The 254,786-nt window shown below is 42.9% G+C and overlaps 4 protein-coding genes and 2 long non-coding RNA genes across 16 annotated transcripts; 2 read left to right on the top strand and 4 right to left on the bottom strand.

Annotated features, from left to right (window-relative positions):
* Positions 1–29,111: 29,111 nt before the first annotated feature.
* Positions 29,112–46,520, bottom strand: LOC135459572 (uncharacterized). 2 transcript variants are annotated; one of them, XR_010443047.1, is made up of 5 exons: positions 46,457–46,520; positions 45,977–46,174; positions 33,432–33,513; positions 31,455–31,628; positions 29,112–30,856 (listed from the first exon to the last, which is right to left on the bottom strand). It is a non-coding gene; the product is annotated as an uncharacterized LOC135459572 (long non-coding RNA). The 2 variants fall into 2 exon arrangements; XR_010443048.1 differs by lacking the exons at positions 45,977–46,174; positions 46,457–46,520 and adding exons at positions 34,608–34,708; positions 34,805–35,288 and having other exon boundaries at positions 29,123–30,856.
* Positions 46,517–55,943, top strand: CZH5orf63 (chromosome Z C5orf63 homolog). 3 transcript variants are annotated; one of them, XM_064735768.1, is made up of 5 exons: positions 46,517–46,605; positions 48,797–48,921; positions 51,591–51,711; positions 54,399–54,455; positions 55,196–55,943. In XM_064735768.1, the coding sequence occupies exons 3-5, from the start codon at positions 51,592–51,594 to the stop codon at positions 55,373–55,375; spliced, it is 357 nt and encodes a 118-aa protein (XP_064591838.1). In that variant the 5' UTR covers positions 46,517–46,605; positions 48,797–48,921; position 51,591; the 3' UTR covers positions 55,376–55,943. The 3 variants fall into 3 exon arrangements, with proteins under 3 accessions (XP_064591838.1, XP_064591837.1, XP_064591839.1); XM_064735767.1 differs by having other exon boundaries at positions 46,563–46,802; XM_064735769.1 differs by having other exon boundaries at positions 46,563–46,796.
* Positions 55,944–59,997: 4,054 nt separating this feature from the next.
* On the top strand, positions 59,998–124,883 carry MARCHF3 (membrane associated ring-CH-type finger 3). 6 transcript variants are annotated; one of them, XM_064736121.1, is made up of 8 exons: positions 60,011–60,674; positions 61,928–62,062; positions 65,521–65,634; positions 98,576–98,678; positions 100,731–100,944; positions 102,801–103,008; positions 116,527–116,736; positions 121,612–124,883. In XM_064736121.1, exons 5-8 carry the CDS (start codon positions 100,754–100,756, stop codon positions 121,768–121,770), a joined length of 768 nt encoding a protein of 255 aa, XP_064592191.1. In that variant the 5' UTR covers positions 60,011–60,674; positions 61,928–62,062; positions 65,521–65,634; positions 98,576–98,678; positions 100,731–100,753; the 3' UTR covers positions 121,771–124,883. The 6 variants fall into 6 exon arrangements, with proteins under 6 accessions (XP_064592187.1, XP_064592192.1, XP_064592186.1 ...); XM_064736117.1 differs by lacking the exon at positions 65,521–65,634 and having other exon boundaries at positions 59,998–60,674; positions 100,685–100,944; positions 102,804–103,008; XM_064736122.1 differs by lacking the exon at positions 65,521–65,634 and having other exon boundaries at positions 60,002–60,674; positions 102,804–103,008.
* Positions 124,884–128,300: 3,417 nt separating this feature from the next.
* On the bottom strand, positions 128,301–151,178 carry LMNB1 (lamin B1). The gene is made up of 11 exons (XM_064736192.1): positions 150,636–151,178; positions 141,476–141,632; positions 140,636–140,761; positions 139,501–139,671; positions 138,004–138,129; positions 135,346–135,566; positions 133,653–133,878; positions 131,624–131,728; positions 131,088–131,207; positions 130,287–130,388; positions 128,301–129,074 (listed from the first exon to the last, which is right to left on the bottom strand). The coding sequence occupies exons 1-11, from the start codon at positions 150,983–150,985 to the stop codon at positions 129,033–129,035; spliced, it is 1,746 nt and encodes a 581-aa protein (XP_064592262.1). The 5' UTR covers positions 150,986–151,178; the 3' UTR covers positions 128,301–129,032.
* Positions 151,179–171,123: 19,945 nt separating this feature from the next.
* On the bottom strand, positions 171,124–180,662 carry PHAX (phosphorylated adaptor for RNA export). Its single transcript, XM_064736239.1, has 5 exons — positions 180,476–180,662; positions 177,835–178,454; positions 175,970–176,090; positions 174,075–174,158; positions 171,124–173,043 (listed from the first exon to the last, which is right to left on the bottom strand). The coding sequence occupies exons 1-5, from the start codon at positions 180,569–180,571 to the stop codon at positions 172,774–172,776; spliced, it is 1,191 nt and encodes a 396-aa protein (XP_064592309.1). The 5' UTR covers positions 180,572–180,662; the 3' UTR covers positions 171,124–172,773.
* Positions 180,663–235,150: 54,488 nt separating this feature from the next.
* On the bottom strand, positions 235,151–239,375 carry LOC135459796 (uncharacterized). Of its 3 annotated transcripts, XR_010443099.1 has the most exons (5): positions 238,847–239,365; positions 238,628–238,772; positions 237,754–237,802; positions 236,440–236,558; positions 235,151–235,671 (listed from the first exon to the last, which is right to left on the bottom strand). It is a non-coding gene; the product is annotated as an uncharacterized LOC135459796 (long non-coding RNA). The 3 variants fall into 3 exon arrangements; XR_010443100.1 differs by lacking the exons at positions 235,151–235,671; positions 236,440–236,558 and having other exon boundaries at positions 237,113–237,802; positions 238,847–238,967; positions 239,318–239,375; XR_010443098.1 differs by lacking the exons at positions 235,151–235,671; positions 236,440–236,558 and having other exon boundaries at positions 237,113–237,802.
* Between the last annotated feature and the right edge of the window lie 15,411 nt (positions 239,376–254,786).

Raw genomic sequence — 254,786 nt, forward strand, 5'->3', positions numbered from 1 at the left:
GCTGTGGCAGTGCCCCGTCCCTGCCCCTATGCGGAACAGTGAGGTGGCCATGCAGCCGCGAGCGTGCTACTGAAGGGCTGCTGTGGTGTCTCCAGCGCTGCTTCGTTGGGCGGAAGATGATGGGGGTGCCCTCAGCTGCAAGATGAGCAGGTGGGGCAGCAGCTGCTGCTGCCCTGGGGCTGTCAGGTTGTGGGTGCTCTGCTGGTGTCAAGGGGCTGGGGGTCCCGGAGATTTCTTACAGGGTTGGGAGCTCTTCTCAAGGCAGATGGTCAGTGGGGACTGTGGGACACAGTACAGCTTGGTGGCCCCAATGGCCCTGAGATGGTGACGTGGCCTGTGACTCCCCAGTTGGAGATGAAGTGTTGAGTGCTGTATCCCCAGGTACGGGCAGCAGCTGGTGGCAGAGGTGATGTGTGAGCTGCAGGTGGAAGGGGATGTGTCCTTGCTGGGGCTCTGGATGGGCAGAGTGGTAGTTGAGGTGCAGATGTAGCAGCAAGGTTGACGCAGCTGGAGATGGAGACAGGATGTGCATAAGGGAGACTGGACAGGAGTGAAGATTTGGTGCAACCATAGTGGGAATGTAAGTCTGAAAGGGAATGGAATATCATTTTTTCTGGACAAAACATGGAAACATCAGCAATGCCATCAGAAGCGATATGAGCTCCTGTGGCCAAGCCATGCATCCTGGGCAGCATCTGTGGTCTCCTGGGCATGGCAGGGGCAAGTGCCACAGACCTTGGCACTTGTCCTTCCTTTCTGTGTGCCTGCAGGTTCTTGTGGCGGGTGCTGCGTTCTCAGCAGCGGGTGCAGGCGTGGCCAGAGCGGGAGAGGACGTGCATCATGTCCCTGGAGCTTGCGAGCAGTGCAGGCTCTTTGTAAACCATGGTGTGCCCAGCACATGGTGATTGCTGGTTCCATGGGAGCTGCAGCCAGGGACAGGCTCTGCATTCTGGCACGCTGCTGGCGTGGCATTTTCTCCTGGTCATGCCAGCAGCAGAATGAGCGGTTGGTTTGGGCAGTGCTCACCGTGGGGATCCGACTCTCCAAGAGCTTGGATTGATTTTCTTCCAAGTGGTCAGGCGTCAGGCCCAAGGGCAGTGGCAGCCCAGGCCCTGGTGCCTTCTGTGTTGAGGCTCTTGTGCTCTGTTGTGTGGAGGAGGTGGAAAGGGGACGATCAGGGGAGCAGGCAGTGCCTGGCTGTGGCTGGCTCTTGCTGGGGCACTTGAGGCTGTGTCCCCTCATGGTCCAGCAGAGCCCCATTGTGGGAGAGTGGCCAAGGCCAGGCACTAGGAGTTCAGAGGCATGAGTGGGGCAATGCTGGCAATAACAGTGCCTGTGCCAGGGAAGCAGTGAGCATAATGAGGGAGAGAGCTGAGAGAAGAGCAATTTTGGGGTGAACATGGGCTGTTTGCCAGCTCCAGCTAGCTTGGGGAAGAAGGTCTGAGCAGAAGGGCCCAGCTGAGGCACATCTTGCTTGGGGCACTCAGTGCTCACAGCCAGTGCATGGTTGGCTTCTCCTGGGAAGTGCTGCTGTGCTGATGCTGAGCTGCCCAGGAGAGGCAGTGAGGATGCTCCTGCCTGTTGGATGTTGCAGATGTGCCTCTGGGCTTGTGTGTGTTTGTGGTTTGGGGCCTGGCTGGGAGGTGTTGTGGACCTGTAGGGCACGTGGTGGAAGCTTCCAGCAGCAGCAGCATCTGAAAGAACAGCCTCTGTAGTTCCCCACACAAGCAAAATGTGGCCCCATAAAACGCCGATAGAGTGTTGTCCCCATGCACATGAAGTATGGGAGTGCTGTCCTCAGACACTCTGGGCATTCTGCGTGCCGGGCTTGGGCTCTGTGAATCACCTGTGTGGGTGCAGCAGTGGGGCCAGGTTGTGCTGTGGGCACCTACTGGGTCTTCTAAGATTACCTTGTTGTGCCGTTGAGCCAGCTTTGCAGGCAGAGAGGAGGGCCTTGGGGTGATCCTGCATGGAGAATTTCCTGGCCCTACAGAGGGGCGTTTGTCCGGTGGCCTTGGCTCTGTTACTTTGTGTGTGTCTCCAGTTTGTTTGATTGTATTGGTGAGGGGAAGGATGTGGGTATTTGTGGGTGCAGAGCTGTGAGGAACAAGTTGTGTGGCCACACCTGCTGCCAGGTGAATTCTCATGGCACTGCCTAAAGCTTTGGGTGGAGAGGGAGCCAGGGGTGCCAGGCGTGTTTGGGGCTGTGCTGCGGCAGTGCCCCATCCCTGCCCCAGTGCAGAGCAGTGAGGTGGCCATGCAGCCGCGAGCATGCTACTGAAGGACTGCTGTGGTGTCTCCAGCGCTGCTTTGTTGGGCGGAAGATGATGGGGGTGCCCTCAGCTGCAAGATGAGCAGGTGGGGCAGCAGCTGCTGCTGCCCTGGGGCTGTCAGGTTGTGGGTGCTCTGCTGGTGTCAAGGGGCTGGGGGTCTCGATGCTTTCTTACAGGGTTGGGAGCTCTTCTCAAGGCAGATGGTCAGTGGGGACTGTGGGACACAGTACAGCTTGGTGGCCCCAATGGCCCTGAGATGGTGACGTGGCCTGTGACTCCCCAGTTGGAGATGAAGTGTTGAGTGCTGTATCCCCAGGTACGGGCAGCAGCTGGTGGCAGAGGTGATGTGTGAGCTGCAGGTGGAAGGGGATGTGTCCTTGCTGGGGCTCTGGATGGGCAGAGTGGTAGTTGAGGTGCAGATGTAGCAGCAAGGTTGACGCAGCTGGAGATGGAGACAGGATGTGCATAAGGGAGACTGGACAGGAGTGAAGATTTGGTGCAACCATAGTGGGAATGTAAGTCTGAAAGGGAATGGAATATCATTTTTTCTGGACAAAACATGGAAACATCAGCAATGCCATCAGAAGCGATATGAGCTCCTGAGGCCAAGCCATGCATCCTGGGCAGCATCTGTGGTCTCCTGGGCATGGCAGGGGCAAGTGCCAGAGACCTTGGCACTTGTCCTTCCTTTCTGTGTGCCTGCAGGTTCTTGTGGCGGGTGCTGCGTTCTCAGCAGCGGGTGCAGGCGTGGCCAGAGCGGAGAGGACGTGCATCATGTCCCTGGAGCTTGCGAGCAGTGCAGGCTCTTTGTAAACCATGGTGTGCCCAGCACATGGTGATTGCTGGTTCCATGGGAGCTGCAGCCAGGGACAGGCTCTGCATTCTGGCACGCTGCTGGCGTGGCATTTTCTCCTGGTCATGCCAGCAGCAGAATGAGCGGTTGGTTTGGGCAGTGCTCACCGTGGGGATCCAACTCTCCAAGAGCTTGGATTGTTTTTCTTCCAAGTGGTCAGGCGTCAGGCCCAAGGGCAGTGGCAGCCCAGGCCCTGGTGCCTTCTGTGTTGAGGCTCTTGTGCTCTGTTGTGTGGAGGAGGTGGAAAGGGGACGATCAGGGGAGCAGGCAGTGCCTGGCTGTGGCTGGCTCTTGCTGGGGCACTTGAGGCTGAGTCCCCTCATTGTCCAGCAGAGCCCCATTGTGGGAGAGTGGCCAAGGCCGGGCACTAGGAGTTCAGAGGCATGAGTTGGGGCAATGCTGGCAATAACAGTGCCTGTGCCCGGGAAGCAGTGAGCATAATGAGGGAGAGAGCTGAGAGAAGAGCAATTTTGGGGTGAACATGGGCTGTTTGCCAGCTCCAGCTAGCTTGGGGAAGAAGGTCTGAGCAGAAGGGCCCAGCTGAGGCACATCTTGCTTGGGGCACTCAGTGCTCACAGCCAGTGCATGGTTGGCTTCTCCTGGGAAGTGCTGCTGTGCTGATGCTGAGCTGCCCAGGAGAGCCAGTGAGGATGCTCCTGCCTGTTGGGTGTTGCAGATGTGCCTCTGGGCTTGTGTGTGTTTGTGGTTTGGGGCCTGGCTGGGAGGTGTTGTGGACCTGTAGGGCACGTGGTGGAAGCTTCCAGCAGCAGCAGCATCTGAAAGAACAGCCTCTGTAGTTCCCCACACAAGCAAAATGTGGCCCCACAGAACGCCGATAGAGTGTTGTCCCCATGCACATGAAGTATGGGAGTGCTGTCCTCAGACACTCTGGGCATTCTGCGTGCCGGGCTTGGGCTATATGAGTCACCTGTGTGGGTGCAGTGGGGCCAGGTTGTGCTGTGGGCACCTACTGGGTCTTCTAAGATTACCTTGTTGTGCCGTTGAGCCAGCTTTGCAGGCAGAGAGGAGGGCCTTGGGGTGATCCTGCATGGAGAATTTCCTGGCCCTACAGAGGGGCGTTTGCCCGGTGGCCTTGGCTCTGTTACTTTGTGTGTGTCTCCAGTTTGTGTGATTGTATTGGTGAGGGGAAGGATGTGGGTATTTGTGGGTGCAGAGCTGTGAGGAACAAGTTGTGTGGCCACACCTGCTGCCAGGTGAATTCTCATGGCAGTCCCTAAAGCTTTGGGTGGAGAGGGAGGCAGGGGTGCCAGGCATGTTTGGGGCTGTGCTGTGGCAGTGCCCCATCCCTGCCCCAGTGCGGAGCAGTGGGGTGGCCACGCAGCCGCCAGCGTGCTGCTGAGGGGCTGCTGTGGTGTCTCCAGCGCTGCTTCGTTGGGCGGAAGATGATGGGGGTGCCCTCAGCTGCAAGATGAGCAGGTGGGGCAGCAGCTGCTGCTGCCCTGGGGCTGTCACGTTGTGGGTGCTCTGCTGGTGTCAAGGGGTTGTGGGTCCTGGAGTGTTGTAGTGTGTTCTTAGTTTATTTGATTCCTCCCCCATTTTGTATAACGGGTTTGCCCTCAACTGGTTTTCCCGCCTTAGTTATGCCAGTCACTCTGTTGTCATGGTTACTCCTGCCATATGTTTTGTCAATCCCCTGGTTATGTAAGCTCTCCTCCCCTTGCTTCCCTATATAAGAGCATACTCCTCCCTCCCTGGGCCCAGTCAGTCAATCCCTGATCCACCATTCTTTCTGGAATGTTCTACACTCTGGGAGATATGATTGGCTGTGGCACTGGGATCCCTCCCTAAATATCTAACTATTGGCTCTCCTGGTATGTCAGTTATCCAAAGTCCACTCCCTTTCCTTCTATGATTGGTCCCATTGTAATACCATCCCCTGGATTCCTCCCACTATATAAATTACTTTCACCCGTGTATCTTGGTCACTGTCTGGCTGACCTTCGTTGGGCAATAAACCTGACGGTCCCCAGATAGTGTTCATCTCTTGGTCTCGTCTTTCACTGCAGCGATCTCATCCACACGAAGGCAGCCCAAAGCCACTGACGCTGAGGGGCGTTCGTAGGAGCGACCCTGGGACCCTGCCACCAGGGTGGACTCTCCACTGCTGCAGCAGCTCGCTGGCCACTTCGCTAGCCGGACCGTTGCCATCCTAAGGCTGCTGACCGCTGCACCGGAGATTTCTTACAGGGTTGGGAGCTCTTCTCAAGGCAGATGGTCAGTGGGGACTGTGGGACACAGTACAGCTTGGTGACCCCAATGGCCCTGAGATGGTGACGTGGCCTGTGACTCCCCAGTTGGAGATGAAGTGTTGAGTGCTGTATCCCCAGGTACGGGCAGCAGCTGGTGGCAGAGGTGATGTGTGAGCTGCAGGTGGAAGGGGATGTGTCCTTGCAGGGGCTCTGGATGGGGCAGAGTGGTAGTTGAGGTGCAGATGTAGCAGCAAGGGAGACGCAGCTGGAGATGGAGACAGGATGTGCATAAGGGAGACTGGACAGGAGTGAAGATTTGGTGCAACCATAGTGGGAATGTAAGTCTGAAAGGGAATGGAATATCATTTTTTCTGGACAAAACATGGAAACATCAGCAATGCCATCAGAAGCGATATGAGCTCCTGAGGCCAAGCCATGCATCCTGGGCAGCATCTGTGGTCTCCTGGGCATGGCAGGGGCAAGTGCCACAGACCTTGGCACTTGTCCTTCCTTTCTGTGTGCCTGCAGGTTCTTGTGGCGGGTGCTGCGTTCTCAGCAGCGGGTGCAGGCGTGGCCAGAGCAGGAGAGGACGTGCATCATGTCCCTGGAGCTTTGGAGCAGTGCAGTCTCTTTGTAAACCATGGTGTGCCCAGCACATGGTGATTGCTGGTTCCATGGGAGCTGCAGCCAGGGACAGACTCTGCATTCTGGCACGCTGCTGGCGTGGCATTTTCTCCTGGTCATGCCAGCAGCAGAATGAGCGGTTGGTTTGGGCAGTGCTCACCGTGGGGATCCAACTCTCCAAGAGCTTGGATTGTTTTTCTTCCAAGTGGTCAGGCGTCAGGCCCAAGGGCAGTGGCAGCCCAGGCCCTGGTGCCTTCTGTGTTGAGGCTCTTGTGCTCTGTTGTGTGGAGGAGGTGGAAAGGGGACGATCAGGGGAGCAGGCAGTGCCTGGCTGTGGCTGGCTCTTGCTGGGGCACTTGAGGCTGAGTCTCCTCATTGTCCAGCAGAGCCCCATTGTGGGAGAGTGGCCAAGGCCGGGCACTAGGAGTTCAGAGGCATGAGTGGGGCAATGCTGGCAATAACAGTGCCTGTGCCCGGGAAGCAGTGAGCATAATGAGGGAGAGAGCTGAGAGAAGAGCAATTTTGGGGTGAACATGGGCTGTTTGCCAGCTCCAGCTAGCTTGGGGAAGAAGGTCTGAGCAGAAGGGCCCAGCTGAGGCACATCTTGCTTGGGGCACTCAGTGCTCACAGCCAGTGCATGGTTGGCTTCTCCTGGGAAGTGCTGCTGTGCTGATGCTGAGCTGCCCAGGAGAGCCAGTGAGGATGCTCCTGCCTGTTGGATGTTGCAGATGTGCCTCTGGGCTTGTGTGTGTTTGTGGTTAGGGGATTGGCTGAGGGGTGTTGTGGACCTGTAGGGCACGTGGTGGAAGCTTCCAGTAGCAGCATCTGAAAGAACAGCCTCTGTAGTTCCCCACACAAGCAAAATGTGGCCCCATAAAACGCCGATAGAGTGTTGTCCCCATGCACATGAAGTATGGGAGTGCTGTCCTCAGACACTCTGGGCATTCTGCGTGCCGGGCTTGGGCTCTGTGAATCACCTGTGTGGGTGCAGTGGGGCCAGGTTGTGCTGTGGGCACCTACTGGGTCTTCTAAGATTACCTTGTTGTGCCGTTGAGCCAGCTTTGCAGGCAGAGAGGAGGGCCTTGGGGTGATCCTGCATGGAGAATTTCCTGGCCCTACAGAGGGGCGTTTGCCCGGTGGCCTTGGCTCTGTTACTTTGTATGTGTCTCCAGTTTGTGTGATGTATTGGTGAGGGGAAGGATGTGGGTATTTGTGGGTGCAGAGCTGTGAGGAACAAGTTGTGTGGCCACACCTGCTGCCAGGTGAATTCTCATGGCAGTCCCTAAAGCTTTGGGTGGAGAGGGAGCCAGGGGCGCCAGGCGTGTTTGGGGCTGTGCTGTGGCAGTGCCCCGTCCCTGCCCCTATGCGGAACAGTGAGGTGGCCACGCAGCCGCCAGCGTGCTGCTGAGGGGCTGCTGTGGTGTCTCCAGCGCTGCTTCGTTGGGCGGAAGATGATGGGGGTGCCCTCAGCTGCAAGATGAGCAGGTGGGGCAGCAGCTGCTGCTGCCCTGGGGCTGTCAGGTTGTGGGTGCTCTGCTGGTGTCAAGGGGCTGGGGGTCTCGATGCTTTCTTACAGGGTTGGGAGCTCTTCTCAAGGCAGATGGTCAGTGGGGACTGTGGGACACAGTACAGCTTGGTGACCCCAATGGCCCTGAGATGGTGACGTGGCCTGTGACTCCCCAGTTGGAGATGAAGTGTTGAGTGCTGTATCCCCAGGGACGGGCAGCAGCTGGTGGCAGAGGTGATGTGTGAGCTGCAGGTGGAAGGGGATGTGTCCTTGCAGGGGCTCTGGATGGGGCAGAGTGGTAGTTGAGGTGCAGATGTAGCAGCAAGGGAGACGCAGCTGGAGATGGAGACAGGATGTGCATAAGGGAGACTGGACAGGAGTGAAGATTTGGTGCAACCGTAGTGGGAATGTAAGTCTGAAAGGGAATGGAATATCATTTTTTCTAGACAAAACATGGAAACATCAGCAATGCCATCAGAAGCGATATGAGCTCCTGTGGCCAAGCCATGCATCCTGGGCAGCATCTGTAGTCTCCTGGGCATGGCAGGGGCGAGTGCCAGAGACCTTGGCACGTGTCCTTCCTTTCTTTGTGCCTGCAGGTTCTTGTGGCGGGTGCTGCATTCTCAGCAGCGGGTGCAGGCGTGGCCGGAGCAGGAGAGGACGTGCATCATGTCCCTGGAGCTTTGGAGCAGTGCAGTCTCTTTGTAAACCATGGTGTGCCCAGCACATGGTGATGGCTGGTTCCATGGGAGCTGCAGCCAGGGACAGGCTCTGCATTCTGGCACGCTGCTGGCGTGGCATTTTCTCCTGGCCATGCCAGCAGCAGAATGAGCGGTTGGTTTGGGCAGTGCTCACCGTGGGGATCCAACTCTCCAAGAGCTTGGATTGTTTTTCTTCCAAGTGGTCAGGCGTCAGGCCCAAGGGCAGTGGCAGCCCAGGCCCTGGTGCCTTCTGTGTATGAGGCTCTTGTGCTCTGTTGTGTGGAGGAGGTGGAAAAGGGACGATCAGAGGAACAGGCAGTGCCTGGCTGTGGCTGGCTCTTGCTGGGGCACTTGAGGCTGAGTCCCCTCATTGTCCAGCAGAGCCCCATTGTGAGGGAGTGGCCGCGGCCGCGTACTGGGAGTTCAGAGGCATGAGTGGGGCAATGCTGGCAATAACAGTGCCTGTGCCAGGGAAGCAGTGAGCACAATGAGGGAGAGAGCTGAGAGAAGAGCAATTTTGGGGTGAACATGGGCTGTTTGCCAGCTCCAGCTAGCTTGGGGAGGAAGGTCTGAGCAGAAGGGCCCAGCTGAGGCACATCTTGCTTGGGGCACTCAGTGCTCACAGCCAGTGCGTGGTTTGCTTCTCCTGGGAAGTGCTGCTCTGCTGATGCTGAGCTGCCCAGGAGAGCCAGTAAGGCTGCTCCTGCATTGCATGTTGGATGTTGCAGATGTGGCTCTGGGCTTGTCTGTGTTGGTGGTATATCCAAATTGTTCCCCTTCCCTGTGTCTCCCCAGTGGCTTAAGTAGTTTAAAGCCCTGCCTTGTTCCTTCTGCATTTCCTCCCTATTGGTTAAAGAATTGAACCCACCCCTGGGACCTCCCTTGTATATAAACCCCTGCACACTCGTGTTTTTCAGCTTTCGTCCCTGACCTTTCCTGAGACTAAACCCTTTGGAAAATCACACCAAAAATGCCTCTCTCATCATCGCCTGTGTCCTTGGCGCTTGAAGATATCTGCATGCTGTAGAGGGCAGGCTCTGCTCTAGTGCTGCTCAGAGCAGTGTTGGTCACAGAGGGGCCACTCCTGGCTGATTGCCATGAGCTGGCAGGCACACTCCAGCAGCACATCAGCTGTCACCCAACGTGCGGCTCCTCGGGACCCAAACGGAGAGGCTGTTCCCTGGATTTATTGGGATTGGAGCCTTTGGGAATATCAGCGTCCCACATGTGAGCACGGCACTTTGTGGTTGGTGTTGCTGTCAGGGGTGAGTTGGCAATTTTCTGATGCCCAGGAGGGTCACTTGGGGAAAGAGGACCTCTCCTGTGGCTTTTAGTTCCAGGGACTGACTGTGGTGAGTTTTTGGAGGTGATGTTCCCCGGGATGGGAACCGCAAAGCGACAGGCTACGTAGTTAGCTGCCTGTAGCAGCCCAACACCCCAGACTGGTCCCTGGGCCATTTTCATTTCTGTTTCCATATTTCCACAGGGGAGGGCATATTGTTGCTGTGCAGACAAGGATGGATGTGTTACTGTTGGTACAGCAGAGGGAGGTTTATGTCCAAATTGTGCGTTCCATGGTGGGAGGTGGGAAGAAGTTATCAAAGCATTTATTCAAATGTTTTTTTCTGTTGTAGTGTGTTTGTTAATTTGTTTGATTTTTTCCCTTATCTCCTGTATTGCCCCCCCCCCCCCCCCCCCATTTTGTAGTGGTTCTGCCCTCTCCATTTTCCCACCTTAGCCCTGCTAGTTACGTTGTTCCTATGGCAACTCCCGCCAGTTGTGTTGTCAATCTGCCCTGTTAAGTAATTCCCCCTCCCTTTATCCCCTTTAATGTAGACTGGTTCCTCCTCCTTGGGCCCAGTCAATCACCCTCACTCCTCCCAGTCTACTAGAAGCTTCTTCCCTATGGGGGTTATTATTGGCTGTGGTTCCGGGGCCCCTCCCCTACTTTGTATCGATTGGGTTTCCCTGACGTGTATTATGTTAAGGTCACTCCCTTGTTCTTTCCCTGTTGGTTACTTGTAAACCCCTCCCTTGTGCACCTCCTCCCTTTATAACCTTGCTGCACCCCTTGTTCGGGGTCACTCCCTGGCTGACATCTTGGGTTTATCAATAAATCCGATAGTCCCCAGCAAGTGTCCAGACTCCTTCTTCTTGTCCTGATAGCAGCGAATCCAGTCCGCAGTGAGCACAGCCCAAGGCCACTGATGCCAAGGGGTGCTCACCCTGTTGCAGCTGAGTGTTGGCCGCCCTCCTGCTAGCCAGATGCTGGACCTGAAGGCCACGCCTTTGCTGCATTTTTCCTTGTTCCTCCATTTTCTGGTGCGTGTACTCACAATGTGCAGACCATCTCCTTTTGTGACACACTTAGTTGACGATAGATTTTACTGATTTGATGAACTGTGGAGATTGCACAGCAGCATATTTTCTTTGGTTGTTCGTATTAATTTAGTCAGCAGTGAAAGATCAAAGGAAAATGATGAAACGGCCAGCACAGTTGTCCCTAGTTAATCCTCATGTCCCTCTTTCCCCATCCCATGATCCTAGAACCCTGTCCCCTACCCTGAGGGGTCTGTGGGGAGCAGACTGCAAAGAGGCGCAGTGCAGTTTTCAGTTCTCTGGCTCTCCACAGCCTCTTTGGCACACTTGCCCTGGCAGCATGGTTCCAGCTGTCGTGGCCCTTGCCTGATACTCCAGTCCGTTCCGTTTCCCAGTTAATAGTCCCCAAAGTGGTTTACTCCCTAATCCCCCAGATAGTCTCCGAAGGGCACAAGATGGCGGTGGCTGCATGGCATGGCCCCCCACTTGCGCTTCTTCTTCCCAAAATCCCTTTGCCCCTATTCTCTCCCACTCATCCAACCCCGTCCTGTCTGCTGACTCCTCCCATCCATCAGGTGCCTCCCCTTCATGTGGGTTTCTTTTTCAGCCCGTCCCCCAATATGTTTTGTCTCTCTCTTCATGTTGTAATCCCACCCATGTCTCCTTCCCGTGCCCTGCACTTTGGCCTATCCTCTTCTGACTTTCTGTTCCCACGCCCCTCATTCCAGTTCCTATGTCACTGGAACTGGATATGACAGGCCCTGGAACCAGAACCCTAAACAGGAGGCCTTTTTTTCTCCGCACCCGGTTCCTTACAATGGTACGGGAGCGCAACCTAACTGGGAGCCCTTTCCCTACCAAATAAGAAGGGAGTTCTGTAGCACCCAGAGGGAATTGTAGTGATAAAATGGGTATTTTAAAGGTCTTCTGAAGGCCACTTTTCATCCAAATTGTTGGTCCCTAGCGACCTCAAAGGTTAAGGCAGTTGAACAACAAGAAGGAAGCTGGAGTTATGGGGAGTGTCCACCAGTTCTAGTGAAGGACCTGGAAACCTGGAATGTTTTAGGACCATACGACTTGCTGACCTGGCGTTGTGGGTGTGCTTGTGTATCCAACCCTCCTGGGTTGAAATGGGTCTCCCAAAAATAGATCAAACCTTCTATTCCATCAAGGGAAAGGACAACACCTAAGGCATCGTTACAGACTCCAGAGCAAATAAAGGATGTTACAGTAGCTTCCCTTTGGTGTTACCAACCTAAAGGAACCAGGAAACCAGTGCCCCCGATAATCCAAACCTTGAGTTCCCAGTTAGTTATTAATGTTAATTTTAGATTCTCTTTCTCTTAACATTTTTTGTTTTGTTTCTCCTCCCGTCTCTCGAGATGTGGCCAAGACACCTGTGGGCCCTAATGATTCTAGTCCAGTCCTGGGAGGCGTGGAACATCCCCTAATCCAGGAAGAATGCCTGCATCACCCTGGCCAATGTGCTGAAACAAGACCATCTGTGTTTCTTAACAGCTGGTGTGGACGACCCTCTATCTGTGGGGGGAGACCACAGGGAGAATGGGTTGGAGATGCCCTGGGAGGACTCATCAGTCTGATTGTCAATCAGCTGTGGCTCACTTCCCCATTTCCAGAATGTTCTTTATCCTCTGTTCCCCCATTGGATTGCGTTATAAGACCACCCTGTCCCCCCCACTCCCATTGGTGTACCCTTTGCCACCTCACCTTGACTCCTCCTCTGATGCCTCTACTCATTGGTTCCACGTACACTGGCCCCGCTGTGGGCTCAAGATATTGTGAGATGTCACGCTCAAGATAACGTGATGTCATGCTCAGGTGAAACGCCTCCCCTTTTACCGTTGTTCTACCTTTAGCCCCTGTTATAAATTATCCCTATTAGCCATTAGTAAATGCCATTTCACCGTCCACCACATTGGTGTCAGCGTGTGCTTTGGTCCCTGTGACAGGGGGGCTGCCGCTGAGCCGTCCTCGACCTGGGACACCACGCCCCTAGCAGCGGCAACACCCTGCCACCTTTCCTCTGTTATAAACCCTAGCTCCACCACTGGCCTCCCTTCAACTGTGGTTGTGTCCGTGCCTCTCTCCTCACCTCTACACTTCTGGACTCCTCCTGCATCTTCTGCCTTGCCCGCAGTAAACCCAGTTAGACCCTCAGCTGTGTCTGGAGCCCTCCTTTTGTCTTCTGGTAAGCCGAGAGACCATCTGTCCGGGACTGAGCATCAGGTGGGCTGGGAAGGCGGCTCTTCTGGATCCCGAGGAGTTTGCTCTGCCTGCACCTCCCCAGGAGTTCCCCCGTGGGGAGGAGCTGATCTCACAGCTGGCACCCGAACAGGGACCTGGGCAGTTCTACTCATCCAGGTCTCGGAGAGCGACTCCTTGGCGCTGCAGCTCTGTGAGTGGCAGCATCAGGATCAAAACTCACGTTCAGATCCAACCCTGCACCCTGATGATGCCCCGCATTTTGCGTTCACGGTTCCCACCATGAACCGTGAGGCCCCGGACTAGCGCTACCACTGGCGAGTACTTCCACAGGGAATGAAGAACAGTCCTGTGATCTGCCAGTGGTACGTTGCTTCTCTGCTGTCCCCGATACGTACAGCCCTCGGGGATGCCGTCACCATCCATCAGTATATGGACGACATCCTTGTGTGTGCACCTGACAATGACCTACTTGCCCATGCGCTTGACCTGACAACCAGTGCGTTGGTTGCTGCAGGGTTCGAGCTCCAAGCAGAAAAAATTCAAAGGATGCCACCTTGGAGGTCCCTGGGTCTTGAGATTACTAAGCGGACCATTGTGCCGCAAAAATTGGCAATATGCACCAAAGTCCAGACCCTGGTGGATGTCCATCAACTGTGTGGGTCTTTAAATTGGGTGAGACCCTGGTTGGGCATTCCCACCAAAGACCTGGCCCCCCTTTTCAATTTACTGAAAGGGGGAGAGGGGCTTAGTTCCCCTAGGGCCCTCACCCCGGACGCTCAGGTAGCATTGGAGAAAATTCAAAAAGCTATTTCGGTCAGGCAGGCGCATTGCTACCATCTGGGCCCGCCATTCAAATTTATTATACTGGGAAAGTTGCCACCCCTCCATGGCGTAATCCACCAGTGGGGCAAGACCGTAAAGGACCAAGGCTTAGGAGACAGACAAACTCTTAATCATAGAGTGGGTCTTTCTGAGTCACCACCGGTCCAGAAGAATGACAAGGCCACAGGAGCTGGTTGCCGAACTGATCCGCAAGGCAAGATCGCAGATCAGGGAGCTAGCAGGGTGTGACTTTGAGTGCATACACATACCCTTTGAATTAGAGTCGGGCCAACTTCAAATAAAGACCTTCAATGAATTAGTGCAAACGAATGAGAACCTTCAGTTTGCACTGGACTGCTATACTGGGCGTATTGCAGTTGATCGGCCGGCCCACAAATTATTCAATTCAGAGTTTAAATTATCCTTAAAGAAGATCGTAAGCAAGGATCCTCTTGATGCTGTGACTGTTTTTACAGACGTGTCTGGAGCATCCCACAAGTCGGTCATGACTTGGAAGGATCCTCAGACTCAGCGGTGGGAGGCAGAAGTTACTGTTGTGGAGGATTCTCCACAAATCGCTGAGTTGGACGCAGTCGTCAGGGCATTCCAGAGGTTCACTGGACCTTTCAGTCTGCTTACAGATTCTGCATACGTGGCCAGTGTAGTGTCTAGAGCAGAATCAGCAGTTCTGCAGGAGGTCTCTAATCAGAAATTATTTAATTTGGTTACAAGGGTCGTTGACTTGGTCTCTCACCGCGAGCATCCATTCTATGTTACACACGTGAGGTCACACACTGACCTGCCAGGCTTCATCGCTGAGGGCAACTGTCGGGCCGATTCTTTGGCCGCGGCTGCAGTCACGGTGGGCCCACTCCCAGACGTGTTTGGTAAGGCTAAGATCAGCCACCAGCTTTTTCACCAGAATGTGCCTGGCCTAGTCTGGCAATTCCACCTGACCCAGGAACAGGCTAAGGCAATCGTGGCCATATGTCCCCAGTGCCAAAAAGATCAAATGCCTACCATTTCCTCGGGGGCAAATCCCCGAGGTTTGGCGAGCTGCAAGGTGTGGCAGATGGATGTAACACATTTCCCGTCTTTTGGTAGATTGTGTTACGTCCATGTCTCAGTCGATACCTTCTCCAGTGCTATCTTCGCCTCTGCCCACACAGGGGAAAAGGCCGCGGATGTTCAGAAGCCTCTGCTTCTGTCATTCGCTGTCTTGGGCATCCCTAGGGCCCTCAAAACAGTCAATGGCCCGGCGTACGTGTCCAAGGAACTGCGGAGCTTCCTGCAGCAATGGGGAATAGAACGTAAGACCGGCATCCCCTATGCCCCAACAGGCAAGCCCTGGTGGAGAGGGCCCACCAGAGCCTAAAGAAGGCAGCATCGCGACAACAAGTGGCGGTGAAGGTGGAGACTCCCCATGTCCGGTTATCAAGAGCATTGTACACCCTTAACTTTCTAAACTGCTCTTTTGATAACCCAAATCCTCCAGTGGTCCGGCATTTCGGCAGTCACCATCAGCTGCAGCCTAAAGCCAGGCCCCCGGTACTTATTAAGGACCCGGAGACCTGGCGGATGGAGGGGCCTTTTGACGTGGTCACCTGGGGGAGGAGATACGCTTGCGTGTCCACTCCTTCAGGGCCCAGGTGGATTCCATCCAGGTGGGTAAGGCCCTTCCTCCCGAAGCAGGGGATGCAGAAGAAGGCCGTGCCACAGGTGCAGGTAGCGTGCTGGCAGCGGCAGAGGAAACCCTCTCCAGCAACGTCATCTTTCTCTCCTGAACTCCCCCCTACTCCTGAAGCTGGGTCCTCTCCTCCCTCTTCCCCTTCATCTCAAGACTTACCTTTAGTTTATGAGTCCCGACCCTCATCACCTGTTTCCTCCCCATTCTCTTCCGATGTAGTTTTGTTATTTGGGGCAGAACCTTCCGTTTAATTACTATGTACTTTCACTATTTTCTTTTTACTTTTAGTACATCTCCCCGATGGACCCCGCATCGTCACCAATGGCTCCCAACCCGGGCGTTCTGCTACTACTGCTGACAATCTACGGACTCCTGCCAACAACTTCGGAGCCGTGGGTCATCCCCCAGCCAGAGGTTAATGTCTGGTGGGCCTTGGCTCAGTCATTGGGACAGGACCATATTTGCCTTGACACCGGCGCAGCAGAGGACCCAATGTCGTCTTGCCTTGTGGGGATCCCTTTCTCTCCAGGCGAGTTCCCCTCTGCCTTTCAGTCAGTCTTTTCCCCTATTTTGGCTCGGAGCCTTACTATCCTCCCCAGTTTTGATTCCAGTAATACCTGGAGAGACAGAGTGGTCAAGCTGGATTCTTTACTCTCTGAGCCCACAGAATTACATCCTCTTGGTTCTGTCAACTCCTCCATTTGTTTTCAGTTTGAAGCCACCTATGCCCCCATAGAGAGGAGCAGTGAGGTGGTCCTGCAGACTAAAGAAGAATATAAGGCAAACCAGTGGTGCAAGGCAGTACTAAAGATCAGTGGCCCCACCACCACTGGATGGACCCCTTACGCCCTTCCTAGGGGAGCATTTTTGATTTGTGGTGACCGAGCGTGGGCAGGCATTCCCTCTGGTCTGGTCGGAGGGCCATGCACTTTGGGCAGGCTGACGCTGTTTACCCCCAACATCACCCAAATTATTAATTGGAAAAGGACAAACATCACATCTGAATTGGCCAGATCTAAAGGAGATCTTAAGGATCTCACTGAGGACTGTGATGACGAAATTAGACATTGGTCTCACTCTAAATCCGTCACTTTTACCATCTTTTTGTCATGGGTATCAGTGGCGAAATCTCTGGGTGAATTGGGCCGCCTAGAGTGTTGGGTGGCTAAGCAAGCCAATCCTACTTCAGCTGCTTTATACGACCTCCTCACGGATGAGGAAATAACAAGGAAGGCGACGCTCCAGAACAGGGCAGCAATAGATTTTCTATTGCTGCTTCACCACCATCATTGTGAGGAGTTTGAGGGCCTCTGCTGCATGAACCTGTCCTCAAGAGCCGAGGACGCCAGGCACTTGATCAAACGCTTACAAGACCTTATACGCCAGGTCAAGCGGGAAACATCTGATTGGCTGGGGGACATTTTTAAGGGTTGGGGCCTTAGCGGGTGGGCCAGTTCTGTTATTGAATCTATATGTAAAGTTGTTTTAAGTTTGGTTATAATACTAGTCTTGATTGCTTTAATCCGCAGACTGGTCAAAAGACTGATAACTCAAATAGCTGCACCAAAAGTGAACCACGCCACCGTTCCCTTTGATAAGCCCATCGAGCTGGAGGACCTCGCCTCGGAGGCCGGAGAAGCTGCGGATGTGGAGGGGGCCACCGCGCCGCCCCTCGACCATCTATGGGCAGGCGGACTCCAGTTTGAAGAGGGCGAAGCCTGGCCGGACCAGCCGCGGGTCCCTGTGTTCTAAGTTTAATTTGGAGTTTTGTGTTCATTTTAATTTTGTTTGGTAAAAAATGGGGAGATGTTGTAGTGTGTTGCCAAGTTTCTTGTATTATTCCCCCATTTTATGTATTGTTTCCCCCCTATTCTGTGTGAAATGGTTCTGCCCTCCTCAGTTTTCCTGCTGTAGCCCTGCTGGCAGTTATGTTACTGTGGTTACCCCTGCCCTTAGTTTGTGTCTGTTACCCAAGTTATATAATTTCTCCTCCCCTTTTATCCCCTTTTAAGTAAAACTTTTCCTCCTCCCTGGGCCCAGTCAATCACCCCCCACTCCTCCCGGTTTTCCAGAACCTTCATCTTACTGGGGGTTGTGGTTGGCTGTGATCCCGGGGCCCCTCCTTTACTTTGTATTTATTGGATTCCCTATAATGTCAGTTATGTTAAGTCCATCTTGTCACCCTTTCTGATTGGCTCCCTGTAAATCCCACCCATACACACCCCCTTCCTTTATAATCTTGCTTCACCCTCCATTCCTCGCCACTTTCCCAGTTGGTTCCTCCATGTTGGTTCCCCTGTGACATCAATAAACCGATGTTAACCCCTGGAAAAGTGTCCTGCTCCATTCCTCGTCATTCCAGCAGCGAGAGCCTGTCCGCAGCCAGCACAGCCCGAGGCCCTCAGACGCCAAGGGGTGCTGGCAAGGAATTGCAGCAAGGCGTTGGCCCTTGCCCTCAGCTAGCTGGACACTGACCTTCGGGCCATGTATGCCTCGCCGCACCTTTGAAAGGCAGATCGACAATGTGGAGGCCCAGGACAAGCTGCTCTGTAAAATGGCCATGACCAACGCCAACCCCGACACCAAGAACGTAGTCAGGGCCCTTCCCAAGACCCTGAGCCTTCCACCACCCAGATGGAAACCGCCTGCACCAAAGCTACATCCATCGGGCAGACTGTTGCAGTTGCGGTGAGCAAGGGTGTCAGGGAGGCAGTGATCACTCTAAACAATAGCCAGTGCTTTAGCTATAAACAGTTTGGTCATATTTACGCCAACTGTTCTTACCCCGCTGTCCGACGGCGGTATCTCATTCTTCACGCCCGCAGCTTCGGTGAGACCATCCTCCACCACCTTCTCTCGTCCACCATGGTTCCAGCAGCCTCCTTGGCATTTGGGAAACGGTTAGCAGAGCGTGCCCTGGCCCCGCATGACGACATCAAGTGGCAGGCCACAGCAGCTCCTGACCATCCAGGAGAACCAGTTCCCGGACGGATCATTTCTGAGGCTCAGAGCCCCAAGTGCAGTCTCCGGTACTTCTGGTGGACAGGACAATTAGCAGCCTGTGCTGAGTCCTCCGCAGATCCCTCCACAACATCGTCAGTCCTGGCAGGCTGCATGGAAGACTGATGATAAGGCTGTTGAAGCACTCCTCGTAGGGGACAACAAACACTCGCCTTATGAAATAACTGTCATCCCCGAGGTCGTCACCATACAACCCTTCAATGAAGTCACCGTTACCATTTCCTGCACCACGCTGCTGTACACTCTGTGCAAACATTCCCCATTTGCATAGATGTACCTGCTTCCTGGACAAGACTATGCTTTCCCTAACTACAACATCTGTCTTGGACTTTAACCAGGGAAAGACCCATCATCTCAACCGCCATCTTCTGGAAGGAGAAATGTTTTCATCTCGTAATGGCAGTAGACACAGGAGCAGACATCACTATTATTCTGAGGGCAAAGTGGCCCCACAACTGAGAGTCGGTGTCCCCTTGTGGCATGGTCTCTGGCATCGGAGGAGTGGTCAACTTCCTTAGGAGCAAGCACCTGACCACCACAGAGGGACCTGAGGGGCAAATTACCACAGTAAGACTTTCTGTCACTACCTGTGATATTGCATTACCAGGCAGGGACGTTTTATCACAATGGGGGGCTCAGTTAGACATTCCTGATGTCAAATGAGATTTTTAGCTTGGGCCATTGTGGAGTGCACACCCCTCTTCTCACCTGGAAATCCCATGATCCAGTGTGGGTGGAGCAGTGGCCCCTCCTTGACGAAAAATTAAAAGCACTCAATGAAAATAAATGAGGTCATCCATGACATGGGCCCTTTCAGCCCGGCCTCCCCTCCCTCCGTGCTCCTGAGAGACTGGCCACTCACAGTCTTCGACATCAAGGACTGCTTTTTCAACATCCTCTTGCACCAGGAGACGCTCTCAGGTTTGCCTTCTTGGTGCCATCCATCAACTGGAAGGAGCCGTACAAGCAGTACCACTGGGTCACTTTGCCTCAGGGGATGAGAAACAGCCCTGTGCTCTGCCAGACTTCCGTGGCACAAGTGCTTCCTCCAGTCAGAAAGCTTTTCCCTGAAGTGGTGATTTATCGTTACATGGACAACATCCTGGTGTGTGCGCCCACTGAAGCCTACCTAAACACTGCATTTGAAAAGACTGTGGCTACCATGGAACACACAGGCCTCCAAATCGCAGCAGAGAAAACCCAAGTTTCCAATCCGTGGAAGTACTGCGGCTTTCTCATCACCAGGAAGACTGTCACACCTCAGAGCCTCACCATCCAAGAAGATCCACACACCTTACACGACCTGCAGCAGATCTGTGGAATCATCACCTGGATCTGGCCTTTCCTGGGTCTCACCACCGAGGAGCTGGCCCCACTCTTTGACCTCTTACGTGGTGACCATGACCTCGTCTCTCCTCGTGCCCTGACCCCAGAAGCTCAAAAGGCCCTGGAGAGAGTCGCAGCTGCTGTAGTGTCCCATCAAGCCCACTGCGTGGACCAGTCTCTTCCCTTGGACGTGGTAGTCTTAGGTAAGGCACCACACTTTCACACTTTGATCTTTCAGTGGGACAGTGGCTCTAAAAAGTCACTGGTTGTCATTGAGTGGCTGTTCCTTCTGCACCAGCCATGAAAAACCATAACACCCCCACAAGAGTTGGTTGCACAATTAATAATCAAAGCTAGAGGTTGCCTCCGAACCCTTGCAGGGTGTGAGCTAGTGTGCATTTACCTACCGTTCACATTGGAGTATTTAGTCGCTCTTACAGATGAATGAACACCTCCCAGTTGCATTAGACAGCTACCTCGACCAACTTTCCACATACTAGCCAAAAGAAAAATTCTTTAAAGATTCTTTACACTTGGCACCAAGGACATTCAAAAGCACCACACCCATCAAAGATGCTCTCAGAGTGTTCACTGACAGGTCAGGGAAGTCCCACAAGTTAGTGATCACTTGGAGAAACACCGACACTGGAAGGTGGGAATCCAGTGTTCGTCCAAACTGTTGATGGATCTCCCCAGATTGCAGAACTTGTTGAGGTCATGAGAGCATTCAGGAAATTTCAACAACCTTTGGATGTGGTCACCAATTTGGCTTGTGTTGCTGGAATAGCTGAGTGGGCAGAACGTGCCTTGCTTAAAGAAGTTCAAAACAAAAAATTGTTCACCTTGTTCTCGGAACTCATTTGGCTACTTTCCCACTGAGAGCAGCCTACCATATCAAGCACGTCCAGTCTCATTCAGACCTGCCTGGTCTTATCACTGAAGGCAACCGGAGAGCAGATCTTCCGGCCATGCCAGTTTGCTCTGACCCCACTCTTCACACTATGCCAGACATTTTTCAACAAGCTCAACTGAGCCACCATTTTTACCACCAAAATGCCCCCGCCTTGTGGCGGCAATTCAGACTTTCCATCGAACAAGCCAGAGCAATTGTAGCAACATGCCCCAACTGCCAGGCTTTTCCACTACGTTCGATACCAGTTGAGATCCACCCAAGAGGCTTAGGAGCCCTTGAGCTCTGGCAAACAGACATTACACATTATGCTCCATTTGGGAGATTAAAATACGTACACGTGTCAATAGACACTTTCTTGGAAGCAGTGTTTGCGTCAGCACACGCACAAGAAAAGGCAAAAGACGTCATCAAACATTTTTATATGAACTTTGCAACCCTGGGAGTCCCCAAAAACATAAAAACAGATAATGGTCCTGCCGTTTTAAAGACTTCACACAGCAATAGGGAATTGCCCATACTACTGGCATTCCCCACAATACTACGGGGCAATCTATCGTAGAACAAGCACACAAAGAAATCAGAAGGTTGCTGGAACAGCAACATGATGCAGCCATCACCTTTTCCCCTTCCAACAGATTGTGCGAAGCATTATATGTGCTGAATTTTATGAATTGCTCCCAAAAGGAGCCCAACCCCCCCTATTCTCAGGCATTTCCACAACACCATGCACGCACATCTCAAAGAAAAACCCCCAGTGCTTGTCTGTGATCCAGAATCTAAAATAATTGAAGGGCCCTACCCACTCCTTACGTGGGGGAGAGGATTTGCTTGTGTCTCCACAGGCACAGGACCCAGATGGATCCAGGAAAGTTTGTCAAACCCTACCCCGACCGCACACCAGAGGACCAACCAGCTGATGAACAAGTCCATCTCATTATGCACCACACCCCTGAGACCGCCTTCCCTTGGAGAAGAAGGAGGAAGAAATGGACGTATCCAAACATCATCACAAGACTGTTCATAACATGCAGATACGTCCCTTCCACAGACTGCACAGCTACCTCAGTTACAGACATACTTCTGCCTTTTCCACGTTATTGTTGTCAATAACCCCCATCACTGTCCCTCTCTCCCCTAGCTGCTTTACCTCTTCTTTGCCTGTCCTCCTTCCCATTTGAAAAAGAAGGGAGAGCTATCAGAGAGATGTACAGGGGAAAGGATGGCAAGCTGTATGATTGACGTGTGTCTTTTCTGAAATCAAGATACACCGCAAGAGAGAGTGGAGAACCATCACCCCCCTCGCAATAATCCCAAGAATCCCCAACAATGCTGCCAGTGCCACTGCCTTCATCTGTGCCCTCGTGACCGTCCAGGTGACCTCAGGCTGGAACATCTCCCAGCCAAAGCAGAATGTCTGGGTCACCCTGGCAAAGTCCCTTCAACAAGACAATTTTTGCATGGCCGTGGGAAGCGTGGATGGTCCACTCTCTATGTGTCTGGTGGGAATCCCCCTATCAGAGAATGACTACCTTTTTCTAGGTGAGAAACCCAACCCTGTGGACACCTGGGATGAATGGACGAGGATTCTCCCACATGCCTCACAGGAACCCCAAGAATTGGACCTGCTGGGTTCCACTAGAGTGAAATACTGTGTCAATTTTGAGTATAAGGCGAGATCTGATGGGAATTATACAACAAAATCACAAAGTAACATCCCTAAAGATGTCTCACCAAATGACAGGCAGTACAGTGTGGCCAAACGGTGCAACTGCACCAACACCACACCATCCAAGTCCAAGTCCATGCCATTCCCCAGACTGCTCCCACGGGGGATGTTTGTTATCTGTGGGGATAGGGTGTGGGCAGAAATGCCCTCCCAACATAAAAGGGGGTCCTTGCAGCCTTGGCCTGCTGACTACCCTCACCCCAAATAGACTCTATTACAAGATTGGAAACAGAACACCAAATCGGCCTGCCAAAAGAAGTCTTTTGAAGAATTCAACCCAAATGGCGATAGCCAGATTTATAATTGGAGAACTCCCAAAAGGGTCATGATATTTATCTTCTTACCTTGGGTTGCTGCGCAAAGGCCCTTGGTGATCTTTCTCACCTGGGGTGCTGGCTTAGTAAGCAGGGCAACGCAGCGTCTGCTGCACTGTCGGACCTATTGGCAGATGAAGAGACCACCAGACACGCCACACTACAAAACAGAGCTGCAGTTGACTTCTTGTTGCTCACCCATAGCCATGGGTGCGAGGACTTCAAAGGACTCTGCTGTTTCAACTTGTCCTCTCACAGTACATCTATACAAGTGAAGATCAAGAGACTTCAAGATCAGGTGAAGGATGTTGAGTCTGAGAAAAAGGCAGCCAACTGCTGGACAGACTTTTTGGACATTGGGGAATTCCTGAGTGGGCCGCCTCCATTTTAAGAGGCCTTCTGTGGATTTTTATTATCATTGCAATTGTTGTAGTCACCATTGCCTGCCTCAAGAAAGCCATCCAAAGGACAGTAGGCGAGGTTTTTTTAGTAAACCAAAAAGGGGGAGATGTGGCAGGGCACCACAGGAAGAATGGGGCGGAGATGCCCTGGGATGATGTCGCGGTCCGTCCCAGTGAACGGGTGACGTGATGAGTTTTTGGTGCAAAAATAACCAACAAGGCACAGGGGATTTGCAGTAACAAATCAACAAAATGAAGTTTTATTAAAATAACCACAACTGGTAAGCATTGGTGAGGGGAACTGGGGAAAAAAGGGAGACAATAAGGAAATAGGGAGGAAAGGAGGACAGTGGGGTATAGCTACCCAGACGTGGTGCCGTTTTTGTCCTTCAGGGTCCAGCCGTCGAAGCTCACTAGGCCATGTCCAGGGAGATCTCGAAAAGCACGGCTAACCAGGGCTCCAATTATACGATTTTTTCTTTGGGGGGAAGGGGAGCTGAAACAAAGGTCTCCAAGGAGGGGGAAAGAACAGAAAAAGGGGGGCACACAGAGTCCTAGCCAAGCAACAGGCAGAATCATTGTTTTCATGGCCCAATGCTCACAGGTGTGTTTATTCTGGGCAGACTTTCCCCCCTTTGTGCTCACCTACCCTGAGCTGGGGGGGGTGTTCAGTCCCAATCCTTGGAAGAAGGTGCGAGGGGGGTTTTCTTGCACGGGGATTTCTTGTCTTGGTTCTTTGATGAAGAGGCTCACGTCTCTGCTTGTCACGGTGGTTGAAGGCAGGCGAGAGGGGTCGTCTCTTGGAGGGGGAAAGCACCCCAGAGCTCAGACCAGCCAGGTGGGGAGGTAGGGAAGAAGTCCAGATCCATTGTTCAGAAAGGGCAGCATGCCCCCTTCAAGTTCAGCATGGCGTGTTCTGCAGACAACACCTGTGAAAACAGCAAGCTAAGAAGCATATGACTTTTCCTTCCCACTGGCTCAACAGTTTTAAACTTTTTGGTGGTCTTTTCTTCATCACAATTGTGAGGCAGAAATGAAGGATATTTCACAGAATCACAGAAATTCTAGGTTGGAAGAGACCTTTAAGATCATCGAGTCCAACCCGTGTTCTAACACCTCAACTAGGTCATGGCACCAAGTGCCACATCCAGTCTTTTTTAAACTCTTCAAGGGATGGTGACTCTACCACCTCCCTGGGTAGATGATTCCAGTGTTTGACCACTCTTTCTGTGAAATACTTCCTCCTTAATTCTAGCCTGCATCTCCCTTGGTGCAGCTTGAGACTGTGTCCTCTTGTTCTGTCTGTTGTTGCCCGGAGAAAGAGACCGACCCCTAGCTCACCACAGCCACCCTTCAGGAAGTTGAAGAGAGTGATAAGGTCACCCCTGAGTCTCCTTTTCTCCAGGCTGAACAACCCCAGCTCCCTCAGTCGTTCTTCCTAAAATCCCTTTCCCCCTATCCTCTCCCACTCATCCAACCCCGTCCTGTCTGCTGACTCCTCCCATCCATCAGGTGCTTCCCCTTCATGTGGGCTTCTCCTTCAGCCTGTCCCCCAATGTGTTTTGTCCCTCTCTTCATGTTGTAATCCCACCCATGTCTCCTTCCTGTGCCCTGCAGTTTGGCCTATCCTCTTCTGACTTTCAGTTCCCACACCCTCATTCCAGTTCCTATGTCACCAGAACTGGATGTGACAGGCCATGGATCCCAGAACCAGGAGGCCTTTCTTCTCCCTGCCCCAGTTCCTTACAATCGTAGGGGAGCACACCCTAAGTGAGAGCTCTTCTCCTACCAAAATAAAAGGAGTTCTGCGGGACCCAGAGGGAAATGGGGTGAAAAACTGCGATGCACAGAGGCTGTGGCAGAGGCAAACCTTGAGGTGCCAGGTGGGTTTTGACTGTGCTGTGGCAGTGCCCCTTCCCTGCCCCCAGTGCATGTTGTTTTCTGTTCATTTATGTCCTGTTGTAGTGTTTTGTGTTCTGGTTTGCTCCAGTTTCCCCTTGTTGGAATGGTTCTGTCCCTGTTGCCTCCTCCTTCTTCCTCCCTGTCAATCTCCTTGCCTCCACCCCTGCACCCTGGAAAGTGCCCCCAACCACTCCCCAGTGTCCTGTCCATTACTGGGCACCCCATCCCTTCCCTCTAGAAACTTCCACCAGGGGCATTGAGTGATAGGTCTGGGAACCAGGGTCCCTCTCCTGAGTTACCTTTATTGGTTCTCCCAACTGTCTGTTTCCCTATTTTCTCACTCCCATATACCCTCATTGGTGGATGGACAAGTTCTCATACCATCCTACAATAAACCTGGAATGAATCTCGACAGGAGTCTGCCCCTTTACTTCTACCAGTGTCGTTCAGTGTCTGATCTGTGCAAGAGCCTTAGCTGCCCTCCCGGCCTCCAGAGGAACAGGAGAAGAGTGTTCCCTGCCATCCGCTGTGCTGGAGCGACCTGGGACACTCCAAATGGACACTTGGGAGAGGCACAGTGACACTGTGGTGCACAGAGGCTTTGGCCCAGGCAAACCTTGGGGTGCCAGGCATGTTTGGGGCTGTGCTGTGGCAGTGCCCCGTCCCTGCCCCAGTGCAGAGCAGTGAGGTGCCCACGCAGCCGCCAGCGTGCTGCTGAGGGGCTGCTGTGATGTCTCCAGCCCTGCTTCGTTGGGCGGAAGATGATGGGGGTGCCCTCAGCTGCAAGATGAGCAGGTGGGGCAGCAGCTGCTGCTGCCCTGGGGCTGTCAGGTTGTGGGTGCTCTGCTGGTGTCAAGGGGCTGGGGGTCCCGGAGATTTCTTACAGGGTTGGGAGCTCTTCTCAAGGCAGATGGTCAGTGGGGACTGTGGGACACAGTACAGCTTGGTGACCCCAATGGCCCTGAGATGGTGACGTGGCCTGTGACTCCCCAGTTGGAGATGAAGTGTTGAGTGCTGTATCTCCAGGAACGGGCAGCAGCTGGTGGCAGAGGTGATGCGTGAGCTGCAGGTGGAAAGGGATGTGTCCTTGCTGGGGCTCTGGATGGGCAGAGTGGTAGTTGAGGTGCAGATGTAGCAGCAAGGGAGATGCAGCTGGAGATGGAGACAGGATGTACATAAGGGAGACTGGACAGGAGTGAAGATTTGGTGCAACCATAGTGGGAATGTGGTGTGCTCTTGTGTTGTGTTCATACATGTTTTGTTTGCCTTAAGCTATACTTTGGTATATCCCAGTTGCCCCTGTTACCTCCTCCCGTCTTTTTGATGTGAATTTCCCTGCCTACTCCCCCTGTTCCCTAAAAGTTTCTGTGTCATTCCCTCAGCCCCTCCCCATTGTCCTCTCTGTCGCTCAGCAGCCCATCCCCCACCTCTAGAAACTTCTACAAAGGCACCGAGTGATAGGTTCAGGTGCCAGGACCCCTCCTTTGAATTGCCCTTGGTGGTCCCCCTGTGTGCCTATGTCCCTGATCCCCATGCCCTTCTGTATTCCCATTGGCAAGTGGGCAAACTCCTCCCCTGTTCACTCACCCCTTTACAGAACCTTGCACACCCCCTTCTGGGTCTTCAATTGGCTGGACCCCTTGGGTTGCAGATCTCCTTGGAGCTCCCTAATAAACCTGGACTTTGCCTGCAACTGGAGTCCACTCTTGTCCTACCTACGTCACGTTGGTGCCTCGTCTGCAAGGTGAAAGCCGCTCTCCCAGCCTCCCAAGGAATGGGAGAGTGTCCCCCACTGCTGGGGAAGATGAAACAGGAAAGCCTTATAAATATGATTGTCTGGCAAAAGATTTTGAGAATATGGAAAGTATAAGTGAGATTGAAATGAAAGCAAGCTTTGAGATCCTTTAGTTACTGAACAACTGGAAAACAACAGTGTGGCTGGTCTGAAGGTAATCCCATTTTGATGGAACAATCCCTCTGCTTGCAGACAGTTCCAAGGGTCAGAGCAGACCCTGCCAGCTTGGCAGAAGGGGCCCAAAGAGGAGTTTTTAGGGTTTAAAATGGTAACGCTGTCGCAGACATTTCTTCATAGAAATCCTTTCTTTGGGATTTGTCCATCTTCTGGGAGGCAAAGGGCCCCAGAAGAAGAATGTAAACAAATTGTTATCGGCTGTTGTGAGATGTGGCAGGTGATCCTGTGATTGGCTCATTTTGCATGTTTCCAACTAAGGGCCAATCACAGGAGCAGCTCAGGGGAGATTCCTTGAACACAGAACTTTGTTATTCATTCCTTCTATTCTATTCTTAGCTTAGCAGTCTCTGCAAGCTCTCTCTCTATTCTTTTTAGTATAGTTATAATGTATTATATATTATATATCAATAAATCAAGCCTTCTGATCAAGGAACAAGATTCTTGTCATTCTCTCACCCAGTGACCTCCTAAGGTCACTGTAATATAACGCAGTATGGTAATGTAGTGATTCTTATAGGCTGTATGTAAATGCTATAGAATTTGTATCTTGTACTAGATTGGTTAGTGAGAATCAGAATATTCAACACAGAAGAAGGTTTATTGTATTGTAATGGGAACCTCGCTCTCTTACCCTTTTTCTCTTTTGTGCTCTTACCCTCTCATCCTCTCTACCCCTCTCTTTTCTGCTCTGAGCACTGGCTGGCAGCTCCCAGCAGGGCCCTGCGCCCAGGCCCTTTGCAATAAACCACAAGTTCCTGGCCTGGCTGCAGAGATCTCTCATCTCCATCGATCCCGACCATCCTACTCCCCAAACGCTCCTACACCATTTGCCATCCTGCCCCACAACGGTCCTACACCATTGACCATCCTGCCCCCCAACTCTCCTACACCATTGACCATCCTTCCCCCCAACACTCCTACACCCCACCACTCACTGTGCCAGAGCAAGGTGGGTGACTCTGAGTGCTCGCTCAGAGGGACACGGTGACAGCATGGCGCCCAACGTGGGGCCTGAGACCAGTGTCAGACCCCGGAGATGAGACCTCGGACACTTCCCTGGCCTTTGTACCTTGGAGTGCCCCCAAAGGTTTCTTGGCTGGCAAGCTACCCCAGTGGGAGCAGACTGTTTTGGTGGGTGGCACTCCTGAGGGACGGGAATGGAAGCTCCTGAAGCGCCACAGGAATCGTTCCCTGGTAGGAGCCATGACTTCCACATTTTTCTTTTCCACTTGCCTGACCGGTAAGGAAACCTCTTTCCTCCCCTTTTGTGGAGTGAGGTTCCTTCCTCCTTACTCTCCCTGCCATTTGTAAAGGTCCCCTTTTTCTAAGGGACCCTGTCCTTGTGCTCCTTTAGGTTTGGAGCCAGGATCTCTCTCTTTTTGCTGCACAGCCTTTTCTCTTTCTTGTGGGGTACTGGCAGTGGTGTTCTGCTTCAGTTTTGGTTTGTCAGGGGCGGTGGGTTGGTTTGAGCTACTCAATTTGTTATCTCAGCCATGGGTGCTAGGCTGTCAGCAGCTCCAAAAGGAGTTTTAAATCAAGTTGTGGGAATCCTTTTGGGACGCAGTTCCTTATTCAAAAAGGGAATTGAAACAGCATGTCTGATGGTTGTTTCCTCACTTCCCCGAGGTGTCCTCTGAACAAGTTTATGATGTTCATTTTGGGGATTTAGTTGGCAATAAATTAACAGAATTGGGCATGCCAGGCAACTCCTCTAAATTTACTTTCTGGAGTCTCCAAAATAGAACAATCTTAAAATCCAAATCTGGGGTGAGAAAACAACCATATTCCAACAGCCTGTTCCCCAGTTCTCCCAATCCTCCCTGTCCCTGTGTGCAGCCGTAGTGTGAGTGTGCTGTGCAACAGTAGTGTGAGTCGTGGCAGCACAATTCTGCAGCAGAGCTCCTGCTCTTGCAACGTCCTCCCACCCTTCCTAGCTGCCTGCAGCATTGTGTGCTTGCTGTCCCACACCTAACAGCTGTTCAGGCTCTCATCCACCACAATCACACTGGGCACCAACTGCAGCAAAGGCCTGCAGCTCCTTAGCTCAGTGAGAGGGAGTTATGCCTCACCCTTGGCACAAAGCTGCCCTCAAGGGCACAGCAAGGCAGCCACAGATGCCTTAGCGTGGACATCTAAAAGGGAATGGAATATAATTTTCTTCTCTGCACTTTCAAATATTAGCAGTGACGCTAAAAGTGATCTCCGCTCCTACGGACAAGCATGAGATGTCTTTATAGTGCTACATCTTCATTACTTTTCTGTCAAGGCTGTCATTGGGTCTGGGGTCTTCAAAGAGGCAAGAGCAGTTGTTGGTTGCTATAAAGTTGTTTATTGCATGAATACATCAGTTTAGAAGAGAAAGAGTTCTAAGTAATAAAGTCCATGCTAAAAATTTTCTGATATGGAGCAAAAGCTGCAGCTGCAACAGCTGCTCTCTGGCATAGAGCCCCTGGCATGGAGCCCCAGGTTCTGTGCAGGAACAGCAGCAGCAGCAGCAGCAGTTGTTCCCTGGCACAGAGTCCAATGTCCTGAGCAGCAGCAGCAGGAGCCACAGCCTTTTCTTCTTCTTCTTTCTTTCCTTCTTCTTTCTTTCTTTCTTTCTTCCTTCCTTCATGACAAACACCCCAGTACAGGGCGTTTTTATTCATAAAACATCCAGTCTGCTAAAAGCACATTTCTAAAACATTATTTTAAATCAAGCTAAACGTAGTTGCAATGTGCAAAAGTAGTACAAAAGTAATGACTACGTGTATAATATTAAAAGACTTATATATTAAAAATTAAAAGACTACATGTATAATATTACAGTGAGTATTGACCATTGCAGAAAAGCAGCTTTTCACTAGCTTCAATTCCACAGCTGGCAAAAATGCAGAGTAATTCTGGAACTGAGAGAAATGTTCTTGCACTTACTACCTAGGAGTGTAATTTTGCTAAACCTCTGCAGTTAAAAGAGCAGACTGCAGTCTGATTTTCTAACCAAGGTCTCTATTTGTGGAATTTTGCAGTTCCCATATAACTGGCAGTTTTGTACAGACTAAAGAGAGACAAATAGTTTGTGCCAGAGATCAAACAGTTACCAAGTTATAAAACACAGGGCTCATGGTAAGACTTAAAACCAACCTCTGCCACCTCAGTTAATGTGGAAAACCCTCCTGTGCCTCCTGGGCAGTGTTCTGTGTGCTGGCAGAAACTGTCTCTACCTCCTGATGACTCTATGACAGTTTCCACATATCACACCATATCTGGTTCTTCCTCAACCTGAATTGTGTCATTTCAGGCATCTAGAAAATAAATAAACTACAAAAGCAGGAATTAAACTTCTGGACTTAAAAATCCAGATCTGGACCTCAGCAATCCGCTTTCCTGGAGGAGATGTTTGAGGAGGGTGTACTCATGGTGGCAAAAATGCATGAACAATTACAGAACTTAAAAATTGTAACAAGTTACAAGAAATATAAGCGTGTTCCACAAAAAAAGCACTCCATTCCTTATTACACCGACCTGGCACCAAATGCTGCCCTGCCAGCTGTGCTGGGAATAATCAGAGATCCCTCATGTGTTTAGCTCACAGTTCAAATATAACATCCTTTAGCATTTAAAAGGGTGGAGGATTTACCAACCACCCAACCACCCCCTCCCCCAAGGATTTAGTGCTTTCTTATTTACTTTTTCAAAAGATAATTGGGGTTTGGGATTGCTTCTTTTGCATTCAGAATTCAGCTTAAGCACTTAAGGGGATGTTCTTCCAATTTAACACAACTGGTGTGTATTAGCAGCTACATTTTCTGGCAGAGCTGAAAATCTGAAAGACTAGGAATGCCTGCCATGCTGGAAAAGCAGAAGTAGGAAATACTGCCACACTGCTTCCACCGTAATTCAGTAGCCTGAAGTTCAGTTAGGTGCCACAGGTTATTCGCTGCCACAGCTTTGCTTTATCTCAGAGCTTGTGGAAATAGGATTGCAGGGAAAACGTGGAGATGCTGCTGGAACTCTGAGGTTTTGCCAGATGTGCCTGTGCTTAGCACAGCTGTCCTCTGCTGCTGTTCACATTGGTACCTAAGGGGAGAAAAATCAATAAGGCAATTATATTTACGGCTATGCATTCTTGATAACAAAATCACCATGCTCTTGGGGGCAACAGATCAGGCACAGAGTGTGTGTCTGGACTCAATAGGTCAATATTAATTTATACCTTCATTTATTACCCATAGGGGTGTGTTCATTTATTTCACCCTGTATTTTTTTCAATTATGTATTACACTCACATCACTCTGGAAATTTGGCTATCACCTTTGCTTTCTTCCACATAATAAAGCAGAAATTACTAATTATTTTTACACTTAAACATTTGAAGAATGCAGAAGCTGATGTGGTGCCTTGTAGATCCACAACCAGAAAAGATAAAGCGGAATGGGAATGCCTGCATGGTACTTTTTTGTGTATTCCTGCTGTCTCAGGAAGGACGGCAGCCACTCCAGGTGCTGTAATGCATCAAAGTACACACAACAACCAAAATCCACAGAAACCACTTAGAGGTCAGCGAGACTCTTTGGGTGGTTTCTCCAGGTGAAGGGAGTGGAGGCTCTTATGTAGAAAACACCAGTTCCTCCCCAAGGCTGCAGTAAACAAATCTAACAGAGGAAACAACACCAACCTGTACACCTCTGTGTGGATTTTTAGCTCCAGGAGCTGCAGTGGCAGCCAGATTTTAGACTGAAACTGCTCTCCCCTGTGTTTGCAGTGCACAGTTCAGAGGGCTCTGGATTAAAGCAAGAGGATGGCTTCCAAAATACACTCCAAAGCAGACATTCCTGTCTCATGGAGAAGTCTCGGGGAAAAAAAAAGATATTTAAGAGGAAGAGTTCTTGTTTTGAAAGACATTTCTTAGTGGTTTTACATCTACAGCAAAAGGATTCTTTTACAGCTTTGGTCTTTGTTCTCTGCAAAAGACTATGAACAGAATATTACTATTGTTAAATATATTAATTAGATATTATTAGATACTAATTTTTTTATTACATAAATATAATAACCACTGTTACAGTGAAGCAGAGATATCTGTAGATAAAATTATGTTAAGCAGCTATTTACATTTATTTATTTATTTATGTAGGAAGTGCAGACTTCTACTGAGTGAAATTCTTGAGGAGTCATTTTTCAAATTAGGACAAGAATTTTCCAAGCTGCCAGAGATTAAGGAGTTTTATTCCCCTTCTTCAGAAAAGGAGGGGAAAGAGGGGGATTTATTAGTTTCTAAAAATAAAAAGTGCTTTTGCCTGAGATGTTTTTGTGCTTTACCTGACCTGAGTTTTTGATGAAAGATCAATCTCTCATTGTTAGCTTTCCTTAAACTGAATGTCCAGGCTTGAATGTGAGCTAATTTCCACAGATTATAATTATGTTTCTTCCAGTTATAATACCTACAACTCCAATAGCAGTACATATTTTTACAACTGAACTGGTGAAGTTGTGATACTTTACACACCTCAGTATTTTTCCATGGAATAACATGTTAAAAAAAACCCCCATAAAACAGATTATGAAGAAAGAAAAAGCAACACTTCTTCAGTCTTACTAATCAGGAAGTTTTCAGAGAGAACATATAAATCAGAGTAAATTTAAAGTTAGGTGTTTTTCTTTTATTAAATACTTGATGGTTACAAAGCAGCTATAAGGTCTATGAGATTAGTACAAACTCCTCTACATATATAAATCAGTTTATAATTAATTTTTTTCTTTTTTTTTTCTTTCTCCCCCCCGCCCCAAAAAGAATGTTTATGTGTTAGACCCTGGGGGAATCTTCATTTAAGTTTCTAACAAATTTTGTACCATTTAAGTTTCTAAGAAATTTTGTAATAACCTAGCCAGCCTGTCTTCCAGTTACCCCTTACATGTTGCACAACACAGGAAACTCTACATGGTTGCTAATGGTAAAATGTATTTTAACATGAAATATAGCTTTTAATTTTGAAAAAAAACCCAAAAATATATATACTATGTACGGCATTTTGAATATTTGGAGTTCTTTTTGATTGTAACTTCATTATCACCTTTGTACATTTTACATTAAATGCAAGCAGATTTGACTAAAAAATCTTCTACACCCTTTTCAGACTTTTGGTATACATTCAGAGGACCTAAATATAGAGAATTTTGAACTGCTAATGATCCCACATTATCTTCAGACAGGCTGGAGCACAGTTACTGAAATGTCATACTGACAGATTTCAGTTTTCAGATTCCACTGTGCTTTCTTCTAATGTGTCAAAATCATTATTTCTGTTCTGCATTAGAACCTTAAGTGGATAAATGGTTGCAGATGTATGGAACCTGATGTTTATTTTAAAATCACGTCTTTCTTCCACAACCCCACTTGAAAATTCAATAGAATGAAATTTATTTCTCAGGATTTCTGCAGTAGATTTCCTGCCATAGAGTTGTTTCCTAAGCCTCTGATGGAATATCCAACAGCTCAAACCTGAAAGGTGTTTATTAGCATCATTGATTATTGAAAATATGAACCTGTGAGTAAATACTGGTAACAACATCAGCAGCTGTTAGTATTTAAACATGCCAATTAACTTGTCATTAGGGAAAATTACCCCCTGAGCTCTGCAATGTTGTATCTCACCTGCTACAGATCCAGTGTGGTAATTTTAAAGCAAGTCAGGTATCTTCACAGTTTGCTCTCATTTTTCTGCATAATCTGATTACTTCGGATTCAAAAAAAGAAAAACAGTCAAAAACCAAAAACAAAATAGAAGGATTTTCTTTCTTCTCCCTTACGCAATTGATCACCCACCAGCCACTCTCCCTGCACTCTTCCTCCTTGTTTTCTTGTATTTGTTATCTGGTTGCTCTGGGATTTCTTGCCTTAGTAGTGTTGCCTCCACCCCAGCCCCAAGTGAAGGGGCAATTGCTGTTCCGTAATTGTGATTCCCATTTCAATATATCTCATAAAAAATGTCAGCTAGCAGGGGCTGTTCAGCTGCTGCTTCAGTGTCTGAGACAAAACCCTGAAATTCGGGTGCAAAATCAGGATGGGGCACATGAAATAAGCATATATAAGTTATGTAACAACTTGCAGATAGAAGAGATTCACAGGCTGGTCTGGTTCTGGGCAGCATGACCTTAGTAAAACCCTGTTTTGACCTACACAACTGAAATTCCACCCAAAAAGAGTAGAAATGCTTTATACTTTGCTGTGTGTTGTAGTTGTAATTTACTCTTCTAGAAATGCTGATTACTGCTTTTATTGCATGGCCAAGGCACATCTCTGTGCTGCTGGAGCAAAACCCATCACCTGGGACTTCTGCTGAGCCCTGCTGAGTGCTGAAAATTAGGTGGCCAGCAAAAAACAGAAGCACATCAACATTATTTTCACTTCTTTCTAAGCAGAGCACTTACCTCTGCAGAGATTCATTATTTAAAAAATATCATCACAGAGGCTGTGGAACAAATGGCAATGATATTAGGGTTGCTTAACAAAGAATTGATTAAACCACAGAGCAATGAGAGTTCAGACTTCTTTTGTGGCTTATTTTGTGTGACTGCCTCACTTTTTTTGGCAGGTGTGGCAGGATTTCTTGAAGGTGCTGTGAGTGGCAGTGACACTCAGGGGTGCCACAGGGGGCACAGGAGGTGTGATACTCGAAGGTGGTCAGATCACTGCCTCATTTTTGAGCCCTTTGCACCAGCAGAACACTGATTTCAGCATAAATTAGCAGCAGGCTTCTTATTTGAGAAATAAATTGAAATAATACATTAGGTTTCTAAACATTAAGGTATCAAGTTCACAAAGTCCTACCCAAGGCACTTCTTGAGGTCCAGGTCAGTTTGACTAGTTTTAATCCATACTGTAGGACGTGTAATTACCTGTAAATACCTCAGAGATGGCTTTGTGCTGTTCTGTGAATAATGAAAATAAATATGCACAAAATTTGGCTTTGATAGCATTTTGAAGAGATAGAATCCTATTCTTGCCCCCAATGCACTCTTTCTTACCTCGTATGCAGAGCATCAAGGTCTTTAAAAAGAAATCTGTTACCTTTCGTGGGCTAAAATAACTCTTAGCTTGTGTTATAATCATAAACAGCATGCAAGAGAAGAAGTTGGAGGGATTTTAAATATTTCAAAGCAAAGTCGAGCAGGAGCCACAGGGTGCCGCTATTCTGTCAAATAAGGAACATTTCCTGCATTTCACTGGCCCGGTGAATTTGGGACAGCAGGAAAAGTTGCGGTGATAACCTCGGGAGAGCTCTGAGTGGTTTTTGCATCCCGATGACTCCCCTCGAGTAATTACGGGGTGTAGTGCGGCTGCTTCAGTGCTGCAATCAGCGACACGATTAAAATGAGGAGTGAAATTCGGCACGAGCAGAACGACAGAAGGGAGTCAAACGCAGAGGCAGAGCCAGACAAGCTCCAAACAACTCTTCCTTTCCACTCATAACACCACACAAAATTCTGATCAGATGCTTTAGTCTGAGGTTTAATTAGTGTGTGCTGTATTTAGACAGGCTCCTCACATTTTCAAGTTGATTCCCCCCAAGATCTTGGAGCTCCACCTGTTCTGGTGTTATGCAGAGAGTTCCTAATTTAAAAATCTGCCTAATTCCTGAGCTGCAAATGCCTTTTTTGGCACCCTTGTCCTTCTGTACCTGGGACAGAGATGAGGTTAAGTAGTAAATGGCTTTCCCCAGCATTGCTTCAAGAAAAACTGGTCTGCACTGACTGAGTAAATCTGTATTGAAATGGCCTTGGCAGAGATTGACTCTCCTTGATCAACAGAAATTATTTATTCTATTGCTTTAAAACCAAAGTTGCAAGTACCTGTTAGGGAAATTGTGGTGCCTTGCAGTTGCTTCTTGTAGTAACCCTGAAGGGATGGAGAGCTTCCTGATATTTATACTGATTCTGTAATGCCTTGCAGTGATAATTTTCAGGAGCAGCAGATTCTCCTGCTTTTTAATAGCTACCTTGCTGAGGAGTGTGTAATTACTTTTCCATAACCTGCTGTAGAAAATATGACAAATAGAAGATTCTCCTACCTCAGCTCACTGCAGTTCACCTAAATTTTTTTTATTTATTAATTTCTGTTGTTCACACTTCTCAGCTAAGAACTGGAACCTGCCTCCCATACCTTTTACTGATAAAAGTAAATTTATCTAAAATTTAAATAGGCTCTAAAATAGGAATGGAAACCAGGCCTCAGCACCTCCTCATGGCGCTTTTTTTATTTTTAAATTTAAAAAAATTACATTTCAAGTAACTTTACTCTGGGTAGAACACTGCCACATTTACTTCCAAAACAGCTGCTAGGAAGAAGTCATAGAGTGCAAGAGAGTGGGATTAGCTGGGTTAAAATATACCAGAACCACCTATGTGGTATTTGGAATTAAAACATGAGGGGTGGCAAACACTAGAATAAGAACTGAAGTATAAACAGATGACATTAATTTAATTTTGCACTTATTCCTATTTAAATATATAATTATCTTCTTGATCATCTTCCCACCTGTCTGCACAATTAAACATAAATATCATTAAGAAAGATTTTGTTTGTATTCAGTAACATACAGTGTTTCTAGTATAATTCCATAATATTCTGCAAAATTCCCCACCCTTCCAAAACTATTAGGGAAATGTTAGAGCAGCACTACTTAAAATAACAAATGTAGCAGTAACAACCCATTAGAGATTCTATGAGCACACAATTTCAGGCACTGAAAGTAATCAGACATACAAAGACAGTGAGAAAAATGTTATTCCAATTATTTAATTGACCAGTTTTTCAGACAATGTTAATTTACAACCGAAGAAAATGTCTGCAAGCCTGATGTCATTCTGTACCCCTGCTTACAGCACGATGGTTAGGATTAAACCTAAGATTTAAGGTGCTTAAAACTTCACAAAGTTATATGAAAACTCAGCAAATGCAGTTTTCATATGGAACATTTGGAAGCTCATAAGACTGAAGATCTGCTAATTAAAATTACATATTACAACTACAGAGTGTGATTTCTTGATGGATTTATACTGTTTGGCCGAAGAATCCTAGGCAATTTTTAAAGAATTAGACCTGTACTGGACATAAACTTTGAATTGTGATTATTGTTCTGTTCTGACAAACCCTAAGTCCTTGAACAGATAACTACACACAATTTTTGAGCCTCAGTTTTGGCTCCTGACAAGATCCCACTTAGCTCAAACCAAAGGGACATCACAGCATTGAAACTGGACTTCCCTGAAATCTAAGGAAAAACTTGTAAAAGGAGACCCCAAATGCTGTATCTCAGTCATGTCACTTTAATTTTGTTCTCCAGTTAAAATAAATAAATTACTGCTAACACTGCACTTTATCATCATCAGCATCAATGCAGATTTATTACCTTATCTGTTATTTTGTTTACAGTAATATTGCATTGATGAAGTGCTTATGCACTTTTCTTAGCACCCAGCTCTGAATTAAAAATCTGGAAAGCAGCATGAACTCAACACTGTTTTCCCAAAAATAATAGTTTTCTACTACTAAACAGAAAGGCAGTAAAATACAGGACTGTAGTACTTCAGCTTTTGCCCAGGATTGCACCCTAAGGAATAAGTTTTGCAGCATGACTGAGGTATTAATAAATCAGGTAAATCAGGAAAATCATTTTTTTCAAAGAAGCTATGATGGGGCTCCTTTTCCATGTAGGCTGACTCACCAAACTCCTGTCTGCACAGCCCCAGAGCACCCAAAATATGAGTTCTGCATTTTCTTCTGCAACTTTCTTCTTGTACTTCTCAGATAAAAGTTACCTCATCCTTTGCACAGCAATACTAACCCAGAGTCCAGTAAATATTCTTGCCCACTTAGACACCTTTTTGCCTAGTTCAGAACAGCTGTCTCAGTGTCTTTATCACATCAAAGAAAAAAATTTGTGCCATCACACGACACTGACACAAAACGTTGAAATGAAACTGCAAAAAAGCATCTGCAGGTGTTGTCAGAAATCCATTTTGTTGAGCATCTACTGTATTATTTCAATGCCTGGGCAGCATGCAGTCACATTCCACATACGCTTCATGAACGAGAGCTTTCCTTGAAGCTACAGGCTGCCAGACAGCAGGGTCCTTTTTTCTTTTCTTGAATGTGAAACAACAGTGGAAGTAGAAGAAAATCACAGAAAATCAGGTGAATATATACACAGTACACAGTAAAGGTACCAACTGACTACTTTTTGTGTCTCATTTGAGTTTCTGAAATGATGAAAATAGCTCTCTCCAACACAAACAGAAAGTAACAGAAAGTCTTTCTAATGAGCTGAAGCATTTCAGACAAGAATCTTAGGTGCATAAGTATATAGTAATAAATTTATTTATAAATAAATAAGTGATAAAAACCCATTAAAAATTGTTTTTAAATGTTGTATGACAAGATCTAAGTGGACCAAAGAAGAAACCAGTGAAAGAGGGGGATGAGTTTAAGGGTTTGCCCAGTTGAGAGCATGACAAGACACGCTGTGGTGATATTCCACAGTGACAGAATAGAACAAGGCGGCAATGGAGAACACAGAGGGAGGCAGAACTGGAAACTAAACAAACAGTTGGGAAAAAGAAAAGAAGAAGGGAAAATGTACTTAACTACATTTTCATTTGGCCAGTAGGAATGTGTAGAATATGGAATTTTCAGGTAATACCAGCAGCTGAGCCTGCATTTGAGGATTCATTCACTGACAGAGGAAGTGCTGAGAAAGAAAAGAGGTGAATATTCTGGGATCTTCCCTCCTTTTAGCTGTTTTCAACCCACACACACCTGCACGAACAGAGAGCTGATCAGGAAATAAAGGAGTCATTAGAAAACAATAAATTCTTTCTGATGTATGCCTGCTGAAAGCTACACAGTGTTGTTAAATGTTACTTCTGGATTAAAAATTGACTTTTGGGTAGAAAGAACAAAATGCCTGCACATTGCTTATTTAAATTGTGGGAACTCCAGTGTAACCTGTCCAGGAAAGTGTTGAATCTCCAGTGAAGTACTGGATGAAATACCCTGAAATTAAACAGAAGGAACAGAGAGGGTGAGTAGGATGATGTAGCTGCATTGATTAGGAATAAAATGAAGAGTTCATATTTTATAGCACCTGTGCACAAGTTACAACAGGATTGCTTTAACTGGAAATGCTGCTGCAATAAAGCTGCCATCCTTTCCAGCTGTTTGTTTTATGTAGATCTCGGAGCAGTGATAAAGTATGATGGGGCACTTTATATCATTGTCTGTTACAACTTTTCTGCTGTGGGATCGTAATTACAGCAGCACCCCAGGCAGGAGTTTGCCCATCATGTGTCCCTGTGCAGTAAAAAAAACTACATTGCTGGAAACTTAGCTCTGAATAGGGTTTGAGATCAGCCCCACTCAGAGATCCACACAACAGCCCACAATTGATTTTTACTGCTATCAAGTTAAGTTCTTGAGATGTTTAGGCAAGGGTAGTCTATAACTCAATACTTTTTTTTTTTGTAATAAAAGGTTTTACACAGAAAATCAGAGCTCATCTGTGGAAAAAAAAAATCCTGTTAACATCACATTGTGCTATATCTCATTCCGGGCAGAAAAACAACCCAGATAAAGGCCTGGCAGCAAATGAAGGTCTTTTTTCATTACTTTAGGTTCTTGTTTAAGAAAAGAACAGTAAATCCACAAGGAGATCATTCCCATGCTTTGGAAAAGTTCTCTTCAGGGAACAGGCTCTGTATGAATTTTGAAGCTGCACCCATTTGCCTTTATTCATCTTCCATCTCACTGATAAAAGAAAAAAATTTAAAATACAAATCACTTGCCACATCCCTAGGCCTGGAAAATCCTCTGCAGCTGAACCACAGTGAGCATTTTTTAAATATCAGAGTCAAATGCACCTCTTAGGTTGGACTTTGAAATAATTTTATAATTGATTTTAAATCAAAGCAAAACACAGAACACTTAGCAAAAAATGTCCATGGCATTAAAGGGAATGGGTTATAACATATTGCGCTGTTAGTCAATTATTTACTAGGTAGCAAATGGGGAAACAGCAGAAAGAAACAAAATATCCCCCCCACCAAAAAAAAAGAAAAAAAAAAGAAAATTCACATGAACAGAATTTTTGTGCCATGTGCTGACTTTAACCAGATAGCTAAGTTTAAAACAATTGTAATTTCAAATGTAAGGACACAGCTTTTTTATTCAGGTGGACTTCAAAATACAGTGTTTTAACACTCTAACACTTCTTGTTAGCTTTCTAACAAAGGGGCAGAATATGACTCATATTTCACTGTAAACAGGAATAACAACAAAAATCAACTTTTGCATGGTAGTAACCATACTTCACATTAATTTTGAAAGAAGTGTTAAGAGTGTAAGATATTAGAATAAGATTAATTTCCTTTAAAAACTCATATTATGTGAGAGAAAATAAAAACTCCTACATTTTATATTAGTTAGTTAATGAAGTTAGTACTTCATTACTTAATCTTCATTGCATTGTTAGCCTGAAAAAGAAAAGGTTCTTCATTTGAAGACCACAGCAGAGCCTCACACTCAGTCTTTTCCCTCATTTTCTTTCAAACTAAATGTTTGAAATGTTTGTAAATGTTTTTTTCAAGTGATGAAGCTTGCAGGATGTTACAAGGAGAAGCTCTTGAGAGACAAAGCACAGGACGGTATTTCTAGGAGGAAGGTATGAATATATAGGAGTAAAATGAAATTTCTGCTGTTGGCTTTGTAATGCCAAACAAATGCTGTTTGTTCACGTGTCACTTAGGAGCAGTCAAAGGGATAGTGAGCATGTGACGGGAGAATTTTGGTCAGCAAAGGGGCTGCTGCAACCCTCACATAATTTACATGGCCCAAAATTATACACATTATTTCACTGTCCTGTTATTATTCAACTGTATAATCTCAGAGATGAGGGGAGTAGGGCATTGCTGATACCATCCATCACAGCAGCCTTAACTTATTTTAAAATAAGTGTTTATCCTAGATCCCATAAAAACCTCCATCTTCTCCCTCAAATACTCTCCACTGAGGTGGAATTTATGTAAAGTAAATTTCACTATTAAAAAAGCTGCTAAACACAACTTTGTCTCAGCACTCAGAGCAAACATACTACAAATTATTTTCTGTGCTGCATGCAGAAGAATGGCCTGACCCAAGGCTTTTTAAAGGGAAGAGAGAGAACAGCATTGCTTTCCAATAGCCTGGAACCCAGTGCTCTCTTGGTGCTCAGTAAATTAATTTTTGGATGCTGTGTGTTACCATGGCAATGGTCCAATGGAAAACATGAGATACAAGAATAAATTCAAAATGCTGCTCACATTGCTGTTACACAGTGTGTCAATTAACGTGTCACAATGTTCAGTGCTCAGACGATCTTGGGCTAGCAGACAGTGAAAAGTTCATGGGCAGGCAGTCCCCTCCCTTCTGCAGGTCATTAGGCAAATGAAAATGTTCCTCCACTGGCATTCCTCATTTAAGGAACACATTATGGGGTTTTTTTAAGCATATTCCTCAAGGTGCTTTTCCTCAGGCTAGGATCTCTAAAAGCTGTTCTTTTACAGTAAAAAAAAAAAAAAAAAAAAAAAAAAAAAAGACTCTTTTATTAGAATCAAATTCTCTAATACATTTTTTCTGGTGTTCCTCTGCTTTTTATTGAAGTTACTGAATATGTGATGCTGTGATTACTTTTTTCAATTTGTCACCTTTTCCATAGTCAAGTTATTTGAGCATTACGAATTTCACTTTTCACAAAATAATTCCTTCCCTTGGGCAGCCTGTTCCAATGCTTGATAATCCTTTCAGTGAAGAGTTTTTTTAAAGTTAATATCCTAAAACTGCCCTGGCCCAGCCTGAGGCCATTCCCAACCCTGCTGCTGTCCCTGTTCCCTGGAGCACAGCCCAACCCCTCTTTGTGCTGTTGTGAGGGCCCCAGGACGAGGTGAGGGATGAGAATTGACTCCACGTTCTCAGAAGGCTGATTTATTATATAATGATGTTATATTATGTTAAAAGAAAATTGTATACTAAAACTAAAGAAAGAGAAAGGAGACATCAGAAAGCTAGAAAAGAATGAATAATAAAAACCCGTGAGAGAGAGTCAGAGTCCGACACAGTTGGCTGTGATTGGCCATTAATTAAAAACAATTCACATGCTGGATAAACAATTCTCCAAATCACATTCCAGAGAAGCACAACATGGAGAAGCTGAAGCTTCCCAGCTTCTCAGGAGAAAAGATCCTGGTGAGGGGATTTTTCAGAGAATGTCACGGTGACACCCCCCGGCTGTGCCCTCCTGGCAGGAGCTGTGCAGAGCCACAAAGGCCCCCCGAGCCTCCTTTGCTCCAGGCTGAGCCCCTTCCCGGCCCCCTCAGCCTCTCCTGGGGCTCCATTCCCTTCCCAGCTCCGTTCCCTGCCCCGGCCACGCCGCAGCCCCTCCATTGCCCGTGTGAGGGCCCGGAGGTGCCGCAGCCCTCGAGGTGCGGCCTCAGCAGGGCCGGCCCAGGGACGGGCCCTGCCCCGCTCCTGCTGCCGCCCCCCGGCCGGCACAGCCCCGGGGCCATCGGCCTCTGGGCCCCGGGCACCCCTGGGCTGTGGCCGGCTGCTGCCACAGCACCCCCGGGGCCTTTTCCTGTGGGAACCCACAAAACCAGAGGGTTTGGGGAAAGCTGCAAAGGCAGGCCCCAGAGACAGCGGGACTGTGATTGGAGCTAAGCAGCAGCCATGAGACTACTTGGAGTGAGGTGCTCGCAACTGACCCCAGGATTTGAGGTGTGGAATGGCTTTAAGCTAAAAAAGGTAGATTTAGCCCAGCTATTAAGAGCAAATCTTTCCGTGGCAGGGTGGGCAGGCCCTGGCACAGGGTGCCCAGAGCAGCTGGGGCTGCCCCTGCATCCCTGGCAGTGCCCGAGGCCAGGCTGGACACTGGGACAGTGGGAGGTGTCCCTGCTGTGGCAGAGGTGGCACTGGATGGGATTTAAGTTCCCTTCCCTTTTCCCTTCCCTTCCCTTCCCTTCCTTTCCCTTCCCTTCCCCTAACTCAAAATAACATAGGGAAATACAATAGAAATCTGGAGTAGAACCAAATTGAATGCAATCCATCAGAGCATGAGTCCTTTCTAGCTCAGATTGTGAAACCACGTCCACACTTTATTTAAGACATATATTTATAAAGAAAAAATAGGAAGACCTTGCGCATTATATCATGGTACCTATGCAGCAAATTTAACCATTGAGTCCTAACTGCCCTTGAAATTTAAAGATGTCCTTTATGCCATAATGAAAAATAGCATGGAGTTGCACTTCTTTCAGATGTCAGAACACATTTTTAAATACCAAACTTTACAGCAATCCATCTCATTCCTAAGCACAGTGATAGTGAGACATGCTCTAAGTAATAATTCTTTCTGCATCTGTCACTATGAAGATTAAGAAGATTGATCTCATAAATACTGGATTAAAACCAAAGCTAATTTTGTGCTGAGATATCTACAGTGGTGTATCAAAAACCTGCCAAAGCAAAACTGGTTAATTGCAAAGGAGATGTTTGTAGCATAAGAAAACCTTTTAAAAAAACAATTCTTTTTTCCATCTTTTTTGAACCTTTTTTTTTCCCTTACTTATACACTGTATTATAAACAATCTGATTTGAGGGTAAAACCCGTCTATACCTCAGTGCACAACACTAAACACATGTGGCAGTGTAAGAAAATTCTGATTTGGCAGGACCAGTCAGTGATTTGGTTAATTGAACTTTGTTATGCAACAGAATGACAATCCTGCTGAAACCAGGAAAGGAACACAGCCAGATCACTTCTTGCCTTCAGCAGCAATTTTGTTTAAATAAACTGACCAGTTTTGGGAGCTCTGTCCTCCGGGTTCCTCTCGGAATTTTAGACTCATGTCCCAGAGAAGGATAGACTTGCTTTGGGAGCAAGAGGGATAAAACTGAGACCTGAGACGTCAAGAGCATGCCGGTCTCTTTATTTAAACCTGCTTCCCAACCTGCCTCTGCCCTTTCTCTCTGGATGTCCTCCCACCCTTTCTGAGAAAGTAAAATCCAGGTGAGAGCCAGCTCAGCATTTCCCTTGTGTGGGGCTTGTCAGGTCTGTCCTGTAGCACAGCCTAACACCAAAGCCTGACACTGGATTTTCTGATGCTGGGGAACAAAAAAAAAAAAAACCCAAAAAACACCAAAACCAGACCAACCAAAACAAAAAAAAAAAAAAAAAAAAAAAAAAAAAAAAAAAGAGCAGCCAGTGTGAGCTTGCCAGCATTACATCTCTGTTCAGCAGCAGGGATTAAGAGGGTGTCTGAAAAGGAGTCACTGAGATCCCAAGCTGACTCTCCCCTCTCCCTTGTGTTCATTTAAATGCTGGTTAATTACACGTGTCACACCAGCAGGGTAGGATCACACCCCTGGAGGGCCTTTCCCCTGAGCGCTGTTGTGCTTCTCAGAGCACAGATGAAGAGGAGAAGCTGACTTGAGCCTCTACCCTAAAGATTTGTCTCCTTCTCTAGGCCTAGGGACTGCTAGCTACTGTAAGAGTCTAAATGAGGGATGCAGGACTCCAGGGGCTCTGCAAAATGCAGTTTATTCCATCCAAGGTATCACAGCAGCCCAGGGTTGTGGGTGACAGAGCTGTGCCCACAGCTGTCAGCTGCAGCTGCAGGCAGGCCTGGACACCCTTTGGTTTTGGTTACAATGCATTATATACTTCTCTTTGCTGAGCATCTTAATACAGTAGAACCAATCTACACCTTGTTATCTGTAGCCTATCATAGCTACTATAATTACCATATTCACGTTACTGTTCTCCAATCACTAAAAGTTAGTACATTACAGTTTAAGCTAGAAGTTGTTATTCAGTTTTCTTGCAGTGGAAAATTCTGGGACCTTTTTTCTGCTTGCAGCTTTGCTGGCTTGTTTGCCTGTGCTCTCTTTCTGCTTGGTGAAATCATCTTCTTGTTTGGGGTGGGTTTATCCTTTGCTCTAAAGCCATAAAAACCCCTTCTAACTAAAACACCCTTTGCCTCCTTGGTTATCCAGTGAGACTGGCTCAGCAATTCTTTTCTTCTATATCAAAACTTGCTTCCATCTCTATTCCTTCATCAGACTCTACATTTAAAAATCTTTCTGCCAAGCACACATATCTGTGAGACTTTCTTGTCAAACTTTCATCCTCCCCAACAAGCTACTATGGCAAAACCAAAATCCTGACAGAAGTACAGTATGCATTTACAGTATGTAAACATGAACCTGCAGCTTTAGTTTCCCAGCAGTGGATATTTGCTATTTTTTACTTAAAACTTTTCTGGGGAAAGGAAAATGAACACACCTGACGACTGAAACACCTCAGAGTAGTCAAATGGAGTATCAAGGGCATTTTTCTAGCACTTGTCTTGGAGATATTTATATGCACTACTGAGATCCCATCTCAGTCACCTCTAGACTGAACAGGCCTGGCTCTTTCCCTGAGTGTTTTCGTTGTTGTGACCCTTTGTGCTCAAGTGATACCCTCCAATAATGTGGATTTTTCCCATTATACAGTATACCTACCTGAGTGAGTGCCCAAATTTCAGGAGGATGGAGGAGAAGATTTTGAGGCTGCTGCCCACTTTCTGGTACACAACAAACTGGAGTGAGGGGAATGTGGGAGCTACCAGCCAGGATTGTGCTCTGGGGGCAGAGCTGGAACAAGTGCTGGCCATGGGCAGCCTGGTGGCTGTGGAAACAACCAAGGCTTGTTGTTGCCAACACACTGAGAAAAAGCAGGATGTGAATGGCAAAGGGGCCATGGAGGCAAGGCAGCACTTTTCGGGGACAAAAATCCTTGTTCTAGGACACATCAAATAAAAGGCAGCATCAGCACGGAAGTGGGTGTGAAGTGATGGCCAAAGGTTGATTTGTTTCATTACTACTATTACTCTTGCTATTTCTGTTATTACTATTACACTAACATTATTTCTATTGCATTGTTATTATTGCTATTGAATTACTGTTGGGGAAAATGCATATTTTATGACTGGTTTTTTGCAAATATTAAAATGAATATTACATGTGTTTTGTTAGAAAGTTATGCTGTGGTAATTTTCTGAAGTAGTGTGTTAAACATAGTTTTAGGTTATAACATAAGGTTGAAATAGAAACTATGATATGTAAGATACCTTTTTTAAGAGAGAACTTGCACTGAGATAGCAGCCACAGGACATCTAAATCTTTCAGAAAAAGAGAATTTATTGCTCTCTTTTCGAGCTCTTCTCGCCTCGCTCACTCCTGAAGACGCCGTCAGGATCCAGAGGAAGAAGTTGACACAGACCAGACGGAATCCTGTGTTTGAATGGACTTTATCCATCATGTATGAGCTGTATGAATATGCAACAGGTTATGGTTTTAAATGGTTAATTCTCTGTTAACGTGGGTCCTTTTTCGGGCTTATGCTACCCAGAAAAAGGTACCCGACCGTCCGTAACTCTTTGTTTTCATTGTCTCCTATTGTCCTAAATCCTAATTATCCAAATTTTAATTACTCTAAATACATTACTATTTTTATAACCATTTCATCACTATTAAACTTTTAAAATTCTAAACCCAAAACCTTTAAAATTCTAAGCCCTTTTTCGCGCTGCTATTCCCACCCTTATTACCTACTCGCATTTTCCTTTCCCTTGCGGACCTCGGCCGCTCCCTTCGTGCCCCGGGAGCGCTTCCCGGGCCGGCGCCGCTTCCTTCCCGTGGCGCGGGCACGTCACAGCCGGCGCTGCCGCCCCGCCCGCGGCCCGGCCGAGCTCCGCAGGTTCGTGCGGGACCGCCTGGGCTCCTCGGGCCTTGGCTCCTCGGCGTGCTGCTCCGCCGGGAGGCGGCCCTTCGGCATGCAGCGGCCCCCGGCATGCAGCGGCCCCCGGGATGCGGCTCTGCTCCCCCGGGATGCGGCTCTGCTCCCCCGGGATGCGGTACCCTGGCTCCGTGTCGCCGCGGAGGGTCCGGGTACAGGTTTGCGGATATTGGCATCACCCGGCGGGCCAGCTGCTTGCTGGGGAGAGGGGGAACGCCTCTGGATACACTGTACTCTGCTGGGCGGGGGGTTTCGCTCGCAAGTTTCCAAGTGGAAATGTTTAAAATTCTTGTTATGTTGTATCTCTATAATGTATATAATGCCTGCATATATATATGTACACACACACAAACGTATATATATGTATGTGCATATGTATATATATGTGTATATATACATATATGTATGTACGTACATGTGTATATGTATATATGTGTGTATATACATATATGTATGTATGTAAATGTGTATTTATATATGTGTATATATACATATACGCGTATATATACATATATGTGTATATATATATGTATATATATACATATATGTGTATGTATATGTATATGTATATGTATATATATGTATATATATACACATACATGTGTATATATATCTGCATGTATATGTAGGCATTATATACATTGTAGATATATAACATATTAAATAGTTTTAAAGACTTAAAGACTTATATTTGGAAACTTTTGAGTGAAACTACCCAAGCCCTGCCGGCTTGTATATATATATATATATATATATATATATATATATATATATATATATACACACATATATATATATATATACACATATATACATATATATAAAAATTATAATTGATTTTATAATTTTTATACTTATTTATAATATATTTTCAGATTTATTTTTCACATATACACAGAGAAAAAATATGTATCATATTTTGTGCATGGTTATATGTATAGGCACACAAATGTGCATCTTATATGTAAATGTTATTTATAATATATTTCATATTATCATCTATTTAATTTATATGCATATCTGTAAGTATATGTGTATATGTATGTATGCATATATGTGTATATATAATGTATGCACAATGCATATATGTATAGCATAGGGATTATATATATATGCAATTTATGTTAACATATGTGTTTATTTGTATATACACATATATTAACATAAATTTGTATACATATATATAAGTCCATATACATATATATACTCATGCAAATATTTGAATAGATATATGTATAGGTATGTATATATATGCATGTATATATGCATATACTTAAAACATACAAGCTGTACATATAAATGAAATATATACATATTGATATATTGATATGTATCAATATAATATACAATATCATTATATACATAATTAATATACTGTATCATTATATACATAATATATATTTAAATACAGTAGCATTAATATAATTATTCATACAATACACCAAAACAATATTCTGTATTAATGACATATTAATATTACCTTAATATGACCTACATAAATATTAATATGTATTATATCAGCAATATCCTATATTTTAATGTTATTGCTATTTTTGTTAATATGATAACATTATAGGCTCTGTAGCATGTAAGATACTATAATTTCATGAGATATATGGTTACATATAAAATATTGTATGCTGTGTTCTATAATATATATGATGTATATATTATCCTCTATTATGCTGTTTTTACTGTTAATTTTTAAACTCCATTAGTAACTTTACATTATAGTAGTAGTGTGTTGTTTTGTGCAAGTTCTGCACAGTATTGAGAAGAGGCCATTACAGCAACCTGTTGGGTGTAATATAAATTATCTGGGATTTGGAGTGTGGCCCTGGACCAGATTCTGGGATGCACTTCCATGGCTCATCCCTCTAATTTGGAGGGATTACTGAGCAAAATGTGTTGACAAATGTGACACTTCCATTTTTTCTGGGATGGAATGCAGTGCCTTTTGGCATTTTCCCCAGGTTACTGCAGGAGAAAATGCATGGAAACATGCACTGATTGATGCATAGCATCACCCCACAGACATGGCTGGTATTGCCGATGATACCTTTGAATTTTGAGCTGCTGCAAGAACGTGATTCTCCCTGAAGGACTTCTAGAGTTATGAGCACGTGCAAAAAGTTTTCCTTGTGTTTTGCAGGCCTCCTCTGAGTGTCTGGTGGGATAAAAGCTGCTTGGGGATCTCCACAGCTGCAGGGTTTGCTGTCCCCACTCACGTGGGCTCCCTGGTCTCTGTCACCTCTTTTCCTATTCAGCATTTCCTTGGTAGGTAATCAAATGCAGACTGCCAGGAAATTTAGTTTCCTTGATGGCCATAGCTGATTTTGAATGAGGGACAGGAGGAGACAGGTGTTTTGAATGCCATCCACATGCATTCTGATAGTTGCACCTACTTTCTTCCCCCAGTCTCTTTCAGCTGTTACTTAAAAGGTAAATACTTCAAGGGGAAAAAAAACCAACATGCTTGTCTTTCCTTGATTGATGCTGAGATTAAGTTTACACAGATACTTACCTCATCTAAATAATGGATGGTTTTAGTGTCACAACTTACTTTTCCTGCAGATGAGGATTTATTCGGTGATGTAAATTCAGTTAATGGAAATTGAGTCCAACTTGGCTTTGCAAAATAGAGCATGGGCCAAGCCCAGACTCAAAAGAATAATTTGTTAAATCTGTAGCATTGTGGTTTAGGGGAAGGTAAATTTTCAAGTTTGCAAGCATCCTTCTTTGCATTTATGTGTTCATTTTTTTCCCTCCAGCAAATCTTTATAATTGGGGGTAGTCTAGAGAGAGATCCAGAATAATGATATGGGAAGTTTTGTGCATTTTAATGTCTTTGGTATCATTTTGCTTAGGTGAATAAGTAGAAAGATAGGACTCTGTTTTCTCTAGGTTATTTGTAAAAACATCCAGCCAGAGTCATGTTAGCCATGGAAACAGCAGATTCTTCTGGTCAGTGAAAATTTGCTGCTGGATTCTGATGGTAGAATTTCTTGTAATTACATAAAATTGATGAGGAAGTTAAGGCACTGCTGGCTGAATTTTTTTTTTTTTTTGGTGGAATCTCAAAGCTTAGGTACTGAAACTGTTTTATTCATTCCTCTTCAGCTGATGTTGTGGTATTTGTTGTCCTCAGGACAGCAGAGCATGGAGGGATCAAAAAGCAGCTATATAGGACTAAACTGGAGCTGTTTTATGCAGATATATGTGCGGAAAGGAGAATGTGATCTATGGAAATCTTTGCTTTTTTCATTCTACTATCCAAAAGAACCAATTTGACAGCATCTTCCTCATTTGGAAGGCTTGCTAGGCTGGCAACAAAAGTGTTGTTAAAAAACTTGTCAGCAAGCAGACCCTTTTTTTTGCCCTCGTTTTTTATCTTGCATGTGAGCAGGCCAACATGCTGTAAACACCTCATGCCAAAACTGCATCTGTTCTGGTCTTCCATGTGCTGTGAGTTTAAAAATTTTCCGTGTCTGACTGAGGCTCTTCCTGCCGTCCAGATCTGCATTCTTCCAAAAGGTGCCAAGCTTGCCTGTGCATTTAACATGCAGAATCGCAGGCAGTTGTATTTCCACCTTGCTAAGTGAAACAAATGCAGTAGCTGCCAAGGACTGTGACCTTTGGCAGTGTGTGCTGTGCCAGTTGCTGCTCAGTGACAGGAATTTTACTGCTCTGCCCCTTGCAGCTGACTCTTACTAATAGCTGCTGTCTTTTGACTGTGCAGGAAGATTGGTGGAGCGGTGCCCTGTCACCCATTTGATTTTTTTCCTTGTGATTGTGGCTTAGAAATACAGTATTTAAAATTCAGAGTCCACTGCAGTGTTTTTCCTTAGCGGTTATTCTGGATAAACTGTCCTCTTAGAAAAAAGCTTTGTGGTATCAGTTCTGAGAGATCCAGTTAAGAAGAAGAGCACTGGGTTCTTTTTAACTAAACATCCTAAACTGTGCCTAGCAGTTGCAATGAGATCCTCCTCACTCTTCAGCTGCTGGAAATTGTGACACCAGGTTGTGTGTTTAGCTTTGGATAATAGAGCTACAGGTAAGTCAGGCCTGAAACTGAGCAGAAGCAGTTTGACTTTGGGTAAAAGGGATTCAGTTTTGTTTTTCCAGTGTAAATTCTGGTATCAGGTGTCATGTCTGCAGGTAATGACCATGCAGACTCCCTTTGGCTTCCTTCTTTGTCCCTCAGTCTTGTAGAGGTCACGTTAAGACAAAAGTTTGGAGGAAGCAGTGCTGCTGTTAATGACATTATGAACAGGTGACTTCAAGACTCCAGGGTGGCACCCTTCAATAACACTTAACTTATTCAGACTTTCTCAAAGGAATCACAAACCCATCAATTAATTTGCAGTTGCAGGAAGGACTTGGGGCATTATGAATACTTTTAATATTACCAAGTTAAATCAACTTGAGCTTTTTACTCACTGCAGAACACATTGTATTAATATTCTGATTAGGCACCGATTAGGTTTTTTTTTGATGGAATAATTTGGGTAAGTAGACTATGTCAAACGCTGCAGCAAGATTACAGAGGTTCAAAGCACAGTACTTTGCATTTTTAAATATGTAATTCCAGCTGGCATCTGTGGAGCTGGAACAGCATAGTGCATTTATGTCAGCATTTGTGTTAGGGAATTTAAAAGAGGCATTTCAACAAGATAACGTAGGTGTTTTGTTGTTCTTTTCTTCTTTTTTTTTAATGGAACTGCTGCTTTTCAAGCTGCACAATGTTTCTGGCCTGCCACACAGTAAACCCACCTCCCTGATGAATGTGTTGATAGTATGAGCATAAAATCCCTGGGATGAATGTTTTGGCTGTGTGTGATTTAGAGCCGCCAGAGAAGCATCGCGTTTATCCTGGCATTAAATTTCATGAGCTATAACTTGGAACAACTCAGAGTTTTTTATTTTTTTTTTTCTGCCTGAAACAGGATGATGGTGCTCTGTTTCCTGAGCAGAGCCCTGCCACGAGCCAGGCATTCACCCAGCCCACTGGGGAGGCAACTCTGCTCAGCCAGCATGAATAAACCAATCTTGACTTTATTTACCAAGGTAAGAGCTGTTCACACAACAGAGCTGGGCAAGACTGTGTGTTTGTCAGCTCTGAAACACAGGAATTACAGGTTGAATGGCTTGTCCTCGCCTTTTTTTCCCCCCCATTCAAAGTAGTGTTGGTTGTTTTACTTAGTGGGTTTCTGCATACCAGGCTTTGCCGCACAGTCCTGCTCTCATTGTAAGAATTAGCAATCAACAATTAGCAATCAACAAATATTTCAGGACAGTTTTGCCTCTGTGACTCTGTGGTTCATTTACTAGTTGAAGATTTGGCCTGGCTGCCAGAGTTTCACCCTGAAAATGGAGAGCAGAGATGAAGTGTTACACACAGTCTGCCAACCACAAGCATCAGCAGTCAAAGCAGGCTCTTCAAAGTGCTCATGTTTAATTTCAGCACCACCTGTGAGACTGTTAAATGTATTCAATTAGTGTTGGGAGCACGTGAGGGAAAAGTAGATTTTCTTTTACCCTCTTTTTTGCTTTATTGGCAGCAGAAAAATAGGTGTAGAATTCCTGGGCATATTTAGAAAACAGATGAGATGAGCAGGAAGGGTCATTTGTGATTTGTCACATTCCATGAATTGTTTTCAATTATTACCTGCATAGTTCTGCACTTTTATAAAGGATGGCACAGGGTGGGTTAGGCTGAATTTATGTGGTTGTTGCAGCTTTTAAGAGGAGAATAACTACACATGCAAAGCACTGAGAGTGCTGACATCAGTGTGGTGGTTTTAGATATGATTAAAATAATTTCCTCCTCCTGCACAGTGTTTTTTCATTCCATCCGTAACCATACAAGAGTGTGGAAACTGTGTGACAAATTAATAGGTTAAAAATAATAGGTCAGCATCCATTTAATAATCAGAACTATACTTTAAAGTTGCAGCTTTCTCTCCTCATGCCCAGTTCAGCCTGAACTAATTCATAATTCAAATGGAGTAAGGTAGGGAATAATGCTCTTACCTTTGGGTTAAAAATTGGAAAAAAATTCTCTTTGTGTCTTAAAATTCCTAACTAGTAAGGCACTGTGTGAAATCAAATTTTCTAGTAGCAGATTTCCAGCACTTCTCTAAAATGGCCTTTTGTTGGAGGTGTTTTTTGACTCTAAGGGTTTACTGCTAACTTTAAATGTTTACTGGCAATTGCAAAGAAAAGTGCAGTCTATTAAAAAAATCTAATGAACATTGTTAGTTTATGCTAATTGACCCCTTGTTTGTCTCCTTATTTTTAATGAAGTGAAAAGAGAAGGAAAAAGCAGAAGGGAGTTATGACTTCTGGATCAAACTGATGGAAACTACCAAATGGTAGTTTCCCCTTGCAGTCCCCTTTTCTGACCACCCCAGCAACATTTCCTTATATAAATCTACTTCCAGAAAAGATTTCACTCTTTGTTAAAATAATTCACTTCTGATTTTAAGCCAGTACCACCTAGTACTTAAGCTTGCCATGAGAATAAAAACTATATTTTTTCCTAATAGTTAGCCATCTTTACCAAATGCATTTATGTGCCTGGTATGTTGGGAAGCTCTCCAGAGGCCTAGAGGAACCAAGTGTGTCCTGGTTTAACTGAGTAGAGTTTTTGAGTGTTTTTTTGTGTGTTACAAAAGTGTTGTGCAGGATTCTGAGTCCATTCCTTTCAGTCACCAGTATCTGTTAAACCAAAAGCATCCAAGACTATGAAGAACACAGCACTTCAGTGTCCTGCACAGGTTTTCAGAGCACAAGGGCTTGTCCATGTGGCAAAGGCAGTTTAGGTTGGATCTAAATAAAAGCAGAGTGTTTCACCCGAAGTAATTCACATTACTGGAAATTTCACATTGCAGGAAATAAAAAGTAGCTGTTTCAGATTAACTTCACATTTAAACAAGCTCAAGGAAGACTTTTCAGTGGGAGAATGAGAAGAAGATCTTTTCCAGCTGTGGGAGGTGTTTTGGGGCAGAGGGACAGAGCAGTCATGTTCACCTCCATGTACTTTGCTGTGTGAATTTTATGGGCCAGATTTTGCTGTTGCAAACATTGGAGCAGCATTGGAGCCTTCGTATGAATTACTTTTTCAGTTACAGCCTGGGTGGTCAGCAGAACTCAGATGGGGCAGTTTTCAGAAATGTGAGGGGTTTTTTTGACCTGATCACAGATTAAGACACTGAAGGTGTTTGCCTGTTCTCTTTTCTGGAGGTTACTTTCCTTCCAGCTCTGCAGTTTGGAGAGGATCCTGCTTAATTTCTTCCAGGCAAAGCCACCCAGTGTTAAATTGCCTTCTTTTCCCATTTGAGCTGAGGCAAGTGTCTTGATCTGAGACGGGCTGGAAGTTCCTTGTGTGGCTTTCTCATTCCTGTTTTAGCAGGAGTGGTACCTGCAGCTGTCTTCATTTGGTGATGACAGTGCTTTCAGATCATTCCCTCGGATCTGCTTTTAGAAAACTGTCAAATTTGCTCCATGAGAAATGCAATAGCAAATGTAAAATAATTAAATTCAGTGGCTGGATAGTTTATTGGGTTTTTTTTTTTCATCCATACTGCACTGATAAGTAAAGTTTTAGAAAGCCCTAAGGCAGGGTCCTTGGTGCAAGGAAGGGAACCTGAATTTACAGTAATTAATGTAATGCCTGTATGTCTTATTTCACAGTACAAACAACTTTTGTGTTTTCGTGCGTGCTTTAAGCTACTCTGAATGTTTTCATTTAGAAACCATGCCCTCTGTGTGATGAAGCAAAAGAAGTTCTTGAGCCATACAAGAGAAGGGTAATGTATGGAAATTCTGTATATGTTTTCTATATGGAAAGAACAGTTAATCGTGATTCATTATTTGTAAAAAGAAAATTGCTTGGATTTATTTGCATGTGTTATTCTTTCATGGATGACCTCTTCAAGACAATTTCAGCACTGATTTACATAAAACTCATTATCCAAAAGCATTTTGCGATAATGCTACTCAAATAAGTATTGGCAAACTAAACCAATATAAACTATGTTACAGAAGTTCTTGAAAATACTCCTTTTGCAAATACTGTTGCCTTGTGTGAAGGAGGAATTTGCAACTTTCATGAGCCAGGATGTGTTTCGGGAAGGATGTAACTAAGTGCGGCTTTGAATATTTGAACTATGTGGCTGCAATCTTTGCCATTTCTCAGCCAGGTTTTTGATGTCTCTGTTGAAGGATGAAACTTTTAATGGAAACATTGAGAGCTGTTGCGCTCTGCTGCCCGTTTTGTTCCCAGCTGTGTGTTTGTTGATGTTGCTGCCCACAGGAGAGTGGAACAATAATACTCTGGGCTAGGGAGGGAGTCCCTTGTGGAGAGGCAGCCAAGGGTTGTGGTTACATATGTTTTGTACTCAAAAAAAACCAGGCTACAGCACAAAGAATGAACCCACAAGCTTCAGGAAAGCAGCCTTGCATTTCTGAGGAAAGCACTGATCAGAAGACAAGCAGGTTTTGTTTTACAGTGTCCAGTAGGAACTGCCATGTCTCTTCTCTGCCACAGTTCATTCTGCAGGAGGTGGATATCACCCTTCCAGAGAACACAGCCTGGTATGATAAATACAAATATGACATACCTGTTTTTCACTTAAATGGGAAGTTCCTCATGAAGCACCGAGTCGACGTTCCAAAGTTTGAGGACCGGCTTAGGAAACTGGAGCTGCAAAGTGAGGGAAACCAGTGAAGAAAAGGCAGCTGCTCTGAGGCGGATCTCAAAGGTGAGAAGAACTTTGTGAACAAAAACCAAGACGTATTCATTATCTGGCCTTAAATTTATTAGGACATACGACTGTGAAAAGCTTGAGTGGCTCGTGTTCTGTTTTGTATTGATCACCCAGCGCTATTGCACCAGGAGCCACTTTTCCTGTGCTGTTCATTTGCTGCTCTCCTGGGCTGCTTTTTGTTCTCTGACAGAATAAAAGCGGCTCCACAACAGCAGATGAAGTGAACTCTGTTTGTGTGGGGCTGGCATGGCCAGGTTTGGGTGGTGGTACAGGGGTGGTTTCTCTGAGAAGCTGCTGGAAGCTTCCCCTGTGTCCCGCTGAGCCAACCAGCTCCAGGATGGATCCTCTGGCCACATCTGAGACCATCAGTGGTGAGGAGGAGGAAGGAGAGAACATTTAATAAAACGACCACAAACCCTGTTCTCCATCTCCCTGAACCACTGAGGGGAAGGAGGAAGAGAAAATCGAGAGTGGAGTTAAGCTTTGGAAGAAGGGAAGAGTGGGATAAAGGAGTTTTAAAGATTTAGTTTCTTTGTCTTCATCCTACTGTGATTTGATTGGTAATAAACTAATTTCCCTAAGTCTCTTCTCTCTGTGTTCTCATCTCAACCCAGGAGCCTTTTATTGTATTTTCCCTCCTCTGCCCAGCTGGTGAAGGGACTGATGGGGTGACTTTTGTGGGTGTGTGGCATCCAGCCAGGATCAGTGTTTAAAAGATGTTTAGCACGTGTAGATGGAGATTAGATGTGTAGGAGAATTCCTTGAAGAAGTCAAGGAGCCCATCCTAAATGATAATTCAAATTAGAAAATAGGGCATTTACTGTTAGCTTAAAAGGGCACTTGATTAGAGACCACACACTCTCACTGGAATTGTATCTGTAAAATGATCATCACAATTTGATACAGTTATTGCTAACACCTCACACTGAATTGTTTGTTTTTCACATTTCAGTTCTGTCTGCCATGCAGCTGCAAATCTATTTATCATGTGGCAAGAAAGCCATTTTTTCCAAGGATTGCTGCAGTTACATTAGTTACATAGGCAGTGCAGGCCTGTGAAGGAGGCAGAATGCCCAAGTTAAACATATTTTCAGGAAGCAGAGAATGACAGATTCAGGAAAAGACAACCATTTTAGGTTAAATAATCTGTAACAGACTACAGAAAGTTGATGGTATTTTTGATGTACTCAATAGATTCTTTAACACAGAAACGAATCCCTACCTGCTGTATTTTTGTTCTTCTTATGGTGATACTCAGTCTTTTCTTCTCACTAGGAATTTAAGCAGGTTCACTTGACAGATGTGTTTTCACAGAGGAAAGAATCCAGATGCAATGCCTGGCTGGAACAGCAAACTGAAATACAGCAGGATTCAAGAAGAGCTCTAAGTATGGTTTAATGAAAAGTCAGCTGATGGGAAAATGGGCTTCATGGCCTCACCCTGCAGTGTCTTTGGCATTTGACAGATTATTTGCAATCTAGTTTTGATGTAATCCCCAAGATTAAAAATTTCTGTTGAGGAGTGAGTAAGAAATTAAAACTTTTCTCCAGCTTAGCAGCTTCAGTCTACTCAGGCTGGGGTCGGAAACTATCCAAGGTTTCCGAGGAGGGAGAGCTGTGCCCTTTTTATAGCAGAGGACTTGAGGTAAGTTCAGCCAGATCATGGATCTACAGAGTTTTTCATCACCATTAGCAGAAGAACAGGGCTCTAGAGACAAAAACTTCTACACTTTCTGCAATTCATGATGCTACAGTCAAAATTCTGACTGTTTCACGAGTCACTGTTAAATAAAAGATCTGAATTATCTCTGTATCAGCAAGTGCCACTTGCCTCTCTTCTGTGATTTGAGATGGTTTCAGAGGCCCAGTTTTTTTCCTTACTGAAGTTTTTGTGATAAGAGAACTGCATGGAGCACTTGTCAACCATAGCTCAAGTGCTCTCCTAAAATGCAACAGCATTATCTCAAGGGTAGGGACAACAGAATTCATGTGGACTCACCCCACTTCCCAAAATACATAACTGACAGAGACTGGCAGGGCTCTCAGAGAGCTCTTTGCCTTTGTTTTATTTTAGTAAGGTCTGTTTTGGGAAGGAAAAAATAAAAAAAGAGGAAGCTAAAACCAAACTTCTTAATCATTTTAGAGTTGATGAATCCCTTGTTCCTTTTTGTGTCAGACTGTGGAGAGTTTCCTCTGTAGCCACTGCCAGATACTTTTCCCCCCATTTATTTTGTGAAGTGAATGATAACAGGATTTCCATAATAGCTTTTGTCCATTGCATAGCTTTTATGAGTGAGATTGAGCTTTTCCATTAGGGCTGTGCTGCCGAAAACCTTCCAGTGGCTTTACTGTTCTGCACTTTTAGGAGAGTGGAAACCCTCTTTTCATCAGCTTGGACACAGGGATAGGAGGTGGGAATGTGTCAACATGTAGTGTGGGTGGCACAGGCTCACCTTCATTTTCCAAAAGCAGGAAAGGATGCATCCTATATAAATTTGAGATATTTTTTCTCCTTCTTCTTGAGTGTAAGGAATGGAGCTGTCTCACAGCACATGCATCTCTCTAATCAAATGTGTTGAAGTATAACACAGATATTAAAAGGAAAAGGTATTTGCCCCTGCTGAATATATATTTATGGAGCAATGTGCAACTTTGTGAAAACTGGCAATTTACTCTTTTGGCAGTGAGTATTGGCAGGAGTGCAAAACCTTGTAATGCATTATCTCTGTAGTAAAGGAGAATGAATACAAGATGGATTTATTTCCTATTTCTGGCCAATTAAAAAGCACACAGACATTGTCCTGTCTTCTTCCAGTAACTATAAAAAGCCAAACACCCACTGGGCTTACTTTCTTCTGTGTTCTGCTTCTCTGACTGTTTCTTTGTGTCTTTAAATTGTACACAAGACATGGAAGAAAATGTCTCATTTTCTTTTAGGCACAGCACTCCAGGCACAGCGTCTCCCTGTCCAAAGTGCCCTGTACATAATCTCATATTTAGCTGTAATCACATGGCCATCTGGATTAACTACATGTGGAAGTAAACAAAGACCAGTGTGCAAGTGTTTACAAGATCTTTTTTTTCTGTATTCTTTTTTCTTTTTTTCTTTTTTTTTTTTTTTTTTAATTTCAATGGCAATATCACTTTCCAGGCAGTTTTTCTTTATAGTCTACCAAAAACATCTCTCTTCTTTTCCATCATACCCTGGAAGGCTCCATCCCATTCCTGTGAAACTGCTTTGCCTTGTAGACCCAAGCCTGAATTTTTTGAAAGTCATGACTGGAACTGTGAGAACAGAACAGTTTCCTCCAGTTAGGGAACTCCATCTGAATAATAGCTTGAGCTGCTTAGGCAAAAAATCATGGTAAGAACAACACAATTTATTCTCTGTCCTCTGTCCTCACCTCTTGTAGCATTTGAGATCAAATTCTGGTTCTTGGTCTGGATCTTCCAGAGATAAATGACATATGAACAGGCCATCCAAAGGGTAGAAGGAGTTCCTGCAGGATTAAAACACTCTTTGCTTTTCTATGGAATGAGCTGCAGGGACTGAGGGCACTCCAGACCTTCCTCATTCTCCCTCAGTGCTGCCTTCTGGGGCACATATGGTTGATTACAAGGATAAAAATTATATCCCTGCCAGTCATGCACAGATCTCACTGAAATGAGACACTGCCTGCATCCACTCCCTTCTCCTGGAGGGAAGGCAGAAGATGTGGAATGTGTGATATGGATTGCTGGAATGCACCTAGACACAAGGCCAGGGTGTGGAAAATTCAGCGTCTTGCTACAGCCCAGGTAGTTTCAGCCTGCCACATAAAGAAATGAGACCACATAATCCTGAGTCAGTCCAATCCTTTCCCTTCTTTTGTCCCCTTCCTGAGTCCTTCCCAGGAATATTTAACCCTGGAACCCATACAAGGTGATACAGATGGGGTTTTTTCTTGAGGGCTTTGGTGCTGCATTTTTTTGTTTGGTTGGTTTTGGTTTTTTGGGTTTTTTTGTTTGTTTGTTTGTTTGTGGGTTTTGGGGGGGTTGTTTGTTTGAGGTTTTTTTGTTTTGGGGTTTTTTTTTGTTGGTTTTTTTAATGTTTGGTTTTGTTGTTTTGGTTTTGGGTTTTGGTTTTAGTTTAGTTTTGAATTAGGTTGGTGCTTCTTTCCTCAGTATGACATTCCCTGAACATTCCCTGGAGATCTGCCCCCAGAAAAGTGGCACCTTCCTCTCCACCCAGTGGAGCAAAGCACCGTGAACCAAACCACCAAACCACACACGGGCCTGATTTGTACACCAGCCCCAACTCGAGCTGCTTCTCCAGGAGGTGAGACATCCACTGCTCCAGGATCCCCGAGGTGCCCGGAGCTGAGGCTGCACATCTGTTCGCAAGGCTGGCATCCAAGAGACCTCACTGATGTCCCCACTGCATTAAAACCTAGATTTCTGCTAAATTTACCTTTCCTGCTAAGATGGGCTGAGTCACTTGAGCATGCCAGGCTCTCCTTTTTTATTTCAATACACACAGGTATCACCTGTGTGCTGTTTCCATCTCCACCTGCAGGTGCAGCGGTGTTGCTGGGGGTGAGCATGCAGGTGCAAATATTGGTGGGCATGTTTTTGGAAAGCCAGCCGAGGGCAGCTCCTTCCTGCCCCTGTGGTTTGCCTTCTAGTAAAATTTTAATGCATCTTGCTGCTTTAACAGCTGCATTCAAGGAACGCAGCAATTTCATGAACTACCATCCCAGCCCTGAAACAGTCCTTTTATTTCTGAACAAAGCAAGTGTGACAGAGGAGAACCGTGGCTGGGCAAGGAGAAACATTAGCCTGGGAGGCTTTTCTTTGGAACTTGGGGCTGCATTATTTTTGGATGCATCTTCAACTGAGTCTCAGCAGCTCTGGAGCTTCCAGCGCTGAGGCAGCTTCGGGAAAGCTTCTCCCCCTCTCGGACCCCGGACACACGGCGCTTGTGAGGCTTTTTGATCAGAAAAAAAAAGACAGGAGAACAAGACGCCAAGATGGAATTCCTTGCTTCCCAGCGCTGTTCGCGGCTGGCACGGCGCTGTCGCTACCCGGGCGCTCCTTTGTGTCGCTGCTGCTCCGCGGGCACCGCCGGGGAGGAGGAGGAAGAGGAGGAGGAGGAGGAGAAGGAGGAGGGGTTGATGGAGAGAGGTCCTGCGGCCGTAGCTGCTGCTCCTGGCTCTGTGCCGTGGGTTCGGCCGCTCCATCCCCGTGTTTGGAAGGGCAGCGGAGGGTCCGGGAGCGGGAGGTGAGTGCGGCACGGGGATGGGAATCCGCGCTCCTCGCCTTGTCTGTGCGGCGGGAAATCGCTGCTTCTTTCTTCTCGTTCTTCTTCTTCTCCTTCCTAATGTTATGGTCATCGTCGCCAGGGCTCTCCGGTGCCCAGCTGGGGTTTGGGGTTTGACTCTTTCGTTAAAGACAAGGAAGGAAATCCATGTGGAGAGTGGTAATGCCCAGCGTGGAGCGATCCGGCTGGAGGCTCTTTCAGGCAGAATTACCTTCGGCACTTCGCGGAGGAAAGAAATTCAGTTTCTGTCTGTTCCAGAGGTTGTGACAAACTGTAGCCATTTCTGGGATTCAGGCTGAATTTACTTATTCAGCCATAAATCCTTTTGCCTTTTTTTTTTTTTTTAATTTTTTTTTTCCTTTTAATTGCCGGGTCTCATAGGGCTCTTTGCAGATGTATAAGGGGTTATGAAACTCCCCAGTAATGTACTTGCCCAGGTCAGAGGAGTTTACCTTTCGACTCAATTCAAAGCAAAGTTTAAATTTCAAAGCAATTGTTTAAACTTAAATTTAACCCTGCGTTGCCCTCTCTGGGGCTGCTGGTGATGCGTGCAGGATGTTTTACCAAGTACTGTCTCAACTTTGGCAACCCCGAGCCATCAAACCGGTGAAAGCAGGGCATCTAAATGAATTAATTTGTCTATCAGAGATCACTTGTTTTGGCAAGGATGTTTGCAGGCCATCCAAGGTCCGTTGGAATAAACAGGAAAACTCTCACTGAGGATGACTCATGTCCATGGGCTTTGGACCCAGTGCAGGATGTTGGAAATGTGCTTTGCCAAGTGGAACTCTGTGGGTAACCCTCCCACAGCCCCTTTGGCTTGTAAAAGGGAGTGGGATGAGGTTTTTAACAAAAAAACGGTCGAGAATGGTCTTGGGGAGTAGTGTCAGACAAAAAAACTTGCGGGTTTGTGGCTTGCTTTAAATACATTTGCTAATTGCGCGTGTGCTCCCTGGGGTTTTACATGCCATTGATCTTTAATTAATTGCTAATGGCTGAGCTGGCTGCTGTTTGCGCGGCTGATGAGGCAAATTGCAGCCTGTCCTTCTGCAGTAATTATTTACTTGTGGTGGCACTTGGGGCGTGCAGCCCTGAAAGCTCCAGGTGTGGGGGGGCACCGGACTTACCTGGGAGCACGCAGAGCAGCTGGATGATGGATTTCCCCCTCAGAAAGGACTTTTCTGATACCTTTCCTGATCTCTTGCTTATCACAGGCCGCACAGGATTTCACAGATAAGTTGTGCATCGAGCCCACGGCTTCTGTGAGGTCTCCACCTGCCCCTATGGACAGGCTCCATCCATGGCAGGGCTCCAGGCATGTCTGAGCCACAGGCTTCAGCTCTGAAAGGGTGAGTGATATCTTCCATTTGACATGGCTGTGATTGGGCTGAGAACTGCTTTCAGCTGTCAAAATACGTGTTTTTGCAAATAATGCCCGTTAAAGCACGCCAGGGTAGCTGTGGTTGTGGTGGCACTGGTGTTGGCAGAGCCACTTTGAATTTGTGCGTGTTCTCCTCCGCAGCAGGTGCAAAGGGATGTGTGCAGTTCCTGTAGCAGCAGAAGCTTCACCTACGTTTGGAAACACACCTACCCAGCTTGTTCTTTGCAGTCCTGCAGGGCCTCTTGACACCAATTGTGGAGGGGCTGCTTCTGAATCATGTTCTGAACGGATTCATCCTCGGAACACCATTGACCAGATAACAATGTTATCCTGAAGATGAGTCCAGCCAGTTGGAGCAGGCCCAGAAGAGCCATTGTGGGCATCCTTCCCTTAAAATAAAACTGATTATAAACCAATGAAAAGTATCTGTGAGCATCACAAACGTGATCACAGCAGATTTCTGCTGCCAGGAGAGTGTCCTGCTTTCCTTATGGGACCTGGCAGTAAGAAATGCTGCTGCTGCTGTTTAAAAACCACGGCCTGAAAGGGAGGGAAGTTATTTGTGACACAGGGCAGGAAGGCTTGGCACAAAATCAAACTGCTGGGAGCCACCACAGTGATGATGTGAGCGCCTATCACGGGGTTCCTGCACCGCTCCTGTGCCACCCTCGCTGTGCCAGCCCCCTTGGCGACGTGCTAAAGGTGATTTTTGGTGTCCTGGCTGTGGTGCACCCCTCCAGAGAGCAGAGAATCCCTCGTTTCTCTTTCTGGTGATCACTGAGCCTGTTTTCAGAGCAATACAAAGCAACAGGGAGGGAAAGAGAGTATCTGGCATCTCTCTCACTTTGCTCTCATTTAAGCTTCGTGCAAGGCAATGTAGACCAGAATTAATTACTAATTCTAATTATACTTTGTGTCTTTGAGATATTGATGATATTTTCAATTTCAAATTTATGCATCTGCAGCTTCTTTTTTTTTTTTTTTTTTTTTCCACTGCAGCAACAAAGCCAGGAAAGCTCTTAAACACAGATGCCTATTTTAAGCCTGCCAGCAGCCCCTTTGACTTAATTCAGCTGAGTGACCCAGGGCAATTGTTTGGTATAAAATTCTGTTTTTCCTGATGGTAGTTGAAATTGTTGTGGTTTTTTTCATGGTTTTGAGGGAAGAAGAGGAGAGAGGGGAGAAGGGAAGAAATTGCTTATTCCTGAAGATACAGATACTTCCTTACACAACTTGGCCAAGCTTTTCTGGGTAAACCCTCAAAATGGGGATTCTTGTGTGATAAAAATTCTGGTGTCTTGGTACTGGCTTTCACCCTGAAAAAAAACCCTCTGGGTTTTGTGTGACACTCATTCCGGACAGTTTTAAAAGGTCTTTTTCATTCTCACAACACTTATTAATTATATTACATATTAATTAATATAATTATATTAATATAATTATATTAATATTATTATATTAATATAGTTTTACTAATTAATATATTCTTTATAGTAATATATTATATATTAAAATATATATTAATTATATACTTTATTAATGATAATAAAACTACTGATAGATCTGTCTCAGACATGTCTGTTTCTGACCTGGAGTGAGTCCATGCCTTGGCACTTTACCATCCTTCCACTCTTCCTTGTCTTCACCTTTTTTCTGCATTAAGCTCTTGCACTTTCCCTTTTCCTCCCATAATTTGCCAATATTTACCTCACAGTTTTTCTTTCCTTGGTAACCTTTCACCTGCTGGAATGCAGCTGGCAGAACCCGTGGATTTGCCAGCATGTTCGCTCTGCATTTTGTGTTTTCTGTGTTCATTGTGGATGCTCTGAGCAGCTCAGGACAAGGATTTCAGTCAGATTTTCCCTTTCTGTGTTTGCCCCCATGCTTGGACATCAGCGTGGTGACCACAGTGGTGCTTCTTTGGTTGTGTCTCAGAGAGGTGTGCTAGTGCAAAACTGCGTGTTGGGTTTGTGTGGATTTATATGGGTGTATATGGATTTATATGGGACAATTCAGCGCCCAGGTCTGGGAGTTACCAGTGGAAAGGAGGGAACTAGGATCAGCACCAGGGCTACAAAGGGAATGTGGCAGTGACACTGATGAAATTTGACAAATATGGGCTGAATATCACCTCATAAATCATGCCTGATCTTTGGGTTGAGAGCTGCACCTTCCCATCCTTATTTTTCTTGGTTCATGGATGTTGTAAGGAATTCCCATCTAACAGCAGTGCATTTGTTGTGCTCTGTTCTGAGAAATGATGATTACTGGCGCACTTCTTTCCTAACAACCAGCTTCCTCTTGGAGCTGTCGCTCAGTTTGATTTTTATGCCACAGATTAGCAATATCAGACTAATTCCTGCTGGTGGAACCCAGTGCTTGACACTGCGGTACCTGAAAATACACAGAAAGGATGAGGGGGCTATTTATAAAACAGGCAAAAAGCTTGTAGCCTGCATGAAGTGATGGAGAAAATGAGGCACTACTTGAAAGAAGTGATGGCAAAAGAGCCTACAAATTACCTGTCCTTGAATTCAGTATTAAGTTGAAGTTATGAACAAATCTGTCCCTGGTATTACCATGTGGTAATATGCATGAATATTATCTGCTAATCTTTGGTCTCATTTGAAATGCTCTTCTGGTTTTTTTTAAATTAGCATTTGGTCTCCAACATTGAAGCTACCAGTGTAAGGTATCTGTATTAAATTTTAAAGATTACCTCCATCAATTTTTAACAATCTCCACTTCTTAAATGTATTACATAAAGAGATTTTAAAATGCAATTTCCTAAGAGTTTCTGAACCACCTTTAAGCAGGTGTAAAGCTGCTTTCACCTCATTTTGGAGGTTTTGGGCAGCAGTGGCAGGGGAGGTGCAGGGCTGTTAGTGATTCACAGAGAATTTCCTTTCTCAGGTCACTTTCAGGTCAAAGGCACCAAAAAACACCAGAGATTTCGAGTGCTCTTTGATAATAATAAACAATAAATATAACTTACATATACAAGATATATATATAAATAGATAGATAAATATATAGGTATATAATACTTGTAAGTATTATATATAATATATAATAAGTATTATATATAAGAAGTATTATATATAGTATATATTATATATATAAGATTATAAATAACATAAATAATATTATAAATAATAAGATAATTAAGTATTATATATAATGTATATAATATATATATAAGATTATAAATAGCATAAATAATATTATAAATAATAAGATAAGTAATCAGTACAACTCCAGCCAGTCTTCAGACAGGTAATTTTCATTCAAACAGGTTTTTAAAAAGAGGAGAGAGATATTTCTAAATTAGAGCACCTGTGGTTTAAAAGCAATGGCACTTAACACAGTGTTTTAGTCTTATTGATTATTCAAAATGAGGTGTTATATTTTCCTTTTGCCTTCCAGCATTGCAAGTGACTTTTCCTTGTACTTCTGCCCCTTTTTGGATCTAATTCTGCTGTTTGCTCCTCTGTGAAGAAATTTTCTCTCGTGAAGCCGCTGCCAGTGTAAATTGAAAGGGTAATTTCTGGAGAGTTTTGAACATTGTGCCCATAATTCTTTTTATCAGAAACACATAAGAACTGCAGTTCTGCTATCTCTGTGAGGATAATATTAGCAGAGTTCTCATCATCTTTGCACTGTCCTTACTGGAGTCTTAGCTTTGTGTTAAGAGCTCTTCTGGAGGCATTCCATAAAATTAAATGGAGATTAATTGGTTTCTATGTTTCTAAGCCACTGTAAAAACTAGAATAATAAGATGAGGAAATTGTCTTTTTGAAAGTTTTTTTTTCCTGCTGTTGAAAAATTTTATCACTAAAGAGTTATTTTCCTCTCCCATCCTGTAAAACTTTTACTAATGGCAAAGAATCATTCATTATATGTCTTAAAAGAAAACTGTAAACAGTAAGAAATAAGAATCAATGTGATTATTGAGCACAATTTATATCCCCAAAGTTTCAGTAATGCAAAAGCAAATTACAGGAGAACTTCCAGTATCTCAGTTATTGTATTCTGCTCATATTAGTCATGGTGAGTTTCTGGCTAGAAAGATGAAAAATGCAGTTTTCATATTTAATACCTGATATTTAATCTTTGAAAATCCCACCAAAAAATGGAATGAGGAGGTGATTTAGTGGTATAAAATGGGACAGGAAATGTCACAGGATTTAGAAGCCAAACCAGTGCATTTTGTGACCTTTGCTGTTGTCCTCTGGTGCTCATCTGAAATCCACCATGGATTTCTCTGCTTAGGAAGAACCTTTTCTTCAGTCATTCCCCATTGTCTGCAGAGGGTTATTCCCACAGTGAGGAAAATTGAGAATGGGTTTCTTTGCTGCTGACCAAATCTTTGCGGCAGGATCTTCACTGGACCTTCTCTGATTTTTGAGTCCTCTCATCTCTGCCTCTGTTTCTTCATGCAGGGGCTGAGTCTCGGTATCCTCATCTGAAAATACATTTAGGAGGGATTAGCTGAGGCATGGGAGCCAGGACACTTTTGAAATGCATTATAATCTGAAATAATTCAGTGCTCCTCTTAGGAACAGTTTTTAATTTAATCTACTCATAATGGAAAGGGAGAAATAAAGTGTCAAGGGGAAAAACACATGTAAACATGTGAAACGTAGGTAGCTACTTGTACTTATATTCCTATGTTACCTCACATTCTGTTTTACTTAGTTAATCTTGGCTGATAGGTGTCTGTTGCCCAATCCAAATATTTGGCTCCTGTTTAAATTGAATACTTCAAGTAATTTGCCAGTGTATTGTTTGCTCTCAGTGTGGTCAGAGAACACACCAGTGGCTATTCAGACCATTTTTTTTTTCTCTAAGTTGAAACTTTTAAATGAATATTTTATATGAATATTTTAAATGGAAATCTTTGCTAAAAGGTATTTTTTTAGTTAGTATCAATAAAGGATTTTTACAAACCAACCTGTGAGCCAGAAGGGGAGAGGCAGAGGTGCTTTCTCAGATCTGTGAGATCCTCAGCATTCTGTAAGAGAACCTTCAAGACTTTGTTGGAAGTGGGAAAAGAAACTGACTCAGTTTATCTCAGGAAATTGCAGTTATTAAAAAAAAAAAAGAAAAAAAAAAAGAAAATAGGTGGAAAAAGCAGAATTTTCGAGCTAAACAGAAATCTTTTCTGCATCCCAGCTGCTTACAGGAATATATCTACTAATGCCAGACTGAGACTGGCTCTGGTTACTGATGGGAACCATCTCCTCATGCTAATTTAGCTGGTTTAATAGATGCCCAGAAGCCTGGGGTTATTTAGCTAAAAGCAGGTTTACAGTAGAGTTTTGAAATGGAATCTGTTATGAGAGAGACTCATCCTTCACTTGCTGGAAGTCCTGAGCAGAAATAACCCAAACCCTGTGTACACCATGCAGGTGACTGCTGCAGCAGCTGTGGAAACCCCTGGGCTCACATTTCCACTTAAAATGCTCTGGATTGAGCACTTTTCAATTCCACTTTTAATCAGCCTCTCGAGCCCTTCTGGAAACAGCATTTTGGGGGTATTTTTCTTGCCAGGGGAGTTTCAGTGCCGTGAAAGGTTACAGTACAGTTTCAGATCCGTAATCTTCATTTTGGTTTGTGGGCACGACCTGGATTCCCTCCCTTTTCAAGGGAAGGAATGGATTTGCAAGGTATGGGTTTGTGTTCTGCATGTTGGAAGGAATTTGAGGTCTGACTGTCCAAGATCAGCAATAATCAGTAATAAAAACAGGCAATATCAGAGAGGCAGCTCCAAACACACCTGTGACAGCCCAGCGAGGTTGTGCTGGGTCTGGCTGGGGTGGAGATGATTCCTTTGAGTGGAAGGCCATAAATTGCTGAGATTTTGGGTTTTGCTGGATTGTATCGTCACGGTTTTTGCTCTCAGTGCCTCCCCTGCCCCACAGAGAGCAGGCTGTGGGTTTTTGGGGGTGACCTGGTCTGACCAAAGGGTTTTCCACAGAATGTGTTGTCATGCCCAGCAATGAAACCTTGGGCCGGTTTGAGGTGGATTGAGGGTCTGCCCCCACAGCTGGCATAAAGCTTTCATTGACTGTGATATTTATAAACACAAATGAATAAATAAATGCTGTTGTGAAGCTGTTACAAGAGAGGTAGTCTGAAGCATTTTAGAATTGAAAATTTGTAAAAAGCTAGTATAGAAAAAGAGCTGCACCATATTTCATCCAGCATTTTACCTTTTATTTAGTGATATGGCACCATGCATTTGCTGCCAGTCTCCACTGGGACCATCTCCATCATTCCTTTTGCTCCTGTCTGAAGCCCCTGCTCCAGATTAGCTTCATGTTTCACCCATTAAACTGCTGAGCCATGCCCACAGAGCTGAGGGTCACCCTGGGAATGTGGAGGCAGAACAAACCTTGGTTTTTTCTTTGCTGTGAGTGCCACCACTAAAGCTGGAACCTGTTGCTGTTCTCTTCAGTGAGGTAATGGATAACCAGCAGTGAATTTGAACGCTGCCCTGCAGGCAATTAACTGCAGGTTGCTCCAACCTTGTTTTTCCCAGGCAGTCCTTGGCACTGATTTGTCCCCTTTTCCCTGGATTTCTCCATGGAACCGAATTAAAATCCCCTTCAAAGTCCCACATAACTCTGCCTGCTTGACACCTCCCTCTGCAGCGTGTTGTGTCCCCTTGGATCTCTCTCTGACCACTCAGGCCTGCCTCACTTTATCCCTTGAGCCTCTTTTCACCATCTCTGTGTTTTCATTTGTGCTGCCACATGTGGGAAGCTGTTTGTGGTGTTGTCACTGGAATGTTCTTGCTGATGGAGTGGAGATGGACCAGGTGGATTCTGGAGGTCCCTTCCAACCTCAGACTTTCTGTGATTGCACTTGGAAAAGCTGTCCTTGACCCCTCACCCTGCAGTTTTCAGCATTAGATATATGTATTAGATAGATAGATAGATATGTAATATATTAGATATTACATATTAGATATGTGTCATTAGAGCTGCACATTTTAGTTAAGCTCCAGCCCTATCTCATCATTAATTCCTGTACCACTACAAAAGGGGAATTATCTACATGTGAGCACCATTTGCCTAAATAAGCTGTCACATTTCCCTCTAATTTATACCCTGCTGCTTCATTGTCTTTGGATTACAAGTGCCCTAGGCTGAGGAGTTTACTTATTGTTCCTATTTGGAAAATATTTCATCTATCAACACAACCGGTAAGAAATAAGCAGAAAATGATTTTTGGGTGCAGTGAAATTATCACTTTATGGCTGTGGCCTTCCACAGGAGCGTTGCTGCAAGTCTGCACGTGGTGTCCATCTGTTTCTGTGGTTCTGGAAAGCCAAAATGAAACTTCAGCCCTAACTGAGGCTGAAATTCTTGTGCACGTGCGCTGTCCCCCATCCTGCTGTCACCCAGCAAGCTGTTCCAGATCATGGTGGCACTTTGAAACCCTGGATTCACCAAACCCAGGAGGATTTCCAGAGCTGACAAAGGCTGACGTGCACTTTTGCAGGTGGTGGTTTGCTCTTTGCTCTCTGGGTATTTGAAAAATTGTTGTGGTAATGAGGATGTGGTAAATGCGTAAGTCCTACCTTAAAGGTTTTGGTAGCAAAACCTTTGGCGGGGTCTCACTTAACCCGAGGAAAAAAGGAATTATTTGTCTATCTCTGAATTGTTAATTAGTCCCTGTAGTACTCAAGGTATGTAAGCAACATAAAACAACAATAGAAGCACAACAGTGATTATAAATACAGGTTTGAAGGCTGTGCTGTTGACCTTCCCAGGAGCCTGTGTTCAACAACTGCACTTCAAAAGAGTGGGGATACTTTAAATTTGTTCACTGAGGGTTTATAGACTCATGGTGTGTGTAGGTGATCAGCTGTAATGTGAATATTCTCTATCCTGTGCATATCCTGTGCAATAATTACATATTAATCTGTAATTATGTGAACACAACTTTTTTTGAAAATCTACTTTCCTTCCCGTCTGAACTTAACAAGTAAAACCAATTCTGTCTGGGTGCTGCTTGTGACTAAACTAATTTCTTAAATCAATCCTTATGAATAAAATCTTAGTAGTGGTGCTAGGATTTAACTCATTTCTCAGTTGCAGGCATATTGCTAAAGAAAACTTGAATTGTCCTCTGTCTCTTGTTTGAACAGTGAATCCCAGACAACTTGTGGAGCTTCACCTTTGCCAGAGTGCAATCAGTGCTGCCAAGGAGAGTTCAAGGGTTTTCTGGGCATTTGTACATTGGGCAGAGGAGAGGGATCTTTCATCTCGCTCAGGCAGTTTGCAGTGGAGACATATATAAGAATTTCAGGGGAAAAAAACCCTTTTCAGCAGCACCCTTGCATCTGTGGAAAGACCAGTTTAAGCCCAGAGTTACAGATAAATTGGATTTATAAACACAGCGGCCACAAATTGCAATGCGAACAGATGTGCATCCTACCTCATTTAAAAAAAAGCATTTTTGTGTGTTGTGTGATCCAGTTGTTCTGTTAAGCAAAGCTGGAATTCCTCCCTTTTCATGTTTTTTGGTTTCTCTGCATCCTGCTGGAGCAGCCAGAAGAGAGTGTAGCACCAGAGAAAACTTGGGGGATTAAAGCAGGAGACAAAAACTTGAATGGAAACAGTCTTTCCATTCAAAACCGTAAATTAGTACAGGAAGAGATGCTGGGAACAAACCTACTGTCTTCTTTAGGGAAAAGTTAAATTCTGGCTCACTCTGATCATGCCCACCATTTGTTGCGGCTGCATGAATGTTTTGTGGGAATCAACAAAGCTTAGTGTTTCTCCACCAACTTGTGGTAAATATAAATATTCTCAACCTCTCTCCCTTCCTCTCTCAGAGGCAAATGAATTTAACAGGACTGAATGTAAATCTATGCAAATCTCCTCCTTCGCAGAGGCGTTTTTCCCTTTCTGTTCCTCTCTCAGCTCTGAAACTGCACCTTCCTTGTAGACGAGAGCTTTGGGTGGTTTCTAATATTTTCTGGCGTTTCTCATACGTGAATGAATCTCTGTGTGGTCACACAGACCTTCTCAGAATCTGGCAGTTTTCAGCCCAAACCAATAGTTTCATCCCCAAAAAGGCGTCTGAGGGAGCGAGTACGGGCAGGCTGGAATGGGAACACGGGCTGTGCTCAGTGCAAGGTGGAAACAAAGCTGGGCCTGGAGCAGCTTTGGGTTTGTGTGCATTTGCTCCACAGCTGACCTTAACGTGCTCACTTCACTGCTCAGAGCACACCTCAGGCTGCGTGGTGCTTTGGGAAAGTGATGGAAAATTGCCCTACAGTGTCGCAGACATCCTTTATGGAAAATCCTTTCCTTAGGATTGTTCCTCATGAGAAGCTGAGAGGGCTCAGGAACAAAATGTAAACAATGATTATCTGCTGCTGTGGGATGCAACTGGTGCATCTGGGATTGGGCTCATGTGGTTGTTTCTAATTAATGGCCAATCACAGTCAGCTGGCTCAGACTCTCTGTCCAAGCCACAAACCTTCGTTATCATTCCTTCCTATTCTATTCTTAGCTAGCCTTCTGATGAAATCCTTTCTTCTATTCTTTTAGTATAGTTTAAATGTAATCTATATCATAAAATAATGAATCAGCCTTCTGAAACATGGAGTCAGATCCTCATCTCTTCCCCCATCCTGAGACCCCTGTGAACACTGTCACACTACAGAACCCAGCTATTCTGTAATCTCACCAACTTTTACCCTCCGTGTGTACTGAATATTGCTGCTGTGGTCTCTGGAGAGAGAAAAAGGAAATTTGCCACCCTGCTCCTGCCACTGCAAGTTTTCATTATTTTTATTATTTGTAGGGTGAATATGACTTCCTGAAAGTGATGGTTTCACATTTCAATATGGGTCCACTTGCCATAGAAAGGGTATAGCAGCCTTGCATGCTACCCATAACTTCAGTAAAATGACAGTAGCAGAATTTGTTTATCTGTGGTGGTCAAACCCTTCAGGACATCTTCTAAAGCAGCACCAGCCAGACATGCTGTCTTCCTTCTGTTTGTGGATTATTACCCCTTTCAGCAGTGCTCATCAATCACTGGGTTTCCCTTAATGGTAGGGAATGAGTGATAGCCAAAGGCAGGAGTGATTTGTCTTTCCTTAGCTTTGCATTTCACTTCCCTGTGCTGAAGAAGTTACACAGTTCATTCTGCTCCAAGGTTGGCTCAGCCTTCTGCACGAAATGATTGTGATCAAAGCTTCACTTCACAAAGGAGCTTGAAGAGGTCATTTAAAAAGGACAGAATAGCAATTTTTTGGCTTTTAAACCAATCCTCAGTTCATTTTTGTAGCTGCACAAATGTATTTCCCCTTCCAGGAAAAGCTTTTAATATTGTTTATTGGTTGCTTTGGTTTTGTTGTGGTTGGAGTTTTTTTGGCTTTTTTTTTTTTTGCCTGAATTTTGTGTTGTGTTGTGCCATTGATGAGTTTCTGCTGGTTCATTACCATTTCCCTGCCTTTATTTTCCCTCTGCCTTGGTTTATCGCCTTCCTCTTCTGCTTCCCCTTATCTCTTTCTTCTCTCTCATCCTTGTTGGTCCCCCAACCCCTCAGGGCTTCCCAGCAGCAGGAGCCATCAGCACCTCTCAGTTCCAACTCCTGTAATTCCTGTTGTAATTTGTGATGTAATTTGCATTGGCTGCACAATTTCTGGGACAAAAGGCCCTTTTCACTGCATTTTCCATGCTCACAATGATATTTTCCAGGTGATCATGGCACTCACCTGTGACAGTGTTCACAGGGGTCTCAGAATGGGGGAAGAGATGAGGATCTGACTCCATGTTTCAGAAGGCTTGATTCATTATTTTATTATATAAATTACATTAAAACTGTACTAAAAGAATAGAAGAAAGGATTTCATCAGAAGGCTAGCTAAGAATAGAAAAAGAAAGAATGATAACGAAGGTTTGTGTCTCGGACAGAGAGTCCGAGCCAGCTGACTGTGATTGGCCATTAATTAGAAACAACCACATGAGACCAATCCCAGATGCACCTGTTGCATCCCACAGCAGCAGATAATCATTGTTTACATTTTGTTCCTGAGCCCTCTCAGCTTCTCATGAGGAACAATCCTAAGGAAAGGATTTTTCATAAAAGATGCAGATCTGTGACACTCTCACCCACTGGGACGTTTCAAAGCTGATGACCAAACCTTTTTTGCTGTGTGTGTTAGTGCCTCGTCCTATCACAAACAGCAAAATCTATTTCATTAGCCACTGGGGGAAATAATTATCCTCTGCAGATGTCTGCTTCTGATAAACTCCATTTATGGATTTGGAGATCCTTTCCAGTAGGAAGATAAAACACATTGTCTACTTCATTTGATGTGGTCCTGGATCCACAGAGAATTCCCTATTCCGTGTAAAACTCCAGCCACCTGCAGTAGGTTGGTTCTATTAAATTCATCACCCAAGTGCAAACAGCAAATGGAAATCCTGGTTTATTATTTATCCCCTTGTCAAGGGCAGAAATCCCTCACTGCGTTTTGGGCACGGATCAATGAAAAGATGACGTTTTTAGGCACTGAACCAAGCCCTGGATTTCAACCTTTGTGTGCCCCTTGTCTCATGCCACTGTGGTGGTGCTGACCCCAGTGCAGAACCCTCTGCCCTCACTTTCCTGCGCAAGCAGGGGTGGCCAGAAGCCTTTGGGCTCCTGCTTTCCTCTGGATTTATCATTTGTGGCCACCCAGCACAAATTATGGAAGTATTTTGCAGATGACCAAAAAGGGGAGGTGAGAACACTCTTGAATTTCTGCAAGTTATTTGCAGGACCAAGAATAAAATCCACAAATCCCTGGGCTTTGGGGATAACCAGGAGCACTTATGGGATGGTTACACCTAATTGTGGATCTCTGGCTGGGAGTTTAATCCTGTTATTTCTGAAAGACATTTTTACACCACACTGAAGATTCTCCAAGTGTCATGCAACAGTACGGGGGTGTTTAAAAGCGAACACAGGGATGTTGTGCTCTTGCCAACAGCGTTTTCCTGGCCAGAACAATGTTTTTTCTTCCCCAGTGTGTCACATTTTATAGCTTGGTTCACTTTTTAAGGGCTCCTGGCAGGTCCTTAAGCTCTGGGCTCCATCCAGGAGAAGCAGCCAAAATTAAGCTATGCCAAACCACAGCTACTGTGCTGTTGTTTTGTTCTTTTTTGCACAAATTACAGTATTTAGCAAGCACTCATTCCCTGACATTTGCAGCAGTGTCTGAGTTTCTCAGTGTCTGATTATTAAATAAAAAATAATTATATTAGTCATAAAAAGTCATGGAAAACCTAAAGCAGGATCTTGGGACTTAGTACTACACATAACCTAGATACGATCTGAGCTGGAATCTACTCTGTTAATTTGGGTTCTTTCCTGCTTTTTTAAGGGAAAACTTTGATTATTTTTTTTTTAATTTATTTTTTTAAACTTTTACCCGCTTGTATTTCTTGTGTTTGGGAAGAATCAGTAGCCCAATTTTCTCCCAGTGCTCTAGGATGTCACCACAATGGATACACATATGGATACACACACACCCACAAATATTTATATTTCAGACAGACGTTAAAACACTTTAAGCTGATTTACAGGATGTCTTCAGAGTTTTGAAAAAAAGGGCATTAAAAACCCCACATTTTCAGAGCATTGAAAAAGCATTCAGCCTTCTCTGGGGGTAGGGGTGGAGGGTGGGAGACAGCAGCAGCTTTTTAGTACATGCCACCAAAAATAAATTAGGATTTTCCTTACACAGAGACACAGTGCTTAAAAGAGAAATAAACCCCTGCATTTTGTGTCTCCTCAAGTTCTCTGCCTGGAAATATTTTGACTAAACCTTTGGGGTGTAGATGTGGTGTTTCTTTTCCATCTCCTCTTCTGCCTTTTCTTCTTGCTTGAGGGTTCATTGGAATATACATAAATTGGAGTGGGAGTTTGGTCAGGCTCTGCTTGCAATAAAAGAGCAGAGTCTTTCACAGAGTTCTCTCTGTCCTTTATTTCTTACTAGAAGCCAGTTAGATTTAACAAACCCACACCCAGTGTTTTAAATATTTCATCTCTTACTTGTTTCATCTCTTGCTTTAAAATATTACATTCAAAATAGAGGGGGGTTTTTTAGTCTGATGAGGTCCCCTGCTTCAGAAACAGAGAAGTCAAATCTCCTATATTCCTAAATATTATATCTATTATATTCCTGAAAGCAGAGAAAAATACTTTCAGGGTGATAAAACTGTGTCTTTATGTGAAAAGTGAGACTGAGAGCGTCAACATATTTTCCTGTCATTTGTGGATCTTTTTAATGGGCAAGAATCCATATTGGTAGCCTTGTGTGTCAGCCCTAAGCCTGTGTAATTTCAATCTTGCCTAAACTCTATTTTCCTTGGAAGAATTACCATTTCTCATCTGTGAAAAGGAACAGAGTCTTTCAGTGCTGTTAAAAAATTTTCTGACTTTCCCAGGCAGCTTCTGAAAGAGGCAAGCAGAGGTTGTGTTTGTGATTTAGCCTTCCAACGTACAAATATTTGCCAGAATATTTGCTTTTTCAGTTTGCAGAGGCTCCTCCTCTCGGGAGATAAGGTCAGGCAGCCTCTGAGCCCGGCTCATTCCTCCCCAGCCCCTCTGTAAGACGTTAACTCAGCAAGAGTTATGAATGAAGAACTTTAATTTTTTATTTTTTTTCACCCTAGGAAATGTTTCCTCCTAGCTGTAGGTTCATGTGAAAGAGATTTCTGCAGAATAACAAAGAAAAAAATTATGCATACAGTGAAAATCCAGAAAGTCCTGCTCTTTTCCCAGAGGGTTGGGAAAGAGACTTGGCTTTACAAACATTTGCAAATCTGTTTTCTCATTAGTTTTGTCTATTGACCTCCCTAATTTTTAGATGCCACTAGTTGCAGGCCTTCTGTGTGCATCTTGTACAAGGAGAGAGCAGCTGGGTGAAGAGGGGAAAGAGAATTTACCCAGCAAAAAGGAGTTTTAGCACAGGGAAACAAAACTTAAGGCTGAGATGCAGGAGTTGAAGGCAGAAAAGTGTGTATATCTGAAAGGAAAAGATTAAACACAACGAATTCCGCTGAGGAAAAGGCACTGCACTGCAAACTCAAACAAAATTTAAATTAAAAAAAAAAGAAAAAAAAAAAAAACAGAAAAAAAAAACCAACAACACAGGAGTCACAGTATAAATGACTTATCTCTTTCTTATCTCAAGGAAGAGGTGATTTCGGCCGCATGCTTCCAAAGGAGGGTTTAAACCTGAAATCCTTTCACAGGTTTTTGGCTGCTGAATGCAGAGCAGGGCAGGAGCAGATAGGAAGGGCAGCAGGGGCTGCTCCAGCTGAGGTGATTTTACAGCAGGTTGGAACAGGGGTCATTCCCTGGCCCCAGTGCCAGCTCATCCTGAATATTTTAAATATTTTACTGTTGACAACAATTTTAGTTGGTTCTAAGTCCTTTCCCCTTACCAGATGTTGGCCTGTGAAAATCAGGGAAGATAAAGATGTGCCTGCTTAGCACACTTAAAAATAAAACCACAAACCTTTTTTCACTTCATAGCTGGGATTCTTCTCTCCTTTTTAAAGAAGGAGAAAGAACAGAGAGACAGAAATGAGGATTATATCTGGTTTTATGGCACAGCCTTCTCATAAGAAGGAATAGCACCCTATTCACTTATCTTCTGAACATTTTTTAAAATTAAAGAGCCATCTCAGAGAAAGCCATTGCTACTTGCTGGTGAGTAGCTTTTGCAATTCTTGGCAGTGGGTAGGAAATTTATAATTGTGCTATACCTGCTGTAGTTCTGAAGTTAGACTGTGGCATGTAAGCATTTCTGTCTAAATTTCAAATTAAAAATAATATGACAATTTAAAAACTGCTATTAGGAAAAAGTCTTTGTCCCATAGCAGTAACCACTCACTGTTTTGTGTGGTTTATTTGGGTTTGTTTTGTTAAGTGGCCTTTTTCTGGTAAAACTGCCATAATTCCTCTCACCATTCACCATATCCTGTGAGTTTAAAAACATAATTCTCTGGATGTTATGCTGCCATGCATGTTCAGGTGAACTCCACGCCCCAGGAAGTCTCTCTGTCTGCTGGAATGCATGTTCTGTGGCCTCAGTTAAAAAAATAATAATAAAAAATTTAATAATAATGACATTAATTTAATAATAATAACAACAATAACAACAATAACAACAACAACAACAACAACAACAACAATAATAATAATAATAATAATAATAATAATAATAATAATAATAGTGATAGTGATAATAGAAGAGTGAAATAACATCACATTTCTTTTAATTTCGTATCTTGGTGCTGACATGCAGCCCTTTGTGTGGCACGCACATGGCATTGCTTGCTGCTTCAGAAACAGAGAAGGTAACCAGGAGTGTATCACAGGTTGTGAGTGTTTGGAGGTGAATTATGGACAGGTAAAACACCCCAAAACACGGTGAGAGAAAGCAGACAGGACCAGTTTTAATTTGCTTTTGTACTGTTTAGCCTGGCCTGCTCTGTTCAGGTGGTGTGACATGCACAGTTCTGGTGTCGCATTTTGAGTGTGGGATGACTGTGCAAAACACCCAGCGGTGGAAGGACATTATTTTTTCGCTTTTATTTTTTTAATTTTAATTTTTTTTTCTCTTGCCATTTTTTTTCTTGGTAGGGAGGGAAATAGCCCATCTCTGCAGAAAGTGCTGTCAGAGATGCACTTACTCTCCAGGACACAGAATGCTGCATTTGCCTTTGGCCTTTTTATAGCACTCCTTCTGGCCATGCAGTTTCCTTAATGGAGCCACGTGCCTGATCCTTTTAGCTGGAAGAAACGTTTCAGCATTAAAGACTAAGAAAGGAGTTAGGGAGAGGAGGAGAGGACCTCAGGAACACTGGGGGAGGCAGCTGTACATGCCCGGGTGGTCTTGGTTCTGCTGAAAGGATGAGAAGTCTGTAAGAGTGCAAAAGAAGCACTAAGTTTTACAGAATTTAATTAAATACAACAAGATTGTGTGATATAAAAGGAACTTGTGCTCATTTTGCCATACGTGTGGGTTCTTATTTGATTTTTTTTTTAATGCCAGCACAAAGTAGAATAAAGAGGAGTGGAAGTGCTCAGATCTATCCGTTCTGTCCTTCCATGGTCACCTTTAAAACCATTTTTAACCATTTTTAACCACTTTTAACCACTGAGCTGTTAATGTATCTGTGAGCTAGAAGTGGTAGAAAAAAGTTACATAGCAGTCAGCTCTTTCAAAATCCTGAGTGTTTTTGAAGAGTCATGCATTTAACAATTACTTATTTTTTCTCCAATTGAATACTCCTGTGGGAATAAGTTTGGATGATGCACATGTAAAATTAGGCTTTGCACAGGTTTCATGGGTACATTTCCCCAAGTTTTTAAAGCACTTAATTTACAAAGCAGTGTGGAGAAATTTACAAAATAAAAAAAAATAAATTATCTGTTTGCTTTGGAAGTGCCATCCAAAGGTGCACAGGGAGCTGGAGCACTGGAATTGACATTCTGGGTTTGGAGGAGAGAAAGGAAAATATATGTAGGGAAATGAAGCCTGCTCCTTCATTTTGCTCTGCACACCTTGGTTTTCAGATGTTGATATTTGTGATATTATGATATGATATGTGTTGTACATGTTGATATTTGTGGTTTGGAGAGAAAAGGATTCGTACACAGGATCTGTATTTTTGTTCTTTTAAAACTTCCCCATATCAAAGAAAATTGCTTTCACACAGTCTACTAAGATACGTGGGGGAGAACAGGAATATGTTTCTGGGAGTGGAAAATGCTCTTTTTTTAGGAATGCTAAGCTTTGAAATCTTCTTGGGAAGTTTTCATGCCAGGTGTGACAGAATAATGTGAAAGTAACTATAGTAGGTTTAAAAGTCAGAAATCACAGTTACTGATAAGTGTGCAACATTTGAGATATGATTTTGGAACTGAGAGTTGAAGACCAGGTACACAAATCATAGGGATGGATAACCTGGAGTACATTTGGATATATCATCTAATTATTGTGTTTTAAAGGTTCCTGAAGCTTTTCTCCCATAAGAAACTGGGACAAAAGTTAGGAGCAGATGGGTTTGAGCTTTGTACAGTGAACAGTTATTTATGTATTTATGACAGAAATAGAACTCTTTATTTGTCCCTAAAATCTCAAGAAAACAAGATGGGGGGCATGTGGGGTGTCTTCAAAGTTGTAGAAAACGAAATTAATTGTCAGTGTTTGTGCAGTGATAGTGTGAATGACTGGCTAAAGATACAAACTCAGTGCTTCTGAATATGTTTGGGATGGCCAAAGAAGTCTCACAAATGCATTGTACTCGGTTTTGGTAAATAATTAAACACATGTTGTGGGACTGCAGCACTAAAAGCTCAGTGTGAGTGCTTGGAACTCAGCTGGTGGGAGCAGCAGCCCTTGGAAGGCAGCCCCTGTCCACAGGGATTTCTCAGGCAGATTTGCTATGTATAGCCAGCAAGGTCTCCCTAAACAAATAATCTTTTGCTTTTTACTGCTGTGAGTTTATAGGGAAGCTGCTTATCAGGTCAAGGAGCAGTCAAATGGGCTGTGAGCACCTGGGGCTTTCTTTTGCATCACACACCTGAACGACACCTGAACGCCCTCCTGCTTCTGCAGAACTGCGTCCTGGTAAAGCAAAACATTCCCAGAGAGGGGCACCGAAACGTTTAAAGTCATCTCTGCCTTTTACCTGAGCTGTGACTCAGAAAACCATGCTGCCCATAGATGCTGATGCTCTTCTGCAGCTGGGTTATGGTTCCCAACCCAGCCTGGGTGTAATGGAACTGCATGCCAGCTTTTCTTGTGTGAAAAACGCCAATCATTTGTTTTTTAAAATTTTAAAAGTTTAATAGTAATGAAATCGTTATAAAAATAGCAATATAATTAGAGTAATAATAATTTGGACAATTTGCATTAGGACAATACGGGACAATACAAACAAAGAGTTACGGACATCCAGGTACCTTTTTCTGAGCAAAATAAGCCCAAAAAAGGACTCACATTAACAGAGGATTAACCCTTAAAAACAATAACCTGTTGCATATTCATACACCTCATACAGGATGGATAAATTCCATTCAAACACAGGATTCTGTCTGGTTAGTGTCAACTTCTTCCTCTGGATCCTAGGGTATATTCAGGGCTGAGCGAGGTGGGAAGAAGTTCATTTCTTCTGAAAGTGGGGCAATAAATTCTCTTTCTCTGAAAGATTTAGGTGCCATGTGGCTGCTATCTCAGTGCAAGTCCTTTCTTTTTTAAAAAAAGTATTTTACATAGCATAGTTTATATTTTAACATTTTGTTATAATCTAAAACTGTATTTAACACGCTACTTAAGAAAATTAACACAGCATCACTTTCTAACACAACACATATAATATCCTTTTTAATATTTGTGAAAATATCATAAAACATGCACTTTTCACGTCTTGCATTAAAGCTTTAACAGGCAAAGGGTGGCCAGCTGAGCCAGAGATGTGTCCCCACAACTGCTTTTTCTGCTTTTTGGGCATGCAAACCCAAAATGCTTCATGGTTTCATAAAACCTAGCACAAAGTGATTCCAGAATAGTCTTCTAAAATTGAAATCAATTAGAAACTTGGTACAACAGTCACATCTCCAGCTCTCCAGATTACCCCAATTTTCCCAGAAAAGCCTACCTTCTAAAAAAAATTAGCATTAACATAGGCATCACTTCAACGTGACCAAAACTCATAGTTTTGCATCACGTTTTTCCTCACAATTTAACTGTGAGTGCTTTTAAGAACTACTGAAAGTGAAGCATGACACTCAGTTTGGGAAAACTTGGGAAACAACCCAGCTTGGAGAACGCAGCCTTTCTCCTTTAGCTGGAGCACAAGGTTAATTTCCACCAAATGAGGCACAAGGCACTGGGGTGGCTGTGCTGTACAGAGAGGTCCAGAAAATCCCCCTGGCTCTGGTGCAGTCCCACCTGCAGCTCATTGCACTCAGCAGCCCTAAAAACAATGGGATCATCAGCCTGGACAGCTTGGGCAGCGTGTGCTGGTGCCCAGGAATGAGTAAAAGATTGTGTCAGCTGGTGAGAAAATGTTAAATTCTGTGCGAGGGATCCAAACTTTTCTACCTGTAAATGTTTTTCTCTATGGTTGCAGGGCCAAGGAGCTCCCTGATAATAGTGATGAGTTGCTGAGATGCCCTCATAATCTCCTTCAGAATAGAGGTTTTTTGGGGTTTTTTGTGTTTGGTTTTTTTTGTTTTTTTTTTTTTTGGGGGGGTTTTCTGTTCTTGTTCACAGCATTATCTAAAAAATCCCCACAATACAGAGAATAAGAAGTTTCATGGATCTGGGATTTATCCTTTGGAGTTATTAACTTAGTCCAGCTCACTGGATTGAGGATTTCATCCTCTGTTCTTTGTGGAAAAAAATTAAAATTGGTAATAGCTGCCATTCATTTTTATTTAATGGAGTGGCAAGGGGTTTTGTTTTTTTTTTTCATTAGCAGAATCAGGAATTAACAATCTTGTTAATGTGTTCTGCTCTAAGATGCTGGTTGTCTTTGCAACACTGCTCTGCCAAGGACAAAGGAATGGCAAATAACTTTGGATAATGTAGTCTATAAATTACTTTCACCTGAAGAGTTAGTGTATTCCTGTGCTGAGCAGATCCTAGAAAAAATTAATGTTAATTAACTGACTGGTAGACATTTGTTTCAAAGGAAAAAAATTAGGAGTAGGGGAAAAAATGTTATTACGAGAGAACAGAGATATCATCTACTTTTAATTATTCAACAGTATTTTGTAGGGATGAATCATTGCTGGCACTGCTAAAGCAGAGACAAAATATTTAGTCTAACACTGTAAAAAAAAACAAACCTCTAAATGCTCGAGACAGATCTTGGATGCTTTTCCTTTGATTTGTGCAGATCTTTACTGAGCTTTGTTTTGTGGAAATCACGCAGAACCACAGAATCAATTAGGCTGGAGAAGAGCTCTGAGTCCAACCTGTCAGTCAGAGCAGAGCATTGGTGCCAAGACATTCCTTAAACCCCTCCAGGGACTGAGACTCCATCACCTCCCTTCCAATGACCATTCCCCAATCAATTTCCAATCAATTTAACCAATCACCAATCAATTTCCAATCAATTTTGCCAATTGTCAATCAATTTCTTCACTTGTGTGAAGAAATTCCTCCTCTAGTCCCACCTCAACCTGCCCTGCTGCAGTTTGGACTAAGTGAAAATGGAGTGAGAAGATTTTTTTTTAACCTTTTTTAACCTGCTTTATTTTTAAATATATATTTTTTTAATATTGAATGAATCTGGTTCTACTTGTAACATGAAACTGCTGAATTTTGAGGACAAAATTTCCTTTTCTAACTGTTATGGCTTCACATAGAGAAGCACATTGGCTTGGATAGAGCACACTGACTGTGACAAACTCTGTAACTTCCATTCAGTTTTACTGATTTTTTAAATGCTGGGTGTTCTGTGGGGGATGTGGAGACATGTAATGCCCTCAGGGCAGTCTCTGCAAGACTGGGGATCGCTAGAATGAGGGGAAATAGTCAAAGCCATGAAATAAATCTGTGGCTCATGAAGCTTGCCAGAGGACCTTGACAAACTGCTGCTCAAATGTTGGTGTCTTTTTAGAAGGAATAATTTTAAAAAGCTGGAAGCCATGCTTTTCTTCCTGGTATAAAGCAGCAGGGGAGATGGCCACTTGAAATTTAGAGTAAAACACTGCTAGATAGAGATGGGTTTTAAAAATTATTTATTTGTTTATTTGTTTGTTTATTTATCTATGTATTATATGGTTAAATAAAAATTACAAATATAATAAATATTATCTATAAATAGATACAATGATACTATATATAATATATTATATATGATATCTAATAGTATAGTAATAATATTATATATCATCTATTATATTTTTACAATGTAATAAATACAATATAATATATTTATCTTTATATTTATCTTTATATTTATTATAATATAATATATTATATATATTACTATATATAATATATATTATATAATTATATTAATATAATAGATATATATTACTATATATAATATATTATATTATATATAATATATGTAATATTAAATATTATATATTATACAAAATAATATTAATTTATAATATTAATTATTTTTAATTATACTAAAATAATTAATATTAATATATAATTAATATTAATATATAATTAATATTAATTTATAATTAAATATATATTATATAAATTTAATATTATATATTAAATATAATAAATATACATAATATATAATAGATATATTATATATAGTAATATAGAATACATTATTTATACATAATATATAATAAATACTTCTTTTTTTTTTTTTATTATTATTATTATTCTGTCACACTTATATTAGGCTGCCTAAACATTACAGCAAGTGTTGTAAGTATATCATTGTACTAAGCAAGTATTAAAAAATTAACACATAAAATTTGCAAAGGCATGTCTGTGTTAAAATACACAGGAAAGAAAAAAGTCAAAACAACACTAGCAAAAAGAAAGCTCTCTTTCTGGCTTGATGATGACAGTCATGATGAATAGGCAAAATTTTGCAGAAGGTTAACTAAAGGATACAGGCAACTGGCATAAAGCTTTTATTGGCTGTGATATTTATTGGGATGTGACAGTAAACACAAATGAATAAATACTGTTGTGAAGCTGTTACAACCCAGGCAGTGTGAAGCTTTTTAGAATTGGTGCTTTATGAAAAGCTGGTGTGGAAAGAAATTGGCCATATTTCACCCCCGCAGTGGGATTTCATCCAACATTTTAACTTTTATCCAATGATCAGGTTATAGCACAGTGACAGTGGCTGCATAATTCCATAATTCCTTTTTCTTCTCTCTGAATCCCCTGCTCCAGGTGAACTTTGTGTTTCCCCTGTTAAACTGCTGACTGAAAGCTCAGGATCACCCTGGTCCCTTCTGGGGGTGAGATCAGGGGGCGGATGCTGCTGCAGAGCTGCAGTTGTGCATTTATTGCTGCATTTCATCATTTCTGTAGGCCTGGCATTCCTGCAGGCGGTGTGGAATCCAGAGACGTTTAAAGCTGCACACTCAGAATGGTGGCTGCTGCTCTGGGACTGAGGTTCTGACCCATAAACTGGTGTTTTACTGGGGATTGACCCTTCCATGAAGTCTCAAATAGAGGAAGAAATAATCCAAGATGTTTAGATTGCGGGTGAAGTGCAATTTTTTGTTGTTGCTGTTGTGTTTGTGAGGGTTTTTTAAATTTGTTTGTTAGTTTGGTTTGGTTTGGTTTCCTTTTTCAGGGTTTTTTTTTTTTTTTTTTTGCCTTTTCCTTTTTTTTGTTTTTGTTTTTTTGGGGGGTTTGTTTGGTTGGTTTTGTTTTGGTTTTTTTGTGTTCTTTTGTTTGTTTTTTGGGTTTTTTTGTTTTTTGTTTTTGTTTTGGGTTTTTTTTTTTTTTTTGTTGGGGTTTTTTGTTTGTGTTTTTTTTTTTTTTTTTTTTTGGTTGGTTGGTTGGTTGGTTTGTTTGGTTTTTTTTGATTTTTGTTTGTTTTTTGTTATCTAGTCTGGGCTCTGCTGCCCCAGCTCTCATTGTAATCACTGCTTTACCTCAAAGAGAGAGAGCATGAGAAGCATCAGGCAGGGTCAGAATGTGCAGCCCTTTCTCATCCTCCTGTTTGTTCTTTCCTACCTTGGTGTGAGCTGGGTGCTTTACAGGCCTCGCTAGGCTGAGCACTGGGGAGATTATTTTTCTCCAAAACTAGCTTATGGCTGAGGTAATTGGTTTTCTGAGGGCTTAAAAAATAAAAATTGTAAATCTGACACGAGGTCAGTGTTGGTTCTCTGCTTATCTGCTCTAGGCTGTTTATGAGAGGCATCAAATGCATTTATCTCTAAAATGCTTGGAAATAAAACCGTGTAGCATTTCACGGCTGTAGCTGGAACATAAAGGCCTTGTTTAGGGCCTTGGTAGGGCCTCATCTCCACATGAGGACAGGTTTACACCTTCATCTTCTGGGATTTTTGCCCCCAGTTTTAATCCTTAAGATCTCTATGAAACAGAATGAAATACCTCCTGTGGATGCCACTGGATGCCACTTTATGCTCTGTAACATAAAGTTATGAACTTTATGTTTCAGAAATCCTCAGGCTGCTTCTTCCTGGCCGTATCTGAGGGGCCTGGTGCAGCAGAGGGAGGAGTGATTAATTCACACGGGAGTGCCAGTAACACACCTTGTTTAACCTTTGTTTTCAGGGACCAGCCCCTGAAGATCATCAGGAGCTGGAAACTGAATCCCACCTCTCTTTTCTCCTCCTCTCAAATTGCAGCTCCACTGTTTCACAGCTGGCTGGAGGTCGTGGTTTCTCTGACTTAGTGCCAGGACAGGCAGGGAGATGAATGTGGGAGCTGTAACCTGTCCATTCCTGCCCTCCTGCTTGTGCCCATAACCTTCCAATCCATGCAGCATAAAAAGCATAGTTTCCCCATGCAGCAGCTTATTTTACATTTAGACATGTTCTGAAACCCAGGAGATCCAAGTATCCTCACCAGCATGAGAGGAGCTCATCCCTGATGGAGCCCTTAAAGCCAGCTCCTTGCCTGTATGCTGATTTCATTGTGCAGCAGTGGTTGCTGGCTCAGTTTCTGTGACTTCAGGGCTCTGTGACAATCCTGCTCTTAAGAACATGTCTTGGACTGGCAGGAATTGGCAGCTGCCAGGCTGGTGTGGGCTCTCAGCTGTGACACACAACTCACAGTTAATTTCTAGCTGCTGTTGGACTGCCTGCCATTCAGTTTGTGCTGTTTGACACTGCCAGGGGTTTATAAAGACTGAAAAAACTGCAGTGGAGAAGAGCAACTGAGAGTACTTCACTGAACATTGCTGGTGTAATCAGGCTCTGCTGCCACTGAGGTTTAGCAATTAGAGACAAGTCTCTCAGTTTGAAATATTTTATATGTATATACATATGTATAAAATATTTCAAACATATACATATATTTTATACAGGTTGCTTCTGCTTGCTGGCTCCCAATCCACTCGAACAGATTCCAGACAGAGTTTGATTTAAAAGCTTCTATCAACTACATCATATTAAATAATGAAATGTCAGATGGAAAAATGAAGAAATGAGAGCAACTGTGGCTAAGTTTCCCCTGCATTTTGTACAAATCTGTGTTAAAGCCACAAGGGCAGTTCCATCCCTGCTCACCTGGGATGTGGCTGCCAGACCTTCACCCTTTGCCTGTTCACACGGTGTTTAGGAGCACAGCCTGCTCAGGGTATGCAAACATGTCTCTCCTCCCTGAAGGCTCTAAAGGCAAGGAATCTGTTGCCATCTCCCATTTGGACACACTAAAAAATCCACCCCCAAAATCCAAGTGAAATTTTCTGCCCCCTGGACTCCCTCATCTCCTCCAGTTCTGGCCTGCTGCAATTAATTGCCTTTGTTGATCACTAGGCTTCTGTTGTTTTGCTTTTGACAGAAGACAAGGGTGCTCTGGCCTGGACCAATGTTGTTGAGTATTTTGGGGCTGAGGAAGTGAATTTCCTGTCTGTGTTTTGCTTATTTCAGTCCTGCTTGGCAGCTGAGAGCTGATGGCTGTGTGCAGTGAGACAGATAGTCCGAGCTTCTGGAAACACTTGGTCACAAATTCCTATCCATAATTAATTTATCCTCTATCTGTATCAGCAGCCAGGAGTGTAATGTGCTTGAAACAGAGAGTGACTGCCAGAAAGGACAGATGTCACAAATATTGGAAGCAAATAATTGCAGTTATTATACTGACTGTTCAGCTTTGGAGATGAGCTGCACTGAGGAGGGGTTTGAACAAGGCTTTGGCTCACTTCAAACTAATTTTTTGTCACTCTTTTAACTCACTGTTCTTCATTAGGGCTACAAATTTGTTGTGTGCCTGGAACATATTACACAGACAAGTATGCCAAGAGTATTAAGATGTATTTTATAGAATGATAGGATATCAGGGATTCACTCTGCTTCCACTGCAGCTGTGGTAGGAGATAAACCAGGAGTTAGAAAGGAAGAGGAGCCTTTGGAGGATGTCATCTTCCTCAGAAAAACACTGGGGATTCATTTGATGGAAAAATTGAACAAATTTTAGGACTAGTATGACTAGCTGAGAACAATGCCCAGATGGTATGGGAAATGTAATTAACCTTTGGCAAATGCAGCAGCTCTCAAAGTGATGATATAGAAATTCACTAAGATTCACTAGTTTATTAAGTTGTTTATACATAAAGGGATCAGTTTTTCAACTTTAGCATCAATATTATTATAAAATACTTGTGGAGGTAGTTTTATAAATTTTTAATTAAAGAACCAGAAACACCCACTTAAAATCTCACTACTCAATGGCAAGGAAGATAAAAGTGATGGAGATAGCCTAACATAAAACAAAAAAATGATTGAATCTTACTTATCCAATTTACAGGGTGAAAAATTATGTTTCCAGCAATGGGCAAAAGCTGGGAGACATGGTACTTAATGAGGAAATTTGTTTCAGTGCTTTTCTCTAACAAGGTGTAATTTCTTCCTGACCTGACAGGCTGCTAAACCTTGGGATGCCATTAAACTGGTAATGAAGTGCCATGCTAAAAATAGTGTTTCTGCTCTCTTTCTGGTTGCCAGAGCCAGCAGAATTACCTGTATACTCAATTTGCCACCGTGTGTGAGACATCTCTGTGTGGAGGCCTCCGGGGAGGAGGAGCGTCACCTTCCCTCTGTCACACAGCGCTGGGTGCTGTGCCCATCAGGGGCCAAACGGGCAGGCAGGGCTGGGAGCTGGAGTTTGGTCCTGTGGGTTTGCTCTCCAGGATTGTCCTGGAGTGTGCTTTGACAGTGCTGAGCAGCAGCTGAAGCAAGGGAGGGGCTCCTCGTGGAAAATGGGGTGTGCTGGGTTATTCTGTTAAATAGCAGGGGATCCTCAAACTGTACGTTTCATGGGCTGTGTAGATATAAATTGCTCTTGATTAAGAGGTGCAGCTGGAGCACATAGCTAGGGCTGGTTTTTAGGGCTGTTAAGGTTTCCATTTTTAGGTTTCACTAGTGATTGTTTTTACCTAAACTCTCCTCAACTGCTGTTGCAGCCATTGCACCACAAGTGTCAAGTAGGAAGGTGAGAGGATTCTAGAAATTTCCACAGCCCTACAGTGAGATAAAGCTGTCTGACCCTAAAAGTTTAAAGTAGTGGAGACGACAGAGACCAACAAAACCCTACAGTATGTTAGGTATAAATCAATCAAGAGTTTGTGCAAAACCTGCATCCTAAACTTCCAGCAGGGTTTTCCTTTTCACCTGCCTCAGCAGCAGGAAGGCAAGTCTTGGGGGAGAAATCTTTCAGTTGCTTGTTTGCTAAGAAAAAATAGTTTTTTGGAGGATGAAGGAGGCTGGTAAAACACATTGCCGAAAGCAAATAAGTATTTCATCTTACTCTTTACTTCTGGCTGTTCACAACATCTCCAGAAACTCCGGTATTTTGCAGCCCCCAGGGTAACACTTGGAGATGTTTAATTACTTTACCCTTTGGCAACAGCTAACTTCACACAGATTTTTCTGCAACAGAGCCAAAGTGACGAGACAACTTTTAGAATGTCCACCCTTCTGGATGTTTTTGAGCCATCAGTGGTGTCTTACGATGTGCAAGGCGGCACAAAGACGTGCCAATGTTTTGATGAGGTACAAGTGAATCTTTAATAAGATTCTGCTTTAAAAGTGTGGTGGAAGGAAAATCACAACCATCATATTCTCAGACCCTGAGTTTGGGGCAGCCCCAGGGGATATCAGCCTGGGGAAGGGAAGGTTTCAGGACCTAATTGTGAATATTTGATGCGGAAGGGAGGCTGCAGGAAGGATGGAGACTGTTTGTAAGGGTCTGCAGTGACAGGACAAGGGTTAATGGCTTCAGACTAACAGGGAGTAGGTTTAAATCAGATATTAGGGAGAAATTGTTCCCTGGCAGGGTGGGCAGGCCCTGGAATAGAATTCCCAGAGCAGCTGGGGCTGCCCCTGCATCCCTGGCAGTGCCCAAAGCCAGGCTGGACACTGGGACACTGGGAGGGGTCCCTGACATGGCAGAGGGTGGAACAAAATGATCTTTAAGGTCCCTTCCAGCCCAAACTATTCAGTGTTTCTGATACACAAGGCCCCACCAAGCAGCATTAATACACTGGTTCATAGATGTGGTTTCGTGTTTCTGGGTTACACACACTCAGCTTCTTAGAAAGGATTACTAATTCTCTGGCAGTGAAAACAAATAGCAGAGCTTGCTTAATCACAGTATAGAAATCTATGAAATGTCTTGCAGGTCCAGTTACACAATAGTATATATTTTTAGCATCAGTCTGGCTCACTGCTGCTCTGCAAAGTTCTAATAGTCCTATACCAAGCTTGTCTTGCTATGCAAGCAAAGCTGCATGTCAGGGTTGATTTCATAAGTCACAATAACACACAGAGTAAAATCCCAGCTGAGATCAGCTCAAACCCACTCCAGGCTTCCACTGACTTTATGTCTCATAGAAATAAGGCTAATACCTAGTTCTAACTCTTGTTATTTCTCTTGTTGATATTTCTCTTGGATTTGATAAGGACAATAATGTTGTCCAGTAAAATTTTACCTCTGTCATTTTGATTTAGTTCTGTCTTGTAGTTTTGGTTCACTGGTGCAGCATTTCGGTAATTTTCTTGAAGATTACTGAAGAGAAATTGAATTTTATGTGCTTTATTTTGCAGCAATAACTTTTCCTTTCCAGGTCTGCACGTCAGATCTGATTTGTTTGACCAATGCCAGCTTCATGTGACAATGACTAAAAGCATTCTCTCTGTGCTTGTTACTGGAAAAGAAATGGAGCTGTTCAGTCCCCACAGCATACAGTTTTATATAACACACCACAAACCCATGTAAAACCAGCTGCTGTAGGGAATTATCAGTGATTTTAATTAACTCACAATATCCCCATGTGTTTGTCTCATTCTGGACTGCAGTGCAAGTCTTGGAGTTTGATGAAAAACTCTTTCCCCTCCCTCAAACTGAAGTTCAGAGGGAAATCTTTATGTAAATATTGCAGGAACCCGTGGAGTCCACACTTTGCTCCTGCTGAGAGAAACAGACTGATGTGGGAACAGGGAGGGTTTATCTTCCCATGTGAAGGAAAATGCAGCAAGAATATTTTTAGCTGCTTTTGACTGAAGGGTAAAAAGAGAAAAGGGAGAGGAACAGACCTGCATTTGGAGGCATTTTGCTTTTTAAAGTGTTTTCCTCTTTTTTCAAACAAGCTGTTTGGAAGACTAACTTCCCCCATTGCTAAACATCAAACACTCAGCTGCTGCTGCCAGCTGAAACACAACAAGATAAAATCATGCAGAGTGAGTTCTCTGCAGGGAAGGAAAGTGGCTTGTTGGATGGCACCTCCAGAAACACCCGGGGTGATCCCACAGCCAGAGAACAAGTGAAAGCACAGATTCCACATGTAAATATATTAGTTTGGGACATGCTTTGCAAAGCATCACGCAGAAGCCAAGTTTCGTGTATTTGCAGACTGCCACGCAGGTGGTTCATTGCTGAATAAAACATGAGAATTCAATCCACCCCGTGGGGTTTTCAGTCTTGCTGTAGGAGTGACAGACACAGGGCCTGGGGAAGAAGAAAAAGATCTTCTGAATGTACTTGGTGCATGTAGGCTTCAGTGCAGAGCACCAGACAAGGTTTTTAGTAATGCAGGTACCTTGCAGACAGGGAGATGTTTGGGATGCATCACATGGAAAGAAGTCCTCTCTGGAGGAACTAAATATTAAATTTTTATGCAGGTGAAGACTAAGGAAGAAAAGAAATTAATATGAAGGTACCAGAACGATTTCAGGTTAAATTACAATGCATCACAACCGAGGTATGCACGGTGTGATAATAATCTTTGTTTCAAAACTGGAGTCTTAAAGACAAGTTGTGCTCATTGAGCTTCTAATGAAGCTTTTCTCAAATGCCAGACTGATGCAGCCAATATTGCCTGACTCTGGAATTAAAATATAAAGCTATTAAAAAGAGAAATGTTTTCAATTTTCTACTTACTTTAATTTGAAAGTGGGTTTAGTATCTTTTCCAAGTCTCATTCATTGAGCTGTTTTGCCATCAATAGTGAGAAGAATAAATGCAATAATTGCAATAGGATCATATTCATGTGCAGTATTGACTGCAGGAGCTGGGAGAATGAAATGTACTAAAACAGTCAAATAATTAACTTAGCAATGATGAACAGAAGAATTAGCATTTTTCTTAAGCTGTCTGCAGAATTACCATGACCACATTTCTCCAAGTATCCCCCATAAGCAGTTAAAAACATTTTGCTTTTTTTTTGCTGGCTCTTTTTGCCCCTCAGTTATTAAACTCTTGCCTCCATTATCTGCCAGCACCCTCTGTGCTCTCTGTTGATGAAACTCTTCTGCAAACAAATTTCTTGGTCACAGCTCCAGAATCTGTGTGGATTTCACCACTGTGAGCCAGGTAAATCCATAATTTAAGAGTTATTTGTCAAAGAGTTAATTTACACAAGATTTACATGAACTGGAGTTCATTAGCAAACCCTCAGGTATTAACTATTTACACCATTTGCAGTTTAAACGAGTAATTTTCAGCTTGGCCTTGCCTTGCAGGAGGAATCAGGTTGGATTCAGCTGATATTTACCTGTGTGAGCAAAAAGAGAGGAGCCAAATTATGGATTTTTCCCATGGGTCAGGGCAATGATCTGTGTGATGCTGGCAGCCCTCCTTTCCGCCTTGCAGTGGAAATGGGGAGAGCTATTTTTAATGTGAAAACGTGGCCTTGGGAGTACATAAACATTTAACTTTTGAGCTGTTTTCCTCTGAGCTCCATCCCAGAACTGTGGCACCGAGTCCAGCCTAAATGTGGGGAAGGTCAGCAGTGACAGCTCCAGCAAATGCAGCACATCTGGATGAGATCTGCCTGAATTTGCCCTCCAAAGACCCTGTGTTTAAGAAAGACTTCAAGACCCTATATTTGACAGAAACACTGGTCCTCACACTGTCTCCATCGTCCCCGTCTGCTGAAGGAATAGTTGAAAACATCAAGGTGTAATCTCTATTCAGTTTTTGGTGCTGTGTGATTCTCAGGGGGGTGGGGTGTGCACCCTGCACTCTCAGATTTTGCCTTTTCTGACAAAACAAGCAGCAGGAATGAGGCACCTAAATGGAGCAGAGGTCAGAGTGCAGAGGCACGGGCTAATGAAGGTCGTCTGCATTAAAACTGCAAAAAAAAAAAAAAAAATTTGGAAATTGCAAAAGCCATGTTTTCTGATGAAATCCGAGGTTCTTGCAGAGAATTTGGCTGAAAGTTTTGCAGCTCCCATGATGAAGGAAGTGCCTCATCAGTGAAACACAGAGTGCAAAAAAATGCTGTCACTCTCTAGGACAAAGTGATTTTTAGAGATGAACCCTGGCTTCAAGGACTGACATGGAGTTCTTTGTCCTTTGACAGCTTTGAAAGCAAATTAAATTCCCATTTTTCTTGTTTTAGGCCAAGAAATGCTTGACTCATTTGTATAAGGTGACCTAATTTGGAAGGGGAAAGAGAATCCAGAGCTTTCCAGTGTAAAAAACCCCAAACTTCTGGGCCTTTTAATATGCAGTCTTTATAAAGAGGTGTATATCTGCTTATAAGTATATAAGCTGATGTGAATTCTTTCGCTGCATTTTGGTGCCTAAGTGTATAAACAATTGTGGTTTAAGTCATTTTCTGGGGTATAAGCAGGAATTTTGTGGACAGGAAATACAGGAGTGGGGATCTGAAGCAGATTTGGCAATGAAAAAAAGGGAATTTAGGAACACATGTAGGTGCCTTTGTAACCTGTGAGGAAAGACACTTCTGCTAAAAACATACATATTTCCCTATACCTTGGGGGAAAAAAAATCTATTTCCAGATCAGTTGTAAACTGAATTTGTGTCTTCTGGTTTTTTTTTAATTTATTTATGCAAGGCTAAAATGCTGCCACCACAAGTACTTCTGGTATTTATTGTCATCTGAAAACTTTCATTTCAACAACCAATAAAAGGATACAAATCTAAGCAAATGACCCAAGTTAGTGGCTGTGCAGGCATATAAAGCAATTTATTAAAAAGTTCACAGTGCCAAGAAGGGAGTCTGTTGCTCTCATGGAAAGTGGTTCAAGGTTCAGTACCTAACAAAATAACAATGATTTATGGGTGGGCACTGAAGTTTTAAAGGCATGGTCAGACTCTTAAGGTCTGCTTTTGCAGAACTGCTTTGTGCTGCTGCCTCAAATGAGCTCTCAGTCTTTCTGATGTGCTTGTTTATAAAATTGCACTTTGAATGCAGCCTACGGTTGGCAGCTTTTAAAAGCCCCTGCAGCTCTCTGCAGTCAGACCAGATGAATGGGAAATGCTGTTTACAGCTTTGGAAAAATTAGTAAAACTTGGGCTGAAACAGAGTAAAATTGCCCAATGGCATCTGGGCATTTTGTGCTGTGCTGCTTTCTGTGTGTCGAAACACCTTAACTTGAAACCTGCCCTCCTCCTGTGGGGAACAATTGCCACATCTTCCTCTTGCACCTTGCAGTGCTCTCTCAGAGCTCCTTAAAAGGTGGTGTGTGATGCAGCAAGCTGGATGCTGGTGACCAAAATGAAATTTTCTCCATCCTTCCTCTCCTGTCCCTGTGTCCCAGAACTGCCATGCCCTCTCTCACTGAAGCCTTTAGAGCTCCAAAATGAACAGATCAGCCAGCATTTTTGGTTTTTTTTCCTTTCTCCTTGTGCTGAGCCACATGCCGTTATCAAATATAGGAATCGGTCTTCTCAATTTAGAGAGATTAATTTTTTACTCTGGGGGGCTTGGGGTGTATTGTGTTTCACCTGGAATTGCCACTTACTCCACCAATTTCTTCACTCAATATTTGTGTGTTTGAAACCAGGGGGGCAGCCTTGAAGCTCTGTGGTGGAGCCAAGAAACATTTCAAACTATTCCACATGTGAGTGTTCTAGAAAGGACATGCATAAAACTCAAATTTTTTTATGCTAAAATAAGATTTTCAGGTGTCCCAGGGGTTTTCACTTTTTAAGAAGTGATCTGTGCATTCCTCCTTCACTACCCTGCCTTGTCCTTAGCAGATGAAAATCCAGGATGTTCCAGAGTGCTCTGGAGTGGAGGATTTTGGTTATTCTTCTGTATTTTTGTTGCGGGAAGGGGAAACAGGGATCACCCAGCAACTGTGTGTGATCCAGTGAGTGCAATGCCTGTTTTGGTCTCTGGGGCATCCTGAAGGGCGGCATACAATTATTGTCTAAACAATAATTACTGTCTAATTATTGTCAGTGAGGGACAGGTGAGTTTCTGTTCCCCTTTTGCAGAAACAAAGGCACCACTTGAGCCAGTGGAGAGCATGGAACACCTTTTGCACCCAGCCTCTGGCAACTGCATTCCTGGCACAAACATTCTGCTGTTTTGAAACATTTGTTTGAAACGTTTATTTATTACTTAGAATGCAGCAATTTGCATTCTGAGCAGCCAGCCAGGATTGATAGCAGAAAAGGTGGGAAATGCTCCTCCATGATTTGTACCATTTCTTCCAGCTCGCAGTGAGGTGGAGAATTCTTTGTGTGATTCAATCTGCTGACTTATCCCAGGTGAAAAACTGTCCACACTCTCCTGGGATCCAAAAATCTGAAGTAAACTGCACAAAATTATGTGAAATTGCATAAAGAGTACAAACAAACAAACAAACAAACAAACAAACAATAACAATCAGCACACACATAAATAATATAAATTATATTATTTAATATAATATGTATTATATTATAGTATATACTATATATTATATATATAATATATATTATATATGTAAAATATAATAATATACTAATACTAATAATAATAGTATATAATATATATAATATAATAATATATATTATAGTATAGTATATATTATAGTATATAAATATATATATTTTACTATTATACTGTAATGATATATTTTATATAATTTTATAGATGCATATATAATTCTAATATTATAATATTAGTATAATATTGTAATAATATTAATATAAATAGAAATACATAATAAATTTACAAAAACACATACCTGAAAGCTTCTGAAAACTGGAGGGCACTTTTTTGGTTGTTTAGGGTTGTTTTTGTTGGTTTTTTTTTTTTAAATTTCTTTGAGATTTATTTTTTTAATAATTTCTCTGTGTGGGTATGTATTTGGGATTTTTCTGCTGGTGTGAGGGAAAGTTTAGTTTTGATTTGGCTTGTTGTTGTTGTTGTTATATTTACTATTAATATTAGCATTAGTATTTTGGCTGTCTTTTTAAAACAACCCAGTATTTCTGGGGAAAATGTCTCCAGATGGGATGCTGGAGGTTTTTCATGCATATTTTTAAGTGTTGAAGCTGATTGATGCAAGCTCATGTCACATTTCTTGAAACTAATAGGGTGAGCTCGTGGGAACATGGAATAAGAAAGGTGAAAGGGTTTTCAAGTTTGAAACCATGACTGAGAGGTGGGGAAAAATGATATTCTTAGCAGAGGGGCTGGAAAAATAAAAGGAAAATGGAGCAACTCCACGAGTATTAGTTCAACATTTGGAACCCACTGCTTGAAGTGTAAATATCATTTTGGCTTGTGTCAGTCCCAGCCACACGCAGCTCCAGTGGGGAAACAGCCCTGCTCTAAAAAGCTCTGCTGTGATAATTTAACTCATCACCCTGATGATGCTTTGTGGGCCTCAGAACCGGGGTGAGCTCAGGCACAGCCAGAGAGAGTGCAATAAGGATTCCAGCTGTGCTCCAGATGGCTTTGCCTTTTAATTCCATTTCAGGGCAGTAACTCTGGTTTTCTGCTTCTTAGTTGGGTGCAACTCAATCAGAATGGCGGTGCCTTGCTCACTTGTTGAGCCTTGTAGGTCTTTTGCTTCAGAAGTTATAAATCTCTTAAATAGGAATATACCATCCTGTGAGTCTTTATGGGGCAAAGGATGTCTTCTGCACTTGAATCTTCTACACAGCTTCACCAAGCCCTCAGGTACTTGCTTGAGTTTGTTGGTTACATTGTCATTGTTTTTACACCTACTGCATAAAGAAAATACCTGCAACACCTTTATTTTTACTCTGATAGCCATAAACCCATATACATACATACATACATACATATATGTGTGTGTGTGTGTATATATATATATATATATATATATGAAAAACTACAAGTAGTGAAGCGCAGAAAAGAAAAAACAAAGAGCTAAATACTACCATACATTCATCATGCCAAATTCAGCCACTTTTTCTCAGAATTTTCTGGTGTCTGGAATAAATATTGATATTCTTTCTCCCCCAATGTAATAATGCTTCTCTTCAGAAATACCAGCTAAACACTGGTAAAACCCTGGTTTTGTTCTTTATTTTCTCTTTTATTGAGGCATTTTTGACAGAATTCTGCTTGTTTCAGGTGAAAAACTTCTTGACATAATGCATACATATGGTAAATATTGACTTTGGGAGTTCGTGGCTGTTAAAATTGACAATTCCCTAATGCCAGCTTTAATTTGGGATTTGCTTAGGATCTCTGTGCTTCTCGGGACAACTAATCTCCATTATTTACCATGGGTTTCAGTATTAAAGCACACATCATTTAATTCTATAATTGTACCACTTTTCAGGCACATGCACTGATTTTGTGTGGAAATGGTTCTTCTGAATTCAGAGAAATGTGTTGTAACTTTCAGCTTCCTTTTAAAAAAGGCAGAAAGTGATTACCTGAACCTTCCTTCTTTTTTTAAAAAAAAGTAGAAAGGGATTACCTGTATCTGCTCTGCCAAAGTGGGATATCAATGCAGTGCTGTAGGCAGAAATTTGAATTAACATTCCTGAGATACAGCCAGATAATTTCCTGTGTGCTTTAAAGCTTTGCATTTAGTTGCATCTTCTGATGCTCCAACTCATCAAGTGACTGAGGGATGTGTTTGTAAAGGCCTGGATGGCCATTATACATGAAATTATAAAACCACTGTTGTACTTAATGGGGTCAGTGAAGCAATCAGGATAAAAATACATAATTCTGCAGCCTGAGTCTGTAAGCATGATACTTCTTACGCTTTTTAAGTTTAATGAAGCAGCTACTCAGCAGCTGAACGTTCTTTTTAAACAGTCTCAGCATGGATTTTAAAACTAAAACTGAACACCATGGTCTCCTTGGAGAGTCTGTGGCTCTTATTCTCTTGAAACGTCTGCATCTTTTATATGTTAATGGTTTTGACATCAGCCATTTTCTTCATTTTCATTGTAAATGAGGCCCAGAGTCCAATTCCCTGCCCCATTCCCTGGACGCTCTCTGCCCTGTAAGCTGTCTCATCAGCCTCCAGCTCCTTCCCTGGGGGATGTGTGGTCTGAAAACAGCTGAAGTCATCCTGCAAAACAAACCTATTTTCCTCTTTTAGATGCCTTTCTAAGAACATGGGTCCCTGTGTGAAAACTTGTGTGGTGCGAATGGTCCAGCATCCACACCAGTCCTCACGTGCCCCAAAATCTTTCTGCCAAGGCCATCCCTTCAGGGGGCTTCCCAAAGTTGGTGCTGCTCTTCCTCAAATCCAACAGAGCCAAAACACAGGGTTTTACCTAAATCCTTGGAGAAACACCCCTGTTTACAGGGTTTTGTTCATGTTTGGCTTTTAAAGATTCTTCTCAGCTGCAGTGCTGACACCATACAGCCGTGGTGAGTGACGCAGAACACTTTTTTTTGAGGAGGAAACTCCTGATTTTAACACGGGAATATCATCATTGCAACCTGCAAGGTTTACACAGGACTGCAGCCAAGTGTCCCAGGGCATGCTAGGGAACCTTTTCCCCCTTTTGCAGAGGGATTAACCCACCCTGTGTGTGTGTTTGTGGGGCCTGACCCAAAGGGGAGGAGGGCAGGGACACAGCCTGGGTGGAACCCTCCAGGACAGGCACACCCAGCCAGGAGAATCCATCCCACCATGATATCAGCAATTTACACACTCAGGCTCCTTCTGGTTGGAATCTGAAATGCAGGGGAATCTCAGAACTTTAGCCTGTAAGCCAAAGCTTACAATTAAACAAAAATTTGATCTGAGACCTGTGACGGTGTTCACAGAGGTTTTCAGGTGAGGGAAGAGATGAGAATGTTGACTTCATGTTCAGAAGGCTTGATTTATTATTTTATGATATATATATTACATTAAAACTACACTAAAAGAATAGAAGGAGAAGTTCACATCAGAAGGCTAGCTAAGAATAGCAAAGACTGATAACACAGGCGGCTGCCTCAGACTCTATCTGAACCAGCTGACTGTGATTGACCATTAATTAGAAACAACCACATGGCACCAAGCACAGATGCACCTGTTGCATCCCACAGCAGTAGATAACCATTGTTTACATTTTGTTCTGAGGCCTCTCAGCTTCTCAGGAGGAAAAATCCTAAGGAAGGACTTTTAATGAGAAGATGTCTGCGACAGAGACCTTGGAAAAGGCTCCCAAACTGAGATGCTAGAGGTGAGAATGTGGATTTATAGTTTAGAGCAGACACATGTTAAGTGGAAGAAAGTTTAGAGTGTTGGAGTTTAGGATATAAAAATGAAAGTAGTTCCAGAGGTAAACAAGGAGTTTAGAATGCAGCGCTGTAGGTTTGTGTCTCATAACATGATTGGCTAAGGAAGCTTACACTGTAGCATGGATCCATATGACAAAATATTTAAGGATTGGGTCAGAAACATAAATATCCTTGTTGGCAGTGTTTTGTTGGTCGATAAATCCTTAAAAGGTCTTGTAATTAGGGGTCTTGTAACCTTCTGAGCCATGGGATGAAGATGTGAGCCAAATTCACCCTTCCCACCTATCCAGAAGATAAGAAAGATAAACCACATCATCAAAAACAACTCAGAAGTCCTGTCTCAAATTCCATCCAAAATTCCCCACCAGTGGATAATCACACTTGTTCCCAGCACAACCCTTCCTTCCCAATTGCCATGTGTGAAAGCACTGTGCAAAACACCCTCACAGTGATGTGAGAGAGAGCAAAGCAGAGGAGAGAGGCACGGGCAGGCTGTGATTTCTGCCTCACCTTGTGGCATAAATTACTGCTGTGCAGGCTGTGATTAAGCAGGTTTGTGTGACTAAAACCCTGTACAGGATTAATTGCCAGGTCTGTGCTCTGCTGTGGGTTGGTGATAGAAGACACTAAGAAGCATGGAAGTGTTTTCAAAGGGGATTTGAAGCCAATCAGCCATTTTTTCCTCCAGCACATAACTTTCCCTCTCGGCAGAGAGTGGCAGCCTTTAAATTTGGAAGTGCACAGACTGTATATACCTTTGAAACATTTGGAGGGGGAGTGACAAAAGGTTCAGCCTCTCTGTTTATCACTCATGACTTCAGGAGTGTGCAGAGAGGAGAAGGCAAGGTTGCTGCCTTGCTGCTTGTGGGATGTGCAGGCTGTGTTTTTCTGTGACACCTGCCATCCGTCCCCACAAATGGGTTCGTGATGGTTCGTGGGGTGATCTCAGGGTGCAGAAAGAACCAACACGGCACAGGGGGCTTGCAGTGATAATCAAAACAAATGCACCTTTATTGAATGACCACAGCAAAATGTGATAGAGGGATTAAGGGAGAGAAAAAGATAGAGAAAGAGAAGAAAAGAGAGAGAGAGAGGGATATAGCTACCAAACGTAGAGACAAAGTCCTTTGGTCCAGTCCAGTTGAGGATCTGCCTGATACACTGGGGAGATCTCAGAGGCACAGTTCATCTGAACCCCAATTATACTCTTTTTGATGGTGGGAAGAGGGGTGCATTTTGCAATTGAAACAAAGGTAGTCTACTGTATCTTCAGGGAGGAAAATAAGGGTACACACAGTCTGAGTTTGGCAGCAGGCGAGAACCATTATTTTCATGGTCCACTGCCTACACCTGCAACATTCCACCTTGCTTTGGGCAGCTTTCCTCCCCCTTTACACACCTGCCCGGGTTTTGGGGGTTTCAGTCCCAGTCTCTGGAGGAAGGTGAGAGGGGCCTTCTCCCACAGGGATTTCATGTCTCGGTCCCTTGATGAAGAGGCTTCTTACATCTCTCCTTGTCTGTCACGGTGGTTACGAACAGGTGAGAGGGCTCTTCCTTTGGAGGGGGACCACTCTAAAGCTGAGGAGCAATCCAGCCAGGCCGAGAGGTGGGGAGGATTCCAGAGCTATTGTGCAAAAGGGCAGGATGCCCTCTGAGCTCAGTGTAGCATACAGCAAACAACACCTGTGAAAACAGTAACTTAGCACTATGCTTTCAGGTCTCAGGGCCTTTGGTATGTGCAACTTTCTCCTACAAAGCCAGAGATTCAAGACAGGGGGGTCTTCTCTTCAGTGGTCCCCAGTGACGATCGTAGGGCAGATGAGGGAAAATTTGGACAGATTCTTGCAACATCCAATACTGCAAACCCCCTTTCCCTGCTGAGTTGCTTCAGGAACTGGGGGTGGGCACTGAGGGATGCTCCTTCTCATGCCTGCTGTTGGTCAGCCAGGGAGGGATGTGCCCCACAGCACCTCCGTGTCCCCGTTCCTGTCTAGATGGGGACCTGCCGCCCAGCGCCATGAGGAGCAACCGCTGCAGCCACCTGCCTGGAGTGCCTCCAGACCATCCCCAGCCTGCAGCCCCCGATGGGAAGAGCCTGCCTGGCAGCAGCGGGGGCCCGGCCACCAGCTGCCCCCAGTATGTCATGCAGGTGTCCTCCAAGGATGGGCAGCTGCTCTCCTCCGTGGTGCGGAGCCTGGCCGTGCAGAGGTGAGTGAGGGGCACGGGGAGGGACCAGCCCTTGCCATGGGGTGTGTGGCTAAACCCCCATTCCATCATCCTTGCTGCAGGGTGCATCAAGCTTCCTAAACAGCTGAGCAGCCACACAAGCTGCTTTTCTACACCAGTGCTGCAGCTTCTGTCGTTGTCCGAGGGACTGACCTTTCTTTTTGCTGCTGGTTTAGAGAGGCAGATTAGTGGTGAAATATACTGTTAATCTATGCCTTTGAAGCATGCTGAGGCTGGCTTTGTTCTCATTAGAAGCAAGAATGGTATTCTGATGTGCTTGGCCTTATCCAGACTTGATGCTTGGGTCAAAATTAAATTTGTCTTTGCTGGTGGTGGTGAGCTGGAAAGACTTCATGGATCTTAATGCAGTGCAGAAGAAATACCCACCTGCAGCCCCACAGCAGGGCTGTATTTGGCACACATCTGCTTGTATCCCTCCTTGACCTGCCTGTGGGCTGTCCCAAAGAGAGGGAAACCCTTTCCAGGGAGAGGAGGTTTCTGCCTTCATGTGCTTTTCTGAAGTCATGGCCCTGCCTTTGGGGTGCTGCAGGGCAAGGTGCTGCTTCTTCAGCAGTCCTTCACTGTTGGCTAGTGAAAATAGCATTCATGTATTGAAACAGGACAATCCCTGTGGCAGGGAGGAATGATGAGGACACTTCCAGCTTATCAGAAGGCATATTATATTATATTATATTATATTATATTATATTATATTACATTACATTACATTACATTACATTACATTACATTATATTATATCTATAATATCTAAACTGAATCTGCCAAGCCCTCAACTCTGCACACAACTGCACTCTAACTCCACAAAATTTCATGGCTGTCACCCAACACACGCACACACTTGGCCCCGATAGGCCAAGGAAACAAAACACCATCACCTTGGGTAAACAATCTCCATATTGCATTCGACTTCTGCACAAACACAGGCACAGCAAATAAGGTAAGAATTGCTTTTCCTTTCTCTGAGGTTCAGAAAATGTGAAACCCAGAAATATTCTGGGGAAGAATTGTGCCTTGCTTTTCTCTGTGGGTAGAAATGTGGCTATATTTATGTCAGAGGATCACCAAGAAGTAACCAGCTGAGGCAGATTTACAACCTCCCTGATGCACTTTGGGATCTCCTGAGGTGGCTGCACTGCTGCTTTGTGAAGAGCTGGGAAATACAAAATACAAAAGGACTTGGTCTTCCACCTCTCATCTGCCTCTCTGATGTTTTTCACTCTACACTTTTCTCTCCCTTAATAAAAGAGATATTTTAAGCAAGAACACCAAAACACCTTAAACCACTAACCCACCAGCTTGGATTACTAATTAGAGGTCAAAGCAATGCAAATATTTCTAGCTCACAACAGAGATGCCACATGTTGGGCACCACTGGATGTATTTGTCCTAGTTCAGGGCAGATTTTGGAGAGAACTCCCCAAAGGGGCTTGTCTAGGAAAGCAGTACACAACAGAGAAGCCACTGGATGTATTTGTCCTGGTTCAGGGCAGATTTTGGAAAAAGTCCCCCAAAGGGGCTCCTCTAGGAAAGCAGTTCATGACAGAGGAGCCCCCCATTGAGCGCCACTGTGTATTTGTCCTGGTTCAGGGCAAAGTTTGGAGAGAACCCCCCAGAGGGGCTCCTCTAGGAAAGTAGTTCATGATGGAGAAGCCCCACGGTGGGCGCCACTGAATGTATTTGTCCCGGTTCAGAGCAGATTTTGGAGAGAACCCCAAAAAGGGGCTCCTCTAGGAAAGCAGATTCAATTGTCCCCTCCGCCCAACCCACCACCACAACCCTCCAGCAGTGACCATCCCTTTTCTCTCCCTGTCCTGCAGCAGCCCCTTCAATGAGCGGCCCATGTGCAGGATCTGCCACGAGGGCAGCAGCCATGAGGAGCTGCTGTCCCCCTGTGAGTGCACGGGGACCCTGGGCACCATTCACCGCAGCTGCCTGGAGCGCTGGCTGTCCTCCTCCAACACCAGCTACTGTGAGCTCTGCCACTTCAGCTTTGCAGTGGAGCGCAAGCCCAGGCCGCTGCTGGAGGTCAGTGCAACCCTGAAATCTCGGTTGTGGCTGGGAAAATTCCTGCCTGCTTCCATGCAGGCATCACAAGGGCTCTGTGGTTGCAATGGGGGTTTGGCAATGTGGGGGTGGGAGCTCAGGGAAAGGGTGGGATGGGGCAGAACCCCTCGTTTTGGAGGGAATCAAAACCAAATTTTAAGGATCAGTGGGTTTGCTTCACTGCAAACCTGAGTGGTGGGTTTTTTGCAGCAAATTCCTGGGATGCCAGCCAGCTTGGCTGAGGGTGGAAGAGAGGTAAGTTGAAGATTCTCTGGAATGTGGGGCAAGTCTCTGGACTCAACATATTAAATATAGGTCAGAAATTTATTTATTTCTTCTTGCTTTTGAGAGGTAACAATCTTAGGAGCCTTGAAAACCCAGTTTACCTCTCAAGCCCACAAGAAGGAATGGTTCTTGTTGAGCATCTGGTGTGTTTAGACGTTTGTGAGTCACCTTTTGGCCTATTCTTGCCTATGTGCCAGACTCAAAAGTGAACTGGACAATTGTTTCTCCCTTATGAATGAAAATTCAGTTTTTGCCAACTATAGATAGCAGCTTCATGAAGTTTTCCTGGTTTTAGGGTGTTTTTGATCCTCGGGAAAAGAAAAGAAACCAAAACAAGTTCACTCTCTTGACACTGTTAATGACCTTTTCCCTCCTTTATTTTATTTTGGGAAAAGATGAAGCAAAGTTAGGAATTCTTTTGTAATTAAAAGTGAAACACAAGTAACACTTCGGCAAAATGAATGAGAAGAAGCATTTTGTACCTGTTGGTGACACAGGCACCTACGTGCAGAGCTTGGCTTCAGGACAAAATGTCTTTCCTGTGCATCTTATCTGTTCCTTTAAACTGTGTCAGAGCCGCAGGAGGGAGGTACAGTATAAAAAATGGGTAGGGGGAAGCAGCGTTTTGTTCTCCTCCTCCTGCTCACAGAGAAGAGGACACAGGACAGAATTGACTGCTGGGAGATGGGTCGGGGGATGACTACCCAAATTGCTTTAATTGAGATAGGCATGCACATTTTGTGTCTGAGCCTGAGGATATCTTCCTTCTTCCTCAAGATCCCCCACAAAAGGTACATGACATGGCATTTAGCACGAGTCCTGCACCCAGAGCAGGCCCTGGCCAGCTGAAATTGGCTCCCTCTGGGTTGCTGTCTGGATCTCCTCTCAATCTTTGGCGCAAGAATATAGACGATATAAAAATGATGCCATTCTGAATCCACCCTCTGAGAGGAAAGACAAGTGATGCTGAGGCATCACAGTTTGATTTTAGAGCCCAGCTTCTGGAAATTGTTCCCTTTGTGATGGCTCCTGGTGAGGCTTGTGCTGCACAAATTGGATGTGGTGCTGGCCAGAGCTGCTGAGGATGGAAGGAGCTGAAAGCAAAGCTGACCCTGCCCAGGATGGGGTATTGTTCTTGCTTGGTTGTTCCCTGATGAAATGAGGCTTCTTTTTGACAAAAGCAATAATAAGTAGTAGAAGCAGCAGCAATGATATTTAGAGTAATAATGGTAAACCTGCCAGTTGTTTCCTGTTTGCTGAGGACAAATGAAAACCCTGAGCAAGAACATTTTTGAAACATATTGAGATGTTTTTATCTTTACTCATTATTTCCTGAATTCTCAGCTTACACCCACAATATTTTAGTGCAGAAACCAACAGTTGGGTGCAGTTGCAGGAAAGGTCATAAAAAACCTCCAATCTTTGTGATCTTATAAAGGGAATAAGTTTTCAGTTTAGAAGGAAAATGAAGGTGTACTTTTCAAAGCTGAGAGCAGCAGAGAAAAAGAGTAACTAAAATGAACTATATACCAGGAGGAAAATTAGGCAGAAAGATAATCAAACTCCTTGATTTCTGTCAGTGTAATTTAAGTTTGTCCTGGACATTTCTGCTTATTTAATACACAGAGCTTTGAAACGCAGAGACCTCCCCATGCAAATAATAAATAAATAAAAACAAATTGCAGCAAAAATCTGAAACTTCCCAAAGCAGGCTAAAGCAGATGCCAGTTGCCAGATTCCCTCATCTTCTGTGTCCTAAAAGCAGCTTCCTGTCTGTCTCTCTCTTACCTAGGGTGTGAGAACATGGCAGGAGGTTTATCCGCTGTAGCAGGACCTTTCCTCACAAAAACCCTGCTGTAACATTACATGAATGGCAAGCCAAAGTGGGCACCTGCTTTTAACACCCCAGATTGTGTAGGTTTAGGGGTGGGGTGTCAAAGTTCCCTTCATTTAGCAGTGAGGTGATTAGTTCTCCAAAGATTCCCCTGACCTAGATAATGGGAAGAGTAAATGGTCATCCTCTCACTGGAGGTGAGTTATGAGTTTTACTAATGCATTTTACTAGGTCAAGAGGGGCTATTGTGCTCATAAAGTGATTTATAGAGCACAGACTCTAAAAACCAACCCAGTAACTCCTCAACAGGCCCTGTCTCACAGAGTGAATGGATCCCATGCAGGGGTCAGTGACAGGTAGTGAGGAGATGCTCAAAGCAATCAGTCACCATATTGATCTTTTCTCTGAGAGATCTTGCACCAGGAGGGGGGAAAAATGTATTTCTGACTATTCCAAAATGTATTATACTCTTTTTCAAAGGGCAAAAAAAAACCCCACACCAAGAAAAACAAAACAAAAAACCCAAAACAACCAACCAAATAAACAAACAAAAAACCCACCCAAAAAACCAACCAAACAAGTAAAAAAACCAAAAAAACCAAACCCAAAAAACCAACCCAAAGACACAAAACCAACAAATCCACAAAACCAAACTAAAACAAAACAAAACAGACACCAAAAACTCCACCAAAATAGCCCCCCAAAAAACCAACAGAACAAAACAACCCCAACAAAACAAAAAATACCCATGCTATTGTGTTTTCTCCTCATCCCTTCACTAGATTGATCACTGTCTCCCGGTGGCTTAGGCATGGGTGTGGAAGAAATCTGTTTCAGTGGGAGCAAATTGAGGCGTTTTCCTAGTTTTCTCTAGAAATATCAAATGTGAATTTATTCCTGCTGCTAGCAGGAGAGGCTGCAGCAGCAGTGAGATTGAAATGGAATAAGTGGTGTGGCTGGTGGCTCAGCCAAATTCCTTAGTTGACCAGACACAACTCTGTGCTTCTGCTTTGTCTCTGCCACAGGATGTGTATTTTTGTCTGAGGGAGAATCTTCTCCCTGGAAATGCACAATTTGCTGACTCTTTGACAAAACCCAACCAGAGCAGCAGGCAATGGTGGTGCAGCCTGCCAGGCAGATCCAGCCCCTCAGCAATGAATTTGTGATGCTTCTTCGTTAATTTCTTTTTTTGAACTCACATTATTCTTCCCAAAAATTGTGTTTCCACACTGGGAATGCGAATCAGGCACTATGGTGGTGATTAAAACCCTCCTTCAGTGCTCACAATGGTGCAGAATTCAGTGAAAGGAGTCAAGGTCTGAACCCAGCCCTTCCCCCCGGACAAAGAGAAATCTATAATATGGTGGCTGATATGCACAGAGCTGATATTCCTTGTGACAAGCCAGCCAAGGACCTCAAAACCAGCACAGTGAAATCTCAAACTGCAGTAATTCCATTACTGACTTTTATGGACCTTCTAGTTCCATATAAGCTGCCATCAACTGCAGCCAATCCAAAGGAAAAAAAAAATCTGCATTAGGAATGTGTGGTATTATTCATGTGGCTGCTTTTGCTGAGTTTCAGCATAAAGATTAGTCAAGCTTTATGTAAGTATTATGTATCATCTTCATTTTCAATTTCCACATTGCATCTGTGTTGCTTCCACTTGGCTCAGTGCAGAAGCAGGCACGAAATGCAGCAGTACAAATATATTTATGTGCAATAATAAAATGTTAGGGAACAGCCAGCTACAAAATAAAAATGGTATAAGAGTACTATGTGACCATATAAGTCAGGCTTGTATTGCTTGTAAGTTACTTACATGTTTTAAACCAGCCAGGATTTGGTATCTGTTGGTTCACTTTTTTTTTTTTTTTTTTTTTCTGCAAACAGAAAGCACTTAATTAACAATACAAAGCTCATAAGCAAAACAGCATGACTAGGAGAAAAAATAAAGTCAGGATAATTACAGCAATATTGGGCAGAAATTAACTTCAGTTTTTCCCTGCTGTGTTGCTGGTTATAGAGCCTTTATGAGTAAGGTAAAATAAATTAAAAAACCGTCTAAAATGTACACCTATGCATGAAGTATTTAAGATGAGCTTACATTATAAATTAAAACCTCACGAAGCCTTACACTGAAATATGAATTCATTTCCTGTGCAAGACTTTGAGTCACGACGTTTTTATCTGTTGGGATTATTTTTACTTATTTTTCCTCTCTGCTGTTCAGTGAAGCAAGTCATTAGCATTAAATTACTGTAATGAACAGACACCAGATTTGCTGCAGGTAGTTTATAAAAGGATCACACCTCAAGTCAGAAGGAAAATAAATGGTTCCTCAGCACAGTCACCTACCAGGAAAACTTTCATAAATCAAAGTTTGGAGGAACTACAGTTGTCCATAAGCATATTAGGGCTGGGAGCAGATAATTAAGGCGTGTCTGTCCTCCTTCCTTTCTTGACCCAAAAAGGGCAGATTACAAGGGCAAGGTGATAGAGACATTTTTGTACCTAGTTGTCTTTGGCTATGAAAATAATCCCCCTAAGACCAACTCACACAGGGAGAATTGGAAGCAGACATGTAGATTTTCAGTAGAAGTATGTCTGAGTTAAAGCTGGTATTAAAAAAAAAAAAAAAAAAAAAAAAAAAGTAATAAACTCCCCAGCACAGATTTAAAACCATAAACTCTCCAAGATGCATTTTCTTTTGATCTATTTATTCCTAATGGAGGGAAATCCAGAGACCAAACCAGAATGCTCTTTCTCCTTTAAAAAGAAATTAGGTAGTTGTTTTATGTTCCCTGCAGCAAGGATTTGCTACAATGCACAAATCTTTCTTATAGTACTGGCAGCAAGAGTGCAAACAACAGCAACCCACTCCCCGTAAAAAAATAAAAACTTAAATTACTTGTCAGTGAACAGAGGAGTTCAAACCATCACATCTGTAACTACTCATCCCTAAATTTATAACAATCAAGGGCAAGAAATACTCGAGGAAAGTTCCCAGGAGAAAGGAACCAAACAATCAGATTTGGTTCTATAATGAGCAAGATGGGGGAAAGATGCTGGAGTTTCCCAAGGCACAGCTTCTTCTGTTTCAGATAATGGGTTTGGCGACTTTTCTTTGGACATCATGGTCCTATAAAATAGTCCTGAACTGCACAGTTGTCATCTATCTCTGTCCTTCCTGCTGGCAGCGTTTCCTAGCACTGACAGGAGCCAGTCAAAGTTTACATTTTCTAGGAAAATAGAAGTGGTAAGATTTATTGCATCTGGCTTTATTTGTAGACCTGTCAAGAATTTATTATCTATCATGTCTTTGCTTCCCATAAATTTGAACTTGTAGATCAGGACATTTACAATGTCTTGAAATAAGTTTTGCCAGTAGCAAATCTGCTTTGCTTTTGTTTTAAAATGTGAAATGTGGTTTTTGTTGATTGTCTTGAATGCATATATATTTGTCTGCCTAACTGAGAATACAGTCATTCAAAACAGAATGAGAGCACTGCAAATACAGATAGAAAGACACACAGCTTTTCGCATAGTTTCACAAAATCTTTTTTTTCTGGATGCATCCTGAAATCTTTTAACTGATACAACCATCTCCAGAACTGTAAATTCAAAGTGGCTAGTAGGAAAACAGAACAGCAGTGAGCCACACTAATGTTAAAAAACTATACTATTGTGTAATTTGACCTGCTAGACATTTCATAGATTTTTATAGTGCCATTTAGCAAGCTTTGCTCTTTGTTTTCACTGCCAGAGAATTACTAATCCTTTTTTAGAAGCTGAGTGTGTGTAACCCAGAAACATAAAACCACATCTATGAACCAGTGTATTTAATGCTGCTTGGTGGGGCTTTGTGTATGAGAATCACTGAATGGTTTGGGCTGGAAGGGACCTTAAAGCCCATCCAGAGCCATCCCTGCCATGGCAGGGTCACCTCCCACTGTCCCAATGTCCAACCTGGCCTTGGGCACTGCCAGCAGTCCATGATCAAATCCATCCTCCCCAGTTTGGACAGAAGGCTGTTCTGAGAGACTCTTTTTGCAGAAATCCAGATAAATTACATCTGTAGCCCTTCCCTTGTACACTGGTGTGGTCACCTCGTCAAGAGAAGGCCACTGGGCTGGTCAGGCAGGACTTGTCCCTGTGCTGGCTGCCCCAAATCCCCTCCCTGAGCTCTAGGAGCCTCAGCAGAGCTTCCAGAGGGTCGGTCCCATCAGCTCCCAGGCACAGAGGGGAATTCAGCTGGGTGTTCCCAGGCCCTTCTCTCCCACCCTTTTTGAAGGCAGGTCCAATATTTCCATTTTTTCAGCCTGGAATTCAGCTGGGTGTTCCCAGGCTCTTCCCTCCCACCCTTTTTGAGGGCAGGTCCAATATTTCCCTTTTTTCAGCTCTCTCCTGACTGCCAGGACATTTCCAGTGCCAGGGACAGTGGCTTGGCAGCTCCCCCAGCCAGTTCCCTGGGGACCCTGGGCTCCATCCCACCAGGTCCCTCGGAGCTGAGCATTTCCAGCTCCTCAGCTGGCCCTGAGCAGGATCTTCCCTGCCAGGGCAGAGCCTTTGCTCCCCAGGCCCATCCTGCTCTCCGTCACTGGAGGGCTGGGAGGAGAGGCTCCCTTTGGAGGCTGGGGTGAAAAAGCTCTTGGGGACCTCAGGCTTCTCCCCATGCCTGTCACCTGTCTGCCAGCACTGTTTGGAGTGGGGAAACACCTCCTGTGACCTCCCTGTTGTGTTTCATGAGTAGCAGAATGTTCTGCTACTCTTTCTCCCTTTCCAGGTTCAGTTCCAGCTTCACCTTGGCCCTCCTGACCCCAACTCTCCACAACCTCTCAGAGAATTTGACCTCTGGACTCTTCCCAGGTCACCTGTCCTTCATTGCCTGTGCATTTATTTGCTTCTTTCCTTTGGCCAGCAGGTCCCCACTGTCCCATGCTGGTCTCTTGCCTTCCCTGCCCAATTTCTTGCTCCTGTTTTTCAGCTGGCAAGTGACCCAAGGTCTAAATTGAAAATTGAGTTGTGGTGTGACAGCAACAACAGCCTGTGGTGATCTCCTCACGCTGAGGAACCAGCACTAGGTGTAGCTGTCTGTGCTGTGATTTGCCCTTTCCAGAAAACAAAACTAAACAAAAATCAAAGTTTTATCATACACCATCCTTACAATGGAAAATATAATCTTCCCCCATTCAGAGGCACACAGAATAATAAAAAAATTATTTGCTAGTTCAAAAAGAAGCCTTGGCTCATTGAAACATCCGTTTAAAATCCACAGTTCCTGCAATTTGAGTTAAAATAGGGGTCAAACTTAAATAAGAGCACACTCATTTACAAAGAGTCCACGATATTGGCACAATAACATTACAGAGATCAAATAATTTTGATTCCAACTCTCAAATACACTCTTTGAGACCAAAGAAACATCTCTGTGAGCTGTCACCATGGCCTTTCTAATGGCACCTACTAAAGACAATATCAATGTGTCAGTAACAGAATGTTTGATATAAGAAGGAGACCCAAAAACTGGAGCATAAGTATTTTTTTCTGCCAAAAATGTAACTGTCAAATGTGTGTTTTCCTTGGCAAAACATTAACCTAGGAAAGTTTCAAGTCACCCAAAATCTTTCATGACCCTGAAAACAAGCATATATACCATTCTAGTTTGGAACGTTTTATTTTTTAGTTACATGTAGTTAAGCCAGGTATCAAAACATTTCACTGAAAAATCTTAAAATGGATATTTCAAGTAAAAGTAGTGTCAAAAAAAATTTGCTCAGATGCAGTATTTGGGGATGGGCAATAAATGGGAGGAGGAGGAGCAATAAATGGAGGAGCAATGGTCCTCCTGATATTTAGAAATGTTTTTCATTCCGGAGAACTATTCTTTGAAAAAAGAGGGAATATCAGCCTTTCTCTGCTTAAAGCCCAAGGCAAAATGCTCCCATTGGTGTCAGAAACCAGAAAACACAGTAATTTCCATCACTTCAGCTTGTGTACAGCCTGCTTCCACCAGGACTCACTGCTGAGCCATCAGCGTGAAAATGACAAAATGAACTGATAAGTTTTGATGTGCAATGAGCTATTTTTGGCTCAAAGGACAATGCATTTAGGGGAGCTAATTCCTTCCTCTATGCCCAGAAACTCCAGAAATGTTTAAAATCACTTCTCCAAGGAAAATTAACTGAACCAGAAGGGGCTCTCCAGCAGAAACAGATGGTAGCCTTAGGACCTGATCAGGAAAAACACTGTGCACACACTTTACTTTTACATTTGTGAGTCATCTAATTGAAGTTAGACCTGCAGAGATGAGTACTCCCAGGGTTTGGCCTTTGGCAATGGTGAGGCAGCTCAGAATGGTGGAGGTGTTTTACAGCACCACTCTGCTGGCAGCTCATTTTGGTTAGGATAGATAAATTCAGGGAGCCTGAGCCTCTCCAGGTGTTCTGGTCCTGGGCTGCTGCTTACTCCAATGATTTCCTCCTCCAATTTCAACCCTGCTTGGCGAAGTGACTGCAGCAAATCTTTGTGTGTGGGGTGGAGGAGCCCCAGTGTTCACAGTGTTTTGTCAAGTCAAATGCAGTATATAAAAAATCTCTTTCAGTATGTAAGCAACCTCCTTCTCAGAACTCTGTCAGCTTTTAAGGGTTTTAGCCTAAGCTGCTCTTTGGAGGCTGCTCCAGAGCTGGATCCTCTGAAGGATGAGGATGTTTTTTTCTGATTATTATCTTAAATTTATTTGGGGACAGCAATTATCCATCTGTTCTTAAGCCAACCTTGTCCCTCACCTTAAGCAGCACTTTAACTTCAGTTCTCCCTTCTGGCTTTCTCCAAGATGCATTTAGAGAGTGACTTTGTTGAGATAAATGTTAACCCCCATCTCTCTGAAGTTCTGGATGCTCAAAGGATTTCTTGGCTTATCTCAGTCATGAGCCAAGATTGGGTTTTGCATCACGTGCTGTGCTTAAAGTTCTTGAAATAATTTTTGCTGCCATAGCTGGAGTCATTTCATGTCTTGTTACTCCAGCTGCAGTTACCAGTGGATCAGGAACAGGGAACACCGATCACTTTAAGATTTCACTTCACAAAAATCCAGGCAGGCCAGCATTTTAATTCAAACATGACCCTTTTTATAACTTTCTTTTTTTTCCCCCCGCTCCCCTAAAGGGAAATTATCAGACTGAGAGTCTGGATTTATTGCAGAAATAATTGGGCGCATTGACACGTTTTAATAGGACAGATTTCAGGGTGTCACAGTGCAGATCTGACAGCTTCATCTGGGCTTGCATCTCGTTCTTGGCCAGCAGGGTAGTCCATACCATACTGCCACAGTAATTAATCAGCTCAGGGCTTTGTTAGGATCCCTGTGTAGGTATGAGTTGCACAAAAGGATCTGCTGACTTGGCTTTTTAGCTATAAAGTGACTTGACAGTGCCCATTCCATTCCCAAAACAAATGACTGAGACCTAGAAAAAGAAGCAGATTTAGAAACAGGTGTGCACTGCTTCAGGAGAAAAATAAGTGCTGTGACTGAAATCTGTACAAGCACTGAAATTGCTTAATCTTGCTTTTGACTCGTACTTCAGAGCTAGCTAATGAAATCCTTCCGGCTTTTTGAGGTTGGAATGTAGAATTGTGATGGCTTTATTTATTATTTAATACTGCTCTTGCCTGTCACAGCCTCATCTAATATTTGAATTGCTTGGGTTTGACTCTTTGTTCATGTGCCACAGGGCATCAGGAGCAGGCAGCCATCAGCCTGTGAAGCAGCTCCACACCATTTTAATCTGCTCAAACTTTGAATCAGGTTTGATGGCACAGTGAGAAATGCTGTCTTAATTCAGGTGCACGGCACTGTGTGTAGTGACAGTCACAGGGTGGGGACAGCAGCACATGCCTTGACATTTGTGCTCCGTCCCTGCATTCCTGATGTTCCTCCTTGCTCTGAACTGGGAACTATTTCTTGCACTACCTGAGTGGCACAGGTGCCAAAATTTTGAAGTCTGTCCTGGGAAAGCGGTGAACACCTCCAATTCCTGTTGAGGTCAAGGAGAAGTGTACAAATGCCCAGCATTTCTCTTCCAGGTCACCTCTCAAACAATTGCTTTTCACAAAAGTTTTTTTTTGTTTTTTTTTTTTTTTTTTTTTGCAGTCTTTGAAACCTTTAAAAGCACAATCTCTGCTATCAAGTGCTTTCAGGTCCTCTTGGTTTTTAGTGGTTTCACATTGCAGGGACTCCTGGAAATGGAAAACAAGGGGAAGGCTGCAATCAGTCTTTTCAGAAGCAACCAGATATAACCTGGAGCTGTTATGCATAAACCCTTGGTGCTGTTTTTAAGTAAATGGATACAAAGCTCCAAGGAAAGTAGTGTGAGACTTTTATTCACTTTTTAGCATTCCCCTTTAAGCGACAGTAAAACAAAAAGGTGTGCAAATGTAAATGTGCGTTCATTTATTTTCAGCTCTGCTGAAGAAAACTCTGCTTGTAGCCTATTGCTGTTCTCCCCCTCATACTGATGGGATGGAGGAAATGGCTGTGCTGGGGCTTGGCTGCTTCTTGGGCTCAGCTGGTTACTTTTTTTCCTGGTTAAGGAGAGGGAAAAACCAGTTTTGAGCCTCCCTCTTTAATTGGCATCGTCCCTTAAAACTTCTTGTTCACAGTAATATGTAGCTGGTTTAAAGTGCTTTGCACTTCCTTAGCACTTCAGAAGTGTTCAAGCAAGTTAAAAGCCTACATCCTGAATAAAAACAAAAAAAAAATTATGAACGTATTTTTTGTGTTGTAAATTCCTGAGCTGTACATGAGACAGGACTTCTGCTGCCAATGTGAAACTCACTTGCAGAAATAAGAGAACCAAAGTGTTTAGGGATGCATGAGCCTCATCTGGTTCTGCTAGCCCCAAAAATCCATAAAAAGATGCTGCACAGCAGGTTTGACCAAACACTACTCTTCACATTGGCAAAAAGTACAGGGATGGACAGTTTTCCTGTTTAAATATTGACTTATGTGATGAGGCTTGGCTTGGTTTATTTTATTTTTTTTTAATTAGAAGACCTCAATGTACTGTTGTAGGAACTTCTTTCACCTCTGCTATCTCAAATCCTGTTTATAGAAATGTGGGTGTGTGGGCTTGATAGCTGTTCAACCCTAACCTTTGCTTCAGCAGCTGACTTTCAGGCACTCTGTTTCTCAAGATTAATGCCCTCCTAATAAAAATAACCTTGAGTGCATTGAACTCTGCTTAAATGTGGGGGTATCTTAAAACAACTTGAAAATGGCTTTGCAAATGTTATGAGCAGAATGTTAAAAAAAAAGTTCCTAAAATAGCATGGGAAATGTTAAAATATTTTCTGCACGTTTACATATTAAAAAGGGAGTTTTTCAAAGAAGCCAGTGGGCAAATGCTAGGGGCTGCACTACATAAAACATTTCTCAAGCAGCCTTTACCACAGCTGAATAAATGACATGGTGGGTACAGATAAATGTGGACATCAGCAGGAAGCAAGGGGAAAAATTCAGGTCTCTAGTGTTGCCTAAAATACAAAGGAAAACAATATTAAGAGTAGTAAGATAAAAAGCAGTTCTTTAATGAAAACTTTCAGGTGCACAAAGTGTAGATATGCAAGCAAGTGATACAGGATTTCTACAATTTTAAAAATTAATTAGTATTACTAATAATAAGGTTAATTAATTTATATGTTTAGCAGGTGAACGCAATAAGAGACCTATTGCCCTGGGGTCTGTCTCTTGGAGTTGGTCCAGGGGGTTGTTTGCCCTACATTTTGTTATGCCTCTCAGATTCTGGTGACAAAAAAGGTTTCCTGGTAAAAAGTTCTCTTCTTGAGAGTGAGGCTAAAGAGAATTCCAAGAACCTGTTAGAAAGGGTTGGCTTCTTATTCTGAAATGTGAGAGAGGGCAGGGAAACTGTCAGTGATGGAGAGAGACAGGGAAGTCTGATTTGGTGATCAGAACCTGATGTATTCTGGGATACAAACACTTATATACTATTTTAGGGAGGCTAATAATGTTTCACTATAATGATTGGGTTAAAGATCACATAAAACAACTTACGCATTTTAAACATCTCTTGCTTGCAGAGATGGTGTAATTTTCTTTTTCAGGCATCATTTGGCATTGAATCTTCTCGCAATCCTCAAAGTTCTGTTTTCTTTTGCCAAGACATGATGTTATCAAATCTCTTATGTTAACCAGGTCCAAAGTCCATCATCTGTCTTGTGTCCCCCAACATTTCAACATTTCTCCCTTTCCTTTCAACCAAAACCACTCCTTTAATTGCCTTATTAATTAATCTATGGGCAGTTTTAAAGGTATCATGATTAATACTATAATCACATACATACCTTTCCTAAAAAGAATCTTTTAGTCAAAAATTTCCAGCCACTAAAAGTCTCAGGCTTGATCTTTATAAACAAAAAACTTTCCTGATGGCAGCTGCATTACTGGATTTAGAAAGGCTGCCAGAAGTGTAATTGCACCAAAAGATTTGATTCTTATACACAGGGTGACAGGGAGACATGTTTAAAATGTTTTAGACTGATTTCTTCCCATGTATTTAAAGTTAACATAAAAATACATTTTAAAAGTTCTAGACTGATTTCTCCCCGTGTATTGAAGATGGAGGGAGAGACCCACCTTTGTTGATCAGCATCTGACTCCGTTTATTCACTCAATCAATCACTTTTTATAACCATGTTAATTAAGTTCATGCATATTGCAAACCTGAGCTCACAATAGGTCAGAGATAACACACCAACTCCTCCTTATGTTTCCAATACCAAGATTTGGGTTCTCAAAATTATTTTTGCTTTCCCAAAACAGCCAAAGATAGAATATCTACTTGTTATGAGAAAGCTGCCTGAGAACTCTGGTATGCAAGGTTCTCAAGGCCTTCATGTTTGTCACTTTTACTTGTAATTAAAAACAACCTGAAAACTTCTACTGTTTACAGAAACAGGCTGTGAGAATTTTACTCCTCACAGCTGCCTTCCAAGCCATTTCTGAAAAAATCTCCAACACCCGTGTATTTAAAATTAACATAAAAATCCAATTCCAGAGAATGCAAGAACTCTACATCTTCGGGTTCCAAGGGTGTTTCAGAAGGGCAAGGGAGCAAATTTGATGCGATTAGATTTGCTTTCAAAATTTTTAGTGTAAATATTTGTAGAGTTCTGGAGGAGCTATAGAAAAGTACTATAGAGCTGTACATTGAAAACCTACGGATCCATGAGAGGCATCCCTGGGGGATGCCGAAAGCCATGCCTGCGTTCAGTCCTACAAGGGTTGGGTTTGTGCTTGAACTGGGGGTAAAATAAATCCTCCCTGTGCTGACACGTGCCTTGGCTGTGTTGTGCCTGTGCAGTGGCTGAGGAACCCGGGCCCCCAGCACGAGAAGAGGACTCTCTTTGGGGACATGGTGTGCTTCTTGTTCATCACCCCGCTGGCCACCGTCTCCGGCTGGCTGTGCCTGCGAGGAGCCGTGGACCACCTGCACTTTAGCAGTAGGCTGGAAGCTGTTGGCCTCATTGCACTCACTGTGGCACTCTTCACTATTTACCTCTTTTGGACCCTGGTAAGTGTCAGGGGGTTTGTGTAAATCACAGGGGGAAAGGGCAAAAATGGGAAAATGAGGCGCACAGAGAGTGATGGCATAGAGCTTTGCTTCTGTTTGTCCCCTGTGCTGGTGAGTGCGGACTGGGACAAACTGTCTTTCTGGGACACCAGAAAGACAGTTTGCTTTGGGGTAAGGATTCTTAAATGCCAAATACCAGTGGGGACAGCAGGAGGGAGGCAGGGAAGCAGCACGGGCGAGCTCAAGACAGATGCTGCAGTGTTGGGACCCTGGATGCTGAGAATTTTGGACTTTCTGTGCTGACAGGCACTGACCCCGGAGAACACTGCATTTCACCTGAAGCTATGGAGAAGTCTTCCAAAATGGAATGATAGAACTGGGATTATGAGTGTATAGTATGAATAAAAGTGTGTAATATCTCTTAGCAGAAAACTTACAATTTTAGAATATAGTAATAAATATAAAACCAGATAGAGATTTTAGGGTGAAGACTTGTCCTTCTTCTTCACCTTCTTCTTCATGAGTTTAGGTAGTATTTTGTAATTAGATAAAAAAGTCCACATTGCGGGCCACAAGTAGTCAGTTATTAAGTTAAAAGTAAAAATAATTTCGATGTCATTTCTTAATTAGACAGTTTATCCTTAGAAGCCTTGTAAAGGGAGAGATACAGGTCCATTTTTAGTTAGAGTGAAGTACTATAGCACTCAGTTTGTGGGACTGTAATACAGATAAAAACTAAAACCATCTGAGTCCAAACAAAAAATACCATCTCACACATTTAATGCCAACCTTAACATTAAAACCCCAAAGAATCCACACTACAGGAGGGAGTTTCACCAAAAGCGATGTGCAAAGGGTGAAGACACAGCACACACACACAAAAAAATAGATTTAGGTGAACAACTTGGCTGCCACAGAGGATTCAGATTTCATTCTAATGCAACATCTTGCCAATTTTACAATTCAAAAATGTTGGATGTGGGGGAAGTCATAACACACACTTGCCCAGGTCTGTAAAAACAGAGCTGCTTTTCCAGGGCACGTTAAATTGCATCCTGCACCCCAGCATGAGTCACTCTCATGCCAATCCATCCTGAGAGCTACTTGTTCTGTCAAGGTGCTGAATTGAGATAATTTACTGGCCCCAGTGCACTGACAGGCAGCTGGCCCAACAGAAATGAGGGGAATACAGGGGACAGCAGCCAAAATGAGTGTTTATCAAGCCACGGTGTAGCAGCTCCCTGAGAAGCCCAGGTTAATGCTGTGTTTGACATTTCACACCTCTTTTTGTGCAGTGGGAAGAGCAGGGTGGGTGCAGATGGGGAGCACACACAGCAATGCATTCAGATGGTGCCAGGATGTGCTGCTGGGGCAGGAAAAGCCCAACCTGCCCATGTGTGTGTCCTGATTCAGGGCAAATTTGGGAGAGAACCCCCGAAGGGGTTCCTCTAGATTCAAGCGGCCTGTCTCCCAACCGGGCCAGGAGAAAACACCTCCTTGGAGAAAAGTAGAAAAAACTGTTTATTAAGCAATCAATAAAACCTCTTGCTGCTCCAAAAGAGAGACAAACTCACAAAGTTCCCTCCATGGGCTGTGGCTCAGCTCACTCAGTCTCTGATCAGTCCCTCAGTGCTGGAAATGCCGCGGCCCAGGCCCGGCCCGGTGGGCCTCAGTGTGAGCTGCCAGTGCTGCCCTGGGTGTTCAGGCCAGAGCAGGTCTGAACAGGGCCAAAGAAAAGGGGAAATAAACCCCACGGTCCAGGGAACTTCTTTGCCTCAGCTAGCTAAACTAACTAAAAGCAAAGGAGAGCCCTGTCCCGCTGTCTGTCCATCTGCAGACATCACAGTGCAGGAGTAGGAATGTGAGTGCAGTGTCTGAAAAGAAACTCTGTGCTTCTTCTCTCCCCTCCTTCTCTCTTGGAACAAGGCTTAAAGATGCAAAACTCATTATTCTGCACAAACAGAACAAGACAATTGGGGATAAAATCATCATATAGTCAAGCCAGAACACCGTGGCATGGCCACATCCCGCAGGGCCAGCACACAGCTCTGCCCCTCACTGGCTATGTCCATACTTTAGCCCAGATCCCTTCCAGCAGATTTGGACCTGTGTAAGCTGCTGAGGAGGTGGCACTTTAAAAGAAAACTGCATTGGTGGAGCAAGAAACCCTCCCTGTGCTGAGCCCCGAGGAAAAAGGGGTGTGAGGGGAACACAAAAACCCCACACCTCCTCATGAGTATCTCCAAGAAAGCTGTGAAAGGGAAATCTCATTTGCACATTTGTGAACTCTGTCTCACCCACTGAGGAATGCAGGCAGGAGGGGAAGCTCAGAGCTTTGTCTCAGCCTCGTGCAGTTCATCTTTTTTGCTGTTTTCTGCTTTTCTGTGAGGCACCAGCACTCTCCTGGGACAGGCTATGTACTCCAGCAGTGAGGCCACACTTGTTTTTCCTGAAGTGCTGGGTGTATATGTGCCTGGTATGCAAGCAAATATTGTTAAAATTTGCTTTGTGTGTGGCTGTCTCGGAAACCAAAATGCTGAACAATTTACCTAGCACATTTAATTTACCCTCACCAAATTGTTGGAAGTGGTAAAAGGCATTTTTTCAGGTGGATTTTAATTAGCCATGACAAAATCTTGTTTATTAAGACTAATGCAGCATCCCAACTTTGGTCCCTATCCCTGGGTGTTGCATTTGCAGACTAAGAGGCAAAAATCCCTTACATTCCCTTTATAAATTTTACCCCTTCTAAAGCACACAGGAAAATGTGCTATTAGCTCTTTGAGAACATGCTAGTGATACTGAGCCTTATATAAATGCACACCTTGGTTGATTTAATCAAAATTCAGTATCTTTGATGCTTGCTCACTTGTGGACAGCTGCAATTCCATTTAAAATTGTTATTTGGGGCAGTAGGAGATGGATGGGCTAAGGGAGCACTGTGTTCACTTGAGAAGGACAAGGTAAGGAAGGCCTTTAGGGGAGTGAATCACCAAATAATTGGAGTTGGGAGGCAAAATAACTTTCCTTTCAGTGAGGCAGGAAAGCCCCAGCCTGGGTTTGCCTCGGGGAGGGCTCCAGGCTCCCCTTGTGTGCAGGAAGGAATGGTCCCGCACACAGAGAAGTGTTAATTTCATCGAATTCTTCAGCAGCACATGCCCTGTCACTTTCAGGAGTGGGAGAATCCTGTTACACAGCTATGGCTGTGCAGGGAATAGGTTCAGAGCTGCGGGGTAAATTACACACAAGATGACACAATATTCCTTTAGGTCCTGGGGAAATGAAGAGAACTAAAACTTTGTTTTTCTTCCAGTAAATCAGCCTTCCTTCTCTGGAGGCAAAAGCTGGCATACAGATTATTTACACACCACAGTTGTCCCAGTGAGCAGTGAGCAGCAGGGCTGTTATTTTTAGCATCCCAGAAGGTGTTTTATCCCTCCCTCTAAAACAGACAAGTTATCCATAAAACACTGTTGCTTTTTACTCTGTATTTTTAACACCCACACACACCCCCACCAAAAAAGGCACCTGGTCCTCCCAAGAAGAAAACTCCAGACACCAAAAGGGGATTCTTACTTAGACTAAGAATTTATATTTAAATTTAAATTTTACTTTTAAAAGTAATTTAATTTAAATTTTAAAACTTTGCTTTCTCTTGTATAACATACATACCTTGTTTAACACTGCAGCTATTACTCAAAGAACCTCATGTTGTGCTGCTTGAAAGCCCAGCCTGAGTTCCAGTTCACTCTCCTGAAGCTGTCACTGCATTTTACAGGGCATCCCTTTGCAGGTGTTGGGGTGTTTTCACCCTCCTCACTACTCCAAGTGATTTCTGCTTCTCCCGCAGTGGATTTTGAGAAAAGATTTCTCATATTCCTTCAGAATAGAGAAAGATGCAGGATGCTTTCCTTCAGGGGGAGGAGAGGAGGTTGAAAGTTGTGGGGATCAATCTGAAGAGATGTCTTTGCAAAAAACTGCTCAGTAAACCAAAGATTTATAGGTTTCCCTCAGACAACTGCAAAAAGATCTAATTAAAAAAAATATAAGTATTTTTTAGCCATTGTAGGACATGATTGATAGATACATTTCTTTAGTTAAAAGGTACATTTCTTTAGTTCTTTTTGCAGTATGGAAAGGATACAGTGCATGGGTCAACTCTCCTGCCCACAGCTCAAGAAGAAAACAATCATCACTTGGCACATTTCTCTCAAAATTTAGTTTGTTCTTAGTTTTTTTGTGTTTTTTTTTTTGGTTTTTTTTTTTAACTGCACTTACATGTCCTCTTACACAGCTACAACTCCCACAGTCCTTGGCTGCCACTAAAACAACTCATAAACTATTTTTTAAAACGTGAGGCCAAGTTATCTTGCATCTCCACAACAATCACATATTTCCACATAAAGGCTGAAACACCTGATAACAACCACAACAAAAAATAATTTCCAGAGACAATCTAAATTGAGGCACACACGCTGTCAGCTCATTGCCTCTGTGCAAGCCCAACTTTGATGCATTCAGCAGTAAAGTATTACAAGGTAAAACACACCTGTGTTCATCTGCCTGCAACTACATTCTTAGCCAATTTAACAACCTGAGGCAAGAGAGGATGTCCCAAATTCTTATTCCATCAATGCCAACAGCTCTTGGGAAAGGCAGAGGTGGGATGTCTGCTTTTTCAGGCGATAAAAAAGGGGAATGAAAGGTAAAACAGTCACAGGCTGCTTGTCTCCTGTGCTTTGGTAGCTTGGGCATGGTGGCTCTCTCTTTCACCAGTTCTCACCCATTCTGTCCCCCTGGGAGGCACCTGGAGCCCCGGCTGGGCCCCCGCAGGGTGTCCTGACTGAAGGCAGCTCGTGTCCCTTGTGTCCCCAGGTGTCCTTCAGGTACCACTGCCGGCTGTACCACGAGTGGCGTCGGAACAATCAGCGGGTGATGCTCCTCATCCCAAAATCTGCCCACGGCCCCTCCACCCAGCAGTCGCTGCTGGGCCTGCAGCCCCTCAAAAGGAGCTCCAAGGAGACAATTGTGTGATTTGGGCTGCAGCTGCACACTAAAGGAGGTTTGCTTTTCCTCAGACCCGTCGGGGTCGGGCACCCAGCACCCAGGAATGTGCAATTTGGATTTACAGACTGAGTGCAGAGGGATAAGCCACAGTCAGAATTCAAGTCGTGGATGCTGCAGTCATCTATGGCATTTGCTGAGCTGCCAAACATGTTTAGTGAGCAGGGACCCTATGGATTCTGCAAATATGTTAATTGTTGCATCATCGAGTGATGCAAACATTTTTATTGCTTAAAGTATTAAACTATGGTGATTAACAATGCAAAACAGGTTTAAAAAGTGCTTTGTTTTTATGATTTCTTGCTCCTACAGTACTGTTTCTTTAGGCAGCTGGACAGTAACCAATATTTATTTCTGCTTCCTAAAGTGCAGCAATGGCATTTCCTCATTTGATTTTATCTGCAGGTCCATTATACCAATGTTTTGATTATTAAAATCTGTGTGCAATGAGCTCTACAAATTGGCACATTATTTAAATGCTACAAAGTGATTGGGAAATTGTATTACCCGTTTCCTATTTGGCAGGGAAGGCCTGACAGGAAGATTCTTCAGTTATGACTCTAGCATGCGCAAGAGAAAAATTACACAAATTGCAATAATCTTCCTGTCAAAAGTATTATAGTACATAGCACTCAGGAAAAAAAAAAAGATATTCTACTTTTCCACGAAGTAGCACCACATTCTTCAGTGAAGTGCACATTCTGCTGGTGTGAATTCAAACTTAGCCAACATATCCTGCATTTATACCAGGCTGAATTTAACTCTACAGCTTACTTTTGTGTAGGGAAAGCTCTGCATGCATAATGAATGAGATCATCAGATAAGTTTTAGGAAGCAGGGACTCATCTTGCATGAAGAACAGCATTATTTTAAAGCAGCAGAAACTCTAGCTTGACAGGTAGGATTTGGCAGTGTGTGCAAACCCTGACCTCTCATGGTAGCACTGAGACAAAAAAAAAAATTAAAAATATTTAATAACACAGTCTTCTCTGGAGACCAAATGGAATTTGGAGTGCAAAATCAGACCTTATTCCTGGGTGACTTTATCTGCTTCCCCTTGGTTTTTTATGCCTAATTCATTCAGCAATCCTTCACTCCCAGAAGAGACACACTTATTTTAAATAACTAGCAAAACCTCATTGCCCAATGCTGCTAGAATTAGAAATTGATACAGGGCCCCTCTGAACAGATGAATTTCTTAGAATTGTGCATGGATGGCAGTACCACCATGTGCTTTGTTTTCCAAAAACTGCAGGAACTGAAAATCAAAAGGAAGACATAGCAGGAAGGCTAATAATTTGTTATTCATAAAGTTCAAGGTATTATGGGTATTTACCATCAGACAAGAAGTTATCTGATGTTTTGTGTGTGCTCTGTGGGGGTGAAAAAGCTTAGTAACACAAAGCCAAATCTGTTAAATTTCTTTATTCTGTCTGTGGACCAGTCTAGCTGTGAGCATGTTATTTAACAATGTTCTTTGTGACTGTCAGTCATGGGGATAGGAGAATCATGGGGATATAAAGCAATAACAGCCTCACTCCAATAGAAAGGCACTTAAACAACGAGCCAAGGTGTGTAGGAAAGCCATGAACCTGCAGATATGTACTCATCAGTCTGACAAGGCTGGGGTTGCTCATGTTTGGCTGTGAATAAATGCTTCTCTTCCTGAGAAAATTAAACAAGGGTCTGAAGATAAGATCACAGTCTCTGTGAAAGCCTAAAACCTGTAATGCTTTATTTTTTTTTTATACCTCTTCCTAATGGTAAATAATTATTTGGAATGAAGACTGAACACTCACTTATGCAGAATTCCAGATTTTAAATAAATATCTGCTGGCCAGGGGTAAAGAAATAAAGCAAATCTAGCTGGGTCAGGATGCTGTCAGTGTTTTAATGCCTACAACACAGACTTTAGGTAAGCTTTGTTCAGAATGTTATTACCGCTCTCAAATTCTTTGAAAGAATTGTTATTCGTAATGAGTGCTATTGTTGGCTTTGCCTCATGAAACCAAAAATCAGGGTGGATAGGGAATTAAGTGGCAAAACATTCAGGGAAGCATTCATTCAAGTGAAGCTGCAAGGTCTGTGCACAGAGATCAGCACAGTGGCTTGGCCCAGATCATCTGTGTTATTTCAAATTTTTTTTTTAATTAGTGTTTTGGTTTTTTGTTTGGGTTTGGGTTTTTGGGTTTTTTTTTTTTTTTGGTGTAAAGACATCTTTACTTACCTGAAGAAGCAGACAGAGAGGAAAATGCATGGTCCAGTTCAGCACACCCATCACTAACCCAGTTTCTGTGCTTGATGCAGCAGCACAGCAGAACTGTCTGGTGAAGTCACAGTAGTGTCCCATGGATTTTCTTGAGGAAAAAAAAGTGGCAGGAAAAATCCAGTCAGACACTTAACATTGCATTAAACTCATGAAAAAAAAAAAGCATCCTTGTATTCTTCCTTTTTTTCCCTAAAACAGAAGAACTGGGAGGTGAGAGATATTACCTCTTAATCCCACTCCTGCTCTAAAGATTTACAGACAGAAGAATCTCCCAGATGGGAGCTGATTTTTCTTCCATGATTTGATGCTGTAGATGCCACACCAAACCCAAATTTCCATTAAAAAACTGGATTATTACAGCAGATTATTAAAAAAATGATTACAGAATATTTTCTACAACAGCAGCAACACCCATTTCTGTCTGAATAGAAATGAAAGACAAAATTAACCACAGCAGAAGCTGCAGCCAGCAAAGCTCCTGGTAGTACAATGACACCTTTGTTATGCTCTCCTTAAAAAACAAAATTAAAGAACTTATTTAAAGACAGGGTGAGTGACCACCTTTTTGTATTTTAAAAATGTCACTCAACTTCTCTCTCAGCAACTTTATGCTTTCTTCTCATGAAGCTGACCTTGTCATTTACATTCCTTTTCCAGATAAGAAGTTAGATGGAAGGAACAGTATTCAATATTTGAGCCAATATTTTCGGTTGCAAATGATAAAAGCAGCCTGTTCTGATTCAGTGTGATGAATATAATGCACAATGAGGAAGTTTTACTTTTTTATAGTCTTTCCCCTGCAGGACTTGCCTATCACATTACATAAAGATTGAGAAATACCCCAGCTTTCTGTTCAGCTGGAAGGAAGTCACAACAGAAGCACTTATTAAAGATAATTCAGTTTTTGGTGTTGTTTGGGTTTTTTTCCGTTACTCAACTGAACAGTTCTGCCAGACTGAGTGACCTCAAAATGTGCTTTACATTTCATTTATTTAAACCAGCTTTGCACCAGTACAAAGTCACACTGAGCAAAGTGACAACTCTGCAAAAAGGGACCTGGAGCCAAGAAATGCAACTGGCCTTTGATGCAATGGGTACCACCAAAAAGAGGTTTGAGAACAGGTACTGGGACAGACTCAGGCACTAAGAGAGCTAAAAAAGCTCTCCCTTTGAAATAAACAAAAAAACCCCTGTTAATAATTAAACATCTTTATTTGCTACTTTTTGTGAGATGGCGCTTCACTTAACACAGAACTGGTTAATTAAAGAAGCATTTTCCTTGTGAGCAGAACTGAGCCCTGCCTCTTTGCTGCCATTTATTGGGAATTCAAAAGCATCTTTAAAACTACAAGGCAAACTCATAGAATCACACCATTTTTAAGGTAGGAAAAGATGATGTATCGAGTCCAGCACCGCCATGTTGACCACAAACCATGTCCCCAGGTGCCACACCCATAGGTTTTGTTGAAACACTCACAGGGGATGATAATTCCATCACCTCCCCAGGCATCCCATTCCACCCCTTCAGGGAAGAAACTTTTCCTAATATCCAGTTTAAACCTTTCTTGGAGCTCCATGGGGTTGTTGTGAGCGGAGGGCAGGACCCAGCACTGCCCCTGGCTGTCCCTCATCCCATGGATCCGGCCTGTCCAGAGCCCTCTGCAGAGCCCTCCAGCAGATCCAATTTAGTGTTATCTCCAAATTTACTTACAAAATTAAGTAAATTAAATTTACTTAATTTAAATTTATTATTTATCTCTACTGATCTGGAACACCCCAGATCAATAGAGACAAATAATAACCAGAGGTAGTCCCAACACTGACGGTGACATCTCACTGATCCACTGTGTTATTCCACATTTCAAATTTAAGTCTCATGTGCATTTCCAAATGAGACAGCTTTTTTAAAGAATCAAGGGTTACATCTTAAAGTAGGTTACATCCCTTAACCTTCTTTCAGGTATTGAATTTTTGCTGACAACCTCTCCTCCACACTTACTTCTGGCAAGGCCACAAAACACTTGTCCTCCCTTTGGTGCTGAAAGATCACAAAACCAAAGGGAATTTTCTTTATTCTAGGTGTACCAAATACTTCCCCAATAAAACTTGTCAAAATAGAGACCAAATGTTGATATCCTATGTACAAAATGCCCTTAGGAGCAACAGCAAAACACACCAACCTCAAAAACAAAGATGCTGCAGTTGCAGGGGAAATCAATGTCACAGTTTAATCCCATAGCTTCTACTATTATGCAGAAAGTAAGACTTGCTTGCCAAAAATAATATTGTTTTGCTCTAAAAGTGCAGAACCGTTACGAAAACTCACATCCAAGAGTTAATTTTTAATTGTAGGAAAATTCTATCAGTCAATCATCTTAAGCTGTAATGTGCCTTACTGATGCCCCAAATGCAGCTTTTCTTTGCGGTTAATCACGGTGTTTTTATCACACAGGGATCCTGTATTTACGCAAACCTGCTAAAAAGAAACCAGGAGATCAGCAAAAGGCTCTGAGCAATAAATGCACACCAAGCAAAACCTGAGGAAAAATAGCAAACTTCTGCCATAATCCTGTGATGGAGGCTAGTTGAGTATTATAAATAATTAAGTGTCCCAGCCTTTCCTCGATGTCCAGGAAAGGCTAAATAAGCATTCACATCCATCACACTCAGCCTCCACTCCCTTTCTAAAAACCACCAGCTATTACCACTTGTCCTCTTTGGGACAGGGGCTTTAAGAGCTTTTATTCTCCATCAACTACTTGATTTCTTTGCCTGGAGAAAAATCCTTCATAGTTATCACGTGGCCATTTCCGTAAAAGCAGCTGCATTTAATTTGAAGTACAGATACAGCTTACAGTGCAATATGAATATGAAATGCATTGTTTCACAGATAAAAACCATCCTTTTCAATCCAGAAACCCCTAAATTAGTATCAAAATGATACACTGATAAGATAAATTTTCATGGGAAAAAATGTAACTAAGACTAGCATTTAAAATTGCATAATTTATAGAAGGAAATGAATAATTAGCATCTGTTGAACAGAATTTATTAATTTCTCTGCCCATATTTTGCTGTCTGCTTGGACCAATGTGATGTAAAATCATGAACAAGGAAAAACAAAGCAAAAACCAATTTTTAGCACAAAACTGCTGTCAACAGTACCATAAACTAATTTGCAGCCATTTTGACTACACTGGAAAAAAAGAATGCAGTTCACAGGTTTGCTGCACAGGTCAAACCACTTGTTTCCTAAATTCCTAATCTGTTTCTTACAGGAGTGAGTGTATTTGAGCAAAACCATTTCTGGTAAAATGTTTATCCAGCTGCAAGCAGTAAATTGCCAAAGTTTTTACTTGTAGAGGATGCAATTTTCTAATGCCAGAACCAATGATAATCAAGTTATGGAAGTTGCAGGGAAGTGCAGGGAGCGTTGGGCTGTTGCTGTACAAGTATTAAAAAAGAACAAGCAAAACAAGACCTCCACCTTGTGGCAGCATGTTTCACAGCTGTGTTTCCCAACACTCCCTTCTTTAATTTACAGTAATTCCTGCCACAGCAATGAAAAAATGAAGAATTATTCTAAAATCTGCACTTCTCCCATTGTTGTCAAAGAACAGGGTCTACAAAATTATAACCAAGAATTTGATCATGCAAGAAGCTTCCTACCATAACTTAAGAATTGTCCATCAATCCCTCCCCTTCTACCTTCTGCTGGCACATTGTTGAAATTCCACCAGAAAAGGGCTCATCCAAGGTGAAAGACATGCTAAAAAAACCTTAATTTTGCCATGAAAAAAACCAGTCCAGTCAATTAAAAAAAAATTCCAATAAACTTCCAATAATTCTGGCTGTGCATTTAAAACAATACAGTCAGGCTAAGTCAAAGATAACTATTTTACAGCACTTTTAAATTTCTCCTTATATGACTGTGTTCGCTCACATTGCTTAGGCCTGGTACTTGCAGGATGCAGTAAAAGCCAGTCCAGGAAGAACAGAACCATCAGCCAAGATGAGCACAAATGCAACAGAGTGTGAATAAAGCTCTAAAGAACTGATTTTCCAAGTGTGAAGCAGTATCAGTCATTATTAAGAAGAAATCTTTGCACATCAAATGCCACTGTTTCATTTAATGGATGTTTCTTCAGCTTCAAAGCCCATCAAATTTTAAGGATTCAACGCTCATTCAACTTTTAGCTCAGCTCTAGGAAGAAACAAATTCCATAAACTTTACTCTGCAGCACAGACATACTTTATTAAATTCAGACATTGGAATAATGTGAAAAGGACAGAAAAACTTTCAACATTGGCAAAATTACAACTGTTTCCCATACAAATGTAGACTAGACCTCTAGAGACTTTGTTTTATTACTAAAAATTGTAAACAAATAAGGCAATCCATATTAAAACAGCTTTCTAATTTGTTAGAAAATACCACATAAAAATTTAAGCTGGTAACACTATCTTAACAACACAACTACAAGGTGTAACATGAATCCTCTTCCAGAATTAAGAGCTCTATACAATCTCCAACAGCACCTAAAATACAAAGAGGTCGTAGCAACTAATCTAGAGTGGTATAATCTAAAAAAAATCGATCCCCAAAACACACTGGAATATTCCTACTCCAGCAAGGTTTCAATGAAGAGAGACTGGTGTATAAATCTGAGAGAGAGAGACAGGAGCATCTGCTGAACGCTCCTTGGCAGGAGCTAACAGCTCACACCCTGCGAGGAAGTCGAGATGCTTGTGACAAACCTTCCTTTTTCCTCTGTTGGTTTATTTTTCCTTTTTTTTTTTTTTTTTTTTTTTTGCTTTTTTTTCAGTGGCAGAGGAAGTTTAAGGCCATCAGACTCGCAGCTTTAAAAATTCACAGACAGGAAAATAACGTTGTGCTTCTCAGAAAGCTCTGTTCTGCAGGCAGGGATTACCACGGCTGGAGGAGCCTGGAGTGGCTGGAATTTCACATGACCACACAGTTTCTGTTGGATGCCCTTTGCTCTGCCTGTTGAGAACAGGGAGAACCATTTAAAACCAACAAAAAAAAAAAAAATCACCCAGAAAAACCCCCCAAAAAACCAACAAACCACCCAGCAGCAAAATGCTCAAACTGCTTTCCTACTCAAAAGAATCTACTGTGCTTTTTAATATATAGTAAGAAACAAGTATATATTAATTAATATTCTATATTAATTATAACATATATTGACTATGTATCGACTATATATTGACTATATATTGACTATATTTGTTATATATTCATTATAGCTTCATTATCTCTCAAACATACATTAATTATATATTTTTATACCATCAATTATATTTTTAAACATTTAATTATATTTAAATTATATATTTAAATTAGATATTATTATATTTAATATATAATTAGATTCATATATACATATATGTATATATTCATATATACATACATATACACACACATATATATACATATATATACATACACATACATTAAATTATTGCCCTGGCAGGGTACAAACAAGAGACAGCAAAGCTGTACAACCTGTTTTATCCTGGAATTAAAACAATGTTACATGTCCTTTCCTATGGAAGAGTAATAAGATGACAGGCATCAGAAAAATACAAATAATTTCTGTATTTGAATCAGGGAGCATAAAGAAGAACCTTGTGAGGTTCTACATAATAAATCTAACATTACTCATTTCCAACACAGTTCTTGTTTTTTTTTTTTTTTTTTTTAATCATCTTCAGAACTTCATTTTTTTCAGCATGCCAGGCACATTTTCTCTCAAAGAGTTTTCAAATCTCAAATTATCTCAATCAGAGAAAATATGTATCTCTCTTTATTAGAGAAAATATTTGAATATAAGACACTAACATGGCTTTCTCTATGAGAGATAAAGAGAGATTTAAATTCTGAAAACTATCAGTAAATTTAGCTGCTTAAGCCAAGCTCTACTATAAATTGGCATGGAGGGGAATCTTAAGAGGAACGGAGTTTAAGGGGAGAAAAAAAATCCCCATATCCTAAACTTTTAAAAAATGTTCTTCTCTGCAAGAGGATATGTTAGGCAATATTTTCAGAAAGACAGCTCCATGCTTTCCTTAATTACTGATTTTAAAAAATAAAATAACATCTGCACTCAATTTGTAATTTTTTGTTTTAAGAATTCATGACTTAAATCTCAGTTTTTTGAACATAAATAACCTTGTTAGCCCTAAAAGAAAATACCTGCTGACGGTAAATGTCTTCCTCATCCAGAGCTTCAGCTACTTCTTCCTCTTCCCCTTTACGTGCTGTTGTTTTGAACACAGTGCTTCTCTGAGCAACCTCCTGCAAGACAGTTTTAAGACTTGGACTCTTCAAAAAAACAATTACAAAATCTCCTGTTTCTCACATGCTCAGGACTTCTGAGAAATGAAAGCTCCAGCTGCTGGGAGAACTCCTTGTACTCATTTTGTTTGTACACTTCTCAAGCATTGATCATAAGCAGCTTAGTTTTAAATATCTTAAAGATTAAAAGGACTGTTTCTGACAACAAAGTCATCAGGTCCTTCCAAAATATGATTTTTTTCATATATATTTAAATATTTTCTTTCACTTGCAGCATGTCACAGCAATTATCCCATCCCAAGTTTTAGTAACCCCTCATTGTTTCATGTGGATTTCTCTGTGTGATTCCCCATTCCTCATAAGCACACAAGCTTAAGAAAAACTGATTTAGAAGACTGATCAAGAATTTACCAAAACTTTCTTTTCAAGGTGTGCTCTAAGGCACTGCCCAGCTCCTGCCATGAGGAAGGTGCCTGAAAATGTAATTTTTTCACTATTTAGACTCAATACAGAGTCAAAAAAAAAAAAAAATCACAGGCTTCAGTAGAGGCATTTCTAAACGGCAGCTAGTTCTCCAAAAGGAGAAAACCCAAAAAACCCCTGTATAGTGCATTCCTGTATGAAGCCCTCATCTGAATCCTTGTAGGTGATGCCACCTAGAGGGAGAAAAAAATCTCACACAGATCTGGAGTGCTTTACCTCTCCCTGAGAATTCTTCAGCACAACCTTCACATCTTCCCCGGTGCCCCAGGAATTCTGGTTCTTCCAGATGAGGTCAGTGGGAGGGCTCGCAGTTACTCCAGCATTTGCAGCCCAGATCTGACAACACAAGTCACACAGCAACATTTTTTGCCAGCCTTACCACATTTCCAAATTCAGCTAATGTTATTTCATTTAAGTGACGCTGTGAATCCCTTCCAGTAAGGAAAACCAAGCAAATCCTAAAGTTTTGTACCATAAAACATATGTGTTTTTAATGCAGGGACTTCAGAATATGTAATGCAATGTAAAATTTTCACCTGCACACGGTGAAAATTAAGTGCTTCACTCAGAAAATTCTGAAAAACATCTCTGTATTAATTATCCCAGCAATTAAAACAACAAATGCCCCACACAAACACAGGTGATAACTTCCTGAAAACATACAAGGGAAGGACAAAACTAAAAACCCTTTTGTCTTTTTCACCCACAGAAGTTGGCCTGAAGTCCATTTCGAGTGAAACCTGACCACTTACAGTAACAGTCTGGCCTGCCTTTAGTACGTATCTTGAGGTATATCTGTAACTTGCAGAAGTGTCTCCTATTTTTCGGATCATCTCCCAACCTCCCATAGGTTGATCCTAAAAAAAGGGAGAGGAAAAAGAAAAAAAATGTAGTATTTCCACTGGCATTAATTTTTTCTGCTATGCAATGTATCTTTAAGGCTGTGACACACATAAAACTTTCAGTGAAGGGGTTTATTATCACTTCATCTTCAGCATGGAATTAGAATCATTTTAGGTTAATTTATCTTACCTCTTATTTGAAGTTAAAGCTTAATACATTCTGCCTTTGAGTTCTGATGTTAACTTAACTAATGTTTATGATTTGCATCAGTTTTGTTATCACTTGGGCCAGAGAAATACATATTAGTAATAGGTATTAAATATTAAAATCCCCTTACAAATATTTATTGTTTTTTGAAGCACAGAATGGCAAGCAGGCTTCCTAGAAAACAAAATACTGCTGTTAGTATTCTTGAAATATTTTTACATATGCACACTTGCCACCACATACTCCCTATGTTATTTTTTTTCCTATCAACTACTTTAAAAGTATTAACAAATCACATACAGGTCATCTTTACAGAATGACTTCTTCAAAACAAGAGTAGGTGTTTTTTAAATTCAAAACAAGCATTTTTTCAACTCTCCCACAAACACAGGTTCTGATCATTCAACAGTTCCCACTGTCAAGTTAAAATTATCTAAAATAAACAATCTTCTATAATTCAATGGATGCCGACATTCAGTTTGTCATTGCACCAACACATACCATCCTTAAGAGTGTTTTTTAAAATTCTAATATTTATTTATATAAACTGTCGAAACACTTATGAATATTCCTCAAGTACAGTTTATTACACTGCACTACAGGGAGTTGCTCAATATCTACACCCCCTAGAAAAGTGTTAAAAACATGAACCACCCATGGTTACTGGGAACAAAACTGATGCTTCTCCTCCCTTATGAAACAAGGGACGTGCAGGGTAATTAAATAAAAGGTGGGGGAAAAAATCTATGTGTTAAACAAGCATATGTGCAGGGGGAAACTCAAAAAAAATCCCTGAAAAAAGCAAAAAAGGGGCAGATTCTGACTCACCAGAAATAGTTTTTGATCTGGCTGAATTGAGTCATCTACAGAATGAAGTGTCTAGACCAAGAGAAATGTCAAGGTTTCTTGAATTCACTAAATGAAACCATTGCTCCCCAGGTGTGGTAATTACAGGTAATTAAAACCTACATGATCACTGTCTGGAGGAGCCTGTCCATATCCTCACTGATTAGAGGGGACGGGGACACTTGGAACACGGCCAGCTCATCACAGGCTGCCTTTTAGTGGAGATAAAGAGGGAAATGTGCTGTATGTAACAGCAAAATAAGGAAGTGGTTATTATTTATCAAAGAGTTCTTTATTTGTGTAGATGTGTGTACCCTCCCAACACAAATCCTAACCTATTCACAGAACCATATAATCTCAGTGGTCACTGTAGCAGTGGCTTTGGCATGGGAGTTGAGGGCTCATAAAATTGTGTGTGCAGCCAAGGAAGAAGAAAAACCATGATTTAGGGAAGCTCTATGCAGATACAAGGGACATTGGCAGTCAATTTCATCTAGACCTCTATTCTGCATATGCATTTATTTGTTTTGAGCCTTTTTAAGGCAGAAAAAGTGCTGAAAAGGCATCTAAAGCAGCCTGGTGTCTGCTTGCAGTATTTCTGATCGGGAACAACTTCACCTGTACAGTTTTACAGGTGCATTACTTGCAAGGCAGAACGCAGCAGCGCGAGGTAAGGATTTGGTGGACGGGCCACCTGGCAGTAAAACAAAAGCACCAAAAATCCTTGGGGGAAAGTCACCACCAATCCAGATCAGTGTGTGAAGGCTTTCTTTGGGACACACCAGCTCCTTAATGTCACAAGCTCTGGGGTCAAAGTGAAGCCATGGGAGCGGCAAGGGCACCGAGGACTCTCTCTACGCAGGACACGCGCGGTCACTTCCAAACCTGCTCAGAGGTGTTCTTCAAGCGAATGAACTTCCCGTCCACGTCTATCTCCTCGATGGACACGTTCCCCGTGGCAGAGGCAGAGTGGGAAATGGTCACGCTGCTGCTGGCCTCGGACTCCTCCACGTCGATCCTCTTCCTCTTGCCGCCGGCCGTGCGCACGCTGCGGCTGGACGAGGCGCGCGAGACGGTGACCCGCGAGGAGGGGCTGGGGGACAGCTTCAGCCTGGCGTGGGCAAGGGAGAGAACACACACACACACACAGAGCACATCAGGGAACGGGGGGCTCAGGGAGGGACCTCCTCGCCCTCCACAACCCGCTGGCAGGAGGGCGATGAGAGCTGGAGGCTGGGGTGCGCTTGCGGGAATGCGGGACAGAGTGAGAGGGAAGAGCTGAAGTGGGACAGGGATAGTGCACACTGGGTGTCAGGAGGAATTTCTTCACTGAAAAGGCAGTCAGGCTTTGCCCAGGGACGTGGTGGAATCACCATCCAAACATCCACGTGCTGGAAACGTGTATGTGGCACTTGGGGACACTGGGGCACTTGGGTTTAGTGCTGACCACGGCAGTGCTGGATTCATATCTTTCCCAGCCTTAAAGATTCCATGACTTAGTTTCACTTTTTCCACCTTATTTTTAAATAAACTTCCTTCCATCTCCTCTTCTTCCCATATATTTATACAGTAGCATAGTAAACAAAGCATGTTACATGAATAAGTGAAAGCTGAAGTACTGAAGAGGTGAATAAAATGTTGTCAAACAGCTGATTAATGCTCCTGGAGCAGAGAATACTGATGGATTACTACATTAAGAGCATAAAAGCATTTCTGTGCATTTGTTGAAGACTACAAAGAAACAAAAACCCTAGGGAGACTTAAGCCACTGTGTGAAATTAATGCAAAAACATAGTGGCATAAAAGCTTTGGCTGTTCCATCCCCACAGTTGAGAGGAATCAGCAGAGAGTAGCTCAGAACAGAGTGAAGAACAAAACTGCTTTAAATGACAGTTGTGACAGAGGTGAAAATTCTCAGTACTGGAAGAACTCTGAGGCCAGATGTGGAAAAGGCAGCTGGCTGATGAGCTGGGCAACCACAATGGCTATGACTTTATTAAAATGATTCTATACTTGGGGGAATGTGGGTAACAAATAATTAACCCTGCAACTAATTTTGCAGAATAACGTTAGGCACAGCACCAAGCAGGCATACAAATAACAATTCATTACTTCTTCTCTGCTGGACCTTAATGGGGAAGGGGAAAAAGGGAAAGGGGGAAAAAAAAGGGAAAGGGGAAAAAAAAGGGAAAGGGGGAAAAAAAAGGGAAAGGGGGAAAAAAAGGGAAAGGGGGAAAAAAAAGGGAAAGGGGGAAAAAAGGAAAGGGGGAAAAGGAAGGGGAAAAATTTTAAAAATATTAAAAAGAAAAGATAGATTAAAAAAGATTTAAAAAAGAGAAAAAAATATAAACAAAATTTAAAAAGAAAAAGGGTAAAGGGTGTTTGCTGCCTTGAGAGCTGGTCTGATAATCAGTGTCCTTGGTCTCTTGATGACTTAGAACTCTGTCAGACAGGAGGGGGCAAAAACAGTGCTGTGGAAAGCAGTCAAGCACCACTGAAAACTGCTTTTTAACAGAGAAAGAGACAAGAAAAGCACAGAGATAACAGAGACACCACCGCCTTGCCATGTCTTCCCTACCTCTCCTCTTCCCCCTCCAGCAATTTCCGGTATGCATTGATCTCCATGTCAAGTGCCAGTTTAACATCCAGGAGCTGCTCGTAGTCAGCCAGGTACTCCTGCATCTGATTTCTTATCTCTGCAATTTCCTTCTCCTTCTCTGCCAGTGTTTTGCGGCAGTTCTCCTGCTCCTGGGCCAAGCTGCTCTCCAGCTCCTGTGCTCTGTCCTGCCACGCTCTGGACTAGAGGAAAAGCATTGAAAACATCAGCGGTGGTGCAGAGAAAGCCCAGCCAAGCCTCCACGTGCTGCTCCTCTGCTGTTCAGGCAGCACCAAATTCAAAATACAGAAGTTACACCCTCCCATGAGTTCAAACTCACCCATGTGTTCAACTCCCTCCTTTCCAACTCACCTACTACAAATGGAAACACATAAAATTCCAGTGAAATTTGCAACATCTTTGGGGAAACAATGACTTCGCTCTGTTTCTCTGAGGTCTGAAAATATGCTACAGCACTTGAATTTACTCAGGAAAGAAAAGCTGAGCTTAAGAGTTTAAGTTTAACACATTCCAGACAGGACACAGGAACACAGTCCTGAGCTGCACCAGGGGAGGTTTAGTCTGGAGGTTAGGACAGATTTCTTCACCAAAAGGGTGGTTAGATATTGGAGTGGGCTGCCCAGGGAGGCAGGAACCACCACTCCTGGAGGTGTTTGAGCGCTCTGTGTTTTCCAGGTGTCTGCTTTGTGCTTTGGCTTGGTGCTGCTAATCCTCAAGGAACAGGGATTGTTGTCAGTGCAAACCTGCCTGCCTATCCCCAAAGCCTCCAAGGCTTGCTCAGAGTGTGGTGATAAGCACTCCTTGAAGAAATCTGTTTTGTCTCCTGCTTCAAAAATTACATCAGGTCAGCAGATCTTAAAAGTGCACACCCAGAATGGAATGCTTATCAAAAGAAAGCCCAAAATGATGGCAGCTTTAGGGTTTCCATAAGCATGCTTTCTTCTGTTTCACAGCCCCTTGAGATTCAATTTTTTTTTTTTTTTAATTAAGGAGCAGACAGACAAACCGATGCCCCATAATCACAGAGTTTGTTATGCATGCATCCAAATTTAGGAAGTCACCACATATTCCAGAGACAGAGAAGAGGAGAGGGAGTCTCCATGTCTGACACAAGGGACCAGTATAACTGGTTGTCAATGCTAAGAGCCAGATAAGGAATTTAGTAAATGGAGTTTTGTGTCACATGGAAGCTCACAGCGGAGTCTACTACAGAGCTCAGTGCTGGCAACTCAAACCAGACCAGCACCAGGGATAAGAGATTTCCAAGAAAATAAAGCTTAACTTAATGCTACTGAAGTGGAAAACAAAAGTGTCCTGGCTGACTTCAAAAAAACCGACCCCAAAACCATAGCAAAATGGTTTATTTGTGGAAAAATCATGGTCAAAATGACAGAAGTTGAATGCCCTGAAATTAGCAACAAACACTTCTGCCAGTTCAGAAGCAAGTCCTCTGAACAAAGCTGTCACTCCTGGAGTCACAGAACAGAGGCAATTAACTTAACAAACCTCTTGATTGAACCACCAAAAGATGATGGTAATCTAAAGGCAGAAATAAGATCTAAGTGGCCAAAATTTTCCATCCAACTCTGTGGAACCCCATGCACATTCATTTTACCACCTGATCTTTTCCAGAGACTAAACTGACTAGATAAAAGGAAAACTAGGAAGACTCTTACAAGTATCTGCCAATTTATTTGGGAAATTAGGAAATAATATCCCCCACATTTATATTTCTCACTGGAAATACACAGAATTTTGATGCCCTATTAGAGTCTACTGTACAGGAGGAGCAAAATTCAAAGTGTATTACAGAAAGGATTGAATAGTACCAGTATTTTATATTAACAAAAATGTTCACATGTTTTGTTGCATTTTCAAGTAAGTTACAAAAGCTTACTGCAGAACCTACTCCTGACTCTTCTGATTTTCACTGTGGATTTTCCACTGCAGTGCACACAATGTTACAAGCAGGCCAGTACTGAACATATCACTTGTCACACACTATGTCATACTTCTCTGGGTGTGATCTATGCCCTCTGTAATCTCGGAATAATCAATTTCTGCTTGAGGCCCTGCCCTACAGATGCTTGAGTACAGTTTTTTGATGTTGTTTGCTCAGTCTCACATTCCTAATCTGGGCAAGATCTTGTCAACAGTTTTGGATTTTTTAGATGTCTGGAAGCAAACTGGATCTAGAATGAAAAGAGCCTCCAAATTCCAATTCTGGCTTTGAATGTTGCTTTGTAGAATTCTACACTAGGCTGGTCTAGTCAGTACTAAACTGCTCAGTGTGTCAAGAACATTTAATACACATTTGCCTAAAATTGCCTCATCTCTCCACAAAAGCCACTTCACAGCACCCCATTTCAAACACTGGCTCTATAGCAGCCTACTACACACAGAAAAATAAAATAAAGCTTGTCAAGAGGAGATATAAATCAATTTGAAACAGCACAGAGCAGGAGGAGAGAAGACAAAACTCCGGCTGTGACACTGAACAAACTTGGGGAAAAAACACACCTTTAATACAAAACCCAACAAATGTAATGGTAAGAAAAGCCCTTTGACACCAAGCCCAACAGGCGTGAAGGGCGGGAGCGAGGAGGCAGAGCTGGGTACCTCTTTCTGGAGGCTGGTGATGTGGGAGGACAGGCTGTCGATGCGCATGCGGCTCTCGTTCAGCTGCTCCCGGATGGTGTTGGCTGCGGAGCTGCTCATCTCTGAGGACAGTCGGGCGCTCTCCAGCTGCAGGGCACCAAAGTGAGCACGTCAGTTCCACCGTAACTTTCACCAGAAGAAGGAATGAATCACCAGAAACCCACAGGCCACGCTGAGCCACCCGAGTTCCTCTCTGCAGCTCCAACGCTGCAGAAACCCTTCTTTCTTTAGGGCTAAAACGTGGTTACCGTGTTGGATTGCCCTGCCTGGAATTCCAATTCTCTGAATAGTTACTTTAGGATTAAAACTTTCCCTAGTAGACATTACTGAAATTGAGCTACTGAGCTCCTTTTTCATGCTGGCTAAAGTTTATTTAATTCACTTAAATGTTTATTTAACACGCTTTAGCTTCTTCTTAGTGAAATTAGTTTACATTCTCTAAACTGAAATTAGTTTACATTGTCTAAAGAGAGGCAAACTTGTTACCTTTCAGGCAATAAAAGCAAATTGGCACCAGTACCACTGCCCTAAACCACTATTGTTTCATTCTATCACTTCAAACTTCAACAGTTTTACTTTTATAGAGTAACTAAATCGTTCCTGCTGAACACTACCACACACACTTGAGGGTGCACCACAGATTTATTGAACTCGATGATGGTGCAAAGCAATCTAATTTTTTTTTTTTAACTAAGTTTCCAAAACCACAGAGAAGTATACCTGATGATAAAGACCAAGGAGGCAACGAGAGGTTGCATTTTTGGCTAGACTGTATTTTAAATAATCTTTTCCAAGCCAGATTAAAGGCCTGGAGATAAGCAGGCTGAAAAGACCAAAACTGATGCTAATAAATTCAGTTTATATGAACTTTTCTGATGTAAAATCTCACCCTGCTTTTAAAAAGTACTAACTGCAACAAGCACAGCCACAGATACCAGGTTCAGTTGAGACATCAGGGTGCCTCCTGACATAGATGCTGAGTAACAGCAGAGGAAGGAAATGATGAAGTCTAACTGATTTCAGATTTCTGCCTAGATGAGTGAAAAACAGAAGTTACTGGGCATTGTAAAGGTTCCCCATGTTTTGTACAGGCTCAGAAAACTCTATTTTCTGTCTTCTCAGCAGCCCCATTATGAATTTTTATACATAACACGGGACGCCTTATTTATCATTGCTCAGTATCATGCTTAACAATTCAAAAACTTTTCCCTGAATTCACACAGTAATCCCAGCATTAATCACTTTTCCCCCCACACCACCTTCACACAGTGCTTCCTTCCCTTCTGTTGCTGTACCTGATGAGCATTAAACCTGCTCCCACAAAGTGAGATGTGAAAGTGCAAACCCACACCCAAACGCATGCTAATTCCAAGCCCCTCCAAGCCGCCAGAAATTGCGCTATTAATCCAAACAAAACCGAAGCAACATCAAACAGCTGTGTGAAAACACTGCTCTCACCTTGGAATGGTAAGTCTCCTCCAGCTCTTCCTTGTAGAGCTTCACTTGCGCGTCGTGCTGCTCCCGGATCTCGTGGAGGGCCTGGGTCAGCTTGTGCTCGTACTCGATCTGGCGCCCAGAATCCACCTCCACCATGCGCGTCTCATGCTTCCTCCTCATCTCACTGATCTCCTGTGGGAGCCACAGAAACACGCTAACACCCGGGAAATACGGGACTAAAGTTTCCTGCTGAGCGGGGAGCAACGCAGGTTCTAGTGACGGATTATTCGGGCATGAAGCTTTTGGTAGAAATGGTCTCCCCAGCCTTATTTTGCAAAAACTAGTCGTTAAAATAAGAGCTTGGATACCATCAGTATTTTTTTTTTTCTGAGAGTTCCCTGAACTTGCAACAAATACACCTCAGACTCATCAGATGTTGGAAATAGATCCCTCCTTTCTTGAGGTGCCTTGTGTGCTTCAACAAAATCAAAGTGCTGTGAAATAACAGTCAACTCACTTTCCCCATTTACTTGTGTGCTTGCCTGTGCTTTCTCTGGAAACAAAGGGATTCCAACAATATGAAACAAAGCTGAAAATACTTCTAGCAAGAAAAAGCACACATGGAACAAAAGACATTTGTTACTGCCTTAAGGTTCCTCCTGGAAAGACTCAAATGCCGCAGGTGAAAGGGAGGGTGGCAAGAGAAAGTTCTAAGAGACAACTATTCCTCCACCTTTGCTTCCATTACTCAAGAGCATCCTATTAGAAAGGTTTGAAATTAAAAACATTGCAGGCCCAGAGCACCTGTTTGAGTCTCCCTCCATTTCATTTCTTATAATGGGATTATGTGGGAAATTAATCTACTTTCTCATGAACAGAAAAAGACATCTGCATTGCATACCATGATCAGAATTTAAGATGAAACAACATGATACATGAGGTTATTTTACCACAAGAATTCAGAATTAAAATCATTTTTCCTAGAAAAAGGAAGTTAGAAACCTTCATGCCAGAACAGAGGTAAACCCTACTCTGAGTAGGAGTTCAGACAAATTGCAGAGGTACCTCCCAAACTAAGTTATTTTCCTATTCTAGGATTTCCCACACCAGTTGCAGCCTTCTCTTTAAAAATGTTAATTCTTGAGGCTAAATTTACCTCCTCATACATATTTTTACGGAATTCCAGGTCCTCAACGAGGCTCTGACAACGGTTCTCGAGGTCCACTTTCTGCAAGGTTTCGTTTATAAGCTGGTCCTTGGCAGCAGCTAAAGAAACTTCAAGCTTTAAGAAATAAAAAAAAAAAAAATCAGCACAAATTATGCAGTAGAACTCATACAGTGGCCAAAGCCTCACAGAACTACAGCTACTACATATTAAGGTTTAACTTCACAATCAAATCCCAGTATTTATCCCAGTAATATTACATATCACACATAGACACTTTTGCAGTTGCTTATACAAGTGAGTTCTATATATTTCACATTAGTAACTGGCACTAAAATTGCTCCCTAATAATTTTCCTTACAAATCAATTTTTCATACATGGAAAACACCAGTTTCCTTCTCTCCACAACTTGTCTTCTTGAGGTGGCGATGCTCAAGATTACAAATCTAAAGGCTAACAAAACTAGGAGAAGAGGTTTTCCTTCTCATTGTTCCAGCAGAACATGCAGAACCAGAGGCAGAAACAAATGGGGGGCAGAGAGAAATTGTTATTTGTCACTTATTATCTGTTCTTGTCAAGCCAATCTGCTCCCCAAAACAATTCTGAAAAGTATCAAGTGTACTTTGAGTCTTGATCTGCTTTCTTCCCCCTAAGTAACATCCCTCATAATTTCAGCATCTTCGATTTTAAGAGCTGCCTCAGCTCTGGACAGGTTTTCATCATTTATTTTGGTTACAAAGTTATATTTCGTCAGATTGGCAGCTCATAATACAGACAATCACCTCACTCGCTAAGAGAACCTGATGCTTAAGATATTCATTTCTTCTCACCTCTCTAATTTGATCTTTCAAATCTTCAATTTCTCCCTCCAGACTTTTCTTATCACCAAGGGCTGTGGCCAGTGCAGCTTCTTTAGAATTCAGGGCTGCCTCATACTCACGAAGTTTGACCTGGGCTCCACTGAGGTCAGATTCCTTTTTTGCATAGCTGGAACAAACCAGAGAAAGTGATTGCAAGAAAACGTAGAAATGTCCCCAAAATAGACTGCTAGCTAAAAAAGCAATTGGAACCTTGAACTTGAGAAACATCTGTCAAAAACATTTTGTTTTAGCTAAATTTACTGGGCTTTGGCAGCAATCTTCAAAAATGGCAAATGGCAAAGCTCCACAGACCCAAATCCTGTCTGTACAATATCTGACATCATAGAAATTACACTGGTGCAGAGGTGATTTCTTTATGAAGACAAGCACAGAAGATTTTCAAATTACCTTCAAATTAGCTTTTGTGTCTAGACAAGCAGTCAAGCATGTTCTAGGTGTTTATCTCCCAAACCAGCATATTCAAACAGAGAAATCAAACAGGGGGGAAAAGTAATGTCACAAAACCACAACTTTATTATCCACAAATAACACTGTAACAGGCTACTATCAAAAACAGGAGAAAGGAAACCCATATTCATGAATCAAAGTGTCTCTTGTCCTTAGATGGCACAAACAGCCATTAAATGTGTAACAAGTTCTTCAGCCTTGGAGTTCATTATTTTTCTGCCTGGGATATCCACCTTTGTCTATCAAGGGCAGTAGCATGCACAAGTCCTACATGGTTTTAATTGAACTGTGAACTTTTTAAAGGGATGGACAGATTCAGGTTCAGTAATAATGAGAGCTGTCCTTCTTCATCTTTTACGCTTTTCTTTCCAGATGTCAAAAAAACCCCAAAACAACACAAAAGAACCAACCCAGAATAAACAGCATAATATGCAGAAAATTGGATAAATTGAAATCAAAATAAAATTAGACAGATTCAGAATACATCCGCTACTCTTTTTAGTCATTGTAAGGTTTATAAGACACAACAGCAATGCATCTCGACAAAATGTGACCTAAAGCAAAATCAACGCAATTTTAAAAGCAGACACCCTCAGCTTTAAAAAATCCTTTTTTCCCCCCAAGATTACCTGCACTTACCTCGCTCACAGGCGAGGTGCATGCACATGGAGGGATGCAGGGATGGAATGCCTGCCTGGAGGTTTCAGCACACAGCCACACCACATGGCAGCCCTTACGCAACAGACTTAGCGCTCCTTAATCCCGATCCCTGGGATTAGCACCTGCTGCCCTCCCGGCATCCAAGGGCCAGGCTGGGAGCCCCTGAGACACACAAAAACACTCTTCTGCACTCAGCTGCTTCCTCCTGCCCAGCACTCCCCACTGCCTTAGTGGGATCTCACTCCTCAGACCCACAGCTGGACCCAGGGCTTGGACAAAAATACAGGATTTAGGGTTTGGGCATTCCTGCTGCCAGCTCTCTGCATTATTCCCTGTCCTTCTTCTTGCACCCAGCCCTGCTGGAACTTCAACATGCAAGGAAAGTGTGTGGCAGAAGAGGGAAAAGAAGGAAGGGAAGGTGTGTTGCGCATCTGTACAAAAACATCTGTAGAAAAACCCAATCCCTCCATCCCCTAGTAGGAAGTATGAGGGTCCACAGCAAACATTTCTTGCTTGATCACACTTCTGGAAAAAAAAAGCTTTAATCAAAACGTGAAGAAACTGCTTCTCCTATGCTGAAACCAAGGCTACCAAGTCAGATCCTGAAATGAGAAAGTTGCAGAACTATAAACAGTGAGCTGCTCCCCAAATTATCCTGGACTCTAAAACAGACAGATTCCCCAAAATGTGCCACTATCCAAGGTGGTGGATACCTTAAACTGCTTGGATCCTAAGTTGCTTTAATACAAATACCTTTTTAATGCATTTACAGACTGAGAGGCAGCTGAGAAGAGGATTCTTGCCATGCATCGGCAGAGAAAAAAGGGTATTATAATAAAATAGACTAGCAACAACAACAACATGATTAAAACCCAGGGTAGTACCTGTACCACAAAAAGTATTACCAGTTAGATCAGCCCTTTCTGGCTTGTTTGCAACAAGACTGTCTGTGCAGCCACACTATAATTTAATGCAACAAAAGCCACAGCAGGGGGTGGTGGGTGGGTGGAGAATTAAAATTAAGCACTATTAGTTGTTAGTGACATGAGCTGTCTAACTGTGAGACAGCTCATATGAACACATTCTCAGAGGGAAAACAGAAACTGGAGCTCAACACTTCAAACGCTGGAAACCAGATGAAATCTCAGCAACTCAACAGTGTCATCCCAGCCCTGAAGGGAATTCAGGAAAGGAGGAGAAGATCAGAAAAGCCTCTGTGATTTATAAAAACAAACACCAATGTATACAGCACATACTTCACCCTTACATCCATTAATTTTGACCAGGAAAATCTTCAGCCTCTTGACAATAGATGCCTTCTATCTCCCCAGAGAGCCAAAGCTACATCTGAATACAGCAAATGAAAAAACCTCAAACACCTTCCTGTTGCAGTGTTCAGAGATTACCTAGAACTGCGCTCCTTTTCAAGTAGTTTGACTCATGAAAGGAAAATAAAAGCAAACAAGTAATTGCTGACTCGCATCTTTTTCAAAGAAGCAGTTTGGTTTTCTCTCTTTTGACTTCAAAGTGCGTGGATCTCCTTATCCACGGAATTGTTTACAGCAACCTACAATTTCCCATCATCTCCTTAAACTTCTTGCTAAGTTAATAGAAAAGCCACACAAAAAAGCCTCAACTAAACAAAAACCCCAAGGAAATAATTTTCTGGCTGAGCTGACCATCTGGAGCCAGACAAGCCACACGGCTAGTGCGAGGCAAGCAGTCAGCAGCCAGACCTTGGGAGGTGTAATTCAAAATTTCGTTTGGAACTGACCAAGTGCAGGATGCCACCAGCCTACAGCAGATTCTTCTCACCTCCCACACCCCACCCACTCTTCTCTGCAGCTACTTAAGAGCCTGATCACCAAGCTAAGCATTACCAACATTAACCAAACCCTCCTCGGAAAGCATGGGCTTTCAGCCAAGTCGTGACATAGATACACACGTGTTGCCATTCCTGATAATGCAACCTATATTTAGACCCTTATAAAATTACATTTACTGCACAGTGGGTTGGTTTTCTACTCCACTTGTAGAGAAATATGAAAATAATAATTAAAAAAACCCAACTACAGTCATGAATTTTCTATGTTTTATTCAGCTAGCAGTCAGTTTCCCACATATTCCCCCCATGGCAGACAAAATGCTAGGGCTGTATTTTGCAAGGAAGTAACTTAAATAACATAAGAAGCACCTAAGAGCATTCAAATATTTGATTAGAGACCGACATAAAAGTAACTGGACAAGTATGGCTTTCCTGTAGATAAATATATGTAATGTTGTTTCAACCTCGTCTCATGTTACCCATTTTATTTAAATGCTTGCAACCAACAACAACACATCATCTCTAGTCACACCCTGCTTGAAGTCACAAATCCAACCTGAAGCTCACAGTCATTTGTGTGAACCCCATAACCACATTTTAAGCAGAAACGACACACACAAACACATTTCAAGCCACTGCCCACTACCCTGTCTTCATTACATTTCCACATATTTGAGCCCAAATATTTATGTCCCACACTGCACAGAAGACATGCTGACTTCAGAATATAAATTCTTACATTTCAGTGGCTCGAATTATTTTGCAACAAGTCAACCACCCCACTCCTTCCCCCTCTGGGTCCTCTATGGTACACATCCAAACGGTGACAAATTTCAGATTAAACCTCTGAAGTTCCAGTCTTGGCCTCACTTTTCAAGATCACCTACAATAACAAAAATACGCCTGAAAACAACTCAAACCAGCTTCCTTTCCAGCTCCTCGCAGCACATATGCACCCTGGCAAAGCCTGGAACAGGTGTCACATCTTTGCCTGCACCAACACCACATGGTCCTGTGTAGCTGCTTGGGGTACCAGCTGCACCCCTGATCAGTAATTCAAGCCACAGGCCGATGGGAAGCTGTTCCTGATATTCATTTTACTGTCTAATCTCAGCGCAGAAATGTACTTCAGAGTGAAGATGGGAAGGAAGGCCAGCTGGAGATACAAAGCCAGCCAGCCAGATAAACTATCTCTTTGATACTTAAAGTTTAGTTTTTTGCCACATTTACTATTAATGCACTCAACAAAACACCTGAAGATAATAAAGGAAGATTAAGTCCTTTGCCAACACCTTCAATAAAACACACAATTTCCTTCAAAGTTACTCTAATCACATTGTCTCTCCTCTTCCAGGAGGCAGATGTCCCTCAACACTGGCAAACTGCCACAATGAAACCCCAGCCTGCCAAAGACAAATGCAAACAATGGGTTTCCTAAATTAACTAGAGTTAACACCAGCTCACACCTCCTAAAGAACACAATTTCCTCACACAACCAACCGGAACCGGGCAAGTCCAGCCAGGGATTTTTGACTATTAAGTCTCCATCAGAAACATTCTTCGAAATAAATTTTCTTTATCTTGGAAACCACTTCCACCAGTGGGAAACTATGCTGAAACCTGACCCATCAGCAGAGGCACACAAACACAGCAGCCAGACAGCCCTGGCTTTCTGAATGGCCCCTGTTTAGCAGGACTTGGTGACACAGCTGTGCCAAAATTCACAATGCGCGCCCTTGTTAAGTTAATTGCTTCCAGTGACACACGAGACCTTTCTGGCCCAGCAGTTCTCCCTGGTGTGCACTTGTGGCAAACGATGAACCCATGACACGTTTCCCCTCAAAAGCAGAAGCTTTGTCCAGTCTCGTAGGATGCAATGGACCTGCTGCTTAAATGATGGCATTATGACATGCCCAAGGACGACATCCCTCACTGATTTGTATGCCTTGTCCATTTAATCCTTTTCCCAACAAATATGGAACTTGCAGCAATCTGAACTCCCAGCCAAGGCAACGCTGCTCTGTTGTAGGAAGCGCACTCTTACCTAAAAATAACAGGAGTCGTTACCTCAAAATAATTTGTTGCTAATTGTATCATCACGTATTTTGAGCGTTTGTGGTCCTGCTACCTACAGGCAACCTTTCTTGGCCTTTATTGCTCAGGAGCAAGACCAGCAGCTGGAAATCAATATGCACAGGCATTTTATTCTGTGGAGCTACTGCTGGTGTCTGCCACAGCCCTTGACTGGCAAAAGCGTAGCAGTCACAATTAATTACACAATTTTATTACAAAAAAAATTATTACAAGTTTATTCAAAGTACAGAAGTAGAGGCATGTCTCTACAACAGCCAACACTGATAGCAAAGCACACAGTTAAGTCTTGTCTAATCACTAATGAGAAAATAAACTGGAAATACTGTGAAATTTGTGCTGTCTCTCAATTTCTCGAACTATGGAAGAGAGATTGTCCGGTTTTCGGCTGTTTGGAGGGCCTGGAAAGGCCCGGGGTGGCCTTGAAGCAGCTCGCGTTCCAAAGGACGAGAACGCTTCAGTTCTTTTCTCGGTCTCGGTGTTTATTAATTGTTTATCTAAAAGATTTTCTTTCGGCCCGACAGAGCTCTGCTCAGCAGCCAGCCATGAGCACACTCCTCCGCCCCCCGGGGCGGTCACCTATCTTTATACTCAAAGTTGCGTATACAATATTTATCATTTTTCCCCAATACTTTTCACCCTTATTGCACTTTTAGTAACAACCAATCTCAAAGTGCCACCATCACCAAAGAAGATGGAGGAGAAGAAGAAGAAGAAGAAGGACAGGACACGCCCCAATTCCTCCATCTTACTTCTCTAAACCCCCCTGTACAGAAATCCTAAACCCTGTGTCTCACCCTCTAATTAACCAATCCCTTCACCATTCACCCCGGTGAAACCCTCATATCCTCATACAGGTGTCGTCTCCTGTGTAGGATCAAAGTCCAGCCACCAGACACTTCTGGCAACATTCCAGGACTCCTGAGCCCCCCAAGGGTGGTCTCGGTGACTCCGCACCTCAGTCCTGAGGTGCTGAGATCCCACAAGAGATCTCCCTCTCCTCCACCTCCCAAGAATTCTATACACCCAAATGCAAATTGCATGGGGTTTTTTTCCCCCTAAGCCTTGAGATGCAGAGATTTATTTTCCTTTATCTCCATTCTGCCCATCACAAGCTTCCTACTTACACAACTATGAGTATCACTTTCCCATCCCCTCTCCAGAACAAAAATAGGGAAGCTCATTTTTTAAATCTCACTTTTCCCCCACTTAGTTCTTTAGAGATTTGAAGTATTGAGGGAAACCTTCATATTTTTGCTAGAGCAGAACCTATGGCTGCATGGCAAGCACTCTAGGAGGGCATGCAGCAAGACTGCTATATATATATAGGAGTGTAAACAAACAGTAAAAAAATGCAATTTTACTGAGGGATTTGAAGTATGAGCAGAGCAAGCTTTTTGGTGCATCACACCGTATAGACGGCACTGAAGTCAGCAAGTCCAACAAATAGGTGACTGGAGCTTTAATTTTCATGAAGAAAGAATAGGAAAAGTCCTACAGCACTTTGAGAGTAACTAGAAGCTTGAGTTTGAGGCACTAAGAGTGACTGAGAGATGACTGGAATAAAATGGATCAAGCAATTAAGAGGGATGCAGTGCTAACCAGAGGAAACAGAGTTGCACAAGAATACACCTGCAAAAATATTCAAGTAACACAAGAAGGCCAGCTAGACCATGAATGGTATTGCCCAGCTTCAGATAATCAAGTGGCAAATCATCTTTGCTCCCTTCACAGACCTAGAACACCTGGAGAACCATTTCTCCACCACCAGCTCTGTAAGGAAACAAAGCCATCACTAATTTGAATGCTATGGCTACCAGAATACCTAAACCACACAAACCAAACATGTCAGGAAACTTGTTTTTTTCCCTTTTTCTTCCCCCCAACTGGCTCTGTTAGATCCAAACTACAACATACTCACATTTTAACTAAAGCCAGTGCATACAGCACACTGCAGTTCAGCTTCCAGAGAGGGCAAGGAAAATCCTGCTGAGAGCACACATCCTCATGTTACCTTGCAAACCTTCACAGTGCTCCTATGCACACTTGTCAAAGTGCTTTTAAGAGCATTTCTGTCTACAATGTGATTTAACAGCTTTAAGAAGCCATGAAGGAGCCTGCTCCAGTTCAAGTGAAAAACCCCTCTACTCCTTTTTAAGGCTTTGCAAATAGAATTACAGATAAGCTTAGATATCCCCAAGATATCCATCTTAGCACTCAAAGACGACTAAGAAACTGCACGCTCATCCTGAGGTCTGGCAGCACCAAGCCACACCAAAGAGCCACAAACAAGTGGAGCCCAGGAGCCCCAAACAGCATCGAGTGTTTGTTTCACTAAACCCTCCAGGAGTTCTTGGCAATCAACACCCGCCCCCAACAAAACAGGTTTTGTGCCAAGTATCACAGGCAAATGCAAGACAGAATATGCAGATGCCCGTGTCCGCGTTATTAAAGCCTTGGTTCCAGCCACAAAAAGGGAATCCACCACAGACTGTGTTTAGATCCCAGTCCCACGCACGGCGTCTATGTGAGAAGCTGACACAAGAGTGTGTCTTCCTCAATAAAATCACTAAGAGATGAAAATTCCTGGCTTGACCTCGGAGTCAAGCAATGTTGGTGCCTGTCAGCAGCTACACCTGGCTTTCCCCTATCACTGTCAATGACTGCTTTGATTTAAGACTTTCAGGAGGCACCAAGAGAGAACCTCCAGAATAACCAGTCTCACTAATTAGAAGCTCACGGTTTTGGTTTTTATAAATAACAGAGTCCAAGAGATATCAGAGGTGTCTATAGACGCGGGAGAACATCAATGTGCTGGTTACACATGAAGTATCTTCCTCATCATGAAACATCAGGGCCGAGAGGGCATTTAAGACACAGCAGCAGAGGAAGAATAACAGCTCTGGAGGTTTTTACCCCCATCCCAATATTGCCACACCTTGTGATTCCAAGGCTAAAGCGGGAACGCCTAAAACTGCAGCAGCCACAAAAATCAAATTGAAGGTAAACACAAAGAAGGAACCAAATAAACAAATTAATCGAGCCGAGTGTTTAAGAAGCAAAATCTAAGTGTCTCAAAATCAGTTCGCGGCAAAAACAGGGATCTTGGCAATGTGCCCTAAAGCCGTCAATCTGGGGGATGTGCGGACACAAATTCTACCTTTGGTAACATCTGAACAACCAGGAGGGCACACAGAAATCAGCCCCCTTGGGTTTCAAGCATGATCTATGTATTACCTAGTCAGTATTTTCACATTATGAAGTTAATCTGTTTGAGAAAGGCTCAGTTTTTCATCCCGAAGCAACCTGAATCTTCAGGACAGCCCATCAGTCCGTGCAGGGGGAGGTGAACAGTCATGGAATCACAGAGCTAAGGGACCGGGATGGACTCTAAAGCCTGTCCAGTCCCCAGTTCCCAGACTAAAGCAGACCGTCCTGAACTCCATCAAGCCTGGCCTGGAACAATTCCAGGGATGGGACCATCCACAGCCTCCCCGGGCCACCTGTGCCAGGACATCACCTCTCTCACAGCCAAGAATTTCGGCCCGATATCCCATCTAAACCTGCCCTTCTTCAGTTTAAAGCCGCTCCCATCTTATCCTATCACCCCGCGCCCTTGTCAGAAGTCTCTCCGCAGCCTCCCTTAGTTACAGGAAGGTGCTTTAAGGTCTCCTTTACTCCGGGCAGCAATCAGAGCACTTCACCTCATTTCTTACGCTCCAGCCTCCCTGTACAACCTGTTTCAGCTCACAGAAAGCAACTCCTGCCTGATACCCAACCTGTCTAAACAAACTCCCCCCTTTTTCCGTGCGCACCGGAGCCCCCCGCGGATGCTGCGGGGGCCGGGGCACTCGCACCCGGCAGGGGCGGCGCTCGGGGCCGGCTCTTCCCGCCGGGGCGGAGCGGCGGCAGCGCTGCCCGTTGCTCCTCATTCATTCCCCCATTCATTGCCGGCCGCGGAGTCCCGGCCGAGCGCCGGCGGGACGGGCGGGGTGCGCTCCGCCGGTGCCTCCCGCGCCGCTCCGCCCGCATCCCCATCTCCATCCCGCCGTGCCACCGATGCTTCCCGGCCTTTTTGTCGCCCACCTGCCCAGCAGCTGCTCGTGCTCGGCGCGCAGCTTGCCCAGCTCGATCTGCAGCTTGGCGCGCTCCCGCGCCGTGTCGTCCAGCGCCCGCCGCGCGTCCGCCAGCTCCGCCTCGTAGATCGCCTTGAGCCCGGTGACCTCGCGGCCCCGCACCTCCTCCCGCTGGGTCACCTGCAGCTGCAGCGCGCTGTTCTCCGTCTCCAGGCTCCGCACCTTGTCGATGTACACGGCCAGCCGGTCGTTCAGCTGCCGCAGCTCCTCCTTCTCCTGCAGGCGGGAGATGCGCGTCGGGCTCTGCGGCATCGTGGCGACGGCTGGGCCGCGGGTCCGCGGCGGCGCGGGCTCGGCCATGGAGTGCGGGCTTGGGGGGAGGACACCGGCAGGGCGGGAAACAGGAGGGGAGCGACGGACAGGCAGACGCGCGGACGGACAGACCGACCGCCGTCGCCTCCTCCTCCGCCGGCTCCGCACCGATCCAATATGGCCGCGCGCCCGCCCCGCCGGACCGCGCTCGCGGCGCTCCCGCCCACGTGACCGCAAGCCAGCCAATCGCGAGCTGCCTTCTGCCGCGGGCTAAATTCAAAACCCGCCAACGGCCGGCGGGCGCGCCACTGAGGCCACGCCCCGCCGGGCCACGCCCACGCCCCGCGAGCGTTCCCGCCCCTCATTCCGCCCCCCGTTCCCGCCCATAGCTCTGGACAAAGAGACCCGGAGCACGCGTCCCCTCCCGCCGCCCCGCCCGGGGATCCCTGCACGGGCCGCTCGCAGCGCCCCGTGGCTGGCCGAGCACTCCCGGGGAGAGGCAGTGGTTCGGCGGCGTGGCTGTAAATTACAGAATGGCGGGATAAATCAGGCGGGGGTGATGGAACGCAGCGCACGGCCGGACACCACCCTGTCAACAAGAGCATGGCACTGGCCGCCGTGCAGGTTTTCCGTTAGCACTTCTGGGGACAGTAACTCAGTGCGTCTCTGGGCAGCCTATTCCAACGTCTGGCCACCCGTTCGAGGAAGAAATTCCTCCTGATGTCCAACCTAACTCCCCCCAGCACAGCTTCAGGCCATTTCCTATTGCCCTCGTTCCCTGGAGCACAGCCCGACCCCCCGGCTGTGCCCTCCTGGCAGGAGCTGTGCAGAGCCACAAGGGCCCCCTGAGCCTCCTTTGCTCCAGGCTGAGCCCCTTCCCGGCTCCCTCAGCCTCTCCTGGGGCTCCATTCCCTTCCCGGCTCCGTTCCCTGCCCCGGCCACGCCGCAGCCCCTCCATTGCCCGTGTGAGGGCCCGGAGGTGCCGCAGCCCTCGAGGTGCGGCCTCAGCAGGGCCGGCCCAGGGACGGGCCCTGCCCCGCTCCTGCTGCCGCCCCCCGGCCGGCACAGCCCCGGGGCCATCGGCCTCTGGGCCCCGGGCACCCCTGGGCTGTGGCCGGCTGCAGCTATAAACCCCTCGCAAATAAGGAATTTTGCTGTGCCACGTTTCCTACCCAGAATTTACGTCTCTCTCACCCACAGGCTGCTCACTGTGCTTTAAAAAACAACGTTGGCTCCTGCTGCTACCTGAGCACGCAGTGTGAGGCTGCTTTGGAGGAATGTGGTGTCCAGGGGTATCCCAGGTGCAGGATAAGAGGGCAGAAGGGGCTGTCCAGGGAGGTGGTGGAGCCACTGTCCTTGGAGGTGGTTAAGGAAAGGCTGGAAGTGGCACTCAGTGCCATGGTCTAGGTGACAATGTGGTGGTGTTCAGTCACAGGCCGGACTTGATGACCTCAGAGCTCATTTCCCACCTAACTGGGACATGATTCCACTATTCTGCGAGTTTCAGGACTCGGAGTGCAATTCCTCAGGTGGAGTCAGCCCACCTTTGGAGTCTACATTTTCATATTCCTTGGCTGATGTCATTGAGGCTCCTGAAGTTTTGCTGCCAGTGAGAGGCACTCACTTTCAGGCTGAACATTAATTCTTCAGGAAGAACGGGAATCCTTTTGCAAATTTTCCCTGCTAGGTGACAGCCCTTCAAACTGCCAAAAGAATATATTCCAATCACAGGGGTGTACATAACTAAAGTAATTAAGTGATAGCTGGGAGCTCCTGCTTTTCCCACATGGTGCCTTTGCTGACACAAACCATTATCTCTGGTTTTTCCTTCCCTGCCATTTACTAGAATTTGCTCCTTTTTCACTGGAAAAATAAAAAAGCTGGGTTACAAGAGTGATAGCAGCTGGTAAAAAATTCTACAGCACCTGCTGGAACATAAAATTGTCAGCACAGTAGGATTATAACCCTGGGTAATTTTACACTGCAGCTGGCACTGCTGTGAAAGGATCTGTGTTCACAGGCAGTACAAGAGACAAAGTTTGGGAGGTTTTATTGTTGGACAAACTGAGCCCTCTGCAGGTGTTTAGTGCTGGCTTTGGTTCTGTCTGCTTCCAGAGTTTAGTTTGGTGCTTGGTTTTAAATCAAGGGGTTTTCAGTGTGTTATAAAAAGTTGTGGTATCATCCCTTCCCCACCCCACTATATTTGTCTGCCTGAAGCAAAGCACTTTTCTCTCCCGACAGAGGTATGGGTGTGATGTGTTCTATTTCACCTCCCAAATCCTTACACTATCTGTAAGGAGTCCTTCTTTTCCCCCTCAGAAGCCTCAAGATTCATCTTTTTGTTATTAAAACCACTGCATTTTAGCTTCCTGGTCTACCACATGAGATTAAACTAAATGATGCTTATTTAGCAGACGAGATTTGCTAATACAGTAAAAAAAAAATTAATGGAGACAAATATTGTAGTGGAAGCAGCTGGCCAGATCAGCCTTCTTGTTGTAATTACCCAGTGGAAAAACTAAATGTTGATCTTGCCTATTCCATGCTTATTTTTCACCAGTCTGTGTTTTCAGGTTGCTGCTTCCATCTAATAAAAAAAAAAAAAAAAAAAAAAGTAGCATTTCCTATGCACATAAAATTATAATAGTTGAATCCATTAATATCTCATTATTCAAAAAAAAAAAAAAAAACTTGTGTTGGTTTCACCAACAAGACTAGCTTCTGTAAAGAAATAAGTAATTGTTGCTGCTGTCAGATTTCCCTGCAATTTTCTTTATATCTGAGGTTTCTTTCTGGTGCTTGTGTGATTGAATTTTTCCTGCTGGATTAGTCTGAAAAGGGAAGTGAGTAAAAGATGGGTCTTCAAACTGTACCTGGGCTGATGTAACTGAATTATCAGCACTGTTCCTCTTTACTCAGGGCAGCTCCAAACAAACAAACAAAAAAAAAAGGAATGTGGTGTTTACCCGAGTGACTCAGCCCTGCCTCTAACACACCTCTAAAATACATCACAAGTACTTTCCACACGGGTTCAGAATGCCACTGCAGCTGCAATTTATTCATTTTAATTTACTAATTTTTTTGCAGTCAGCATAAACTGTGTATATGGGGCTTGTACACAACTTACAGACCCAACAGACTGCACCTCTTGGACTCATCTCCTCAAAATGTGGAAAGCATTTCAATAACTGAGACATTTTAAACAAAAGCCTTCCAACATGCACCATTTAATAGCAAAGGTTTTCTCTGTGCACTGATTTAAGTTTTGGGAAATTTGTATAGATCCTGTAATTTCTAGTAAATGAGCCCTTTTTGCTGTTGCCAACTTTGTATTGCTAAACAGATTTTATATGTATATATAATAATTTGTATTTATACCATATTTACTTTTAAAGTGGACACAGTGAATACATTCTGCATATGTGTCCATAGTCTGAGGGTTACCTCAGTGATTCAGATATTGTTCTCCTAAAGAAGAAAAACATAAAAATATTTAAATTTATATCACCTAACCTGAGTACTTATGAGAAAATACTGTCTATTTGTTTTCACCTGGGAATGTCTGCTAAAGAAGAATCAAAAAGAGAATTTGCTTCAATTTGCGTCTCAGCTTTCAAGAAACCAAGCAAAACAACAAAAAATTAATAGAAATGGGGTTTTTTTGTAACAGCCATGGTAGGAGGAGAGAGCACGGGGGTGTCTGCAGCTGTTTAGAAAGAGAACAAAATCTGGAGACTCCTCACATGAGCAGATGGGGTAATAGTAATACTCCTCCCTGGTTTTTGGCTTGAGCAATGTGAAAATGATAACTGTGACTGCTGCATGGTCCTTGTGCAAATTCCAGCTGCTGCTCTGTATAGCAATAACTTAAGTATGACTACACTGCACTTTGTAGGTCCCCTTGTGCAGAACTTGAAGCCTTTCCTAGAAAAAGTACTTTAAAAATATTGATTTAGCACTGTGTCTTACCAGGATTCAAAGAGAGCTATCAATATCGTTTGAGCTAAATGAGTATATGAAATGAAAACAAACAAATGACATAAAAAATCTTCATTTTTTTTAAACTGTTGTTTCAAATAGAATGGAAAACTTGTTTTTAATTTCTGCTGAATCTTTCACAATGAAAACTTTCTTAGAAAGCTTTGTTCAGTGTTCTGCAGGATCTCTTTCTCCAGGAGAAACCAAAATAAGATGAATAAACACATTTGGGACACGGACACACAACGTTTGCCTGTGGCCGTCTGGAAGATCAAGGAGTGCTGAGGCAGGGGAAGCAGAGCAGGAGAAACAAAAGCAAGAGAGAACCATCACAAGAACTGCCCTGCTCTGGTTTCCATCATCGAAATCATCACCTGAACCAGCACCCTCCAGCCTGCCTTGCCTAGGCAGACGCTGAGCCAGGCAGGGAGATGTGTTTGAAAAGACAAACACGCGGGGTGGGCGTTTGGAGAATGGCCCAGGGAGCTTTCCACCCGCACTGCAGAGCTGCCCAGAGGGGAGAAGCTGTGGTACGGCTGTTGGTTGTGGTTGGAATCACTCCCCACAGTGATTGCAAAACACTGAGAAAGAGAGAGAGGGCAGGAGGAGCTGTGCGAGGTAAAGGAGAAGCAGAAACTCGCAATTACACAGTGCCACATGAAGGTCAGGTTAGGCTCACTTTAAAAAAGACCATGCAAAACTGGAAAAGTTGCATTTCTCCAGAACTGGCTAGTGTAAATACAGAATCTCCTTGCTGAAGAGCCCAGTTGTTAGCACAGAGGGCTTATGCTTATAGAGAAGTATTAGTTTTTGGTAAAAAAAAAGGTTTTTGCCATGAAGTTACAGAGGTATTAACCCTACTAGTACATGAGAGTGCATTGCTGTGGCTGCTCCTGTGACAGGACAACTTTAACTCACATTGTAAGTGCATGGTTAGGGAATACATCAATTATTGCCATCTTCTGAGACTTTGTAATTAGTCAGCTAATTGTAACTCTCAGCTTTGTTTTCAAAGGCTAGTTATGTGAACTTGTCATATTAATCACAACTCAAAGTCTTAGTTAACAGATCCTTGACCCCTTAGAGGCAGGGGAGAAAAGCAAACCTGTTGTGTGAGTCAGTGCAAAATTAAACATCTTAAAGCAAATTAAACACTTGCCCGAAGTCGAATCTGGCATGTGACAGGTAACAGCAGGCATGGTGAGTTTCCCAGATTCTCTGAGTTAAGGTGAGTGCTTGTGAAGCTGATGTGCTCCACATCTCTGGGCAAGTGTAGCACACAGAATTTCAGAAAATTTCAGCCGGTCTCTCACATATGCTGCTCTCCTGCCAGCCAGGATGCCTCTCTTCTGTTTTTACAGAGATTTAGAGAGTTTGGGGCTCTGGAGGGTTTTAACTTCCACAGCTGCTAGAAAAAATAATTTAGAAAATTATAATTTAGAAAAAAAACCCTAGAAAATAATTTAGTGCTTTCTGGAGTGAAAATAGCTCATTTCAACTCACCCACATCTGGAACACTGTCATTATCAATTCTTAAATATTTACTAAGTACAACTATGTTTATTATGTTTGCACACCCAAAAGTAGTAGTAGGGGTGGAAAGGCAACCTTCTCCAGCAGGTCTTGCAGGGGAGATGGCTGTGGGGTGAGCCCAGAGGGTTTAGGGAACACTGAAATTTCACATACACTGGACACGGGGCTGCAGTGTCACCTGTGTTACCCCCACGGAGGGCTCCCACCCAGCACAATCTAAACAGGGCAGGGCTGTCTCTGGAGAGTCCCTGTTGTCCCCGGGCAGGGGACACTCTGGTGTCCCAGCACAGCTCCAGTCAAGCCCACCAGCCTGCCCTGGGTGTCTGTAGGGCCCATGAGCCCAGCCTGTCTCCCAAGCCCAGGTACACCTGAAACCACCTTTCAGCAGCAGAGAGGGATGGGAAGGGCAGCTGAGGACAAGGCTGCGCTCCAGAGGCTGCACCACCCTCACCTGTGGCCCTTCCAGGTCCCAAAAATTGTGGACAGCAGCCAAGAAAACGTGGAGTACACCAACGCAGTGTCAGCTGGGGAGAGCCTGGTTGCCTGTGGACAGCCTGGTTCAGGCATGGCTTAAAGAAAGAGGCCATCAGCTAAAGGAAAAAAGCAGCCTTTCCCAGGCTTGATTCTGTAAATAATTAGGTTCTCAGCCACCTTTCATATAAACAACAAGATTCTTAAACCGTTCTGTCCTTGGCTGCTGCTGGGAGCAGACAGTCAGTCTGAGAACAGAGATGAAAGTTTTGAGAACTCTCCATATCAGGGTGAGAACACTGATCTTGGTTTCAGTAAACTAACTTTTGGTATTGTAAACAAAAGGTGGAGCTGAAGTTTTCTCTACAACCTATCAGGAGCTCAGATTTTGCAATATGCATGAACTTGATTAACACTGTTATAAAAGGTGTCAGGTTGATCAATAAAGTGGAGTGATGCTGATCAATAAGGGTGGATCTCTCCCTCCGACTTCAATAGTTGCCCTGCCTGTAATTTGGCCCACAGCATGTTGACCTTTGAGGCAGAAAATCAGAGCTATCAGCCCCAACAGCCAAAAGATCTTGTTCCCTGTGGGCAGAGGAATCCTGAGGATCTCTGGCTGCCAGACGCGAGGAATGGTGCAGGACATTCCCTAGCAGGGACAGCTTTAGACTATGGGACACCTCAGACTCTGGAGAAGGTCCTGCACATCCAACTTGGGCACAAGGGCTCTTCCACACTAAGGAGGAGGAGGACACCTCATTGCCTTGGCTGTGAGTCAGCAGGAAAAGCCTCAGTGACCTCAAAGCTGGTGCTGGAAACCAGGAGCTGCACAGTGTGGGCAGCCTTGCTCTGCTGGGATCTCACTACTGGGGGCCTGTCTGCTGCTCAGCTCCCACTATGAGAAGGCGGAATCTACTCTGCAGTACAAAGCCTTGAAGCTCCTGACACACCCAAGCAGTGGTCTGCTCTCCCTGCTGCTTGGGGGGGCCTCACAATGCTGTCCGAGATGATGAGCAAGGGAGCTGGCTTGGCCTGAGCTGGAGTCAGGACGTGGTGCTGGTCTGGGAAGCCATGCTGGTGTTGGAGCTTCTCACAAAATGGAAGTTGCCTTTCACACATGCAAGAAGGATGCATGGGGGCACGGGGAAGGGGGTCGTCAGGAGAGGGTCCCAGGTGTTGGGGCAAGGGCTGCTGGCAGCGTTCCTCCGGCCCAGCCCAGTCTGAGGGAAGGGTCCCTGCAGATGGAGCAGGGGCAGAGAAGCTGGCACGGCCATTGCAGCACCTGCCCTGCCTGCTCCTGGCAGCAGCCCCCGATCACAGAGGCTGCACACGGGTGTCCCCAGAGGCTTCCCCGCTGTCCTCACCGGTGTGGGAGGTGAGGGCTTTGATCCTCAGTCCCTGTCCCCAAGAGAGCCCCAGACACTTGGGTGGGAGCACAGCCCAGCCGGGATCCGTAAGGGCGGGATCGCCCCCCAGCAAAGCCCCGAGCTCTCCTTCGCTGGGCCCTGCTGCCGTCTCCCAGCCTCTGCTGTGCCGCAGCTCTCCAGGGAATTCCTCCCTGGTGCTGCAGAGCTCCGCATGTGGAAGGAGCCGGAGCTCCTGGAGCAGCCGCGGGGAATCGGCGGGGATGAGCCCCAGGGCCAGGCTGGGCCGGGGCTGCCCCTTCCCTCCGGCTCTGCGGCCGGGCTCTGGGAGGTGCCTGTGCCCCTGAGCTCTCTGGGCTGTCGAGGGACGGGAGCCGGGCTGAACAGAGCCTCGGGTACCTGCAGGACCCCGGGCCCGTGCGAGAGGCTCGCGTTCGCTGGCCAGGCCGTTCCCGGGGTCCCTCTTGGACAGCTTGGCTCCGTCCCCACAAGCCCAGGGGGATTCCCCGGGCAGGGCCTCGGGCTCCCCCTGCCCCTCCTGCCCTCGCAGCCGGGCTCGGCGGGCACGTCGGCCAGCGCCATGCCCGGGCTAACGCGGCTGCTGCTGCTGGTGCTGGTGCTGCTGCTGCTGCGGGTCACCGGGGCCAGCCCCGCCCAGGGGCGAGGGCAGCGCTGGGGGAGCTGCGGGAGCTGACGGAGCTCCGTGCCCCGGGATGGCCGTATCAAACCGAGGGGCCGGGCTGAGGAGAAGCCGGCTCCGATCTGCAGCTGAGTGCGGAGCGAGGGCCACGGGCAGCTCTGCAAACACGGGGGTTGATCTGGACTCCGTTTGTTTGGGTCACAGCCCTCCAGCCCCTGGAGGTGCACCTCGATCCCACCATGCCCGGATCCTGAGGAGCCCAGGGACGCAGCACAGACCACCCACAGACCCTTGGGTGCTGTGCTGCTGCCACTGTGACAGCGGCAGCCTGGGTGACAGCTTCAGACAAGGTTTCACAGAAAGCACAGTTTGAAAAATGCATATATGATATGATAAGCTTTTCGCAAATATTAAAATGGATATTATATGTGTTGTATTAGAAAGTGATTCTGCATTAATTTTCTTAAGTAGTGTGTTAAATATAGTTTTAGGTTATAAAAAATTGTTAAAATAGAAACTGCTATGTAGGATACATTTTTTAAAGAAAGGACTCGCAGCGAGATAGCAGCCACAGGACACCTGAATCTTTCAGAGAAAAAGAATTTATTGCTCCTTATCAGGAGAAACAAACTTCTTCCCACCTCGACGGCGCTGTTAGGATTCGGAGGAAGAAATTGACACTGGCCAGACAGAGAATCCTGTGTTTGAATGGAATTTATACATCATGTATGAGGTGTATGACTATGCAACAGGGTATTGCTTTTAAGGGTTAATCCTTTGTTACCGGGTGTCCTTTTTCAGGCTCGTGCTACCCAGAAAAAGGCACCCGGATGTCCATAACTCTTTGCTTTTATTGTCTCATATTGTCCTAATTCAATTTGTCCAAATTATTATTACTCTAATTGTATTGCTATTTTTATAACCATTTTATTGCTATAAAACTTTTAAAATTTTAAAAACAAGTGAATGGTGCATAGAGGGATCCAAGCCACAACCTTGGCATTATCAGACACCCCCGTGTCACTACAGGACATGAAACAACATGAGCTCACACACCGCTGCTCTCAAGGTGAAGAAAAAGGGGAGTTTATTGGCTGATTCTAACATTTATAGTTTTCTAAAAGAGACAGTGGATTGGAGGGTGAAAGCGTCACCTCTCCAATGACGCTGGACAAACCAGCAGTCCATCAAATTTCTCCTCCTCCATAAAAGAATGCAAACCAATAAGTTAATTACAGAAAGTGTGTGAGAAAGTTTGCTGAAATCTTAAAAAATCAGGGCGACACACTCGCAATGTCATGAGTGGCAAAAATAACCGCCAGGCTTCCTGAAGTCCTTCTCAGAGAGGAGAAGGTCCGACCCCATCGCCAGGGCTGGTCAGCAGTTTATGTCTAAAGCATCACACAGGTGTCATTGAGCCTCACAGGACTCAGGGTGCCAAACTGACTCTATTTATACAGGTAACACAAAATATTCATTTGGCACCCCAAAAGGCCAAACGTGCCTTGGGCTGAGACCCCATTGTGGGCAGCAGGGGAGGGGGGATTTTGCGCCTCTGCCCTGCTCAGGTGAGACCCCACTGGCAGAGCTGCTCTCAGCACTGTTGGAATGAGTTGGGCTAGGCTAGGCTGCTTTGTGAGACCATAAAAACACTAAAATCTTAGAATGGGAACAGTCTGTCTGCTCCCACAGGAGTTGCTGTGGGTGGCAGTGCTAATATAATACAATAAACATGCAGCAGACTTCTGGTCCAGACATGCCCTTATGTTTAGTTTTATTCCAATAGCCTCTTCTACATGGCTGCAAAGATAAGGAGTGTCAGAGTTTGTTCTAGGGGTGTTGCAGGCTTTGGAAATACCAGCTTTCATACTTTGAGGACATGGGTGTACAAAAGCCTTATGGTTTAGCAACGTACTAATTATGATTTGAAAGTTTGGCATCTTGGCTGTAGAGTTATTCTTTAAAAGTCACATTTGTGAAGAAGCCTTGTGAATATTGTTTCAGAGTTAGGAACTTTGATGACTTCAACCTGTCAAGGGATTTCTGATACAGAGGACTGACATAAGGAAAATATTGTAAGCCACAAAACAATTTCAATGCAATTAAAGCGAGTCTTCCTCCTAAGCCCAGAAGAAAACTTCATTTCTTAGATATGTAAGACTGCCTTGCAGTATCTCTGCAGTGGAAATTCTGTATGTGTTTTTTATGAGTTCTCTGGAGATTCAGAATAAAGGAGGCTTGCTCAGGCTGCTGAAGTTGATAGTTGAAAACTCTTTATTTTGAGTGTTGCTTTAGCTGTGTCTGTCAAACTGTCCAAAATCTCGTTTGGCAGAGGAAAAATATTGCAATTTCAAAGCTGTCATAGCAGTGTCTTTTCACAGCCCAGCTGTTTGTGGTCCTAAGTTAGGTGGGACTGTGGATCCTCAGAAAACTATACAAGCACTCAAGAAGTCATTTCAGAAAAAAAAAATTATTTGAGAACAAATGTAAAGATTTGCCAAAACTTGAGAAGGAAGTTTCAGTGTATAATTGGTTATAGGTTTCTAGTTCTGGGCTTTATGAATACAACATTGTAACCACAAGTATAGGAGAATTTCAGTTCTGAAAGTTTAAGGAGTTTGATTTTTTATGATTTTATTTTTTACTACTTTTTAACTATGACTGTATTTAATTTTGCCATGCTGCTTCTTGCTTCTGAAGGGAAATGCACATTACTGGCAGGTTCTTAGCTTTTAAATTACCACTAACATGATTAAAAGCGTTTTTCAGTGTACAGGTATGTGCAGGACTAATTATTCAGAAAGAATGATCTATACCAGGGTGCAGAGCTTTATTGTACAGATGCTGGCTACTTCAGCAAAACTGATCTCACCCTGTAATTTTCATTAATTACCGCCTTTCACAGAATAAATTTGCTCATAGAACAACACTTCTTGAAGTTCTCCTACATCTGTTACAAATGGTGCAAGAGCACCCTGGAATTAACTACTGAAAATTAAAAGTTGTTTATTTCCACTTGGATTCAGCGGCTAAAGTAATGTGTTGTGTTCACCTCTAATATTCAGCTAGCAAGTTCTCTGAAAGATCAGCTCACTGCCCCAGCATGAATTAAGGAATAAAGCTGAGATAAGCCAAGATCCAACAGCACAAAATGTGATTTTTCAGCTTCAGGACCACAATTCCTGTGGTGGAGATGGGAGGGGGAAACTTTAGCAGTCCCCTCAGCTACTAAATTAACAAAGCATGGACTAAAGATAGGAATATTTTTTCTATAACAAGAATAGAAAATTTTGTTATTTTATTATTTTTTTACCTGCAACTATTTTCAGCTCTATATGTATACTTGTAAATTCATGGTCCTGTATTTTATTTCATTTTATTTTTCTGCCAGATAAGGCTCAAAATATAAGACTTTCCATGATCTGTGAGTGTCTCACTGTGAATTTTTGCCTTAGCTGTCACCAGATGGATTTGTTTGCAGCAATTTCCCCAAATCAGCTTCATTTTTGCACTGAGGGCATTGAAGGCACATGCTTCTTGGTCATACAGTGCTTCTTGCTTAAACTACAAAAAACTTCATTTAAAATCATATTACCTTTACAAATTTCTCGAAGGAGGATGAGAAGAGAATCAATATTGTTAAGTGACACCTTTGTAAGTTTCAGATCTTCTGGTAATTTTCTACAGGGCCATATTTTAAAAATTGCATAATTATAAAACTATTTTACAATAATACACACAAAATTATTTTACACTGATAATTGGCTGCCTTGCACATGAAGAATTTTTGGAATCCTGAACCTTAGTTCCTCATGGTTTAAGAGATTTAGGTATTAAATCCAAATGGCATCTCACAAAGGGCCAAATTCCACCCAGGGATAAATGACTGCTCATCCATGCCAACTTTAATGTGATCTGCTCTGCTCAGCAGAGGACAGGATTTCACAGAAGGCTCTTATTTGATTCTGTACCCATTTGCAAAAGTGAATACTTTCTGCTTCTCTTGGGCACTGTTGAAATGGCAAATGATATTAAATGCTGCCAAGGGCACCAAAAAGATCTTGAGCTAATATTCTTACTGATAACAAAACATTTTGGAATTAGCAGACAGAAACCTTATCTCATGAATGAAAGGTGCTCTGCCTTGTGAGTGGGAAAAACAACTTTTGACTACAGTGCTTTTTAAAGGATAATGCACTTCCTATATCTCCTTACAAAGAAAGTAGTGTAATGCAAACAAGGTAATAGCAAAGATTCTGATGTGCTGGCTACAAAAGAAACCTCCTGTGCTTTCTAGAACTCTGAGAATCTGTTCATCTCCCAAACTTCTCGAAGGCTCAAACAGTACTCTGCTGGTTCCAAAAGTTTAAAGATATCTGAATAATTATTTCAGGCCTCGTGCCAAAGATTGCTTGAACATCTTGCAGAGATGACTTAGTTCTGAAAATATGCGTGCAGATAGGCAATAGTGGACTTGCAAGATATCATCTCCAAAGTTCTGGGATAAAGACTTAAAGCAACAAAATTTGTTTATTTCTCCCCTGCCTTTCCTTTCAGGATGTAGCTAATTTTTTTCTTGCCTGTGATTTCCCCTAAATGTGCCCTGGCAAAATACCACTTCCTCTTGTGTGTAAAAATATGGAAGGATATTTTGCTGGAGAAATATAGGGTATAGAAACAACCAAGAAAGAATAAGGAAGTAATTTATTTTTTATCCAGCCTGCATGATAAACTTCATGCCTCACTCTGAATCAGCTGCCAAGTCCAAGTAGAAAAGGACTATCCTGCTCACAGATACCTGAAAAATCTAAAAAATCCTCCCTTTATTTATCAGCTGATTTATTTACTATAAACTTTTTCACTTGCAAGTAGTGTTTGCATGCTTTAGGATAGAAAATTCATTATTCCTTCCTCCTCCCCTGGTAACTCTTTGTAATTACCTGACTGAGCTACAGAGGTGACATCTGTAGCTCTACAGACAAACATCGTAAAACTACCTTCAAAGAAGTTGCTTGGAAACAGAAAGCAGTGGTAATGTGTTATCTTTTTTATTCTCATTATTCTTAAGAGTAACTACTGTTGGTGTCTGATAAGCACGTTCAAGCAGCACAAACAACCTCACAGCCAGCTCCTTTTGACAAAAAGCTATTTTAGTGCCCGTCCTCCTCTAGGGAATGCTTGGGCAGGAGCAACACTTAGAGGAAGGCGGAGAGGGCACACTCTGTCTGAATTTTTTTAAATTAGTTTTTGATGTAACTAAATAAATACGTATAAATAAAATAATTTTTCTTGCCCTTGCTGAGGCAGGGATATGGTGGGTGCCTCCTTTTGGATTTTAGTGATTTTAGGACTTTAGATGACAGGGCTTGCTGAGTTTGGCTCCAGATCCTGCTGATAACATCTCCTTAACTTCTCAGACATCAAACTGCTATTTCCTTCATTTACTCTTCCTCTGGGGAAGCCTGTCCTCCCAGCACACACCAGATGCAGATTTCCTCCCCTTGCATTCCTGATTCACAGACATTATCCAGCACTTGCACAGGATTTCCTTCAGAGATGCAACTGTTCAGTTTGGTGCCATTCCCACTTCTTCAGCTTGAGCCACCAGACACTGAACATAACTCTTTCCTATTTATCTTTCAGTTTAAGAAAAACCAGCCAATTTCTCTCAGATCTCCTGAACTATCTCTGAAAAAATTCCAATACTCTCAGCCCACAGACCTTTAAAGTTTTTCCTTTTTTCCTTTAATGGGAAGGAAGCTCACTCCCAGGTGAGGCAGAGTTCCACCTCCTGGAAGGTCTAACTCTCTTTCTCCAAAATACTTCACAATAAACCGGGTAGAAACCATTGCTCTGATAGCCTTGAAACATTTAGGATAGCCCAGGGGTCTGCATGCTGCTGGTGAAGTCTGATCATCCTTGGAGACAACTGGGGCAAATGCTCTGCGGTGCTTGTGTGGGGAAGAGGAATTATGGACAATCCCAGAGCTAAATTGGAATATTTTGGAGGGAATTGTGGGCATGCAGAAATTCCCATGCAAGGAGTAGGGAAACCACAGGCGACACTTTCTCACATGTTGCTCTTAAAGCCTTCTTCCGGTGCCCTGAGTAGGGGTGAAATATCTCAAGTGAGATTACTCCTCCCACCAAGAATCACTGGGTTGTGTTTCAATGGAAATGTTTTTTCTCTATTTTCTACCCTGAGCAAATCAGAGCTGTAAGGAAATTAAAGCTGCAGCAAAAGAAAGCTGTGGCACAGCCTTGTTTCCTGCAGCACAACCATCTCTGGACTGCAGTCTGTAGATAATTCTTAGGCTTTTGAAAGAGGCTCATTAAATCCTACTATGTGGTGTTCTCCATTTAGAGGCTAAAGGTTTTACAAACTGAGCTGTTAACATCTACCTACTTCACCTTGAAGTATCAAGGCTCTTGTATCTACTTTATGTCTTTTTTAGGAGTTTTTGAACTACAGTGAAAGTGTGCTGGTCTGAAAATTGCAAGTAATTACATTCTCAGACAAGAAAATTCTGCTTCTCCCACTTAAACTCATTCCCTCATAAAAATCAAATAATCCTAATTATTTTATTGCTTTATTACTGAAATCAAGTAATTTCACAGAGGTGGTTTAGCATAGTTATAAATTCCTGTTCACTGCTGTGAGGTTTAAGTTTCCCTACATAAAACTGGCAGCTCTTAAACACTCCCAAAAGTCCAAAGGAGCATTGTGGGGTTTTCTGTGTGTACTGTTGGGCACAGTTTAAGCAGCATATTAAGGCACTGGAAAGCACCCAGAGTTCCATGTTCCATGAAGAACACTGAGGAATTTGGGTTCGTCCTGTTTGGAGGGATGACCTTGTGATTTTCCACAGCTTCCTGAGGAGGGGATGTGGAGAGGGAGCTACAGAACTCCCTGGGATCCAGGGACAGGATGGGTGGGAATGGCTCCAAGCTGTTTCAGAGGAGGTTCAGGAGCAGAGTTCCTACAGAGGTCCCATGCCTGACCCCCGCCTTAAAACAAATTATTTGGACAATAGCCTGAATAAAAGAGTTTAAATTTTCTCAGCTCTGGAATGGTTAGGCAGTTGAACTAGACGATTTTAATAAAAATATTTCTATTTCTATTTCTATTTCTATTTCTATTTCTATTTCTATTTCTAATTTCTAATTTCTATTCCTATTTGTTTCTATTTCTATTATTTCTATTTCTGTTTCTATTCTAATTCCCCATTGTTTTAAGGGCTTGCTGGAGGAACCTGTTGATTTCTCTCTTGGCTATCACTTGGGCAGGGACTTTGGTTTTGTAGATAGCAGCTGAGTGATCTGTTAATTACATGAACAGCCTCTTTCATGCCTGCTTTAATCTCATCTATTGAACTCCTCATGTAACTGCTGAGATGGCTCCAAGAATTAGCTTGTCTTGTCTCACATGCACACACCCCTCCAGTCTCTGCAGGGTTGCTGCGCAGAGAAAATTGCAGCAGGTTCACATCTCACTCCCTCTTTTAATTTGTGAAGCAAATCAGCTTGCTGCTTTTGCTTGCTCTCTTTTTCTGCTCTTGCTTCTGCTCTTCTTTCTGCCTCTGCTTATTAGCTAGTTCTAGCTAAACAGTCCACATTGCTTCCTGGACTGTTTCTCCTCTCCTGTTCCTGTGACCATCTCGAACCTGCTCCGGACTGGGACCCGGGAACACCGAAGGTTCGGCTGCAGCAGCTGCCCCAGCGCCGGAGGGACTGAGAACAGAGCAACCACCCCCCGAAAGAGACTTTCTGATTTTGTCATCTTTCTCAGAGCGGTGTCATCGGGTATTGTTCATTTTGTGTGCTGGGGGGTGTGGGGCCAGTCAAATAAACAGGTTCTTTCCACCTCTCTCCGAGGAATTTTTTCCCAAACCGGTTGTGGGGAGGGGCCGTGTGGGTTTGCTTTCTGGAGGGGCCCTCCTTTGCAGATTCTTTAACAAATTTGCCCTAAACCAGCACAAATTTTTGGCAAATCCCCGCAGCAGGGAGGAAGGGAGGGAGGAAGGGAGGAAATGGTGTCCCGAGGGGCCAGGGCCTTCGGCATGGAAATTATCCCATAAATGCTTTTGGACCTATCTACAGGAAACTCCTGGAGGTCACTGCCAGAGCCGGCTGCTGACAGCGTTCCTGAGAGCCCAGACAAGCAGTCAGGGCAGGCAGAACCCAGGAAAATAAATCTTCAAGGTAAGGAATCCTGAAAACCAGACCCTTCTTTACCTGCTTTGCTCCCTGATCTTCTCATTCCATCATTCTTCAAACTGCAGATTACTGCACTTCGCAGCTGTGGTGCTCAGGAATTCATCTGCTCTGCGCTCTTTTGGCTTAACTGGGGCATCCAAGCCTGCAAAAAGCTCCAGTCCTTTGAGAGGTGCTGGGGATGCTCTGGCACAGAAACTCATCCTCAGTGCCTTCCACTGGGGAGTGTCTGGGTAAGGTAAGAAATCAGGCAGTTTGCAGAAAACAGCTCAGAGGAATGACATTAAAAATAAAAACCAAATAATGCTGATATATTAAATAAGGTTTGCCAGAAGGCATTACCTGTTCTTAAAGCATGGAAATAGTATTAGAAGTAACTTCTGTAGAAAAGGCTGTGTCAACCACAGATCTTTATCTACCATGACAGAAGTTCCTAATGGAGCACCAACAAGTGCAAGATAAATTTTATATATTTTCCTAAGTAAATATAAATGCAATTTGTTTTTTAGATTTGACACTACTTAGGAAAAAACAAGAAGATTGGGCTGCTACGTAACTCCTGTACATCTATACAGACATTGATTTTCCACCAAAACCCTGAGTACTAAATATTTTAGGTTGTCATATTGTTTAACAAGGAAAGCATGTCAGCATAACAACAAATTGGTGGGGTTTTAAAATTATTTTTCTTTAGCAAGAAAGTACTCCACACAACAGTTTGGTGCAGTTTTGTATGCCTTTTAAATATTACATACTATTCTGTACCAGTTTGTTTTCTAAGAGGAAAAAGCAGCGCATGAGTTTTCCAAATGGAAAAGCAATCACAGTTGCCCAACATCTGGAAATGGATATCAATTAAAATTTCTCAAAGCTTTTTTTTTTTTTGGAGTATTTCTTTCATCTCTGTGGTAAGATCTCTCCTGGTGCTCCAAGACAGAATGGTCTTCTAGGATCTATTTCCCCAGTTCTGCTTGTTGAATAAAGATATTTTAGTGGCTGAAATGGTATCAGTACAAAACTCATCAGTGGTAACTAAACATCAAATGTAAAATAATGACTGTAAGTAGCTGTACTATCCATTGGGAAAGAAAACAAAAACCTAAACACCATTAATCAGCAATAGAACAAATGAAAAATTCAGATTCAAAAACTAAAAAAGTGCAACTTCCACAGAAAAATGAGAATACCTATCAAAGGGATTAGGTCTTAAACAACAATGCTGATATACTGAGTCACTAGTAAGTTTTCAATTAATAAAGCTTTTATTAAATTCATTCAATTAATAAAGTTTTCAATTCTATTTGGGGAAAAGTTTTCAAGACAGTATTTTTTTCTGTATGTATTTAATGATACAAAATTATTGTTTTGGGGTTTTTTTTGTTTCTTTAAATAACTAAATAAATCTTTCTGGTCAAGCAAAATAAGAAACAAGAAACCAAACAGCCTGAAAGGCATCTAAAATAGGTAAATTTTGTGTAGAGTCTCCCTTCAGATACACATTCCTCATTTTTGCCAGTATTTAGGTTCAGATGTTTGTGATTCTAGAAATGCATTTGGCTGGGCAATATTAAAGGTATTAATTAAAGCTGAGTGTTCCTCCCACAGCTCTGAAAAAGTGGCATCTATCCACATTGCAGATGGGGGGGACAAGAAGCTTTCAAATATGTAATTTTTAAATAAAAAAAGAAATTCTGCAAGAAGTTCTTAGGTCTGGCAGGTCACGAGTAAGGTGGGAAGGATGAGGTGCAGAATCACCAAGAGGTCACAGCCACATGTTTTCCAGCTGCCTGCTGAATCCAGGAGGTGGTGCCAGGAAATGGTCTCTGCCACATTCCTGGAATCCCTGTAAGAAATTGTGATGCCAAAGCTCCAAGACTGGATGGACATTCCCAGATCCACTGAAGCCCCAGAGTGGTTCAGAAAAAGGCTTGGATCTCTGAGGTGCTGCTGACCAGTAAGAGGAGCAGGAACAGGGCACCACGTAAGCCTCTATGCACTGGAGCCATGAATTCTCATCTATACATTGAAATATGTGTATTTTTTTAAAATATTGCCTTTGACAGACTTGCCTGAGTCATAGGATGGTCTGAGTTAAGGGGATAAATAATGAGCATTGTCATACTAAAGTTGTATGACTGATAAAATTCAGAATATTAAAAAAAAAACCCCTCAGGAATTGTCTTTATTACTCAGTCTATGCCTTCACCTTTACTCTGAAAAAAATACAAGGAATTCAAAATGTCATATTTAATACAATCATCTCCTTTTCCCATCACCTTTATACCTTGAACTGTGTCATTCCATGCTTGTTTGATAATTTTGGTGAACAGCAGTTAATAAGCCCAGAGAGCATAAGAACACCTTAATGAGATCACCTACTTGGAAGGGCAAGGAGAATCTGTAAGACTGCAATTATACTTCAAATGATGCTTTCAAGACCCACAGTTAAACTGAATCATTAATAAACCATTTTTTCCAGTTGTACCAAAAATCACTGGAATTTTGGATTCAAGGTAGCAAAAGGTCTTTGGTTATAAACAAGCTTTGTGTTTCCAGACCAAAGTACATTTCCCTCATTTTTTCAGCATCTTTGGATATAACAGAGATGTCTCATTATGCTGGTATAGTTTATGGGATGGAGGGTGGTGTTTGTACCAGCAGTAGAGAGTCTTTATTTCCAGAAAAAATAATGCCTCAACTGTGGGGAGCCTGGTTCAAGCATGGCTTAAAGAAAGCGGCCGTGAAGGTATTCAGCTAAGGGAAAAATAAAAGGCTGCTGTAAAGCAGCAGTTCCCAGGCCTGATTCTGTAAATAATTAAGGTTCTCAGCCACCTTTTATATAAACAACAAGATTCTCAGACCGTTTTCTCAAAAAACAGGCAAATATTCTGTCCTTGGCTGCTCTGGGAACAGATGGATGTTCCTTTATATCTGGGAACAGATACAAAGGTTTTGAGAACTTTCCTTATCATGGTGAGACTCAACCTCTGCTCATCAGAGAAACCTGAAGAGCTCAAACCCCAACCTGCATTGCTTGCATTTTTTGTTTGCAGAACATTAGCTACCAAAATCTACACAGATCTGCTCCCAGAAAAAAAAAAAACAAGATCCCTGTGCAGGGATCAGCCCAGGAAGACTGAAGGTGATTAATTAGGAGCTGAGAAAGAAATTCTGTCACAACTGCGGTGCCACACAGAAACTGGTGCTGCTTAATGCAACCTGTTTGATACCAAACACAAGATTGCTGGTGCACCAAGCCTGAAGACTTGGCTGCACATCATCTTGAACTGGCTTGGCTTTTGGAAGGACTCCACTGAAAGACAGGGAAAACAGAGAACAACCATGAGGTAAGAAAAGGTCTCTTGGACACTGTGAGGAAACTGAACTGCGGAATGACTCTAACAGTCTAAAAAAGTATGTGTTTTTTTCTTTGGAGGCACATGGAAAACACCTCCTGCTCTCTATTTGTCCTGTAGCCTGATATTTTTGCGAAGTAGCTCTTATTGACAAAAATATAGCATTCTCATGAAAATAAACTGCAGATGTAGCAGTGGTAACAGGAACTGAACCATGGAATCTGCTGAGTTGGAAGGGATCACCCAGTCCAGCTCCCTGCCCCACCAATCCCACCCTGTCCAAACACTCCCTGAACTCTGTCAGGTTTGGTGCTCTCACCACTGCCCTGGGAAACCTGTTCCAGTGCCCAACCTCCCTCTGGGGGAGGAACCTTTTCCTGATACCCAACCTAAACCTGAAAACCCTGACCCAGCTTCAGGTTTCAGGTCCTGTCAGCAGAGTGAAAAGATCTGTGCCTGCCCCTCATCTTCCCCTCCTGAGGATTTAGAAGACCCCAAGGAGTTTCCCCTCAGTCTCCTGCAGCTCCAAGTGCCCTCAGACCCTAGGCCCCCTCCCCACCCTCACTGCCCTCTCAATTGCTTAATGCCCGTATCACCCTTTTGTTAAAGACAACGCTTTACACACCGTTTCAGTACCCCTTGCCTGGGAAATCAGTGTTAGAAATATTAACACTAAAAAAATACACAGTGCAAATTACATAACGAAAAAAAAGTTGCTGAAACCAACGTTACAATTTGCTGATTCTATCCAGAAAAGAGATAAGACATATCCCCAAGCAGTTCCCAAAACCAGGATGAAATGGTACAGTCTCAAAGCAATTAAACAGCACAAAATTCTGTTTCCCACACAGGAGTTACCAGTTTACTCTGACCATCACTGGTTAGGAAAATTAATGAAAAAATAAGAATTTTTGTTATTTCAGCACGAGCAACTACTACCAGCAAAGGCATGCTGCACATCTGATTAACTTTTTAACAATTAGGAGCTCTGACATGTGAACAGATAAAAAGCAGAAAAATCAAAACCCAGGTTTAGTAAGGCAGGTAATGGAATGTGCTGTTATGTGTAAGAAATGTTCCTTCAAATGCTGCAATTCTTTAAATGCCAGATCTTGGCAGTACTGAATTGTTCAGTCTTATAAACAGATGATGTGTTTTAGTGACGCACTTTCCTTCTGAAACTCAAGGACTCAAAGGTGAACAAAATTTATGGGCAAAAGTTGGGCTGAATAGTGTCTACTCACAAAAAAAGCCACAACTTATTAGTGACACAATACTTTAGACATAGGTATCAGTGTTGCACATGTTCTTCAGCTATATTCAAAACAATACTCAACATAAAAATTGTTTTCAGCCGAAATAACAAACTACACAACAATCTCCTGCATCAAGTAAATAATAAAAAAAAAAAATATCCCCTGCAAGAGTCAGCACAGAAAAACTCCAGATCTTCTGAAAGCTGAACATCATCTCACTGCGCACAGGAGGAGGACAGAAACAAGAACTGCAAAGTAAAGGGTTTATATCTCCATGTACAGTCTACAGACCTTTGAAGGGAACACAGCTCAGCAAAATCTCACTACTCTGAAGGCTTTCAGTTGTGTTTGTCTGCAAACAAAAAGATCCATGGAACTTAGGTGTGTGTCTAGTCATGGAAAATGTTTAGACAGAACAGATTGGAAGCTCAAGTCACCACTGGAATACAAAGATTAAAAATACTGCAGAAATCTGAAGCATACATTACTCAATACTGCTTATTTACAAAGTTGTTATTCAAAGGTCACTGACCACTAAAATTATTTCACAAACCAATCTGTTTTTACAGGTCTTAAACCTATAAATACTGTTTTTGTCAATACACTGCCACATGAAGAATATACGATCATTTATATCAAGACTAAAATTATTCTGTTTTTTCTGTTCATCTGTAGTAAAGAGCATTGTTCACCTGATGACTTTGTGTACTCCAGCAAATTAAATGAGAAGTATTTGGTTAAGACACACAGCCTTAATTCCTAAACCTAACATGTGACTAGAAACACTTCCTAAGGTGACGCAGGGCTCTTATCTAGAAAAATCTTAACAGTTTCTGAGGACTCAGCAAACAAGTAACAGGACAATTAAAAGTCTTTCATGCTGTTAAATTTAGCTAAGAATTACCTCCTGTTCTTCAGCATCAAGTATTCCCCATGCTCTGAAAACAAGAAGCCATGGGATTACAAGAAAGCCTCATTTAACATGTTTTTATAGAGACTCTATCAAGAATATTACTAGTAACTAAAAGATCTCCAAATCGTGGGCATTATCAATTTCAATAGTATCCTCAGGTTCCATCTTTGCCTCGTGGTGCCCTTCCTGCAGGTCCTCCAGGGAAGCCAGAGCCTCGTTTGTGTCACTGGCAAAAGTCTCACGAGATGCATCATCATATTCCTGCAGGTTAAGCCCCTTGATGGCCTTCTTCATCTTCTTCCCCAGAACTTGTATCCTCCTCTTCTTGGCAGCTTTCTTGTTTTCATACTCCTTCTGGTTTTCCAGATAGAATATTTCCTTGAAAGAAAAGAAGTAAACAGCAAAATATATTTGCATATTCGTTTTAGTGGTATTTCCTAAAAAAAAAAAGGTGAAGTAATAAAAAGAAAATACTTAAGATACTGGTCGATATTTAACTAAGCCACTTGTTATTGAGAGCAGAAGTGTGAGAAAAGACTGCATTTAAGGAAAAGGGGTAGAACAGAGTATTTACTTTCTAATAGTGTAAAGTGATCAGGCTTGCAACTTTTAAAATTTTTTTCTGACCACTGCAAGCTATGGAAGAATGTTGGAGTTTTATTTCCCTTTTTCTTTTCTTCAAACAATTTCAATGTTGACACAAAGCAGACTTTTTTCTCAATTCCAGTACCAGACTCTGGAAAGGTTTACAGAATTACCTGTACCCACCTATAAGCAAAATAAAAACTCTAATAAAAACTCTTTTAATAAAGTAGCATATGCCACAAAAAAAAAAAAGTTGGTATTTTCTACGCTAAGTTAAAAGATCTGAGAGAAATAGTATTTACAAGCTTACAAAACTGATTTAAAGAGCACCACAGATGAGCCCAGTGAGCAATTCAGATTAGGTTCAGACCATCAACTGGTTTAATGAGAAATTCTGCCTGGTGCCACAGCTGGGAGTAGACAGGACAAAAATATTCTGCTGGGAGACCTGCACTCAATCCATGCACAATGACACAAAGCTCCAAGGGGAGAAACACAATGTGGACAGCTTTGCTGTAAAGAACACAAATCTACAAACCAGGAAAATCTGACATTTACCTCTGCCAGACTCCACAACTTCATCTTCCTCAACAGGTTTCTGAGACTGGCAACACGCAAAAATGAGTTCTCTCTGCTTATTTAATGGCAATTTAATAATTTTTGAGTAGATTTTTTATCTTTTGCTGTCTTTTGAATGTGAAAGCCTGGTTTCAATGGAATACACAGTTACATTTGTTAGAAGTTAGAGAGCTTCAGTCATGATATTTCTAGTAGGAAGAAAAAACCCAAATGAGAATGTACATTTGAACTCCTGACATTTTTACCTTGATTTTTTCTTCTTTGATGCTCGGTGTGTTCTTCAGCAGGTTTAAATAAACACCCCCAGGTGTTCTTCTCCGGGTGCCATTCTAAATAGGGAGAGAGGAAATTAGGAATACCAAGCTTAATGCTAAGTTTCGACAAAAAAAATAGCCCTAAAGCAACACTCAGTGTTGAGGCAGAATAAAGCCAATTTAAGTTCTGGTGTGTCAAATACCAGATGAAAATAACCTTGGCTGTGTCTCATTTTTGACTGAATTAGTCATAGGAACGTCAACAATCAGCCTGCTAAATCTGGACAGTAAAATAATGAAGTTACAAAAAAAATCCCTTAGAATATAATGTAAAATTATTAAAACTACACACTAAACCTGATTTTGGTAGTGAAGAAACAAAATACAAACAATATTCTAACTACTCTCACAGCTATCTGCAACAAGTTATGCAGTAGGTTAAAAACTCAGAGCATTCCTAACACATAGGCCCAGTAAAACGTCTGAAACAAATATAACAAAATTATGTTCATCCCAGACTTTTTTTATAATTTCCTGTGCTCAGAAATGCTACAACTTGAAAAATACCGAAGGATTTTGCATTTCTGTTGAAAGCACAGGAAACACAACCTGTACTTTAAAATTCCTCCCCACCACATGTTCGACCCACAAGTTTTCAGTGCAGCAACAGCACCGCATGGAAAGGGCTCAGCTTTGAAACCTCTCTAAATTACAAGTGCTAATTATTATTATTATTCAATTAAAATTTGCAGTATAAAACACTGCTTTTACTCCAGTAAAAAAGTGGATGACACCAGTGCAAAGTGTGATACTTTCCTGATAAATAATGTACTATATAATCTAAAAATTCCAAGAGGGATGGTCAGGTTTTAAGTAGGCTCTTGAAACAGCACTTGTGAACATCTTTTTATCACCTGCATTTCATGGTGCCTTTTGTGATCTGCCTTCTTTCAAAGAGTATACTCTGATCTGCTCCCAAAGCAACCCGTGCCACCAGGAGTTGTGTCCCTTCATCTCCTCCGTTGAACACTTTTTAATTTCACTTTCAAGACAATGGAATGCTTCTAACACAACTAAGACAGCTGGAATTTGTTGCCTTTTGTTTTATGAAAGAGGAAGGCGGGGTTTTTTTGTTTTGTTTTTTATTTAGTTTATTTACAGTTTTTTTTGATTGTGCTCTCCTACTTGTTTTTTGCCTCCTCTCTACTTCCAAGGGATGGAACTTAAAACTTGTAATCAAGTGAAAGCAATTCCTCATTCTTGCCCACTTTTTCCTCACCCACAGCTTTACTTACCCACTGTGTTTTTTGCACTGAGGCTCATTATTTAACAAGAACAATAACAGACAACCTAACCAAGGAGTATACCAAGGGTTTTTTAACACTATTTTTAACAGAAATCAGTGCTCAGCTTTGCTCTCCTGATACACAATCCAGTGGTTCCCTAATACAGCTAACAGTTTTCCTTTTGGGAGTTATTCTGAAACTGGGATGTTGAAAATGCTGGGTTTTATTCAAACCTGAGAATCCTTCATCCTCAAGGATGAGGGAAAGATTCCAAGGAGAGGCACAGTAACAGACACAACATTATCCCTGCAAGTCAGACACCAGTCTCAGCACAAGAACCTGGGTAATTCCCAGGTTCATTCTTATTGTTTGCTCAAATCCTGCTGGGAGGTTACACAGATCATTTTTTCAGGGGTTACACAGATTACTTTTTTATGTTTATTAGGGGAGTCTCGTGGCAAGGGAAGGCCATAAAACTCCAGGAGAACATGTCCAGCACAAGAAACTTGAGTGAAAATTCTGTAAGTGTGAAAATTCCACAAGTAAAGAGCTGTTGCCCTGCCCATCCCGGGCAAACCCACAGGATGACATTTTCCTTACCACGATGAACAGCCCACCGTTCTGCTCTACTTCAGCTGTTTCCATCAGCAGCTCGATGGCTTTTCTCTTCCCAATTATTTTCACTACTCGAGCAATTAAGTCTTTCTTTGGCTCACAAAGTCTGAACAGACAGGGGAAAAATAAAAAAAAAAAAAAGAGGCACATTTATTGTCAGGACAATTCCTTGAGTATAACTGACTGTGGAACTTCCACAATGAAGAATTCATTTCGTGCAGAACAGTCTATGCGTTCAAATGTGTTTAAATGGTTTACTGAATCAGATTTCAAAATACTGAGCTTCTGAAGCATGTTTTTTCCCTGCAGCATGCATTTTGAAAACTTGTTTCAATGAAAATGCCTTGAGTGGTTATTTTCCTTCTATTCACATGTGAAGTATCAAACCAAATACGAAACTGCAAAGACCTGCATAAACCTCTGAAATCAAAATATAAAAGCTTCTTGTGCATTTAACAGTTTAAATTAACTTTTTACAGTTCAATCAGCAACTGGACAAAACAGGAAGTATAAAAGTTCCCCTGTATCATGTGCCATTTCAGTCTAACCTACATAACAAAGAAGAAATAATTTATTGACTGATCTGCAATAATCTATAAAAAGCAAACAAAACAACAAAAAAATTACACTACAACAGAACCCTACTGATACAGCTCAGTGCCACTGCTACTACAATTAGAAAAAAGAGGCTTCTGCCCTATTTCAATGAAGCTGTATACACCAAAAAGAAGTTTATTGCAAGAAATATGTTTAAACTTTTCAAATTAAGAAATGAGGAACTACCCAGAACTATTAACAGCATTAATAACTAATTGCTGTACTAATACCACATGTACAAAAACAACTATGACCAATAAACCCAAGTTTTATTTAAATGTCCAGCTGTCAGTAAATATTCTAAGTCTTATTTCCCATTTAACGTAATTTTCTTCCCTTGCACCACTTTAAAGAGGAGCATGGCAGTTTAACTCCATCCAAAACACTGCACTGCCCAAGTTATCTAGTTTCAAGGTTTAGAACAGATTTTTTTTGTGACCACAGCATGTATGCATTAGTGTCAAACTCGAAACAACCACTGGGTATTTCCCAAAAAAGGCCACTACTAAATCTGTATAATGAGAAGCAGTATTTTTCCTTTCCCCGCTCCTAAATAACAAACTACCCTAGTGGCTCTGTAAGTAAAAATATAATAATTCGAAGAAACAGGCAGTATTATTTGGATGTTTCTGCAAGGTCACCAGCCACAGTGATGCATTTTTATCCCAGAATTTTGGAAATGCTTTTTGTCATCTTTATGCCTTGAGAAGGCTGACCTAGAGGAGAGTCTAGACAGAGTTAAAGAATAAAGTAGGGATTTATTACAAGGCCTCAATGGACACATCTTGGGCAGCACAAGAGCCCAGCCAGGGCCACACCCCAGGTGAAGGCAAAATGGTCACAAAAATGGACAACCAGTCACAGGGTCTCTCACTTTTATAAGCTCTGCTCCATTTGCACATTTAAGTTAATTGTCCAATTACAGCTTCAGCCCCTAAGTCCTATCCTGCTTGTTTTTCTCTCTTCAGTCCACATTGTTTATGCTGTTGGGCCTGAGATCTGGATCACCAGTCCTTGGTCCCCAGCTAGAGCAGGAATTGTTCTGAGTTCCTACTCTGTGAAGAGAGCTCACCATCCCCTAATACGAAGCTGAGAAGAACACACTAAAGCAGCACAGAATCTGAGAAATATAAAAGCCAAAACCTGAGGCATCAATCCGCTGTGACACCTCATTCAGCAGCAGGGCAACTTTCCCCCCACTTCTTTCTAGCAACCACCAATACTTAGTGAAGATGCACCATTTTTTAACTCACCGATAAGCAATCTCATCTGCCACTTTCTCCTCCGAATCTTCCTCTGTGATCTCATACCTTCCCTTGTATTTCATCTCCTGCCTTTCCCCCAGTCTGTCTTTCACGGGCCTCTTCCGTTTGAGGAAGCCCTGCCCGTTCTCCTCCTCTGCTGGACACGTCTTCTTGTCATCGTGCATGTACTCATCCAGCTCCTTATCCAAAGTCTCTGCCTCCTTCTGCTGGGCTTCCTTCATCAGCTTTTTAGCCAGCAGGTAGTTGTAAGTCTCAGACTGCCTGCTCCTGTCAATTGAACCGTCCATGCCCAGAATCCCAAGCTCGGTCGCCACGGCATCCTGGTTCTGCTCCTGGAGCACGGCGCCCCAGATGTTGTTGACCTTCTTCCCGCGCACAGCAGTCTGTTTTTGGTGGCTCTGGCTGAGCTGGAAGGGCTCGGGTTTGGCAGAGGAGAAGTTGACGCATTTCTGCCTCTTCCTCTTCCACAGGCAGCCGTCGTCGTCGGAGTCGGAGCCGCTCTCCTCGCTGGAGTCCAGGCTCTTGGTGGTCCTGTAAGGAACACTGGGAGCACAGCATGAGAGGCTGCTCTGGAAGGGCCGGCAGGAATCACTGCCAGCGTGCAGCTTCTGCAATTAAAATGCAAATTGAAACCCATTATTAATGAAAATTAGAAGAGCTATCAAGTCGTCCATTAGCTAAAATATGTAATTCTGGCCCTTGTGGCCAAGCAGACCTCCATGAGCATCTCCTGGGCCACAGCACAGGAGCATCCCTTGAAACTGCTGCATTTTGAGTGCCTGAGCATGAAATAGAGCACGGCTGACACAGAAAAACATCAGGAGCTGCCCTTCCCCTTGAGGCAAACTTCACTGTGCAAAAATTACTATACAACTGGAAAAGCGGCGAATATGCGCAAACGGGGCAAGACGCACAGCAGGCTCTAAGAACAGGAAAATACCAGAACAACACAGCAAGCAACCAGAACTTTGTGTAACATCAGAGATGTTAATAACCGCTCTGCAGTTTTAAGGGAGAAGACCAAATGACCAAAAAATAAACCCCAAAATCAAACCCACAATACTGGGATGGTGCTCAGACTAAGAGTGTTCTGTGATCCCTCAGTCATGACAGCACATGACCAACTTGGGGACAGCAGAACCTTTACAGAACCACCCACTTTTCCTCCTTTAAACCAAGAAGACACCACGGTTTAACTATGTCTTATGATATAAAAATACTCAAGAAATGCTTTTACTCCTAATTCCAGTCATTCCGTGACTGAGTTTTTATCATAAAGTTATATGCTGTCCCATTATCTTTCAAAATAAGATCTCTTCCTTCACTTTCAGGTGAAATGAAAATTCTGTCTTTAGTCTTACTGCTTTCATCAACACGGTGCTGTTTCTTCTTTCTCCAGTCAGAAAAGGGAAGCATTCAACTTACCACATTATGAAATACAAACTTTTAACTTCAAGTGTAATGCAACAACCATAAACACAGCATCAATAAAAAAAGACTGAGCATTTCTGTAAAAAACTTCTCTGATTTCTCAGAGCTACATCGCAGAGATCAAAATAACTGGAGAAAATAAAATTTGTCACGCATATAGTGTCATACACTGATCTTTGAAATCTTTCCCTGTCTGTACACTGCTGTGAATACCTCACACTCTTAGTAAAAATTCCTCACAGATTAAGTTCCTCATATCCTCTGAGAATCACAGACTGGTTTGGTTGGAAGGGATCTTAAATCCCTTCCAGTGCCAGCTCTGCCACGGCAGGGACCCCTCCCACTGTCCCAGTGTCCAGCCCGGCCTCGGGCAGTGCCAGGGATGCAGGGACAGCCCCAGCTGCTCTGGGCACCCTGTGCCAGGGCCTGCCCACCCTGCCAGGGAACAATTCCTCATTGCCAAGATCCCAGCCAGCCCTGCCCTCTGGCACCGGCAGCCATTCCCCCGCTGCCGTCCCTGCACCCCTCGGCAATTGTCCGTGTCCGTCTTTGCCGCGGCCCCTCGGGCCCTGCGAGGCCGCCCTGAGCTCAGCCCAAAGCTTCTGGTGCCCGGGTGAGCGATGGCAGCCGTGGCACCTTTGCTGCCGGCAGAGCTGCTCCATCCCTGTGCCCGTGCTGGAGCCTACTCTGGCCTGGCTGCAGCTCCTCCCTGTCCTGGGGACTTCGGGCTGGTGGCGGAGGGGACACAACGGGGACATAGAGAGAGACAAGGGGACAGCGCTGGCCTCTCTACCCAGGCACGAAGAGCCGCGGGCTGCTGGCGCTGGCAGCCGGCAGCGCTCGGGGCTCTCCTGCGCGCTCCTCCGGCCGCTCGCCCTCACGGTCGCCGCTGCCCCCATTGTTCCCGCGCACCACGCGGGGAGGCCCCGGAGGTACCGAGGAAGGACAGCCACCAAAGCAGGGACAGCCAGCACCAAAGCAAGAACAGCCACCAGCGCAGGGACAGCCACCACCGCAGGGACAGCCAAGCCAGCAGCCCCGGGAGAGGCCAACAAGCCCCGGGAGAAGCCAGCAGCCCGGGAATGAGCGCCCCACGGCGCCAAAACCCCCTGAGGCGCGGCCTCCGCGGCCTTCCCGCACCGCTGTGCCCCCGGCCCGGCGCTCCCCGCCCGGCGCTCCGGCCGCCGCCCGCCTTCACCTGTCCGGGGGAGCCGGCGCCGGGCATGTCCGAGTCGGAGCCCGAGAGCTCGCCGTCCTCCACGTCGCCGTCCATGCTTCGCAGCTCCTGCGCCATGTCCCGGCGGAAGGGAGGAGCGCGGCGGCGGGGCGGGATAGCGCGTCCGTCCGGGGCCGGGCCGGCTGCGGCTCCTCCTTCCCGGCTCTTGCCCTATGGAAATATGTTGGGAAGGATGAAAGTTTGACAAGAAAGTCTCGCAGATACGTATGCTTGGCAGAAAGATTTTTAAATGTAGAGTCTGATGAAAGAATAGTGTCGCAGACATTTTTTCATAGAAATCTTTTCTTTTACATTTGTCTATCTTCTGGGAAGCAGAGCCCCAGAAGAAGAATGTAAACAATTGTTTTCAGCTGCTGTGAAATGTAGCAGGTGCCCCTGTGGCTCATCTTCCTTGTGTACCATTAAAGGCCAATCACAGGAGCAGCTCAGGGACAGATTCCCTAGACACAGAACTTTGTTATTCATTCCTTCTATTCTATTCTTAGCTGAGCAGCTCTCTGCAACTTCTTTTTCTTTTTAGTATAGTTATAATGTATTATATATCATATATGAATAAATCAAGCCTTCTGATCAAGAAACAAGATTCTCGTCCTTCTCTCACCACAGTGACCGTCTAAAACCACTGTAATAGAATAGAGATGGGAAGCAAGTTTTGATATAGAAGAAAAGAATTGCTGAGCCAGTCTCACTGGATAACCAAGGAGGCAAAGGGTGTTTTAGCTAGAAGGGGTTTTTATGGCTTTAGAGCAAAGGATAAACCCACCCCAAACAAGATGTTTTTATCAAGCAGAAAGAGCACAGGCAAACAAGCCAGCAAAGCTGCAAGCAGAAAAAAGGTCTCAGGATTTTCCACTGCAAGAAAACTGAATAACAACTTCTAGCTTAAACTGTAATGTACTAACTTTTAGTGATTGGAGAACAGTAACATGAATATGGTAATTATAGTAGTTATGATAGGCTATAGATAACAAGGTGTAGATTGGTTCTACTGTATTAAGATGCTCAGCAAAGAGAAGTATATAATGCATTGTAACCAAAACCAAAGGGTGTCCAGGCCTGCCTGCAGCTGGAGCTGACAGCTGTGGGCACAGCTCTGTCACCCACAGTCTTGGGCTGCTGTGACACCTTGGATGGAATAAACTGCATTTTGCAGAGCCCCTGGAGCCCCACATCTCTCATTTCAGCTCTTACAGAAGTGCCTCATTTCACTGGCCGGGGTCTGTGTACAAATCACAAACGGGATGGGGCTGCTGAGGAACTGCCTCGAGCTGTTTGATTTCCCAGCATCACTCTCATTACATGGCTGTGGCAATGGGAAGATGCCAGCAGCTCACATCCCGGGCAGCAGACACAGAACTCAATGTCACAACTCACTTTGTAAGTTTTTTGACCAATCACACAAAGCAAAAGCACACTGACAGTAGTTCTATCCAACCACTGTAAGCACACGTACCTTTGGTTAAACACTGCTTGCTTATTTCAAACACAATACCTGCTTGTGAGCCTTAAAACACAATGCACAGACCTCCATTATTAAGCTTCAGACTTCCTAATATCTTGCTAGAGAAACTTTTCTGTAGCTTAGGGAGTTATTCTAGACAAGTGTTAATACACACATCATTGTTCTATTTGTCCTTGCTTTTCTACTTACATAATTTTCCTGCTGACCAATCTCATGGCTGCTGCTTAGCTCCCATCACAGTCCCGCTGTCTCTGGGGCCTGCCCTTTGCAGCTTTCCCAAAACCCTCTGGTTTTGTGGGTTCCCACACCTCGTGGTGGAAGGACGCAGGGTGTTATCGGCCCTACAGCGTGCCCCAGGTGGCTTGTGGGGCTCTGGGCTGCTCAGCACAAGGGTTTGGGGGGTGTGGGATGTGAAGAGTTGAGTGTTCTTTGGGGTGAAATCTCGGTGTGAAAAATGCGTATTTTGTGATTGGCTTTTCACAAGTATTAAAATGAATATTATATGTGTTGTGTTAGAAAGTAATGGTGTATTAATTCTCTTTAAGTAGTGTGGTAAATATAGTTTTAGGTTATAACAAAATGTTAAAATAGAAACTATGCTATGTAGGATATTTTTTTTGGAAAGAAAGGACTCACAGTGAGATAGCATCCACAGGACACCTGAATCTTTCAGAGAAAAGGAATTTATTGCCCCATTATCAGAAGAAATGAACTTCTTCCCGCCTTGCTCAACCCTAAAGATGCTGTTAGGGTCCAGAGGAAGAAGTTGACCCAGACTAGACAGAATCTGTGTTTGAATGGAATTTATATATCATGTATGAGGTGTATGAATATGCAACAGGTTATTGTTTTTAAGGGTTAATCCTCTGTTAACGAGTGGTTTTTTTCTGCTCTTATGTTGCCCAGAAAAGGTACCCAGATGTCCATAACTCCTTTTTTATTATTGTCTCATATTGTCCTAATTCAATTTGTCCAAATTATTATTACTCTAATTGCATTACTATTTTAGAACCATTTCATTACTATTAAACTTTTAAAATTTTAAAAGCAAGAGATTGGTGTTTTTCACATTGGTGTATTTTCAAGCTGGATCAAAAGGAAGGAGGTTCCTTCTCGATGCATCCTGGAATTGATAAGCTTGAAGGATGTGGTAAATAAAGGTGTGGAGAAGACAAGGCTATGAAGGAATTAATTATTGCATATAACTGTCTCCAAGGCAGTTCCTGCCTCTGTTCAGTGGTGCCCAGTGACAAGACAAGGAGCAATAGACTAAACAACAACATGAGGAAGAAATTCTTTCCTTGGAGGGGCAGAGCACTGGAATGGCTTCCCAGGAAAGTTGTGGAGTACCCCTCTCTGGAAGCACCACAAATCTACCTGGATTTGTTCCCGTGTCACCTGGTGACCCAGCCTGGGCTGGATGAGCTCCAGAGATGCCTTCCAGCCCCAACCATCCTGTGTTTCTGTTTTAGAAGAACAAAGAGGACTTAGCATCCCCCACTCAAGGACATCTGGGAGCTAAGAAGCTTTAAGCTGATGGTATTATTGCATGGTAATACCAGTGCTCGAGGTATTATTAATTACTGATTGAGAGAAAAAAAAACCGAATCCAAGCAGATGCCTCACAATTCTTCAGCACATACCAGCTGCTGGATAGGTACATTTCAACAAAAATAAAACAGCGCAGTCAATAAGTTACTCCTACTGGAAACATCTTGACTCCAGGAAAACAAACGTAGCTGTGATTTTCCTGAGAAGAGTTACATCACAGCTGGGCATTTATGGTCCTGGTGATGTGGCCCTGAACACCCAATACATTTAAGAGTGCAGATTTTCACTCCCACCACTAACAGGCCCATGCATGCACACTGTTTTTCCTTTATGCATTTTAGGCTCTCTTACCTGTGGACTGCAAACCATCAGTGCCTCATTCAAAATCCCTGTTCTAGTCTAATTGGATTTTCAGTGCTTGGACATTTAACTGCAATGAAAGTCACTGGAAGCTACTTCTCATTATCAATTAGCCATTCTCATTTTCAGTTTTCCAGTCAGGCCTTTGACATTTTTCTGCACCTTAGGATGGGTACTTTACTTAAAAATTTCACTCCTGGACTTAAATTTCTTATTGTCTTGACAAAGCTGAAGAAAGAGCAGGAACAGTTAAAGCTCCTTCCCTGTTTGGTCCCTCAGGATACTCATGTTGCAGTGCTTCACAATTATTCAAGAAACCCAGTGAAAATGAGATAAATTATAGTGTGCTTCTTTCTGTGCTGTTCTCACCTCATTTCCCATTGTGTTTAATGATGCATAGCACTGGTCACATCCTCTTCTGCCAAAAAGCTGGTTTTAATTTTATTTGCAAATAAATCATATCTCTGGAGTTTCACTAGGTTACAGGGAGTTCCTGGGCTGAAGTTAAGGGAAACTGTGGGACAGGGAAAATGTAATCCTTCAGTAACTCACATGAAGGAGATCTCTGTGTCAGCATAACCTGTACATGGCACTGAGCAAAAACCACAAAGAAGCCACCAGAACTTCCAGTTTAAGTTCAGAAGAATAATTCATTTGGGCACTTCTTAAAATATCCAGAAGCAGGCCCAGTAAGATAAATCAGATAACAGTACAGTTTGCTATAAAAAAAAGCCCCAAAAACTAAAAACAAAAAAGGAAAAGCCAGCTGATTCACAGCCCCATATCTTGATTTCCTAAATAAACATTCTGTATTGAGGCATGTCTTCCTATTTCCATTTTTAATGCAGCTGTAAAGAACATTTTGTTTTCTCACTTCAGGCATAGTAGGGATGGTAGGCAAGACCTTGGGAAAGAGCAGAAAAATTCTTAGTTAAACACTAATTTCAGTCAGGGTCTCCTTGATGTAGTTTTTTGCACACCTTCAGTTTTCCCCTTACCTAACTAAGCTGATAGAGAAAGCTTAAAAAACACCCTTTGATTGAGCATATCACCTTCAAAATATCACCTCAAAAAATAATTTAATCTATTATATCATATTATCATATAATAATTAGACTCAAAAATCAGATAATTAAGTAGTTTATGCCAGCCTGCGGCTGCTCTCTGTTGTGTAGCTGCAGTTTTGTGTGAGTGGAGTCTCATCACTTTAGGTCCAGATAAGGCTCAGAAGATCCATCTCTGGTTGCAGAAGCTTCATTCTGAGAAGACAGAGTCCTGCTGACTTTGTAGCAAGCGAATTTCATGTCTATGGAAACAAAATGTGCAGTATTTTTAAAACCAAGTGGAATAAATTGCGGAAAATTACTCCCTCCCTGCTCTAGTGGATGATTCCATACTCCTTGCAGCTGTGACTCATGTTTACCATTTACTGGCTGCACAGATAGGGTGCACAAATTTCAGAAAATGTCACCAATTTGTTTGTGAAATCCATAAATCCATTCTGTTTTGCCTGCCTTGATGAGCAAGTCAAACAGATGGAGAATATTTTTTTCAAGGTGTGCGTTTAATTAAAGCAACCGAGGTCGTCATGGCTTCTTCACCTCGTCACAAACTGAATTCACAAGAGAAAAGACTCTTAACTCCTCCAGGTTTTTTTTTTTCTTTTCTTTTCTTTTTTGTTTTAAAGGATCCAGTTGGTGTTGATAAAACTAAACAATTTGTTCAGCAGGCACAGTACATCCCAAGCCCAGCAGGATGTTGGAAAGGGCATTATTCAGGAACACTTGTGCTCCTTAGGATGGAGCTAAACCTTGAGGAGGGGTGCAGCAACCTGATGCTTTTCATCTGTGCTTCCACTGCATGAAAGATAGGTTTAGTTTACCTAGAAACTTTTCAGATAATCACAGTTCTCTGCCTTAAGTGTTCATCCTCCCACTCTGACTCCAGCACTGCAAATACCTGTTTTTAACAGCCATGAATTCCTGAGATGTAGGCGGCGTGCCAGGGTGTTAACATCCTCAACGTGGCTTTGAAGCAGAACAGCAGAAATGTTCTCAGTGCTTCCTTTTGCAACAGGATTTGTTCAATTGAATGCTTCTTGGTTTATGCAGCTAATCAAAACACTTAAAAAAAAAAGAAATACTCAAGCCTACAAATATTCAGTAACAAATACCTGTGTTAAGAGAAGGCTTTTACAATGCCAGTTCGTGAAAATTAAACCCTTCTAATGCATTTATAATATGCAATTGTGAAATCCCAGTGAAAATTCAATCCTTTAAAGTGGTCATAAACTGAAGGAGATGAATATGTATACAGGCACAAGAAGTGCATGTGAAGCCATCTCCTGGGTTTTCATAAGGAGAGTTTTGAGGGTTTTAGATATAGAGGGGTGGAGGTGTTTGAATGTGGAGTGGTTTTTTGGTGGGGATGTGTGGGCTCTTTTAAATATCTTAAATTTTTTTTGGGGGGGAGGGGGTGTTTTGTTGTTGCTGTTGTTGTTGCTGTTAATATTTGTGGCTTTTTGTTTGGTTGGGGTTTTTAAATTATTTTTTTGTTTCTGACTGTCCTACTCTGTTATGATTAATTTGCAGGAAATTTAATTAATTCCACCAAATCAAGCCTGTTTTGCCTGTAAAGTAGATAAATAATCTACTCCATCTTAATTTTTTTCTATTTTCCTCACCTGTCTTTCCTCTGGAAGTGGTAGAGCACTTGGGGGCCAGCAAAGGTCAACCCACCACAGAAATCAATGTTAGTCCTAATCTCATGTAGAACTCTTACTTAATCACCAATTGGCAGTTTTTCTGTTTGCATTCCATATTTTCTTCCTGGCACATCTTTTATTATTATTCACAGCATTGCTGTCCTGTGTGACCCAAAGGCTGCATAAAAAAGAGTTTAATTGAAAAGTTTTATGAAACAGAAAGAAGTTCTGGAAAAACTTTTTTGCTTCAAATGCGCTCTCAAAAGTAAGTGCTTGGTTTCAGTGAAGAGTTAGTAAAGGTTAATTGCACTGATAAAAAGGTAAATTGAACTGATAAAAATATGTGAGCAGGAAGGCAAAATGAGCCTTGTCACTTTGTCAAAAAGTTTCACAGGCATTAATACAATCATTGTAGCATGTTTAAAAAAAATGTATTAAACCTTTGTACTTGGAAATGGACAATTATTAACTCATTAAACAGAACTTGTAACAATGCTCACAAAGGCTGAGTCATTTATCAATAGCACAGATGTGCCACATTTAGATGAAAGAGATCCAACAGGAAACAGATTGTAAAGTGCCAAAATATTTAATTTTTTTCCAGTGCATTCCAGTAAATCTAAAGCAACTAAGTGAATGTAAAAATGTTGGAGGTTTTTGTTATGTTTTGTGTTGATTGCTCCCAAAGTAAATACTGATTTGGATTTCTGATGCTTCCATATTTAGGAGTATGTCAGACTGCCCAAGCCACAAAGTCTGATCTAAGCTGGAAGATGACACTGGGCTGTAGCATTCAGGGAGATAACAGAGCTGCTCCATGGATTTGCAGTTGTGAAAATGCATTTTCACACATATATCACATCCAGTTATTCCATGATGAGGTGAGCCTCTGAGAAGAACTTGTAGTTTTCTTTTGTCTCCCTCTGGAACAGAAAAATGAATCATGAAGTTAAAATATTACACTCCTTGGAAGAAAATTGTAATCTCCGTTGTTTTCTATTCTAGAGTGATTAGAGAATGAATGCATGTGTTTAAATTTTGTCAGTAAAATTTATTTTTATGAAAAGAAATGGTCTCCTGAGATTTTGTCATGGAGAAATAATAATTCCACAGCTCATATTACAGTGCATGTACAAAAACCTAACTGGGATGATACAGCAGCATCTAACTGCTGTAGATTGTAAGGTCTTGAAGTAAGGATTTTAGGGACAATGAAAAGTTTGTAGACTTCTGTTCTCCTTCAACACTTTTTTTTTTCCTTTTTTTCCCCCGCCAAAGAATGCATTCTCAGTGAAAGGGGGAAAGAAAAAGGAAGTTTTTATTGGTTTTCCAGCTATACATCTTACTTTATACTGAAACACTTATTTTGATAATGATGATGATAATGAATAATAATGAAAATAATAATAATGATGATGAAAATAAGAATAAAAATTATTATGATAATAATAGTATAGCACTAAACATTTTTTTCTAATTAATTGAGATTAATTCTAACTAGAATATATTGACCCAAGCAGAATTTTTTTCTCCATCCTAGCCATGGACAATCAAATCTACTTATTGTATATTCACTGACAAAACCAGCCTGGCTGCTCAGAGCTATTCAGAAGTGAAAGTTTTGTTATCTCTTTTAAATCATTATCCCCATTACAGGGATCTCCATGCAGAATTTTTTTGGGTAAACCAGCAGGGGCTAACTGTTCACTCACTGTTGCTCTGATGTAAAAGGCAACAACAGCAAAAGGTGATTTTGCAATGCATACAAACAAATAAGTAAATAAGTTAAATGTCCATTATAATATTTTTTTCTCCTCCACCTGTTTTCATCCCAGCCTGGGATGAGTTATGAGGCAAAAACCTTTTGAGGAGATCACATCTGCAGCTGTTGTTCTGCTCCCCTCCTCTGATCTCCCTGGCAGCTTGCGGTGAAGGGCAGCTCCTGTGCAAGGCCTGCTGTTCAGAATGCCATGTTCCAGGGCTGTAAAAAAGGAAAAATCCCCAAAAAGGCAGCTTTGTTCATGTCAGGGTCTCTCAAGCATTATTAAGTGTGCTCACAGGAGCAGGTGTTGCTTGGAGCTGGCCTTGAGATGAGAACATCAAGAGCTCTGGTAAATGAGCTGCCACTTTCACAGGCACAGCAGCTTGATTTCCTCAAAGGTATGAGTGAGAAATAAGAACATTTCCAGTGTCAAGCAGGGTAATGTCCTTGAATGAGCTGCAGAGCCATCCACAGCTTGAATATAAGAATATAAATATTTTGATTATCGGAGAGAAGGAAGGATTGTGCTACTCCCTTTAATTTATTAGTCTCCTGATAAGTTTTTGTTATTTCTGTCAGAGACTGCAGACAGAGCAGGCGGCTGAGTGAGAATTCTGAAACAAAAAGTTTTAAATCTCACAGCAAAAAGCTGTTAGATGAACATTCCTAATAAAACAAATTTAGTTAAAATTGGAAATTTGTTCACTGTAGACATTTTCAAAAACCCAACCATTTTCAGGCATTTATTTACAGTAAAACATGCAAGATTTTTTATAGACACTACCAAAGGTCTGCCTATTGAATGATGGCGTAAGTAATTTGTGTGTTTTAATTACTACCAAAAGATCTTATCTATCTTTGTTTAATGGATACCCCAAGTTTTGTACAGATAAACAGCAAATTTTCAGTCCAATTTAGACCAATACCATTAATTAAGTTTTCTGTGTGTACAAACCCATGAAGTGGTTCCCCTATTGCACTTACAGTGTATTAATCAAGTTTTCTGGGGTGCATAAGCCTTCAACTCCTCAACTCTCTCAAGATACGTTTCCTGTTCGATGACATCTAATTCATCTCTGGTTATATGGTGACCATTAAAACACTCTTCACTGAATTTTGTTCTTCAGCAATTGATTGACTTTTAAGGGGTATGGGTCCTTGGAGTTCTTTTCTGAAGGTGCAGTGAGGTAATTTATCAGGATTTTCTACTTTCAGCCAACATAGATCTAAATCAAAACCAGCTAAAATTACAGTCAAATATTTCTTAGCTAATTAGACATAGATATTTACTTAAAAAAAACCAAAACACCAAACTCCTGCCTAACTAAGATGTAACTTTCTGTCCAGTCAGGTTCATTTTTGCACTGATCTTCCACCACCTTTGTTTTACACAGAAATTGAGCAGTCCAACAGTCTTTCCTACCTGATATGTTTATGCAGCTTGAAAATAAATTTACAACCTGCTTGTAAGGTTTGAGTAGCTGCAAAGAGGAAATGCTTTTTGTCTCAAATTCCCTAAATAAATACATTTAGTGTTTAGTGTTTTCTACCTTAGAAACACACAGGTTTTCTGTGTGTATGTATGGGGTGGTGGGTGAGCTGAAATCAAGCAGCAGAAAACAGTGTGGGATAATCACACAGCTTTTAGCCACACAGATTTATCTCTTCTATCTATAAACAGTGTAATAAAAAGATACCAGTTCATAAATAGAACATGTTTTATAGCATGGGTTTTTTGTTTGTTTGTTTCCAGTTTTCACATGAATGCCACAATCCTAAGTTATTATCCGCTTAAAAGGAGTTCCCAGAAAAATTAACTTTTTTTCATGCTACTCTTTCTTCCTTGCAGCAAAAATTTGGGCCTTAGAACCAGTCACAGCCAAGTTTCATCATCATTAGGTTAGAATAGCACGCCTGAAATTAAGCAATAATAAACACACAAAGTTCCCAGTAGTGAGTGAACAAAACATGTAAACAGAAATGCCAGAAATGCCTTGTGCTCATTTTCTCAATACAGTGAATGGCTGGCAAAATAAGCTCCCACTTCTGTTTTTTTCAGAATTATTTTATCTTTAGAGAAAATACATAAATCTGAAGTGTTTTTGATCAGTAAATAATATCACTTCTGTTATCAATGGGACTACTCACAGAGCTGAAGTTTGGATGCCTTTCTGGGACTTTTCAAAAACATTTTTTTAAAAAATAGGAGATACCAGTCACAATTTTCATGCAATTTGGTAGCTTCTCTGCCTTGGTGCAGCATGTGAGGAGGGAAAAAATAGTAATCTGAATAAATAATATTTATTTATACATATACATATACATATACATATACATATACATATACATATACATATACATATACATATACATATGTAATCTGAATAAATAATATTTATTTATAGATATATTTATTTATTTAAAATAGTAATCTGAATAAATAATATTTATTTATGTATTCATTCATTCATTCATTCATTCATTCAAAATAGTAATATGAAGAAATGTTTGTTTGTTTGTTTGTTTGTTTGTTTGTTTGTTTGTTGCAGACTTCTGCATTATTTTCAAAAACACTGGTTGCAGGCACAAAGAGGATTTTGCAAAACACTCCTGACAGTTTTTGTGTCAGCTGCTTTCCAGAATGAGCACCTGCATGAGCCTGAATCATCATCCACTCCTGGCCTACAGAGACTCAAGAGGTCTAACACAGAAAAAAAACCCCATCATATCCTGAAATAAGAGATTTAGACCTTTATCTCACCAATCCTTCCTGTTCTCTAGTTAGTATCATTCACAGCACCCAGAAGACCCACTCTACCCAAATGCTTCACAAAAGACAGGATTAAAATGGAAAAGAAAAAAGTTCAGCTTTTATGATGGATAACTTGGACCAGAGAGCATAATGTCCAGGTTTTTAATTTCAGAACTGCATGGAAAAGTTGCAGAAGTTGTCAGAAAAAGCAGCCTTGGTCTGGACAGGGTGAAATGCAAAGCCTGCACTCCGCCGAGGGTGGTGTGGCATTACCTGCAGCTGAACAAGCACACATTTGTCACACAGCAGGGAGGCCACTCACAAGGAAAAGCTCCAAATCTGTGCATAATAACAATAATAATAATAATAAAAAAGTCTGTCTTGAAAACCTCTTGGCAAAAAAAGGAGGTTCCCAGACTGAACTCTGCATTGTGGGTTCTGTATGAAAGTAATTTACAACAGAGAGTTAGAAGCCCGGGAGGAACTTGGCCAAACTTGCATTTCTCAGAGAAATACCTCACCAGCACTGTGGCTCCCTGCAGGATTCAGGAGGGACTGTCAGAGGTCACAGCTGCACACATTATTCTCATAAACTCTGCTCTGTGAGTCAGGAAAGCCTGGCGTGCTTTAGAGTCTTGATCCATTTCCTTCATCTGATGCTGTTAAAGGAAAAGAAAGGAAAAGAAAGTGGCGGAAGGAAGGAAGGAAGGAAGGAAGGAAGGAAGGAAGGAAGGAAGTGGCGGAAGGAAGGAAGTGGCGGAAGGAAGGAAGTGGCGGAAGGAAGGAAGTGGCGGAAGGAAGGAAGGAAGGAAGGAAGGAAGGAAGGAAGGAAGGAAGGAAGGAAGGAAGGAAGGAAGGAAAGAAAAGAAAAGAAAAGAAAAGAAAAGAAAAGAAAAGAAAAGAAAAGAAAAGAAAAGAAAAGAAAAGAAAAGAAAAGAAAAGAAAAGAAAAGAAAAGAAAAAAAGAAAAGAAAAGAAAAGAAAAGAAAAGAAAAAGAATAGAAATGCATTTTCCCATCAGCATTTTCATTCTCAAGCTTACTTGCACCAAAGACCTTGTGGCCTCAGCTAATACACAAGTTTAAGAGCAAAAGCAAAAAAAGCGCATTCTCAACACATTAAAACACAGGCAAGTAGGCTGGATTTCATATTTAATTTAAAACCCTGAACTAGTTCTACAGATTAAGTGAAAGAGACAAAATTCCTCAGTAAAGGTAACATTCCCTTAACATGGCTTGGGATGTATATTAATTGGCTCAATACAGCAGTGTAAGGTAATTATCAGCATTAATTATTTCTGTTTGTGACCCATTTGACCAGTTTTATAGAGGGTGTATCTTGGCCAGTGCTGCATTGACTCCCTTATTTAGAAATGGGACTAAACTGAACACTACAATCGAACAGTAGCCATCTTGCTGGCCTTCAAGCCTCCCTTGCATGGGTGTGAATGTCAGAATTTAACAGAGCACTGCCAAAGTTAAAAGTCTGAAGGGAAAATTGAAAAGTTAAAGAGAAAACTGAAAAGTTAAAGGGAAAACTGAAAAGAGGAAAATTATGCGTAAGGAAACTTTGCTCACACGATCTGTGCATCACATATTTTAGCCTGAGCCTCCATTTCTGTATTTTACTTGGAGATCACTGGGGGTGAAGCACAAAGCCATGTGTGTGTTCCGCAGACACTGGAAGCCAGAAAGACAGATGGTTTTGGTGGTGAGTGGGCTGCAGGGGTGGCTCCTGTCAGATGAGACTGGGGGATGCCCCTGTGCCAGACAGCTCCAGAACGGAGCAGCTGTGGGGAAAAGCTCCTGTGACAACATGTGAGAGAGAGGGCAAAAAACACTGCTCAGCAGCTGTGAGGGACAGCAGTGGGACAAATGTTAGACAAACAGCCAGGGAGCTGCTGTGGGTGCTGCAGCTGACGTGTCCCTGGGGCAGCTCAGCCCCTGAGGCCCTGCAGCCCATGGGAGGGAACAGAGTGTGACCGAGGTCGCAGGGGTTTGTGGTTGAGGGAAGAGACGAGGATCTGACTCCATGTTTCAGAAGGCTTGGTTTATTATTTTATGATATAAATTACATTAAAACTATACTGAAAGAATAGAAGAAAGGATTTCATCAGAAGGGTAGCTAAGAATAGAATAGGAAAGAATGATAACAAAGGTTTGTGGCTCGGCTCTCTGTCCGAGCCAGCTGACTGTGATTGGCCATTAATTAGAAACAACCACATGAGACCAATCACAGATGCACCTGTTGCATTCCACAGCAGCAGATAACCATTGTTTACATTTTGTTGCTGAGGCCTCTCAGCTTCTCAGGAGAAAAAATCCTAAGGAAAGGATTTTTCATAAAAGATGTCTGTGACAGCAGGGGAACAGAGATGCCCCTGCAGCTCCTGGGGGAGCCCAGGCAGGAGCGGGGAAATGTGTCCTTGAAGGAAATTACAGCCCCTGGAGGGGTCCTGGCCTGTGGGGATCCACAGTAGAGCTCCTGAAGGAATGGCACCTCATGGAAGGGATTCCCACCAGAGCAATTGGTGGTGTTGGGGAAGGTGTTTTTATCATCCTCTGCTATTAACTGGCAATAAATTAAATTAATCTTCTGCATTTTTGCCCATGACAGTAACTGGTGAGTAATCTCCTTGTCCTTATCTTGACCTGTGAGCTTCTAATCTTATTTTCTCCTGGCTGACTTGCTGGAGGAGGAGGAGTGAGAGGGTGGCTCGCTGAGCACCCTGCAGCTGGCCAAGGTCACCCCACCACAGCAGCCCTGGAAAGGCAGCCAGGAAAGGAGCAGAGACACATCTGTTAGAGAATCACCCAGAGACATTTGTGTGGCTGCAGCCTTTGGATAAGGAATTTTGCAGCTGGCTACACATGGCTATCAAGGGATGTGTGCATCTGGCTGGTAGTGCATGGTCTCATCTGCTAGCCTCAGTTTCAGGATATTATAATTTTAGAGAATTTATTTCTTTTCTTTCATTTCTTTCTTGTCACAGACATCTTTTATGGAAATGCCTTTCCTTAGGATTTTTCCTCCTGAGAAGCTGAGAGGCCTCAGCAACAAAATGTAAACAATGGTTATCTGCTGCTGTGGGATGCAACAGGCGCATCTGGGATTGGTCTTGTGTGGTTGTTTCTAATTAATGGCCAATCACAGTCAGCTGGATTGGACTCCAAGACAGAGGCCTTTGTTATCATTTCTTTGTTATTCTATTCTTAGCTAGCCTTCTGATGAAATCCTTTCTTCTATTCTTTTAGTATAGTTTTAATGTAATTTATATCATAAAATAATAAATCAGCCTTCTGAAACATGGAGTCAGATCCTCGTCTCTTCCCTCATCCTGAGACCCCTTTGAACACCGTCACTTCCACTCCTTCCTTCCTTCCTTCCTTCCTTCCTTCCTTCCTTCCTTCCTTCCTTCCTTCCTTCCTTCCTTCCTTCCTTCCTTCCTTCCTTCCTTCCTTCCTTCCTTCCTTCCTTCCTTCCTTCCTTCCTTCCTTCCTTCCTTCCTTCCTTCCTTCCTTCCTTCCTTCCTTCCTTCCTTCCTTCCTTCCTTCCTTCCTTCCTTCCTTCCTTCCTTCCTTCCTTCCTTCCTTCCTTCCTTCCTTCCTTCCTTCCTTCCTTCCTCCCTCCCTCCCTCCCTCCCTCCCTCCCTTCCTCCCTTCCTCCCTTCCTCCCTTCCTCCCTCCCTTCCTCCCTCCCTCCCTCCCTTCCTTCCTCCCTTCCTTCCTTCCTTCCTTCCCTTTCTTTCCTTTCCTTCCTTATCTTTTCTTCCTCTCCTCTCCTCTCCTCTCCTCTCCTCTCCTCTCCTCTCCTCTCCTCTCTTCTCTCCTCTCCTCTCCTCTCCTCTCCTCTCCTCTCCTCTCCTCTCTCCTCTCCTCTCCTCTCCTCTCCTCTCCTCTCCTCTCCTCTCCTCTCCTCTCCTCTCCTCTCCTCTCCTCTCCTCTCCTCTCCTCTCCTCTCCTCTCCTCTCCTCTCCTCTCCTCTCCTCTCCTCCTCTCCTCTCCTCTCCTCTCCTCTCCTCTCCTCTCCTCTCCTCTCCTCTCCTCTCCTCTCCTCTCTCTCCTCTCCTCTCCTCTCCTCTCTCTCCTTCCTCTCTCCTCTCCTCTCCTCTCCTCTCTCTCTCGTTTTCCTCTCCTCTGTTTTCCTCTCCTCTGTTTTCCTAATACCTGGGGGCAGTAGGAGACCCAGAAACTCTTATCTGATATTCTGTGTACACAGCATGGAAGCAATCACTGCCTGAAATGAGTTTGTTTTCTGAATAGTTGTCAAATAAAACTGTTTCTATGTAAAATTTTTACATAGAAACTCTCAGTGACAGAGACATTATCTCTCTGTCACTGAGAGAAAGATCTGCACAGGGGCCTCAGCATCAGGACATACCTATTTCAGGAAGGGGGAAGAGGGTTTGGATATAAAGGGAGGCGGATTGAAACTTGGTCAATTTCACCAACAGCTACGGTAGCAGATTTGACAGATTTCCAGACCTTGAACTGTGCAAGTTCCACCCACCCCTGAATCAGCTCATTACAGTTTGCTGCCCAAGGCTTTATGCTGTTTGTTTAATACTCAACAAAATTAATTGTTAGAATTGAGGGCTACCTTTCATTCTTGATTAAAAACAGCAGCGATGATCGCGATAAAAATGATAATTAAAAAACCAAAATCCAGATACAACATCAGCTACTAAAAACGGGCAAGGAATTACTAACATTAAATGCTACAGTGACATCAAGTGGTGAAGCACCACCTTTCATGCTGCATTTTCAAAGCTAAATTCCTGGCACTTCCCACATCTCTCTGGTGGTCCATGTCAGTTGCAGTGTTAGAATCTATTTTCTTATCAATATATTGCTTTTCCTACAGAAACCAATAATAAAATTCTCCCCCCCACCACCCACGAGTTTAAATCAGTTCTGGTGGAAGAAGAGCAAAGTTTTAACACTTTATATTCTCACTAGGTCCCATTGTTCCTGATTGTCTTGTGTGTCTGACAGAGGTGACATGATTCATCAAGGGTAAATTTCTCTTTAAAGTAACAGTTTGAGAAGTTTTTCCTTCCCTTTATTCATCAGGCAATGTGGGGCAGGCATCCTTGAGAGAGAGAGAGAAAATAACAAAATTTCTTTGTAATTTGCCTTCAGATCTTGGTTATATTAATTTTATTAAGAGCTTTTCTTCACTGAGCCTTTTCTGGAACAGTCTCCCCCCTGCCCCCAAATGACCAATTTTAATTTATATTACAATAGAAAATAAATTTTCCACCTGGCAATACTTAGTGCTTCTGTGTTCTTAGCTTTATTTTATTTCAGCCACCAGCTCCCAGAGATAACATTTTTCATCTTATTTAGATGTGCTACCAATATAAAATCTATACTGAAAAATAGCGGTATTACAAATTATTTGCTTGGTACTGTCATTCACATAAACAGCATTTAATTGTGTGATACTGCTGCTTTTCCTAATATTAGTACCTCCACAGCTGTTTACTTACATTTATGCTATAATCTGTTCTTTAGTTTGCATTGTAGTAACTGTGGCTTGCAATCTATGGCTTAATTAAAAAAAATTCTTTCTTACAGGACTCAAAATGGATTTATAACAAGACCTGAGCCACAAATGCTCACTCTTAAAAGTACAATTAAAATACACAGCTGACATTTCTCACATGCTAATGCAGAGAAGCAATTAAGACTCATTAATTTGGCTGTGAGAGGAGTTAAACACATACTTTAGAGTTTGTGTTTACCATTTACTATGAACTAATATTTAAATTCTATTTTATGCATTCATTTTTTTATCTTGACATTTTTTAATCAAATAATTAAACCATATATCCCTACATTATCCAAATCATTTATCATCAATACACTTTCAATTAACTTTCTTCTATATTTCCTAGTATCAAAACCAATAACCAACTGTTAACCTGAAAAACCATGTAAGCATTACTTGCCCTGATTGTAAGTACACTGATATATTAATCCATTTAGAAAGCAAAAATTATGAAAGAATTATTTTTTTTTTTTTCACCACATTAGGAGCACATGAGCTGTGAGCCCATTGGCACAGGATTTCCAGCCCAAAGACTCTGATTTATTAATCATGTCCTGGTTGAAATTTATAATTTGCATGCAGGTAATGGCAGGAAGCCTTTATTTCTTCTGTTGATGTGGAAGACTTTTCAGGGTAAAAATGGAGAATCAAATGTTTTTGAGGAGCTTTACCTCTGAGGAATGTCCAGCCATCCGCAGAGACTGCAGGGAGAGAATGCAGAAAAGTCCTCGGCCCTTGTCTTAGTTTTTCACTTTTAACACAAAAATTGAGTGGGGGAAAAGATGAATGTCAGAAAAAGAATACCTTCAATGTAAGTCATTGCTAATCTTCCCTTCCCTTGCCTGGGGAGCCATCCCATATTTCTTGCTGAAGGTAATAAGGTAGTCAGGCAGCAAGAGAAAGGCCTGGGACTGGGATTACCAGGCTTACCTAACAGATACACAAGGTCTAGATGGAATCATTTTAGCGCCCTGAATTATTGATGAAAGTCAAAGCAGTGGGAGGATTTAGCTTCCTTTTTTCCCCCCCGTTTTTTCTCTCTCACTGTGCTGTGCACAAGCAGAGATAGTGGTTGGTTGAAATGCTTGTTTTTCCTGTGGCTTTAGTGCCTGTCCATGACAGGTGATACAGTAAAAAAAGAGAGAGAGTGAGAAAGAAAAGAAGGGCCTTAGAAATAATGCACTTTTAAACTATTGAGATTGGGAAGCTGAAAGTGTAGAAATAGGAAAACATCTCACTTGGCAGGGGAAGAAGACTCCTTTCCATAGATTGCATGAATTCAGATGAACAACAGTCAGATCAACATTCAAGACTCTTCAAGATAAGAAACTCAATAAATTATTTTCTTATTTTCTTTTTTTGGCAGAGTGTAGCAAATTAACAACACAGAGATTCAGGGTTGTGTGTTTCTTCAAATGGCAAGTCATTTCTTTCTAAATGCCCACATTTTGCAGCTGGTTTTGAAGGGCAGCAGAGAAACTTCCAAAGAGAAAAATGTCACTGCTTTCATTCTGGGGAGGAAGGGAAAACCAATTCTGCTTGCCCATGCTCCTGAAGATCCCATCAGAAAACAGACATGTCCTAATCTAGAACCTGAAATGTCATTTTTTTCCTATTTTTCCAGCTGCACTTTCTTATCTAAAGGGAAGAAAAAAGAGTCTTTTCTGTGTTGGCTGTCACTGCTTTTGCTACATGGCCGAATGTGAGTGTAGCTATTTCTTACTAAATGGAGCAAGGCTGACTTGCAAATGCGGGGGGAAAAAGAAATCAAATGAAATAATTTAGGCTGCAAGCCCAATTTCTGCAGCTCTGTTTGAGTCATGCCATAGCACATACAAGCAGCAGGTGTGAAATGATTCCAGACACAGAACTGTGGCTGATCACTTGGTGAGGAGTCCAGTTCCTGTCAAGTGCATCTGAATTTCAGGAGCTTGAGTTAATCTGGAACATCTGTTGCCTATGTACAGAAAATATGAAAGGAATTCTTACCAGAAGTTGAAAATACACGCATTGATATTTGTGTGCATGTAAACATAAAAATATCCATGGGCACATCACCTCACCAAGACCCACAGAAACCTTGCTATTCAAGAAATAAATTAATTTCTGGTTTGGAAATTAATAATATTCCAGTGCAGAGAATACTCCAGAGTAGATCTGATTGAAGTTTCGCTGTTCTTTGAGAAGCTTTGGTTAAAGACAGCATTAAAACCTCCAGAAATTAAGAAAAACCAATTAGCAGTCTCTCCTGACAGTGCATTCTCTGTATCCATGTCTGCAGACACATAGGGAAAAAGTCACTCATTATTTGGTTAAATAATGACATTTTTATTCCTCATTTAAGGAGCTTTTTCAAAGGTTGCTTTGGTTATTCATTAAGTCTGGTTTTGATATTTTCATTGGGAAAGATCAAATGAAACTTAATAAATTTGTAAAATTACAGGTTATTTTTCAGAAGCAAGAGAGGTTCAGTAAATGCACCTAATTCAGTGGAAGAAAGGCTAATTTTTATCAGCCATTACTGCACAACTAAGGCTGTTTCTGCAGCGAATTAATCTGTGCAGTCACTGCATAGAAGGGGTTACCCACAAAAGCAGATTGTCATGAACACTTTTGATGAAAACCTAAATTCTGATAAACACCTACATTTTGATGTACTCCTAAATGAAGAACTTTTGTGGGACACTTTAGACGCATGCTGAGAAGAATTTTGTGCAAAGGTTGGAAAAGGTGAGCTTTGCCTTTAGAAATTTCTATCAGATGTCAAAAATCTGCTGTACAGCAGTTTGGTAAAGTGACAAAAGTGAAAGGGTAAGGTATTTGTCATCATGGATTTGTATTTTATAGTGAGCAGCAAGTCTGGAAGACACAGTAAAAGGAGACAAAGAGTGCATCTTTGCTAACAGGACTGCTGCTCAAACCCCATTCAGTAAAGAAAATATATTGCTAAAATACAGTAAAGAAAATATATTGTTAAAGGTCAGAGTGGCCTTTGCAATGTGAAGCAAAGGACCAAACCTGCATAGCAGAAGAGGGAGACAATGTTTCAGCTGAGGAAAAAACATTAATATTTACCTTTGACAAAATGATGATGATGGCAAGGCATTGCTAACCATCTTCCAGAAAAATAAATGTGTATAGATAATGATCTATATTTACAATATTAAAAAAAAAAAATAAAGCCTTAACTGACTCCAAAATGGACATATCTGGAATCATTCATGCTGCAGTTAAGAAAGGCATAGATTTTTTTTTTTTACTGGAGCAAACACATCTTGCAAAAGTGAGGTGAAAATTATTATTGCCTGGCTATTTGGTTCCATATTTTGGTGCAAATAATGTTCCTTCAAGGATGTTGTTACTTCCCCTCTGCCCAAGTGTGTGACACTCCAGTCCCAGAGAAGAAAACAAAATGTAATTCTGCTGGGAACATTACGGGGAAATACATCCATGCAGATCCATGAGGGATGCTAGAGAAGCTCTGCCACAAGGACCCCCTGGTAATCCCTCCTAAAGAGGAGCCTGGGGGTGCCTGGATCCAATCTCAGCCCCAGATTTTGCCAGCAGGTTAAGGAATTTTGTCCAGCAGGACTTAAAGATGGCAAATGAGATGTATTTACATAGAACAAATTATTTATCATGACAAAATTGTTAGACTAAAAGTTTTAATCTGAATTTTTAAATACACGGTATAAAAGCTAAGATTACTAGCAGTGTGTTGTGTTGTACAGTGCACCAGGTCAAAGCAATTATATTAAAGCCATCATATTGAAGGTGCTATTTTAAAATGGTGAGTAGAGATTGATGTAAGTTACCAATAAACACCTGTGGGGAAATCTCTTTCTCTTGACCTCGAGGAGGATCCTTGGAGTGGCATCCCCTTCCCAAGGGAGGAAACTCCACACACACACACTCTCCAAGGAGGAAAATACCTGAAGAACCTGATAAATGAAAGTGAATTTGGACTTTTAGAGTGTAAAGTGATATAACTGCAAGTCACAGGTCTCCCAGCCAGCTTGGCACCTTATCTACCAGATCTTTGCCTCACTATCCAGGTGTTAACTCAGGCTTGGTGAGCCAGAGTGGTGTTGGCACAACTCAGCACCGAAAGCAGCCCACGATGCCCACCAACACATTTTCTGAAAAATCCCTCCACCGGGATTTTTGTCCTGAGAAGCCTCAAAAAAAAAAAAAAAAAAGCAAACAATAATTATCTGGTTGCTTGAGAATGTGGTATGAAGGTTACTTATCAACAAGTGCATCTTTGATTGTGAATTGTTTTTAATTAATGACCAGTCCCAGTCCAGCTGTGTCAGACTGTCTGAGTCTGTCACGGGTTTTTATTATGCATTCTTTTCTAGCCTTCTGATGTATCTTTTCTCAATTCTTTTTAGTATAGTTTTAGTACAGCATATATAATATAATAAATATAATATAATTAATATAATATAATATAATATAATATAATATAATATAATATAATATAATATAATATAATATAATATAATATATATTTACAATATAATATAAATATATAAAATAATAGAATATATAATAACATATATTTGATAGTATATAATATATATTTACAATATATATTTGTAATATATTTATTATATATTTATTTATATCTATATATTTATAAATATAATTATATATCTGTAAATATATAGAAATATAAATATATTATGAAGATATATTATATTAATTATATTATATTATATTATATTATATTATATTATATTATATTATATTATATTATATTATAATATTATATTATATTATATTATATTATATTATATTATATTATATTATATTATATTATGCCTTCTGAGAACTTGGAGTCAAATTCTCATCTCTCACCTCATCCTGGGACCCACAGCACCACAACACCTGGCTGCTGGGACATTTGGGGACCCCTCCTGCCCTTGTCACTCTGTGCTCCTCCTTGGCTTGTGTCACATAACACAGCAGAAGGTTTTGCAGACAGTGGGAGGCCACCTTTGGGTTGGAAAATCTGGCTGGTGTCACCGTTTCAAAGAGGTCCTGACATGCCTTTCCCCCTCCCAGCTCCTTTCTGTTTGTTTTACTTCATGGGCACAAAACCCACAGGAAATTTTAAAAGAGCAAGAGAGGTCAGCATGGAAAGGACAACAGAGCTCATGGAAATAAGGTTTTTCACATTTATGGAGCTCCTAGAGAAATTTATCCATTTATCCAGCTCTTAGAGAAATAAACCAGCTTGACCTGCTGATGGCGAATTGGTGCTGGCAGAAACTTTTCAACAAAGTTAGACTGTCTTGGAAGCAATCAGCAGTCTTCACATTGTGAGAAGATGCAATTTATAAACAAGTTGTCACAAAAAATATAAAATCTCATTTAAGAGTGAAATTCTGACACTCAACCAGTTAATCTGCAGTGATAATTCAAATTTTGGCAGGACTCCACCCTTACCCAAGCCTGCTGAAGCTGCATGATGACATTGGGCCTCAAAAAGGACTTCTGTGTGCAAATTCAATATATTTGTGGTTCCGCTCATATATGTCAGTGTATATTTCATTACATGCCTTTCTTTCAGCCTGTGACTCACTCCCACACAGTGAGGCTTTTTTACAAATGTGTCAAACAATAATCAAACAGAAAAAACAATGCTTCTCCTCAGTTCAGGGATCAAGAGAAATACATTTATAAAAGCAAGTAAAATAAATAGCTCTCTGAACTCCAGCTTCAGACACTCCATTTTCCTTTGATAATGATGAAGATTTCATAAGATTATTCCAGACTCAGTCATAAAAACAATATTGCTTTGGCTTTTTTTCCTCCCTCCAGGAGTAATAATACATCTGAACTTCCGTTTCAAAAACTCAGTATTAACATGAGACTGCTACACAGGCTTCTTAGCAGAAAATATGTAGAGAAAAATATTTATTCTGCTCTTCTGATCTTTCTGGTTTTCACAGGCACTCTATCAGGTGTGAACAGCAGGAATGAGTGATAATAAAGGTCAAAATGTCTTCCTTAGAGAAAACCTGTTCAAGCTTTACAACCTGTGTGGGAAAAGAAACAAAACAGCCATTTACCAGGAAAATACTGGATTTGCCACCTCAAGACAGACAGGCTTCAACAGGGTGGAAACCAGGACATTAATTCCTGATTGCTTCATTGCACAACTGAGGACATCATCCTTAGGCTGTTCAGCTATTTAACTTCTAATTAATCTCAGAGAGATGGATATCTGCCTAACAATCTGCTGGGGCATGGGCAGGACAGGGGGAATACCAAAATTGCTTTAATATCTACTTGGCAGAGTCTTGAACTTGTTTCCTTATTAAAAAAGTATATTTAAAAAAGAAAAATGTCAGTTTATCCTAAACATAACACAAAGTGGAGGATGAGCCTCTTGCAGTTAGGAAAATATTGAGTTGTTGCACTGTAGAGATAAAAGTTTAAGCTCCTGTGCTTAGGATGCCTTGCAGGGTTTTCATGGACAGAGCACATCCTGCACCTCCTGTAGGGCTGAAAAATCTGTGTACAGGTGGTAAATTCTCTGAAACCTACTGAAAGGATGAAGAAAAGACCTACACAGTTTGCCTTAAAAAATCCTGTGTACAATTGAAAGCTAAAGACACATTAGCGTCCTTAGCTAATGTTCCAAGTGCTTCTCACCACCTTCACCACAATCAAGATCAAGGAGCAGAATGCCTGGATCCATCACTACCGAGTGAAGAAGGTCCCAGGAGCCCCTTGGAGAGTGACACCAGGAGACAATGAACTGAGATTAAGCTTACTCAGACAGAATGAGTATATTGCGGCCGGGGTTAGTTTGTAAATTTTATTTACAGACTTGTTTTATATATAATTATAACTGGAGTCTTAGAATTAAAGAGTACCTCTATCCAAAGCGATGCTGAATGGCCTTGGTCCCCGGCGTTTAAACTGGATCCATGGGAGGACCTTCTGAGATAAAAGATTTAAACCTATGCACTGTAGTAATTCACGGGGGTCAGGTATATGAGAAGCAGGAGTGGCAGGAATTAGTTCTGTGGAAACTTGAAGAGATCAGGAGAGAAGAAATCAAAGTAGGGTGCTGGGTGGTCAATGGGACGGCTTATGAGAGACCAGATGCAATTAGTGTCTCAACCTCTCCCATACACAGGCACCAGGAAGTTTGTGATAGCCTAAGTGAATCAGACTGTTGGTGTAATTTCCCCTTAACACAGTCTGTAGAAGTGACTTGCCTTTGGACTTGGGATGCTATCAGGCTCTCATTTAAATTTAAAATAGATATTGCACTTTTTACAACAGCAGGACCTTATAAAACCCACACTAGTACTCAAATAGTTCAGACTCAACCCAAACCTGAACTTGAAGTGTATGAAATAGGCCCCTACATAGTGAAGAATGTGGGTGAACAACAACTGTTGTTCAATCCAGAATGGTCTATCAAACGTGTGGAGTTGCTGATGCAAATTAACATCTCAAAAATCCAACCAGCCTGCTCCTCCTTCCTAAAAACATCCTTTGAGGGCTGGACAATGTGGTTACAAAGATAAGTGTACCTCAGGAGCAGAAAAGGAAAGGATCTAACTGAGATATTAAGGACAGGACTGAGAGTTTTTAAATGGAATTGATTCAGAAATACGGATGAATAGACTGGCCACTGCAGCAGGTAGCCTAACAAAATTGAAGCAGCCTTTATAGTAATCTCTATTGGCATTAGGAACTAGCCAGTGGCAGATTTCAAAGTACTGCCAAAGTAAGGAAGTAAGAAAAGGCCGGGGACCAAGACCACAAGTTAATAGTAGAGGCACTTAGCACAGTTCAAGATAATGTGTCTTTAGCTTTCAGTTGTATACAAGCACAGTTATGGATGCAGGCAACAGCAGCTCTGATCATACGGGAGGGGGGGTGAAGGTAATTTTCCAGCTGAAATTCGGAAGATTGTGTGGGATAATGCAATTGATTTTGAAAGGAAGTTTCAATCCTGGTGGACTATCACTACCTGTGATCCTGCTTCTAATGTGGCCACTGCCTTTGTGCTCACCATACGTAATGCCACTGTTTATGTTATCCATCCCATCGTTGCCCTAGGATTAAACCATGAAGAAACAATACTCTATCCTTCAGAACATAGAGTATGGGCTTGAAAGATGAATGAAAAGTGGCAGACAGTAAACTTAGAGTCCTGCATTACTAGAGAGCAGATGGGATTCATTTGTGAAAGCAATACTGTTAATGCCCAAGGTGTGTGTCTAGATACTGAACAGAGTATTTGCCACTTTGAAATTCATCCAGTCACTGACCAGAAAACTGTGCTTGTATATACTGGAAAAGGGGGGTGTATGCCTGAGAACTGCCTGTGCTGCTGGAAAAATTGATAGAAATGATGTTATTCTGTTTAGTCGAAATCATTCTAATTTCTGTATTTGTAATTTTGTTAAAATTTTCGGGTGTGATTTTTTGTACTCATCCCCAGTGACATCCCACCAGTTGGTTAAAACCAATTACACAATGTAACACAGATTATCACCTACCCCTATAGAGATGGACCTTATATTAGTAAAACGATTAATTAAGCACCAAGACCTACTAAAGATCTTGAAGAAAAACTCAAGGAAGCAGAGAGAACTGTCCAATGTGATACAAAAAGAAATAACTAGAATTCTGCAAAAAATAGAACAAAATGCAGATCATCACTGGTAAGATGTGATCTTTGGATAGTCACCAACTGCAAATGGAATCTTTAATAAGTTGTGTCATCCCATTGTAGTTTTGTTAAGATTAGTTAGACTAAGTTCAGGATTATCCATTATCAAACGTACATGGCAAAGCACTAAAGTACACTTGTTGTCATAGGAATTTGTATGAAGTTAAAGAATTTACTTCCTCCTTTTAGGAAAAGGGGGAATGAAGCAAAGTGAAAAATTTCCAGGATAGAAATCCATTTTAATTTAGGTGAAATGTACATTTCTGAGTTGAGTCTGTGGTTAGAAATCGTAGTTATTTAGCCAGGCTGCAAGGCCTAAGCTCATGAAGTTACTTCAGCGAAGGACAGAGATAAAGGGGAGGAGACAGAAGATGATAGAGAGAGACAGGGACTGCTGTAAGGGCAAGTCAGCCTGACCTCGAAATTCTTTCTGATAAAAAGGAACTAGTGGTAAAAGTCACACGCAACCCATAAAAATGAGTATGTATGAACCTATTGTAAAACTGTATGCATATGTGTTTGAGAGAGAGATAAAAAGAGACCTGAAGTTCTCAGAGGTACACATGCCTTTTTTGAGGAGAGCAATCTCAGCATGTGTCCAGCGCTGTAATAAACATACCAACTTAACAACTTTGACAAAGTTGTGGGGTTTTCTTCTTTTCTCCGCAAAACAGCTGGGAACGCCCACCTGGAAAATCACCTCCATTCACTCCAGGAATTTCACAGGAAAAATTCTTACCCCTCTCTGGCCCCAACATGCAACTATTTACAGAGACATAACAAAGAAAGAAGCAGTTTGGCTCCCTTGCTGAGGACAGGAGCTGCTGCTCCAGGAGGAGAATCCAACTCCCTCAAAAGTCACCAGGAGTGTGTCCTAAAGGGATGGGAAAAGCTCCAGGACAGGTAAACTACTCCTTGATGGGGGTGCAGCCTGAGAAGAAGCTGATGTTTCTGCTCAGCATCCCCTTCCTCGACCTCCCAAAGGGGTTCTGGTTCTCCCGGGACGACTCATTCCTCAGGGGGGCAGCAGTGCTGGGAATCTTCAGGAGCACCTCCTGCTCTGTGAGGTCCTGCAGGACCTGGGGGAAAGCAAGGGACAATCTTTGGAGTTAGTAACCCACCAGAGGCAGCAGGACACCAAGTGCCAGGCCAACATCAAGAGTTGCTTTTTTTACTCAAGTCAGGAAAAAGACAAAATTTTTGACAAAATACCAAGATGCAGGAGGAAGTGACAGCAGTTGGAATAGTGGGAGATATGAGATAAGGGGATTTGTTTAGCTGAGGTGAAATGAGATGTGCCAGGTCAGAGAGGTCACTTTGAACATGGACAGACAGGATTTTATCCTGCAAACTCCTCACTTCCCCTCTCTCCTTGCTGAAGGTGCTGCAGGAAAACGTGGCAAGCTCGTGGCATCACTTCAGTGTGGGAACTGAGGAATTCAGCACACTCTCAGCTTCCACACGAGCTGCCTGGAGCTGTGCAGAGTTTTCCAGCAGCAACTTCTCCTCTGGGGTGATCTCCCTCCAAGACCCTCACTCAGCAGCTCTGCTCTGCCCTGGGAATACCCTGGTGGTGGGAGTGATAGACACAGGCTGGAAGAAGCTCTCCTCTTTCACCTGCGTGGGTCTTCCAGCTTCAAGGACTCCTCTGAGTCCCTTTTGTGCTCCTCACATGTTGTGGTTTCCCAAGGGGCAGCAGAGGGTGAAGCTCTTGCAGAGCATCCATCCCTTCCCTTCCCACCACAGCCCCCTGCTCTCCGGCTGGGAAGTTTTCCACAGTACAGGATGCTGCAGCTCAGACTAAAATAAAATAGGCAACAATTAGAGCACTGTGGGAAGCCCCTGCTCCACATCTCTGAGATCCAAGAGCAAAATTCCCGCTTGGAATGTCAGTTTCTCATGGACCTTCCTGCTCCTCCCCCACACCATCCCTTCCATTCTTAAAAAGAAATCTGGGAATGAGTCAGGGTTTTGTGTTGTCTGAAGCCAAAGACAAAACTTTAATTTACTTAGTCCAAAAGGAAAAATGGAACTTTTTATCCTCAGATTTAATTTACTTAGTCCAAAAGGAAAAATGGAACTTTTTATCCTCAGATTTGTGGATGAGAAGTGGGAACACGAAAATCTTTGCTGTGAATCTCCAAAATTCTGTCCTGAAAGGCAGAGTCTGCTCCTGCAGCGGAAAATTTTCCTCAGTTACCAGAGGGGCGCTAATTAGTGACATTCACAGAGTTTCAGCAAAGTGCACCTGCTCTGCCTGGACAAACTAGACTTGTGTGGGAATTATCCCTTCCTCCAGCATTGCTCCTGCCCAAATGCAGCCCCTGTGCCCCCCAGAGCCAGCAGCACTCACCAGGCCCCGCTCCCTGTTCCTGCAAGTGGCCGTGGAGCATCCCAACTTCTGCCTCCTGCAGCCACACTGCCCATACCCACAGCAGCATTGCACGAGCACTGTGAGGGAGGGAAGGGGAATCCAATGGCCAGGATGCTCCTGGAAGGCTCCAGGTGCTGCCAGCTGTGGCATCTCAAGGACAGGGACACCCCCAAGCTGCCCCTTGTTGCATTTCGCTGCCGTTTCACTGCATTTTGCTACATCCCAGAATAACTGTCCTCCTAATATACAGAATAAAATCCTTCCACCTACAGACCCATCTTCAAGATCTACAGGATAAGTACCTTCAGCTACTCAGCGCCTGACTGGAGGTTATGCCAAAGGATCCCAGTTTCTGTGCCATACTTCCACAAAAAGAGGGAGTCCCCACCCCAAAAGCCTCAGGAATTTTTTGAGCCACAGGCTGAAACTCCAGACTGACACAGACAGATGGAAGCTGAGGCTCTGTCAGGACTGCAAGCTGCAGGTTCCCAAAGGAAACAGGGATCCACAACAGGCCATCAATTTTTTTGTTTGCTTTTCCCCCTAAAATTGGCTCCCTGGATGGATCTGGCTGCTGTTGGGGCTGTTCCTAAAGCAGTGGCCAGCTCAGACACAGGCAGCAGGACAGAGCATGGGAGAAGGTGACTTGGACAGGGAAAACCTGTCCAGGAAAGTCTTGCTGACTGCAGACAACCTTTGCTGTGTCTGTGGGAGTGTCCTAAATATCCCCAGGCACCCAAATAACCTGTTCCTGCCACTTTGAGAACAGTGGAGACACCACACCTCACAGCTCCATCCCACCCCCTGCACACAGCAGGTGCTTCCCCAGCAGACACTGCATCAAGGGCAGCTGGATCCTACCCCCATGAGGTTTCTCCTGGTTCCTCTGCCTGCTTTCTCAGGAAGCCAGTCAGAACCCTCCAGCTTCCCAGGGTCAGAGAGCAGCTCCTGTATAGATGGCCTGTGAGCCATGGTAAAATCTATGTATTGTATAAGTGGCCTTAACCTGATCCTAGTTGTTCTAAATGGGCTGCAGCTGTGATGTCCTTAATTGGGTGGCAGCTGTGACTGGTGAAGATAACTGGGATAAAAAGGGGGTGGGTTGGCCAGTCAGGGAGAGCCTTGGAGCCAGGGAGAGCCTCCCTTCCTGTGGCACTTGGAGTATTTTCCTTTCTCCCTTCTCCTTTGATTTCCAAGCACCAGAGAGCAACAGGTAATTCTGTCCTTCAGTTGCTCTTTCCCTGATCCCACAATACCCCAATTTTTCTTTTTCCCATCTCAGCACCAATTCCACTGCTTCCCTGCTTGCTCAGGAAGTATTTTAGATACTTTTTCTTCTCTTCCACTTTTCAAATTTGCCTTTGCCTTTCCTATGCAAGTATTTAGCTGTCATCTCCAGACCCTCATCTATTCTACTCCCCTCTTCCCTGTTTTTCAGATTTCACTCCCCAGTATAGATTACTTTCATAAACCTCATCCCCTATGAGAGGGCTCTACTCAAATTCCTTTGGTCACTTCCTGTTATTTGTGGCTAAGCAGAGTTACAGCCTTTGTTTTCAGGGAAAAAGGAAAATGCAGGGTTTACCTCTGTCAGGAGATTCTTCAGGGCACATTGGGCCTCCTGGGTGATGGCAATGCTGTCCCAGCACTGCTTGGCCCAATCTCCATTGTCTGCATCCAGGAGCTTGTGCTGCAGATCTGCTATCTGGGCACTCCTGGGGAGGAATCCATGGATTTGGGTTTACAACACAGGAGAAAAACATGGCTGGTTTCTGGGCTAGTGTTAATGTTCCCAGAATATTAAGTAAAATATAGTATAAACTGAGATTTTTTGCTGCTCAGTAGAGCACCTGGAGCCTGCATTGCTTCCCTGTGGAGTTCTGCCTCCACTCCACATTCCCAAATAGAAGTGGAGGTTTTTCCCTCAGAGGTGCTCACTAACAGCTCAAAACACCCAGTCTGAGTGCCTGGGTATTTTCCCTGCATTTTGGAAAAATTCCAGCCAGGAAAACCCACTGAAAAGGGTTTGGGGTTTCACCCCCTGAAAAGCCATTTTCAACTTGTTCGGTCAGTTTGCTAGTAGATACTTGGCCAATACCAAAAACCATTCCTCCATCTTTTACAGTTTGCTCTAAATCCCTCTGATGGATGGGGTGTTGTGGCCAAATTTCTTCCTGAAGCGTCCTTTGAACCCCAAGAATAGGAAATTCTTGGTTGTGTGAAAATGGACTTTTGTATCAAATTTGGCCTTTTTGGGCTTGAACAAAACAAAGACAAAACTTCAGATGTCACCCTGTGTATAAAGATGCAGATTCTTGGTGTATTTATACCTCAGCTTTGTTTTCAGTTACACTTTTCCGTGGGGAATGTTTTTCATCTCTGGAGACAGAGCTTGGCCACCCATTCCACCAAACACCAAAAGTGCTCCAGGTAGCATTGGAAGGCTTTCCTTGCTGACAGCCAGTGTAAATATGATTAAAGACCACAGATGCAGAGGAAAAAGATTTGTCCATCAGTATGACTCAGACTGTAAAGATGATTTTGAATCTTGGATCTTTGGAAAGAGATTTTCAGCATCTGTATTTTCACCCCAATTTGCATTGGCAGTGGCTCCAAAACAATTAGATGGGTTAGGGTGCTGGTTAAGCAAGCACAGCAATGCATCTTGTACTGGGTGAAAAGGCTTTCCCTCATCATTGCAGTGTCAGTGTGTGTGGATGAGCACTGGGGCAGTGCCTTACCTGAGCTCCATCTCTGTTTGCAGGCTCTCAATCTGTTGGAGACAGAGAGATCCACGTCCAGAGCCTGCAGCTCAGCTGGGCAGTCCGTGCGCCTCTGCAAGCACAGCGCACAGGGATGCAGGGCAGCAACAGGGGAGGAAATCACACTTTTACAGATATTCCAGCCAGGAAAGCCTCCAGGTGTCTCCCTACAGCTTCTGTTCCATTGTTCCTCCCCAGAAGCCTGTGCTAAGGGGAGTGAGCCACTCGCATCCCTCAGAATCCTTGAGGTTGGAAAAGCTCCCCCAGAGTGTTGAGTCCGACCATTCACCCAACACTGATGGGTCACCCGTGTCCCCAGGTGCCACCTCCAGATGGTTTTTGGACGCTTCCAGGGATGGTGATTCCAGCACTTCCCTGAGCAGCCTATCCCAAAGCCTGGCTACCTTTTCAGGAAAAAAAAATCCCAAATTCCGTTAAGTAACAAATTCCTTCAGCACCTCTTGTCCCTGACATTGAGAGGATAAAGATATTAACCCTTTCTCCCAGCAAGGATGGGATCTATCCCCACCTTTGGAGGGAACATGTTGGTCAAGAAGGAGAGAGAAGAATGAATCCAGTACTGCTGAAAGGCCAGAGGAGTGGGATGGGAAAAGGGGAATTTCCCTCTTATCCGCAGCTTTGGAGGGGGGTTTTCTCCAACATCTTTCTTCTCTTTCAGCTGAAGGAGCTCGTTTGCCAGGATTTTCCTGTCCTCCAGCAGGTCTGCCAGGTGTCTTCGAGCTTCCTCAGTGCTGACAAGAACCTCGACTTCGTTTGCAAGCCGGCTCTGGAAAAATAACCCCCAAAACCCAGTGGTTGAGCTCAACTTCAGGACTGAATCCTTCTGAATAATCCCATTGCAATTCTCTGGTCCTCCTGCTGTGCTCCATCCACCAAGGCCACCAGCACCCACCCCAAATCCCAGTTTGCCCAGTGTAGGGATGCAAAACCACTGTTACCCACTTCGACTTGTGCAGCAATTCCTTTTGTGCCCTGATTTTGGCTCTTTTTTTCATTTATCTGCCACCTCCTTCTGCTTCTGCAGGGCATTATTGAAGTGTTCGTTGGCAGCTGCTGCCTGGAAAAGATTCCACAAGGAGCTGAACAGGGACTGCAAATCATTTGCTACAGCTGGAAACACCATGGATTCCCAGCCCAGGGCAAACACTGGGACAGTGACAGCACAAGGTTAATAAATCTCAAGTTATCCTGGTTTAACTCAAGGATTCCTGCCTTTATTTCCTTTGCTGCCATTCCTCCTTTAAAAGAAAAGCTCCTGCTATGCCTGGAGGTAGAAGAAGACACCCAAAATGAGAGGTTGAAGATGAATTTCTTCTACAAATCCTGAAAGGATTCTGAACTGCAGCCTTGCAGATCCACCACCCAAACTCATTCCCCACTTCCTACCTTGGGCATCTGCATTGCCCCAGGAGCCTGGGCCCCTGAGCCACCTGGCCCCTTAAGGAGCAAATTTAATGGGATCCCTCAAAAGCAGAAATGGGGATTTATCTACAGAGAGAATTAATTTTTTTCCCAGCCTCTAAACTTCCTTTCACAGATTTCTGTGTATCCTGTTCCTTCCTCCAGCCCCACTTGGCCGACTTTAGGGATCGGTTGGGATTTCCAGGAGATGTTGGCTCCTCACCTCCTCTGTTTTGTGCCGGAGGAAGTTGGCCTGCTTCTGAAACCTCTCTCCAGCTTGAGGAGCTCATATTGTCTCTTACGGTCCTGCAAGGAGAAACAGCTGCAAGAGTCACATTTTCCATGACAAAGGAAAAGGCTGCAGCCCCAAAATTCCAGCCTGGGCACCCCAAGGCAGCGAGGGGCAGGAATTGCTATGGCACTCCAGGTGTTTGCTGCACTCAGCAGCTGGATTTTATTGACCTGCAGAGCCAACGTTCCTTTGGAAGTTTAAAAACCTCCCATGCTGAGGCCAAACCCCATAACTGTAAATCCTTAAAGTATTGACTGATTTTGCTTTCTGCTTCAGAGCAGAGTCACAGCTGTGGTGAGAGCTTGAAGATCTCCAGGCACAAACAAGTTCAAGTGATTCAAATGGCAGCTACATGAGTCAAGCTTCTTTCCAAAGCATTCCCAGCTCTTCTAAGACACTTCCCAGTTAAAGAAACCTTTCAGCAGCTGTTTGGAGGGAGGAATCGTGTGAAGGGCTTGTTTGCTCACCTTTTCCTTCAGCTGGATCACCTCCTCGCCCTTCTGCTGCTTCCACTGCCTGAATTCCTCAGTGTCCTCCTTCATCTGACGCATCAGCTGCACCCTTTGCTGCTTCATCTCCTGAAAGACACCAGTGGCTGGGAGAATTATCCAGGATTTACATCCTAAGAAGCTCCAACCTCCATTTGCCCCTGTGCCTGCCAGGTGTGGGGAGTGGAAGATGGGAAATCTTGCTGTGCTCCCACACTCAGGACACTCTCAAAGTGCTAAAATACAGGGATTTTTTCTGGCACAAGAGGAAGACCAACAGGCACAATTCAGGGAAAATCAAAGAGGAATCAAATTATTTGACTGAGGCAATAAATTAGAAATGACAGAAGACACTTTGGACTTATTTCCCTCCCAGATCTCACTAGGTCACCTGCCTATTGCAGTCATGTAGCCACAAGAATCTTGCCAAAAACTGCTATTTTCATTCTGAATAAACAGAAAGTGGATTCCTGATTGGGATTCCTGTCAGGGATTTCTGGGATTCCTACCTGGGAGCTGCTTTGCCCACACTGGCTCAAGTCAGAGGTGCCTGTTGGTTACCCTGATCTCCTGGTTCAGTTTGGATACCATGTGCTGTGTGGATTCCTTCAGCTTCAAGAGCTTGGATTGCTCATTCAGCTTCTTCTTGAGCTCAGTAATTTGTGCTTCCAGCTCCTGGAGCCTTTACCAGCGCTGCTTGCTCAGTCTGGAGAGGAACATCAACAAATCCAAATGTCACCTCAGTCACCTCTGCTGCTGCTGAAAGCCCACAGGAGGCTTCTCTGCAGCTCCTGGCCCATTAAAGGGACATTTTTACACCAAAAAAGAGTTTTTACTCATCATGGAAATGCAAGACATTGGATTTTCAGACACACTGACAACCCCCAAGGCTTCAGGCAGAGCCTTCTTACTTGGCCTGGTTGATGTCCTTCTTTGCTATTTGCAGAGCAAGAACCAGCTCCTCCTTTTCCTCCTGCAAGTTGCTGACCTCCAATTCCAGATCCCTTGGAAAGACACTCTGAGACAAAGCTTTAAGACTGAGAAACTGTGGGAACCCAGGACATCACTGCAGATGTCCAGAGTTACTGAGACAACCCTCGGGGGGCCTGGAAATCCTGGAATGTTGCCAGGAGTGCTTGGTGGTTGAATTTTGACCCTGCATGGGTTGTACCCCCTGTTTGAGGATGAGAGAATCACTTGGGGATAAATGGTGTAGGAATTAATTAATTATTCACAGGGTGAAAATACAGATTTTAGGATTTTGGTACAGGGGGGTTGTGGAGACAAGATGGAGGGATCAGGGCGTGTCTTGTCCTTCTTTCTTCTTCTTGTCGTCCATTTTCTGTGGTGATGTTGGCACTTCGGGATTGGTTCATGGTGAAGGTGCACTTGCTAATATGAGTGAAAGGTATTGGGAAATAAAGGTAAATATGATATATGTAGTTTTTAGTATAAAAATAGATGACCACCCAGTGGGAGGTCAGAGTGCCCTTGGTTGCCTTGCTGGTCAGACCTCTGTCATGCTGGAAGAAAATTTTGTACATAAGAAATAATAAACAATACTGAAGACTGAAAATCTGAAGAGTGCAGACTCGTCCTTTGGAGCGTAGGCTGTCCCAAAGCCATGCTATGTGTGACCGGGCAGAGACAAAAGCCAGACTGGTCAAGAAACCTGGAAAAACCCTGTTGCTTCACAGCAGGCTGCTGAACCACCTTATCTCAGAGCAGTATGAGGGTCACAGGGGCTGACCCAGCACACTCTGGAGCTCTGGTGGGCACAGAGTCACTGGGGCTACAGCCTGACTGAAACATTCCAGAGATGGGAGATCCCAGCACAGCAGGGAACACTGCTCATGGAATAAACCCAAACCAGAACAGGCTCCTGAGGACACACCTCCTCCCTTCCCTCCCCATTGGGGAAAACAAACTGAGCAAGGAGGATTTCAGCTTTACTTGGTGCTGGGACTGGATGGGCCCAAGCTGAATGTAATTTTGAGACTTTTTTTGGCCATAGCCTCTTTCAGAGTCAGAGCTTTGTGGAGCTCCAGCAGCTCCTTGGAGAGCTGTGCCTGGCACAGGGCTGTCACAGACATCTTTTGTGAAAAATCCTTTCTTTAGAATTTTTCCCCCTTCTGAGAAGCTGTGGCCTCAGCAACAAAATGTAAACAATGGCAATCTGCTGCTGTGGAATGCAACAGGTGCACCTGTGATTGGTCTCATGTGGATGTTTGGATTTACTGACCACTCACAGCAGAGCTGTTCTTGCTTTCTGCCTGGACACAGAACTTTGTTATTCATTTCTATTCTATTCTTAGCTAGCTAGCTTCTGAGAATTTTTCTCTCTATTCCTATTAGCATAGTAATAATGTGATATATAGCATAAAATAATAAATCAAGCCTTCTGAACATGAGGTCAACATTCTCACCTCTCTCTTCACCCTGAAAAACCCTTGCAAGCCCTGCAACACAGGGCGTGTTGGATGCTGAAAACAGAGGCTCTCTTGGATTCCCACTTTGCTCCCTGCAGGAGACACAGCCATGAGGAGAGGCCAGTCCAGAGCTCCTGAATTACATTATTTCCACAGACCACTTCATATTCATTTTTATGTAAAAAAATCAAATCTTCAGAAATGAGAACAGGTTCTTGAGCGTGAACATATCGAGGTTGAAGAGGCACGGACAAGGGTGATGATTTACCAAGAATTTGGGTTAGAAAATGAGTAGGAGGGAGCAGATAAAAGTGGTGAGGAGATAAAACCATGCCCCGGTGAGGTGTGCACTGCTGAGCCCCTCACTTACACCTGGAGAATCCTGTTCAGAGTTTGGCAGCTCTGCAGCATCTTCTGTGGCGGCAGCGCTTTCACTCTGGTGGACAGAGAGAAGAAAATTTGGGCAAAAAGGGAATTATGAAATAAAATGAAGGAAATAACAGTCTGTTGGCACATTATGGCAAAGGACAATGTGATTCTCCTCTGGCCAGAACCTCTCTGGAAAGAAGAGGCCATCCTCCTCCTCCTCCTCAAGGAATGTGGGGAAACTCTTCCATGTCTAGTTGGGAAAAACATTCCTTGAAATCTTCCCTGAACTCCAGCACTGGACAGAACAGGAGGAGGAGAGAACAGAGGAATGTCCAGTGAGGGAGAATTGAAATTCCTTCATTAGACAAAAAGTTGGAAGCTTCTATTTAACAATTTCAGAGCCCTGCAATTTATATTGTTCATAAAAATCACAAAGTTTTGAACACTCCATCCAATTTAGGGACTGTAAATCCATGCCAAGCTCCTGTGTCAGGTTTTTCCATGTAGACTTCCCTTCCCTTCCCTTCCCTTCCCTTCCCTTCCCTTCCCTTCCCTTCCCTTCCCTTCCCTTCCCTTCCCTTCCCTTCCCTTCCCTTCCCTTCCCTTCCCTTCCCTTCCCTTCCCTTCCCTTCCCTTCCCTTCCCTTCCCTTCCCTTCCCTTCCCTTCCCTTCCCTTCCCTTCCCGGAACTTCCCTTCCCGGAACTTCCCTTCCCTTCCCGGAACTTCCCTTCCCTTCCCTTCCCTTCCCGGAACTTCCCTTCCCTTCCCTTCCCGGAACTTCCCTTCCCTTCCCTTCCCGGAACTTCCTTCCCTTCCCTTCCCGGAACTTCCCTTCCCTTCCCGGAACTTCCCTTCCCTTCCCTTCCCGGAACTTCCCTTCCCTTCCCTTCCCTTCCCGGAACTTCCCTTCCCGGAACTTCCCTTCCCGGAACTTCCCTTCCCGGAACTTCCCTTCCCTTCCCTTCCCTTCCCTTCCCTTCCCTTCCCTTCCCTTCCCTTCCCTTCCCTTCCCTTCCCTTCCCTTCCCTTCCCTTCCCTTCCCTTCCCTTCCCTTCCCTTCCCTTCCCTTCCCTTCCCTTCCCTTCCCTTCCCTTCCCTTCCCTTCCCTTCCCTTCCCTTCCCTTCCCTTCCCTTCCCTTCCCTTCCCTTCCCTTCCCTTCCCGGAACTTCCCTTCCCTTCCCTTCCCGGAACTTCCCTTCCCGGAACTTCCCTTCCCGGAACTTCCCTTCCCGGAACTTCCCTTCCCTTCCCGGAACTTCCCTTCCCGGAACTTCCCTTCCCTTCCCGGAACTTCCCTTCCTGGAACTTCCCTTCCCGGAACTTCCCTTCCCTTCCCTTCCCGGAACTTCCCTTCCCTTCCCTTCCCGGAACTTCCCTTCCCTTCCCTTCCCGGAACTTCCCTTCCCTTCCCGGAACTTCCCTTCCCTTCCCTTCCCGGAACTTCCCTTCCCTTCCCTTCCCTTCCCGGAACTTCCCTTCCCGGAACTTCCCTTCCCGGAACTTCCCTTCCCGAATTCCCTTCCCTTCCCTTCCCTTCCCTTCCCTTCCCTTCCCTTCCCTTCCCTTCCCCGCCCTTCCCTTCCCTTCCCTTCCCTTCCCTTCCCTTCCCTTCCCTTCCCTTCCCTTCCCTTCCCTTCCCTTCCCTTCCCTTCCCTTCCCTTCCCTTCCCTTCCCGGAACTTCCCTTCCCTTCCCGGAACTTCCCGGAACTTCCCTTCCCGGAACTTCCCTTCCCTTCCCGGAACTTCCCTTCCCTTCCCGGAACTTCCCGGAACTTCCCTTCCCTTCCCTTCCCGGAACTTCCCTTCCCTTCCCGGAACTTCCCTTCCCTTCCCGGAACTTCCCTTCCCGGAACTTCCCGGAACTTCCCTTCCCAACTTCCCTTCCGGAACTTCCCTTCCGGAACTTCCCTTCCCTTCCCTTCCCTTCCCTTCCCTTCCCTTCCCTTCCCTTCCCTTCCCTTCCCTTCCCTTCCCTTCCCTTCCCTTCCCTTCCCTTCCCTTCCCTTCCCTTCCCTTCCCTTCCCTTCCCTTCCCTTCCCTTCCCTTCCCTTCCCTTCCCTTCCCTTCCCTTCCCGGAACTTCCCTTCCCGGAACTTCCCTTCCCTTCCCTGAACTTCCCTTCCCTTCCCTGAACTTCCCTTCCCGGAACTTCCCTTCCCGGAACTTCCCGGAACTTCCCTTCCCTTCCCGGCACTTCCCTTCCCAGAACTTCCCAGAACTTCCCTTCCCTTCCCGGAACTTCCCTTCCCGGAACTTCCCGGAACTTCCCGGAACTTCCCTTCCCAGAACTTCCCTTCCTGGAACTTCCCTTCCCGGAACTTCCCTTCCCGGAACTTCCCTTCCCGGAACTTCCCTTCCCTTCCCAAGCAGCACAACTGGCCTTTCTGCAGCATTACAGCACACCAGGACATTTTTGAAGTGGATCTCAAGAGTCATTTCACATTTTAATTTCTGGGCTCCTTGAGGGAAGATGTTGGAGTGGAATCCCTGATTTCCTGGGATTGTTGTCACAGCTCCCTGGGTTCAGCCTTACCTGCAGCTCAGCCAGCACCTGCTGCAGGTTCCTGATCACCTCCACATTTTCCTTGAACTCCTCATCTTCCACAGTGTCCACCAGCTTCTGCAGATCCAACTTGCACCTGGAAACAGGGGAACAAGTCCATGCTGAGTTTGTGCCAGGGAAGAGCAACCTTCCCCACTCAACCTCTGAATTAATTCTGGAGGAACAAACTCCAGCTGATTGGACCCAGTTCATCCCACTGAAAACAATGAATTCCCAAGCACGTTATCCCAGGACAAGGGTGTGGGGACACTTACACAGCATGGTGCTGGAGCTGCTCTAGTTTTGCATTCATCTTCTCATTTTCTTACTCTGTCTAGAGAAATCGGAATTGTAGAAGATAAGAAGCCATAAATCAGCTGATTAATTTGCAGTAAGAGATTGGCAGTGTGAAAATCAATGCACTGAAAGATCTTTCCTGGTCAAGGCCAGTTTGGATTTCACAGCATTTTTTCAGGGATAGACACTACAGGCAATAAGAAAAAAGCAGGGTGGGGAAGGGAGAGCGCAAGTGTGCAAGTGCTATTTAAAATATTAAAACAAAATATTTAAACTATTTAAAGAGCTGAAAGATTCAGCTGAAGATTTTTTCCAAAAGGAAACTAAAGACTAACAGATTCAGGCAGCTTTTTCATTCTGACTGGTTTGGAATCAACATGAAAGGATCACTTAAGAGAGATTCTCACTATGTCATAAATACTGGAGCTGCTGTTGATTCACTCCCAGCAATTTAGAGCTCTCCTGGGATAATGAACTTACCAGGATGATCGTCACTCAGCCCCTGGATCAGCTTCTGGTTCTCCTCTTGCAGGAATGGGTTCTTCTCCATCAGGGATTGGCACCTCTCTGAGGGGGCCAAACCACTGCAACAGCAAGGAGCAGCTGGGTGTGAGTTTGGGCTTTGGGACAGCACTGAAGTCACCTCCAAAATTATTATTATTGCTTAAATAATTTAAAAGAAATAGCCCAGAATGGTTTGGGAGGGAAGGATCTTAAAGCTCATCCAGCTCCACCCCTGCCATGGGCAGGAACACCTTCCACAGATCAGGCTGCTCCAGGGTCAGTCCAAGCCTTGGACACGTCCACAGTGCAGGAAAAACCTCCAAAGAGAGGTTGTGAACTCCATGTCCTTGGTTTTGGAACATTCCCATGTGGAGAAATAGTAATGTGACAAGGACCCAGCTAATCTGAGTCCCTGCAGCTGCAAAACAGCGTGGCCCGGAGCATAGCTGTGGTACGATAACAAGGTTGAGAGAGACATGAGAAAAAGGAGATGTAAGTTCCAAGGAATGAGGAAGAGCTGATATTTGTAGTATAACCAACAGACTGCTTGGCTTACAGAATATGTATGAGCTTATTACTTGTTGGGCATAAATGTCCGATGCCCTCATCAATAAACAAAGCTTGCTGATCACTCATATTGAGAGTCCAATCTTCCCTCACCACGACATTCCCAGAACACAACACCTGCACAGTCCAACTCTGTCCCAGATTTTGTGCTTTTAAGGATAATGCAGGTGGAACTGCCACACGTTTAGTGGTAGAGGGGTGAGGAGAACAGGGATGGAGGGGTCTCAGAGGCAGGAATTTATTCAGGAGGTGTTTCCTGCTTCCTCTTTTACTTCCTGCAACAGATTTTTGCAATCATGAGGTGTTTGCTACAAAACTAAATATCCCATGGAATTCCAGTAAGGATGACAAAAAGAGGGGAGAAGAAGAAACAGGTTTGTTTCCCCCTCACTCCACAGCACTGTCTGAGGCTAAGAGATCCAGAGACTTCTCTGGAGTGTGACAAATACACATCCAGAGCACGTTAAATAACAAATCTTACTTGAGAGCCACAGCCAGGGTCCCTCCATGGGCGTGGAGCAGCAAAACCTGGAGCTGCTGGAGCTGCAAAGACAAATAATGATTGCTTGTAAATGTAGCAGCTCCATGGACCCTTGGTCTTCCTCACTCCCCTGGTCCATAATTCCCCTTTTACCACTGCCTGGGGAAAAGAGTGGTGTTGTTACTGTACTTCAAATTATTTATTGCTCAAATATATGCCTCAAAAAGTTCTTCACTTCCCTCTGGGATCACCCCAGGAAAACCTCTTCCCTTTCCCTTGTGCTGGACACAGGCAGGAGATGTCAGGAGGGCACCAAACCATCTCTGTATTTTTGATTGTGCCTGTAGCTCACCAGGCGAAATTTAAATTACAGCAGCACCATCACTTTTCTCTGGCTGCAGAAACACTACAAAAAAATCCACACATCCACTTCCCACCACCTCCAGAGACAGAGCAATGCACATTAGGGATGTTTTGCTACCTACTCCAGCCACCCAGACTTAAAGGACACTCCTTTAGATGATGCAGAGACCTGGTTCACTGACAGGAGCAGCTACATTGCCAGTGGAAAGCCACATTGCAAAGTTCACAGTGACTACCTGCAGAGAGGTAATAGAGTCTGGACCATTAGCAACAGGTACCTCTGCACAGAAGGCTGAGATAAATGCATGGACCCATGCCTTAGAAACAGCAAAAGGAAAAGAAAATAAACATCTATACAGACTCGAGGAATGCATTCAGAGTCGTGCATGCACATGGAGCCATGTGGAAGGAAAGGGGACTGCTGACCTCACAGGGAAAGAAGAGACAATCCAGCTGCTGGAGGCAGTTCAGCTGCCTGAAAAAGCATATTAAGGCACACCAGAGAGTGAGCTCAGAATTGGAGGAAGGAAATGAGCTGGTGGATGGAGAGGCAAAGAAAGCAGCAAAAGGTGAGGTAATTATGGACAGATTTTCCTCAAAGGTAAGCCATAATACAATAATACTAATCAAAAGAGACGTACAACTGCAAGGGGTGGGTACCATTGAAAGAGACCGAGTAATTCCTTCCCATTTTCGTGGTTACTAGTGAAGGAAGGGCACTAGAAAACACACTAGGGCCTAATTACTTAAAAGCTTTTATAAAGTGTTGCTCCTTTCTCAAAATGACCAAGGCTGCCAGTGATAGAGAGTGCATTGAAATAAAGTGTTGACTTTTAAGTAGTAGTTTCCACAGGCTTTCTAGAACATACATCTGATTGAAAGAGTAATTACCAGGAACTGATATGCCACTGTTACTCTGGTAAACCGACAGTGTGATCCTTGCCTCCAGACTAACCCCAAAATACCCCCCGGCTGAAACTCGGTCAGACTGGGAGAGGCCATGGGCCTGTACAGCAGTGGCAAATCAACTTTTCAGAACTCCCAAGGAAAGGGGGGTGTCAGTATTTAGTGATATTGGTATTGATAGATACATTTTCAGGGTGGCCAGAAACATTCCCCACCAGAACTGTCAAAGCTCAAGAGGTGACCAGGGTATTATTACAAGAAGTAATACCACACTTCAGAGTTCCAGCCACAATAACCTGGGGTAGAGGATCACATTTCATTTCCAAAGCAGTGCAACAGATTAGTGGCCACCTGGGCATAGATCGAGAACTTCACACTCCATACTGCCCCCCCCAATCAAACAGCTAAGTAGAGAAAATGAATTATTAAATTAAGCAGCAAATTTTAAGACTAGGGCAAGAAGTTAATCTACCCTGGCCCCAAGATCTTCCACTGACACTATTGCAAATTTGAACTAAACCTCGGGCTAAAGGAAAGCTGAGTCCTTTTGAAATGCTTTATGGAAGACCATATGGAATACAAAAGGGAATGTCCACCCACACTGGGGTGATAACACTGGACACCTGCATGGTGGCTTTAAGCAAACATCTCAGAGAAACTGAGAAACTCGTGGCTGGAACTCGTAGCAGAGAGCAAGACGGACCAGTACATAACATACAGTCTGCAGATTATGTATATGTTAAGCCTCTTGCAGAAAAGACTTTGGAATGATCCCTTTCACATGGTCACACATGTGACAGTGTTCACAGGGGTCTGAGGATGAGGGAAGGGACAAGGATCTGACTCCATGTTTCAGAAGGCTTGATTTATTATTTTATGATATATATTACATTAAAACTATACTAAAAGAATAGAAGAAAAGGTTTCATCAGAAGGCTAGCTAAGAATAGCAAAAGAAAGAATGATAACAAAGGCTTGTATCTCGGACAGAGAGTCCGAGCCAGGTGACTGTGATTGGCCATTAATTAGAAACAACCACATGAGACCAATCCCAGATCCACCTGTTGCATTGCTAACCATTGTTTGCATTTTGTTCCTGATGCCTCTCAGCTTCTCAGGAGGAAAAATCCTAAGGAATAGATTTTCCATAAAAGATGTCTGTGACACACACATGAACCTTCTTCCTGCTGTTTTCTCAAAACTCTTGTTCTTTTTAGGCATCGTGGTCTGGAAAACACCATTCTTCCTAACTTCTTCATCACGACCAGAAGGGCAGTTAATAAATATTTTTAATGCTGAATGGCATCTTCATTTACCCAGGAAAGGACAGAGCCTCATACAACAAACACTGAGTGCTGATGGTTCCTGTTGCTGTTTAGTTCACAGGAGGTGCTCAGCATCTCCTGGGGCTGGGTCTGAAGGGATCCGGGCTCATTGCTGCAGTTTGTCCTAATTATGGGATATTTTCAGTGCAGAAAGTCAGCACTGGCAGGCAGATGTTTGACAAGGATATAATCTAAGCAGACGTTTCTTCTCCTAAAGGTACAAACAAACAGCACAAAGCAAAAATTTAGGTTACATTGCATCATTAGAGCTGAGAGGGATCCTCCTTCTCAAGTCACCTCCCTTGTGCCATCCAGGCAATCCCCTGCCTCAAAATTGAGCTAATTGAGAAAGAATGACTTGAAGAGAAGCTATCCCCACCTCTCCTTGCCAGTCTGTCATTTTTTAAGCCTGTAATTTGTTACGCTAAATTTGCTGTCCTGTCTGACGTGCAGGGTTTTAAGAATTAAAAAAAATATAATGAAATAACCAAGACAGAGAGGATGGGGAGAACATGAAGCCTCTGCAGAATATGACTTTTATGATATGTATTTTTTTAATTCTGATGGTCTGGAAGACATTCCTGCCTGGCTTAACCTCTCTGGCATGGTGACAAGGACAGGCTGTGATCACACGTGTCCACCATGCCATGAGGAGCACATGATGTTCCAGGGGCTGATTCCTGTTCCAGGCAGCCCAGGACAGGCCTCAGACCGTAACAACTGCAAAAAAAAAATGCAATTTCCCCCCCTCCATGCCTTGCTTTTAGTGCAGGCTTCTACAAAAAGCTAGTCTAAGCAATGAGTTTCATAGTTTTGTTCTCAGCCTTTGGACGTGACGAGTGAAATTCACATAAACCCAGGTGAAGAAGTGATTTTTCTGCACAATTTTTCCAGCTATTCATGTCCTTGCAATATATTACCCTGCCAGGGCGTTGAAAAGGGGGAAACAACCCAAAATATCAGGACAGGGGATGCCAATGGATTGCAATGGATTGTTTAATTGGGAAATAGCCTGGAGGTGGCTGTGCAAGAAAAGGCATTTGCAGAGGTGCTGAGCGTCCTGTGCCATCCTTTCTGAGTTAATGGATGCAAACAACAGGAGAGGAGGCCACCACCACCATTTAGAAATCTGGTATTTTCCCCAAAACAGTGTTCTGGGGCAATTAGATATTGTAATTTTTACTAGATATTGTAAATTTTATTAGATATTTTAATTTTTATTAGAAATTGTAATTTTTATTAGATGTCTCACTCTCTTGTTCAGTGTGAGACACAATAAAAATTACAATCTTTTTTTTTTAAAGCATAGGTAAGAGAAGGGTAGAAATGCTTGGTGCAAAAGAAACAGAGAGAACCAAATTCTGATTTCACCAGGGCTGGGATTTCCCGTAATTGCTGTCCCCTGTTCCCTAAGGGGTGCCTGGATGTTGTTTCCTCTTCCTGATAGGGAAAAGGAGCCAGACACTGGAAGGATATTCCCAAAAAATTGCTAATTTTTAGTTTTATTTTAATTATAAATTTTTAGCCCTCAAGTGAATTTTGACCTTTACTAGAATCTTACTTATAATTAATTGGAAAGTATCCAAGCAGTACTCCATACAAAAAAAAAGGTGAAGGATGACATTTCTTAATGAATGGGGAGGAGGAGAGAAAACAAAATGCATTGTTCCATTTCAGCTGATTCACAGGATGCACAGAGGTGAAAATGAAAACTGAGGTGCTGAAAAAAGGATGGGAAGGGGAACTGAAGAGAAGGAAAGAAGATTTGTACCAAAAATATGTTTCATCTCTACCTTTAATGTCCATTTTTTCCTTCTCCTAGCACAGCATTCTTTAGTAACCCTTTTCCCCATGAATCACGATAATGAGTTTTGCTTTCTCAGGCATTTTTCTTATTCAAGATTACACTTCAACATTTATTTTGCCTTGCCAGTCCTAAGAAAGACAGCACATATTCAAAAAGTAACAGGAAAGACAAGCATATTTTCCGTTTTATGTAATCAAAATCAGCCTAATACGTGCAGGTGTGCACATGTGGGGTGTGTGCACACACACAGAGGCTGGAATAGTGTCCCACCAGCTGTCCCTGGGCTGCATGGTCCTGGTCCAGCATCTGAGACGTTCTTTTCCATTATGTTGTGCATCAGAAATTATCCCATCCCCTGCCAGACTCTTCCAGCTGAAAAATCGCTTTTACATATGGTAAATGTGCAGGCAATTCCTTTTGCTGTGATGCCATAAATCCAGACTCTGGATTATTTTCTGCTGTTTTTTTGTTGTTGGTTTTTTTTTTTTTTAGTTTTTTTTTTTTTTTTTGGGAGTTTTTTTGGGGTTTTTTTTTGGAGGGGGGGATTTGGGGTTTTTTTTGTTTGTTTCTTCCCCCAGTGCAAGCCTTCAGAGAGCACAGCCCACATTTCAACCTCTCTGCGTGGGCGTAATTCACTTATGGCACTATAAGAGGAAAAAAATTGGACTCCATTTCCTTCAAAACATGGATTTTTTTTAAATGGGGTTTTTGCTAAGAGGTGATAGTGGGAGCCTCTGCCTGCCTGGAATCACTCAATGGGCTGTGTCTTTCCTCTTCTCTTGTAGGTGATGCCTAAAGATTTTTTGCCTTCTTAATGTATTTTTGATATATTTGTAACTTTTAGAACTTCAATATGTGGTTATGTAGCTCCTGGTATTTTTTTCTGCCCTTTCTATTAGATTTTAGAGTAATAAGGTAACTTTCTAACTCATTCCTGAAATACTGTTTAGCCTTATTTTTGAGTAGAGCACCTACAAGGAGACATAATAAGAACTGTGGCAAAGAAGCTTTGGACCAACTCCAACGGGGCAGTTTTTTTGGGGAAAAATTTCCTAAACAACTCCTCTTCTAATTGGAAAATGTGTGTTATATGATAATTTATTATACTTACAAAAATGGTAGAAATGTAATATTTTAATGAAATGGTGGGATGCAGAAATGTAGAAACCTTCACATTTCACTGCTGCAAATGATTTTTTTTCTTTTGATACCAGGCAACAAAAGGACACCTTCAGGTGAGCTTGGCACCTCCAGCTGCCTTGGAACACACTCAGGAATATCCATTTATGTTATTAGAAGATATTTCTGTCTGTCCATGTGTCACAAATAGATTCCTGTCACTCTATTTTCTGTCATGATAGATATCAACACCCTGCAGTAAATGCATTTATCCTGTAGCTGCTTTCCTGTCACCTCAATAACCTGCACTGTCTGTGGATCCTGGTCATGCAAACACTGATTGAACTCAGCCAGATCTATGGGATTGAATTGGCAAACCACTATAAATTCACTGTATTTGTGAATTTCTGCCTGTGACAGCTCTCAGTGGATATGACCAGACTCTCTGTGCCAAGTTGTTTATAATCAGAAATTAAGCCCAGCCATACCCAGCCCCTCTGAGGACCAGCTGGAAAGCAAGGGGAAATTATTTTCTGCCAAATTTCTGTGCCCTTGACACAGCAGCTGGTTAGAATGTGTCAAGGTGTAGGTGATATTTTATTATTATTTATTATATATTTATTATTTTATTATCTGAAGGTGTAAGATATTTTTACCGGTTGTGACTTTTTATCTGGTAGGAAGGCATTGAAAAGAAACACAAAGCAAAGTCAACATGCCCAAAGTCTTTCTCCATCTTTTCCTCCCTCTTCTGTGCCCAGAGGAGTTAAAACACTTAAAATTTTATAAAATACGTAATAATATTTTATAAAATACGTAATAATATTGTATAAAATACCTAACAATATTTTATAAAATACCTAATAATAAATCCTGTACCTTCTGCCAAAGGGTTTATATGCCATATATGAGCTAAAGAAGGAAAAAACCCACTTCCACTCAAAATACAAGTGCTGTTTCTTCCCCAAAGGAGAAACTCCTGTCTAACTATGCACAAATGTCCTTTTGAATTTTTGGTGTCAGTACTTCTTGTGTCCCATCACAAACTTCAGTTCACAGTCTGATTCATATACAGAAGATAGAGCAAAATTTTGTGCCTTTAAAACATGTTTTCTGTGATGGTGTTCACAGGGCTCCCAGGATGAGGGAAGAGACAAGGATCTGACTCCATCTTTCAGAAGGCTGATTTATTATTTTATGATAGATATTACATTAAAACTATACTAAAAGAATCGAAGAAAGGATTTCATCAGAAGGCTAGCTAAGAATAGAATAGGAAGGAATGATAACAAAAGGATCCTTTTACCACTGTTCTTACTCGTAAAAGAAAGAGGAAAATTTAGGGTGGAAAACAGCTGAAGTGAGGATTTATTTCTAAATCAGCACCCCACATAGGAGGAGAGTGAAATATGTGGTAAGGTGTTGAGTTGAACATCATGTCACATCCATTTTTTCAGGCCTTGGAAAATGTTGGTTCACTCTCAAAGAAAATTCCTAGAGGTTCTTTTCCAGGCCACAGTGACGTTAAAGAAGATAATAATTTAATTTAAAGCCAGCACTTCCATTCAAAATTCTTTCAAGTCAATTGGACAATTTCCCCTGACCACAGGATTAAGTGCTTGACTGGACCTTGATTTTCACTGAGTTGCTGTAGAATTTGATTTTATAAGGAGATATATTTGGAAACTGATAATTTATTTTTTTTATTAATTACTTTGTGTGCATATGCTGTTTTTAAATGACTGAAGAGATTTCAGTGGGGATGAAAAGAAGGAGAAAAATGCAGATACTCATTCAGTAAAATTCAAACTTTTCTTCAAGTAACTTAATGCAGTAGCAGATTAATTATTTAAATTGAAGGTTTATGGTAAATACAATGCTACCACATAAAAAGGAGATTATTTAAGAAACAGATGGCCATAGGTTTGTTACCTTAAGCATCTGATTTCAGTGCTTTGTAGAAAACCAGTGTCTTCATAGTTTTGAAAATTTGTCCACAAAAAGTCCAGGCTCGATCTCAAAAAATTGCAATTTAATCCAATTACAGAGAAAATCAACCATGTTTGGATGTGGTTACTAAAACTGCTTTATTTTCCATTTTGGGAAAGCAAATGTTGTGCTGCTTCAGCACACCGGTGCAATAAATAACTTTTAAGAATAAATCTCTCCCAGTTTTTATATGGTTTTGTAATTCACACATTCAGGGGTTTAAAGCCAGAGAGAGCATTAACTCATCCAGGATAAAGCCCAGGGAATCCTGTGCAGCTCCTCTCACACAGAGTCCAACAGCTTCCTCTGGGACAGCATCCTGAATTTCCTGAATGATTCCAGGAGATGGAGAAATTCCCTTTCATCATCAGGTCTGATTAATCCTCTGCTGTGTTAATACATGTATCCTATTTTTAATTTAAATGTGCATTTAAAATGAAATTTTAATTTTAATTTTTTAATTTTAATGTGTGCCTTAAATTGGCAGCTCTCGGTTTTTCTCCTCTGGAAGGAAATGCATTCCCCCAAAATGCACAAATGTGGTTTTAGAAAGGGATGACCATGCTCTCTGCAAAGCCACCAATAAATCACAGTTCCAAAAAAACAGGAAGGTTTTTAATGAGTGGCAAGGGGTTTGTTCATTTGTCTCTGCATTGCTTTATGTGGATCATCCTTCATCTAAAATCATGGTCAGTTCCAATCATTGTCTTTTTCAGCTCCTGGATGCAGAGTGCTGGAAAAGAGCTTCTATTCCCCTATTATTGATATTATAAAAGAGCTTTTATTCTCTGTATTATTGCTATTTTACTGTAAGGTTGTGTACTGGAGCAAGGGGGCTCCTGCTTCACAAGGTGTTTGTTTCATGTGAAAAAAAAATTGTAAAAATTTAAAATGAGTAGCGCTGATAGACTGCAAGAGCACATGAATTTGAATTTCCTACTGAACAGAAAGGAAAAAAATATGAAAAATTAAAAAAAAAAAGAAAATAAACCCCAAACAATCAAAAAAACCCCTCCAAACAAAAAACAACTAAAAAGAAAAAAAAAACCCAAACCCAAACCTACTAACAACAGTAACAACAAAACCACCAAAAAGCCAACCAACCAATGAACAAAAAACCCCAAAAATGAAACAAAAAAACCAAACCAAACCAAACCCCACAAAAACCCCAAAACTAAACCCAACCCCTCCCAAAAAACCCCTATGATTTTGTCCAAGAGGGTCACAGAAAGACTCTCAAAATTAATTTTCTTCATTGAATCATTAGTTCTCCTTGCAAATAATTAATTGTCAGGAAATGACCCCTGTGAATACACAGTGGAGAGAAATAATGGAGCAAACCCAGTGCAAGCAGAATTTTTTTTTTTTGCTGCAGAGATTTGTGATCCCACTAGGGAGAGCTCATGCACTGTGGATTTTTCTCACAGCACACAACTGTTGCAGCACCGTCCCGTCCTTTCCCCCTTCCTCCCACTCGGAATTATAAAGCCTGAAACATCTGCTTAGAATGTTTTTAAAAATGTTTTCAAAACATGTGCATATAATGTTTTTAAAAATGCAGAACGCAGCAGGGAAATAGTTGGTGGGGTTTTGCCCACACTTTTGTGCTCATAATCGGGATTTTTTTACTTCCTTTCTGAAGTGCAAGATTGGATTAAAAAATAAAAAGCTGAAACAGAAGACTGAGTCTGGTGCATATATATATATATATGTGTGTGTGTGTGTGTATGTGTATGTATATATGTATATATGTATATATACACACACATACATTAGATATATAAAATATATATATATACATCTGTTATATATATATACATATAGACACATATATATGTACATCCATATATATATTAAATTTTCCCCCCCACAGGTAATGAATTACATCCCTACTCACCCTGGTTCCTTGCTAATATTGGGAAAGAAAAAAAAAATATATACATATATACACATACATACATACATATACATATGTACATATATATAATATATATACGCATATATATAGATATAAATATATACATATATGTACATATACATACATACATATATATATATCCTTTTTTCCCCATAGGTCATGAATTACATCCCCACTCACCCCCGTTCTTGCTAATATAGGGAAAAAACCAACTTTTCTGCATCTTGGTTTCTTATCTATAAAATCGGGATAATGACACTTTTTTTTTTTTGCACATGCCTTCACTATTTGGTTGGCAAAACCTTCAAAGCAGGGGCCAGATGTGCCCTCAATTTCCATTGCAGCCCCTTGTTTTTACTGTGTCCTGAACAAGACATTACCTGAAGCATGTCCCCAGCACAAAAAGGAAATAAAAACTATTGTTTGGGGAAGATATTTTTATTTTATGGTAAGATTAGGCATGAGGAGAGAAAAGAGGTAATTTTCTAAGCTTGGAAAGCAGTTTTGCATTGAAGTATACTTTCCAGCTGGGAGTTGATGCTGATCGTTCTAACACAAGTGCTTCCACAGCAAGCTGCTATTCCCTAAAAACCGCCAGAGGCTGCTGTGACCAAATTACAAGGAAAAATCCACCTCACAAATCCATGGCAGGACAGGCAGGTCTCCCCCCTTCCCATGTGGATTCCTATCCCTCCTTCCTTGTGCTCAGCCTCAGGGGGTAGAGGCAGCAGCCTCCTCACTGAAAGAGGCTGAAGAAACCTGAGAAATCCCTGCAGTTATTGTTATGAATGAGAAGTTTGACTAGGCCAATATTCAACCAGCAATTAATTTATTAATTAATATGGTAAAGTATGAGCAATACAGCGCTGGGTACAGTGGGGGAAGTTTTCCCTCCCACTGCACACCGAGAGTTGAGGCTTACAGATATTTACAGGGGCACTCATCAGCTTTTTCAGCAGTTTCTATTGCCAGTTTTTTACTCATTTATCAGTTTCTCAATATTTATGTCACAATTCTATACAATACTGTGATTTAGTTTTTCTCAGGATGTATCTCAAAGGAGTACCCCCAGGTGGTGGTGGTTTGGTTTCCGAAAGAAGAATCCAATCTAGGGAGGTCCAGCTCTCCTGATGTGGGCTCAGCTTTTAATTGCAGAGACTATAAATCTCATAACAGTGATGTCCAGCTTCCCTTTGGTCGAAACTATAAATCCTTGAGTTGATGTTCATCTTCCTTTCTCAAGCTGCTTTTCTCTGCTTCAATAAGGTGTGAGGTAAGCATGTTTCCTTTATATATATTCCAAAGCTATAGTTTCAAGGATACAAGCAATATGTAAAATTATACTTCAAAAAGTTATTATTGCAGAACTCTTTATGGATTAAATGCAGGCAAAAAGCAACATCTTTATTGCTTTAATTCCAGTGCTCCTAAATCAACCAGGGTTAATCACAGACGAAGGATGGGTTCAAAGGCCTTTTTTCCATGCTTTATTTTCCTCAGGTATTATTAGAATTTGCAACTGTCCCATTGTTGGTCTCCACACATATCGCAATCACAAATGCACACGTTGCCTGTATGAGCCTGACATGGAACACAGCTTTGGATTTCACATTATGAATCAAATAGCAAATTAAATAGTGCTTTCAGTGAAGAGAGAAGGAAAAGAACCAGTGTGGTGGATCTAGAGAAATTGTTCTTCTGTCAAAGTGGAATATTTAGAATATTACATACTCCTCCTGATTTCTTGATGTGGACAATAGGGAGCCTTCCATTGCCTTTTTTGACACCTCATTGCGGCTTCCTAACATCAAACCTGGAGGCATTATCAAAATTCTACTGGATAGTAAAGCCTCAGTTAAACCATCTGCCATCAGGTATTGCCAGCACCTGATAAATGCCTGTGGGTCCTTCACCTTGTCTACCAAATATATTTTATAATCTATTTTTCCTTCCTAATGATCTGATTTTACAGAAATACCTGGTGTAGGTATTTCTGCATCCGATAAGGGTGACAGCCCACCTTGGCACAATTAGCCAGAAGAATTCTTGCTCAGAATTACAGGTGCTGCTCTACACTTGTGCTTCCTTGGCTCACTTTCTTTATCACACTGTTTTTCTGGTCTTGACATCTGAGCTTCAAGTGCAGAAGGGGAGGAAAGAGTTTGGGAAACCTCATCTATGTAATCTATAAGAAATATCTTCTTTTCACATAAAAATATGGTGTCCTGCATCTAAAATACAAAACATCTCCTCAAAAGAAAAAGAAAACAGAGAAAACAAATTCCCAAAAGCTGACAAGCAGAAGCAAAGCATTCTGTAGGCATCCAGCAAAAAGAAGAAATAAGTAGGAAGGGGCAACAGGCAGCACTGGAGAGTTTGCATATGTTGTTTTATTGTGTTTGGGAGGCACTTCTATTAAAAATAAAAGGAAGGGGCATTCCTCAAAGCTGAAAAGTGGTAATGGCTTGCAGTAGTAATGGAACACAGAAGTCTGGCTCACACATCCAAGCCCGTTCAGCCTATCAGTGAGCCTGTTCCCATCACATCTCAGGGAACAGCTTCCACCTTGTGCCCAAAAAAGTGCAGCCAGGAGGGAGAAATCCTCTCCTTGCAGGTCTCCTATTAGTGGAAGCATGCTTTAAAATTCAGCTTTATCAGTGGATGGAGGCATGGAAGTCTGCTTTAGAGTGACTTCCACCTGTCTGACAATATTGTATGTTTTAAAATGTCTCATGTGGTCTGAGAGGGGAGTTCCTATAGCACCAAAAACCCTGTGAAAGCACTCTATCAGAGTGGCTGAGGAGGAGGAGGAGCAGTCTGGGGATGGCACAGGGGGGATCAGACCATGGGGCCAACACTGCCTTGATCTTTATTGCCCTGCAGGACATTGCCCCAGAGACAGACTATCCTCCTCTGCGAGTAAATCCTGTTCTGGGAGGGAAGAAAAATCCATCTGACCATGCAGATGTCTCAGGATGAGGGGAAAAAATGACCACTGTAAAATTGTACTGGTATTTCAGCTATTGAGTACCAGATATAACTCCAGCTTGGTGTTGGGCTTGCTTTCCCTTTAAGAAAGCATTTTAACAATATGTTGACAATTTCCCTGGGGTCCTTTCTCCTTTTCCTTTCTCCTTTTCCTTTCTCCCTTTTCCTCCTCCTCCTCCTCCTCTCCTCTCCTCTCCTGTCCTCATTTTTTCCCCTCCTTTCCCTCTTCTTCATCTTTCCTTTCCTATTTTCACCTTTTCCCCTTCTTTCCTTTTCTCTTTTCCTCTTTCTCATTCTGTCTTTCCCTTTTTCTTTGTCTTTTTTTCCCTTTTCTTTCCCCAGGTGGAGAAAACACCCCCCTGCACATCAAGGCAGCTGAGGCTTTCCCAGTAAAGGGCAAGTGCATTCTCGAGGCACTCACTTTGTCAGTGACCCACTTAGGACTGAACTGCAGCCCTGAGGTTCCTGATTAACCCCTGGAAAAGGGATTGCACACACAGAGGGAGTGCATATCCTTGGTAAGAAAAGAAGATTGCTGAGATCTGCCTCTGGGAAAAAAAAAAAAAAAAAAAAAGGCTTTTAAATGGTTTAGAAGTGAAGACATCTGTATCCATCACCCACCTCAGTTTTATCAGAGTTAGTTTTGTGCAGAGATAAGGCTATCTGCCCTGACACACAAAACAAAGCCTGCTTTAATGTCCCGGCTGTGGATTGCACTGCAATCCCAGCTGCAGCCGTGGCAGGATCAGAACAGACGTCACAGGAATTATCTCAGGAGGAAGTTTTCCAAAGCACTATCAGGTGTGCCCTATTGATCAACAGACTTATGATCCCAGCCTCTTGGGAAAGCCTTGTATCTCAAAACTCCTACCCCAAGTGCTTGGGAAATCCTTCTCCCCGCGTGTGGGTCAGACCTGTGGTGGGGAGAGCTTGCAGAGGTTTTTTCTACCCACAGGGGAAAACAGGAGTTGCTTGAGTCTCTCACTTGATGGAGGTGATAAGTGCTGTGGGTTTAGAGAAGAATAAAAACAGGTTTTGTGGCTGTTAACCTTTATTATGATTTTTTCTTCCTCCCTTCTTAATAGGAATCATGGGAGCCTTAGTTAAATGAAACTGATTTTATCCATTTCGGAACACATTAACATTGGTAAGTGTAAATTTCCTCACATTTTTTTCAGTCTAGATGACTCTCCTTTGTGGTGCAAAACTAACTCTGTTCTTGGGTACAATCTGGCTGTCAAAATGTATTTTAAAAGGCACTTCCAGCAGCAGATGACCTCTCATGATGATCTGTTTTCACATAACCATGTAAATCACATAAACTTCCAGTAAACACCAGGAAGTGAGTACCACAGCCAAAGAAAGGAACATATCTAATATTCCCTGACTTGAGGAGGAACTTCTTGGGTGCAAATCTATCTTTTAACGTGCTTGGACTTGAATGGTAATTAATATTTGCGTACAGACCTGATACCTGATGGGCAAAATGAACCTCCAGGGTGTGAGGTGAATGGGGCCTGCGCTGAATACCTGGTAGAGACCATGTCCTGTGTGAGAAAAAGGGACATCTCCACGGACCTCATGGAGCTGGGGAAAATCATGGAGCCTTCCCCTTTCTCTCCTGTCACTTGGTGAGGAAGTGCTCCTGAGGAAGTGTGGTGAGGCACTCGGAAAACATGCACTGCCATGCACAGCCCTACGAGATTGTGATCTTAAAGTCATCACAGATGTACTCGAAAAGCTCAGATACAGGTTTCAGTCTCTTTGCATATTCCTTGAAATCCTTGCCGGATTGCACAAGACGTTTTGCTAATGACTTTTATAGGGTTGGTTTGCAGACTTGTGATTTCAGTCAGATCCGGAGAATGTTATGATTGTCCCTGTAATTCCACTGTAGTCAAAATACAGATAATACGTGACTATTTTTTGCTAAGCTGTAGACTACTAAATGTGAGTGCTTTAGAGGGAAAAAAAAGGTGAAATACCTTTTCTGCAAATACACAATGGCAATAAAATGAATGAGCTTTAAGTTTTTTTTTCTCCAGATTGTATGCACTGCTCCACAACACATGGGAATGGAAAGGAAAAAAAGAAAAGTAGGCATCTTCTTTGGAAGAAAGAGAAGATATTTGATCAGAATAGCAATCTCTGAAGGTAGAGCCAAACAAAATCTGTGGAACAAAAAGCTGGCAAAACCCAACTGAAGAGCTGGCAGAGTTTAACTTGGCTGTTTCATGGTGATGACGAGCAGTGCTGGGGCTAATTGTCAATGATTTCATTGGCGCTGCCTCTGCTTCCCACAGGAGCCCAGGATCCTCATCCCTGCTCATCACAGGCCAGTTTTCTCCCAAAAGCCATTAACTCCACACATCTGTGGAGGGGGAGGCTGTCTGCAATTCATGTGGGCCTTGGGAATGCTTTTCCCAGCAGGGCACGCTGAGCTCTGGTGTGTGAGCAGCAGAGAATCTTCATTTGGCCTCCACTCTCAAAGGGTTTCAGTGGCCTGCTTTGCCATAATCCCCATAAAATAATGCAGGCCAAGGTAGAGCAATTAATTTTAATTGGTAACTCAGCCTGTTGACTTCAAAGGGAGTTCGGAGATTGAGTTAAAATTTGAAAAATACCAAGTGTAAATATCACCGCTTCTTAAAGGAAGAATAAGTGCTAAAGGCTAGGCAGAAATATTTCTGCTAGGTGAAAGCTGAAAGAGCCATTGTGCTTTAATTTCCCTGATCAATAACAGGGGAATAATGCTACCAAATCCCTTGGCAGCACTGGAATATTTGCAAATAAAGGTTTATCAGTGCAAAACAAATCAAGCTGTTTTCACACAACTTTTTCTTTATTTTTTAATTTGCTTACAATATCAGGCAGGAGAGTATTCAGCTTTGTGATGAGGGACTGGCTCTAAGGATCTTCAGTATCATCCTTTGAAAACTTGCAGAGAGACTTAAAATTTTGGCTTCCTCCAGAACCTTCATCTAAATCAGATTATGGTAGATTCCCAGCAGGCATATAGTACTGCATGGCTTTACATTTCTACCCTTTCCCAAACAGAATGCATGTATTTGATAACAGGAATCTGGGGAAAAGCAGAAAGACTCTAAGGAAAGAAAAACATGATAGAGTTTGGTAATATTGCTGTTGAGGACTTTTTGTGAAGACACTTTTCAAGCTTTTGTTGATCACAGCCAGAGAAAAGTTTAGACTTCCTCGGATTTCCAAGTACTCACCTTGGTTAATTTGCTGCCTATTAGGGATTTTCTGGGCACTAACTAGAGACTTTTCCTGGCTATCATTTCCTAGATCATTATGCTGTGCTTACAAAGCAGTTTGGCATTTTTTTGTCTTCAGCCTGGGCTCTGCAGAAAAGCAGAATGAGTTGGTTTATTGCTTAGAGTAAATGTTTTTAATGCTTTTCATTATCAGCTCTGTAAAAGATGTTCACACAACTTCCCACTCTGAGCTCCCATGCCCAGTGGGGAGATCTGAAGAAAGACATCTACAAAAACAAACAAAGTCCCAAAACTGAAAAAGAAGCCCCTAAGAGAACCCCACCACAGTTTTAAATGTGGGATCTTGGAATCTGGTCCAAGTTTTCTCACAGTTTGAGTGAATTCAGTTGGCAAACACTGTGAGTGAAGACAACTGATATTTCATGTGATATGGAGTTTTTGGTGTTGCAGTGGGTGGGGAAGCAGATACTGTTTCTGAATGGATCTTTATGCCAAACGACCCGAAAAACTTCTTTAGGTGAAAATTCATAAGTGAAAATATGTTTTAGGGTTACATTAAGTTAAAATTTAGGACTTTTTAAATTTCATGCCTCGATTCCTAGAAACAGACTTCCACTGCAGAGTGTGGATGTTAATTAATTGCATACATGCATTTTTGAAGTACAATTCTTGGAGTTTAAATCCTTGGCCTGTTCTGGCAATAAACACTCACACATATGATTCACTGCTTCACTTCAAAGCTGAACACACTGATCAGGCTACAAAGACATGACCAAGGGGAAAAAAATAGAGAAATTCAATAGGAAAATGTCAGGTCTCTGATTATAAGGTGTGTTAATGACAGGAATAAAATGAGAAGTCAACACACCAGTGATCACCACTCCTATGAGCCACCTTGGTTATTTATCCTTGTCTTGGCTGCTGAAATCTGGTCTCAAGATGAAGACATGAGGGATCAAAACTTCTGGGCACTTGGTATAATCTGAAGTTAGAAACTATCGTTCCCCCATGGCCTGAGTGAAAAATGAACAAGCAACCTTGAAATGTAATGACCAGCCAACAAACATCATCAAATAAATCATATTGAACACCATTGAATAAATCAAAATTGATGCCTTATTGTGGTATAATTAGGGATTTTCCCCCATGTATACTTGATGGTAGGTTTAATTGTAAAAGATCAATTGCCATGGAAAAGAAATGTTAGATTGCTTCTTTTATTGAGAAGAGGTTTTGTATTTAAATAATTATCTGCTATCCATAACCTCTCTTTTCCCCTTTGTTCTCACAACTGTGAATTGGTGGATTTGCACCAATTTCCCTTTAATAATTTCCCTCTATTCAAGCACAGAACCTCACAGAACAGAAATATTTTTGCTGGGTTATTGCTCTGTTTGGTCTATTTGATACCATTTGAGTTTTTGAGTTCTTTATGTTATGGCCTATTTAATATTAAGAAACTATCATAAAGCTTATAGATTTGAATTTTGCAGATGCTAAATTCAAGTTCAGTTGTTTTCTTTTGTTCCAATAATTACTAAATTCTATAGGCTAAATGTACTTTTTTTTTTCCTCAGTATTTATTATTGACATTAGGAGTTCCCTTGAATAACATCTAATAAAAGTGTGTGAAAATAAATCTGCTGACAAAAGAATACATTCATATGGTTAGAGGATTTTTCTTCTGATCAATGGTTTGCATCACCAAGGTTTTAAATGTGGGATCTTGGAATTTGACCCAAGTTTTCTCACAGTTTGAGTGAATTTAGCTGGCAGACACTGTGAGTGAAGAGAACTGATATTTCATGTGATATGGCTTTTTGGTATTGCTGTGGGTGGGGAAGCAGATATTGTTTCTGAATGGATCTCTATGCCAAATGACCTGTAAAACTTCTTTAGAAGAAAATTCATAAGTGAAAATATTTTTTAGGGTTATGTTATGATAAAATTTAGAACTTTTTCTTTCCAAAGTTACTGTACAATTAGTTAGCAATGGAGTGGAGAAGAAACACAAAACCAGTCTAGTATAATCCCAAACAAAAGTTTTTTATGGTTAATTTAAAAATAATTAATTCCCAACTCCTGATCCAGCCACCTCTGTGTCTCTCCCCCACCCCACTAAAACAGAACATATCCAGTGTGAGACCATGCAAAATAAAATAAAAATATTATAATGGTTCCCTGACTGCTTATTTTTTCTCTCCACACCTGTGAAGCCTGGATGATACTGTAGATGATTTTGTTGACTGTGATGTACCTGGAGAGAGGAACAGCATGTAATTATGCTGCTTTGAAAAGGGGAATTATCTCTGTGGTCATTTCTTTCTCTGCAGGTGTTTACCTGAGTTTTGCCAGGCAAAGGAAAGATGAGGAATAAATCCCCCTTGCCCATCTCCTCTGTTTAATTTCCTCCCCTGCCATGCAGAGGAAGAAATCTTTGCCACTCACAATGTAGAGAGCTCATACTCATTTAGTGCTTCTTAACTAACTCCAAAGAAATTGCTTCATTAGCCATTATTGCAAGAATTTTTCAGATGTTGGCACTTTTCATATTGCTGTGGTTTTCTACTGCTCTGGAGATTTCAGATCACAGGGCTGAAACTTCTTTTACCCACTGTTCTTTAAATTTCAGCTTCTGGAGACAGGTGCATAAGTGAGAGCCATTGTTTTTTGTTTTAAGTAAATTATGCTTTATCTTAAGTAACAAAAATAAGTTTCTTTCTTACTTAAATTTTTATGGAAAAGGAAAAAAAACCTGCAAGAACTTAATACAACTGCTGTCTTCAGAAGTTAAGGAAACACAAAGACTTCAAGCCACACTTCAAAATCATACTTGTTTCAAGGTATTTCAGGAAAAAGACAACCTAATACACTATACCTGAACACTTGGTGGGTTGAAGTGGTTGGTGGGTTGAAATTGTTTCCAATTAACCCCAGATTTTAGGACAGAAGAAACGCGAGGTATTAATGAGCTTGAGACAAGATGTTTTTTAGATGATGATCAAAATAAGGGAAGGCAGAATGGAAACTCCAAAGAGTTCTAATATTTTCAGTTTATACACATTAACCAGACATTACTTACCACTATCTATTTGGACCACACTAGAAAGTGATAAAAGTCTTTGAATTTCCATGTAGCTCCTGGCATTGATAGGGAACTCACAATGGGTCTTTATCAAATTTGAAAAGGTTGCTTTTCTCTCCAGGAATGTGGTCATAAACAGTTGCTAGGAAAGAAGGAGGGGTGGTTGTCAACATTAGAAAACAAAACAAAACAAAAAAGAAAAAAGAGATTTTTCACCTTTTGTGTTCTGACATACAAAGTGGCAAGCACATCTCAGGAGCCTGAAGGGGAATCTCTGCTGTGTGTCACCTCCTGCAGTCCTGAAATGAACCTGTCTGTACCTGAGCTGTGGGATGAGCTCAGTGCACCAGAAAAGAGCAGTCAAATTTCCACAACTCATTGCCTTCATTCTTCCCTTCCTATGGCACCTTTTTTTTTTTTTTTTTTTTTTTTTTTTGGTTGGAAAGCGGTTTTCTTTTACTTTTGTATGTGGTGACTCAGAGCCTCAGCTGATATAGCTGATACTGTGGCATGGCAATGTATGTATTCTGGGTTTCCCTTTAGCCAAGACACAATTTATTCTTCTTAAAGTACATTCCTAACATAACTACACCATGATCCCTACAGCATCTCAGTGTCTTGAAAACAAAGATTTCTTTGTTTCTTGCCCCAGATCACCAGGTAAATAAACATCCTCAATAAACTCACTGTCACTCATAAACAGCATCCTGCTCCAAAGCCATAACTTGCCCAACAGTTTTCATTTGGATCACAAACACACAAATAGTTCAGCAGCAGTCCATTAAATACCATGGTAATCTGCTGCTTTTAATTATCCTCCTCTGTGCCATAACAGCTGCAAAGGACAGGATGATGAGCCAAATGTAATTTAAATACTGTGGTGTGCTCTAAATGTGACAGTCATTTGCCAGGTGTTTATTTTTGAGGTATAACTTGAATTCTTACCCTGTTAACTCATCTTTTGCTATATAAAAAGTCACTAAAAACACAAATGCCTTTGTAGAGGCATGAGTGTTATTCTTTCAATTTTGGTAACAGGGGACAGCTTTTTTGCTTCCCCTCCAGAGCTAAATGTTAATTAAGGACATTATTGCTACTATTTTGAACCAAGGCCACACCACACATGACATGATCCAAATGCACCTGAAGTGCAGGGAAAAGTTTATGGTGCTGCTGGTATTGATTGCCTGTGGGGTGCAGATTTAGCCCTTAGGCCACCTACACAGCACATGTCTATATTGCATATTTGCACACAACTTTCCCCATAATTCACTGACATGAACAATATTCAGCTTTGGATGTATTTGGTCGAGGTTTTTTTTTTGTTTCTTTTTTTTTTTTGTTTTTTTGGTTTTTGGGGTTTTTTTTTGGTGTGGGTTTTTTGTGTTTTTTAAATTTTTTGTAATTTTGAATATTCTTGTTTGTTTTTGTTATTGGTTTTAAAAAATTTATCTGGGATTTCAAACTCCTCTTTTTAAAGCAAATAAAAGGAATTTGTCAGGTTTGTTGTGCAATAATGTGCTTTCTTTCACCTGAACTTGGAACTCCTTAAACACCTGATGGTACACTATTTAAAAAAAAAACCAAAATACCTCATCTGGCCCCCAACATCTGTCCTTTAAAAGATAATGTGAAAAGAGGAAATCTGTTGGTTTAGACCTCACAACAATGGAGAGTAAGAGGAAAATAGGCTGTTGCATTTTGCTGATCTTTTCCTTTTGATTTTTCACAATGCTGGCAGAAAATGGCCTTCTTGTGAGCGCATTGTTGAAATGGTGAGTGACCATTCATGGCAGGTAGTGATAGAGCCAGATTGTATGAAGATTACTAACTAACCAGATCCCAACATTACTAAAATAATCTACATTGTAATGCATGCATCTGCAAAATAAAGTGGTGGCTGTCTTTTTTCTTAAAAAGCTGCATTTTGCATACAAATGTAAAATTTCATTGCCATGAAATGCATTTCATTTCATTTAATCTACTCAAAGAAATGAAGGGTTGGCTTTTAGGGCCTTGTGAACACCAAAGAGAAGCTGCAGCCATGCATGGGCACCCAAAACTGTTGGAAGGAAATAAAAATGGGGCATAGAGGATTTATAGCTGTATTTTTTACATAGTACGATGGCTGCTGAACACTTCTCAAAAGATATTTCCTGTCAATACAGCTATTTCCAAACAAAAGGAACTCCATGGCCTAAACTGGGCGACTCAGGCCCAGGGTATCCTTATTCCAGTCAAATGGGAACAAAACATTAACTCCTCCTTTTTGAACCAAAATTGAGCTGGTCTTCATTTCCTTGATTCTCCTCCTGGTCTTTCAGAAGGGATGTGTCAGAATTAAAGTTTTATTTATTTGGTTTTTTTTTTCTTTCAGGCCCCCAGGGCTTGGGCCTTCAGTTTGTTAAATTTTTGTATTGTGGCTCATCATGGCAACCCTGCACGCTGAGAAATGAGCACGTTTGGCACCCAAAATGTGGCTCAGGGAATAGTCAGGAGGAACCTGTGCTCGCAGCTGTCTCTGGAGAGCAAACAGCAGAAGGAGTTTGGCAGAAAATGAGGTCAAACCAGGATAAGCAAGGTCTGTGGTGTCACTCGGGAGCCCCAAGGCTTCCTACCACTGCGCTGAAGAGATTTGTGATTTCCAAAAGGGCAAAGCAAACCCTTTACCACAATTTTCTATGGAGGAAATGACCAGCTTGGATTCTGGGAGTGGCAGACAAACTCCAGTGCTGCTGAAGTTCACCAGTTTGAGACAGAAGCAGATTTGGGATAATGTGAGGGTCATTTTCTCAAATAAAATGAGAGTAATAAATAAAATAAAAACCCGCTTGCCAGTGAGCTTTACTTTTCCTCCAAATTTGTATTTAATAACACTTTGAACTCCATATTGTGTCCGTTTTTTATTTTAAGCTGGAGATCTAAGCTTAGACAATGTAATTCTCAAGTTTAAAAAGCAGAGGCACCATATATTCCATTTTCTTCCACAGGTCAAAGACACATAACTTAGTCTGTCAGGTGAGATGATAAACATCAGTTCCCATTGGCTTTCATACTGACAGGCAGGAATTCTGAATATTTTGGAAAAAAAATCCATGTTTTGAACCTTAAGTCTAGTCTATTGCCTTAAAATCTGAAGTTAATACTTAAAAAAAAGAAAAGAAAAAAGAAAAAAAAAAAGAAAAAAGTAATGGTGTCTTCAACACCTGCAGGTAATTCTAAAATATCTTTATTTTGGAAGTGAAAATGAAAAAGATCAAATCAGAAACATCCTAATTTAACTATCAGCACTCTGTGACAGAGAAAATTTGGAAACCTTCTCTCTACATGCAAATACAGCAGACCTTTATAGATTTAATTACTTATTTAACTAGAATAGGATCTGCAGGGATTGTTTTCAAGGAATGAATGTTCTGACCATAAGAGCCTTGTTTCTTTTTAATTGGGGGATTTAGCTTATGGGATCTTTCATATCTTTCTGCAGTGTTTCTGTCCCTGATGTTTATTTTGTGAATGGCTGCACTGTTGGGACAATTATTCCTTCTGAGGAAGCGGCATGACTTATTTATCTGAGTTAACCGAAGCTCTTTCACTCCTGCTCCTCAATGTCCATGTGAAGTGATTTTTAGCCATGCTCACCATCTTACAGTGGTACAAACACTTTGTAAGGGTTTAATAATCAGGGATAAACCAGAAAAAAAACAGCAATACTGCTTCTTGGGCTGGACTGGATGATGCACAACCTGCTCAGATGTTTCTGTGCTGTGAATTTCAGTTCAAAGGTGATGATGGGCAAATATAATCAGGGTGAGCCTGCATCTGTCAGGTCAATTAACAGCAAACTTCAGCTCCTTGCACTTATGGGAGTCTGAAGAGAATTTCTGGCCTTTTTATGTCCCATATTTAACCCTGGGCTTGCTTCTTACAGGCCTAGACAGACAAGGGCATAAAGTTGTCCCTTAGCCTCCTTTTCTTCAAGCTAGACAAACCTGAAGTCCACAGCTGCTCTTCATTCCAGCCCTTAAATGGCAAACACTCTAATTACAGCACATTAAGCTGGATCTAGTTGTGAGAAAAAAAAAAAAATTGCAGACAGCATAATAAACTACAGCTTAGAAGACAAACTATGGAGACTAGGAAGACAAAGCTGTAATTGAAATTATGTCTGGTGCATAGCAACGTTTTTGCAGGCTTCCAGCTTCAAGGGACATTTAATTATTCTAGGATTATAGCTACAGCATGAAAAAACACTGAAACATTGAGTTTCCTTGAGGGTTTTTTTTATGTATAACTTACCTGGAATCTTATCACAGGAGGGAATCCTGGAAATATACATCAAAATCCTTGTTTCTAGAAGGACCTGGAAATTGTCACACACAATGAAAACACAAGGAAAATTAAGGATTTGCAGCCGATGGCTGATTTTTGTCTCCTTTGGGATTTGATAAGTGCATTAATCTGGACAAACAGCTGGCGTAAATAATTAGGGCCAAAAGCACTAATAGAGTGCACAGACCTGCTCCACAAAGAGGCTGAAGAACACTTTCAAAGGGAGTAATATCTTGTTATTGCACATTTTTGTTTGTTTCAGTTTCCTTCTTCAGACACTGCAGATCTAGAAATATTTCTGAAAATAACAGGCATGACTTCTGTTTCATTCACAGGCTCAAGCACACAAAGCTCAATTTTTGGACATGGAAAACTCAGCCTAGAATCCCAAATCAACAGCACTAATTCAGAGAAACCAAGAATTAGGCAGCCTATGTCATTATTCTTCTACTTTGCATTGAGACATCTTTTGAGGATACACAGTTGCTCCAACTGGGAAACGCATTGGCATAAATTTGCCCCTTTTTTGAGTAATCCCCCTCAGTCAAATGCAGGTTCATACAAGACTTTGTATATTAAAAAAAAAAAAGGAGAAAAAAAGAAAAAATCTGCTGTGCAGAAAATAATAACATAGAAGATAAAAATCTCTCAGAAAGTGACTCCGTTAAGACTGTCCTTAATCTCAAGCTCTGTAAAAATGCAAAATTGCTGAATTCCAGATGCTTTTCACAGGTAGAGCAGAACAGCCTGTGGGGTGCTGCCCAGCTGTTCTCATTTATTGCACCTGGGCCATTGCTGGTCTCTTTGGGAGCAAACATCAAATATCCAGATCTAGTGGCTGCCAGTTGCTATTTACTTGCACTTCCTTCCTGTTTAAAGCTTTACTCGCTGGTGGAATTACGCAAGAACATCGTAATAAGAGACCTAATTATATTGTTCCTTTTTGGGTAGGGCTTCCCCTGTCTCCAGTCAGGGTTTTGTTTTTTCTTTTTTACAGGATGTTTTGTTTGTCATTTTTGTGCCAGAAGAGTCACAGGTCCTTTCTTAGAGTGCTCCCGAGTGGGTTTAATGATGAATGATTAATTAGCAGTTTAAGGAATGAGGTGGAAAACTACTGTCATAGCTATGACATAATACTAAATGAGAAGATACAAAGATTTTCTGCATGTTTTACATGCGTCTTCCTTTGTTTCATTCCTATGGCTCCTTTCAGAAATCTTTGAGGCCAGCAGATGGTTCAGGGGATGCACCCACCAAAGTCAGACTTGGTGTTGTCTAGATGATTATTTGAAAGAAGACCCTGGTAAAACCACCCATGAGATCCAATTAGTCCAGCTGAGAGTCAGTCCAGCTGTCCCGAGGATTCAGAGCAGGATCCCCACATATGTGGAACTAATGCATTTGTCTGTCTGATATTTTGACCAAGCAAATGTAATTTAAAAACATTAATATTAGCTGGAGAAAGAGAGCCCAATGAAATCTTGTCAAGAAAGAATTACTGTTTTGCCATGTCAAGGTATTATTTGTTTAGTTTTAGATTACTCCGTGTTTTCCAGGTTGGGTTTTCTTTTTCCTCCACCAAGAATTGAATCAGTTTGAATCTGACTATCCCAGGAGTGTTTGTGCTTTGATGAACAATACTGTGAGCAGAAAGACCCTAGATGTGATGTGATCAGAAGAAAATAAGAGAAATCTGCAAGCTCTGTTTAAAATATTTTTTTAGCTGTAACATAAAATTAATACAAAAATGAATGAAATCCCTTTAATGAATTTTTTTGGACATGAAAATCAGTTGAGCAGTGTGCACTCCATCAGCAACAATTTGTTTTAAAGAACTTTGGAGACTTGGTTTCTATGTTATGTAATAAATATTTATCCACTATTCTGCCAAGTTACAAATGGAAAAGAAAATCTACCTTTTTGTTGCAATAACCACAGTGATATTCAGAATAATGATACAGCAAGGGACATAACAAACTTATATTCTTCATACAGATTCTATATATTTTTCAGATTCTACTGCTGCATTAAACTGCTAAATATTTAAATAGCCAGAACAGGGAAGAAAAAAAAACCCCAAGTTGTCTTTATTCAGACTGTAGCCGATATTAGGCCACCTTTCCTGGTAGGTTCTCCTTGAGGAAAATGCAAACTGCCATAAAAATCTCCAACCAGGATGGCCTTTCCTGTGGTGTCAGTTTTCCTTCCTTCTTTATGAATTCAGTAATAACAGAGATAACAGAAGAAGCATCTTTCCTTCCCATACCCTTGTGTGATAAGGTGGAGCTGTCATTGCCATCTGACAGGGATGGAGAAACCCCAGGGGTAATTCTGACATGAGAGTGCAGAACATATTTCTCTACTTAGTGTCTTGCCTTCCAAGATAAGGGCCACTCTCCCACTGCAGTGCAGATTGGTATGAGGTGATTAACCGTGCTGGAAATTTCCTAAGATGGGTGGGAGTAAACAGAGAAGAAGAGAAGGATGTTTCCTGAATCCACATCAGCCACAATTAAATCCCCATTACTCTGCTTTGCAGAAGAAGATCTTCCCTCCTGTGTAGAATCTAAAGGGCTTTTTGAGGTTAGCATATATTTTTTTCCCCTTTAGGTAAATTATTTTTTTAGTTGCTTTTATTATTTTTGAAATTTTTTTCGTATCATATTATGCCCTTTTTTCTTTTTTTACTTTGAGATGTGATAAGAAATCCTCATGTTCAATGCCATGCTCTTTCTGCTGAACCTGCATTACCTATCAACCCCTTTCCACATCCATCCCCACGGCAATAAATGCTATAAAAGAAAAACCATGAGGTAAAACAGGGACAGGAAACCTGCTTTTCTGGTGACCACTGTGTTTTTAATCAGATGTACAGTCTGTTTGTCTAACCAGTACATGAACCAATGAAGCTCTGGATGAAAAAGATGTGACAAACACTGCTTTGGGCAGGGACTGTTTGGGTAGGAATGTGCTGAATGCACCCACTGGTCCAGCTCTGCAGCTTGGATGGAGAAGGAAATTTCTAGCTCAGTGTTTTCAAGTGTGAAGCAGTCCTGGGCACACCAAGCAGACCTTTAGGAGCCAGGAGATTTTATGGCTCTCCTCTCCAGGGTGACACCGCAGCTGGAAAAGGACTTTAAGAAAATCAGGTTTGGATCTGTGGCACTAAAATGTGTCAGCTGTGGACCTGGAACACAGATGTTCACCACGAGCAGCCAGACCAGAAAAAGCAAAAAACTTGCTAAAAAACACAGACATGTGGGGACAGACCCAAGCTCCTGTGAGCCACGTGTTGGAGGGGTGCCACGTGTGGCTGTGTTGCCATGACTTTATTTTCAGCCTAACAAACCCAAGCCTGTGAGAACAGGGCTTCTTAGGCCAAGCACAGCACCCTGTCAGCACAGGTCTCCCCCTTCCCTGTAACATCCAGCCTCCTCCAAGAACAAACCAAGTTGTGGGATCTGCTTGTGTCTAAATGACTTCCCAAAAGACACAGAAGGAGCTGCTGGCACAGAAGAGATTTATTCTCATTCTTCAGACTAAGAAAGTGTTCTGCATAAGGCAAAATCGAAGGCAAAAACTTCCTACTCTTAATCCCACACCTCAGTCATTCTTTTAGCCTTTGCAGCTAAAAGAAAAACCTAAACTTTGTAGGTTTTTTTTACCGCCTTTACAGTTTAAGTTTTCCTAAGCCGCAGAGGGGCAGTGGAAAATCCAGTTTTTGCAGATTCCAGTTTAAGCCTTTTTTTTTTTTTAAAGAAAAATAATCATGCACTTAGAAGTCAACAAACACTTTATGTTAAAACTATATTATGTTGAGATGATCTTGCTACTCCAGGCAACCCCTCAACAAGATTTTGTGATCCATGTTTAAGATCAGACAAGGGCGGGCAGTGTCAGGTGAGAACAGTGCTCAGCCACATGAAAAGGCTTCAGTCACAGTGAATTTTGTTCACCAAAATAATTGTGTTAGCTTTTGTCCTGTATGTCAGAAAACTTATTGTCATACCAATTTGTTCTGTCAATAACCAGAGCACACGAGCTCAGGTGGGACTTCTTCATCCATGTTATATTTCCAATACACATAACCTGTTTGTAACATGCATTTCTCAGAGGTCAACAATTTATTAAGCATTTGCCTCATGGCACTTTCCCAGTTTAGCACCAGTACCCCGTAATAACGATGTGCAAACGCACTTTTACAAGACTTTCATGGGACACCACAAATAATATAATGGAATGACTCAAGAAAATGATGACAATTAGTTAAGTAATGCAAGAATATCTGCTGTAACTTGCACTTCAAGCAAGATATGAGGTGGAAAAGGCCAGTAGTACTAGGTCATCTCATGGGACAAGAATGTTTTTAATACACTAATTGGGAAGTGTTTCCTATAGATGTTACAAAAACCTGTCTGAAGAGCATCTCATTGCATAGCAAATTTTGCTGCCTTTGGAAGTTCTCACAGCTTTGCCTACTGTTAAACCACCTTTGCTCATGTGATGTAATAGTCTATTCTCAGGAATTAAATACATATTCTTTCCCTTAAGTAGGAAGATGAGTAACTTTCCATGAATCAAACTGATGAGAACATTTCCCTGAGGGAAAGCATTGCCCATTTACCACAGGTTTATTTAAAAAAAGGAAAAAAGAGACATGGGTTACATTTACCCATTGCAGCTCAACAGAAAGTTCTCCTTATTCCAAGTTGGTACTGGCCTAAAGTGTCAGCATGGACAGGAAGATGTGCTGGATTTAATCACAGCATCATGAACTATTCTTTTTGCTGAACATGTAATTGTCAGTACATGCAAAAATCTTAGGCACACTTAGGTAAGGGCTTTCCTATGAAGTCTAAAGAGGAGTACAACATTCTGTAACACTCACTCCCGGGGTTCATTCCTAAAGCCAAAATATGTTGCTTTTTACATTTTCCTCTTGCCACTCACCTGGACACCACAGAGAGAAACCAGAATTCCCAAACTCATACATCTTGTCTCAAAAGATTAGAGCCGCTGTGACTGTGTTCACAGGGGTTTTCAGATGAGGGAAGAGATGAGGATTTTACTTCATGTTTCAGAAGGCTGATTTATTATTTTATGACATATATTACATTAAGACTATACTAAAAGAATAGAAGAAAGGATTTCATCAGAAGGCTGGCTAAGAATAGAATAGCAAAGAATGATAACAAAGGCTTGTGTCTCGGTCAGAGAGTCTGAGCCAGCTGGGCTGTTATTGGCCCTTAATTAGAAACATCCAACATGGGCCAATCAAAGATCCACCTGTTGCATTCCAGAGCAGCAGATAATCATTGTTTACATTTTGTTCCTGATGCCTCTCAGCTTCTCAGGAGGAAAAATCCTAAGGAAAGGATTTTCATGAAAAGATGTCCACGACATCTTTTTTTTTCTAAAATACATCTTTTTTAAAAAAAAACAGAGCCACTGTTTATAAAACGCTTACCTGCTATTTTCATTGATTTATTTTATTCTTAAAAAATATTTTCTCTCTTCTACAGTCTGATGAAGCAAATATGCTTGACCTGACTGCAAGTAACACCTCCCTGTGTGCTCCCTTAGTCCCTAAGAAAGGCAGGAGTGTGCTCAGGTGCTACAAACAGGTGAGCAACCTCTGAGACACAAAGATGACTCAGAAGTGGAGAAGGGAGCAAGAACCTGCAGCACCACTGCTCTCACATGACCACCTTGCAGCCAAAACCATCTCTGGGTCTGCTCTGAAGGTAAAGACCAGTCCTAAATCTGCTCCTCTTATGCCCAAATTTTACACATCCAAAAGCACGCTGTTCCCTCGTTACTGTAACAAATTGAGTTATGGTGGCTAAATTAACATAATTTGGTTGATTTCCTCGGGATTTGTGATTTCCAGAGCAGGCTCCCTGCCCTGGGTGGGCACAGCCCCTGGCTGTGCGTGCCCTCGGTGGGTGCCCAGCAGCCAGGACCATCTGCGTGTGGGATCTCAGCACCTCAGGACTGAGGTGCCGAGTCACTGTGACCACTCTTGGGGGGCTCGGGAGTCCTGGAATGTTGCCACAAGTGTCTGGTGGCTGGACTTTGATCCTACACAGGAGACGACACCTGTATGAGGATAGGAGGATTTCACCGGAGTGAATGGTGAAGGGATCAGTTAATTAGAGAGTGAAACACACGGTTTAGGATTTCTGTACAGGGGGGTTTAGAGAAGTAAGATGGAGGGATTGGGGCGTGTCCTGTCCTTCTTCTTCTTCTCCTCCATCTTCTGTGGTGATGGTGGCACTTTGGGATTGGTTATTACTAAAAGTGCACTGGTCAATAAGGGTGAAAGGTATTGGGGGAAAATGATAAATATTGTACACGTAACTTTGAGTATAAAGATAGGTGACTGCCCGGAGGGGAGGGGAGTGTGCTCATGGCTGGCTGCTGAGCAGACCTCTGTCGGGCCGAGAGAAAATCTTTTAGATAAACAATTAATAAACACGGAGACCGAGAAAAGAACTGAAGCCTCTTCTCGTCCTTTGAAACGCGGGCTGCCCCAAGGCCACCCCGGGCCTTTCCAGGCCCTCCAAACAGCCGAAAATCGGACAGCTGCGTGCTGCCACACGCCCTCCTCCCACCCTGCAGGAGCTGCCAGCCCATGGCAAAGGGGCACAAACAGCAGCGTTCGGCGTGGCTGTGTGCAGGCTGTGGCTGGCAGCTGCCCGGCAGGCAGGTGAGAGAAGCCCTCCAAGATTTGCCTTCCCACCCTCTGCCTGGAGAGCAGAGGAGGCTGGGTGTGTGAAACGCAAAGCTGTGTCCCGTGTCAGGCACACATAGGCCATGTGTGTATTTGTGATTGTGATATGTGTGGAGGCCAACCATGGGACAGTTGCGAATGCTAATAATAACTGAGGAAGACAAAGCATGGATGAAAGCCTTTGAACCTATCCTTTGTTTGCAATTAACCTTAGTTAATTTAAGAACATTAGAATTAAAGCGTTAAAAAGGTTGTTTTTTGTTTGCAGTTAATCCTTAAAGAGTTCTGCAATAATAACCTTTTGAAGTATAATTTTAGAATATTGCTTGTATCCTTGAAACTATAGCTTTAGAATATATATAAAAGAAATATGCTTATCTCATGCCTTAATAAAGCAGAGAAAAACAGCTTGAGAAATGAACATCACCTCAAAGATTTATGGTTTCAACCAAGAGAAGCTGGACATCGCTGTTATGAGATTTATCGTCCTTGCAATTAAAAGGTAGATCCACATCTGGGGAGCTGGACCTCCCCAGATTGGATTCTTCTTCCTTCTTTCAGAAACCAAACCACCACCACCCGGGGATACTCTTTTCTGGGATACATCCTGAGAAAAACTAAATCACAATAGTGTATAAAATTGTGACGTAAAAATTAAGAAATAGAAACTATTGATGAGTAAAAATTAGAATAGAAACTGCTGAGAAAGCTGATGAGTACCCCTATAATTACCTGTGAGCCTCAACTATCGGTGTGCAGTGGGAGGGAAAACTTCCCCTGCTGTATTGCTCATCCTTTTCCATATTAATTATTAAACTGATTGCTGCTTGAATATTGGCCTAGTCAAACTTCTGATTCATAACAGATGGACACACACACACACACACACACACACACACACACACACACACACACACAGGGGCAGCAGCAGCATCTGCAGGTGGCAAAGGAAGGTGGCATTCCTGCTGGCTTGCATTTTGTGTGCACTCTGCTGCCAGTCGAGGGACAATGGCAGCACTGCTCCTCCCACGAGGTGGAAATCCTGCTGCACAGATAACAAATGCTGCTTTCCTTGTATCTCCTGCCAGTGCTTCTGAGAAAGCCTTGGCATCCCACCTTACTCAGGAATACAACATGGCCCCCAAGTCAGAATTAGATGCCCTTGGAATGCTGCTTTTTACAAGTATGTGTTGAAGAGAGCCCCAGAGACAGCTTGTTTGCAAGCCTTGGTTATTGCTTTGTTTTGGGTTTTAAGAACAGGACTGACACTGGAAGTCATCCTGTCCCAGCCTGCAAATAAATTCCTTTCAAAGTGAATAATCAGAATGTCTAAACCCACTAAATTTCCATGGTGATGCCCACCAAGGGGATCTGAGTCACACATCGGCCTGGTTTCAAAGTGACCCCTTTCAACACTACCCGACAATCACAAATCTGCCAAGGTACAGATTGTATTTCCCCTCTGAAGATCTTCTCACCACTTCTCTCGTCTTTTTGTTCCATTTGTTGGGTTGGGTTTTGTTTGTGGTTTTTTTTTTTTTCTTTTTTTTTTTTTTTCTGTGTAGTTCTCATCCTAGATGGCCCTTGAGCATTTCTGGGAGAAGGAATGAGAGAATTTTGGATGCCTCTTTGAATTTTATGAATCAGCCTGGCAGTTAATGGGAAAAGCACTCTCCTGATTGAATTTGAATTCAGCAACAGGATACCTGAAAATGTTTTTGTTTTTCTCAATTGAGACAAGAGCAAAACACTGCAGATTAACCCATACAATTTGCTTGACCTGAAAAATTATTCATTTTATATTTGGATTTTTAAAACTTTTGGTCCACTTGCTCCTCTTTAAGATTGAGAATATAGAAACAAAGGCTTTCTGAGAAAGGAAATTTTCCTGCGAAAGAGTGTCTCAAGTCTAATTTTATACATTAAAGCGTTTTAAACTGCCAAAAAAAATTGATCCAACCTTAAAAGAACATTTGATGTTCTCAGCATTTGTCAGTGTGCACAGGAAAAAAATTAAATAGTGTTTCTACCTCTGTATCCTCTGGATTACTTAAGAGCTCAAGAGGCAATGAGAACATTTTTCTGGCTGTGTTTTAGGGTCTAACCTGCAGCAAGCTTTTACTGAGGTGCCAATGCTCTTGTCCCAACAATGTTCCATTTGACTGAACTTATTCCAGGTTTACACCACCACACTTTGAAGAGTATAAGGTGCTGGAAATCAATGTCTGCTTTGTGCTCCTGTGACAATGGTTTGCAGCTGCCAAAACTACAATAATTTTTCACAATATAAATAAAAATATGACACATTAAGCTTAGATACCATTCTGCTCCCCTTCAGCTCTTGTAAATGGCAGGCATTTGGAAGAAACAGGAGGGATCAGGAATCTAGGAATCAGGAAAAGAGATAACATGTCCTTAGTAGGGGGAGAAATACAAAACCTGGATTTCCAGTGTGATAGCAAGCAGCCTTCTGAATCAACAACGTCAAAAAATCACTGTGTTCCACAGAGGAAATGGGTATTCAGCAGAAAATCTTTCCAGAATTTCAAGTTTTCATGTGAAATTGTGCCACAAAAGCTCTCTGTTCAGATTCTCTGAAAAGGTGCTCCCCTAGGTCAGAGGAGCCTCCCAGTCATCAGATCCTCATTTCCAGATGCTGGCAAGGCCAGAGCTGTCACATTCACATTCTCTGAAAAAATCCCTTCACCCAGGAATTTTTCTCCTGGGAAGCTGAGAAGCCTCAGAGAAAAGAGAAACCATTCTTATCTCATTTGCTTCTCCTGTGTCTTGCTCTTTTGGAATGCGTTTGGAGATTGTCTACCCACAGGTGATTGTTTCATTTGATTCTGGTGTGAATTGTTTTCACTCTTTAGGGCCCCAAAAGTCCACCCCTCCCATAAAATTTTCCCACCCATTCATAGTTTGAAAAAAAATTTTTGTTTAAAATTTTTTAAGGTGTTCTCTCAGAATAGTTTGCATTTTTTTTCAGGAAAAACCTTTCTTTTGGCAGATAGTTTCAAGATTTGTCAGTTTTAAAGAAATGGGCCCCTTTTTGTTAATTCACTGGGGAACTCAGTTGTAAAAATTTTCTACTGGCTCCCTTTAAAAGACTTTTTCAGCACGTTCCTTAATTTTGGGGGTAAAAACTACTTTTATCATATAGATATTTTCAAAATGTTTGATAGAAACTAGAACAATTTAATACACTTTTTTCCCAAAGTACTCTAAATATAAATGAGGGGAGCTCCTTGCTGGAATTTTTGGGTTTTTGTAGGGTTTAAATTTTTTTAAAATTTTTTTTAATCTGTTTGCTTTTTTATTTTCTTCTACTGTAATGTGAATTAGTTTTGAAAGCTGGGGGAAAACTCCAACAGTTTTAAAAAAGGGAAAAGGAAAAAAAAGAAAGAAAAAAAAAAGAAAGAAATTGCATGGTTCCAGATGACCAGAAGGAAAAAAATTTTTGGGGTCCTGTTCTTTTTGGTGCTACGAGGAGAAAAAAAGGTTTTTATTGCTATTTAAATGTTAAAAGGTGGGGGGATTAGCTAAAAATACAATCTCATAACTTTTGGAAGGAGTTGTAGGGGGAAAGACATTTTATTAACTTTAGGGCTTTTAAAAACATGGGTATAAAAAATATGTTTGGAATTCTAGATGTTTCTTACTGACCCAGTGTGCCCCACTGTACTGCAAATGAGCTTTTTTTCACAGAAATTTTTGTATGTGAAATGTGCAGACAGTAAAACACTTTCTTGCATTAATGTGTTTTTTTTTTGGGCTTAAATTTTTTTGGGAGGAGAGGGGGAAAGGAAAAGGGAAATTTCAGGGAAAAGGGAAAATTTTAGGAAAAGGGGAAAGGGAAAAGGGAAAGGGAAAGGGGAAAAAAAGGAAAAGGGAAAAGGGAAAGGGAAAGGGAAAGGAATGGGAAGGGCGGGGGAAAGGAAAGGGAAAGGAAAGGGGAAAGGGGAAAAGGAAGGAAAAGGAAAAAGGGGAAAGGAAAGGGAAAGGGAAAGGGGGAAAGGAATGGGAAGGTTCGGGGAAAGGGAAAGGGGGGAAAAGGGGAAAAAGGAAAGGGAAAGGGAAAAAAGGAAAGGGGGAAAGGGGGAAAAAGGGAAAGGGAAAGGGAAAGGGAAAAAGGGGAAAGGGAAAAAAAAAGGGAAAGGGAAAGGGGGAAAGGGAAGGGAAAGGGGGGAAAGGGAAGGGGAAGGGGGGAAGGGAGGAAGGAGAAGGAGAGGAAGGGGGGGGAGAAGGAGAGGGGGGGAGGAGGGGGGAGAGGAGAGGAAGGAGAGGAGGGGGGAGAGGAGAGGAAGAGAGGAGAGGAGAAAGGGGGGGGGGAGGAAGGGGGGGAGAGGTGGGAGGGGGGAGGGGGGGGGGGGGGGGGGGGGGGGGGGGGGGGGGGGTTTTTGGGGGGGGCCCCCCCCCCCCCCCCCCCCCCCCCCGGGGGGGGAAAAAAAAATTTTTTTTTTTTTGGGGGGGGTTTTTTTTGGGGGGTTTCCCCCCCCCCCTTTTTTTTCCCCCCCCCTTTTTCCCTTTTCTCCCTTTTTCCAAAAAAACCCCGACCCACCCCAAAAAACCAAACAACCCAAAAATGGGCCCCCCCCCCCCCCATGCCCCCAACCCCCCCCCGAAAAAAATTTGGGGAACCCCCCCAGACCCCCCCACCCAACCCCCGGTATGGAGCCAATTAAATACCCAAATTGGGCGGGAAAATTTCCCCAAAGAAACAGCCCCCAAACCCGCCCAAAACCATTTCCCCCGGAAACCCCGTTTTGTAATTCGACCCCCAAAACAGACTGGTACAATTCCCCATCCCGGGGTCCCGGCCCTTTAGCTTTTAAAAAAAATTCTTGAATTAAGGTGAGGGGCCGTTTTCCAAGGTGTTTAAAACCCACGGAAAAGATTATTAAATTGGAATTTTCAGTGGGTTAAACCCCTTTTTTCAAAATAAAAAATATTTTTGCCCTTACAAAGCACAACCTTCCCGGCTTTTAAAGTCAAATTATTCTGACCCGGGGAAAACATTTGTGAATGTGGATGGTGCTGGTGCCCTAACGTTTTAAAACGTTTTTTAAAAAAAAAAAACCTTTTTTTGGGAAC

The sequence above is a fragment of the Zonotrichia leucophrys genome, chromosome Z, assembly GCF_028769735.1.
Source record: "Zonotrichia leucophrys gambelii isolate GWCS_2022_RI chromosome Z, RI_Zleu_2.0, whole genome shotgun sequence".
Lineage (NCBI taxonomy): Eukaryota > Metazoa > Chordata > Aves > Passeriformes > Passerellidae > Zonotrichia > Zonotrichia leucophrys.

Excerpts from the sequence above, each read along its gene's own strand:
- CZH5orf63 (XM_064735768.1), top strand. The coding sequence starts at position 51,592 with ATGATGGTGCTCTGTTTCCTGAGCAGAGCCCTGCCACGAGCCAGGCAT. Across the intron at positions 51,712-54,398 it reads TCTTGACTTTATTTACCAAG|AAACCATGCCCTCTGTGTGA; the intron begins GTAAGAGCTGTT and ends GTTTTCATTTAG. Across the intron at positions 54,456-55,195 it reads TTGAGCCATACAAGAGAAGG|TTCATTCTGCAGGAGGTGGA; the intron begins GTAATGTATGGA and ends TCTCTGCCACAG.
- LMNB1 (XM_064736192.1), bottom strand. The coding sequence starts at position 150,985 with ATGGCCGAGCCCGCGCCGCCGCGGACCCGCGGCCCAGCCGTCGCCACG. Across the intron at positions 133,879-135,345 it reads CTGGAGGGGGAAGAGGAGAG|GCTGAAGCTGTCCCCCAGCC; the intron begins GTAGGGAAGACA and ends TGCCCACGCCAG. Across the intron at positions 129,075-130,286 it reads AAGACATTTACCGTCAGCAG|GCAGAGCAAAGGGCATCCAA; the intron begins GTATTTTCTTTT and ends TGTTCTCAACAG.
- MARCHF3 (XM_064736116.1), top strand. Across the intron at positions 103,009-116,526 it reads AGCCCAGGCCGCTGCTGGAG|TGGCTGAGGAACCCGGGCCC; the intron begins GTCAGTGCAACC and ends GTGCCTGTGCAG. Across the intron at positions 116,737-121,611 it reads TTTACCTCTTTTGGACCCTG|GTGTCCTTCAGGTACCACTG; the intron begins GTAAGTGTCAGG and ends TTGTGTCCCCAG.
- PHAX (XM_064736239.1), bottom strand. The coding sequence starts at position 180,571 with ATGGCGCAGGAGCTGCGAAGCATGGACGGCGACGTGGAGGACGGCGAG. Across the intron at positions 178,455-180,475 it reads GCGCCGGCTCCCCCGGACAG|AAGCTGCACGCTGGCAGTGA; the intron begins GTGAAGGCGGGC and ends TTTTAATTGCAG. Across the intron at positions 173,044-174,074 it reads TCAAAGAAGAAAAAATCAAG|GAAATATTCTATCTGGAAAA; the intron begins GTAAAAATGTCA and ends TTTTCTTTCAAG.